The sequence below is a fragment of the Melospiza melodia genome, chromosome 1 (genome assembly GCF_035770615.1).
Source record: "Melospiza melodia melodia isolate bMelMel2 chromosome 1, bMelMel2.pri, whole genome shotgun sequence".
In the NCBI taxonomy this organism is placed as follows: domain Eukaryota; kingdom Metazoa; phylum Chordata; class Aves; order Passeriformes; family Passerellidae; genus Melospiza; species Melospiza melodia.
Genome location: NC_086194.1, coordinates 118,946,304 through 119,234,661, shown reverse-complemented (window position 1 = coordinate 119,234,661; position 288,358 = coordinate 118,946,304). Strand labels below are relative to the sequence as shown.

Below are 288,358 nucleotides of genomic sequence, written 5' to 3'. Positions count from 1 at the left end.
CACTAACATTACTGAATGGTCTGTTACTGTTAATTAAGCCCACAGCATAATTCTTTGCATTGATTACGTACCATGCAGGTGCCTCAAGTTCAGCTATTCAAAGATGTGGATGTCTAAGTCACATGTTACTGCTACTGCTCCTACAGTAGGCAGATGTTGGCAAATACCTCAAATAAAACAGGCCAGGACTTTCCAACTAAATAAAATAGGCATGAGAGATTTTGCTGGAAAAGTGCCATACACTTGATGAAATTCATCAGACTAAATACTCTTTTTTATTTCCCCTGAAACACAGCAGGAAGCCTTTCTGCATTAGGGCATTGGTTGGTACACAACAAGCCTATTGAAGAGACAAAAGTCACGAGTGTAGGCAACGTGATTACGTGGACTCCCTCACTGAAGGACAGACCTCTGCTGGAAGGTTTGGTACCCATTGCTTCCATTTCACCCAGAAGCCAATTGATGTTGATAGATTGTGTACATTTTCCACAAACACTGGAAGTGGGTTTCATCTCAGGTAGCTTTAGACACTTACAACATGTATGGGATATATCAGAGCTGCTCTGTTAGATTCCCTTTATTGTCAGCAGGGAGAAGTAGGTACCAAGGAAAATGATTCATCTGACCTGCCTTAGAAATCTGCTGAAGGACGAGATGACTCATACTTGAGCAAATTGTATTACCTTCCATTGATAGAAAAAGAAGTTCAGACAAGTAGCCAGACTGCAAGTAAATCTGACACAAAAAAACAACACTGATTCATAAATCTGGAACCAACAGAAGTTTCTTAATAAAAGGGAGAAACAGCCTCATTCCTACAGAAGAGCCACAATTTCAGTGTGCCTGCTTCAGACATTATTAAAACAAACCCACATAAGAAGTATTACAGTGCTATGATCAAAACTACAAGTCATAAAAGTTTGAAAATCAAACTTTTTCACATATTGAAGATTTTTTACCTTCAAAAAAGCCATGGGAGATGAGAATGATAGTTTATTTTTCGGAATCTTTATATATCTGAACCATACTACATTAGCTTTATATATCTGAACCTTTATTTGGCCACCAACCAGTTCCTTCTGAGTATCATCAAATATAACTTGCAGCAAGTAGCAAAAAAATACAAGCTTCTTTGGAACTCCCCTTGTTTCTCTCTGGGAGGGTAAAGTTCCTCTCAATGTGAAATTTGTAGAGTACCACTCTAACCAACAAAGAGTTCACAGTCAGCTCACCACAAGTCTTTCTTTTCCTATTTTTCATCATTATAGATAACAATTTCCTAGAGCCTTCTTTGGGGAATTATGTAATTTGGTGAAAATATGCCTCAATCTACCTCCTTTTGTCTTTTTTTTTTTTTTCTTCTTCTTTTTCCAAATGAAAAAAAAAAAAAACCTCAGTTTTTTTTTTCTCTGATGACTGCAGAAAGCCATCAGAGATTACTTGACTGGGAGAAACTGATCAGCCAGAATCAAAACAGAGACAGAAGTCCCAGAGCTGCCCTGGTGGCCTGTAAGGCTGCCAGGAATTCTCCCAACTCCAGAGCTCAGCATCATGCCTTGCCTAAGCCCTCTGTCCTCCCCCTGTAGTGCTCAGCTCTGCTGCCATTCCAGCTGCCCAGAGTGACTCTCTGAGTCATTGCAGTTTCAGCACCACATAATCCTGAACGGGATGTGAACAGAACAAGTTGAGGCTGCAGGGGGAAATGCACACATGCCAAAAGAAAAGGGAAGCCAAAGTGGTAGGGAAGTGGTAAGTGTGGTCACTGAGCAAAATCATGACACACCCAGAAAGCTGAGCAAAGGAAAAATTGTCCTGTGTCCCTCCAGAGTAGCAATGCAGAGCCTTGAGTGTGACAGAGGGAGCACAACATTCACGTGGAGAGGTCATCACCTTCCCCACCATGGAGAAGATTAAGCGGAGAGGACAAACTTTCATTGAAAGGGAGGTGAAAGCTTCTAGCAGGTGATGATGATGATGGACATTCAGCAAACTTCAGTCTTATTCAGAAAAACTACAGGAAGTTTTCAATAATTTATGCTGGATCTTCTTAATAAAGAGAAGTGAAGATTATTTTTGAACATTGTAATCACAGAAAAAGGATGAAGAGTCCCCTTCTTTCCCAAGAATCAAGTAAAGGAAAACAACCTGCTGTGCTGCTTTCTCACAATTTAGCACATGGGTACCAAAATAACAAAGCATCTCCGACGGTAATTTTGACCAGAGTGGCTGACCACCATACTGGGGCTGTGGTCACGCATCCCGACCTTCCTGCAGCAGAGCCAAGTGAAGACACTGCCAGCCCTGCCCTGTTCCCAGCTGTTTATCTGCACTATTTACTGGGGCCACTGACTTGTGGACCTGCTGGCACAACTATTCAGTCAGGTGCTCTCTGCTTCAATAAAAGGAAGTCAGATGAGCTGATATGTCATAAATATAAGGCCTTCTCTAGGCTGAGCTGTTGCATCTTACTGGGTCCTGAGGTGATCAATCACCAGCATTTCCATGGATCTTGAACCTCAGCTACCTCTGGCCAAGGATTGTTACTTAATGGAGAAGGGAGACCAACTCTTTGCCCCTCATGCTGCTGAATTCTAACATCTCCATGCTTTTCCCCTGACAACTCTCTCCCTACAAACTCTGCCTTTAAGTCACGCTAAAAATTTTCTCTGATTTTTGTGCTGCCTTGGCCATCAGCTTCTTTAGTGTTTCTGTTGTCTTCAGCCTGCCTCCTTCCCTGACATTTTGTCCCACAATGTCCAATCTCTGTCCAGCAGAGACCTACTCCTACCATGTTCAGATTCCTGCAGCTGCTGTGCATTTTGACTCATAGTTCCCAGTGCTTTGGTTGTCTGCTCAGTAAAGAAGCTTAAATCTTTTTGGCAGGGTAGCAAAGTGCATAGGTTCTTCAGGAACACAGTAAATGAGCTGGTCCTTGCTCTGCATTGAAACTAGGCCCAGAGAATTGCATTAAGATAGAAATTTCAGTAACTCTCCAGTCCAGGAGGTATGGTGGGCTGCCTTTCAGAAAGGGACATTTAGAAATGCGCATAGAGAATCCCTGTCTTTAAAAGAGCCTTACCCATTCTTTTCTATGGACTCATCCCCAAGGGATTGATGGGCGATCTGAAGGAAAACAGACTGCTTTTGCTGTCTGGTCTGAGCTGCCCTTTGCTTATGTCTGAAGTCAAGCCTTGTGGCTGACAGGCCAAGCCTTGTTGGCACCCTTCAGCCTGAGCCTGCTGTTGTGGAACCAGCCTTAACAGGGCACCCTCAGCTCCCAGCACTACACTGTGTACTTTTAATGTCAGTCTCTCTCTCATGATTTCACATTCAAATGAGATACACAGTAAAATTTGAAGTGGTAGAGAGATATATGTCCTCACAAAGGTTCATACTGTTAAATATTACAGCTGATTTCTCCCCAGAATATTCCTACACTGCTGTGTTGGTACATGTATCTTAGTTGGTATGGTTTAACTGAGAAAGCATGCTTGTAAATGCAGCAGAAATCATTATAAAGGTATCACAAGTAATTTGTGAAACTATTTTTTTTCATGATGTTTAATTAATGAGACTCAGTCTGCAAATACTTGTGTTCAGCAGATAAAACTATAGACTTCTTATTCCAGAAATGAGATTTGTGATATACACAAAGATCTGAAAAATGGACCAGCAGTGAGGAAAATGTGCATTTGTCACTCATACCACAAAAATGTTAGAAAAATATGGACGATGATTTTTGAAATGCGCTTAGTCTTTTAACAAAAATACTGCAAAGGCTTAGAAATAGATGAATGCTTTAAGGGCTCATTAAGTTCATTTTCCCAGAAGTTCTGAACTAAATTCTTCTACAATTCCAGTATTACAGTAAGCCATTTATTCTAAATACAACAGGAAAATAATATCTATCACTTGGATAGTTTTAAACTGTCCCCATAATACATTCCTGATAAATGAAGCATTGTGGGGCCAAGCTATAATGGGAGAAGAGCACCACCAATGAAAGCACTATTGTCCGTGTGCTACCTTTCATCTCAAACTGCAGATGTACAGATAGTCTTCTTTTCCTTGGGAAGAAAATTTTCTTTTTTCACTCTGTTCAATTCATTTGCTTTGAAAGCACAAATACATCCACACATATATTTGTCTGAGTTTTTCATCAAAGCACTTATCAAAGTGAAGAGACATTGACCTTGTGTTCCTTTAATATTTCACTCATATTGAGTCACCACCTAAGCAATGCTGAGTTTTGTCTTAGAAAATTCTCAGTTATAGCCATATTTGGCAAAGAATCACACTATCAAAATACAGATTTTAGAACCATTTTCCTATTACAAGAGAAAAGCTAATAACTGGTAAAGTGAATAAATGGCATATTAAAAATAAAACTTTTTAAATATTTGTGAGTCCAATTAGGGTTCATGGAAAGGGTAACTTTGTCATTGATTTGGGATCTGTTATAAATTTTAGCAGTTGTGTTTGAAGCTTGAGTGGTCAAAGTGCAAACAGAAAATATGCCCCATGAGCCCTGCTAAACAACTGAAGGTATTTCAGCCAGTAAAACAAAAAACAGTTCAGCATGAAGAACTCTCATATTTTATTTTTAATGAATATGGGATCAGACCAGAAATCATTACTTCATCAAAGTAACCTTTCAGTTCTTTAGATACACAAATTTGAAAAACTCCAAAAATGTTGAACTTAACAATATATCCAAGCCTATTCTTCCAAAACTATATTTCAAAGTTGCAATTATTCATTGAGAAACGCAGAAGAATTCCATAGAACTTTAGAAAATAAAAGACATTCTTGGGTTAGATTGAGAAACTCACAAATGTTGTCCAAGTTTTATATCAATATACTTTTCCATAAACATAATTATTAGTCCTGACATGGAAGACAGTTGTGCACATCTTGAAGTTAAAACATTCCTGGAATTCAGATTAGTTTTTGAACATGTGATTAGAGTGCTTTTTGAAACAGAAATAAAAGATATGTCACTCAAAGCAATGAAGTTTTCCCTCATCATACCATACACTTGCAAAAAATCTGTTGTAAAATGAAATATTATGAAATTTTTAATTACCCATCTTCAGAGTAAAATGAAGTAAAAGCAGATGGATAAAAAAAGGAATGGTCATAGTATATGTGTATGAACTAATAACATAGCATAGATTTCTAGTATAACTGAAGTGTCTCTGATAACATTTTAAAATGAAATAATAAGTGTAAATATTTGAGGCAACTAATCTCAATGGCATAAATGTCCAAAAATGTACAGTGCTGCAAATATAATTGCTGCACATATTCAGGCATACAGTTTTCTAATTATATATGCAAACATTTGCTTAAGAACTACTTCAGTCAATATGGAAGAGTCCAAACATTTAAAAATTACACATTATTTCCTGAAAGCTACAGTGAGATGTTTAAATACAAATATTGACAACACTCTCCATTAAAAATGTAATTTTGAATAATAATTATTTAAAAGTTATTTTAATTTTTTTCAGTTTTCTTAGACTTGGGATGAACTAGATTTTCTTCATGATCTGCAAATTTGATAGTTCTCTTGCCTCAAATACAAATTTTAAGTCTTCATCATGTTCCAGTTACTCAGGTTTTTGTCTACGTCCTCTTCAGACCAAATGGCAACGGATCTCTTCCTGAGTCAGGACCCACAGAACTGTTGCACACTAAAAATTCTTTTCTGCCTTTGGAACTCTGGGTGTCATCTTGCTTTGGTTTGTTTCTCTGAACCAGCTCCTGTCACAATCACAAAAGCGGGCAACCATGATCCTCATCCAAGCTGCAGTTTCCCTCCTCTCCTTCTCCAATATGGAAAAGAGGTTCCACATCTTCAAAACCGGTTGCTATGCTGGTACTAACAGTGTACTCCTTTGGGATGGCCAGCAGTTAGTTCAGGCCTCTACGCATGGCAGGCCATTCTCAATGTCCTTTTCAAAAACTTGATCCTGTCATTTAAATGCCAGAGCATTAAAATAATTAAATAAAGTTAATACATCCAGCAAACTGTCTAGTGAATAGTGACACAACTTTCTCCTTTACTAGAATGAAAATCGCTACAAAGGCATACAAGCACACCTAAGATTTAAGTACAGCTATGCAAATACTTAAAGGGTATGATCAAATTACTCTTTCAAGTTGCCTCAAGTTAAAAACTCGAAGGATTTTTCTGTGAGTTTGTATATGTTTTTTTTTCAATTATGCATGAAAATATTATTTTAAGGCTGGGTCACAGCCAGCATGGGCTCATTAGGGTAAAGTCCTGCTTGTCAAGCATTGTAGGGGGATAGAATAAAAGAAATTAAAGGTAGTGTAGAAAGTAATCTTACCCCTAAGGAGTTGCAGCTGAGCCAATTGCTAGACCATTAGGAACAGGCCTGACTTTAACAGGCCACAGCTGTAGCCAATGAGAAGAATGCTATAAAAGAGTGGGTTTGTTGGTTGAGAGGGAAACTGGAGTCACTTGGCTGCTGCAAGAAGAAGGAAGAGTTGGTGCTTAGAGGAGCTGCCTGTGGGAAACATCAAGGAGGTATGAAACTCTTGCAATAAGGAGACAAGAGTACGGAACCTTTGCAATATAATGATAACAGAGCCTGGTTTCCTTTTACAACAGGCTAACTCACCTAGTTGGTCTAGGAAAGCCCACAAATGTATTTTTCTTGGATTTCTGTGAAGATTTTGATGCTGTCTCTCACAGGTTTCTTTCGGACAAAATGTCCAGAAGGAACCTGTGAGAGACAGTACCAAAAGCTTTGCTGGATAACTGTGTTAAGTGATGTGTGTGCCACTGTCTCATGGGTCAGACAAGAAGGATTACAGTGAATGGGGTGACATCAGATCAGTGATTTGTCACTAGCTGGGCTCTGCAGGGCTCTCGCCCAGCCCAGCTCTCTTTAGCAGGTTCATTGCCCACCTGTATGTGAGGCTCAAAGCAATGCTAAGTCTGCTGACAGCCCTGGATTGGTGGGAGTTGTTGACTCTTTTGAGGGCAGAGAGGCCCTGCAGACAGAGTGAGACAATTAAGAGAGATGGGCAATCACCAACTGTACAAAGTTTTACAAGGGCAAGTGCCAGATACTGTGCCTGGGCCAAGTCAGCCCTGGTTGTGTGTATAAGGAATGTAAGGATGGAGATCAGCACTGCGGAAAGGAACCCGGGGGGTCTTGGTCAATGGCGAATGGAATGCAGCCAGGAGGGCCAAGCATGTCCTGAGGAGAGCCATCAGGCACAGCATCACCAGCTGGGCAAGGGAGAGTTGAGGTTTCTTGGTCTGTTCAGTTTGGAGAAGGTGAGACCGGGGGAAGACTTCATTGCAGTCTTTAACATCTGCATGAGGGGAAGAGGAGGGGCAGGCACTGATCTCTTCATTATTATGACCAATTACAGGACTCAAGGAAACAGCGTGAAGCTGAGTTAGAGGAAGTTTAAGTTAGATTTCAGCAAGAGGTTTTTTGCCTGTGGGATGTTTGATTTCTGGAACAGGCTCCCAGGGAAGTCATCACAGCACCATGTGTGCCTGAGTTCAACAGGTGTTTGGACAATGTTCTCAGGCTCCTGGTCTGACTCTTGGGGTGTCTTGTGGAGTGCCAAGTGCTGGAGTCTGGGATCCTGATGCATCTCTTCCAAACCAGCATATTCTATGGCTTTGTTTCTGTTTTAAAATCGCTTGAGTGTTTTAGGACCCTTCTCAAGGTTTGGATCTCTGTAACAGGCACCTCTTTACTCCTCTTTCCTAGTTCATTAATTACCTGTTGTAGCTATGCAATTGGAGACTATTGCAAATTCCTATTTAATAATCTACTTAGTCTTTTAGAGTATTTGCTTTCTGGTATAGTTATTCTTAAAACAGTCTTTCTGTATGCATAGCTTACATTGTTTTGTTTAGAAAGGAATATTTTTCTTGTCCTAGTTTACCAAGTGAAGCATATCTTCTTGTGGCAATGACTTGTAGTGCTCATTATTTAACCAATTACCGAATCTTTGTTGTCTTTTAAGTTATTGACCGTGACCTTATTTCTTCTAGGCCATTGACAAGGGTCAAAATAATGTGGGGTCAGAAATCTATTTTTGCTCAGCTTTTCTCATAATGCGTTCAGCCATGCCACATTCAGGATTTAAGCATATTATTCAGAAGTTATTTGTGGTGAAATTCTATGGGTATTATTTCACATTATATCTAAACCCATTTAAATTTAATCATTTTGTCTAACATTGAGTTTAAATGGGGTTTAAGATATAGGTGTAATACTGAAAGTACTTATTGAAACAAGTAGGCTTTTACACTTTCTATGTGTAGTCACAACTTAAATGAGTTTGTAAGAAAACCATTTCAACCTGTAAAAAGTGTCCCTCAGCAATATCACTGAGTACATATAAAACACCATAAAAATATTTTTATAATGGATATTTAGGTATTAGAGTGCTTGCTCCCACAAGGGTTCGGGGCATGAAGAGCGAGGTCCTTCTTGGTTGTCCTTCAGTGAGTCTAGACTCTAGTTTCCTGTGGTAAAGACAGGCATATTTTCAGGGAAGTCACTGCTTGTAGCTGTTACCCTCTTTGAATGAAGAATCAACGGAATGTTGGACTGCAACTTCAGTTAACATTTTTCTACCACTAGATTGCTCAGGCCTAATTTCCTTATTAGTTCCACACAGACTTCAAGAGTGAGATTGATTAATAAGTATGTGTCTATCTTTAGCCTGACTGCATTTTCTGATGTAGCGATTGTTGTTCAGAAGGTGCATTGTCTCAAGTGCCGAATAACTTACTGCTATATTCACAGAAGGTTCTGTAGATATATACCTTCATGAAAATAGCATTTGAAGACTATCATGTTTTCACCAAGGTTATATCACAAGCCACAGTCAAAGAAAGCTACGTTTCTGATCCCTTTCAGTGCACCCTCAGTTCCTCCTTACATTCTCTCCCTGAGAAGAAAGCCCTTCCTCTAAACTGGAGTGCATATTAGTCTTCTGCAATAGTTTCAGCCTGTATAGGTAGCAATAAATTGCATGTATAAGGCACAGGTGATAAGCTTTTTATCACATGGAAGAGCATGTCATAGATGTTCGGTCTGTTATGTCCAGTAGAAGCCTCTTCTTCGCCAAAGGCATGGGGAAAATAAAACAATATTGCCTATGTTCTCTAAAACCAGACTCCAAGCCCCAAAAATGTGCACTACGTAATGAGGCATTATTCCGTCTGTCCCTGAACCAGAGAATGTGTGGAGCTGAAGGAAGGAGCAGAAGCACCTGTTTTCTGCCCTCTGGAAGGAAGCGGAACAGAAAGAATAAAACTGATTCACTTCAAATTGAGGCTGACAGTATTAGGCATTTACAAGGACACCTCACCTCCCACTGCCTTAGTCAGAGCTTGTGGCATTTATTCAAAAACCACTAGGCATACATCTCAGCATATCAGTTCAAACTCCTTAGAGACATGTCAGCACCTTACCTGGACTACAGCATCAAACTGAAGGAGGTGATGTGTGTCTGGTACAAAAGCTTATGTGATAACAGTGCTTTTTACTAAAGAAGATGGTTGAATTAAACAAAGAAGCGATGGAATCATAGAATCATTGGTTTGGAATAGATCTCTAAGATCACTAAGTCTGAACCTTATCTAACACTGTGGAGTCCACTAATAACCTATGCCCCTAAGCAACATATTCACTAATCTTTTAATTTCCTCTAGGGCTGGTCACTCTGACAACTTCCCTGGACAATCTCTTCCAATGCTTCTCAACCACTTTAAGAGTAAGCATTCTTATTGTCCAATCTAAATGTCTCCTGGCCCAGCTTGAGACCTTTTCTTCTTGGCCTATCCTTGTAGTGTGAAGAAGAGTCTGATACAGCCTCCTTTCAGTAGTCATAGAGATAAATATGTTCTTCCCTGAGCCTCCATTTCTCAACATTAACCAACACCAGCTCCCTCAGCCATTCTAGCCTGTACTCTAGACTTTTGTTGTAGACCTTCCACCAGCCAAGGTGTCCTTTTGTGGACATGCGAAAACAAGAAATGCAAGAAGTAGAGGGATGCATCTCTGGGTTTTGCTCATATATACTTGATGTGTGTGTCTACATGGCCTTGTTGGTAACTTGTGGGTGGAGTTGAAAAGATTGGGCCAGCTTGAAAAATACAGAGAGACCGAGAACAAATTTGAATAACCACATTTTTTGTGCCCTAGCATTTATACGATTACAGTTTAGTTCTATCTCACTACACTTTTCAGACTGTAATCAAGTATGTACTCCAGTACTTTGAAGAGGAATGCATGTTTTTGGGTGAGTGTATCTGTCTGAGATGCTTTCAAGCAGTGCTGTTTAAAGAAGAGCCCCAAGACCTAGCCAGCAATTTCAGTATCTTTGGCTGTTTGTGTTCATTTTAAAAGAAATGCTAAGTATTCTCTTTAGGAAGAGAATGCAAAGTGGTCTTTGCACTGGCTGAGAGAATAGCTAAACAGACGGAAATGGGTATCAGAGGTCTCACAAGCTAGATTGACCTCAAGCACTAACAAACTGCACCAGAAACCCCAAAACAGAGGAATCATTCTCATAAATAATTTACTTTTAGCCAAATGAATTTCATTCCTAGCAAGGGATAGTATGGTATTGATGTCAGGTTCTGTATTAGTCTCATGTTCAACTGCTAAACACACTAAACTTTCTTTCCTGGGTGTTTTAGGCATATTAGTAGCATACGTATCTCCTGGTGTTGTCATCTATCACAGTCCCTCTCTCAAAGTTAAAAGTAAGCCTCTCTCTTTACAGAGAGTACTGTAAATTATGGATGAAAAAGGCTATATGGGGGCACAGAAGAGCAGTTAGCTCCTTAGAACAGATGGAAACCAGAGGTCATGGATATGAAATTAGTCTGAAAACTGAAAAAATGACAAATTCTAATACAGTTTTTATCAAGATAGGATAGAAAAATCATATTTTATACTATTTCCCCTATGCCATAAACTAACCCTTTTATAGTCATGTGAGGATAAAGCAAATAAATCATTCTGTAAATGTGAAAATTAAAATTAAGACAAACAATTGTGGTGGGTTGACCTTGACTGGCTTCTAGAGGTCCACCCAGTTGTTCTCTCATTCCTTCTCCTCCTCCTCAACAGAATAGGGGACAAAATTAGATGGCAAATTTTAATGTCAGGATAAATATAGAAACATCACTTACTTGCCAATTACCACCATGGCAAAACAGACTCAGCTTGGAGAAGATAAATTTAATTAGTTTTCAATTAAAATAAAGTAGAATTGTGAGAAACAGACAAACAACCCTGCCCCCAGCCACACACCAAAGCAGATCTCTCCCACTTAGCCTTCTTCCCAGGCTCAACATTTTTAACTCCTTTACTTTATTTACTCCCTGAACGATGATGAGTTCATAAGAGTTCCTTGCTTCTCCTCCTTCTTTCTCACACTGTTTTTTTGCTGTAGTGTGGGGTCCTACCCACAACGTGTAGTCCTTCACAAACTATCCAGAAAGTGTCTTCTCAACTGGGTGTTGTCCTTCAGGAAGAGACTTCTTTAATGTGAGTTTCCTGCTAGGCACAGCTCCTGCCAGAAAAACTGATCCTGCATGGGCCCTGCTCCCTGGGCCACAGCTTCCTTCAGGAGATTTCCATTTGCTCTGCTGTGGGGTTCTCCATAGGCTACAAGTGGAAATCTGCTCCAAATTGTTTCACCAAGGACTGCAAAGGGTCAGTCTGCTTCACCATGGGTTTTTTCAGGGGTTGCAGGGACCTAGAAAACCTCTTCCTTCCTCTTTGACTTTAGTGTCTGTCACAGAGACCATCCCCCTGCTCCCACCACCTTGATATGTAAACGCAACAGAGTAATTAAACAGTCTGCCATTTCCAAGGACAGGTTGTAGGGTAATAAAAGTAATAAAAATCAAAGACTTTATGCATAAAGTGAAGTGAATTACCAAATTACTTCTATGTATAAAATTCTGCATGCTGAGTATTTGTACCGATTCAAATGGTCATTCCTTATCTAACCAAAACTATTTGAAGACAATATGAGGGAGTATGGTGTACTATATTGCTGATCTACTGATAAAACAAATCTTAAATCCTTTGTCTAAAACTGAAACTTTGGTTGCATATCTTTATTAATAGTTTCTCCAGCTTTTAATGACTTGTGAAAATGTAGTTAGGAGAATTACAAAAGGGAAAAATTGTACCAGCTGAAAGAAAACGTGCCCATTTTGTGTGTTTGCAGAGTAGGGATGCACAAGAATTTCTGTGTATAGTTACTGTGTGTACTTTGCCACTCAGTTGTTCATATTCCAAGTTACAAAATGTAACTTGTGTTCTAGCATCCTGAAGTGAACACATAGTAAAAAATAAATAAATGAATAAATTAAAAAAAAAAAAAACCACAGAGAAGTTATTCTTTATGGTAAGAGCCTTTGGAGTAGTATTGAAAGAGGAAATCAATACAAACACTGTCACTCACATCACTTTATCCTTTTGATGAAAATTGCAGTAAGCCCTGGTAGAAATGCAGCATCTTGTTTAGCAGACAAAAATAAATACATGTACATAATTATAAATTGTGTTTATAGTAGACTGCCAGAAGTAGCACTAATGATAATAATTTCTGTTGAAACTATTGAGGCATATTGTGGTTTTACTTTTTACCATATGGTTTGCCTGGAGAGACTGTTTTAGATAAAGAATTTTCTTTTTTCCTGCAGAATATCCAGTTGTCCTGAAGAAAAATAACTGAGAAAATGCATTAGATCAGATATTTTTTACCCAAGTCAAAATAGATTAGCAGAATACTTTGGACAAATAAAAAAAAAAAAAAAAAAGCAGTTTTAAAAAATGAGGTAGGCTCTTGCAACAACATATTGCAAACTTTATTTTGTTTTGAAGCTCATCATCAAGCAGTTATATGAACTCCTGCTATTACCTCTTATAATGAAATAAATTTTTCTTGCCTAGACAAGATATAACTAATGGAAATCAACCATCCTCACATTGATTCATTTTTAAATAATAGTAGAATTATGTATTACGATGAAAGATGAAACCTCTCAAGAAAAATTTGGTCAAGGAAAAAGAGCTCTTGATCTGTAGCTGCATCTACATTCTTGCTGGACTTTTATTCAAATGAATCATCTGGCAAATTAAGTTTGTTCTTCCTAGTGGTGCACTTGTCTTCTGGGTTAGTAAAATCATATGAGAGTCCAGAGAAGGGAAAAGAAAAAGAAAATAAAAGAAACACGAGACAATAAGTGATACAAAACACTGCAAAGTCACCATTATGTGGATTGCCAGATGTCAGCCCTTCTGTGGTGATAAGTATGGAGGTATGAATTCTGGTGTTCTTACTGTGCTGACTGTTTAGAAAGCATATTAAATGGTATGTCTGTTTTTTTCATCTTGGTTTTTATTTTTGGGATTTCTTTCATTTGGTTGAAGTATTCTCAAACAAAATTTGTTTTTTTAGAGCACCAAACTACACGAAGTGCTCTTAGAAACTACTAAAACCAAAATCATTACTTTAACTACGTAACTCTACAGATGATGAAAGTTGTCTGCCAAAAACTGTCTCTGCTTTGCTGGATGTTGTCAGCTACACGTTTCTCATGAATGGGCTGAAGAAAGCTGTTGTTTTCTGGCCCTCAAAGTGCTGTCTCATCACAGGGATGGAGTCCTTCCTGGAAAGAAATCCTTGCCTGGGCTCTCATTCCCATGTCTTCCTTTAATATTATACTTATTTTCTGTGCTTAAATCTTATCAGACTTCTTAACTTCAGGTGCTATCAGTGTTTGAAGGCACAAAATAAAATACACACTTGTCATTTATCCTATTAATGTTCCAAAATAGTTGTGGAGCAGCAGCATTGATTGGTGTGAGGGTGGGGCTGGTAGTGCAGGTAAGACTCTGTGCCTTTGCAGACAGTAGGTATCTTTAGAGAACTTTCCAGAAAAGAGCTATACACAACAAGATGGCTTTCCAAGGTCTTCTGACTATGAGCCTGAGGCACCTTCAACATGCTTTCTGCATTGATTGAAAGAAGTAGCTGAATAACAGGCACAAGAAAGAGTAAATGGGTGGAGAAGAGCCAGGCTGTGAGGCATCAGTGTTTTCAGGATCCTTTACCTTCACATGTTTCAGGTCTGATCTGTATGGAGAGCAATATTTTAATGCAGTTGTGGTGACTTGCCACTGATATTTCTGAAACTAATAGATGAAAACAATCAAAAGTTTAAATAAATACTTTATCTATGTAATTTGAACATATATCTATCCTCTAAATAGACTGTTAGGGCTTTCTCGTGGATTGACCTATTCAGGGACTTAGGTATGAGGATGTAGGTGCAAGTAATTGCTGCTAATGAAGCATTCGTTGTTGGTAGCATTTATACCAGGACTGTTGCAAGGAACCTCAAAAGTGCAGACACAAGATGATACAAGTGTCCTAAGGGAATGAAGATAAATCACAAGTGATAAATTATATATCACTAAAAATGCAACCTTAATAGCTGGATAAGAGAGGTAGTAGGAAATACATAATTATGCTTCCAATTTCACCTTGTTAGGAAGTAATCACTTAAGAGTTCCTTGGTCCTGCTTTATCCCCTGGGTTGAAGGGATGTCTAAAAATGTGAGAAAATCTATTTCAGAGGTAGTCTTTCCCTGTCGTGTCATATCTCTAATGTGTTGAGTCTTATCCTGGGCTCTGATATAATATCACATCACAGATCATTACTTGCTGAATCAAGAAGCTGGTGGCTTGTAACATTGAATCCAGGCAAAAGAAGAGAAGCTCCAAGGAGCCAGAGAGCCAGAACAATTATTTCTGTCGAATTGTGAGATTTCTCTGCTGGGAATTTTTTTTTCTGGCTCAGGTAAGATGATGAGTCAGGTGTGGCAATTGTCCTAGATTATGTTAATGACTCCTAAGCAGTATCACTGTTAAAAGCAGAAGCAACTTGAGTTTTATGTGTGGCTTGCTTTTGAACCTGTCAGTCTGACCATGTGGTGTGCCTGTAGCAGTGAAATTGTAGACAATAGGTGCTGGACAGTCACATGGCAAAGTAAGGAAGACTCAAAATGCTATGTAGGGTAATGCAGTGCAGTTTTCTACAAGGCTTATTTATTAAGTAAAATGACAAGAGCCACTCTGAGTCACGGCTCCTAGAGAACCTGAACTCTTTGGACTACATATCAAGGCATTGCAAATACAGACATTATGATTAACATGCTAGTGTGCTGCAAGTCTATATCAAAAATTTCTTCATACTGAATGCAAGCCTGTGTAAGCATGGGTATATATCATAGCCCCAGAGACTGTGGAAAAATCTGAGGTAGAGCATGACAATCATTCAGCGAAATTTATCAATGATCGAGGACACGTATTAATAATGGACCATTAGTGATGACAGAGATATGACTTGTTCAGTCTGAATTAGCACATGATGACTGCAATAACCGTAATGACAAAAAGCTTTTACAATCAGGCAGCAGATGACTAAGGTGCATTTCACTTGCTACCAATATTAATAATGTTAATAACAATGATTTTAGATATCAGAAGGTTCAGAAGATTTTGAAGCGTTACCTCACAGGTCTATTACTAACCACTAACAGTCTGTAACTATGATTCATTTTCTTTCTCCTCTCCTCTCCCTGCCTCCCTTCCTCTCTGTTGGGCTAATAAAAGCAAAACTTGTTCTGGCAGAAATTACTTTCAAAATTAAAAATAATCTTATTCTGGTTTTCATCTTTGTAAACCAAAAAATTATATATGTAAAAGACAGAAAATTAAGTCCAGATAGCATTCTTTACATCATAAATAATATTGAAAAAATATATCTCTACAATTATTTAAAAGATTAAAATTTATCAAATTAAATTTTTATTTTGGTTTTAGATCTATTCATTAATTGTACCAAAGTAATATTAGCAATTACATTAACTCTAGGGTAGCAAATGATGCATTTGTAGTATTGATCACATTAAACACTGCAATAAGCAGGATTAGAAGGATAGAAATTAGTGTTCTTCTAAATGTCAGAATATTAGTTATTAGAATTTACAATTATATGACCACTATATTCAGCCAAGAACTTTGAATTGATCATGAATTAAGTTATTCCTTCTTATGTTTAAATTAGTTTCCAATGTAATTTAATTACGTCCTCTTCTTTCCCTCTCCTTTTTAAATCCAGAACATGCTTAAATTGGAATTATCTAAATTATGAGACTGCAATTTAAGGTAGCTAATTCCAATGCAAACTGAGCAAATAAATAAGACGAAAGTGATTTCTCCAGAATGCTCAGCTGATTTTTAAGTTCCAGCTGTAATATGAGCATTACACAGGAAAGAAGCAGTACTTTATCTTTCTGACAGCAGAGGTTAAACTGACCATTAAAAGAGCAGCCAGGGTGCATGCCAGGACAACTTTGTTTAGCATGTGTTTAAAACATTTAAGGAGATAAAAGCCACCACCTACTGTCTCATTGAAAGTATTCCAGCAAGGAAGGTGATTTATATTTTGAGGACTAATCTTCAGGAAATGAAAATTGTCTATTCTTCTTAAAACAATGAGGGACAACAACTCATATTGCACTTCTATAACTCGATAGTTGGGAAGCTTACCAATACTGGTTGATGTGGAAAATGTATAGAGTTCTGGGGATTGTCAGTCTCTTTGTTGTAGAAGAGATGGTAGGTGACTTAGGTCAAAATGACACAAGTCATGGACATTCATTTACTCTGCTTTGGTCAATGACTTTGGTCATAAGCTCCCAAAATTGGTCAGGCCGCTTTGGATCCTGAGGTCTCAAAAACTAGTTTAGGTGCCCATTTGTCCTGTATACTATCCAGCTGACTTGTGGTGTTGAACAGCCACAGCATTCCTCTAGATTTTGCCCATTCTTGGACTATTCCTTCTGTGAAGTGACTGCCATTATCGTAATTATTATTATTATTATTATTATTATTATTATTATTATTATTAATGGTAGCATTGATTTTGCTTTCGGAAGGAAACTGAACCATAACCCTTTCAGCCCCAGTGACCAATGCTACTGCTTCAGCCTGCACCAGACCTGAGACTATTTCAACTCATGCATATAATATTTTTCTTCTAATTTGTCAAAAGCACCAATGTAGTCAACTTGCTAAGTTTCCCATAACCCTTTTCCTGCTCTTAGAAGGAAAGGGGAAGTATTGCAGGGGATGTTTCTCCAGTTTGGTGTGGAATTGGCTGCAGGCAGAGATAAATGTTTCATATGCCTTTAGGGTGACCAGCCATCCTCTACGTAGCCCCTCTCTTAACAAGTCTCCATCCTGGTGTGACCATGTTTCACTTGTGACCATTCCAACAGATGACCCCATTTCTCTTCTTCTTGTTCTACTTCTTTTTTCTCTGCTAAGACAGCCAGCTGAGTGAAGGAGTCCGTTTGATTATTTAAGAGTTGGGCTGCATGGTCCCCTTTCTACTGGGCTGTTTCCCATCCAGCTGATACTGCTATGGATCTTAGAATTTTCAGGGTTTCTCCCACTTCACTTTTTGCCATACCAGTACCCTCTTTACCTCTCACAGGTTTTGTTCCCAAAAAGGGAGCCATTCAGTACAGCCCATAAAAACTGCATGGGAATCTGTATAAACACAGACTGGCCTCTTATCATTCAAATTCGTTATAGTCAGACTCCAGACTGCTGTTAACTCTCCTACCTGAGCACTGCCCACGCCTTCTGTTCTCCCACTGTCAGATCATCAATTGGTTATTTTACATACAGTTAATGGTAGTAGTTTCCTAAAGCATCTGCATGTGAAAGATGGGAAAACCACATCCCAAGATATAATTAACTCATCTCCAAAATTCACCCAGGATCTGCATCCTGGCAATTATGCCATTTTCTAGACAAAAAGTTTTTCTGAGCTCTATAATTTATCTCCCACACAAATAAGTACTATTTAATCTCTACAAACTAAGTGTCTAACTCTCACCTTCTCCCATCTTCTACCTTTTTTTGGTTTAGGCTATGAAGAAATCCATTTACTTGAAATTACTTTAGCCTGCAGGCAGTGCACACAGGAGATTTTCCAAGCTGTGTCAAAGGATGAATACCTTTCGAGACATTGAAATCCTGCCTTTTGAGTTAAAGGAAATCAAGAATTAGGAAGAAGAGAGCTGATCATGTTTCTTTCATCTGCCAAAAAAAAAAAAATTACATTTTAAAAGTGTATGGAACAAAGGATTGAAGTGTGGATGTTTGAAAAAGAGCAATCTTGATTCTCTTTGACCTAAGAAAGCTGCCTCAGGATATCTTGTAATGGAGTGATGGGAAAGACAGCCTCTCTCCAGTCCCTGTGGTGACTCAAGGCAAGAAAGTGAGGAAGAGCTGTGATGTTGGTAGGAAATTCATTTTGTAGTGTGACCCTGTTCTCTCTTCATTGACAACACTTTGAAATGCTTCATGGACATGTCCACATTCACAAGGTTATGATATTTTGCTTTTTTATGGTGTTTTTTTCTGCATTACAGAATCATAGAATCATTCAGGTGAGGAAACACCATGGACCTAGGGGTCTACAGATCTGTGGATCTGACTTCACTTTTGATTTAATGCACAACTTCTCTGAAAGTTGCTGCTCAGAATAGTTCTCCATCCTTTCAAAGGCTTGTAAGAATTAGCAGGTTTCCACCATTTCATTTACTTCTGAAGACAGCTGGGCCCAAGACTCTCTTTTTGCAGCCTTGCATTGAGATCTGACCAGAAGATAATAGTTGGTCACACAAAGTGGTTGGTCTTGCTGTTCCTGCAGATGCCCTAGAAAATTTCCCTAGCTCTCTCTGTGATGTTGTCTTTTTCTTCCCTTTATATAGAAGTACTATTCTCTACAATCATAATGATTGTGTCAGAAACATGGAGCTCCAGCCCAGTTTATCTAGGCTGCTTACTCAGGTCATGTCTCCTGGCTCTTTCCATGAGCTAAAAATCTGCTAGAAGCCTCTTATCTATTGCATCTCACAGGTGGGTGGCAGCTATGGGTCTCTGGATATGGTATATGGTTACCTTGACTTTTTATTCTTGATGGGTTGTAGGTTTGGGGGTTTTGGGCATGGTTTGCTTGTTTGTTTGTTTTGTATTTTTTCTCTTCTTTTACTTGCTCCTGTACTTCCTGACTTCACATTGCTATCATGGAGATGTGGTGAATAAGTCTGCAGCTGAATTATCAATGCTGTGCCGGGGAAGTGAACGTCAAGAGGGAGTGAATTTTTCTGCAATATATTCCATGCTTTGGGATCCATCAAAGAAGACTGACCTGATTGGAGGCCAAGAATAATTGAAAGTATGGTTAAAGTTGCGCAGTGACATAGAATCTGTCTCAGAATTTGGTATCCACAGTACAACTGTGAATAAAGATTTCAAACTGTAAAGACCATCTTTCTACCTCCTTGTCTCACTAGTAAATACATCTCTTGGTCAGAATGAGAAATTAAGAATTGTATTCCTGAACTCAGTTTACTACAACAAAGTGCAATAAACATACTTGCTAATTGGATGTCTTTGTCCACGTTTTCCTGTTCATCAGGTTGAGATCTGTGCCATACCAAATGCTTGTAACAGAGAAAAAAGTGAGAAAAACAAGAGAAAATATCTTATCTCCAAACTGGAAACAAGTAGGAAACTCTACCTGAAAGTTCTGCTTCATAGAAATCTATTAGTATTGATTACAAATTTTCTTTCAGGACACAACATAATTATGAATGCTAAAGTCCATGCTGATAAATGCCTAGTTAGTGGCTAAGATGATGGAAGGAGGAAAGGTCACTTTTAAAATTTTTTTTTTCCTTAAAATAATCATTTTTTGCAGTTCCCCTAATGCATGAAGTACTGAAATAAAACCGGGACATGCATTCATTGCTGTCTTGTAAAAAAATGTCTCAGTACTGAATTTGTTAAGAAAAGCTTTTAGGTGGAACGCTTGCAGCCCATCCATTTCTCAGAGAGTGCTTTTAAAGAGGGAAGAACTAAGAGTGGGGTTTTGCCTGTGGTTTCTAGGCCTTTAACTGATTTCCTTGTATTATGTTTTTTGTAATTTTCTGAATGCAGTTTCATGACTGCTTCTTACACCAGCAACACATTCAAAGCTTAATGAATGTAATTTGTGAGACACTGACTTGCTGAAAATGATGGACAACACCAAGCAAAAATTCCCCTCTGATGATGATTGCTGTTGCAGACTCAGGACAGAGAGGGACTATATTCTATGATATATATTTAGCACAAAAGAGAATAGTGAGACATTTTAACTGTGAGGCTGGTACTGCCTTTTCTTAGAAATTCACCTTCTTTCCTAGATTTGTCTTTTATCAGTGATGTCAGAAGTAGGGAAAGTACTTGTGTGCCCAGAAAAAGCATACCAAAAATTGTTAAATGTAGGACTGAACTCGAGTGAAAATGTAGAGGATACTGTGAGAAGAATGTCATGAAAATGTTCTGAAAATCTAATGTGGTTAAGTATCCAGGTAGATTAAAAGGGAGTCCATCATTTGAGATGAAGACCTAGAAGTCTGAAGTACAACATGAAGCCCTACATCCTGAGACACAGCAGTGAAAAATTGGAAATACCTGCTCTCTAAGTTCTTAGCTACATAATCCAACTTGAAGTCAGAATTAGCGGATGGTTTGAGTGTTTTATACTGAAGAACTTTTTTCCAGTCACTGAAAGAAAAAACTCTGCGTATTCAAGTTCCTGGACTCACTGAAGTGTCACAGATAGTTACCCTCCTATGTTAACACATATGTGGGTGCAGAGGCATGGAAACGACCACAGAAATACTTGCACTGTAAAGTAATTAAGAATAAATGTCCAACAAAGAAGTGAGAACTTATTCTGCAAGATTTCTGTGAAAGATCTTTTTCTGAAGATCTTTTTTTAAGATTGTATGATAGTTGAATACTTTCATTAAGTACTCTCAGTTTTCAGTTACAGGATACTAATTTGCATTTTTCCAGGTACCTCTTTTGGGTACTAATGGGTGTTGCTTAGTTAAGTGTAAGGACACTAATCAAAAAGCTGTTGGCTGGGTTATTATTGTGTCAGACTCCAAATAAGTGGGTGAACAATGGAAACAAAGCTGATTTTCCTATAAAATTAAAATTGTGGGAAAAAAATGCGTTAAAATACATGGGAAAGCTCACAATAATATTTTTAAATATTGACTTGTATAACTAAGCATCTTTTTTTCCTTAGACAGCTAACTTTTATCTTTTGACTTCCATATACATTTTTCTTGCCTTTGTGAGACAGATATTTTTTTCAAGAGCATAAACTGTTTGCTTTAACAAATCCTATAAACCCAGACAGATAAATATTTCTTCTTCAGTTCTTCAATTATACTTGATTTGATTGCACTAGCATAATTAATCCCTTAACACTGCAAAATACATGAAAGAATTGTGTAGAGGTCTGAACTACCTCTATTTTTAAAGGAAAATATAAATGTGTGTTTAGTGGTTTTATTCCTCAGAAGGAAATAGTATTACAGTTTAAAAACTCTGGCAATTTAACAAATTATTACTAAAATAAATAATTGTTCTTGACTTCAAGTATATCTTCTAGTAATATGTTTTGTGGTATAAATATACAAAAGAAAATTTAAAAAAATTAAAAATGCCACACGTAGTTCAATGCAATACTGAAAAATTAAAAGTAATCACCTTTGCTCATTGCATAAGTGGGGGGGGATACAGTATGGGTAAGTGAAGGTGGTATAGAATGTAATCTTATCCCCTAAAGAGTTGCAGCTGAACCAATTACTAAAGATTAGGAGCAGGCCTGATGTTAACAGGCCACACCTGTAGCCAATAAGAAGTGTTATAAAGGAGTGGATTGGTGGGAACTGGAGTCAGCTGGCTGCTGTGAGGACAAGGAAGAGTCAGTGCCTAGAGGAGCAGCCTACAGAAAACATCAAGGAGGTATGAAACTCTAGCAATATGGAACCCTTGCAATGTAATGACAATAGAACTCTTGCAATATAATGACAACACATAAGTGAGGCTTTTTGTCAAATAGAAAAATTATTTGAAACTGTTCATATCCTTTAAGTAAAACACCATGTCCATGGCTTGGGGTTGTGAATAGGAGCGGAAATGTGCTGTTATTGAATTCCAATGCACTTTAGATGTCCAAAAAGCAAAAGTTTTGTTATGCTAAGCCCCTTACAATCTAATAACAAAAGGCAGCTCAGAGTTAAATCTGAGCTAAACAGATATTAGTGTATAGACAGGCAAAATGTTAAATTCATTGCAACATCTGTAAGCAGCAGAGCTAGAGGTAAAATCTTTTTAAGACAGTCAGGGGATATAGTAGAAGTCCTAGTAAAATATGTGTATTGTATTTGAATATCTGTATATAGGCCTTGCCCTGATAAGCCCTGGTTGTTCTTGATGGGCTGCAGCTGCCATGTCCTTAATTGGGCTGCAGCTGTAGCTAATGAAGATAACTGTGATAAAAGGGGGTGGGCTTGGCCAGTCAGGGAGAGCCTGGAAGGAGCAGCAAAAAGTGGAAGAAGAAGTCTGTGCTGTGAAGAACTGCCCCCAAGAAATATCACCGAGAAGGTACAGGACTTTAGAAATATGATTGTGACAGTAGGGGATGCTAGAAATATGATAACAACAAGGGGAGACAAGGAGGGAATGCTGCCCTTTTTGTGAATGACCAAATGGAATCCTGGACCTCTGCCTAGGGATGGGTGAGGTAAGAACTGAGAGCTTATGCTCAGGATCAAAGAGAGGCCTGGAACAAGAGACATTAGAGCAGAAGTCTGCCATAGTACACCACTGTAGGAAAGATTGAGACCATCTAAGCAGTCCCCTCGTGGGACTTGGTTTGATGCATCAGCAGGTCCTGATGGAACTGGCAGATGATGTGACTAAGCCACTATCCATCATATTTGAGAACTTGTGGCAGTTAGGAAAAGGGGCAATATGATTCCTATTTTTAAAAAGGGAAGAAAGAAAGACCTGGGGATTACAGAATGATCAGTCTCACCTTAGTTCCGGGGAAGATCATGGAGCAGATCCTCCTGGAGTGTATGCCATGATGTGTTGAAAATGATTACATGAGCCAACATGGTTTCACAAACTGCAAATCATGACCGCCAAATTTGTTCTTCGGGTCAACAGAGGTTATTCTGTTCATCTTCTCCACTTTTGTAAGACCCCACCTGGAGTATTGGAGCCTCCAACATAAGGAGGGCAAAGACATGTTGGAGCAGGTCCAGAGAAGGACCGTCAAGATGATCAGAGGGCTGGAGCATGTCTGCTGTGAAGACAATCTTAGAGCATTGGGGTTTTTCAGTCTGGAAAAGAGAAGACTCTGGCAAGACCATTATAGCAGGCTTCAGCTAAAGTTGGACTAGAAGAAAGCCAGAGATGGACTTTTCACAAGGGCATGTAGGGATAGGGAGAAGAAAAACAGTTTTAAATTGGCAGAGAGTAGGTTTAAATAAGTACTAGAAAGAAATTCTTCACTCTGAGGGTGGAACAGATTGTTCAGAGAAATTGTGGATGCCTCATCCCTGGAAATGTTCAAGGCCAGGTTAGATGGGGACCTTGAAACAACCTGGTCTAGTGGAAGGTGTCCCTGCCCATGGTAAAGGGGTTGGAACTGGCTGATCTTTAAGGTCCCTTCCACTCCAAGTCATTGAATGATTGTAGGATTGATTCCATGATTCTATCATCATGGCCAGTACTTGTCTGTAATTAATACTGAAACAAAACCCTAAAAGCACCTTGGAAGAATTTTACTTTTGATTAGTTTCTGTATATTTATAGGGGTAACCACGGCTTAGGTGCAGTTAGATTACATCTAAATGCTTTTCAGTATCAAATAGAAACATATCTATTGTAAAGTTTGTGTTGTCCTGTTGAGCTTGATTCTGAAATTTTTAGGGCCTTGTGACATTAAGACTTCTAATATTATACTGGCCTAGAGACTTTCACAACTGGTGTGGGAAAGCACTTTGCAAAGTTCAAAAAATTGCTTTAAAAACAGAATAGAAATTTGCATACCAACATTGAAAAGAACATATAATACAAGAAATTGATTTTGTGTGATATATTAAGTGAATAATTGTTCAAGAAGAACCTCTCAAACTAATTTAAAGCATAAAATGTATAAAATAGAGTAGTCAGTACATTTCAAGGAAAAAACCCAAGTGGAGAACTTGCTAGAATCTTCCTATGTGCTTGCCTCATAGCTACTTCAAACTAGAAAGATTTCATTCCTCATGTGTGTGATTATGCCAATATCTGATTCTGTCACATGCTGCAGAAATTCTACAGTCCTGAAAGAGCTAACTACCTTGGACTAGTGTCCAACTAGTGTGCTGAAACTGTACTCCACAGTTTAAGTACTGGGGCTTAGGCATTTCAGAAAGGGATGAAAAACTTTCTCCCCTTTGGGAGTTTCATGCTAAGGATTTCAGGGCTAGTTTCTTTAGTGTTTGTACTCCTGTGAACTTCCTCCTTTCTTTAAAATGGAGTAATGGCAGTCAACTATTTAACATCTCCAGCATTGTCCCAAACCAGGGGAGAAGAATAATGTAACTTAATCTATTACAGTAGGCAGAATAAGATAGGAAGAAGAGAGTTAATATAAACCTATTTGATGTCTCCCTGTACTTCAGGTTATGAAAGGAAAACATAATTGAAAACTTTTACTTGTTTCTACAAAGTATGTTCTTTATTTTCTCTGTGGGTAGAGGGCAATAAGAAAGGAGAGCTGCTGACCTTCTGCACACATTAGCATACGGCAAGACTTTGTGTACATAATGGGGTGAAAAGGAACCTCCAGTATTATTCCAAATGTCACAGGCCTTATAGTCTGAATTAAGTACCTTAAGGCAGAATTGTTCATCACTGAAATACAAAATAAGCCCTTGGGAGTTTAAAGCATGTGATTCTGTTGCTAAAAATGTAAAACAGAAGGCATATTAAAGAGGCTAATACATAATAATGCATAAAGGACAACATAGTCAATTTAAACTAAATTTCTGAATTAAATAGCTTATTATAATGCAATTATTATTATTGTGACAGATAAAAGTGATTGCATCTAAATAATGTTATAGGCTTAATATTTTTTATTAATGACATATGCATGCTGAAAGACTAATTGTACGTTCGTCTCCACTCTGGCAATATCCAAAAATGTTATAAATTAATAACTCCCAAATTGTTGCACAGATTAAAAGCAATCATATATGCTAGTCTCTTGACTTATAGCTGGACTTCTCAGGATCAAGACGTTGTCAGTTACTATAATCCTCAGTTAGTCTTTCTGTTTAATTACAAACCCTCTTGTATGCATATGATTTAATAATTCATGCAAACTACCATGCTGTTTGTTGTGATAAAATTTTTATCTGTGCACACTGGGAACGCATGAGGACTTGTAGTAGTGCTCAGTTTATTCTTTCCCAATAGTTCATGACATTTACATTGGTCTCTTGTGATCATTAATATGCCAATCCAACAGTTATTTTCAAACATCCTTTTGCATGACTGGCACACTGTCTATGAAAATCCTTTTCCATAAATTGAAGCCAGCAATATCCCAATGCTTTGCTGGATGGTATTGAATTTTTGATGAAGTCCAATTTATTGGTCAGCTGCTCACAGATACTCTTTGTTTGTAACTTACTAGATGCCAGTCTGAGGATCCAACATCAATATTGTATAATTTGGGTAGCGATGCTCAATAAATGGTCTTTATCATACAAATACAGGAGGAATACATTAAGGGCTAAGCAAAAAGATGAAGACTAGTTGAATTATTTGGTCTGGTTTCTATTTTAATTGAAAAGAATTTCAATTTTAAAATCTTTCAAGAGAATCAGCCTCTCTTCCATCATAGAAAAAAAAAGTCCTTTTATATTGTTTTATGATGGATTCAATGTTTGGAAAGACTAATAATATACAAACATATTTGTTTCTTAATATCGTCAGTCAAGGAAAGCTAATAGGTACTTGGAATATGAATAGCTGGAGGCTAGCAAAAGTAATCAAATAAATCAAAATTGCATGCGCAGCTAGGTATGTTCTATCTGCAGGACTGGCACCTGCATAAGAAGAAAGCATACAAAGGAATACACATGTACAAAAAAAAATACGCTCGTGAACTATACCTACATGTTTAATAGTTGTATAATACAAGTAATTTGTTAAATAATAGAACATTAAATGGTAGGGGAGAGAAATTAAAGCCAGTAAAATAACCTTCAATTGAATAGAAGGCTAGATATATTTTTCTGAATCAGTAAAGATTGTTTTGTGTGGTTGGTTTGTTTTTTTTTTCATCTTGCTAATATCTTGAAACATCAGTGGAGAGAAGAAAAAATATGAATTTCTGAGAAAAAGTATTATAATGTGATACAGTTATAATAAAAAATTTGAAGATGCGAGCTGTAACTTGCTAATATTTCAATCACATGAGCAGTTGATTTTTGGTTCAAAATACACAACATTAAGGAAATCACTAAAATTACATTGAAGTCTGCTAGACCTTAGGCCACCTCACTGAAGAAAGTCTAGAGGGTCATTTACAGAAATTCACTTTAAATGAGAAGAGTGTCATTGGATGGTAGAAGAAATCTCTGCAAGTCAGCTGGGTTGGGGATCTTTGTAATGTTCTTAAGTTGTTGGGTTTTTTCTGTGTGCAGAGTATAATGTAGTGCTGTGATGGAAAATAAGTTGTTCACTCGCTAAAATGCAAATAAATGGATGCAGACTTGAGCTCAGAGAAACCACGGCATGAATGGGTCATTTATGCAAACCAAAGGAAGCCCCTTTCTACCAAAAGGGTTCCATCTGAGTTTGATTCAAGAATGTTATCCCTAACAGGTTTCTCCTGATTGTTTTTACTCGAGTCAAAAAGAGAAGATAATCATGTAAATACCAAATGGAGAGAAAATTTTCTATTTCCTGACATCTGGAAAATTTGTCTCTATCATTCAGACATATATTATGGAGCTCCTGGACTAAAGATTAATTTTTATTTTCCTGAAACATAAAACAGCAGATGAAGGTCCTTCTGCCCTTCTATCCTTCCTTCCTGCTGTACTTTCATATTAAAATTCTTTCTCTTTTATAATCTATGAGAAATAGTTTAATGTCAAAATGTATGGGAAAACTTAAGTTCTGATGACACTTAAACATGTCATCTTATTTAATCTGAGAGAAAATTAGGAAGTCTTCTCAGGCTTGTCAAGAGCACTAGATCAATCCACCAGCTACTTTCCCATGTCTAGGGTTTAGATTCTACCACAGAAGAGTTTTAGATGAGTTCTGTCTACACAGGCCTTGGAAGCAGAGAGAATATCACAGAAAACAAAAGCTAAAAAATTCATGAAAGTTTCTAGGTTGTAACATATTTTCCAAGTTACCAAATTATTTCAGGTATTAAAGTTATTTATTTGGTAAATCTATGGTTAGTTTTTGCCAACAGATGGTACTAGTGAATATAGGGCATAAACCTGAGAGGAGTGGAGGAAACTGGTCTTTGGAGAACCAGTAGAAATTAGCGAAATGATAATCTAATGGGAATCAGAAGATTAAGACTACAACTAAGAATTAGAAAAAAATATCATATTAACATCGAATCTATTCCTTCTACCCATAGCATATAAATTTCTGTACCTGTTACTGCTGGAAGATGTTTGGTTAATTGTAGTAGTTTTGGCTATATCTGTGTTGCCACAAGCAGTGTAGTCTGGTTTTGGTTTGGGTTTGGACATAATTGGGAGATGAAACATTCCTGATTGTCATCTGATACTCCATCATACCCTGAGACTCTTGGTGTTGAAAGAGACTATCAACATCCTGCTTACTAAGAAACAGTTAAAACCTCTGGGGTTTTTTTGTAGTTAATTGGCAAACCACTTCCGGAAAGGTAGGAATCCAACAAAAAAAGAGTACTCCTATGTTCTGATTTCCCTATCTATTGCAAAAGTTTTATTGTAGCTCTCTCCACCTTCAAAAGCACCTGTGTTTTGTGGAGAAAAGAAGAAACCTCACAACTTTATAAAAGCTGTAAAGCTCGGTATGTTTATTTACGGCGCTGGACACATGGGGAGAATGCTCTCCTTAAAAGGCATGCGTACCTCTGAGAACTTCAGATCTCCTTTTATCCCCCTCTCAAATACATATTGAAGAAAAGTGAAAAGTTTCCAGGATAGAAATCCATTTTAATTTAGGTGAAATGTACATTTTTGAGTTGAGTCTGTGGTTAGAAATTGTAGTTATTTAGCCAGACTGCAAGGCCTAAGCTCAGTGAAGTTAATTCAGCGAAGGACAGAGATAAAGGGGGGGAGACAGAAGATGAGAGAGACCGGGACTGCTGTAAGGGCAAGTCAACCTGACCTCTGAATTTTTTCTGATAAAAAGGAACTAGTGGTACAAGTCCCATGAAACCCATAAAAATGAATGTGTATGAATCTATGGTGAAACTGTATGCATATGTATTTGAGATAAAAAGAGACCTGAAGTTCTCAGAGGTACGCATGCCTTTTGAGGAGAGTTTTCTCTGCATGTGTCTGGCGCTGTAATAAAACATACCGAGCTTTACAACTTTTATAAAATTGTGAGGTTTCTTCTTTTCTCCACAAAATATTTTGGCGAGCCAAACTGGGTGTTCTCTCTGTCCCCGCAGGGGCAGGGGGGATAGATGGACCTCCAAGGCGCACCCTAGGATTTTTTTTCCTGGTGGGGCTCCGGTCGTCTCGACTTGCCTCCTGTGAGGACAGACAAGGACCTGCTGGCCTGCGGAGGAAGACACAGTATGTACTGAGGGGACCCTGGGTGGGGGGGAAAGGGAGCTAGGGAGTAAATCACTCAGAGACATCTGGGTACAGCTGATAGAGCAGCTACAGTACAATCTCAAATTCACTAGACCCAAGGCTTGAATTGCTGTGAGGGGGAGAATTCTTGGAATTTCTTTAATTCGCTTTATCAAAGTTAAGCATAAATCACCATACCATAGTTCTTCTGTGTAAAATGCTACTCTTGTTGCAAAAAAAATCTTAAAATCTCCACAAACACTACTATACAATCTGAGAATCCAATTACCACAATGCAGTGGAAGAAAATCACCACACAAAATCACTGGGAAAAGGCATATCTCTCAACACACTCTTCTCAACACAACACAGCATACCATAAATCAGCATTTACTCACATCAGTTTTTCCTGGACACAATCAAAATAACAGCACACAGTCTAGAGATCAAGTCCAAACATCCAGGGCAAAGGAACTCTCTGAGCTCATACTAACGGTTTAAATGCACCAAATCTATACAAATCACTACCTTTAAACACAGTAAATACCATCACTGATGTTCCTCCACTCGCTTTTCTGCGGGGCACTTCTCTCACTGCCCCCACAGGCTTCTGCAGCCTCAGGCCTCACTCGGCTGCTTCAAACACGGGTAGTACTTACCCCCCCGCCCCGCACTGTAGAGCACTGTAGGTCTACTGTCTTTTATACACCATACACTTATACACTTGCACGATTACAAACACAGTGCACTGACCACACAATGCATTAACCATACAGCGACACAGTGTCCGGACACCACACACACACAAACAAAACACACACGGGTTCAGCAGTTCTGCTCTATCAGAACAATGAATCCCCAATACACACATAGCCAGGTTGACCCGACCCATCCCTAGAGTCGCTAGCGGTCTGCCCTATCAGAATGATGAACCCCGTCTCTACTGTAGCTGCTCTATCAGCTGTACCCAGACGTCTCTGAGGGATTTACTCCCTAGCTCTCTTTCCCCACCTCGGGGGCCCCTCAGTACATACTGTATCTTTCCACCGCAGGCCAGCAGGTCCTTTTCTGTTCTCACAGGAGGCAAGTCCAGACGAGCGGAGCCCCACCAGGAAAAAAAATCCTAGGGTGCGCCTTGGAGGTCCGTCTCTCTGTCCCCTGCCCCTGCAGGGACAGAGAGAACACCTGGCTTGGCTCGCCAAAATGTTTTGCGGAGAAAAGAAGAAACCTCACAATTTTATAAAAGTTGTAAAGCTCGGTATGTTTTATTACAGCGCTGGACACATGCGGAGGAAACTCTCCTCAAAAGGCATGCGTACCTCTGAGAACTTCAGATCTCCTTTTATCCCCCTCTCAAATACATATGCATACAGTTTCACAATGGAGTCATACATATTCATTTTTATGGTTTCGTGTAACTTGTACCACTAGTTCCTTTTTATCAGAAAGAATTCAGAGGTCAGGCTGACTTGCCCTTACAGCAGTCCCTGTCTCTCTCTATCATCTTCTGTCTCCTCCCCTTTATCTCTGTCCTTCGCTGAATTAACTTCACTGAGCTTAGGCCTTGCAGTCTGGCTAAGTAACTACGATTTCTAACCACAGACTCAACTCAAAAATGTACATTTCACCTAAATTAAAATGGATTTCTATCCTGGAAACTTTTCACTTTGCTTCACCTGGAAAGCCTGCTTGCATTCAATAACAAAAATGCAACTTAGCCTGGCCTAAGGCAAACTCTACTGGATTGTCTCCACTGGTGGATGTAAAAGATGGAAGAAATTAACAGAGCAGTTGCAAACAACCATAAATCCAAACAGAACAAAGATGTAAAGCCTATAACCTAAATACGTTTCCTAATGCAGATGTGAGTAGTAAGGGGAATACAACTAACAAGAATCAGAAAACTAGAAAGAATAAGGATAATTTAATGGTTAAACCTGTGGTTGATGTCAGCTAGCACTCTGACTAGCAGACTCAGCGAGCAAGTCAATGATCCTAGATCTGAGCTAAATAAAATATGCTGGCATCTGTGTCCATTTTAAATTTTCTCAATTACTTTTCTCAATTACATTCTCTATTCCCTTTTCATGTGTCTCCAGTTTGTGTCTCCAAATCTCAGCATCTAGGTGAGTTTGGTGTCAGACTTATTGGATTTCACTGATTTAACTATTTGATTGTATTAGTTCTAATTTTTATTTTTATAGTGAGAATTCAATTTTTAATAAAAAAATATTTTATGTTGTCTGTTCTGTGAGACTGCTCTAAAGATGGATTTTCACATATTTTGTATCAGAACAGCTTTTTATATTCCTCTCTTGTGGTTTTACAGTAATCTAAGGACAAATATTTTAAACTTAATTCAATCATCTTCATTTTCAGTCAGGACTGACTATAATGTAGATGGTGAGTGACATGTCAGTGTGATTAATTTCTGGTGATTCTGGCTTCAGAATCTGAATTTTTGAGGCCCTAGTGAAATATGATTGCTGTGTTTCTTCCCCTCTCTTTCTGGCCAGGTGATTGGGTTACTGAAGCTCTTGGAAAGATTTTGCTAGAAATTATTTTGGTCTTATGAAGTGCAGCAATGTACTGACATGTAATTATTAAGTGTTATGGGGCTTTATGACCTGTTTGTGTTTAGTTTCTTAACTGTGGTTAACCTGGCCTACTTTTTGAGATGTACTTGTAGAGAAGGAAATATCCTTGTATTTCCTGGGAACTACACTTCACTATCTCTGTGAGAAATTCTTCAGTAGTTGCATGGCTACAGATACAATTTTTGGTCCTTCAGTTTCTTCTCTGTCCACACTCGTTGATGTGAAATTTGATTTCTCCTTAATGGGAGCACAATACCTTTGAGCCCCTTGGTTACAAAAAGTGCAGTGATATTTATATTTTCAGAAAGAAAGATGTAGCAGGTGTAACAAACATTTTGGAATCTAATTGTTTTCATAGATATATTTTAAAAATCTTTTTTTTTTTTTACTTTTCCTTTAAAAAATTATTGATGAAGCAAATAAATTTCAGAATCTTGCAGAAACAGATACACAACAAACTGGTAGATACATGGAGAATTTCACAGACAGTTATAAGAAACAGTAGGAGTGGATGTTATCATTCCTATTGGAGCTGCTAGGAGTATTCTCTTTGTTGATTTTCTTGCCCTCAGAGCAAGCTACCAAACCTTTCTTTCTCCATGGCAAGGAACAGCAGAGGTACCTAGTCTGACAGTAAATCATTTTGATCCTTGTGGTTGAGGCTGTGACCATGTTCAGGTCCACTGGGAATGTTTATGGAACATTTGCTTTTAGTATGTGTGTCCACTCAGTCTCATTTAGATGGATTGGGATCTAAAGGCACTACAAGACCTCCAGCTTGGCTTTCCTATCTTATTCTGTTACCTTTTGTCTTAAGTTGAATCATAACTATTGCCTCTCTCAAAAGTAAATTTGAAAAGAAAAGGAACAGTAGCAGTCTGTTTATTCTGTTACTGAATTTCTATATCAAAGATTTTAAGGTCTGTATGATGACATAAGATTTATCTCAAGTAGATAGCTTTTGACCTTGTAATCTGCTGTCTTGATCTGAAATTACACCTAACTCATCACTTTCCATGTCAAAAGATGTATCAGTATTCACCAGAGCAGCAGATTCCTCAGGGGAAAGGCATGTATCAGTTTACTTTAGGCATTGACAATTATTCTTTATCCTCTGCATTTAGCCTTTATCATTGGTTGTTAATAGCTTTCGTAAAGGCTCTATGTGAAAAATGAAATCCAGAAATAAAAAATGGAGAGGAAAAGTAGATCATATATAAAGGCTTGTGTTTCAAATTAAAAGTCAAAGAATAGCATTACAGAGCATGTATGTGGGAGTTCTATTTTTTTTTGTTCATCTTTGTTTGGGGTTTTTATTGTTTTCTCTTAAAAATAGGACTTGCTCCCCAGGTCTTTAATTCCCTTTGGTTTTAGTAATGCTGTCAATATTACCTTATTAATGTAGATGGTGAGACTTTAGAATTATTTTGATGTTCTGTCACAAAAAATTATTAGTATTAAAAGTTTTTCATCAGGATTATTTCAAGATAATAAATATATTAAAGAATGTAAGGAAATTTCTCTTGTCATTCTGTATTGAAGAGCAAAAGGATTAAGAACAAGACCCATAAGGAACTGTCTCCCTCCATTCTGTTTCCTTCAGCCAACAACACCACTGCTAATTTACCAGTGATTACAGCAATGGCACTGCAAAAATTAGACTGAATCCAGAAAGAGATATTTTTCTCAGATTTTATATCTCCAAACTACTAAAAATTGTTAAATTACTAGAATTGACATCATAATATTTTTCTCGCCCTTGAAGAGTGCATCTAGAGGCGGAAAGCTTGAGCTCATTAGTTTGATAAAAACAAATCCATATCAATTTCTCTGAAATTTTGTCTTATTGCCTCCAGACTCTGCTAAAAAATGAAAAGTATTTGACTTTCAGCTTAGGTTTTGAGTTGAGAAATCTTAATATTTTCAATATGTGTACTTAATATTCAGAACTATTTCTAGACAGCCTTGCTTGATCAAGATTGTGAAGCCTATGTTTTTTTACAACTCTGGGACTTAAAATAGGTCAAGATAATGCTTTAAGACAGTTTGGTAACAAGTGTAATTCTAAAATATCATGCTTTCTTGACCATCCGATTATTTTTCTTTCCAACAGCATACTCTTTCATTGGTCAAAATCAAGATGGTGTATCCTTCTGTTCTATACTCTAAGCACTGATTCCCATCTTGAAATTTTAACCATGGATTTTAAAAGCTCTAGGACAGTTTATTGAGAAACTTCACGATTTTACTTTTCTTAAGAGAAATATGGACTCTTATGGACTGTACCAGTGTTCCTGTTCATGCTCTACCTTCACAGGAAGTCCTAATTCAACAGGGATAGTGCTAGATACCTTATGAATTGTATGGATCTTACATTTTTTAACTCTTCCTATTAACAGGAAAATAGTATTTTTTCTCTAAACTGTCAACCACAAATCAGTTACACGTGATATCTGTAACTCAAACCCCTTTATTTTCCCTGAATATTAAAATTACTATTAAAGAAAAGTGAAATTCTCTTGTTATCTTATCTTCAAAACTACTTTAGTTCTTGTAAGTTATTAAGTGTAGTGACTTTATCTAAACAATTTGTCTAAGTCATAATCATCAGTTTAGTGAAAGAAAAGTTAGTCTTGTGGTTAATCTTCTGCACCTCTCATTACACCTATTCTGGGCTGAAGAGATAATACCACCAAATGGACATGACCTCAGCACTTGTTTCACACAAAAAAATTATTAAAATGGCAAAAAATGTTTAAATAAACAGAGGGAAGTTTACTTTGCATTAAAATTTACTTTAAATCACAATAATTTTTGAAACTAGAAGTTTTAAAGAATTCTTGGCCTTGTCCTAATACAGTTCCCTTGGAAGAATCTATTTGTAAGAAAACTCACTAAAGTGAAAAGAAGAAATTTCAGTTGTGGATCGATGTTTGTTTATAGTCACCTAATTTATTTATTATATTCTGCAAAATATTACTGTAAATCATTTCTTAAAGTGATCAGGGATCTCAAATTATTTAACCTTTTGTGAGGATTTTTTCCTGGTTCTGGTTTATCTCGGTTATGTCTACAAATTGTAAGAAAAAAAAAAGTTCAAAATCCTATAAAAATTATTTCTATTCTCCTAATTATCTTTCAAATATTCTGTAGGTTAAAGCAATAAGTAGGTCTAATATAAAGCTTAAATCATGTGACTGTCTTAATAAAATTCTAACTGAAAATTTTTCAACCAACTCTGATTGTAAATTCTATCTGACATCTAATTGCATGTTACATATAAACAAATAAGCCCATTCACAAGATTAAAAAATAATAAAAAAGATAACCTGAAAACAGCTTTGTGTTTAATCAGAGGTAGATCCATAAACAGTAGGAAGGAGTGAAGTATAAATTAATTTTCTGTACTGCTTGCTTTGAAAGTGTCTACAAACAATAATTGATAACTAGATTGGATTTTGAACTGTAATACTGACCCTGACATCAAGGCTTTTTGATGCTTACTATGTGCCTGCAGCTTGTTTTCTGTCATTTTCATTTAGATTGCATCTCTCTGAGGCAGGATTTCTCTCAATTTTTGTGCAACATGGATCAAATCGAGCTCCCAACTGCTTCTGCCTGCTCGAAGTATGGATCCTAGAAACAATTACCAGTTCAGCCATATCTGGCCTCCTAGATTATTCTCAACACTTTCCAACAGCTGAGCTCTATATGTAAGAAAATACAAGTGTATAATGTGACAGAAGCAGTCCTCTATATCCAGCTAATTTTATGCTATATTAAATGACTAAATGCAATTTAAATTATAAAAAATTTGGCGTATTTAAAAAAAACTTAAATCAGACATCTTTAGAAACAATTTAGATAAATATATCTCTGAAAGCTATGTTTTTTCTACTCATTTTCCTGTTATCATCACATAATAGGCATTCTCTGTCAGGAATCAAAGAAAGTAAGGAATATCAGCTAAACAATATTTCAAAATTCAGTTTCAATCAGCAATCATTTAATAACTAATATTTAGAACTAAAACCTCCTCCTCTAGGAGACTTTCTCAAATATCTATTTGATAAATATGCAGATATTGATATTTCAAGTTGGGCTATCTTGTCTATGTATGTCTGTATCTTAGCATGTCCAGATGCATCTTTATGTGAGGTAGCAATATGAGAGAAATCAACAATAAAAGAAACGTTATTGATACAAAGAACAACAGCAACAAAAAAAAAAAGAGTATCTGCTAGATACTCCACTCCTCTTTTTTTCTCTTTACCCAGGACAAGTCTCCATCCTTGGAGATATTCCAATGTCTTCTGCACATGGTTCAGGGTACCTGGTCTGGATGTCCTTGACTAAACAGGGAGGCCGGACAAGGTGATCTTCCAATCTCAATCATTCTGTAAGTTTTTGATTATCTGAATCTGACATGCCTTTTTTGCCTGATGCTGGGATAAATAGACAAGCTGCTGTGAGAAATTAAAAAAGGTGTTTTGCTAGCATTATCTTAGATAGTGTTTGGGGGATTAAGAGCCTAGCTTTAAAGAAAAATGAAAGGTTTTCTTCAGCAAGTAAGCCCAAATTTGTTATGAAAACTTACAACAATAATTCAATGCTTTCAGAAGTATTTGTAAGACATAGCTAAATCTTGCTAATCTGTATAAATGTATACTTTTTGCTATAATCAAGATTGTGGACGTGGTTATGATTAACAAAACATTCATGTTAATGGAAAAGCTTTTAGAGACAGTGTTTTATTGAATAAAGTTATTCCATTTTATAATACCTGAGGATTTAAACTGAAATGGATCATTAGTCTTTTTACCTGTTGGCCACTCCTCTCTTGATGCAGTCCTGGATGCAGTGGGCTTTCTGCACTGTGAGCCACACTGTTGGCTCATATCCAGCTTTTCATCCATGAGAACCCTCAAGTCTTTCTCTGCAGAGCTCCTCTGAATTCTCAGTGAGTTCCTCTCCCAGTCTGTACTCATGTCTGGTATTGCCCTGATGCCATGATGATGTTTTGACTTTTCTTTTATATGCCTTTTATATACCTTTTGTGTATCCTCAATGCTTTTAGCATGCATACTTGTAATTCCTTAAGTCCGATAATTTAGTGTAGTCCTGATATTCTGTTAGTCCAAAAGACCAAGCATCCTAGAGCTATCGTAGTTGGAGGTTGGAAAGCCCTATCTTGAAAAACCAAGATCCTGTTTAGAATACATCCTGTAAATTAAAATTAGGCCCATCCAGGAGGGAATTCTTTGGGATGGGGGAGTATCACATTATTCATTTAAGCCTCTCATAGGGTCATCTTTTTTAGTTATGCTAATTTGTAAGGTCCATAACTTTGTATACACAGTCTATTGTGTCTGTGCATTTCAGTGTATTCCACCTTGGAGAAGTGGTGCACCATAAAGATCCTTATTAAATACTGAGATAAAAACCCTTTATCCCTTAACCGTATCTGGCTCTTAATTTTTAGCACACAGAGAAAGGCATCAGCCTCACCCAGGTGAACTTGGACTTGTTGAACTTCATTAAATTCTCATAGGTCCCACTTCTCAAGCTTGTCCAGGTCACCCTGGATGGCATCCCATCCTGCTGTGTCAAATGCAAAGCTTGGCCTGGTGCCCTCTGCAAACTTGCTGAGGGAGCAATTGGTCCCACTCTGTGTCATTGATGAAGATATTGAAGAGCACCAGTCCCAAGACAGAGCCCTGAGGGACGTCACTCATTCCAGGCCTCCTCCTGGACATAGAGCCAGTGAACACAGCTCTCTGTATCCATCCATCCATCCATCCATCCATCCATCCATCCATCCATCCATCCATCCATCCATCCATCCATCCATCCATCCATCCATCCATCATCTCCTTATCCACTGAATAGTCTGCCCTTCAAATCCAAGTCTCTCCAGTTTGGAGATAAGGATGGTTTTTGGGACTGGGTTAACGGTAGTACAGAAGTCTAGGTAGATTCATCAGTCAATCATCTCTTGTTGTCCATGGCAATCACTCCTTCATGTGTGGCCACCAGATCAGCTGCACCTGATTTGCCCTTGGTAAAGACATGCTGGCTGTGAAGGATCATCTTCTTGTCTTGCATGTGCCTTAATGGGGTTTCCATGAAGATCTGCTCTGTGATTTTCCCAGGCATAGAGGTGAGGCTCACTGGTCTGGAGTTCCCTGGAGATTCCTTTATTTCCTTTTAAAAATCAGAGTAATGTTTTCCTTCTTCCAGTCACTGGCGACTTCCCCTGACTGACATGGCTTTTCAAATACAAAGGAGACTGTCAGAGCAAACATCAGCCAGCTCCCTCAGAACCCTGGGATGCATCTCATCAGGACCCATAGACTGGCAATTCCGTTTCATTAAGGGATCCTGCATCTGCCCTTCATTTACGTTTGGAGATACTCCACCTGTCCAACCCTCACCTGGATGTTCAAAATAGGGAATCTGGGCATTCCCCAACTAAATGTGATAAGATCAGATGTGTCACACATTTTTATCAACTTTTTTTCACAGTATAACTCAGTGGAGTAATTTAATTTTGACATTTACCTTACCTGGAAGTTGCAGCAACACTGAAACATTTATAATATATTAAAAAAAAACTTCAGAGTCATGTTTTGTCACCTGTGTATTTTGTTTAATTTATATTCTTTCTCAGGTGACAAGCAATAGTGGAACACTTAGGTTTGCCAGGATGAATATGTGTGCTCTGCTAAGCCCCATGAATTACCAACAGCATTTTCAATAATGAAACACATCTTTTTAAACACATTCATATATCTTAAAAGCCAGCTGAACATATGAGGGTTTTCAGAGGATTTTTTAAAAGCAAAACTGTAAAGTGTGTTGATTTATGCCTTGCCTTGATATTGAAATGCATTATAATTATCCTAGTCAAAGTTTTATGTGGCAACATACCCATTCCATAAAACATTCCTCCAAAGAGGCATTTTAGCCAGTACAGCCATTTCTCATAGTATAAAATGTACATGCATGTATGTATACATTATGTCTATATCATTATCAGATTAGTTCATTGGTATTGATGCCTATGAATATGTGTGTGTATGCATATCAAGTATATAAAGATATATATATGATATAGATAAGGTGTATATTCCTATCTACATAAGTACTGGTCCTAAGAAATCTGTAGCCTCATATGAAGGCCCCAAAATTTCTATACTAGAATGTTAGATCTCCATTTTGATAAGGACTCATCGTACTCAAATTCTACACTGAAGCCTAAATCTGCATAAGAAGCCCAGTGAATTCCCTTCAGTCCTGTGTTCTCTGTTCTGACACAGATTTATGGAATTCTCAGGCTCTGGCATCGTGATGCTCCATTGTACATTTTAATGATTCTCAGTTGCTGGAACACAACGGTAACAATTGAAGTCAGTAAGTGGGGTGCCTCCACCCTAAACTTCAAAGCACAGGAAAGTCCTTGCTTCTCTAGGGGGTTTAGAAGGTCCTTGCCCTCCAAACAGAATCAAGTGCTGATGTATTAACTCCATTTTCTTCACTGATACTGACTGAACTGTGAACACAGGTAGATTTTAAAGCGTCAATTTCTACAGTTACTGTGGTCAAAAACTGAATTATTTTCAGACCAGGTTGTAAAACTTTACTACACCACACCTCTCATATTAAATTCCAAAAATCACATCTTCCCCCTTTTAAATGATAAGTTTTCATGACAGCTTCTATTTGTAGATCACAAATGTTAAAATGAAATCTTCAGCAATCTGAGTGCACGATAGCCGTCACCCATTCCCCATTCTAGGTTAATTCCAGCCCTAGGAGTAGTATCTTCAAGTGCAAGGGCTTTCCTTTTTTTTTTTTTTTCTTCAATTCTTCATTGCCTCCTGACTTCAGGAGCTGCTGAGGATCTAGCTACACAGAGAAAATAACCAGAGTTTTATGGCATGCTTACCCCCATCTGGCCCTCTGCAAGTATTGATGCAACATATTTTTCTCTTACTGTGCTTCTGGCTGAATATATCTGCTCATAATATTTAACAGGGAATGTGAGGCAAATAGTAAGTACAGGTTAACTACATGTAACACAAGTATTTTTGTAATCTTTGAATCAGAGGTACACTGGAATCATTACTGTCATCGTAACTGCTGTTTAAACTCAAAAGGTGCCCCTAGAAAAGCAGATTGCTGGCACAGATGAACTTTGATGGTGTTTCCAACACGGAGTTGTTCATCAAAATGCTTAATTTTTATCTCTGTGCAAAGGAACAGGAAAGAGATCGAGCTTAATGGCCAGCAATTTAACAATTTAGTAGTTTGGAGGTATATGACCTAGGAAAAGTATCTGTGATTGGCTTTGATCACATTTTGCAGTGTCATAATAATCACTTAGTATTGCTATTAAACACTTGACAAGCTTTTCATTATAAGTCTGTGTTATTAGGACATTTCAGCTTAAATACATTATCCTTTAACAACTATAGCCTTAATCTAAAGGGAGGAAACTTACTTTGTAAAATGGTTCTTTTTATGTTTTTTCCCCCAAAGATGAAGTGTATAAAACTGCAGAAAAAAGGTGAAAACCACTACTTGATCTAGTTTTAATATATGATTTAGACTTTTTCACTTTTGTCATGGTTGCAAACAAAAAAGGACGTACATGACTAATAAGAGTTAAATCTTACCCTGTGCTAATGACCAAAAGAAGAGGGCATCATGGCAATGTACTACTTTATGAATGATACTTAATCAAACAGTATTTACATAAAGCTAAGCACATGCCTGATTTCCAGCAACATGTTGTTTTGATCTATGAAAGCAGTTGAAATGAAAATTTCTTAAAGAAATAGACAGTCTAATGGTAGTATTTGTATTTTAGAATCTCAGGCTTTAGAGTTAACAATAGTTTCTCTAAACTGAAGAAATTTATTTATTTACTAGCCCAGTTAATGAAAGATCTAATTTAGAATGAGTACATTTACTCTAATACATCTAATTTAGAACAGTAGAAAAACCAAACTTCACAGTGTTAGTCTGTGTCCTGGTTTCAGCTGGGATAGCATTGATTTTTCTTCTGGAGTTGGTACAGTCTTGTTTTCCAGATCTGGTATGGGAATATTGCTGATAATACAATGATGTTTTAGTGATTGCTAAGCTGTGTTTGAACTAAACAAGAAGGCTGGTAGGACACAAAACGTTGCGAGGAGACATAGCCAGGACCAGCCAACCTACACTGGCCAAAGGAATATTCCATAATGTATGGCACCACTCTCAGGATATAAAATAGGAGGGAAGCTGGCAGGGCAGCCACTTGTCAATGGGCTGGAAGTGGTGAGCAACTGTTTCCATTTGTATAATTTGTTTTTGGGGTTTGTTTTTTTTTTTTGGTTTTTTTTTTTTTGTTTTGTTTTGTTTTGTTGTTTTTTTTTTTTTTTTTGTTTTTTTGTTGTTGTTGTTGTTGTTGTTTTATGTTGTTGTTGTTGTTATTGCTGTTTTCTTCTTTCTCCGTCCCATTAAACTGTCTTTATTTCAACTGACAATTTTCTTACTTTTAAAATTCTGATTCTCTCTCTTATCCAGATAGGGGCAGGAGGAGTGACTGAGTGATCTAGTGGCTGGCTAATTTTAAACCCTGATCATTTCTGACATTCTAGAGGAATGTATTTCCTCAAGATTACATCTCAGATGTTTGTCCAAATTGTAAGGGAAAGTTATAAGTTTGGAAAGAAGAGATGTTCTTGAAATACTTACCTACTACTATTAGTTTCTCAATACTTATTTACAAATTTTCCAAGATAGTTCTTCTCATGAAATGTCTAATATACCATAAATTGAATAAAATATCCAGTAGTTTTTATTTTTTTTAAAACTTTTGAATAACAAGACAGGAAAAAATGGATCTAAGGCTGACAACAGCTCTAAGGTGAATCAACAATTCTAAGCAGAATCAAAAGGAAGAATTTCAGAGTTTTGATTATATGAAAAGCCATTGGGATTCGCTTAATAATAATAAAAAAAGCTTAAATACAAAAACAGGAAAATTCATGATCATTCCAGAATTTCAAAAAGAAATGGGAAAATAGACTCACTAAAAGATCGATCATTTTGCTTTCTTGTGTGGCAGTAGAGGAAGAGGAAGAAAATGATCCATTAGGTTTTGAATTATGAAAATTCCCATAAAATGGCCTGCCAGGAAATGAAAACACATCTCAATTCTGGATATAGCAAATATGATGTAACAACTATGAACCCATCCAATTACTACAAACTACACGAGGACAGAATGTGGGAAGGAAAAGACATCCGCTATACTGAAAACATTAAGTTAGACTTTGCATACAGGAGAAAGGAAATGAATCAAAATGACACATCAATATTGAAGATATTAATTATTACCAGATTTTCACACACAATTCCCACAGGCTGTCTGACAAGAGAAATAAATTCAAAATCAAAGCAGGTTATTATTTATGCATAGGTAATAGAAGAGGAAGTTTATCAAAGACAGCCCATTCTCCTGGCAAAGAAAAAAGCTCTCCTTTCCTGGCAAGAAGAAGAGTTCTTTTGTCTGGAGAATACTTCTTTTCCGAGAATGGGATATTCAAGGGATGTGGGTTTTCTGTAATGTCCTTCTGGGACCTCCCCTGATCTAGCTGTATTCCAGCTCTACATATTGTACAAAATCAGAACAAGAGTGAAATATTAAAGATTCACTAACATTAGATCTATTACTGCATACTGACTACATATTAAAAAAAAAAAAAAAGACTTCATTAACTCAGCTGGTACAGCCATATTCTAAGTCTTCAAGACAGGGCCAAACTGAAATGCAAAATCTTGAATCAAAAAAAAAAAAGGAATAATATCTTCATGGATAGAAACAATGAGGTGTAGATATGTCAGTTGAAACACTGCAATGAAAATGGAATCCTCATTGCATTCAGCAGAGCAATTGGTGGATGACCAGGTTGCCTAAAGTAGCTAGTTATTTATTATATATAAAAAATGAGCTGGAAAACATATCCTGGAAGACTGTGAGGCTCCTGATCCAGAATCAGTAACAGTCTTATTCCCATTCAGCAGACATATTCTTATGGTACTTAAAAATCAATACACTTCAAATGAGAGCAAGAAGGTAGAAGGAATTCAGCAGTTGAAAGACTTCACCAAAAGCAGCATAATTTGTGATCTGTACACTGACTGTTGAAGAAAAATTCATATCATTAATGTAGCAAAAGGGAACTTAATATTTATCCAGGCCATGTATTGGCATATAAGCTTGTAATGCACCTCTTAGAACTAAAGAGGAAATTGAAAGCAAAGTAACATATCTAAGTAGATTTGAGCAGCAAATCTTTTAAAATTATATGTGCAATAAAGTGCCCCTTGTGGAAGAAGTATTATCATCTTAACTCTCTTTTCATCAAAGCTCAATACATACCAGTTCCAGAACTGAGATGCTGTCCTAGGTAGGAAAAGAATTGTCAACCAAAGCACACTCTGTGAAGTTTTTAACAAGTAATATCAGATGCTGTGTGGATTCCAAACAGGCTGGAGGCTTAGTTTGGCACAAGAACTGTGTTTGCATTGCTTTAAATACAAAGACTATGGGATAGTCCCTTTTTCTTAAGCCAATTCACACTGGGCATTTCAAATATGCATTCATGTGTTCTATTCATCAGTGGTTACATTTACCACCCATAGCTCTTGCTGGTGGTGGTTAGATACATGACCAACACGTCTCTCTGCATATTCATCCAGGCACTTCAAGACTAGAAACACCATCTTTACCTGCAGTAAGGGCTTGCAATAGAAGAAAAAAAATTGATACTAACTCAACATTGAGGTAACTTCTGTTACATGGCACAGTAACCTGTACCTACTACCCCTACTCCTGATTTTTGGCATCAGAACTACATAATCTGTCTATGGTTTGTCTGACAGAATTTGGTGTCTTTGTTTATAGACCTTCCTCAGTCTTTGTTATGATGTCGCTTCAGCTGCCACTTATTAGAAACATCCAACCACATGGGTAGGAGAGTACTCCAAAGAAATTAGGCTTAAACTCAACAATATAGGTGCAATTATGGACTGCTACCTTTGCAATTTTCTTGAGAAAACTTCTGCAAATTAAAAACATCCCTTGCAAACATTTCTTATCCATTGCTTCTTCAGTCATGCTTCCTTCAGCCTTTGGGAGTTCAGTTCAGGATTGGCAAGACACTTTGGAAATAATTAGATGAAGCATCCATGCAGTCCCCTATCCTGGCTGTCAATGGGCGATTTGCAGTAACAATCTATGTCTTGGATCTTCTGGCACAACAAAGGCTGATCAGCTGAAAGAGGGCAGTAGGCAAGGACAGGTAAAATGTGGCCCATGAAGCTTTTATGGGCATGTCACCTGCAACTTCTGAAATTCATTTGCTGCTATCACTGATCAGCAATAGATGAAACCATTTTGCAACATGTTGCATGCTAGAGCCTTTAGGAATTCATCTTTAGATGAAAGGGGATGGGATGACAAGTTCTCTTTATCTAGGACTCAGTACAAGTGGGGCATCAGCAGGACTCTTCAGGGAGCAAGATTCTGCTTTAATCATACTTTACTGTGCATTCACTTTGGGACAGTCCTGGGCATCACAGCTTCTCTCTGGAAGAGATTCATCCAGCTGACAAAATGTGCAATCAAGGAATAAAATGTACATGCGTAAAATGTGCAGATTATCATAGACTGCTTCACTTAGTGTAATCTATGTAAGATATTTGCAGTGTATTCAAGGCAAATGAGTATATTTCATACTTTTTGAAATCCTGTATTTTCTATTGGCAAATGTTTCCAAATGTAGATTTCCAAGTAATTATACTGTAATAGGACTAAGTATAGCAATAAAGCATTTTCTTTGAGTCACACACAGATTTAAGATGAGGAAGTTTGAAGAATGCTATTCATTTAATAGCTCATAAGAGCCATCCTCACAAGGTTTTGAGTTTTTTGTAGCATGCTAAATACTCATATTTAAAAAAAAAACCCAAAGTGTTCTTGGTTCACAGTGTTCAGCATTTTCCATATTTTCCATGGTGAGGACCTAAAAATGCAGGTTGCGGCACTTTTTTTCTGACATATGCTGTTGTTCCTGAAAGAAATATTGCAAGGGTAGAAATCTCTCTCTGTTTAGTCCATATCCTGTTAAAAAATCCTTTATTTTCTCTTGCAATTAGTTTACAAAGCTACATCATCCACATAAGAGCAAATTATTTCAAGCAAATCACTCTTGGGAGATGGTGAACTGAAGTATAAAGGGTCAGCCCAAGCCAACTTATACTGCCAAAAGTGGGGATGTGAAGTAATTGGGGCAAGAAAAAAAAATAAATTGTTTTGCATTTGTTATACATTTTCTGCATAGATATGAAAGGCATGAACAGTTATACTTAGTATTCATGTCAATAAGTTAACTCAATCCTACAGAAAGTATATTGTCAATGCAATCATATGAAAAATATTATCTCTAAGAATTAAACTAATTGCTAATTTATTTTGTGATGATCTAAGTTAAAATGTGAGAGATTTTTGGCATGCATGGAAAAAAATATTTTTATACATACAAAAGCTATCATTGACTGCAAGAGAGTTTATAACATGTAATATTTCTTGTCACAATGGATGGCAGTTTTTACTGAAACACTTACTAATGAGACCATTGGTTTTGGATTCCTTGCTCAACAGTATAATTGCAGCTGACTAAAAGGATCTTAAAATTCTTTCAGCAAGTGTCAAAACAATTTTCATTCAGTCTGCCTTCAGCATTCACTCCCAATGGCATAGGACGAAAAACAGTGCAGGTAAGAACTCACTAAAAATGCACAAAGTTTTTCAAAATGTTAAGTTTATTATTTCCTAGTTAATAAACTGAAAGCATTCAAGCATGAGGTTCACCTAACAAAGATATTTTTTATGAAATAACAAATGCATCATAGGTAAAAATCATTCTCATACTACTTTTAAACATGCTTAGAGGCAAATGGCGCAAATAAAAAAAAGGTTTCAACCAGAACTTGGAATGAAATTCAGGTAAAAAAATCATAATTGCATGTTGAATTTAAAATAATACTGACCTTCATCACTAAAACATGTATTCTATATTGAGTCTGACTAGACTACAATCCGGTGCACAAATTAAAATTAGCATGTGCTTGCCTTTGCTACAACTCAGTACTGTAGAGCTACTTTTAAGCTTACCACATCCTTGATATTAGAATTACTGAGCCAGTGGATGACTCAGATTATAAATGGGAATGTTTATATAATGCACTAGGGATTGGTTTAATGCAGTTTGGCCCCTTTTCACCTATCAAAGTAAATAACAAATTTGCTGTCTAAGTCCCTAAATGACTTCAACTTTTCTGCAACTCCAGTCAGTGTTTTAACCTTATCTGAAAGTTTGCTTTAAGACTGTCATAAATGAACCACCAGGGATAAATGCTGTAGGAGTGAGCTTGAAGCAAAATCCTTTCCTGATCAAAATTTCTCACAGATAATTTGTGTCAGACTGATTTCCAAAGATTGCTTCTGAGACTGAATGCATTTATGTAGTTATTTCTTAAGATTCATGTAAAAAAATTGTGCAGCTCCACTTGTGCTGTTTCTCTATCAAATTAATTGAAGCCTCTGCTACCAATGTACTTTCTTGTCTGCTGGTATCCCAAAGGCAGACTTGTCAATCACACCATCCCTCTGCTGCTGCTCTGCAGTTGACCTGATTCTGCACTGAAAAGGAGCAAGCGCTTCTATGCAATCAAACTGGAATGTATGGATACCGAGGAGACCTTGAGAGACTCACTTTGCACCAGGCAATGGAAGTAAGGGAGGCAAGATAGAGTAAGAAAAGATGTACCGGGGGAAATTGCTGATTTGGAAGTGATATTTCTTATTTTTTTTTTAAATCTTTGCAGAAAGAAACATGCAAATATTCAACTAAGGTAATATCTATGCATATAGGGTGTGCATACCACGCATCCCTACCTCCAGGTGTAATTGTAAGAATGTTAGCTGACTTTTGAATAAACTGAAAATATAGATTTGTTTGAAAAACTCTACATGGGACATTTGACAAACCTGATAGTACCCTGATGCACAAGGGCAGAGTTCAATGACGCTTCAATTTGAACTTAATTTTAAATAATTCAAAACTTGAATATGAAAGACATCAGTCCCAGTGGTCATAGGGATAATTTTAAACAGAGAAATTTAAAATAATTTAAAATTATGCCTTTTGTTTTAAATTGCACTTCTACATTGTCACCCTGATGAATTAAAACTTCAAATTTTAACACTAAAATCACAAATGTTCTTCCCATTGTAGGAAGGTGATTAAATGATGATCCTATCACTCAGGCATTTAAAAAGTATTCTTGGTAATATAATATTAAGAATAACCATAAGTAAGGACCCATAGAGAATGGCTATCGAGCGTCCAGTCTGAGAAAATAATCTGATTGTTTTCTCAGAAGATTCTAATTTCTAAGGAGTACCATATTGGGTCAACAAGATTACATGTCAGTTTTCCAATGCTTTACAAGGCCTCAGACTTGGTCTGGATTTGGGCTTGGCAGTCTTGCTTATTTGGATGTTTGTGATAGATCTAAGATAGATTCTTTCACAGACATGAACGATGTTCACACACAGCTCAGCTTTAGGTGTTTACAGCTGGTTTTAATTATCCAAGCCTTACTGTATAATTACAGTAAGAGAAGAAATTCCTTTTTTGGATGGTAAGTGTCCTTAAACACTGTTTTGAAATTAAGGGAAATGTAGCCTAGGGTGAAGTATTTCTCTTAGGAGAAAATACACAAAGTGTATCAAGTTTCAGTATTCTCTTTAAAAACAAAAATCTGTTATCTTTCTTTCCCCCAAAAATGTAATAGATGACAGAAATAGGAATGCTGAAATAAGTCAACAGTTGCCACGAATAATTTATGTACAATAAAAAAGCCAAATTTAGATTTTACAGAGGACTATATGGCCAAATTTCTAGGGCCACCTTTCTGGAATCAAATTAAAGGTTGATTGTGTATAGCATCTTGACTTTTACAGAAGTTTTATGTGATTTATCACTTAAAGACCCATTGAAAAACAGTTGGAGACAGAAATCTGATTAGATGTTGTTCAGAGCCTCAATAAATATTTAGGAAGATAACTCTTACTGAAATTAAGGGACATTAAATGCCTTACAACCACTGAGAATGTAAGCTCTGTATGGCTGTATACACTGAAAAAAACAAAAAAAAGATATTACAGGACTGGTTATGTGTCCTTTTAAAAGGCTGGAATCTGGAATCAAATTAATTTAATCTGATTATCAATTCATGTTTACTCTTTTTGTAAGAAAAAGAAAGACTTTAAATATTTATCTGAAAAAGACAAAAACTCTAGAAAATTGTCCCCAGGCAATTTAGTTAAATTTGAAATACGTTTCACCTTTTGAAAGAAGGCAATTAAGTGGAGATGGTTATTATTTTTTGTTTGTCCTCAGTTTGCTCTCAAAAAGACAGTAGTTCAGAAAGATTTCAGAATGCAAAGTTTTTAAAAAAATTATATTATTAAAATAATAGTAATGGCTTAAAACACAAAATTCTGTTTGGAAAAGATACACCTTGGATGGATTAAAGCCTTTTTGAAGATACCAAAAATTATCTTCAAAGAAAAATTAGTAACAGTTTTCTAGAATAAAAAAGTAAATGATTTAGTGTATTCTGTAGGGGGATCTCCACATTAACTGTTCTGAATTTTTTTGCTGCTTGTACAAATATAATAAATATTCAACTTGCTGTCTAGCAGTTCTGAATGCAGAATGCATTTTACTTAAATTTATATCCTCATAAGAGGACTGTTTCCCAGATAAGATATACATGCAATATCCAGTGATCACATGCAAACAGATCAGTAAGATCAGGTATTCCATCTTATGGGGACAAACAAGGACAAGCATGACACTTGTTCAGACTATTTTTACTGTGGATGGTGAGAGGTTGCACTAAAGGTACACCTCAGTCTCTGTGTGAAGCTAACCTGTGAGAGACTTCTCCAGTTGCCAGTTGCCCTTTGTGCATCTTCTAGAATTTGCTGCTTAAAAACGTCTGAGTCAATTTATTTCAGTATCTCCTGTTCAAAAGCTGTGTTTGGCTCTCTCTCGTGTGACATTCAGATAACCTATCATCAGTCTGGTGCCTCAGACACCTTGACCACAAGGTCCGTGTCTTGTAGGTTGGGATACCCTGGGGGAAAGAGTTGTTTCTGTTGATCTTCCACAGGAAGCAGCTACTCTGTAGGAAAGGCAGTCACAATCATTTACTGGTCTTAAATACTTTTCTTTTTGTCACTCATCTGTAGGAATCTGAACAGGGTTCTGCATTTACACATGATTTTCTGATGTGTGAAAATGGCAAAAATGGTACTTTCACCTTGAACAGCCCTCAACATAAACCAGGCTGCAGTTTTCAGAGCAATGGAAAAAGTATTTCACATCTGGGCATATGTGTGTATTTCTGTTGCAGTAAGAGCAGCATACTAAAGAAAGACATTTTGCTTAGCAATTGTCTAGACATTCTGCTATGTCTAGAGGACAGAAAGAAAAATCTTTAAATCTTTAAATCTTTCAAGAGAAGACCAGAATGGCTTGTGACTCAGGAGGTAGATTTTTTTAATAGGGAAATAATAATGAAGTGTCAGTAAAATTTCATTAAAAGATTGAACAGAAAAAATACTTGAGAAGATTTGTTCAACTTTTAAAAATACGAAACACTGCTTTTATGAATGCTATGAAGAGACCCAAACAGAAGAGATATATTTGCTTACTTTCATCCATGAAGGTAAATTGGAAATATCTAATCCAGACATAATCTTTAATGGATGCTGTCACTGTTAGTATTTATGGCAAAATATGTATGGTGTACATATTCCAAAATGGTTTGATTTCTCAAAAGGTTTAGAAATTAACTCTGAAAATAATTCTCTGAAGGCATTAGGTATAGACCATTGATATTCTCTGATAATAGCAATCTTATGTTTTAAGTAATTATAATAAAATAAATCTTTACCTTTCATTTTTATTTGGTGGATTTTCTCTGACTCAAACAAAACCAGCTTCTGCTTTCATTTATTACCACCTTCTTCAATATCTGTCTTATTTTTTCCCCTCAATTTTACTACACTCTGGAACTATTTGACACAATATAAGTTATAATAAATGATGATTACTAACCTTAATTCCCAGCAAGCAATTTTCTTGTCTCCTTTTTAAAATTGTTCATTTAATCTTCTCTTTTGAAGAGGTGATTGTCTTCAAGCCAATCAGAACAAGATGTGCATTCTTCAAAAATGAAGAAAGGAGAGATAGATACTTCTCCTCAGGGATGAGATTAAGATCAATATTTGCATCTGAAAATCATAATTTTCTCTCAGTTGAAAGAAAAATAACAAATCGATTAAGTACCTACACCATGAAAAAAAATTATATTCATAATCTCTGTATTGTCTCCTCTGCTACAAAGAAACACATTGAGATCTACATTCAGATCAGATAAACACACCTTGGTAGCAGTTTAACAATAAAGTGGTGTATCCCTTGGGTATTAGTCCTTGGTTTAAGTGGTTTCTTTTTGACAAGATACTACATACTCCTTTTCAAAATGACCTCGTGTCTAGCACAAAAAAAAAAAAAAAAAAAAAAAAAAAAAAAAAAAAAAGAGAGGGGGAAAAAGGAAAAAGTGTATTTTCTCCATGAAGTTCACCAGTCCTCCTCAGTTGTATTCAAATCACAAGAGTGGTGAAATAAATATTCAATAATTTGGTGGGGAAGAAATGATAGCTAAGTCCTCTTGACCTTTTGTGCAGCCCATTAACACAGTCCACTAACACCTGCTTTGTAATTAATGTGCTAATCAGGGCAGCAGGGTTCACCAGTTGCCACATTTCTGTACAGATTTCCAGCTTTGTTGCCACATTGCTATCAAAATTAGTCTGCAGCACTCTTCATGTAGCCTCCTCCTGCAGGAAGAAAATTGGTTTCAGATGTGAATGCTTCATAATGAAGCAATCCCTTAATATATAGTGAACTTATTATGCATTGTGCTGAAACTAATCTTCTTTCTTCTAGGAGTGTATGTGTGCTTAAAACTTAGAGGCAGAACAAATGATATGCAGATTTGTCCCAAAATGAGGTGTTTGGGAATAGTTTACAAAAAACAGAAAACTGTCAGAGTCACAGAGTTGAAAAAGCTGTTCAATCAATATGCTGTTTGCTTAGGTTCTGTCCACACACGCACACAAACAAATCATTTAATGTCATATATTTCACATCCACTTGCAATATTAATACTGTTAGAATTACTGAAATGACACCTGTAAAGCAGAAAAGCATTTGAAAACTGTCATGTGGATAAGGTTCCCATGGAAACCAATTTCCTTGATATCCATGTGTTCAATATACCTGCCTATAATTTTGTTTGGATACTTGTGGGGGAAAAAACCAACCAAATGAAAACTAGAACAAAAACGTGGAAATAACTTACACATTTTTAAAGTATATAAAAATATTTATTTAACACACTGTATATCTCATGCTGTAGAACAGCACTAACCTGATCAGCATTCATCACTTGTAGCTGCAGCTTTTTTGCTACCTATGATGAATACAGTGTGTTGACTTAGAAAATCTAAGGATTTTACCTAAGTAAACACAGTGCCTTGAGTTCTTTGCTCAGTAGAACAGCAAGACTAAGTGCAATTACAATGGAGACCACAACATCACTAAATTCCCTTCTGAGAGTCCCTAAAACTGGTTACCTTATACAGCGCTTCTCTGTGACAAAAGTATGTTTTAGTTCCAGGAGACACTGCTTCTATCCAAAACTATTTATGATAAAATTTAATGCTTCAGACAGAAGTGGTGAGAAGTCAAAGTGTATGAGATGCCAAGATTAAACTCTCATAAGGATGTCCGTGATAAGAGCTAATAAAAATAAAGAAAGCTTATGGATAAATATAAAGTTTATTCCTTAAAACACAAGCAAAAAACCCCACCAAAAACACCTTATAAGAAATCCCAAATGATTTGTTGATACATTTTTTCCTTTTTTTTTCCTTTTTTTATTTTTTTTTTTTTAGCTGAAGAAATTTGTTATCTTAAGGCTGCATTATTTTTAGCTTTGGTCTTCTAACATCCTGAAGTCACCTAAGGCTACATTAATCACCTATATCCTCAGTTACATAAGTTTCTTCTGCCATCTCATATCCTTAAACACACTAAAACTTCAACACCTGGCATCTTTGTTTACCTTGTAAATATTCCAATAAAATAGATAGTCCAGTTATTGAAGTAATGCTTCTAAAACATGGTTATGTTATCCACATGAACTATGAAATAAGTGTTGAGTATTTTTTCTGTCTTTTTGCTGATGATGAGGACCAGATATCCAAAAGACATCTACATTTAGTTTAAGACACTGGAAAATAAGGATTCTTTTTTCTGACATTTTTAATTAAAAAAACAACATTGTAAAAAGAGAGTATATACTTTTCAGTAAAACAGCACTGGTAATACAAGGGGAGAAGTAAGAATACAGACTTTTTGTTTTGTTCGAAACAAGTTTGTGAAGATGTTCCATCATAAGTTTTTGTATTGCTTCATTGGGCCCCAGTTAAACTGTTTGCTATTTTACAAAGCTGATAACCTAGATTTTCTGAGCTATATGGCAAAGCATTGAGTCCATGTCAAATAGAAATAAGAAATGTGCTCAAAGCTTGAGATAATTCTTGATGTTGTAATTTCTACAGCTGCAGTGACCACTGTAATAAGATTTTCCAGAAAGTACAACAGTATATTTTGCCTCTTTAAATATATCCTACTAACTAAAAAAAATGTTAATCTGAGTACACTCTGTTATTTCCTACCTATCAAAAATAAACCATAAGCAGAAAAGAATTTAAAACTGTATTAGCTATTTCCTGGAAAGAATTAAACACTGTATTATACTGCTGATAACTGGTCATTAATGTCCCTGATTCTCAATTAATGTCCTTAATTCTGGCTATGCCATACTTTGATATGCTTTGGTACCGAATGAAGACATGATGTTTTCTCCGTAGGCTACACCAATTTCTACTTTTTGTGTGCACATCTACTGTTAAATCGAGTTTGAAATATAATTTTATTTTGTAGTTTGTTGTCTTGGTTAAAGATAAAAGAACTCTAAAATTGTTCTATTGCAGTTCCGATACATTGAGACAAGACTGTTCTGAGATTCTTTGTTTGAGGACCAAAGGCAGTAACTGTGTAATCAATATGTTAAAGTCATGAAAAATGTTTCTGGGTAGTCAAGAGACATGCACAAAACCTTCATGCAGTGAATTGTGGAAAGGACAAGAGAAGTAAAAAAAAAATCAGATTGTAGTCTTTGAGGGCTTAAAGTGAGAGTAACAGAGTAAATGGGGCTACAGTGAGTTTTGTCTCTAGCTAGATACCTTTTACTGTTCAGAGAAGATGAGGTAATAAATTGATAAGGCAAGTGTACTGATCAAATATGTATTTAAACTTGAATGACTGGACATTATCAACAAAGTTAAGTTTTGTTTTCTTTTCCCTTCAAAACTAATTTTTTTTCTAAGGTTTAATATTTCATATTTTAATAAGTTTTACTAGAGTTCTTAGTCTCTTAAAATATGTGGGACTATTTACTCATAATATTCTTCTCAATTTGTATTAGGGTCTAAGTAGAGAATGAGTAAATATATGGAGTATTACAAAAGTGTTTTAAATGTAAATGAATTTTCAGAGAAAAATAGTACAAATACCTTGCTAGCTCTTGGTATTTGCTAGATGAGAGTGATGATCCTAAATCTCAATGACTCTTGAATGAAAACTATCTATCTTAAAACACAAAATAATAGTGAAATATTTATTGTATGCATATTACATGACTTGTTACATATTTTTAGCATTACTCTGTAGCACAGATTTTTTTTAAATTGATCTTTCTTCCTTGAGTGTATTGCAACTGCAAGTCAAAGTGTAGATGTCTCTGCATGTAAATGCCCAGATCCTTACAAACACTTTCTGAAGTTAAAAACATTTGTTAAGCAACAGGCTATGAACTCCAGTTTTGTTTGTAATTGATCAAGCCCTGCAGAAGTCTTTAGATTCCTATTATAGGAGCCATTTACACTGTACCATCTTCAAAAGAAACTGAAAATATCAGACCCAAATGCATGACTGCAGAAAGCTTATCTAAACATTTTTCCCCCTAAAGATACAGGGTCTGGAGAAACTTGATCTGGTGATTGGCATCCCTGACCATGGTGTGGGAATTGGAATTATATTTAAGGTCTCTTCCAAATCAGACCAATCTATGATTAGTTGATTCTACAAGTATTGTAGTTTTGGGCTTGATATACTTTCCCATTCTTTTTTTTTTTTTTGTGTCTCTAAAATATAGTCTTTCACCTTACTGCAGTATAAGAGTCACAAAGCTAAATGTCCTCATTCCTTTGCACGTTGTGGAATATGAAGTAATATAAATTTAGTGGAATATTTCTATGAAATCAAAGGGAATATTTTGTAAATAGAAGAATCCATGTGTTTTAGAAGTTTTGTGTTCTTCACAGGGCTGCTCTCAACCACTTCTCTGCCCAGTCTGTCGGTGTGGAGAAGGCCTTGAACAACCTGGCCTAGTGGGAGGTGTTCTGGCCCATGGCAGAGGTAGATGGAGCTAAAAGGAACTTTTAACATTCCTTCCAGTCCCTTAACATTCTATGATTCTATGATTTGAGAAGACAGGCTGATATCTTTGGGAGGATCCATATGAGTTCTCTGACTGATAAATATTATTGGATCTGGCTAACCAGCTAGTACAAGGGAGGTACTTAGGAGCACCTGTAAGAGGCTTAAAAAAATCTTAATTTTCTTAAACGCTATTATGATCCCCAAAGGTCTTTGCTCACTATGGCAAATTTTATAAAAAATTTGCAACCACTGAAGCACACCCTCCCTCCTGGGTTTTGGGAAGTTGGACTTTAAGACACCTGATAGGAAGTTGAGATAAGATAAAGGTGACACTATTATCCAATTATCTCAGATCTAAGGAGAGGTAGACAGGGCTTAGGGAGAAGAATGTAACCACAAGGAAAACCAACAGCAGCTGTGCTGAAAATCAGCTCTGATTGGGTTTGGTGTAGGAGACACCATAGCCCACACTCATTTGATAAGGTCAGGGAGGCTCTTGAGCATTCCCAGATGCACCTGAACTGCATTAATCTGTGGAACTGTGTGTTTTGTGCAACCCTCACCACTGAGAAGACCAGAAGAAGACTGATATGACACCATGGGATCTATAGGGCTGATGATTATTGTTCTGCTTAATCTTTTGCTCACTTTCTTTTCTCTCCCTCACCACCATGCCCCCTCGCTCTCCCCACTTTTCTATGTCTTCTTTTTTTTTTCTCTTTCTCATTTTTACTGCTAAATGAAGGTCATACTGTTGACTTCAGACTTCAGCATATGGTCTTGTTTGCACCTTAAGTTGGGCAAAGGTACCTCTCTAATAATTTTAATAATCAGATTGTAACAGTGTGGTGTAAATAAGCTGGCAAAATGCCAGTCCTTTTTATACCTTTGGTCCTAGGGACAGATACTCCAGTCCTGTCCTTGCCCTACTTACGGTATAATACATTTGTCCTCTATGTGCAAGCACATGGGCAATATTAGAAATATAATTTTATATGAGAGGGTTCATTTTTTTTGTTGTTCCTTTATAAGCAAAAAAAAAAAACAAAACAAAAAAAAAACACCTGTAAATGGACTAAATTCATCCAAACAACAGAGAAGGCTGGTACACAGTGGTGATGTACCTCATACTTCTGAACACATCTCACTAATAAAAGAAAAGAGGACAAAAAATATCTATTTATCCTGGTAAAGCCTATTCTTTGGAGATACAAATTTTATTCCTATTTGAAAAAAAATCCTTTGTGACATGAGACTTTTAATTTATGATACTTCATCTCCAAATTGGGATCAAAACACATTTCTATGCTCCAGAAGAGTGTTGTATATACATGTATTTTGAGATTTATATGATAAATAAAAGGTTTTATTTGGTTGGCTTTTTTATTCTTCCTTGAATGAAATAATGCAATTGTACTTTCAGTTCTTCCAAAATTACTGCAAGAGTGGCCTATTTTTAACAAGCTAAACAGAAATACAATGATGTGTCAGAGCGTGCTATTGCTTTAAGAACAAGATATTAACCTCATTTTTCTTATGTTTCTTTCCCAGAATAGAGAACTTTAGGCAAACATAGTGCTTTGCTGGGTAACAATGAAACCCTGAATAACTCCTGTATCTGAATTTTCATTTACAATGGCTTCAGCCACCAGCTACCCATTCAGGCTTGTAAGTTAAATTTTCCCAAGGTTTTTGTATCTTTTCTATATCCTTTTTAAGTTCTATCTTGCCATCCAGAAGCCTTAAGTTAACCATGTATACCATGGTTTGATTTAAAAAGTCAAATGTAATAGAAAATGGGGAAAAAACCCCATAAAATAGAAGTAATCACATAAACTCTGTGTCTCAGCCTCATAAGCTCTGCAGCTCTACAGATTCATCATCCAAACTTAATTTGAAGTGACTGGACTGATGCTACATTGGCTGCCACTTAGGCTCCGACTAGTGCTACTGCTGTGCATCATTAGAACACCTCCTGTTGGACAGGAAAATGTCATTGCTGCTGGCTAGCACTGCAAAAGGATGCCATGCTGCAAGAATCTGTTCAGCACCTGGAATAAGATTTGAGCTGTCTCAGTCCCATTTAAATAGAATATAATTTAAAATAATTAAAATATATAGGAGGGGTCTAAGAGACAGGGCTGGGGGAGAAAGAAGTGACTATTAAAATAAAAAAAAATCTGACATCTTGAAGAAGAAGCTGGAGTAATAGCTGTCATCATATTGAGATAAAAGGTGACCTCTCCCAGAAAAAAGGTGTCCCTGGAGTGTCCTGGCTGACACCACAGTGGATACATCAGTTTAAATACATCTTCATTTAAACACATAAGGTTGCATCTAAAATGCCAAAACTCAGTAGGAATACGTAAACACACACAGAGACAAATATTTATATTTACGCATGCATGCACGTATACACACAGATGTACGTGTGAGGGGAGATTGAATGCATATAAAGAAAATAGCATTATGGTGGCAAAGGAAAGATGAGGAAAGCTGTAGAAATCTAAGACAGTTTTTTGAAGGAAGAAACTTAAATTCACTCCCCATTGTTTATAGGGTACATGACCTCAATTTGTAAGAAACTCTTGCATAATTTAAACTCCTAATTTCACATATCCTCAGAGAATTTGCCCGTACAGCTAAATTGATGTGTTATTGCTAATAGGGGCTAATTTCCAATGTGGAAATATCAAGCACACATTGAACAAAGTACTTCAAAGTCAGTTAGATTTACAAATATGCAATTTTTTTCATGGTAAAACAATCCACATAGACAATTAACTCTCAGTAGCTAGACATTCTAAACCTACTTTATTGAACCCTTTTTTTTTAATCTAGGCAAGTCCACAGTTGCCTTACACTTAAACTCTTAACAGAGCAGTACACCATACATAGGCAACAGACAAATATACCCTCTTAGACACTTTTCTTCCACTATCCTTTGGCAAGAACTTCCAACAGTCAATGGATCAAGTATATTTCTCAGATTCTGGACCTTATGAAAATATATAACTATGAAAATGGAACCTGATGGAACATGGTAAAACCCAGGAAATTATGTGGGAAAAATCACACATGTATATATAGGTGTGTACACAGTGGTAATACAAAAATAAATCCAAAGAAATTATTTGTATTAGAGATATTTTTCTTTGTAATTACAAATTAGAAGAGTTTTTTCTTAGACTGGTTTTTTTCTTTTTCCCCCTTTAAATTTTTCTTTAACATAAATAAATATAAGAGAATTCCTAGAAGTAAATGCAATTCTGTTTTGTTGAAGAATTACTTAAATATTATGAATATTCTTTAGCAATATAATTTAATGAACTATTTTTTATTTATTATGAGATTAAACACAGACACTGATAAATGTAATGCTGAGCACCAAAGGGAAGATTTTATGAAGGACTTGGCATTCAAATTCAGTGTGTTGTATACAATGCATTTCCTGGCTCTGTCTGTAACTTAGGCACTTGAGATTTAAAGAAAACCTTGTGGCCCAAAATAGTGTTACAGAAGATATGAATAGAGTCCATCATTAGTGGAAGAAAAGTGCACTTATCTGAAGAAAACAACGTGCTGGGTTGAAGGCATGTGACATAAAGGTTTAAAATGTCTGCACATCTTTGGAAGTGTGACATTTTCTACTGGCAGGAGCAGAGGCAGGCAGAACAGACTGAAGAAAGGAAAATGCCTAATGAGGTTTGAAGGGAAGGTTGTTATAGAGCTGGTTGAAAACACACCATAATCAATTTGTATTTCTCTTTTTTGCCTCATCTGCTGTACCAGGTTTTCTGTCAGGGTCTGCACTTCATTCATAATTATACATGCACTGTGCAGGGATAAAACAAGGAAAGGTTAGGGAAAGTAGTGTGGATGGTAATATTGACAGAAACTGCGTAGTTTGCATGAAGGCAGTGATTTACACCAGCTGAAAAACTGGCTAGTATATACATTTTTTTTAAAAACAATAAGAATTTGCAGCTCTCCTGTCTATTACTGGCACATTCTCTGTGCATATGCAAAAGAATAATTGCCAATACTGTATGTAGGTATGTAGTACTCTAGGTAAAATACAAAACTCCCATTACTGCACGGTGACATGACATTTTAAGCTTTAATTATTCAATGAAGTAAGCAAGAAATTTTGGCTTTTAGAAAAATAAAAAAAAATAAGATTCTTAAAAATACAGCCTTTCATTCCAGAGTTTTAAATAAATAAAGAACAATTTTGTATACTGTGTAATACTGACAGTTAAATTCTAAGTATTTTTAGAAAGTGCTAATAAGCATTTTGTCTAGTACAGATAACAAACAGCTTTCAAAGCAATGCCAAAATTCCTTCCATAGACAATTTGCAGAAAATTTTGCTATCCTATAGCCTACAAGAATCTACCAGAACAGAGGGACTGTAAACTCAGAAAATCAGTCTGGCTTTTGTATGTTTTTCTATTTCATTGATGTCATGGTTACATCTTGCCTAATGTATAGCTGATGCTGGAAAACAAGTTGACAGCTATATGAAACAGCAAGTACCATCACTAGGAAGAATTGTGTTTAAATATGTGTTGCTAACCACAGAAACTCATGGAGTTGAAACTTAGAAAGGACTAACACAAATCAGACTGGCTTATAGCCAGCATTGAGACAAGGCTGGCACCTTCATGACTAATAAAGGATATTTTATATTTTTTTTTAAATGTAAAGAAAAAACCCAATCTGTCAAAACATCTAATAATTAAATTTACGTTTTCTGTATTACCATAGAAATAGTAGTAGGTGGACACTCAAGAGCTCTGGGTTGTTCTCAATTCTATCATATTATCAGCTGTATCCAGTAGAGTAGGTTGAAGAATAGTTTGAAGTATGCTGCAATATAAGTAGATACCATCTTGTAAGTAACTTAATATATTGTTCTCCTAAAGAGCTCCTCATGTGACAGTGATGAAACTATATAATTAGAATCATAGAATGGCTTGGGTTGGAAGGGACCTTAAAGGTCACCTAGTTCAACCTGCCTGACATGGGCAGGACATCTATCAATGGACTGCATGGCCCAGAGCTCCATCCAGCCCGGCCCTAGCCCAGGGTGGTGCATCCACAAGTTCACTGGGCAACCTGTTCTATGACTTACCACCCTCACAGTAAATAACCTTTTTCCTGACATCTAATCTAAACCTACTCTCTTTGTGTTTGAAGCCCTTTCCCCTTGTCCTGTCTCTACATGTGCCCTTGTAAATAGACCCTCTTCATATTTCTTGTAGGCTTCCTTCAGGAACTGGAAGGGCACAATTAGGTCATCCCAATGCCTTTTCCTGCCTGAACAAATTGAAATCTCTTAGCCTTTCCTCACAGGTGAGGTGCTCCATCCCTCCAGTCAATGGACTACCTTTGCTACAAATTACTGATATTTTGATAATTTACTACACACTGCTGTTGTGCAATCTGCTACACAGTGAATGCTTTAAGAGGATGCATTATGTTTATGTTATATGGGCCAAGCCCTTTGACTGTCCCCCAACTGAATTTTATGACTTCAACAAAAATCATGCCTAGTTTTGAAAGCTTTCTTTATACTCCAGTGTTTGTTCGTCTATGAAGCGAATAAAATGATGTAATTTTAAGTGGATTATGATAACTGAAACTGGTGCAGGCTATCATAAAAAAAATCCAACCAAACAAAAAACCAAAAACCAAAATACAACACAGAAACAAAAAAAAAAAAAAAACAATCAATCAATCAATCAAACAAACAATCAAAAACTCCCACCAAACAAACAAACAAACAAAAAAACCCTCCAAACTCCCCCCCAAAAACCCAAACACTCAAAAGAAATATTTTAAGACATATAATATAAATTAAAAATACTGAACTGCACAGACTAGCTTCAAGAAACACTTTGTCAGTTTGAAGTGTGATAATGGACAATTTTTTCTAGTTCATATATGAATTAAAAATTTCTCCTTGTTTCTGTTCAGCTACCTTTTGGAAATTTCAAAACGGTTCAGCAAAAGTTCATTGATAGCACCAGCTGCTGCTGTCTCTAATATAAGATAGGTGAGTCACCAACTGACATAATAGGAAGGTTACACTACATGATGCATTATGAGATGATGTGAATAGTGTTATTATGTCCACTGTAGGGTAATACATTCCCATCATTAAATGAAGAAATGAAACATTCAATGCATGATAAAAATGTTACCACAAGGTTCTCTCTTCATATAGATGTCTACATTGCATGAAATTCTGCAAGGTGCTGAGGCACTAATGATAGATACCCCATAGCTTTCCATATTCACATTCAGTAACAGAAGCTACAAAGTCCAGTGCAGCTGCTTCCCAGTGGGACAATGTGCTCCTGAAGCACAGGTTTTCTCAATGTGCTGGATGCCTTTGTGTAGTAACGGGAATTTTTCAAGTTTCTTTGCATGGGCTGAAATAATCTTGATCACTGATTGCTGATATTGAAAAGGGTATTTCTGGGGTGGTTTTTGGTTTTATTTTTTTCTATTTTGAAATTGTGTTAGTTGGTCATTTAGCAGGTGAAATTTTCTTATGAAAAACTGCACTTTGATAGAAAAGCTTCAGAGAAGGCTTATTCTTTGAAAAAGGCAATTTTTAACACAAAATTGTGAACCTCTGGAATGAAACCATTTTATTTCCATGAGAGAATGCTTTTTCACTATTCTTTGTTCAGAACAGAGATTGCACTGCTATATTACTACCGTCTTGTCTATGTTTAACCTCTTACTTCTTCCTTGCCATTTGTGGATGCTTACTATGTTTTTAGATTCTTGATGCCTTGATATTTTCAATTTTAGTTCTCAAAAAAACCTACTTTGCAAATATATAGCTGAAGATTAGTCTCCAAGATACAGCACCTCATTACCTCATGTTGTTTCTATAAAATCACAAAATCACAGAATGATTTGGGTTGGAAGGGATGTTAAAGATCACCTAGTTCCAACCCTCCTGCCATGAGCAGGGGTATCTCTCACTAGACCAGGTTGCTCCCTGGTCCCATCCAACCTTGCCAGGATTGCTCAGCTTCTCTGGGGAGCCTGTTCCATTGCCTCACCACCCCCCACAGTAAAGAATTTGTTCTGCATATCTAATGTTAATTTCCCTTCTTTCAGTTTGAAAACATTACCCCTTGTCCTGATGAAGAAATGCCTTTATCATTGACTAACTATGGCAGCGTTTAGGTTTATTATGAGAAAAAGCTAACTTTTAGGGTCTTATTGCTGGACTGAGCAGGTTGAACCTGAAAGTTCAGTCTTCATCACTGGTGTCTAAACCCACACTGAATTCCAATATCGTGTTACAATTTTTTCTCTTATAAGCTAGATGCCCAAGTCTGGCCTTTACTTCAGACTATGGATCATGGTTCACCACTAGTACAGGCATACTTAACTTAATGTGATCTTCCTAACAAATACTACTATTTCTTTTAATCCTTTCCTCCCGACCTTCTTTCTCTACCTGACAGGAAAAGTATGGAAGAAAATGAAAAATGTCCTGTTTGCTCTTTAGTGTATTTTAACCACTTAATCACTGGGAAAGTCTGAAGATATGATAGTTTCATGGACTGCACATTTAAAATGTACATTTCTCCTATGAAAAGACTTAAAACCCAAACCAAGCAAAAACTTCCAAACTCTGACACGTGATTTTATCAGTGGTTGTGTCTTAGGGAAAATAAACCAGTTTCCACAAGTGATATATGAATGCACGTTAGAGAAACATAGGTCTATCCTAGATTTTTCCTACCTGCCAAGTCTGTCTTTGATTTTATTTTAATTAACACCAGATACATTTCTCTTGCTCACTCACACTAAGAAGCAAAATTCATGACGACTCTTCCAAAAAAATTTGAACGAAGATGAATAGATAGTCTGAAATAGAGAAATTTTTCAGAGCTAACTACACTGATTTACTGGCACTTCTCTGAATATAATTTCAGTAGCACTACTTCCTAAATAGTGGAATATTTTCAATTTTGCAGTATCGTAGTTGCACTGCCAAGAAATGTGGTACTTAAAGCATAAAACATTTACCTCATCTTCAGTTTCTTGTTATCAGCTAAAGAAACAAAAATCTGGTAAAAAATTAGATTCATAAACTTGTCTCTCCATGAGACAGGGAAGTGGACTGTACTCATGAGAGCTAGAAAATATCTGTGTCAAAGAAGTAGGCCAAGGAAGCATCCTGGCATCAGTATTTTTGCAGTACCTTTCCACATATTTTATTTGATGTATTGGGTGGCAATGCCTTGGTGATGAGAGGGGTTCAGAGGAGGGCCTGTGCTGTGCTGGACACAGCTGGTTCCAACAAGGCACAGCTCAGTCCCTCATCCAAACTTACTTTAGAAAGGGCAAAACACTGCACAGTAGCTGTGGGAGAGGGGTGCGTGAGAAAAGGGTGAGAAATAGCCCTACAGACAGCAAGGTGAGAGAAGCACACGGAGGAGGTGCTCCAGGTGCCGGAGCAGGGCAGAGGCTCCCCTGCAGTTCAGGGAGATTACACTGGAGCAGATACCCACACTGAAAGCCATGGAGCATGGAGGCATTTTCTGAAAGAAGCTGCAGTCTGTGAAAACTCCATGTCTATCCCGTGGGAAGGATCTATGATGGAGGAGGGTAAAAGTGTGAGGAAGAAGAAGCAGCATGGAAGAATTGTTAGGAACTGACCACAACTCCGATTACTCATCACCCTGCTCTACTTGGCAGTGAGGTAGAGGAGTCAAGAATGAAGGAATTCAGTCTGGCCTGAGAGTAAGGATGGGTGGTGTTTTAGTTTTTCTTTCTCACTATTTGAAGGTATTTTAATTAGCAAAAAATGAAATAAATTTTCCCTAAGTAGATTCTGTTTTGTCCATGATAATGCTAATTGGTAAATGATCCCACTGTATTTATTTTGACTCATGAGGGTTTTCGTCTTAGTTTTTCTCCCTGTTCTACTGAGGAGAGCACCTGGCAGCCAGCCAAGGTCAACCCACCACATCTGTACATTAATGGCCAGCCTTCAAATTCTTTGTTTTCTTGAAGGGAGTTATACAGCAACTTATCTGTAGAGGAAAAAGGAAGAGCAAGACAAGAGGATAGAAAAGTATAAAGGCAATTTAAATTGGATATTGAGGTCATTCGAAGCCCAGAATAATGTAGATTTTCCATTTTTAAATATTATTTAGACTGAAGTAGAATCTGTGAACTTGATAGGGGCAGATTTTCATCATTGCAAATCATATCCCCTCTGCTTCCATAATGGTTATGCCAATTTGTGACAGATGAAGATGAATTGTACCTTGAACTGATCTTGCAGCCCAATAGTGTTTAGAAAACTTATCTTCTAGCATAGAAAAACAAAACTGTGTAATGTTTATTGATTCTGTGTGTGCGTACATGATTTTTTTCCCTCAAAGTGATTTAAATTTCAGAAATAGTCAAGCATATTTGGAACACTAATTATAAGGTTAGAATTACAAAGAATTCAGCAAAGGCTAAGAAATTAACAAGAGAGAAGATGAGGAACAGTGTAAGATAAATAGTGCAGTGTATGAATATTTAGAGCTTAGGTCTCCAAGATATAACTAGAATCTAACTTGCATGTGCTATATAGTTTTTGTCACAGCTGTCTCCTTGCCTAATGCTCTTCTCTCATAGTTTTTTCCATTCTTCTTTGCTTTGTTATTTTTTATTCCAAATGTTCTGCTTTTTCCTCTACTCTTTTTAAAGCCCTATCTCCCTTTACTTTCTGGTTTATTAGTTTCCAGTAATTCAGCCTTTCAGAACCCAGCATTTATGACTTTCCTAATCAGTTACAACAAACCTGTTTCATATTATGCAAAATGAACATGTCCATTATTATTGAACATACTCCTCTTTTGAGATGCAGTAAAATCTTGGGCCATGTATGCATTGCTACATATTGCTACATACAGAAGCTTTCTTATTTTTGAAAAAAAAAAAACACAGTAAAATCTGTGTGGTATTACCTGGAGCTCTGAATCAGCATATCTTTTATAATTCATATTTTTTCAGCTTAGTATCTGAAATCAAAATTGTTCCCGAATTTGTCCAAAATGTGTCTGTCATTTTAATTAACTTGTGACCAAAAAAATTAATTTTAAAAAAACCTAGCAAATAGGTTTGACAAGGACAGTCATTCTATCAGAATACTGTAAAGGACATATATGACTAAAAGAAACCCAACAAAATGGTAAAGACCTTGTTGTCTTGGAAATGTTGCAAGGAAGTATTAACGAAGAAAGTACTGCTCTATCACACTAATAAGTTCCAAAATCTATATTAAAAATTAAATATTTTAATTAATTATTAATATCAGCTCCTCAGCTGCTAAGCACAACTTGGATGAACTTCAGAGAGCATTAACATTACTGCAAAAACCAAAAGGAGGACATGAAAGCTTGTGTTTCCTGTTACCTTACCAGCCAAGACATTATTGCAGCATCAAAGTACAAATTAGTTTTTCATATCTGGATTAAGGGGAAAATTGAAACCTTTTCACTGCTGAAAAACTTTTTCTGTTCATTCAACAGAAAGGTTTCTCTGAGCTCAATTTTCTCACTGCAGGAAAGGAACTCAGGTCCTGCCGATAGTATAGAAGTTATAAGAATCTGAATATGATACTGTGTTGTCATCTGTTTACTTAAAAATACAGTTTATAACAAAGTTCAAAGGACTCCATTTCAGCATATGAAAATCCAGGGATCCTTTGATTTTCCATCTCCATTATTTTGATTCTGTGGATCATCATACTATGCCATACTTTCTTTTCAAATTCCAACATCCATGATGAAATTTTTCAAATTTTTTATACTGTCATTCTTAATCTTTCACCATCTCATTACTTTGATACTTTTCAGATCATTGCTAAAAGGCTATGTTTAAAAATCAACATCTAACTTCAGTTAAATATGTCTATGGTATTTTTCCATCTCCTGTTTTGTTGCAAAGAGAAACAAAATCCTTTATCAATTTATGTTTTGCAAAACTTTATTTTCTTCTATAGAAAAAGTGTTCTATATGAGAGGTTGATCCAGGGCTTTATTAAAAGATCTTTTTTTTTTCCTGAGGTTCTAAACTGGACACAGTATTTCTAAATACATCTCATCAGGATCATGAGACTCGTAGAAAGTGGATTTGGAAAAGATTCCAGGAGTTTACATGTAGCATGTCATTTTTCTACAGTATCCTTTTAGCTCTGTTAGTACTTTCATTATTTGTATGAGCATGCTTAGTTTTTCACAGTTTCTTTGATTTATAGAATCAAAAGGGGTTGGAAGAATCATCTGATTCAACTTTTCTTGACAAAAGCAAGGTCTTGAAAAACTGTCCCAGTACCCTGCTCAGATTAATCTTAAATTTATCCAAGGGTGGGAAATCCACAATTTCCCTGGGGAGATTATTCCAATGGCTGATTTCTCTCCTTGTGAAATATGTTCCTCTTGTGTCCAATTGGAATCTTCACAGGAGGACCTTGTACCCAATATCCCTTGTCTTTTCCATGGGACTCCTTGAAAAAGAGGATCTCTATCCCCTTTGTAGCCATCATTTAAATACTGGAACATGATGATAAGATACCTTCTAAGCCTTCTTTTCTCAAGACTCATCAAATGTAGCTCTCTGAGCCTTTCCTTTTAATGGCAGGCAGCCTAATCCGAGAGACATCTTTGTGGCTCTTTGATCGTCTTTTCGTTCCTTTTCTAAACCCTCTCCAACCTGACTACATCTTCACTAGTAATGCAATTAAGTCAGGGTTTTTTCTGTTATTTGTTTTAAGTTTATAGAAGTTAACCTAATTATTATCCAAGGTCCTAGATCTGGCACCTTAGACTATTTGATATTTTTCCATAATTTTTAAAATGGTTCATTAATCAATGCCTAAGTCTTTCTATATCATTTTATCAGGTTCCTTGTACTGATATTTTCCTGTAAACATATTTCACCATCCTATATAAATGAAAATATGAAATGACACTGCCCCCTATTTTTTTGTGGATTTCCAGTTCTTAAGGATCTTTATGACAGGACAATGAAAAATTACACAAAAAATTTAAGTTTACTTTCCATGATTCTGCATGGAGTTTTTAAATTTTCCGGTAGTGAAATTTCCAGAGACACTTTAGAATTAGATCAAAGTTCCTGACATCAAAGATATATTAATAAAACTTTAAGAATCCTCTTTCAGACTTTATATCAGTTCACTAGTAAAAGTTTTGCCCTGTCGGACACTTTGATCAGTTAGCCTAAACAACATTAATATTAGAAAAAGTCCTTATAACTGCCTCGTATACTATACATTAAATCATGAGATCTGGGAGTGTTGCACAGAACATCATTAATCACATGGTAATTAAATCATTATTAAATCACATATGCATAAAATATACATTAATACAGAAAATATTGGTAGTATAATATCTACATCAAGAGTAATGAAAATGATGCTTTAAAAAAACCCTGATTTTAAAAAAACCCAATAATTTATGTGCAATCAATTTTTTCTCTATTTTTTTGGTGTGATTCTTCTCCTAGATACTCAAATCTATGGGGTTTTCAACCATAAATATTCTGGTCTCAGCTTCAACACCTAATATCAATAAATTGCGATGTAATCTGTATGGTGCTGGCTGATTGTGCATTATTCTGCCTCCCGAAGAGAAAATCTTGATCAATGCAAGAATATTTTTGGCACAGAAAGCCCCTGACCCTGAGACAGACTCCTCTGCCTGAGATAAGGAAAAGATAGGAATAGTTCTTTGTACATCTTGACACAAATGTTAGCTTTGTGGATAGCTTTTCAGAGCCGTGGTGTGTTATAAGGAGACGAAAGTAAGCTGAGAATCAGAGTGAATACCTCTGTCTCCGATTTCACCCTTCTCACCCATACTGTTGTGGGAGGCTTTGATATGAGTCTCAGCAGCAGGGAGGATGCCAAGAAAACTCAGCACTTTGTGATGCCATCTTGTACTCCTCTAACACTACTTCTCAGTCCAGAGGAGAAGCTATTGCACTCTGTGGCCCTTGTTTGATGTGTGGAGTCAGAGCAGCGTGCAGGGATAATACTCACTCCAACACGGGACACTGTGAAATAGACACAACTTCAATGCGTTCTTCCACTGCTGAGCAAATACTTTGGCAGTGACATGACTTAAGTTAACCTTCTTTCTCAGGATGGCGATGGCCCTTGTAAAATTCTGTGTGCTTCAGGGAGGCATGTTTGTGAGTAGTAGAGAAAACAACACACTTCACAGGCTTTTCTCTGTGTTTCCTTATTTCTGAGGCTATCACTCTTTATCACTTGACACGATCTAGTTCTCATTATTTGTGCTTTGAACACTGTTCACTGCAAACAAAGTTTATTTTCTAGTTTTATTTCTGAGCTATATGGTGAAGAGAAACAAATAAAATAAACCTGGACTGAAAATGAAACACTACAGTTAATTTATTTATGTTGTTAGTTAGTGTCCCTTGTCTATGATGCCATGTTTCCATTGTTTTTACTGTTATCAGATCTGGAAGGGAAGCTGACAGGAAAATTGTTTACTTTTACAGATCACAGGTTGAGCTCCAGAAAGTCAGCTGGCATGAAAAATGCCTGAGTTTAGACAGAGACCACAAAGTTTCTGTAGCACTGTTCCTGAACATCTGATCTATAAAAGGGTTATTAGAACTCAAAAGTAAAGTGATCTGCTGAACACTTTAAAGCAGAAATATTTGGGTTATGAATTCAATTAGGAAATACAATAGAAAATTGCTATAATACCATGAAATATGAATAAAAACCTGCTCATTCTTATCTCAATCTATTGAAAGTAAAGGCAAACTTTAAATCAGACATGTCCTCATTTTTTAATAGAATTCCCCTTATCTAGATTAAGCTTCTTCTTAAAATTAAAGAGACTTATTGAGACACAAAATATCTGTTTCCAGATTAGGGATATTAAGGAACTAATTTTTCAATAAGTTTTCAATTGTACAAGAGGAAAGAAATTTGTAGACTGTCTGCTCAGCAAACCATCTTACCTTAGGGCATGACACTAAACCAAAAAAACCAAAAAATTTTTCTATTGACTCCAAAAAGCTCTTTCCTAGACCTTATAGCTGTCCTTATGTAGTTCTTACAAATGGAAGTCAACCACCTGAGGAATTTTAGACCTTTTCTTAGAAACAGGCCAAGTCTCAACTGGCTGAGAGTACCCAATTTTGGATTTGGGGGAAAAAAATGTTGTTGATTGATACTTTAGTAGAGCCTGTCAGGAGAGAAAAAAAATTAAACCAAAAAAAACAAACAAACAAACCCTAAAACCTTCTAGGTTTGAGCTTTGTTTAGGGAAGATAGTTAGTGGGTTTCTAAAAGAAAATAAAAATTCATTCAAAGATGATATCTCTTGATTAGATAGATGTGCCCACACCATTCATGAGCCCTTTTAGCTGCTGCACAGGATTCTGGCTACTTATTATGAAGGAGATCCTTGTCTGACATAGAGATACATGTTTTAGCTCTCTTGAAGACAGTAAACAATAACCTTGGTATGAAGATGTTTAGCGATTTTTGTCAGTATAAAAATTCTGAGCATTTTGTCCTGAGGTGGCCTCCAATAATTTCAGCTCATCTTGTTTATCTGCTAACAGTAGAGATTCAAGTACAATTTTGAAACAAATATAAAGGTGTTTAGTTTGTGGGGAGGTATTTCCTATTTCCCATTTCTTCCTCCAATGCTATCACTTTGTCTCCATAAGACATTACAGAAGGCTAAAAACCACAATCTTAGAAAGTTGTACTAGGATTAATTCATAGCCAAACAGAAAAAAAGAGTGATCTTAACGGAAGAAAAAAAGAACCAAAAAAACAAGGCAGAAAGAAAGCAGAACTTGGCTGATGCAACTGATATAAACTGGACTTTTCTAATTTACATAACTGAAATGGAATTTTTGTTTTTGGTGGTGGTGGTGTTATTGTTGTTGTTCGGTTTTAGTTTTTTAACAGGGTTTGACTTCTTAGTGCAGCCTTTTTTGATGTATTCATGTGATTCCTCAAAGTCCTCTGGGGGTAAATACTGAAATGAATTCACTTATCTGAGAAAAAAAAAAATATATACCACTGATATCATTGCCTAGAGAAATATTAGGAAAAACAAATAAATCACAATAGCAGAATCATTCCAGAGGGGAAATAAACTCCAGAGACAGAGTGTTCCCCTGCACATACAGTATATTAGAGATGCAAGTTACCTCAAGGCTTTCAATTGATTTGATTTTTCTGTGGTTGGGTTGACGCACTATTTCAAGGTTCTTGATTCTTTGTTATATTGTTGTTTTCTTCTTTATTATGTTTTTATTTTGAAATATTATGCTCAGAAGCAGTATTTTGAATATTGTATGAAGACACTGGGATACATAAGAGCACTGACATTTTCATGTGACCTCATTATTCCTTCAGGTTACCCGACTTTTGGACACCTCTTTCCTTCTGCAACCCACCTTCCTTCCCCCACTCCTGCTCTGTCTCACACATGCATTTAACATTTTGGGAGAAATAAAACTCAAAAGACCTGCTACTGTGGTAAAATAAGTGAAGACATTCAGTGTTCTTGTGAATAGTACATGATTTTAAATCATTAAGAGTGAAGTCTGTGTTCATCTTCTCATGGGTATCATGCTGAGTAACTTGGGGAAGAAGAACAGCATGCTGAAAAAGCATATGGTTTCTCTTCGGCAGGTTTCCCTAGACTTAAGACATGATCTCAGCTATGTTGCCTATAATTGTATTTTTCCACTCATTGAGGTCCATTTTTGCACAAAGATGGATATTGAATGAGATGTTTAAGAGACCTTGCTTCCACTACCTGAGAAAACTTTCAGGAGTCAGGCCAAAACTGGCTTCTCATCTTGCTTGTTTTTAATTTTGGCAAGCTGTCAATAGCTATCCCCATATCATCTGTTATGACTTTTTAGAAAAACAAGAAAAATTACTCACATGGTTTAGTTACATTCATTTCATTGCCATGTAGGACACATAATTATTTTTGAACACAATTTGCTTAAACTACTTCTAATAACTTTTAAAATAACTTGAGACTGCTTGATTTATAAGTTCAAGATGGACCATTTTACTGTAAATTTTACTGTATGACATTTCATAATGCACTTTTAAATGTCTGAAAACTATCAAAACATCTTAAGGATTTTACTCGTTAGTATTTTTTGTGTGTATCTGATATTATCTCTGTTTTATTAATATTTAGCAGTTGTATTCTATGTCAAAGACCTGAGGCATTTGGCACTTTGTTCAGTTGCAATATGTTATGCAGTTGTTACACTGGTTCCAGCTATATAGTTCAGGCAGAAGGGGATTTTTCTGCCCATAGGAGTTTACAAAAACACATGAAAGGTCAGTGTAATTCTCTCTTAGAACCATGACAATGAGAGCAGCAGAGGAGCACATCATGAAGTGAAAGTGGTGTGCAAAAGGGATCAAAGGCAGACATGGTAATGCTCTGTGGCTGAGCAGTACAGCCTCCTCAGGCAAGGTGGGAGCTAAAACAGCATTTCAATTGCATCTAACCTTCCTAGGGGGGCATTTCCAGGGGGTCACTTCAAAGGCAATGTCCTGTGTGGAAGGCTCAGCAGAGTTCTGTCTCAGCCACTGGAGGTGCAGTCGGCTGCAGTGTTGGCAGCCCTCACTGCCTTTGAAGATGGGGTCCTCTCTGCTGAATAAAGGATAAGATCTACCAGCTCTTTGTGTTGCTGCTGTCTAATGCAGCTACAACCACCATCTTTTTTGTGTTTAAAAAAAAAAAATTTCTGCTAGTCAGTCATCCCTTAGTGGAGTACGCCTGGTGGCTGTAAGTAAAAAAACTCACTAAAGACAGTCTAATAACAAAAAAGAAAATGTAGTAATACCACTAATAATATAAAACTATAAGTAAGAAAAGGAAAAAAGAAAGACCCAATAAAGACAAGTGATGGCAATGAAAACCATTGCTTGCCACCATCACCAAGTGACATATCCAGCCAGTCCCCGAGCAGGGTGCCCTGCTGCCAACCTCCTCCCTGGTGTGGCTGCTGAGCACGGTGCCATACGGTGTGGAATGTCCATTTGGCCACTTGGGGTCAGCTGTCCTGGCTGTGTCCCCTCACAGCTCCTTGTGCACCCTCGGCCCACCCACTGGTGGGATGGGGTGAGTCATAAAAAGGCCCTGGCACTGTGTAAGCTCTGCTCAGCCATACCTACAGTATCCGTGTGTTAGCAATGCCATTTTCAGCACAAATCCAAAACACAGCCCTTTCCTGTGAATAAAGTAAACTCTATCCAAGCCAAAAACAGTGCAAGATGAAAACAGGACCTGTGCAAGCCAGCACATGTGTTTGTTGGTCATATCAAAAGGAGTTACCACATTCAAAGTAGCTGTCTCAATCACAATTTGAGGTGAATACCCCATCCTCCCTTAGGGCATAACATATTCAAGAATTAAAGAAACCCCTACATAGAGTAATATAGGTTAAACTAGAAATATTTTGCTGTGGTGTAGATGTAAGAAAAGAACATTGATAAACTTCTTCTAGATATCTCTCATCATCTTTCTGCATAAAACACTTGAGAGATGCAGAAATAGCTTTATTGGAGCAACCTAAGATAGATACAATGTAACAGGTAGATGCATTTATATTGCCTTTATTCACTTTGATTCTGCTTATTTGTCCTGCATCGATATATGTCAGTGAACTCAGATTCGAGTTTTAACAATGAAAAATCAGTAAAAAATAAAATTCACAATTGATTAGGTCTTGGCATATTTGTCACACATTTTATTACATACATGTGTACACTATAATCTGTTACTGTTTATAGAAGTGTTTAGGACATTCTTTTGGGGAAACGGGCACTATTTGTAAGTGTAAGCCTTTCACAGCACTCTCCTTTATTCACACACAGTCAAATATGATTTGGTGAGACTAAAACTGTTCAGAAAAAAAAATCAGTTTTATTCCCTGTAAAAAAAAAATATAGAGGAGAAACCTTTTCCAAGACCTGTACTGAAAGTAAATACACTATATTATTGATGAAGTAGATAAAAATAATAATGGTCTAATATTATTGATTGTATATTCCACGTCCTATTTTCTCACTTTTTTTGCCTTTTTTTCTGAATGCTTGTCAATAAGAGATCAGGATTACTGCTTTTCAGTTTTAGTTTCTAACTTTCCCAACTCTTTCCTATTGCAGGTTTGTATCTTTTCTATAATTATTCTTGTCTTGAGAATAATTTTTAAATATATCACCCTTTCTCTTTCTTATTTATTTTCTTTTATTCTTTTATCTATTCTATCCTCTGCTACTTCAATTTAGTTTTTTAACTTTATGCAATTTATACCTGCCTTCCGCTTTTTTTTCCCCCCACAACTTTCCTCTTATGCTTCTTTTTGTTCATCAATTAAAAACATGCAATTTAATTTGACACCAAAGATCTGGAAGCATGGAAAAGGTCCTGTGTCTTATACTGTCCATGGCAGGTTTCATTTTACAGGAATATGAGACAGGGCATCATCTCGTAGGCCACTTTTGAATGGTTTCCATTAACAAGATTTCTTCCTACTGTCTGATTCTTTAGCTCACTAAGAGCAAAAATCTCTATTCCCTTTATTTTGCCCTCTTTTATTCTCAATATGATATCTGGATCTCATAGCAAGGAGCAGAAAAAAACACATACTAGTTTCTTTATGCCACTGAAAACTGATTTTCCTCAGAGTTCTTGAATCTTTGAGTTTTCTCCTCTGTCCTTTTTTAGCCTGAGATTTTTTTCCTATATTTGATGTTCAACTCATCCTGTGTTCCTTGTTCAACTCCTTGACTAGCATTGTGACACCTCTCTTTACCACCCTATCTATCCTCCTCCTCTGTGGGAATGCATGGCAGGATTAGGAGGATCAGTTAGGACCCCATGTCCCTATCTCATTCACTTCTAAAAGGAAAAGCTATTTCTCATCTTGATGAAGCTGAGCTAGATAGAAAACAGGAAGGACTGTCAGCACCCATCTGAAACCAATTTTTCCTTCTTACCCTCTCTTCACCCCACTTTCATTTCAAAAAATGGTAAATAACTGAAGCCCTGTCACTGAGAAATGTTTCAATGCTCACCTTGAGCATCAATTCCAAGGCCACACACAAATAAGATAGAAATGCAAATTTGTACACATTTTGAAAACATAAAGTCCTATGCAAGTGCTAAGTATGATTATGATGACTATTAGTGATCCTAAGCACTGTGTGATTTTTAAGGGCAGAACTGAGACTAGTTTGACATATCAAAGGGAAGTTAGCCTAGATTTGAGGCTCTGCTTTAACTAAGTCAATTTCACACCTGCTCCCTTTGTCAGTCCATATGTTTGTCATCAATGAAAAATCCTCTCCACATGAGCATTTGCAGTGGGAATGATTATGACACATTTCATTATCTTCAGTAAATTGGATGGTTCAGTCCTTGAACTGCTCAATACCCCACACAGGTCTTGTCCGCATTGCAGACTTCACTCAGTTACAGTGTAATTGAGTTGAACTCATCACATAGTGCCTGTGCTTCTATCTCTGCTCTACAGAGGAATCTTTTCAGCTGCGGTTCAGAGCACTAAGGGATTATTTTTTTCCCAAATCTAAGAAAAAAGCTAGCCATTTTGATACCACTTAGTCAGTGGAATTGTACTATTTGAGTAAATAATCAATAAGAGCTCTTATTTATTTGCAATTTCTTAAGTATTGGTTGGAATTTCTAAAGCTACACTTTGAGGTTTTTTATGTTCAGAATGTTCTCATCTCTGAATGAGTCCATTTCCATTGTGCCTTGAAATGGTTATTGCCTCATTTATTCCTATCCAAAAATGATAATTACACCTGACAACATTTTTACTGTATTATGAAGCATTTTTCAGCTTAAAGCACATTAACCACTTCTGTGTAATGGAGCTAAAGGGTGTTGAATCAAACTAAACAGCATTTCCTTCATTTCATTATTCCTTTAGTCTAGCAAATGCTAGAATTCAGTATTTCAGAGTGGTTTAGGAAATTAGCATTCTACCTGGGGTTACATTTCCTACAGACTTAGCAAAAATAATAGAACATACATCCTGGCATAGTGAACATTTAATACATATCCTTATAAATCATTGGAAATTATGTATAGAATATTATATGAAATACCATTTTAACAAAAGCTGTTTTGTGGTGCTAATTTTCCTCACAGGAAGTTTTCTTTCATAAGTGGAGAAAATCACCTAGGTGCAAGATTTAAAGCCAAGGTTTACATCTGTGTATTTCAGGACCCCATATAAATACATTTCTCTTTGATCTTTCAGAGGTGAGTTGGCAGTCCCTGGAGTGTGACCACAATACATAAGGTATGTGTCACCTTGTGACTCTTGCTGGATTGATTCCTTCAAGTGAGGTAGTTTGAGGAATTCCTACCTTACAGTTCTCAGTGGGGTTTGGAGATGAGAGAGATTTCAAGCTGCCAGGTGCCAAAGGCAGGAGCAGACCTTTAAGTTTCAAGTGAAATTTTACACTGGAATAAATACACTCACTAATTTTGTAGGTGCCTGCAGGTGGTTAAGTCTTCAGATAATTGCACAGCTATCATGTTTTTATAGAAAAATAGAGTAGAGACAAAGAATAGTCATTCATTTTTCAGCAGAATCTGCCAGCTAGCAATTATGAAATGACTCAAAAATAAATTGGGAGGGTTGACTTGTTTATACTTTTTTTTTTTTTTTTTGGTCCTTAAAGTATGTAAGAGTTTCCTAAAAAGAGGGGTCACAAGGAAACAGGGGTTCTCCACCAGATCTGGATCTATAAGGCAAGTGAAGCAGCAGTGCTTCTATCACCCATATCACAGAAAAAATGGTTGTTTAGATCAATTGAATGAAACCATCACAAGGACTGTTGATGGGGCTAGCTTCATATGTGAATGCAGATAGCTAAAATTCCCCTAATTTTAGGGGAATTAAAATTCCCCTAACTAGTCCTTCCTCTGCAAGCAAGTTTTATCAGAAAACCATATCTTTAGATACAGACTAAAAGACCAGAGAGCTAATGCGTGATTTTGAATTGACTACATGGCTTGTATTGTGATGAAATAATTTTTTTCACAATATTATGTCTCAAATAACATTTCCACTGAACAAAGTTCCCAATATCTTGCTGACTTTGTTTTAGAGAATGTTGGGTAAAAATGTATCAGCATTTTAGTAGGTATAGTATTTTTTTTATAGCTTTGAATTTGCTTCTTGAAAAAGATTAAAAATTTTCCAACTCTAGGAAAAACATAAAATATAATTAAAATGGCCAAAATATCCCAATGAAGATACAGCTAGGGAAGGCTAAAAGAGAATTATCTCATCAGAGTTGAAATTATGGTATGAAATGGGGGGAGGGGGAATTTAAGTTCTATGTGTAAAGTGCTCCTGTGTGAAAGCCATCAATCCACCTCAGTACCCATTATATATATGCAGCAGAAGTAGTATACAGGGGGCAAAGAAAGAAAGATTAACTTTTTTTCCCTGTTTTTCTTTTTTCTCCTATTTATTTTTTAATTTTTATTTTTTATGTTTGTCCAGTGTTGCTATGGAATTAAAATACACTAATGCACTTATGAATTCTTCAGGTGCAGATATTTAGTTCCTAACAGCTGAAATTTATTCACATGCTGTGAGAATGCATTGTTATTTGAAAGCTAAAATATTTGAAGAAAGGTAAAGATTTTAATTCCAGAAATCTATCACAGATTTATTTCCTAAAATTATATCTGATTGCATTTAAAACATACTAGTTGACATTTTAAAGTCATCGTTTAATATTTTTTTAATTCATTTGTTAATCTTTGTTGTAAAATTAATCATGGTGAAATAAAATGGCAATAATGGGGTTGCCATAAGTGCATACAGAGGTTTTGGAGTGTAAAATCAGCACTGAGGGCTGGATGATCTCTCTTTCAGTTCTTTTACTATTAATGATAGATGTAACAGTTCAGTAATCAGAGAGAAGAAGCAGCTTTATATAAATTTTCTGAGATTATGCTATTTTTTGAACACTTAAAACTGGTAATTTGGGATACTAGGAAAAGAGTAAACTTTTTCAGAAGCAGAACAAGTAAGAAAGCATTTTTGAGAAGACAATATTTTTCATTTGGCTTAATTAAAAAACCAGAGTATAGAATAAAAATGGAGAAAAACCAAATCTTTTATCCCCAAATACCTATTACTATCAATTACCATAATTATAAAAAACCTAAGTGGCATTCAGACTCACTCTACCCCATCAATGAAAAAAAGTTACTTTTGCATTTAACCTTTTGAAAGAAACTTCATTTAAAAAGTATTTATACTGTACCTGGAACTGCAAATTGAGAATATCTATGTGCAAGAATTCATGGAGTCTTTTTTTTCATTCAATGCTTGTCTTTCTATCTATCTATCTATCTATCTATCTATCTATCTATCTATCTATCTATCTATCTATCTATCATCTATCTATCTATCATCTATCTATCTATCTATCTATCTATCTATCTATCTATCTATCTATCTATCTATCTATCTATCTATCTATCTATCTATCTTTTAACAGGGATTGCTCATAGATAATTATTAGGCAGGTCTAAAATGCAAGTGATACACTACGTAGCTTGCTTTATGCTGCCATTTAAAACCAAAGAAAATAAACAAAAAACTCCCAACAAAGCAAAAGGAAAGAAGAGGGACAATAAAAGAAAAGAGATATTTACTGAATCTTTTTTATTGTGAGACTTTTTTGATTGATGATTTTAAAATATATTCACCAGAACATATTATGCTCTCTGATTATTAATGAGAAAACATGGCCCAGGCAAATGTTTGTCATTGACATGATATCAGTTTATAGCACAGTATCATGGTACAGCTTTTCCTAGTGTCTCTTTGGGTACTGAAAGAGTGTTTTGTGTTCCATTTCTGCCGTTTTTCCTCATGATTTTTCTTTTATTAACTCACAGTTCTCATAGAAATAGTCATCTTTGATAAATTTATCCTTCTCCAGAAGCAGTGTGATCTGCATTGATGCATCAAAATTAAAAATCCAGAGGCATCAATGCTGCTGCTATGTTAGTAGTATGTGATGGAAAGAAAAGTTATTTAAGAATTTCTATCATTTAATTTCTAGTTCATTAATTTCTTCCAGTGCTCATTTATATTTTTTTTTTCAGTGGGTATTTGGTATTTTTCTAATCTGTTGCTTCATATGGCAGCAGTGAACAAGACAATCATGTCCCTCAGCATGTCATTTCTCATGCAGCAACATCCTAAGAGACCACCTCTTAAACACGCTAAATAGATCTCCAGGCAACTTGAGAGAAATTCACTTCACTAGAGAAGAAGCAATGAATTAAAATTTGCTTGGACTTTTGAGATTTCAAAAGCCCTTACAGAGCTTGTCTTCCTGTACTTTTGTCCACAATAAAGTCCAGTGATATAATTTATTTTAAAAAATGGGAGGTTCTTTTAAAATTAATTTCTATCTTTCAGGTTCTAAATAATATATCAAGTATGTTTTTTAAATCTGTTCAACCTGTCATTTTATCCACAGAAACCCTTAGATGTTGACAAGAATTTTCTTCTTCAAACAGGTATTCTTAGATTATTTTTTTTAATGCAAATGTCTTGTTCAGAGGTTCTCTGAAGACTTCCCTTGTGATTTAACTGTTTTCTTTAGAAGCTCCGACCTTTTCTTAGAATTTGTTTTCCTATATATTGTGGTGTTCTGCTGGTGGTGTTCCATTATTTAATGTCCCCAGACCAAAGAACTACAAAGGCCACACACTGCTTGTTTAGATCAAAATATCAATTTCATCTTCGGAGAATTGTTCAACATATCCATCCCAATTCAAGTTCTAGCTGATTGCATGCAGGGACTAAGGTTATAATGGATTTACTCCACAAACCTATGACTTCCTACTCTGCTTCTCATTATACTAATAATGGTTTATTACAGTATTTTTAGCAACTATTTTGATTACTTTCTGGCTTTGGAGAAAATTAGTGTGTGTAAAACTTTATTATCATTTAAAAAATTCCATTAATGTGCATTTTCATTTAATTTATGCTTTTAATTTCTTTTCCTGACCTATTCAAATTTTCCAGAAGCAGCTTTACAAGTATTTTGTGCCATAATAATACAGATGCTAATTTGTCAGGATTTCTGATGAAAAGGGGTGGAGAATGACTGAACACAGGATATTTTAAGTGTGTTTCTTTATGTCATGATAATGTGTTTGGTAGGGATAACCAAGTAGCTCCTAAAAAGCAGTCCAAACATGCTTATTGTGCTTTTAGTAATGAAAAATTGTAATTGAAATTTATTTCTTTAAAAGCAGATTTTTGAACCATATTTTGAAAAGCAATTTTTTGAACCGTTCAATGCCATTTTTCCAGGCTTTCTACAAAACTGGTCATTATCTATTAAATTATATTATGCGACTACCTTGACATTTTCTTTTTGTCTGCTATTAATGACAGCAGGAACCCTGTTAAAAAAGAATTCAAAAGAAAGCTTAAAGTAGAAAAAACTCCTGATTCTCCCAGTCTTGAATAGCCTTCAACATCACATTGGTGTTTTATTGATAAAAGGGAGTTGGTTGAGTCACAATTTGTTCACAGTAAACTCCAATATCTTAGCAAACTAGTGTGCAACAGTATTTAAACATACTCTTAGTGTCAGAACAGCTTGTTAAAATATAGATTAATATTTCATTTAATTGTCAATGTACTTTATTATTTGCGAGTCAGTGACTTGTAGAGGCTGCTGCTCAGATTTTGTGTAATTCTTTGCTACATGCTAGAAGATACCAAGCAACAACTCTGAAGCTAGAGATCTTAGAGTAAAGGAAGAACAGAAAGGAAAAAAAAATTATTTTCTTTTTTTTTTTTTTATTTTCATGTAGTACAGGAAGTTAGGAAGAATAAACTAATGTGTTTTTTATCTATGAAAACACCTTTCATAAAATCAAATCTCATTGCAAGTTTCTTGAGGATCAGTTGTAGCATTCTAGTTATAGTGTCTCCGTAAAGATTTAATTCTGAAAGACAGTAGAAAGGAATACATAAAAGACATTTAAATATATATTATATATGTACATATGTATTCTAAAACGAATTCATATAGTTGTAAGTTCATCCAGGGCCACTCCATCATCTTTGAACTGTTGTAGAAGTATTTCCCTTTACCTCAGAGTAAGAAATGTTTGAGCAAACTGGACTAACTTCAACAGAGAGCACACGGAACACTCAGAGATGAGCCCTAGGAGAAGAGGCTGAAGGACAGGAACTGGCTCATCCTAAAGAACATAAAACCTGGGGGACCTAACTGCACCTCCCCAGTGTATGAGGTTTTTTGGGAAGAAAAAGACAGGCTCTTTACAACCATTCTTGTCAGAGTAAAGAGAGAATGCATACAAATCGCAGTAAGAAAGTTGTTTCCCCACAAAGACAGACAGGTAGCGAAGTTGGCTACCAAGAGAGGCTGTGCTCTCTGTCCTTTGGGGTTTTTAAATCCTGACTGAGCTCAGCTCTGAGCAGCCTGATCCGACCTCATAGATGTCCATGCTCTGAGCGAGCAGCTGGACTGGCAGTCTCTTGAACATGAAGTAGACTCTGCTCGTATGCCTGTGATAAAACAGGCATGGGATCATTGCAGATTAGTCTGTCAGCTTATACTGCTTGTTCCACAGATAAAGGTCAGGATATGGCACTCCTGAAATATCTTACCATATTGTAAGATTCTGGCCTTTTAAGAAAGCATTTGATCATCAAGCAGTTGTGGTAGGTGGACTTTGGCTGGATGCCAGGTGTCCACCAAGCAGTTCTATCACAGCCCTCTTCAGCAGAACAGGGATAAAATAACATGGAAAGAATTCCTTGTGGATGAAGGTGATTTAATAAAGCAAAATAAAAATTCATGCATGTGGGAGCAAAGGAAGAACGACGACTTCTTTCTCTCTTTTCCATCAGCACATGGTGTCCAACCACTTCCCAGAAAGCAAGGTTTCAGCACACCCAGTGGTTGCTCTGGAAGACAAATATCACAGCTAATGCATGCCTTCCCTTCCTCCTCTCATCCTTAGATCTTATATCTGAGCAGACACTCTATGATGTGGAATAACACTTTGATCATTTGGCATCAGCTGTCCTGGCTATGCCACCTCACAAAATCTTGCCCAACCCCCAGGCTACTGGTGAGTGTGGGGAACATCGAGAGACAGAGCTGATGCTGTGCCAGCACTGCTCAGCAGTAGCCAAAAAACTGGTGTGTTATCAACAACTTCTAGCTACCAATGCAAGGCACGGCGCTGTGAGGGCTGCTGTGAGGAAAAAAGCTCCATCTCACCAGACTCAATTCAACAGCATTCTGCTGAAACCATTAGAAAAGTGTATTTCAGTCCTCTTTCTGGGCACTAGGCACGGGGGATAACTTTAATTTAGTTTTCACACTCTGAGATTCATGCAGATCTTATCAGAACCTTAAAAAAATAATGCAGGAGAGCTTAATCTACAAGCTAATTTATTGTTTATGGAATTCTGTTAGCAGTTGTTAGTCTGCCTTCACTGAGCCTAATAGGGCATAATCAATGCATTTAAAATTAAACAGGGAAAAAAGGTTTTGGGGGAGGGATGGAAGAGAAGAGAAAGAAAATAAATTAGGCTTGTCTTGTCACAGTCTTCAGTGATTTCACTCAGTGAAAAGCAGAGTTGCAGTTTTTCAGTCAAACAGAAAACGATTCTGAAAGAAGAAGCACAAAATTAAGCATTGTCTATTTAATTCATATGCATAATAAATTGTGGCATTTCCAATTGTCTCCTGCCATTACACAAGAATCCTATTCAAATGGATTACCAAAGGCAACACTGAGGTCAAGGAAACAAATCCTGCAGACTCCTCTTGAACAGCTCATTGATTTCCACACTGCAGCTAAATTTCTCATTTATATTTTTAATTCATTGTGGTTAAAAAAAAAAAAAAAAAAAGACCTGTAGAGAAAGGGAAAGAGATAGTTTAGTAAATCAATGCAGGAGCTTTTATTCCTTGCAGTTTTGCAGTTCTCTCTGGATTGCAGATTTATTCCTTTTGGACTAGGTTTTTTCAAATACCTTGCATTCTTATAGCAATAAATCTGACTCTTGAAATAAAAATCATGCAACATTTCATAGTTTTAAAACTATTCGATCCTTCAGAAACTACATTTTTGTTTTTTCTTTGGTTTATATGAACTAAGTTAAAGATGTATTATTTCCTTTCTAAATAATTCTTGGCTTTGTGTGTTTTTTATTTTTCTCATTTAAAAAAAGAAAAAATAAAGAATATTTAAAGCTACAGTGTATTTGTAACAAAGTACTCATTGTAATAAGGAATTAAAAAGAAAAAAAAAACTTATTTGTATTTCCTAGGAAATAGTCTGTGATATTTTTTGTATCACTTGCCAGCTGATAACTGAAGTGACACTGATAGAAGATGAGACAGCTACAGAAGCTGAGCTTGGTAGCACCACAGACCTCCTGGCCCTGGTACAATGGAAGCTGTGAGAGAGATAAACTCAAGGCAAGAAGAATAATTGAAGACACCACATCTGTTGACTCTGATGAGAGAGGATGTGGACAAGGGCATCGCTGGTGCAAAAGGTTGTAACAGGGGTTAAAAAGATTGTGTGTCTAATGGAACAGACACAGGGGGGTCTGAGTAGGAAATTTTGTGCAGAAATTAAAGAACTATAAATATTGGTGTTTAGTGTAATAAACTGGCTTTGCCTTGCTTGCCCTGCATGGTCCATTTCTATCAATCACTGTAGATGGTGCCCTGTGTGAGGAAAGACAATTCCCTAAGCTGGTGCCCTGCAGCGAACCCCACAGAACTGAAGGGCTGTTGAAAGGAAGCTGGAGCCCAGCCAGCATCAATCCCTCTGGATTTTGAAGGTGAGCTGTGGGGAACATGGGCAGTAAGATATCGTCAGATGAAAAACATGTTTTTGAACCTATGTCTAAATTTTAGAGAGCCATGGCAAATCAGTTGCTTCTCACTCTCTTAAACTGATTTTATCCTGGGAGAAATCACATGTCAAGGGTTAAATGCCAGCACTGCTTTTACAGTGGAGTTATGGGATGAAGTAGGGGTGCAACTCTGGGATCAGGCAATTGAAGGTGATAAAATAGCAACTGCTTTGTTACCTGTGTGGCAAGCTATCTTAGTAACTCTAAACCCAGAAAGGTGCCCAGGAAAGGATCATCTCCCATTGCTTTCAATCACTGCAAACCTGTGTTGATTAAACTAAGATGTCTTCTACCTCTTTTTACAGAGATTCTGCACCTGCCCAGGACATAGTATTCTTTTCGAGAAAAATTTATCATCTGGTGTCTTCTTGAAACTTCTCACTGCATTAATCTATTTCTGCTTATACACTGCATCTGGATTCCCTCTTTCCTGTTAAATATTGCTATTGTTTTATTTTTATTTAGTATTGGGGTTTTTTTATTCAGACTAGAAGAGAAGTGAAATGACAATGCTCATCCTGAAGTGAGACAAGAAAACTTAAACAGATTAGAACTACAGCTATATATATATATCTATCAATCAGTATTTATGTCTTTCTGTATCTCTAATCTATCTTCATTCTCTAATACATACCATGCCTGTAAGGCAACACATGTTCCACAAGAAAGAGGAAATGTGAAAATGGCTGTGCAGATCTCTCGGTTTGTTTTCTCAGTAATTCTATTCTGCTTCTCACTACTAATTTCAGCAAGAGTTTTTTCACCACAATTTCATATCCACCCTCCACAGTAAATGTCTTTCAGGAGATAAAACCACAAGTATTTAGTCACAGTGGACTCAGTGCTGGATATAGGGTGCATGGTATAGACAGATCTTCTGTTTACATTATGTCATCTGGTTTCTGTATCAATGAATGTGATCTTTCAAGTTATTCATTTTATTCCTTTTCAGATGAAGCACCTCTAATCAAACAGTTTATTTTGACATCTATCAAAAGAAAACCACTGGAGCTACTGTCATACAATCTACTCTTAGTACATTATGGATGACAATAATACTTTGTATCCACAGTATCGCACCCAGCCATTCCTGGTATCTTGGCATCTCTTTGGTTTTCTACCTGATCCTTCAAAGGACTGTTATGAATAATGGTCTCATCCAGAGTTGCAGCCTTGAGTGGAGAGTGGCTTTGCTGATTTCTAGAAACGACATGCTGGATTTGTTTTATTGCAAATGAGACAAAGGCTCTACTGTCACATACATTATCCAGAAAGGGATAATACAGAAAATATACAACCACAAAACTTGACAAAAGCAAAGTTTGAGATTTTTAGGATCCTAGTTGACCATGTGCACTAAAACCTTGCAGAATATTCATATGTTCAAATTTGCTCTCTTTTCCAGTGACATTCTTTATCACATTTCACTTTTGGCAAAATGGAGGAAAAAATTCTATAACGATAATATCTATTCTCAAATTTTTTCACAAGATATCTCACTTTATCCTAATCTGTACCATCTTTAGTCATATGACACCATCCTGACTGTCTAAAAATATTTATCTGTCTATTTTACTGCAAAATTATAGACTTTCTGAAATTAAAATGTGTCTCAGTAGATCTGGACCCATGATTATTACTTTAGCTCAGCTCATAAATAATTACCAAATATAACCAAAATCATAATGCAATGGTAATATATGTTGATATTAAACATTTGCAAGTATTGACAAAAAACTGTTAGATAGATGGTGTTCTAATAGCAGGTTGCTAAATGGTCGCTCTGATGAATAACTAACTTTTCATTTTTAAGCTGCAGGGTAATTTCTTTCCTTCTTAAGATTATTACTAAAAAGTCAAAATATTCTAAAATTAAATCCTTCACTTTGAAATGTTATATTTTGCTTACAATTTTTCTGAGAAAACTTCTACATCAGTCCAGCTAGACAGTATTGATTACCAAAGACTTGGTTCAATTTTGTTAGAATGTTGCTTGTAGCTTTTCAAGAATATTATATTCTCCAGCAGCTTGGGTTGGGAGAAGGTAGGAAATTGCATTAACACAAAGGGCAAACACTTTTAGGGAGTGATCTTTAGGACCTGTTAGACAGTTCACACTTTTTTAGAGCTTAATTCTGCAATAGAAAAAAAGGTGAGTTGATGACCTCTGATTAGAGAAAGCAGAGCTTGCCTCTCTAAGTGTGTATTTGCCCAAAGGCAGCAATACTCTGTCCCTGTTTCCTGCCTGCCTTTCCTCAATCCTGACCAAATATTCATATTGCTCACAACAACAGAGTCTTCTGGGCAGGTTTTACAGATGTCACCGAACCAGAAGGTCAAATTGTCCTGGTATTTTGACCTGCTACATCTTGCACTGTCTGTTGATGGTTTTCATCATTGCTCTGAGTGTACAGTCTTGTTGGGTTTGATGAGCCAGAAATTCAGACTGTCACATTGCCTTAGAAGGGCACAATCCCTTGTGTCTCCTGATGATTTTCACTGCTCATACTCGGAGTCTCTATGTGCTGAAATACTTTGTTAGATTGTGAAGGTTATCCTGTCAGAAAGAGCTTCCAATTTCAGAATTTCTGTGCTTCATTGCAAGGCTTTTCTCTTGTGCCTAGACAAATTTGCAATCACAGAGCTTTGGAAAATTCTTTTTTTAGTGTCTCCTAAAAGCATCTGTGATCACAAGAGAAAGGGTGTAGCAAGAAATTAATACCATTATTCTAGTCTCATCCCTTGTTAATGACTTGTGAGAACAGATTCATTTTGTGCTTGTTTCAACCCTCATTAGAGTTTGCCACTTGGGAAAGAGAACAGGGAAACAAGTACACTTTAGCCTTTAAGTTACATGGAAAAGGTTGCAGCCAAGTAGTTTCATAGTGTATGTCAAATAGTTGAAGATAAATGTATGTCAGTGTTCTTAGAAATCATGTACTTAGTGTTTGAATCACTATGAATTATGGTTGGAGACCATGACCTTTTCTACCAAGAAAACATAACTCAATACATCCGAGACATGCAAAATTCAAATGAGAAATCAAAAGACAAAAATAAAATATTAAACAAAGAATGGGTGGGTGAGAGATATATACACTCACAAATATACATGTAGGTGCAAAAATATTTGTTTATAATTTCTATCTAACATTTATAACCTTTTGTTACAAGTATGACAGTTAGAAAAACATTGCTTCCTCCATTTTTTAATTAGAGATACTGAGAGCCAGTGACAGATAACAATATCGCATAAAAAAGGAAATTCTAATTATACTCCAGTATGGCCTTTATAACTGTTCAGTTGATTTGCAAGTTATAAAATATGAAAAAAAAATCATATATAAAAAAAAAAATTTCAACTTGGTTGTAAAGGTTGGGTTTCCACATTGACAAAGCTCTTAAGTCTGTTCAGTATAGTTACGTGTAACTGGTACCACTGTGAGTTGTAAAACAAGTATGTGACAGATACTTCAAATAGCAAAAGGGTGTTTAACTAAAATTCTTAGTGTTTAACTAGAGCCTCCTACATTACATATTCAGATTTTCTATTTCCAGTGAAAGAGAACGATTGTGTAAATTTAGGAGGAGTGTTTTATGCCAGAACAAAGTGTCATGTTAGCAGTGGCAATGGACTTTTTGTGGAGTTTCAAGAAAAACAGGAATGGGGGTAATACTAGAGGCTGGAAAGGTGAAACACTAAAGAGACCTCTGGGGTCAGAGGCAGAGCACCAGAGAGGTTTAGGGTCCATGCCATGAGGACAAAGATACATGTCAGGATGGCTAAAGAAAAGTAAGAAAAATAATAGAATGGAACAGTAAAGAAAAACTGAGCATTGACCGATTTTAGGAGCCAGCTCAGAGTAGTTTCTGATTTAAATAATAAGCAAGACATAAACAAACTTTTTAACGATTGTAAGGAACATTAGAAATTGAGACATATTGTTTAACTTGTTCTTCCCCTTTCCCAAGTGTATGCATTGATGGGGACAGGACTTAGCTGTGAGCCTGAAAAGCCTTGAATGCACAGAGTATATACGCTCTCCTTTGACATACAGCTGGGATTCCATAAGAGGTCTGACTAAGCACCACACTGATATAAAGGATGCTTTGAACTTTCTCAACTCAGTAATTCTGCAGCAAAGTTAAAAAAAAAATTGATGTGTTTGCTCAGGGCCAGTATTTTGGATTGTTTTCCAGCTCAGAGATATTTCATTAAGTACTGTTAACTAGGATCAGGGAAGGAAAACAATTTTAAAAATACACTTCTGCTCCAGAAGGCATTGTTAAAGCAGTTTTCAAATGCAATACAGTAATACAGAAACATAGAAGGGTTGAGGTTTACAAATACTTCTGGAGTTTATCTGATCCATCCTTCCTGCCCAAACAGCAGCATTTCTAGTTGATTACTTTACACTATGATAAGATGACCTTTTAATGTCTCCTAGTTGGTACACTTCACACATTACTTGAGCAATACTGCCAGTGTTCAGTCACCCTCATAGGAAAAAATAAAAACTTATTCAGGGGAAACCTACTGTGTTTTACTTTGTGTCTGTTGACTCTGATCCTTTCACTGAAATCAGTTTGGCTTAATTTTTTCAAAACTATCTACTCTATAGGCTTAGATAAAAAAGAGAACTATGGAAGAGGGAGGATAAAAGTAGCTATCAAAATATGAGACTCTTTTCTTTAAGAGTATATGGTGAGAACAGAATAAGTATTCATTATACTGTAAGTTCTTGCAGAGTGGAAAAACACTATGAACAAATGCCTCTTCTAAAGAAAAAGAGTATTTATATTACAAGAAATGTTTCTGTGCAAAAGATGGAAATTTAATCAAGTATGAACTGAAAGTGTGGATTATCTGCATTTCCTTAAGGAATCTTTTTATGACTTCAGATTTACCTTTACTGATTTTTTTTTTATTTAGACACATATAAGAAGTAGAGGATTTTTTGGTTTTGTTTTTTTTTTTTTTAATTCTATGTTTGAATATATAATCAATAAAAACTGTTGTTATTATGAGCATGGTATCATAAAATGAAATCCATATTCTAAAACAAATTTTCTAAACTTATACAAGAAGAAGTTTAGCCTTCCAAAGGCAATGCATTGTGAAAAGCTATCTTGGAAAACTATCACTGTATTTTAACTCAGGCCCTCTAGACTGCAATTCGCAGTGAAGTCAATCAGTCAGTCAGAATTGTTTTCATGAGAACTAAATGAACACTGAACATGGGCCTAAATTTTAAGTCCAACATACTTCTGAAAAAGTTACATCTCTGCTTGCATCCGGCTGTTGTCAGCAAGAAACACTGATCAAATGAAAATGAAAACCACTGACCAAATGAAAACCACTGACCAAACCAATCTGTCTTTCATTTCTTGCACTAAAATTTGCATAAGTAAGTGATAGAATTCCCCGAAACCAGCTGTGCTACCAGCATCAAGATTGTTTCCTACTGTAGCACAAATGACAAAATCATACAGCCTCTCAGAGAATCACACTAAAATATACTGCTTTGGATAAGATGCCAAGGTGAAACCCTGAAATGAACAAGAAAAATACAAACAAAAAATAACCCCAAACAAACAAACAAAAAAACCCCAAAATACTCCCAAGAAACAACAGCAACAAAAAGCCAAAAAGAAAAAAAAATAAAAAAAAAAAAAATTAAAAAAAAAAAAAAAAAAAAAAAAAAGAAGGAAAAGAAAGGGCAGGGAGAGCAAGAGCCTCTTTGCCTTCTCTGACTGTCTTTACTCACCTCCAGTGCAGATGGAAGGTCACTTGCCTGTTAAAAGTGAACTAGTTATATCACAAATACTCTCCTTTGCTGCTTATGATACACTTTAGTTTCACAACACCAGGTTGTGCCTAAGTGGTGTGGCTGAGCTCTGTACTGCTTTTCTGACAGTTTCAAAGTGACTGCATCTCTTTCCTGGGATTTAACATTATCAATTTTCTACACAATTTCTGAGAGGTGTAATTTCCTGTCTGAATATGTCTAGAGATTGTGTCTTAATTGAAGAACTTCCCAGATGGATGAAACAAAAATTCATATCTTAGTAATCATATAAATTTCAACTGCACAACTGTATAGCAGCAAACAGATATTTGTGCGTTATCTGCAGAGGTTTTGTCTCTATAAAAAAAATATGTTGCTGTTTGCTGGTTGGTTGCTTAGTAAGATTGTTCTCTTCTAGACAGGTCCACCATCTCTTTGACATCCACAGAGATGTGGCTATTATACATAGCAGTAGTTATCCTCAGTGAGACCATGCAGATGCAAAGAGATTCGGCAGTGCATGGATTTTACAGAGCCTGGCTTGTGTTTAGTGGTAGATTTAGGTTGTCCTATTTTCCATGTAACATCAGAATTTCAAAAAACAGATTCATGTTGTTGGAATGTGTGCCAGAAATTGTTACTACAGAAGCAGGGATACATAGTAGAAGTGGGCAGGTCTAATCCTGCTTATTTCTGGAATTTTGAAAGCTTACTACTATCATGAATAGTATAGTATGAATAACTCATTTTAGTGCAAATTTATCATTTGTCTTATGCTTAGAAAATGACATATAGCCAATGACATCAACCGAGTAATGTGAAAAGGTGTATTAAAATTACAAAAAAAAAAAAAAAAGGGAATGGGTGTGGTAATCATGTATAATATGTCTTATTTATATTCTAAATTTAATTCTGCTTCCCTACACTCCAGCCTTGCCTTTCCAGTGCACACTGAAGAAACTGGCATGTGTTGTATACAGCAGATGGACATGCTGTGGCATACAGAGATTCTCAGCACAGTTCTGGCACACATATATTTTCTGCTGAATTTACTAGCTAGTAAGAATTCCAGCAGCAGTTGTTTCACAGAAAATGCTGTTTGCTGGCACTATATTAAAAATAATTAGGCCAGAATTAATCAATGAAACCTAATTAATAAGTCAACTTTAAATCAGGCGGGATGAATATTTTTGATACGTATCTTCACACTTTTGTTCCTGTAGTTTTAACTGGAAGATATGTTATTAAAACAAAGAAGAATTTCATCCTGAATCCTCTACTAAGACACTTATGCAACAACTTATTCTCTCTGAAAACTGCTGCTACAACCCTGCTAGGTTTTGCCCATTTGGGGAGGGCAGTCTCAAGAGAACAGTACCAGCAAACTCCACAGGTTGAGGCAAAGGTTTTCTCATTGCTGCATCCTGGGCATCCTGTGGAGTTTTTGACTTGTGGTACTGGTTTTTTGTTTTTATTTGCTTGTTATGGTTCAGTGGGTTTTTTTGTTTCATTGTTGCTTTTCTGTTTATTTAGTTGGGGTTTTGTTTTTTGTTTGTTTGGTTGGTTTTTTGGTTTTTGTGGGTTTTTTTTTTTCTTGTTTTTATTGCTTTTTGCTTTTGGGGTTTTTTTCTTTGTTTTTTTCTTTGCTTCAGTGTAAGCTAGCTAGCCCTAAGTACGTCAGAGGAGCAGACCTTACTACATCCTTTCTTGGATGTAGTAGAATCCCAGTTTTAAATCTTATAGTATACTTTTTCTTGGCATTGTTAATACTATCAGAAAGATAACCACAAACATGCTAACCATACATAGGTAGATACTCAAACATGATAACCAAAGATAGGTAGATACTCAAACAGATGTTTGATTTATCCTATCATTTCTGGACAACTCACTGGCAGTGTGACACAGAATAAAAATGTTCTTTTCTTAAAAATAGCTAAATACTTTTATTGCTCCTAATCTTGTTCCAATGGTGGAAACAATGAAACGGGGAGAGAACAGGAAGGAATAATCACAGAATCACATAATCCTTTAGGTTGGTCAAGACTTCCAAGATCATCAAGCCCAACTTTAAATGATCACCACCTTGTCTAGTAGACTATAACATTACACAACAGGTCCACCATTTGTTTATTCGACGTGTCCAGGGATGGTGACTCCACCACCTCCTTGGCCACTCCATTCCAATCCTTAGCAATCCTTTCCATGAAGGTATCACTCCTGATGTTCAGCCTGAACATCCCTGGCACAGATTAAGGTTTTGTCCCCTTCTCTTGTCGCTGGTTGCCACGGAAAAGAGGCTGACACACACCTTGATAGAAACTCCTTTCAGGCAGTTGTAGAAAGCTATTGCAGGATCTCTTCCCATCATATCTTTTGCCCCTTAAAGATGTAACAGTGGTCTAGTTTTCTCTCAATAGATTCATTTGGCTGTGGACAGATAAGGATGATAGATGAAGTAAAATTTAATGATTAAATGAAATATACCCTTGTGTATTTAAACCTGGAATTCATTCACATTTTAGTTCTTCACTTGCAACATGTCAAGTTTTGACCCTCAGTTTGAGACTGCTATATCAGTAATTGTCCTGATGACTGACCGTCATGCAGGGTCTTCCTGACAGTAACTGATAATAAGAGATCATGGTCATGGCTCTTCTTTCAAACCTTGGCAATTTTGCAATTTATTAAAAAATGTACTAAATGAGACTGCTCTCATCCTTGATGAATAAGATCTTCTCATTAAATGCATATATATTTGAGTTTTAACTTCATACCAAATACAAATAGCTCAATAGTGAACCAAGAAAACGAAAATGCAATTGCCCTGAATTTCGGAGTAAAGATAAGCATGCAAGCATTTCAGCATTTAAATTATTGATATTAGTACCTGACATTTCTCTAGTTGCTCAGGAGTCTTTTATTGACTTCTCTAGTTAACACTATTAACATTTATTACCTGGAGAACTACTTATTACCTTAAATGGAAAATAATATTTAGTGACGACTGATATTCTCTTTTGCTCTACCATGACAAGATTATACTACTAATTCTTTTTGGAAATTGACCTGCTGACCTCACCCTTTTTTATGCACAGCATTTCCTATTACATATGTAATGATCTGCTGGAGTCTTCTTCATTATCACATAAAATAACAAATGGAAAATCCCACTGCATAGGTTTGCCTTTGTGGAGTCTACTTGTATTTTAATTCTGCATGTACAGGTATCTCAGGATTTGACCTAATGTTTTTGCTACGTTGCGGATGCTTTGCATCACATACTTACATGATGGAATACATATGTTCAACATGTTTACTTTTTCTTTACATAATTGAATAGGTAAGAACCAGGTTATTGACTTACATTAGAACTCCAGTTTTTAAATCTAATTTCTGAAGTGTGCAAAGTGCCTGATGTATTTTAGCTCCCTACTTTACAAATGAACACAAATTTGTGTTATAGATGACTCTTCCCTTAATTGATTTGCCAATATTGTGCCTTCTTGTTCACTCGTACCTTGTGTGAAATTATAAACTCACATAATATTAGCTAAATTTCACGAACATTAATGTCTCTTCATTTGCCACTGGGTACTGGGCTGCCTGTATCTCAAATTACACAAAAGAAATTGCATTGATTTGCGCTTCCAAGATGAATTACTTCTCACTTAAATTTCTCACCGAAATTTCCACAATCATTGAAAATGCATTAGCACAAAGACTAAGAGGTGAAAATGGCAAATTCAGTAGGACTTAGTAAAGCAATAACTTGATCTGCAGGTCTAAAGTTGACCTAAATGAATGACTGTAAATTTTTGAGAGGCAAGAGGAAGATACTCCATGGATGTCAGGAAACTAGGGAAAAAGAAATTAATTATGACTTGCTAAAATCAAACTACCACTTTAGTTAATAGCACATCTTGTCTTGGTAAGATAATTTTGCTTTATACTGTCATCATATACCAAAGCTTTGTCCTTTTTTTTTTTTTGTTCTCTCTTCTGAATGAGTAAAGAACAGCACCACAGAGTGAGGTAACTCACTTACACTGTTTGTTCATTGCAAAACTTTTTTGGAGGCTGGGTTGCACAGCAACATTTAAGACATTATTGCAGTGGCACTAATAATCACACTTGCTATAGCCTATAGTGTTAACGGAATAATCTGATGTACAACTAAACGAGTAAAGCAGTTCCCTTCCCTAAGCATATATATAGAGTTTAAAGTAGGCTTTGTGAAGATGATTTATATGTTATGACAAGGTACACCATCTTTTCCTCAGAATTCTGTAAGTGTAACTAAGCACAGGAACATTAAAAACAAAGAAAAATACAGCTAGATGGCCCCAAGTGTAATAACAGCTACATCTCTCAAGAAATAAATTATCCACAAGGCATAGCAGACTATGGGAAATAAATAGGAGAAAATACATATCAGTAAATCAACAGAGGTTCAAATGGCATTATGCTGCATGTCTAGCTGAAAGAAAATTCAGACTAGTAGCTGACACACTATCCTTTACTCACCCTCATTTCCAGCTGGTGCCAAAGTCATCCTTAGCTGTTTTTTTATGTTTTTTAACAGGAAAACTGTTTATCTTGTAACAGGAGAATGACTTAATGGAAAGGTAAATACCATTAAGTATAGGATGGTGAAGTATCTTTATTCCTGCCTCTGCAAGAGACATCCCATGTGACCTTGGAGAAATGCCTTAACTTTTCCATATCGCAGTGTGACCATGAAAATTCTAATCCGTGATCTATGGATGACTACAATAAATACATAATGTCAAGACTGACAGTTATGTCCACTTTCAGTAAGGATACATTTACAGGTTTTCAAAGCTTTTCCTTTTCCCCCTTGCTTCTTAATTTGCAAATTTCTAATCAGAAGTTTGTAATTTGTTCATCTATGCTTTAAAAAAATCTAAAAATATATTTTGCTCAACCTTGGGAATATCTATTAAACTACAATTATAATTTGTATGGTTCTGGCAGTATCATCTCATGGTGAGCTGTGGGCAATTCTTTATTTATATAGACTTATTCTGGTTCTATACTATTTAAAACCACTTCTGTGTCAATAGCTTTGAAAATAATATCTCAAATTTTATCTTTCTTGGTGTGTTAGAATTGTCTGTCTCCAACCAGGTACTCTTTTAACTGTGAGAATATTGTGGCTCTTTCCTATTTGAGAATATAATGTTTGTTGCAACTTCTCCACTAAATGCACGGACAACTGGATCTATATCTCATTTCATGTAATTAGAAGTAGTACCACTGATTTTAATACAACTAGAAATATTGAATTCCTGGAGGCCTAAAAAAATCCAGTGATGTAATTCAAATTAGCTACACAAAAGAGTCCATATTAGAAAAAAAAATACATTTTCAATTGGAAATAGAGTAAAAATGGCAAAAATCTTGTACATAGAGACCATTTCAGAGGAAAAAAAAAAAACAGAACAAAACAAAACAAGAAAGTAGTCCTTGTTCTCAATAATCAGGCTTTTTAGTCATCTCTGCAGAAATTATTTTAAAATATCAAAGAATTATCCCAATAAACTATGGAATTTTTTCTCTAGCTTGCTAATGCCTACTGCTTAATAAAGAATTTTTTGGCACTTCACTGCATCTCTTGATATGTGTATCACATCTGTGGGATATAAAAAAAGAATGCAATGGTAGCATCTAGTCAGAAAGCAGCGGAAGGCTACCAAATGTTCTGAACTTTGACTTGCAGTTTTTGGCTCTTAACATGTTTATTCTATGATCTTTCTGAGAAACTGAATTTTGACACTCCAACTTTGGCAAAATTGTATCGTCGGAATTTTCCTCTCACTAAGTGGCCTCAGCATGTCAGTGTATCCTGAAGGGAGTACGCTGGCTCCCTGTCAAACATCAAATTGAATTTCAAATTGCTTTGATGGCTTATAAGGCAGTGCAGTTTGAGAAGTACGTATTTATCAGAATTGCTTTCTCTGCATGAGCCCAGTCTCTCTTTGAGACCATAAAAAGCAAGTAAATTGGCAATTCTGGAATGTGCAGGAGGGTGAAAACCCAGAAACACATATTTAGCTGTTTTACCACTCAAATATGTAATTGATTCTGTGACAGGGGCCTATAATGTGACTTGATCCTGTCATATTTATGTAGCATTTCAGACATCTCTAAATGATGAACAGCATTTCTTTGTCACTACATTCATTAATGATCTAGGCCAAATCACAGGAACTGGCCTTGCAACACACTTTTAAGGGATGGGACCTGGTATCCAGGACATACCATAGCTGAAAGGGAAAGACAGGTTGCTCCCTGAGGTGTTGGAATATCTGTGCTTAAAGTTGACCTATGATTGCACAAAGGACTTTACATAATGTCCATAGGAAAGCTATGGGCAATGCACAAGACATACAGAGTTCTTTACATATGCTCAAAGGTTTCTATTTGCAGATGCTGAGCCCAGAGCAACAGACAACCCTGTTTTAAATTAATCTCCTTTAGTACCTTTCAACTCAAAGGGTTAATGTCTAAGCCAATAAATTTAAGTTTTAAGTACATCTGAATTAGAGACTGAGCAAATAGAAAGCCTTTCCTGCTTCAAAAAATGCTCAATGAAAGTATTTATTGTTTAATTTTAGCATTGTGAAACCCTGTTTGCCTTGACTCTTGGGCTAGAATATGTTGGTCACATAACACTAATTGAAATTCTGAGCTTCTGAAAGAATTTACAAAATCTAATGGCACTTTCTGAGAGTAAATATACCTTTTAATGGGAAAATAGCGTTAGAAGAGGGCCTGCAAGCTTTCTATCAAATCATCCATTTGTGCATGATTTTAAATATGAGGATGACCCCAAATACTTTCAAAGGTAGTAATCAAATTTTGTTGCCCATGTTGTCTTTCATTCATCTCTATCTCTTAGTAGTCATTGATATTTAACATAATAGAATAGTTTAGGAAATAAGATGAAACACTAACTATCCCCACTTTCTTACAGATATTTATGAAATTTAAAGATCAAACTTCAACGTGAAGACATTAGAAGCGTGAGTTAGAGAGATGTGAAAAGACCACCAGAAGAAAAATTATATTGTTTGGATATGTGTTTGATTTTTTTCGCTATCTTAGAACCCATCTCTTGTCTTCTTTCATTTGGAGTTGTTCTTCAGGCAACCCCCAGAATGTATAAAATGTGATTTATATATTCTGTCAATATTATAACTTGTCTCTGTGTGTGTTTGTATGTTGAATAACAAAGATTTCTTTCAAAATTCAATGATTTTTAAAATCATTTCTCAATAACTAACCTAACAGTTAATTTATTTTTTTGAAAATATCTCTCACCTATATTAAACTAACAGGACAATATTTTCTAAAGCCCCTTAGAAATGTCTTTTTTTTCAGTCTTTGAACTGAAATTTTCAAATTTTCAGTCTTTGAACTGAAAATATGCCGTATTATTTTACAATGTGCAAAGACAAAAAGCAAAGAATGAAAGCAAAGAATGTGGCCAGTAAGAATGACGCATTTTGTAGAACTGTGAATGCAAAATAGTAAGAAATGTGTGAAATAATTTTCCATTCCAAAAAAAAACCCCAAAAAACCCAAACCAACAAGGAATTATAAAATTAAACATAATATAATATAATTTTATTACCATGCTGCATTCTATCATGTATTCTCATTCTGACTCTTCCAAACTATGTAAAAAGATGTTTTTTGTGAAAATAAATGTAATGTATTTTATAACAGCTAACACAGGAAGCTGTTTGTCTCAGGTGAAGGAGCTTAATAATTATAACAACAAATATTTTTCAATCTTTCAAATAAAGGTCTTTCTGGCAATGTAAAATTATTTTTAAATGGTATTATTTATTTTTAATAACAAATACAAATGCTGTGCTGACATTTTCAGCTTGAGTATCAGTCTCCATTAAAGTTAAGTGTCTTGGATTTTATAATGAGACAGGATGATTGCATTTTCAATGAAAATAGATTGCATGCTTTCTTAACAAGTGTCTATGAGTTAAGTTAAAAAAGATGGAAATATTGTCTTTCTGTTAAAGAATAAAAATAAATTTATATATCAGAAAAGCATTTCAAATAGATAAATTAGAAATATACATTCTCAATAAATTTATTAAGAAAAAAATATTTCAAAAGGTAATTTTTTTCATTTGTTAATTGAATTTACTTATATACAAAATATTTCAAAGTTGTGATTCACATTCTTTGAGTATGACAGATATTTTGGAAGATGTTGTATCTGTAGCGTGCTGCCAGATTTACTTGATAACTACAGAATTCCCTATTTCTGTACATATATTTCACCCTGAATATGGCAGATATGGCCCATTAGCTGGCAATAGAAGCTCTTTATTGGGTCAAGACAATTTCAGCGAGTACCATCTGACACATATGGGAGGTTATCACATAGGCAGGTTAAATGTCAGTCAGACAACTTGTTATGCAATGATGTGCACATTGATTGGTAGGCACACAGGTCAACTTATGTGACAAAAAAAGGGTAAAAATCCTTAGGTTCATTTAAGTGCCACAAAGCAATTAGCAATTATTATGAACAAACTGAGACCAGTACTTCAAGCTCATTGGGTGTTTTTGATAAATCATTTAGCTATAGTCTTGGAAAGAGCTTTTGTATCCTTTCAAAGAAGGTTTTAATGGTATTCATTAACAAAAGTTTTTGAAATTATTATTGTTTTTTCTTCTTTTAAGAAATACTTCATTAAATTTTCTGTTAATTAGGAACAACAGTTGCAAAAAGCAAATAAATCAGAATGACTAGATACTTGATCTTTTGTAAAACCTTGGAAAACAACAACAAAGTGTTGTGGAGGTGTTGTTGCTGTACCTATGCAATTAGTTTCACTTAAAATAATTATGCTGTAGTGTTTCTATTCCATAAAAGCATAAAGAGCTCTAAGCTGAGGTTAGTCTCTTCTTCTCATAGAGGATGTGCAAATAGACAGAGTACATAATTCATACTCTATGGACATGAAGCCAGTTTCCTAAACAGAAAAAATAAATGCAGGAATTAACAAAATTACTTTCTTAAGTTCATAGAAAATACATCTTTAAGTGAGAGCTGTAGCATTTTTCCAAACTCCATCAATCAGTCTCATGCCACAGGGAGGGGAGACTTGGGCAGCAATAACCAACCTTCCTGGATTCTGGAGAAACCAAAAGGATCCTGTTGCCTGCTGGATGATATGATCTGGATTTGAGAATATTGTTAAGATCTATGTTGTGTGCTAGAAAAACAGTAAATCAATGGTTCGGCCAGGAGTAGAAGACAGATTTATAGACTATTGTCTTTATCTTCTAATAAAGACAATGTGACTATAATGTGACATCCATGCAAGTGGTGAAAGATAATATTTTCATTAGCATATATTATACAGCCTGTAGACTCAGAAGTTTGTTTCTGTAACCTACTGAGGTATCTGATAATATAATTTCCCCCTGTAATTAGCTCTGATTTCTGTGAAAATTAAAGGTACTCAATATTCTGCAAGAGTGGAACAAGAAAGTTAAATCTATAGGTTACATGTAACATAGAACAACATTGTCCCAGTAGAACCATCTAGCAACAAAAAGACAGTCTTATAAAAGCTCCTTAGAATTTAGTAGGTATTTCTAAAAATTAATGAAGGTTTATCCAGTTTAAATATTTATAATTTATTCTGGTAAAAGTACATTTTGGAGAAGAGAGTTTAGTATGATCACTTAAAATATGCATTTATACCACCAAAATAAAGCTCTGAAAGTTGAACCCCTCACATTTAATCTAATAATGTATTTTAAATCCATTATAAACTCCCAGATTAAATTGAATTACTTAACCATAAAACACTTGGAAAAACAATTAAAAGGATTATTTCATAAATTAGAGGAGGTATATCACTTCAACATCCATTCTTCCAATAGCACTGAATTTCAAGTGAAAAAATATATTGAATTCCTGTAATTTTGTTTCTGATTTATTATTTATTTTCCTTTCTTCATCTACAGTGAAGACCTTCAACAACAGGACTTACAGATATCATAACAACTGGATTTAATTTTCTTCTTAAAATGTATTTCCCATGCTGTTCACTCATAGATATCAAATACCGTTGAACCTTTCCAGACAAGGTAATTTTCTTCAAATGCCATGTGAAGAAATAAGATACTCTATTTTGTCATATCTGTTGGCTTATCTGATTTCAGTAGTCCTGTAACCCATATATTTGTCTAGAGGTTAGTGAATGTTTTAAAGGTAGGTCTCAGTCAGTGTAACGCTTACTTCTACATAGGACCTGAAGAAAACAGGCTGCAAAAACTCTGCTTTCCAAAACATGTTTAATTAACTATAGAGATATATATCTGCACTTTTGGTGTTTGTATTGGCTTGTATTTTGGTATTTGGGGGGTTTTTACACAAAATCTCTCTAACACATACCACAGAAAATTAATAATGTGCTGTGGAAATGACACAAATGGATTCCCTGGAAATGCACTACTTCACAGGTAAACACAGGAAATTACCAGCAATCAACCTTAGCCAAAGAGTTGCTCTTCATGGCAAAGATTAACCCTTGGACCCTTGGCTTTATTTCAGTCATGGCACTGAGGATCTGTGTAAAGCGGCAAAGACAGTCCCCATCTGCAAAAATCTTGTCCCCAGACTGTGGTGAAGAGGAAACACAGCAGTGAAATCTGGGGGGTTCTGAGTGATGAGAGCTTTCCTGCAGCACAGGCAAGGCTGGAAGGACCAGCAGTGCCCCAGGAGAATGGCATCACCCCAGCCCTGCTGAGCATGTGAGAGAGCACTCAGAGGGCTGGTCTGAAACAGCTGCTTTACTGAGCAAGCCACTAAAAAAGAAGAGTATGGAAGAATGCAGCTAAGTCCTTTTTCACCTGTTGTGACTGCTCTTGAGCATTAAAAGTTCTTTTTTTTTTTTCCCTTACTGATTTTTTTCCTTGCCTATTGAATTAATCTTTTAAAAACCACAATTGAAAATTCTTTTGAAAGAAACATGAAAAGCCAAGACATATAGATATTTGTAATACATTTTGCATAATAAAACACATTTTGCTTATTTATTATTTGCTATTTATGTTTTTTGGTTTTTTTTTTTTTCTTTTTTGACCAGATGAATCCAGCCCTAGACAAAACACAATTCAATTTTTCCCATTTTCTTTCAGCTCTCTGACAAGCATCAAAACACTTCTGTCCATCATTTCTTGACAACACGAAACAGCAGTTGTAAGTTTCAAGTTATAGTAATAACATAAAATATGCCAACATAAAGATTGTCAGAAAAATATTGTGAATCTAGCACTGCAATTACAAGCAAGTATGTTTTCATAAGCAGGCTTCCTAGCCTCAAAAGAGTTAAAATACTGGTATGGTTTCATAAACTAAACATAGGAAATTGTTTTCAAGTCAGTGATTGGGAATAAAACTTTTAAAAAACCCAGGTTATTAACAAATATGCCACCTTCTCATTATTATCATCTCTCTGAGACACAATTTTTTCCAGCCTGAGACACACAGTGATAAAAGATATAGCAAGAAAAAAAATCTCTAACTTTCCACTTGACACTCTGGTACTTTTTTCAGGTTTTTTTAAATCAGGATGGAGGCATTCAAAAGCTCAAGAACAAGTCCTCAGAGTGAGAGATGGGGCCTAGAAAGGGCTACAAGGAGTCAGGATGGGTCAGTCATGATAGAAAATTAAAGACATTGCAAAGACTCTTAATCTTATTGCACACTATGCTCCATTAACAGTTCCAACTCCTGAAGCAATCCAGAACTAGGGAGGGGGATGTGTAGCCGAATGCTCCAGAATCCCTCTTTCTGAAGGGCTGCACTTTGCTCTGTTAATCTGAACTAGAGCAGACTTACTGAACCGTCCCACCATGTGTAAATTAAATTTAGACTTCTGAGGGAGTGTTCATTTCATAATTACACATTCTGTAGCAAAAGGCATGGGAAATAGCAATGTAATTTTAATAATCATACATATTTCCATTTGAGATTGAAGAAAAACACTATACTGACAGAAAATGTTTCAAAAATAGTGCTATATATTTCTCTAGAGAAAGATAATTGTCTATGCTTCTTTATTGTTTTATAATGGCTATTTTGTTAAATATTTCAATGAATATTTATTTTACAAAGTAGAGGAAAATTAATTGCATGATAATTTAAACAAATATGTCTCTAGGCACTGTTTCTGTGCTCCTCTTTTTTTGAAAAAAATATTTAAAGTCCCAAGAAATACTCATTTGCTGTCCATATTTAAAATATAAGAATAACTAAAAATGCTCCATTAACATAAAAACAAAAAAACATTGAATTTCAGCATGGAATAGCATGGATGAGGATGAGAAAATGTCACATATGCTTTTAATTTATCTTCAGTAAATTGCATGTGTGTTATTAAAAAGTCTTAAAATAAATTGATTAGTAGTGCATTAAATTATTTGAAAGTATTCAATAACAAATATTCAAAAATATTCTCCTCCTGTAAAAACGAAAAAATCACAATACTTGTTTCCAATGCCAACAATTATACTCAAAATAACTCAAGAAAGAAACCCAGAAATACAATACAGCTGTGGTTTCTCTATTTGGTCAAAATGTTGTCCTTACACCCCTAAAAATCATTAAGGATTCTTATATAAAAAGAAAAAAACATAGAAAATTTTTGTGATAAAGGATTTAATAATGAGAAAATAAATATGTGAACACGAATCATCCCTAACCATATAAGATCATTATTTTTTCTGACCTTAGCTGGACATCATCTGCTCATTAATTCAGATTAACAAATGGGAGTTCATGGTGTTATGTTTGAGGGTGACATATCTAGGACATTTTTGAAAACCATAGTATTACCAACAATGTAGGCATATGTTAAGTGCTAGGAAGGTTGAACTTCCCCATTTCAGGGTTAGCATAGGTCTGCCCAGACAAATAAAGAAAAAAAAATTCTGTCTGGATATGTGCACTCATTTTTCTTGTCTTTGTTGCATCAAAAATATGCAAATATGAATGAAAAAATACAAAAGATGCAATTCTAGTTTCATGTAAGCTGGTAACAAAATTTTTGATTCTATTTGAGCTGCTTTCTGTGACAAATATAATAAATATAATTTAAGGTATAGCATATTTTATTACAAAAATTACACTGCAACTGCATCAAGTACATTAAAATACAGCCAAAACACACTTCCTGCTTCCTTGTCTTCGCTTAAGTTTCAGATGAATTCTGAAACCTTAAAATGCAGTTGTAATTTTCTTCACCATAGTAGCAGATGTCTTTCACATGTCTTGCAGCCTATCCAATCCGTAGTCCAAAGTAAACAGCCTTTGTTTCTGATGCAATTTCTGGGAAAGATAAATTGCCTTGAAACTAAAGAAAATAAAGCCAGTTTCTTTACTCAAAGAGTAATCTGCCACGGACAAATATTTGTAAACAGAAGTAAACCCTAGACAAAGTTAAAAACAAAAGTAGCTCAGGTTATCAAGTTGATACCTAAGCAATCCTGGCACCCTCTGTCCATAGGCCAGGCAGGATGCTTCCACAAAGGATGAGAGAGCTAACTGATGTAATTTCATGGTAACTTTCAATAAGATTTGAATTATCCTAATGAATGGGAGAGGTTCCTATGAATCGAGGCTCAAGGATATTAATTTGAGTTTTGAGATATCTTAAAAATGCCCTGTGAAGTTGGATCATCCAGTGTGCTTAATTTATACACTCAACAGCATATGAGATCTTGTTTATGCTCTTAGTGTCAGTGTTGCTTTTATAGTTTAGATAGGTTGGAATGGGATATTTAGTTTAAACTTGTTGCTGAGGATTATCAGATTCTGAAGGGTCAGTGTGGATTTCATAAAGCATGCAAATTTATACCAGCTAAGACAATAGCCCATTGGCACTAAAACCCCTGCTTTCCTTGTGTTTCCATATCCTGCTGAGTGAAGAAGGTTAACTTGTCATTGCCTGGACCATTAACTTTTTGGAGAGAGATTTTTGAATGCTCTCATACATAAATTTACATGGCAAGATGAACTTCTCAACTCCATAAAGTAGACACTTTAGAATCTCCCAAGGACAGCATTTGGAAATCAGCATTTTGATAAGCAAGTGGTTTTTTTTCAGAATGTAATTTTGAAATGGCACTGAAATACTATTACTGAGATATAGGGATGATGGATGTGTGAGGTAAACAGAGAAGAAAATGTTCTTTTTGTTTGCTTCATGAAAAGGATCACACTCCCCAAAGACAAATTTGTTTAATATCTGTGGAGCAACAAACAGGCTACAAATAGCTGCTACCTTTTTTTTTTTTTTTTAAAGTCGGGTTTGAAAGAAAAGTGTAATGGAAAAAAGAATGAGATCCTACCATGACAATTTTGTTTGTACTCAAATAATGTCATAGAAGCTCAATGCCGCTGTATACTGTATACTGTATATTGTCATAATTTTCCCACATTTCACCCGTTCTATCCTACTGCCCTGTAAACTTCAACAGCACTATGCATCTGCAGCTACCTGCACCAGCTTTTTGACAGCAATTAAAATTGGCATGTAGAGGCATTCTGAGATGAAATCTTATAATTGACAGGCTGAGACATTAGCCAAAGGGGTATTCATCTGGGTAATCCCTGGGCTGAAACACTGCTGGTTTGTCAGCCTCTGAAATTATTGGCAATCTCATAGACTGTATCTAGCAGCTGAGAGGAAGCTGTGCCAACTGGTGGCAGGCTTCAATAGGTTTAGAAACGCCATCAGTGTAATTGTCATCTTTAACACTGAAAAGTGCTTATCTGCCATTGTGGTAAGTGTGATAGAAACTGTGTAAATAGAAAAGAGCCAGCAGAGTCTTGGAAAAGGCATTCTGCATTTACTGTCCCCCGCTGCTTTGAGCTGCCTGCAAACAGAAGCTTTAAAACAACAGACAAATATCACATCCCATCAAGTACAAAGCATTATGAGAATGACCTCGGTGAATTTCTCTGATGCATTGTGCTGCATGGCAACAGGGGGATGAGGACAAGAGCTGGCAGTTCTCTGGATCAGACAGATGCAAGATGGGACTGTGTCTCTGTTCCTGACACTGAGAGAGCCAAAAAGCGTAAGGGGTAGATAAACACTTGCTGGAGTGTTTTGAGCTATTGTTTGTTTGCTTTATTCAGGGGAGGACAAAAACCCGACCATATTCTCAAATCTTTAAGTATTTCAGTACAAGGGCCTTTGAACTAGCACAGAAATATTAAAGCTATATCAGTCATGCTACATAGTGTGAAGCTGATAAAATTTTTCAGGTATATTTTGCTGGTTTTATTTTAAAAACAAACCAGTCACTTCTTTCATTGTACAGGATAGTTGTATGTTGATGAATGGAAAACAATTCTATCATCTAAAAGCCTGTAAGTGTTAAGGCATGATGTTAGAAAAAGTATGGATAGTTTTGAACTAATTTCATTGTTAAGTGCCATAGCACTAACAAGAATAAAGGCAAGACAGAAGCAGGTGAAAGTTTTTCTAAAGCAAATAGTCTGGAAGAAGTTGTCCTTGTGTATTAACTATTTATTTAAAAACAACCAAATTGAAACAAGACTAATTCTGACTTTTTGAAAAAGTGATTTATTTCCTGCTTTTTCTGAATGATGTAACATATGCACACACATGTGCACATGTAGAGGAGCACTGTCATCTGTCAAACAGAAATAAGCATAATGCTTGTCAACTTCTCTTTCCCCAGTACTTTACCTGTTGATAGACCAGCACAGCTGGGTTGCATGAAATGTCATTTTAGGGAAAATATTTTTAGTTTTTGCTTGATTTATAGTGTGGGGATTTTTTCAAGCTAAAAGAGAATATTTCGTTTGTTGTGTAAAATATATTGATCAGCATAAATATACTAAGTAAAATCAAATTAAGGTTTTTCTTCTTTTTTTTTTTTTTTTTAATACACTAAAAATAAAATCTATGGGAAATTTTATAAGCATTCTCCTTAGTGGAATCCTTCACCAAGAATTACAGGCCCATTAAGAACCCACTGTGTCACTGTTGGCCTGTTTGTACACAGTCCTCATTCAAGTGTTACATGTCCGTCACAAAATTAATTTTGAAAAGCATTTGAGTCTTCTGCATGGCATTTCCTGAGGTGCCTGTGTCTCTGTTTCCAGGCAAGCTTGAATGTTTTTATCTCGGGCTCAAGAAGGGGTTTGTTCTTACAAGTGGGCCTGCTCATGCCTGCTGAGTCTGGCTCTATCCCAATTGCAGCAGGAGCTAATGCTTCCTTTCACAGAGAGCTGTTCAAAGAGCCATGGATTATTGGGAGAGGCCTCCAGCCCAGCTGGAGAGAGAGTTATGCTGAATTTGCTACTTGGCACTTCAAATAGCCTCTAGAAAAGTGTGATAAAAATCAAGGCGAAGGGACCGAACCAGGTAGAAAAAGAGTCCTCAGAATGAAATCAGGTAATTCCATTAAGTGACGCTAGGGATTCCTTAGAATGGAATTAGAAAGAGGCAAAGGGGATAATGCATCTTTGAGAGGAGACTCCTCTGTCTGAGGAGCTACAGAGCTGTGTTTGTGTGCTTCTGCTCTTGAAGCCAGCGTGGTTCAGTTGGTGGCACAGCTTGACAATCTGGCTCTGAGACTGGGCTGGCAAACACCATCTTCACATGAGGTCAGCAAAATCCAACCAGAATTTGTATCTAGACAAGGATCCCATGTTAAACCTGCACACCTTCAAACCTCCATATCTCTAAGGAGTTAAATATGCTGAAAACCTCCTCAGATCCAAAGGTGAGAGTTCCTCTCCTGATGTGCAAAATAAGAGAGTAAACTGGAACAGTAGGTCTGCTATTATTTAAGAAAAAATAAAAAAGAAAAGCACATTTTCATATTCACATCTTGTATGGGAGGATGTCTTTACAAAAATACCTAATAAATCTCTTATAAATGCGTGTTGTTAAAATAAAACACATTTTTTAAAAAGTATTTCTTTCCAATGTCTTTTCTGTTCTGCCGAGAGAAGGATGAATAATGAGCATTTGAAGAACAAACAGATCAGCACAGGGCATACACTGAACTGTTAGTAAGATTGCAGATAGCAGCAGAGCCTTTTTAGATCTCTTTGATTAGTAAAGTGAAGCTTTTCCTTTGTACACATAATGTTCCACCATGTATTTACACAATAAATGGAGATGAATCAACATCTTATCTCTAAAGGAGATTAAAGCATCTCATTCATAAAATAACAACTCAGAAGCATCTGCTTACACATCCTTATTTAGACAATATGATGCACAGTTTGGTAGCTTGTGGAAATAGAGCACATGCGAAGTAGCACCAGTGGCATTCCCGTATTTTACAGACTTGCATAAAAGTACAATGTGCTACTGCACAATTCTGAAATTATTCTAATGCAACTGCAAGTAAATATGTTTTTTTCAGTGTTTATCTAAGATTAGAGTTATTTTTACACTCCATGCAAATAAGGATAATGAGGTTCACTAGTTTAGTAGCATCTTTTTCTAATTTCAGAAATAATTGCCACCAGCCAATTAGTGTAGATTAGCTATTTGGTGAATATGCAAACAGAGCTTTTCCCTTGTATTCACTTTCAGGAAGGACCTGAATTATTTAGTTTTATTTGTAATGAACAAAAAAAAAAAAAAAAAAAAAAAAAAGTGGAGTTTCAGTTTTCCACAGGAAAAGGCTTTTATAAAATAAACCCACAAATTGCACTGCACTATTCTTGGCCAGTCTTGGATGCTTTCGGTTTACTGATATTGGTCAAGTTAAGCACCACTGTTTTTCCCTTAAATATATTCAGTGTAAAACCAGGGAGCAAGTGTAACATTTGAAATATTTATTTAATGCTTACAGTACAAGCATAATCCCTTATAGGATCAGAGGAAGGCTGTGCTGTAGGGAGTCTAACCTGCATGCAGAAATGTGCTGTAGGTAGTCTAACCTGCATGTTTTTGTGGCAAGTAAAGATTCATTAACAAAAAAAAAAAAAATACACACTCTATTATTTTAAAGATATTCTGACCTTACTATCCTGATTTTTTTTCTTCAAAGGCAGTAGTTCTTAACTTAGATATTTCTCAGCAGTGTAGACAAGCTCTGATTTCCTAATGGAAATTCTGTGGAATTATTTGGAAAATATTTTCTTCTAACGATCTGAAAAGCTCAAAAAAGTGCCATAGAAAGAATAAAATTTTTGAGTGCATTTTATTGTAATTGCCTACCATGGGTTTTCCACTCTTTATTAACTTTTAATAGGCATTTTTTTAATCCCTAGTAGGATCTACTTAAGAAAAAAAGTATCATTTATTTAGCACAATGAAGCATGTGTCCTTGTGTGTTCTGAATAATGAAATAATAGAATCATAATAGAATAGTTTTGGTTGGAAGGGACCTTAAAGTTTCCCTGGGCAATCTCTTCCAGTGTCCCAGCACTCTCACAGTTGTGGATTTCTTCCTAATATCTGATCTAAACCAATCCTCTTTCAGTTTGAATCTATTACCTCTTGTCCTTTCCCTGCACAACATTGTAAAACATGCCTTTTTTTCTTTTAGGGCCATTTAGGTACTGGAAGACTGCTGTAAAGTCTCTCCAGAGCTTTTTCTTCTCCAGACTGAACAACCCCAACTCTCTCAGCCTGTCTTCATAGGAAAAGTACTCCAGCCCTGCGACCATCTTCGTTGCTCTTCTCAGGACCCACTTCAACAGGTGGAGTTCTGCATCATTCTCGTGTTGCAGGTCCCAGAGCTGGATGCAGTACTCTGGTGGGGTTTTACCAGAGCAGAGTAGAGGGGCAAAGTCACCTCCCTCTTCCTGCTGGCCACGCTGCTTTCGATGTAGCCATGTTGCTGTTAAAGCTTTCTGGTATGCAAGCACATGTTGTTGGCTGATATTGGGCTTCTCATCAACCAAGAAAAGCTCCTCTCCTCAGGGCTCTTCTTGATCCATTCTTTCTAGAGCCTGTATTTAGCTGTAGAAATTATTCTTTCTACAGCCTGCTTCAAACCAGGCACAGGACCTTAAACTTGGCTTTGCTGAGCCTCATGAGGTTTGCACATGCCCGTCTCTCAAGCTTGTCAGGGTCCCTTCTTTGCATGGTATGCTTCCCTGCACAGCTCAGTGCTGTCAGCAAACGTACTGAGGGTGCACTCAACTGCACTGTCCATGCCACTGACACAGATGTTAAACAGCACCAGTACCAATACTGATCCCTGGGGAATCATTCATCTCTGGTCTCTGCTTGGACATCGAGCTGTTTGCTGCAAATATTGAGTGTGATCATCTAGACAGTTCCTTATCCACTGAATACTGCATCCATCCAAACCATGTCTCTCCAAATTCGATATAAAGATGAAATGCAGGATTGTCTCAATTCTCTGCACAAGTCCAGGTAGATGCCATTGGCACTCTCTCCTCATCCACCAACACCATAATCCCATTGCAGAGGACGTCCGAAATTGACTGGCATGATTTTGCCTTGGTGAAGCCATGTTGGCTGTCATTCTGATTTTTCATAGCTTCCAAGATGATCTGCCCCATCAGATCAAAGTGCCAAAGTGAGACTGGCCAAGGTATGTGGTTTCCCAAGTCCTCCTTATTTCCCTTTCTGGAGATGAGGGTTACGTTTCTCCTTTTCCTGTCAGAAGGAACTTTACTGTATTGTCATGACTTCTCAAATATGGTGGATAGTTACTTAGCCACTTTATCCACCAGTGCCTTCTGGATCCATGGATACATCTCATCAACTATCAAGGATCTGTGCACCTTCAGTTTTTTTTAAATTATCTCAGACCTGGTCTTCATCTACAGTGGCCAGTGGTTACTGGTTTTCCTAGTCCCTGCCTTGCTGTCTGTAACCTGGGCAGTGCAGCAAATCAGTCATTGACTACCTCAGCCTTCATCACACACCAGGATGGTCAGACCTCCCCTTTCCTTTCAGAGACAGTCCACATTATCCCTAGTCTTTATTTCATCACCAGTATACCTACAGCAGATTTTCTTGTTGTCTGTTATATCCTTGTCCAAATTTTATTCTCCCCAGGTTTTAGCTTTCCTAATCTGATCCTTGACTGTTCAGAAAACTTCCCTGTATTCCTCCAGGGTTACCTGTACTTCCTACCCTCTGTAGGCTTCCTGTTTGTGTGCTTGAATTTGTCCAGGACCTTTTTGTTCATCCATGCTGGTATTTCAGATTTTTTTTTTTTTGCCTGACTTCCTCTATTTTGGGATGCATTGTTCTTGAGCTTGGATAAACTTGAATATTAACTGGCTTTCTGAGGCCTTTCTTCCCTTAATAAGCTAGCTTGCTTCACAAACAAATGAAACGTATATCATAAATGGATGAAATACCATGGATTACAAAGGTCAGTCATCTCCTCTGAATTCCTAATGCCCAAAACCTGTTTGCTCTCCATTTTCTCATATGCTGCAGCACAGGTGATATAAGGACAGTCTTACAAAAATAGATAGAACTGTGTCCAAGGAATGTAGAGGAGGACTGTTCAGCTGGTTCTGTAAATTTTTTTAACCTTATATGCTTTTCACCGGTGACTATTAAGGATTTATTTTGTAAGATATGCTTTAAAGAAGTAAGTGGCTGAATTCAATATGCATTGAAGACCCAGACTTTTCTCAGGCATAGTCTCAGAGCAATGCTAAATAATTTTTTCCCTTGCAAAGAAAGACAATCGTAACTAAGAAAATTCAGTAATAATTACCTAATCAAAATATATGCAAAAACAACTTAACCAAGAAAAAAAAAAGTAAGCCTCTTCTGGAATTCTGTTTACTTTTTAAATCCTGCTGTGTTTCTTCCTGGAAAGAAAGAGATGGGCAAAATAACCTAAAAGAATCAGATGTCTCAACATAGCTTAGTATTTATCGGAGCAAAAAAAAAAAAAAAAAAAAAAAGTGAAAAGGAAATTAGAAGATCAATTTTATGTGAGCAATAAACAGAATTTTTTTTTGAAATGTCAGTTCAGACAAAGAAGAATAATAAATAACAAGAGCAGCTACATTAACAAGAATAGTGATAAGCCAAGATGATTATAGTATTTTCCAGATTGTTTTGAGGCACTTTCTTCCCTTTATATGTTAGAATAAAACCTATAATCTTTTGCCAGCAAATGAGAAAACAACAATTTTTAGCTATTTGACACAAAACTGGTTGATATAAAAACCAAAAGTGCTGTGAATGGAGATGAGAAGTTTCATGACTTCATTTTATAATGTTGAGGTCATTCAGTGAACACATGTATGTAGCATATATAATTGGGAGAAAAAAAATTCAGTGCAGGCAGAAAATACAGTCAAAATCTTCTTGTTATTACTTTTATTATTTTCCAAATAAATTCGCTGTTGAATGTTGATCTATGCTGGATCTGGCTGCTTTTAATTTTTTTTACAATACATAATCAGACATTCCTGATACCAATACAGCTTGTTAATGAGTATATTATTCTGAACTTTGTGGTAGTTAGGGGCTATGGCAGTCATTTCAGATAAACTAGAAACAAATAATTAAAAGTAATTGACTTTGTTAAAATGAAAACTTAGGATGAAGTAAAGTAAATGATTATGAGTTCTGTTGAATAATAAGAGATGGCTGAATCTCTTGTTATAGGCTTCATCTGCAATGTAAAGTTTTGAAGTCATTAAATCAGATTTTATCCATATCTCATGACTTCCTATCAGCTGAGGGGAAGATTATTTATCATGCTTACATTTCTGTTAATGTAAGCATTAAATTAATTATTTAATTAATCTATCATGCTTACATTGCTGGAATTTCATTCTCACACAAATAAAAAAAAATTTGGACAAATTCTTTCTTATCTGGTGTTTCAGGAAGACAATATTGTAAACTATAATTAATTTTGCAATTTCCTTATTATATTCTTATTGCCTCTCTTCATGTTGCTTTGCTGTGTGTGTCTGTTTTGTTTTCCTGAGACCTTTACATGTTGCCTATCTTAATCACATAGGTTAGAATGTGTCTTTCCTAAAATCAGTTGGCCCAAATTTCCTAATGATGTAGCTAAAAGTGAATTTCTGGATTGAATAAATACATTGTCTTGTATTTCAGTCATTCAGGATGGAAAAGACTTCTATAAAAAAGTTAGAAGATAGACTGGTTTAATTCCTATGGTATTTATTTCTTATGGTCCTTTAAAAAAAAACCAAAAACCCAAGTCAAAATACTTAGCCTAGAGCTTTTTTGATTTTGAAAGTGTTCCATTTGGAAAAAAAAAAAAGTAATTTATTTGTTTGATTGACAAACTGATGATGAACACTACTGGTCCTGTGAAATTCACAGAGAATTTTTTGAAACTGGTGACAACACTGGTTTCGGGAAGGCTGGTGGGGAAGGCAGGTGAGGGGGGTGAAATGCTGAGGTGGTTCCTTCGCTTCACATACTCAGTCCCAGTGTCTCAGATGTCTGCTGGAGAGTTCAGAGGGTTCTCAAGCCCCTTTGTACCATAGGAGAAAGATACCTGCAGCTGCTGTATGATAAGATATTTTATAACTTTAGAGAAAGTCTGGTTAATTTATAAATGTTCATAGGATGGATACTTAATTGCAGCTAGGATTGGACACCTCTCATATGTTAGTGTTTCCTTTCGTTAGAGCTATGATGCTCTGATGTGTTTACCATGTGACAAATGAAGTGATTGACATATTGCAAGACTGAATATTTAGGGGAGGGTTGAGTTCGTTTCAGGTTCAGCTGGAATGTAATTGAATTCAAATTACCACATATATTCTAAGAATTTTAGCTGTTGATATCTTTTAGTTACAAGAAATTGCCTCAGAACATCTGAACTGAATGGAAGATATACAGTCAAGAACCTTTGATTCATTAAAAAATTACATGTTATTGTCTTAAAATTTTTCTATCTCAATGTACATTTCAATCAAGGCAATCAAGGCACCTAAGGGCTTACTTTGCATATATCATAAAGTATAGCATAAAACTGCAGGAACTTCAGCACAAGCACTTTAAATAATTTTTCAAAGTTCACCACACAAACCAGGAAGATCCAGAACCAAAACCTAAATCTGCTTACAAACTTCTTTCTTTTTGGAAGGTAAAGATTTTTTTTCTGATATTCTTTCTCAGTGAAGTAACATACTCCTCATTAATTTTAAATCAAAGATAAAATCTTTATGTCTGTTCATACTGTGGTACAAAAGAAAGCATTAATAAAATACCATCTAGAAGCAGTACTTCAGCTACAGGGCCTTCCTTGAGCTTTAACCAAATATTGAACAACATTAGATTAGTTTTCCTTCTAATCTTTTACTTCTCCTCCCATCACTGAACCCCCCACCCCGACCTATTCAAAATTCCAAATTCCAAGAGTCTGAGGATTTGGTCTCTTCAGTCGAACAAAGAGGTACAATGCCTTTAATAATACAAAATTTCTAGTCTTCTATCAAAACCAATTTTAATCTAGATTTAAGTGCTCCTACCAAAAAGGAAACATTCATGCTCTAGAAGAAAAATGTAAGTATAAGATGAAATTTGAAATAAATTTTATTAGACAGCATGTTGATGCATAATCTGATTAACAGATCAATCCTTATCAGAGAGACACGATCATTTTCCTTGGCTCACACTGAATTATTTTTAAATTATGAATTGAAACTTGAAATAAGAAAAAAATAATTATTAAATTTACCTAATTTATTTTTCTATCAAGTTGGAAAGCCTAAGTTCACGTATGTGGCAGTCATGTTGAATTTTAAATTTTCCAGGATTTTTGCAACACAGCCTACTTTCATGGAAAAAGAGTCATATTCTTGTCCTGTTCTCCAGATTTATATATAAAAAAGCAAGGAAGCAAGCCTGTTCTCCAAATTCACTAGCTCTTTCCTTTTCGCTGCTTTGCACCATTTCATTTACCCTAAAAGTGAAATCTAGACCTAAACAAAAGGAAAAAGACCCCTCCTAACAGGAAATGTCACCAAAAGGTTCATAAGGTATAACCAACAGTTTGACTCTTCCCTGAAGTCCTTGCATGTAGATAACCAATGTTTCTGGGTTTTTTTTTTTTTAAACATTATTACCTTGTGAAGTCTTTGAAGCAAATATGATCATTTGGATCACAATTTTTTCACTCCTAAGTGCAAAAGAGACTCATCCATGACTGGCTCTCTAGGAGGTATGATAAGGCATTTAAAAGTACACTTACAAAATTAAATTAAAAATTAAAATTAAAATGTTTCTCTGCACATGCATCATAAAACTAGTTCTGCAGAGAACACACTTTCCTACACATGAAGTGTGAGCAGAATTTTGAAAATAATGTCAAATGCAGATTAAAATCCACAGCATTAAAATGCAACACATTTTTTTCTTGGAAAGAAAAAAAAATGTTGTGTGCTCAAGTTTATCATGTTAGGTACCAATTAATTAATTCTGAAAATAAGAAGTTAAAGTTTTCTTATCTATTTTTGACAGTTTATTCCTCAAATAGTTAATGTATTAGCTATTAAAGGGTAATTTTAGTGATGCCAATCAAGATATCTTTAGAGTAATAGCTACTATTGCTTACAAGTGTCAGATGTTTTATTGTAAACCAGGAGAGAAAAAAAAAACAGCAAACAACAAGCCAACAAGAAACACCCACCAACCACTCACTTCCAGAAAATAAAAATCCTCTCTGCCCTCATTATTTGTGATTGTGGATAGACAAAAGAATGGAGCTCTTCAAAACAGACAATTTTAATAGAAGCCACTATTTTATATGAAAAGTGAACACTGACAAGCCTTCCATCAAATTAATTATCTGAAATTCGTAAATAAATTTCTGGAAGCTTCCCAAGTTCTCTGTAGTTTAGTGATGTCCTTTGGTTCTCATGTTTACAATTCAATGCTGAAAATTTATTGCCAACCTGAATTTGGAAGCCAGCCTATGAAATCAATGCCTTTATAAAAGACATTTCAATGAATGACAAGTTCAAGCTAATAATTTTTTGTCTCTGAAATCCCAGATAATTTTCTATGATTCTGTAAACTTGGAATAGTACATTTGACATCTTTAGAAGCTACAGAAAATTGTTTTGTAAATGTACCATTTTTAATGTGTTTTGCATTATTTTAATCTATTCTTGAGTCAAATTGTACAATAAATTAAGTGATGAAAGATTGAGAAAGAATTTCCACTTGCCTAGATATATTAGGAAAAAAAAAAACACCTGGATTTTACAGATTTTAAATTCAGGAGCCAGCTGAAAAAAAACAAAAAATTGTTTCATACAAAGCAGTAAAATATTACTTAGTCTGTTTTACAGCTAGAAAAATCAATCAGGATTGTCTCAAAGTCACTAATATTCCAGAGGTTTGAACATTGGTTTCATTGAGATTCTGCTGCAAGACTGGCACTCAAATGCAGTAGAACATAGGTCATAAACAAAAGGTAAAATCCTAGAATAACTAAATCTGGAAACCATTTCCAGGCACATAATGCACAAGAAGATGGTTAAAAGCGATCAGCAAGGATTTGCAAAGGAGAAGCCCCATGTTTGACTACATGTGAGAGTCTTCTGCAATTGAATGACTCAGTGGGTAGATGAGGGGAGAGCAGCGGACATTGGACACCTCATCCTGTGGAAGGCTTTTGGCTCTGTCTCATGTAAGATCTTATAAGACAAGTTGCTGAAGTACGGGCTGGATAAGCATGGAGGTGGACTGAAAACTGTTGAGCAGCTGAGCCCAAAACATTGGGATCAATGGCATAAAGTCTGGTTAGAGGCCAATACCAGGCAGTGTATCTCAAGGATCCATACTGAGTCCAGTCCTCTTCAAGATCTTATTAATGATGTAGGGGAAATTCTGAAAAAATTCACATTCTGTTCCACAAAACAGATAATTGGCTTGTGGAGAGGTAAGAGGGCGAACCTAGGACCCCCTGCCAACACTAGACATGGCAATGCAGGTCAACAATACCTTGTGTGACTCTCATAAGAAACCATCAACATAATAAATAACTTTCTCAAAAAAAAGTCATTCAAATAAATAGTCGAGTGAAAAGTTATGACTGAGGTGTAAAACCAAATGCTACAAAATCTTGAAGCCAGAGAAGCTATTACTGAATGAAAAAAACAAGTTTCACTACTTTGACAGTTGATTCCTACCGATGGATGTTAATATATAACAGAACAAAAATATGTTTTAAAAGCAATTTCAATTGAAACAATAAGACAACAACTGAGGAGGAAGTTAATACTAAAAAGAATGCTTGAGAGATTAGAATGTACAGAAGAGAAACACAGCAAAACAGCCATTATTAGAGACTAAGAAAGCCTTGTTTTAGTCTGGGCTCATGCTGGAGTCCCAACATACCCGAGAAACTCAAATCAATGTCATGACATTGCCTCAAATGTTCATCAGGCATACATATATATTATATATATTATATATATATTTATACACACATGTATGGAGCTGATAAAATGGCTGTAAAATATCTTACTCCAGAATCCTCTACCAGGAAGTGTAATGAAAAAAATAAAACCAAAGAAATGAAAAAAAGAAAAAAAAAATCAATGAAACCGAATAAGCAAGTATCATCAGCTGTGATAGCTGGTGTCACATATTGAACAACCAGAATTTGTCATTCTTACTTGGTGCCAACTCTCTTCCCTGGCATCCTCACCAAGAACCTGATGGTCAATAGAACCTTCATGCAAATTTTATAAAGCAAGTTAAGGGGAGAGGTACCAACTTCTATCTGAATTGCCTTTTGTGGCAATTCAGAATATATGGGAACTTTTTCATGCCCCTTGCACAGACAAAACTCGTCATGCCTTAGCATAGTTCCTTCTGGAGCCATCTACCTTCTGGCTTTCAGTTTAACTTTTTGTGCACTAGATTTGGGTATCTTAGATCAATATTCAAGCCTAACTTACCATTAGCTGACCATGCTGCTTAGAGTGAGGCATTTTGTGTAAGTTCTGAACTCATTACCAACGAGGAGGATGAGATGGGTGCCCCTTACTTTTCCTAAGCCCTGGCTTCTTTAAGGGAATGCTGGTTGTTTCATCTACAGCTCCCTTTCCTGGTCTCTGACTCTCCTACAGAAACCACGGCAGTCCCTGAACAGCAAGAGACCTATCATGGTGGAGAAACACAGGAAGCTCAGTCCGTAAATCCTTCTACAATTTCCTGTTACTATTATTTTATAAGAATTCTTTCTTTATTCTTTTTCTTAGAGATCTTTCCATATAATGCTCTTTCTTGGTCTGATTCCTCAATATGTGCAGCATTTCAAAGCTTTTCATTTAAAGCAATAACATTTCTCCATTTGTATGGCATTTTCGTTCTTAAAGCAATAATAATGTCAAAACAAAACAAACATCTTCTCAACTGCAGTAAATTATCTGGCTTTCCATTCTCTGTGCAGAGCAAAAATAGCTTCACTTTATTTCATAAAGTGAATGTTTTCAGGCTGTAGCATGGCTGACATGAGTACTGCTCAAAGGCAGAATTTAACCTTTCATATCTGGTTTAAAGTGCTCAACTATTCTCCCATAATTTCCAGCAATTTTTGGCCCTGAGTTTCTATGTCTTACATGATCAATTAATTAGAAAACAGAGCATCACTTGAAGAAACAAGTGATTTATAATGGAAGATCCACTTCTGTAATTTGCAATGTTACTGGAATCTGTTAAAATAGTTAACCCACAAAATACTGGTGCATGTTCTGCTGAGAAGCTGCTCTTTTAAATTTGACCCCAACAGTAAAATAATCCTCACAATTAGTCAGGATGAGGCTAATATTAGAGCAGCTCTTTGCAGAGAAGTGCAGGCAGGCAGGTGTAGATATGTCAAGGCAGGCACATGTAAACCTGTTGTGATTTCAGAGCTGCATAGTGGAGCTGCTTTTAGAACAAGTTAGCACAATTTCTTTCTGATAAGGGTTATTTATGTGCTTGAATGATAGTGTGGTTTCTATAGCTACAGCTGGCTGGCATCTGGACAGCTCAGGGGATGGCGGGAATATTCACAGTACTCTCTTTTTTCACACATACAGACACATGAACCAGAGTGACAGGAGCAGAACAACTCCAGTGCAGATCCTCTTTGTGACACATTTCTTTTGCCACCTTTCCAGCCGCACCTCATAAAGCAGAGCATGCTCCATGACTCCATATGCTGCATTGGGTACCACTTTCCACAGCTTTGGGTGAACCCATCAAGCATTCTTAGTCCCTTGCACAGAAACTCTTATTGTCTGTATGCAGCAAAGTAAATAATTTTGAGCTGTTGAAGGATGGGGATCAAGATCCAGATCTACTGTGATTATTACTGTGATTAGATTCACTGTGATGATTGTTTTAGAAATCAGAATTTAAAAAGTTAATGAGGCAGAAAGATGTTGTACATGAAGTGGCTTAGATAAGAAAATCAAACAAACAAATAAAGGATGCTAGTTTGTATACCTACAATCAAATTAAATTTATGGTTGTTTCTGAGACAAAATATCACTGCATGGAGTATCAGCTGCATGGAATTATATACGTCTTAAGAGCTCTACCATACATCCATGCTTATCACAAGAAGAATATCAAATACTTTAGTATTTCTTTACAGAAGAGCAATAAAAATATTAATCATTTTTCTCCTCTCTTCTCGCAGCTGAACCACTTAGGTAAGCCACAAATAAGCCTGATTTGTTTACCAGTGGATTTTGCAAAACAGTTATGTGTTTTTTGATAATTATTTGGAAAGTAAAATAACTGAAATATTAACATTCAAAAGCCTTGTGTGAATCTATTCTGAAGTGAATCCTTTAGGAGAGAATTAGAATTATTTGCAGAATTGGTTTACTAGAAGTTGAAAAAGAGGATGTAGAATAAAAGCATTTTATGTGGAAATAGTGTATTTCTAACCAAAGTGTTCAACTGATAAGTGACATAAACTTATTAAAACCTAGAATTAAAAATCCCATTCTACTGCCACTGAAAAGTTAATCACAGTGTGAAGCTAATCCTGGATATCAGGATTTTCCCACCAATAAGCTCCATGGTATATAAAGTAGGCCCTACAGTAGCACATCTATGCTTTACGTGCTAAAACTTGAGCCCATATGAACCATCTTAAGTTTAAAATAAATAAATAAAAAGAAAGAAAGAAAATGAAAAAGAACCACAATAATCAGCATTTAAGTTAATATAGGAACATGAAAGGATGTATATAATAATCTACTTAGTGGAAGCTGCTTGTGCAGTAATTCTCAATAAGTACTGGATCTTTGGGTCTTCTGTGAAGCAGAATTGCTTAAATAGAGGAAAAACTGTTTTCCACAACCATCAGAAAAATAAACTAAAAAAGCCAGCAGACCTAGCTATATTTCATTAGGATTGTTTCAGTAGCTTTGCAAGATAAGTTCAGTTGATGGAAGCTTTTAACACCACAAATACTCTACTGCAACAACAAAGATATGTTAGAGTAGTACTTCAAACCTCAGGAGCTTAGTCCTATTGCTTTACTTGAAATTTTTGCAGTAAGGCAGAGAAACCTAATGGACAATTATTAAGTTACTTAGTGAAGTGTTTAGGCTAGCCGAGAAATTCAGAATAGCACTTCTATAAAAAGGTTGGGCAAACATTTTCAGAATTCCTTCAACAGTATAACATTGTACAAAACTTCTCATTGTTAAGGCATATGAGCATAGCCTGAACGAGCCAGTGTGCTTCTGCAGACACACAGAATTTCCAGCAGGACAACTGTTTACTGATCTTCTTCCCATCCATTAGTCTAAGCAAATTTGCATGAAACATAACCCCAGTAAATGTCTCCACACTTTAAAAATAAAAATCAACAGTATACACATCCCCAAAACGACACTATTTTAAGGACTTTTTAAATATGGTTTCTCAGTGTATGGACAATTAATTGTTCCAGCCAAAAATCCTCTCTCAGTAAAAATAAAAATACCTTCCAAGAAAATCAGTAGACACTTGTTTATTTTCTACTTGTTTTGTATAAGATTGGGTTAGGACCTCAGAATATCAGTTTCAGGTGGTAGGAATTTAGAAAATGTGTTGTAAATTGGATAACTAGTTTTTTTTTAATTAGCTGTTTTGATGAGGAAGCATGCATAGTCAAAAAAGGCATCAGAGAGCAGAAGAAGGAAGTTTTTGAAAGTTAGAATGTCAGATTGAGCTGGACTGCTGCCTGAAATGTACTCAAAGATTAGCCTAAAAGTCCAAAGTGTAAATAGCATTGAAGAAAGTAGTTTTCCTGTAAGAAAATTATGTTTTCCTCTCTTTACACTGTTGCCACATATGTACTTGAAAACTCAAAGGGTGGTTCAAGGTATAGTGACATGTTGAAACAATCACAGAGAAAAGAAAATTGATGTTTCTCTCTCAGGTTCATCTTTAAAGCTTGCCTTTTAATGGCTTTTCAAGGTCTGATTTTTTTGTGATTTCTTTGTTTTTATGCTTTGTTATAGAATATGAGTTATGACTTAATTTTCTGAATTTGATTTTGAGATGCATGGCATTTGTTTTCTTTCTTGTCCTGACACATTCTTCTCTCGGGTACAGGTTGCAGACCTTCCCTTCAACTGCTATGAAAGATAGCAGTAAATGGGTAGGAATACAAGAAGTTCTTTGGGTATGCCTAGGTTCAATCTAACATTTTTTGGGGCATGCCAGCTTCTGGAAAATGGCAGGGAATATTAAATTCCCAGGAAGTCAGAAGCAATCAAACATATGAAAATTACCTAACTGTGATCAAAGAAATAAGCAAGAATTGCTGGGATTAAGATGATGTTACTTATCTAAAAAACCAATATGCTTTCTCTAGTATATGCATAATACTGTTTTCACCTCTTAAAACAAAACAAAACAAAACAAAACAAAAAAACAAACAAAAAGAAACCCAAAAACAAAACAATAAAAAAAACACCAAACCCCAACAGATTTTGGGGTGGTTGAAGTTCCCTTCAAGAAGCAATGGAACTTGTCTGGTTCTTTCTTGTTTATTTGTTTTCCTGTTTTATTTTTTGTTTTGTTTTGTTGTTTTTTTTTTATTTTTTCAAAGTTTTTTTTTTTATTTTGTGCAAATTGACATAAAGATTTTATTAGCTCTTCCTTAAACATTACCTGTAGACAAGGAGCACCCATTCTTGAACTGTTAAACCACCAGACTTCAGAGGTCACCTTTCATACATGAAAAGGTAATAATAATAAAAATCAAGAGATCAGATAGTTTTGTTTAGTGATCCTGATTACATCTTTGAAATTTTTCCCATTTTGAACTCCCAAGTAAGGATTATAAAAATGCTTCTCACCACACTATCATGAATTTAAAATCTACAGTGAAATATCCATAGCATATCACTCTAAGGCGCCAACATAACGGAAAGCTTTTCTAATGTCCTAGGTCTCTGCAATAGGAGGAATGCTTTTAGGTGTCAATAAACATATTTTGCATCTTACAAAGATAAAAAAGGGCTAAAATTCTTATTTTATTACAGTCTTATACAGTTGTAAAACTCCCAGTAGGTTCCATTTCTGATTGTCTTTCCAACTCCATTCCACAATGACACTTTTACATGCCTGCTGAGGTTTTGGTCCCCTCCTGCTCTTTTCTTTTTTTCTTTCTTCCTTCTTTTTTTCCCTTTTAGTTTTTTTTCTCCATTTAAAGGTGAGCATTAAAGAAACATCAAGAAAATGCTCAGAGCAAAAAGTGTGCACTTGTCAGAATCCTACAAGCCAGTAAATCAATAAGGAGGAGAGACAGGGAAAGCAAAAATTGTTCTGCATGATCTTTGGAGAAAACCAATATACAAATGCAATGTGTATTTTGCAAAGAATGTCAGGAACAGTTAATTTATGTCCTGGATAATGCAAAGGAAAAATTAGAAATATGGTACAAACTGAATTTAATTTTCAGTGGCAAGAAATTGTTTGTTTCCATTAACACTTCTATTTAGTATCAACCCAATATATTAACTACACTAATAGCCTGAAAACATCTGCTTTATCCCTGAGGAATGAAGACTCCAGAGAGATCTGCTGCAACAGCTGTTTGGTGCATTTGGCTGTCCCTACAATGACTTGCATTACAAAGTTCTTTTCTTGGACAGTAGAAAAAGCAAACAGGAAAACATAAGCCAAGTATATTTTTTGAAATTTTGCTGTTCCAATATCAGCAATCAGTTTGTGGATCTTTTTTTAGAGGACTGCTTCTCTAATCATTATGTTCTCTTTTTCTCTGCCACTCTCCAATAATAATGGAAAATAAATATTTCAACCCTGTTGCAGTAAATCTTGAAAACTAATTGTGGTTGGTTGCTCGCTTGCTTGCTTGGTTGGTTGCTTGGGTTTTTTATTGAACCCAAACTATCTATCACATAGAAGCAATGAGAAAGCAGGAGACCAACAAATTTTCTGCTGGTTGCATTAATAAAAACTTGGTGAACAATTAGGAATTTCATATTACAAATCTGCTCTGAAGAAATAGCAAGGATGAAACTACATTTCTGACAAACACACACAAATTATAATATTCTAATATTGTTTACTTTTTCTTTGGTAATGCACACCAACACAAAGGTAAGGGAGATCTTCACTCCTTTACGGGAAATTCCACTTCCAGAAATACCTGAAATTTTAGGAGATTAATTCTTAGTTTCTGAATGTGTTTTCCCTTTGAAAACATTCCAGTGATTTTAGATGTATAGGTAGTAACTATGCAGATTTTACTGTTTGTGAGTGGCTTGGTACTAAGATAACATAGGCCAGCTCTTCTCTGGATTTATCTTGGCCTGAGAGAATAAGTTATGTCTTGTTTAAACATAAAGAATTACATAACCATCAGGTAACTATTATCTGATTTGTTTCAGATCTGTTTAGCTTTATGTAATCATATGATGTAACTCTATATATCTCTATTTGTATTTTTGCATTTTTTTGAAAGAGTTATTTGCTGTAGAATGAACCTACGATCCTAAAATAAAATCCAGAGTATAATAAAGTCATAAAATGAGAAGAGGCCTTGAAAATATTGTTCTGGGATTCTGCCATTGGAATAGGATGCTACAAGGTGCAAACAGCTTACTAGTGCTTAGCTTCTGATCACTGAATGGATGCAATATTGCATCCTGGTTAAAATGAGCTTTAGAATAAAGAAGTATTCAATCTATGTAGAACAAAGCATATAAAATATAATCAGACTTGTAGACCAGTGAATAAAGATTAATGAGTAAAAACTTCTAACAGATATATAAAATGTCCTCAAGCAAATATTTTGGTCACAGGCCAAACATTTTTTCCCAGTGACCCACAAAATGAGAACTGACGAACTTAGGTGGATATAGAGTTTTTATATGAAATGTTGTAGTTTAAAACTAGCTGGGAGTTAAATTCCAAATAAACTGTGTCCCCTTCGCTGTGTCCCCTTCTGGTGAGAGAGGGGCAAAGGCAGAGACTAAGGCTTGAGATAAAAATTTACTGAAAACAAACAATGGGATGAGAAATGAACAGTAACAAAAATATTAATAACAAAAGCATACAAAAGAGAGGGTGATTTACACACAGACAAGGTACTCACCACCTTGACTCGGTTCCACATGGCCACTGAGACAAAGAAAATTGAAGGATGATATTTCAGGATCTACAAGTTGTTTCCAGTTCAGGAGCTAAACAACTACAGGAATCATTTGACCTCTTTTGGCCTTGATTTCATGCATATTTCTATGTATTTCCTGAAATTTGTGATATCAAAAATAGCTATTTCCACAAGGAGCTAACTTGGAAACCTGTAACTGTTAGCAGGAAAATATGAAGAAATAATAATCATTCAAGAGTGACAGGAGCTATCACCAAAAAAAAAAAAAACCATGGAGTTTTTAAAAACAAATCTAAATGTACTTGAAGGTAAAAGGACTTAGATAAGTCCTTATACCACTCTCAGTTTGGGGAAAGTAGACGAAGCTTTGGAAGTCATTATCAGTGAGTTAGTGTCCACAGTGAGGTGAAGGAAAGGTATTAGGAGGAATTCTTTGCTATGGAAGGTCTACTGTGTCTAAGCCTTTCCCATAAGGAAAGATGCCTCTCTTATTTTGAAGTCCTGGAGAGTCCAGCCTGCCTGGAATTTCTGTGATGTCTGAGGTAGTGGCAGCACAGGATGGGAAGGAAGTTGAATAATTTACTCCAGATTTTTGGGTGTCTGAGGTTGAGTGAGATGTACCACAGGGGATGCGAGCGCTTATAGAAGCTGTCTAGGATGTTTTTACATTCAATGGTGGAAAAGCAGAGTAAGACTTTTGTGATAACAAGATAAAGAACCTGGGAGATGTATTACTTTAGACACTAATCTTTGAGAATTCTTATAAAATAATTGTAAAGTACTTGTACTAATACTTTGAAGTGATAAGTGATCTGAGTAAATTGTCATTTGCAACCAATGAAATGAGATTCATCAGATAAAAATGAAAGGTGGGCATATTGAATTAGGCTGTTGAAAGTCTACAAGGAGATGTTTAAAGATAACCTATCACCTTTTTTATATATCTTGGACACCTTATCTTAGTTTGCCAAAGTGTTTGCACATTTTCAATAAATAATAAATTAGAAACTAGATTTTTTTGTCCTATGAAAACATTTTATAGTAATATTTGGTCTATTTTTGTCATACTGTTTAAAGGAATGGTTGAATTTCAGAAACAATACTAGTGTGGCTGGTCAGAGTCTGACAAACAGTATGAGCTGTCAAGTAATTAAACAATGGGGTAGTCTATTATTGTTTTAGTTTCATAGTCAACATTTTCTATTACCCATTGTATTGTACAGGTGTTGTTCATATCTGATTTTTTTTTCTTTTTCTGGAATCAATGTTGTTTTCGTTTCATAGTTATTTTAGCAGCTTGACTATCCTTGTCCTGTTTAATTGCCTACTGGATTAGTGCCCAGTATAACAGCAGATTTTTAATTTTTAAGTAGTACTTCTAGAGTGGATGATTTTTATTTTTGTCAATAAATTTTACCAATTTTCTATTTTTCTTTCTTCAGGGTCATCCAACATCCAATTTTTCTTTTATCTCTCAGGTGTCCCCACTATTAATAATGCAGGATATTTTTTGATATTTTTAAGTCCAATTTACTGAATCAGTTCATAAAAAAATTCCTTTTCCAGCTTCCCAAGCTACTAAAATTTGTCAAAGATGTCCTTTTTAAAGTCTTTTCAGAGGAATTTCTAATGACAGAGACTGATTTACTTACAACAGTGTCAGAAGCAATGCTTCGTATATAGTTTTATATATATATATATATGTATATATTGCTATGGGTAAGTCTGCATTCTTTTAAGCTTTAATGTAATAGCTTTTGTAGTATCCATTTGGTCAGATGTAAGGAGTCTGTAAGGAGTCTGTACAATTGTCTCTGTACAAATCAAATCTATTTGAATCACCATATGTGGAGCATTACTTAAATTATAAACTTTAATATTATGAAAGTGTTATCTAAATAATAATTAAAATGTATGGGGAATTAAGATCCTTTGATATCCTGTTTCAGTTTCTGCTACTTGAGAGTTTTTTGAAGCACTGGTGTTTTCTAATTATATTTATTAGGTTTTGCTCTTGGTGCTATATATCTAACTGCCTTTTCTGGCAAACTTCTTGTTGAGTCCTATACATATTTCTGACAAATGTTATTATCTGTTTGCTGCAGGTAAGGTGTTTCATACTGATGCAAGCAATTTCTCTGTATGCATGTTTTATCCTTCTCTAGATATTAGAGTTAAATGTTACTGTTCCTTGAACTCCATGTATGATACAGAAGGCTGATATTAGATCATGCATGTAGAATTTGTCTTTTCCCAAATAAATACAAAAGCAAGCAAATTATTATTTTATAATGCATCATTTTTTATGAACATTAATTCTCTCAGTTTTTCTTTATAAGACACAGATTTATCAGTTTTCTAGTAGAAAAATGTTGTGGGCTTTACTAATAGATACTAGGTTTTTCATATAAAGTCTATTCTACTTTTTTGTAATCTGGATCAAGGGGAAATACCTTCTTTTCCAGAGTGAAAAGTCACATAAACCCCTCAACTTCTACTCCTTAGACAGCATATATTAGATCTGACTTTCAAGCTTAAATTGTGCACTGTTATTTCAAACAAGTGTTACCCTCATCTGACAGGGTCACCCCTTATAATTAAGAATGATTGTTAAAATAACCAGATTTCCAATGCAGATTTTGAAAGCAAAGCTAGGCATGTAATGACAATACCTGTGAGAAAAAATGCGGTAGGAAAATTATGTGAATTGAAGACTAAGACTACCCACAGTAATGTGCACAATTTCTTCCCAGTGTTATGATACTAAAAAACCTGCATTGGGATGTATGATGTCAAAACCAAATTGAAACTTTTTATTTTGGCCTAATTGATAAAAAAAATATTGTTTTCTACTCACAGCAATGAGTCTGAAGCTGCAATATGCTATTAAGTGATTTGTATATATTTTTTTTAGTTTTAGACATCTGAATGCTAATTGTTATTAGTATTATATATGCATAGTGTTTATTTCCTTGTTTTTTTATACAATAAAACAAAACCCACAATGCTCTGTGGGTTTGGTCTGAATCTTTATGAGTCAGACTGAAACAGAAAGCCAATCTTTTGTCTGGTATTTCACCAGTTCTTAACCTCTCTTTTTACCAGGTTACAGAAAAAGACACCTGTAGGAATCTCTTCAAAGTGTTCATACAGAAAAGCAGTCTGTGTGATCATGCTTCCTTTCACCATAAGGAATCCTCAAGCAAGTAAGTCTCCCTTATATTCCCTTGGGCAGGTCATGAACAGCTGAATATTTATTTATCATCTGTCACCCTACCTGCACTCTTCAGTTCAGCCAATAACATAGTGAATTCTAGCTAGTAATCAAATTTTGAAAGGTAAAGATAGTGGAAGATTCCATTGGGAAAACCAGGTTACAATTTAATAGATTTCATCATCAGAAACTCCAACTTATAACTTATCCTTTATTAATGTCATGTTTCTCATGATTGTGATCAGAATGTTTACTTCTTTCAAATAACAAGACCATTCGAAAAAATCTTTTACTACTCATTTTTCAGCAAACTTAAAGAAAGTGTGAAGTTAAAGTGTGAAGTAAGTTCAGTGGTTCTTTTCTCACACGTGAAAATTGACAAGGCTGGGTTAGACTGAATACCAGGAACCTAATAAGATGTGGTCCAGTAACATCTAGGAATAAATTCTTGTTTCAGAGCAAAACACGTCCTTCGGCTGTTATGTAAACATGATCTAAGGCTTTTTCAGCTAAAAATAATTTAAGATCCATTATAGGCCATTATTCTTTTTCACATAGAAATTACTGACAATGGCCTACATGGGGTTAAAAAAACTATGTTAGTGGTATGCACTACTTAACAAAAATTATTTGTTGTTAAAATAGCTCACAGTAAAGACAGGAAATTACAAACATGATGGTTTAGTGTTGAAGGCTATTTTCCCACATAAATGGACAAAATCTCTGGATTGAGAAAGGATCAGACACTGTTATCCTTTTTGTACTAAATACAACCTGAAAGCACAGAGAATTCTCTTAAAGCTACTGGGACCATCTGTGGACTAAGGATTTGTTTGGGGTATAACCCACATAAATCTATAGACCTAATCCTAAACATGTAATTTTCACTGTTGTCAACAACTAGTGGTGTATACTCTTTCTCTCTCCATGAAACAAATTATTAATATGTAAAATATTTTCTCAAATAAAAACAATTTTGCCACGTCTGTTTGAAAGCCATTGGTGTAAAAGGTTGAAGTCATTAATACAATGTTTCAACTTGTATTAATGACTAAGTAACAAGCTAACAAAGCTTGTTTGTAGCTGCTCATTCACACTGGCATCCTAGCATGAGACTGGGAAGAATGTTTTTTCTTTCTTATGAAAACAGGTGCTGCTTCACCTGCCTCTGGTCAGATGGCCACCCTGTCCCTTACCCCCCAACCCACTCAATTTTTCAGCTAGGAATATAATGACTAATATTTCTGTTATTACCAGACCTCACACTATAAATCTCTCCTGATTTTAAAACACCTCCATGTTTTATTTTTAAAAACAGGAATTTAAATTGCACTAGCACTTTTCCACTTAGCCTACATACCTTGGTTTTCTTCAGTGAAGAGCAACTGTAGTAAACATTGCAGAATTTGTTTGTTGGGGCTGGTTTATTTGTTTGCTTCTTCCTTGCATAAGCTTTCCTGAATCTGTAATTCAGTTTCACTTATCTAAAATTTTACTTATAAAAAGAAGGGAAAAAAAAGGAAAATAGAAAGAAATATGTTGCATAATTTGGTTTATCATGATGCCAGCTTTTAGATGATTGAATCAGTTGATTGCAGGATATTATTTCTGTAAGGTGAGTTCTCAGTGAAAGAGAGGTGAGTAAAATGTGGGTTGCTTTTTTCAGACAGACGATTTTGAAAACATTGATGACCTCAGTTCCAAAATTGCTGCTTGGTAGTTGCTTCAGTAAAGAATTGTTCTGGGATAGCTATATATTTGCTATGGAATGGTTGGAAAAAAATAGAGTGTGAAATGAATTTTGAAATCTTACTTGAGTCTTGCAGAATGATTCAGGATCATTTTCAAAGTGGATTAGCATTTAAAGCATTTTATTATCTTATTATCTAATGTCATACATAAAGTTTTATAACCATCAGTTTAGTATTTTAAAGATTCTTAATATTGTTATAATAAAACTGACTACTGCAGCTAATTTTATATTCCATAATAAAAAAATAAATCTGTGCTGGTAAATCAGTCATCCTTTAAACTCTTAATAAAAGGAAAAAATGCCTGTATTTGGACAGCATTTTGTTTTAAGTGCAGTAATATATAATGTGGTCGATTGCAGTATTTAAGTTAAATATTGATTCTCTTTCCTATCTTATTTGCTAAATTAAGTATTGGTTTACACATTTTCCAATAGCTTAAAACTAAAGTGGCAGCAAATACTTGCTGATGTCATAATGTGCTTTAATTTTTCTCATAAGAAAAGAGAAAAAATTTGTTTTAGTTTTATCATCCTAAGAACAATAAATAGATGATCTTGTAAGCACTTTTGACAATGGTATTAGAATATCTAGGGTTTACTTTTTCACAGAATTATATTTATATAATGAAGCATTATACAAACATGCGTGTTTAACTTTGGTTAATGTATGTGTTCAACCTCAACAATATACGTCTGTCAGCTTTGGAAACTGTTTAAAGCTTATGGATGACAGAATGTTTACAACATCCATTTATGGCTTCTGCTCCTCCTTTTATGCTAGCAAGATCCAGATTTTCAGTATCCAGAGGAGGATCTAGATATCCAAAGAGGCAAGGTTTGCATGTAAGCCCTTGGATTACGACAAGGTTTTCCAACTATAAACACCATCTCCTCATGTGGTAACACCCCCGGTGTGTTTTATCCTTTCCAGAGGTTTCCACATCCAAAACTTTCCATATTAAATCCCTTGGGCTCTTAGTTCTCCTGTTTAATGTGAGATGACCTCCTTTTTAAAAATCCACAGTTGCATTTGGTTGCTGAGACTTAGGAAAACAAAAGAACAGCTTAAAAAGTGCCTAATCCCCCACAGTTCTGTGGGAAGAATACATGCCTGCAAGCTGCTTAAAGTGAGGTCCCCAGTCTGCAAGGTAGTCGTAGCTCTGATCCATGTCTGAGGTGTTTGAACCCAGTGAGCTGAGGGATCCTGCCAAGGAGCCAGTCCCCTCAAACGCGTAGGTCTGAAGCGAGTCATAGGGAGGAACGCTAGGATCCATATTTGCTTCTTCCAGCTTTTCTGAAATGAATTGCCTGAAGATTGCGCTGTCTGGGCCAACCTGCAGAGACTGCCTGTAGAGGCTCTGGATTTCAGAGGCCACCTTCTTCCGAGGTTTGTGCGTTCGCATGACAGTGCGTGTCCTCAGTGCTGAAATATCAAAGGCTTCTGTGTCCTGCTCGCCCCCTCCTTCATCGTCATAACTGACAATGTTCTCTCTGAAGTCTTCCATCTTCTCTGAAAAGGGAGGCTTCTTCTGCTGCTGCTGCTGCCTTATGGCGACAATTGCCAACAGGAACACTGACAAAATAAAAAGAAAAGAGAAAGGACAAGAGAAAAAATTAAGGAGAACTAGATACTATGAATGTGCTTGGAAAGATTTAAAAAATCACTTCTTATCTTAGTATCAAGGCTGTTGAATAGTGAAGCTATCTTAACAAATTTATAGAGCTGTAATTTTTATGCATTTTATGGTTTTGAGATGAGCAATGGGTGTGTTGGAAAATGGCTACAAAGGGACTTATAAAAAAAGCGAATTAAATGGAGCAATTCTTTTGGTAGATGCAAATTTGAAACTGATAAAAACACAGGTTATGCTATTTGAAAGTGCCTTTTTTATCACATAATATATCCATTTCACATTCAGAATTTAAATTCTTAATCTCTATGTGTCTCTCTGATAAAAGCCCCATCATGATCAAATGAAAAATGAGACAATGAGCAAGATATACTCCTCACCTGGTTGAATCATTAAGTTCCACAGACTGTGCTGAATGGTGTTCAACTATTTCTGTTGTGCTGATTTTAAAATTTGAAGAGTCCCTAAATTCTGTGTCATTTTTCTGTCAAGCCTATGAATCCAATGATCTTATTTCCTTAATATGTGAAAAGTTTCTTACATCTTCTGTTAAAGCATTATTATTTAATCCCACATAATTTCATTTTAACTGAAGCAATCCCTTTGAATTGGTCTATGATTTTCAAAGAGATTAATTCTTTCAGTTTTAACTATATCTTACTGCAGTTCTATGTAACAGGTATTTTGTGGACTGTAGTGTTTTTACTCAGAACATAAAAGGATACTACTATCAAGAATTATATCATTTTACTTAAGAACATGAGGAACCTGAAGCAGTTCTGTTTTCTACCTAGAATAGTTTACAATAAACTATTCTATTTGCATGGGAGATACCAACACAAGACTTGAAAGCGCAGAAAACAAGAATTTTTACTATGTATTCACAAAACAGGTGGATTTCCAAATGCTTTGCCTGGTGAATTCTTCTGATGGTATACTTTCTACTTGAATATTAAATTTTCAGATATAAATGGCAAACATTATATAGAGAACATTTTATTATTTAATTGTAAATAATTTCAAAAATATATTCAAATAATTAAGGAATTTAAAATATGTGTATTTGTAAATAGTGTAGTAGATTAAGTTCTTTCTTCTTTTGGACTAATATATTTTTCTATATCCCTGTTTTGACCTTGGTGATACGAATAGTTCCAGTAGATGCCATGGGTTTATTCCACCTGGAGAGAGAACCTTTTTGTAAGAACCCAAGATAATGCAGTGGTGCAATTTGCCTGATCCTTAGATCCTGAAGTCAATAACACAAAGTGAACCTATTCAGATACCCTGCAACCGGCAATCAAAACTTGAAATGCACATTGACCTGTAAGCTTAAACTGACCAAAAGACATAAGGCAGATATCTAAGCTCAGATTTAAATAAGACAACTCTGGAAGTGCAGGCAAGCCTAGAAAAAACAAATTAATTGTATATTCCCATGCCTTCAATTGGAAACCAGGGCCTGGATGAAAAGGAATATGATGAATCCCTGGGCTTTTCCATGAAGTCAAGAAATGGCTAGTGTCTAGAACGGCCAACCTTGAGTTGCTGGTTTGGTTCTGAGTGCTGTTTGCCAGCTGTGCACAACCCTTTACAGAGGTACTAGAAAAACTCCTGTGCATTTGAACCCTTCTCCATCCCAGTTTTCATATTGAGAAATTCCCAGATGTATTGGAAGTTAAGCTGGTGCCTCCTGAGAGGAAAAAGGAGATGCTCAGCATTTGGAGAAAATGCTGTATAGAGACGAAACCTTAATTGGGAAAGAAGCTCCCTGTGTCTGGAACTTTCTGGCTGATGTCAGATTCCCTGTTTCTTTTATTATTCATAATTGATCTCAGTTCTACATTTGCCATTCCTAAGGAAGAATAAGTAGGATGCTACTTCTTTTAATATATTCATACACTAGCAAATTTTCTTGGATAATGCTGTCTTCAGCTTTACCTGTGATCAATAAAGACTTTGGGCTCTGAAATCTTTGTTATTGCACTGTCAGGAGAGTAAGGAGGACGATGACTCAACTACACCTAACTTTTAGAAAATTATGTTAGAATTCAAACTTTACTGAAAACTGGGGAAAGGAAGGGAGAAATTATAGTTAAGAAAAGAGGAAAGAAATTAAACATTTGGTTTTTTTCAGTTTTTACCAATGGCCCAGTACTTCCAGTTTTTGAGTCAAGGGTCCATCTTTGTTACTTAACCAACCCCTCTGTAAAAGGAAGCAAAGTCATTTTTCTTACTTGTACTTACCTAGGAATATTATTATGCAAGCCAAAGCAGCAACTAAACCCTCTGTGCTGAGACCCAAGGAATACATGAAAGCTCCGTATCGGCAGTAGAAGGTGTAAACTTCCGTGTCACAGTCGCAGACAGTGACAGTGAGAGTATTTGTGCTCGTCAGCGGTGGGGTTCCATTATCCTGAATTAAGATTGGCAAGTAGAAAAAAAACTGCTCTTGCCTGCTGAAGCCACTTTTTCCTGTGAAAATTCCAGCTGTGTTATCTAGAGAATAAATTATAATGATGATATGCATTTATGTATCTTGTAACCACAACAGTAATATTTAGTGGTATCTGACCTATTTAAAAGCAATCATACTCTGCAAAGCTACACATTAGCAAAAGTTAAAAACATAAAAGCAGGCACTGACATTTGGTGCATATTTTGTCAATTGTGAATAAATTGTATTTAGTTGTGATATATGTACTCCAGGGTCAATCATAAAATTTGACCGAGGAGCTCTAGTTTTAATGTTCAGAGCTAAAGAAGTTAACATCTTTTTCAGTAGCTGGCACCTGCTCAGACTAATTAATTGATTCTTAAAATGGTTCCATGTATCCAGCTGCTTCCAAGCCAGAAGTTCACAGATAAAATACAGACAGTTTGTCAATCAAAAAGGTTAAAAAGTGTTTCTAGCAGCACATAGTGAAAACAGGTGGCAAGGGAAAGAAGGAAAAGCAAGAAAAAAGTCCACTAAAAGGGTCTTTTATTTATTTCCCTGGCACAAAAACTGGAGTTAGCTGGACTTCTACTGCCTAAAATAGCAAAACTATTTAGATGCTTCCACTTTGCTTTGTATTTAAGTATGAGTGTTTAGAAATCTGTTTTGTAAAAAACACAGTAAACAGCTTAAATTGAGGTCCTGCTGCATATCAATTAGAGTAAGTTACTTAGATTGCTGCAAAACAAAATAGTCCTGTCTACATACATGTATAATGAAAAGAAGAAAAAAGAATCTAGAAATATTTCCATGTCAGAATTTTTTCTCATGGCAGAATGAAAGACTGCACGTGTGTATATGTAGTAGGGAAAAACTTGTATTATAGATGTATTTGCACAATACATCTATACAAACAGTCTCCTGAATTAAACTCCCACACATGTAAATTGTTCTAGGTTTCTATCATAGTTCAGAAAGTAACTCTGAGATAAAATACTAAAGATCTACAGCCTTTTTTTTCTCTTCCTTAGGGCTATCACAATTCAACCCTCCATTTCTGTTGGATGTGGCAGAAAGAGGCAGGATGATATCTTATTGCATCATATTTCAAAAAGTTTTGTTTTCCCCATTAGTAGCCATCGAAAGGAACTGAATGGGTTGCTTTGTCTGAGGGTCAGCTTGGGTTTTGGGCAGAAAGAGAAAAGGTGGGAAAGGCTCATGGCTTGTGCACAATTTGACCTTAATATAATGACCTATCTCTTCCTGGAAGGGAGTGAGAGATGAAGATGGGAACTGAAATTCTTATTGATACATTGACTAACTTTGAAGATAATTGCGAGGTAGTTTGCCATTTAATGTATTTGGAGCTCCCCAAAACTCGTTTCCATTGATTTGTTCCCTTGGCCAGAGCATTCAAATAATTACCATGGTCAGTAAGAACAATGTGTACTTTAGCTTAGTCCAACAAAGCTTTATTTTGTAGTCTCAGCAGACTCACATTCCATTCCTAGTTATCTGTGTTTATAATGTTGGCCTTGCTGAATTAATGAAATAACAATCTTCTTATATCAATCTTCTCTTTCTAATGGTCTTATTTCTCAGGCAAATAATTTTAACAAGAAAGTTGGAAATGACCACCATATTCAGCATTAAGAAAATAATTTTTAAGAAATACCAGTGTATGTTTCATCTCAGCTGTTTTGTCTTTCCCTGAAATAAAACTGCCTTTTGCTGTTTACATTAGTCACTTGAAAAGGAAAATACACCCTTTGTTGCTATTAGATTATTGTTTTGAGGTGGACTTCAGAACATATTTAATTTTTATGACAAAAATTTGTATGAAAATGGAAAATTTTAAGAAATTAAGAACCTGTTGGAAGAATGCATCTTCCATAGGAGGGTCTTAAAAAGCTGCATGACTGACACTACCTTGATGGTCTTTGACAGTAAAATGTGAGCTGTTTGAGTCCTCCTGAGCCAGTGAGAAATAAAAATGGTGACCTTCTGCGGAGTCATCTTGATCCACTGCGCTGATGGTTTGAATTAGCTGGAAAAATAAGAGAACAAAGTTGTTTAAGAGTAAAAGATTTTCCTTGTCCTTTAAAGCAATAGAAAGGATATAACAGGTATGTTAAAATTAAACTATTGATGTTGAGGATATGATCCACGAATCTGTATTTAGTGCATAATATGCAAATATTCACCAAACACCCAAATAGGCTTATTGAGACTTATATTCTGCAAGTACTCTGCATTAGGTTTTCATCCATTTGAGACAGGTAGGCATTAAAATGTTGAGAAAATGTAAAATGCTTTCCAGATCTAATGACCAGCAGCAAATGAAGTCTCCATAAATCATAAAAAAATATATATATAGAATGTTTTGCTCTTTTTTTTTTTTTTAATCCAAGTGAAGAGTATATCATTCTGCATTTGAAGAAATCTTTCTATGCAAAACCCATTCCTTTTGAGTCCACGAACACATGGACATCATTCAACTGGTATATTGTGGCTCCAGTAAGTTACATGCGTCGACAAGTTCACATGCTGAATTGTTGATTCTGGATATTATAACAGATTGATTATGGAATTTTTTGGCTGCTTTTTCTCAAGAAAACAAAATAGCCTTCATTTAGAAATCTGTCAAACCAGACAGTCATTGCAAGATAAAATAAAAAATAACAGCATTCAAAAGAATGTTTTTCATCTCTGTAAATAAACAACCACATAGTAAAAATAATTAGCAGTATTTCTTTTTAAAAAGTCTATATTTGTTATATTTATCAGTAAATATTTAATTATCTGCATATATTAGTGAACATCCTTGCTGATCAGGAGGAAAGCAAACTGCTGGAAGTTGGCCAATTTTCAGAAAAGAGAGGGTCAAATTTGAACTTTGGCTCGATTTTATCAGTTATCTCATGCTCTGTATGTATTTGAACACAAGAACTTGAACCCTCAACTTTTCTCAAAGCACAAATCACCTGAATGATACAATCAGGGCTTTGAGTCAGTGGAAGTGGCTACTGCTGGTCTCCCTCTGTGCCTTTGACAACTCTTCTCTGGATAGATCCTTTTTTAAAGATCTAGAACTTCATCACACATTCTTTTTCTTTTCAAGCAAGCCAAGTTTGGTGAAATCATCACAGCAAAGTGCAAAATGTGGCTTACACACCAAAAGATTTGTATTCTTAACACTGTTCCCTCTTCATACGTGAAATTTATTTCAATCTATATTTTCTCTCTATTGAAATATGAGCACCCTTGAGGTTTTTAGTTTGCGTTTGTTGTGTTTTTTTTTTTTTTTTTTTTTTTTTTTTTTTTTTTTTTTTTTTTTATTGCCAGGAATAGAGGAATCACTTTCTGTGATGTCATGGTGTATGAGGGAGAGGGATTCTCGAGGGACTTTTTTTCTTTGCTCAGAACTAACAAAATACCTGAGGTGATGCAAATACAGCTAGAAAAATGCAGGTCAAGAAATCAATGAGGATAAACTGACAGCTAACATTTCCTTGACTACCACAGGCGTCATTTTTATAAGAAAATGTATTTCCCAGAGTAAGCTCAACATGAACAGAAATAGGGTACAAAGTTTAATATCCAGTCTAAACTGCAAAGAAGGACACATTTTATAATATTTTGCCATCTACCTCAAAAAACTATGAGAGACCATACTAGCTTTTCTTGAAAATTTGTGGGTTACATGTCACAGATGAGGATAAATCTTGGTATGAATGTACGTACGGCTGTCCTTAAAATTCAGGGTCTATTAAGATATACTAACTATGCAGAATAAAATAATGATCTGCAAAGACATCTTGGCCACATTTACTTTGTTTTATTTTAAACCAAACTGTTTTGGTTTTAGTTCAGTTACTTGATAGAGAAAAATTACCCACCTACAAACTAAAAAAAAAGTGGTTTTCATTCAACCAGGTATTACCAATATCTTTTGAAAACATATTTTTTAGAGTATAAAATGTGTGAAGATCATAAAATTACATCAGTTGTGAATTAGATACTGTTTTGCTATTTCATTATTGACTTCCATATTGTACATATGTATTTGGATCTGCACATTTAATCTATATCTGATTCAATCAATAAAATTCTAAGGAGAATGTGGCTAACTGAAAAAAACCCAAACTACCTTCCCTTGCTTTGATCTGTGCTGTCCCATTCTGCATAAGATTCCTGTGGTTGTTCTAGCTATAAATATAGACACATATAGATACATATATAGATGTATGCCTTTAAGGATTCACCTTAGCAGCAGGGGAAGATTTGGAATGTGAGGACAGGGCAAATCCTTATTGTTTACTTCTTGCTGTAGCTCTTCTACTAAGAGTCAACAAAGCCCATGTTAGTCTATAAAATATGCAGAGAGCAATAAATGCCTCTGATTTTACTGACTGGGAAGGAAAAATCACTCAGAGTGAAATAAATTCCTTCTTTTTTTTCCGATTTCCTAGGTTTTTGTACATCTGACCTAGGAGATCCTAGCTTTGTACCAGGGGGACTGGTATCACATTCTCAAAAACTGCAATTACTGCTTGTGTGTTAAGGCTTACACACCTCCTATATTTTAGCGTATAAATAAAGAAATTATAGTGGATGAATTGCTGCTTTTGCAAGGTTATGTCAGTTGTTGTGTTGACATGGCTGAAATTTATTTGCTTTAAAAATTCTTATTTCAAGTCTCATGAATATAGAAGCTTTAAAGATCCAGAGGTTCATTTTAAAAATGGATATTTCTTTAAAACAGAGATTAACTCACATGATTCTTTTTGAAAAACTAATTTAAATTTCTAATGGCTTTTGAGGACTTAAAGAACGCAGTGAAATATCTCAGTGCCCTAGCAGAGAAGAAAGCTTTCACAAGATAAGCAACCAGAAGCACAGATGGGAAACAGGAACATGCTCATTTTACGCCTAAATGGAGGTGAAGGTTTAGAATCTGAACATTGGACAAAATTCCCCTGCGAGGACTTGTGGTAACTGTAAATGGCAACAACAGGGGAATACAAGGCATGGTAAATCAGCTGTGAGTGATCTATCTGAACAAAAATTCCCACCCTGGCAAACTGAAAGAGGAAGAAATTCCTTATACACATGCCAGCCCAGGTTGTCAGAATGTCATCTTGTAAATAAATTATTTATTTTATTTGATTGCATTTATTCATCTTGGAAATAAATACTTGTGGATTATGGAATATTTGACTGCCAGGTAAGCTTGATAAAACTTAATTGGAAATTTATTTCCTGAACTCCAAATGGTATTTATTGGAATTATGGAGAGGTCCAAAAGGAAAAGTCAAATCTACTTTGTTGCAGTCCTTTCTGCTTCTATTGGCTTTCAACCAAGATCCATTTAAGGCACAAATTATCTATCTGAACAACAGTACTCTTAATTTTGATGCTAAAGAACTCTGAATGTAGAATTTTGAGTCCTTTATGTGTTAGTCTTAGCAATTCCATTAGAGAAATGGAGGGAAGTAGAAACATTTACCACCTCTCTCTTTCCCCTTCAGTTTCTTTGTTTTGTTTTCACAAAACATCCTTCGATAGGAGTTCTGCTGTGGATTATAATATGTAGGAGACCTAATCACCCATTTTTTTAGAGAGTACAGAACTGATTTTGTTTAAATTGGCAGAAGTCTTATAAGCAGAAAGATATTTCTCAGTCTCATAAAATTTACTGATCATCAGAGTTTAGAGCAGGTAAAAGATTAAAGTGTTGATAACTGCTTCTGTTTTGAAAAGCAAATTGGCACAGTATTCAAATGATTTATCTGGGTCTACTGTAAACGTTTCTGGTCAACTATAAATAAAATTGTGTACTTATCTGCAAAGACTTAACAATTACAAAGCTCATGCTGTGACACTGAGGTGCCTTTTTTATGCTAATAAAATTCTCCCACCTGTGTCATTTTGCTAAGACATAATGTCGTGGAATCATGGTCCACATAAAACAGAAAAAGGAATTTTCCATGGGTCACTGTGCCCCCTGCTTCAAAACATCACATGTTACACTCAGTGCATCTGCAGGTATAGCTCAGTGTAAGAGCTTGTTTTATTATACATTGCTTTCACAGCTTCATCATGTTTTTACACTCTAAAGGATGCATTCATTGTTGAGGGGTTTTTTAACTTTTTATTTTCTTATCATTGCTGCTCAGATGCTTTTTGTAAATGTTGAAGAAAACATGCAATATGAAATAATAAACAGTCAACTCTCACTTTCATTTCTCTTCTAGTAAAAACAATTTTGCATCATGATTTGCTAGAAAGGATCTGTTTTAGCAAACTACTCATTTTTAGCATTAATCGTATGCTCATAGAATTTGTTTAAAGATTTCCTCTCTTTTCTTCTGTCAACATTTCATTATGTAGAGAAGTAATAGGAAATGAGTACTTTTCACTTACACTGTAACTGATTATTATTTTATTATGTGCCAAGTACTGAGTAAATAAATTTGGTTTTTTTTCTTATCTCTGACTCAAAGTTCCTGCATACTCAATCACATTTTTGAATCTAATAAAATTGCTATGCAAGCTTTAATATCAAAATCACTTCATATGTGATCCCCAAATTAAAGGAACTCAGAATTACTAGAATAAATACGCATTAAAGATGATAGATTAATTCAGAATATAGGTAGTTCAGTATAGTTTATCTTCAGCTGAAATCAGCTTTCTCTCTGAAAGGAAGAAAGATCAATATTCACAAAAGGGCTGAAATTACCATGCATAGGTACATTATGGATGGCCAGCTTGCTCACATATAAGTATTTTGATACAGTCTACATCAATCTTTCAAGCTGCCTCATCTAGATGAGTTAATTTATTAATAACTTGGAAATTACCCTTTTTTTTTTGAGATTTATTCTTGATGAGATGTCTCAAGTGTTACCTTTGGTCATCTTGGTGTTTTGACTATTTGTAAAGCATATTTCCTTGGAAGTTCAAAGTTTTGTACTAAATTTACACACCCCTAAATGGTAAATATAAACAATTAATAGAACATTGTAGTCATAATTTACTGTGTTTACATGCAGTTATAAAGTCAAAAAGTCTAATCAAAAGGTATTCAGAGGTTTGAATGCCTTAATAATACTGTTCTATTTTATCTGATGATAACTATAGCTGTAGTGGAACAGAAGACTATTTAACAGTGCAACTTTCATGTTCAATTCATTTGGAACACAGCTCATGGAATGGTGGTGGTGCAGTGAAAGTGTTTTTCAACACTTTAAAGCAAACTTGAGTTGTGGTGTAGCATACAGCTGACTTCAGTATTATAGGACAGTACTAAACAATAACATTAAATGGATAGTGAAAATTCCATTCAAAATGTCTAATAAACATGATGAATGCATTCAGTATGATGCCAAAAACACCTATCTATCTTCTTTATATCCATTTTTATTGTCAAATTTGGATTATAGTCCCACAGACTGAAATCTAATCCTTTTGTTTAAATGACTTTTGGAGGCTAAGCTAAACATAGCTGCAATTCGCACAAAAACACCATGCATGGGCTTGAAGGTCAGCACTTAGTCAATAAAAGCAGACCAAGATTTTTGATAGTCTTCCAGAAAATCCAAAACTTCAAAGCAAGCTCTCTCATCTAGACTGAAGTTATTATTAACAGTGTATGAGTCTGGATAATTAGAAAAACAATTACTTTTACTCATAGTGTGTTTTATATTCTATATCACAAATCAGTATAGTTTTAGGCTATGCAAAAATAACTTAATTGTAACCTCACTCTACATTACTTTTATAGCTAACCAGGCTGACACCAAGATAAAGACTAGATTGAATTAAACAATTAAACATTCATTTATTAGTGGTATCTTTTCCTCCGCAGTGCCTTTCCTTCATTTTCCCCTAAACACTGTAAACTCATGCAAATATATTTTGGAATGTCCCATGAAATGAGACACAGCTCAGATCAAGGAAAGAAGTGAATTGCAGAAGTGCAGAACATCTCTGAAAACATCTCTCAGCACATTGATTCCAGCTAAAAGGCTAGACAGGTGTGATAGTGTAGCTACACAATCTTTAATCTGAACTTAACATGTAAGCAGATTCCATAGCTACTTGAAATTGATTGCAGAAATATTGTTAAGATAAAAAGGTATGTAATATCCTGGATAAGTCATTTAATTGCTTAAGCTAATTCTTCTGAAATGTAAATTTTATTTTTCATTGGACAACCAGGCCATCTATAAAATCACATTTGAATCTTTTGGTTTCTTGTTGAGAAAAAAAAAATCTGTGAGTAAAAAATAAAAAAAAAAAAGAAAAAGTTAACACCAAAGAAGATACATCAACTAACAATTCTGTTTTAATCTTAAACACTGAATAAAATATCATAAACTTTGACTGTGATAATTATGCATTTCAGTAGCATTTTCCTGTTGTTCTTCCTAAGATAACTTGTTAATGAGAAAATTATTTATCATTACTGCTGCAGTCTCAACAGGCTAAACTAAAGATGCCTGTGATTCTCCAAAGCCTATAACAATGAAAATAAAAAATTAACATTATGCTTCTCTGTAGGGTGAGAAAAATATCACATTGAATCCTCATTCATATATTGCAATGTCAAAGAATTATTCAGTGTACTATACTTAAAGAATTTATTAGCGTTGCTAACACTGCTATTCTTTGCAGAACAGTTTTATCCAGTGATTCTCAAAATATTTAATATATATATGTAATCGATACTGAAAAGTAGCTATTTATAGGTTAGCATACAGATATTATTTATCAGTAGGTGACTATGGAATACTAAAAACCTTGAGAAATTAATCACGTGGGTTTTTATCTTGGAGGCAAGTCTAAAACATGGATAACAAATATCCATGTTATAAGCATCCATATTTAATTAATGGTGTCTTGAAGCCAAGGAGCATGAAATGCAGTTGATTTAATGCCTGCACTTTTATCTGTCAAAGAGATACCCCAAGACCAATAGAAATGGCTTACTCCAAATACCTCCTAAACAGAGGTAGCCTTTGCAGACAGGAAGATTTCCAAATGCAGAACAAACAAAGTAGTTTCTGATAGAGAAATATATAAATGGATGCAAAAGGCCATAAAGAGATCATTTGAGAAACAGGAAAAGCCTTATTTAACCGCAGAGTAATTGAGGTCAAAATAAACCAAAATGGCATAAAAAGAGAGATTGTTTGACTGAGAAACTAACACAACAAAACGTTTGAACAGAACCATCACATATATCCTAAAAGTCTTTTTTTTTAATGCTCAAATAATGCTTTAGAGTGGTGGAAAAACATATAGATGATTTTCCTCTTATAGACCTTTTTTTGTTTGGTTGGGTATTTTTCGATGTTGTTGTTTATGTCATATATTTTTCTTTTTAAAAGATCCAAACTGACCAACCAAAGAAAAAAAAAAGCCTACCCCCAAAAAATTTTTTTAATATCCTGGATTTTTTTTTTTTTTTTACAGGAGGAAAATGGAAAGACAGCAGTGTAACTGGGGATTGAGGTAGCTGACTGATGATACCCCATTCGTGTGGATATCAAGTAGGAAATGGAAAATAACCTCCTGGGAAGGATGTTAAATATAACAATAAATTAAGCTACCAGCTAGGGAAGGTGTTGTGAGGGCAATGTCTTAAACATTTTAAGACTTGTGCTAAACTAGTCAGGATTTGATTTCAGTTCACAGTAAAAGATTTCTATCTGAAGGACACAATGGCTCTGGTTTGAAATTGGTCTAGGCCTGGTTCTCATGTTGTTGCTGAAGTTACCAGCCACAGGTTTTTCAACTGTGCCCCTAACATGAAACAAATTTGTGTCCTATATTTTTTCAGAAGTTTCTGCCTGTACTTTATTACTTTTTTTAAAATACAAACAAGACATACAGATTTTCTTTTAAAGGGGGAAAAAATACACACCACTGTACAGAAATTTAAATTTTGTATTATGCATATATCAACAGAATTAACTTTGGAAATAGAAAAATGCAGTCTGTACTCACAGAACTGAAAGAATCAATGCTAAACATCTCAGAACAAATCTTCATTGTAGTGAGAAAAATGATGGGTAACTACTTCATGCTCACCTGTCCAGAAACTGCATTTTCACAAACAAATGTTTCATAATTTTTAGGGAATTCTGGTGCATTATCATTAACATCAAGAACTTGAACATACACATTTGCTTCCGAAATTTTTTCAGGATTTCCTAATGGTTGAAAAAAAGACAGAAATAAAAAAAAAAGTTATGAATAATCTTCTACATATTTTAAAGTAATATAAAGATTAGAAAATTTTGGATTTGTTTATGCTTTTCTTTACCCAATCAGAAGCTGATTTAAATGTAAAAAAATAAAACATGATCAGTAAAAAATAAATAATTTCTTGTTGATTTAGAAGAATTTACTGTACAAGCCATATCTAAGGTTATGTGGTGGGAAAGTGTCGACTCTTCTAAGGGTATCTGGTGCTTTTCCAGTTAAATACGAGTTAATAAGACAAAGAGGAAGCCATGAACAACATACTGGATCAAAAACCTGTGGGACAAGTGATAAAGAGAGGGGATGATGAGGACGTAACCTGGTCAGGTATACTAATTGATGTGGGCACCTGAAGTGGTGTGAGAAAGTTTTTTCCATCAGATCAGTGGTCTTGACAATTGAGAAACCAGTGGAGAAAAAGAGGAAAACAGACGCAAAACCAAGAGACAGACCTGACAAAATGAACACAGAGACTATGGCAAGGAACAAATCTAATGGTAATTAATCGGTTATCCAGAAAACACAGGACAACAATTCCGGCTAGATCAACTTGGACTTTGTAACTGGCAAGACTTTAAATGAGAGATACCCCAGATCTGAGAAAATGGGGACTCTATGGAGATTTATGGACCCATGAGATCCATGCAGAGAGGAACAGAGTTCAGCTAGAAAAGGGTATAGAAGGGGCTGGTTGTGTGCAAAACAGGGCCAGACAGTGCATTTGTCTGGCTTAGCCTTGCACCTTCTTACCAGTCTGTTCTATCAACTTACATCTTCTTAATAAACATTTTCTTAGCCATGTTTCTGCATAATCTCACTCTTTCTCTCTGCATATGTATGTGTGCTGCAAGGACTAAGTGGCAGCTACTGGTGTGACTGCGTATGTGTGAATGAAAATTGGTTCCAGATACTGGAGCAGGATGGGGGTCTGTGATGCCAGCTACTGACTCAGGAGCACAGGGGAAAATTGTCTGTGCCCTCCTCAGACTAGGTGTGTGTGGGGCTCATGTATGCTTTTACTGACAAACTTTAAACTGGACTGAACAATGGTTAAGGATCCTTGGGTCCAGGAAAAGTGCTTGGGAGGTTCACACTTAGGGAGGACTTGCAAATCTGGGGTGCATGAGGGATTAGTATGTGAGTTCCGTGGGTTTCAAGTAAGCATCAGGTGTGCACTGGCTGGCGAGTTGGAGACCTTTGAATTAGATAAGAGGACTTGGGATTCAGGAAGGGGTGTTGGGCAAACAGATGGTATGAAGGGATCCATGAGTGTGTGTGTGCTTGTGAATCTGGAGAGTGCTGTGCATGTGTGTATATGTCTGCATTAGTGATCTTCTGCCTTCCCAGAAGAAGAGGGGAGTGGGCTGCCTGTGCTTGTAGACAGGGGGAGTCCTGTATGTAGGTGCTGCTGAAGGCAAAGCCTTGTCTGTGTCAATCCGAGTGACTGACGGCTACTGGCTGAGCCTGCAAACAGGTCAGCAGCATTCCTCACCTGGGTCTGCTGGTTGACAGCAGCTCAACATGAGCCAACTTGTGCCCAGCTGGACAAAGCTTGGCTGAGGGAGCTGGGGTTGTTTAACCTGGAGAAGAGGAGGCTCAGGGGAGACCTTATCACTCTCTGCAATTGCCCAAAAGGAGGTTGCAAGGAGCTGGGGGGTTGATCTGTTTTCCAAGTAAAAAGTGATGAGTGGCCACAAGATGCACCAGTGGAAGTTTAGATTGCATATTAGGAAAATGTTCTTCTTGGAAAAGGTTGTCTAGCATTGCAATAGGATGCCCTGGGAAGTTGTTGAGCCACCATCCTTGAAGGTATCTATAGTGCCAGATACAGATCGTGCATCAGGCACATGGTTTAGTGGTGGGCTTAGCAGTGCTGGGCTCATGGTTGGATTCAATGACCTTATCTGTTCCTTCCAAATCAAACTACTCGTTAACTCTTTGATTCTATATTGGATACCTCTTGGAAGTCCTTTACCTATCAGCATATTGAATCCTAACTTACACAGCATAGCTTTAAGAAATATCTGCTTCTCTACAGTGAAAGTTATTATTATTCTTGTAGGCAAAAAGTTCCTCTGCCATAGCAATGCTCACGTTAACTTGGATGTGTTGTTGGGTAATGAAGATGGTTTTCCAGTGATTAAAGTAACCTTAAAATATTCCAGGAATACTGAACATTTTCAGCCTAAATGTCTGTCAAGACATTAGTCACCTATATCTAAACAAGGACTGCATCAATAATTATAGTTAAAATATGCCTCATGTTAAGTGCTAGTGTCACTGCATCTCACATGTCCAGAAATTCTTAAGGCATTGATTTAAATTAGTCAAATGGATCTTTAAGAAAAAAACTAAATGTACTTCTCTCTGCCTCTTTTCAAACTACATGAGTTTGGTTGGTTCTTACAATACTTTGTTAATGCATAATACACTAGGTGCTTTGAGCAAACATTTGTTTTCTTGGATGCTATGGAATCTATGCTGATAGCTTCGAGTCTTTTGCTCAAGGAAATAGCAGGAAAAGCAAGTACCACAGAGATAAAGGCAAAGATGCTCAGCAGTTTCACATTTCTGTTCCTCCTGTGAAGTCATTACAGCTGTGCTAATTTACCAAACGTTGTGATCTGTCAGACTCATTTCCAAAAATATTTCTTTGTGGGATGACATTTCTCCTGTTGAATCAAATGTCCATATAATACAATAGGCAATGAAATAGTGCTCAGCTTCTTCTAGATAAACATAAAAAGTAGCATATATTCCTTTTAGAAATAATATAAAGAGTGTAGGAGTTACCTTAATTCTTTTGCCAAAGTCGCAACTGGATGTATAGGGCGGAGATTTGACTACATTGTCTTTCAAAGGAGAGCTTTTTAATCTTTAACAGAAGGCAGGGAATGCCTTTGGGGGCTTCAGTTGTATAGAAAATGATACAGGAAGGACCCAGCTAGTTTTGCCTATTCTTACCTTGCTTGTTTGTAGCATTCATGGGTACTATATTGGCTTTAAAGCCTACCCTTTGCTTACACAAAACATTTAGATAGCACGTTGTTGGAATCACGTCTGTATTCTTTCAAGAAAGGTTGCAGGTTTTTTGGTTTTTGTTTGGTTTTTTTTTTTTTTTTTTTGGGGGGGTTGGGCAGGAGTGATTTTGTAATAGCCTTGTTTCTAATTCTTCAATATATTTGGGTTGTACCACCATGGCTGCCATGATGGGATTTTTTTTTCCTTAGTATAGGGTTAAATGACAAAGGAAGACCATTCCTCTCATTTCTGTATCTATGGAAGTTTTTAACAATATGAAAATTTTTAATTTTTCTGAAATCACAGCTGTTTTGTTTTAGGAGGGAGCAGCATATTGCAAAGTCACTCTTGAAATCAGTGTCTGGTGAATATTTAATTATAGTTATTACAGTTTTGGTGAAGCAGAGTTACTCCATTAGTTGCATTTTGAAAAGAAGGTAGGCAACATGCATTCAGCTAATGCACCCATATCGTACAATATCTAAATATCTCCCAACTAGCAGAAAATTTTTTGTTACAATCTCTACAAGAGAGATCAGGACTTGAAAAACAAGGACAAAGACAAGAGGATGTCAAGCACAACACGCTGGATCAATGTGAAAATTAAGATAACACCTCAATTGCTAGGGATCTGTATTATTAACTTGAAAATAAAAGCAATGACCATCTCTATATACAAAACACAATTCTGTATTTGCAGGGGATTAAAGAAAGCTTACATTGACATGAGCCAAGTAAACATAAACCTGTAATGATAACAATAATACTTGCACTACTACCAACAATAAATGCTATCTTCATAATTCATGTTTTTATAGCATGACTATCATTTATGCTAAGGTAAATTTCTTTACTTCCTAAAAGAAATGAACCTAAATAGTTTTTTAAGAAAGGACTACTCCAAAAAGTTAAAAGCTTATCAACAAAAATATATATGTGACCAAGGCAGGGTGACATTTAATTTTAAATTTATATTATCCATACTGAAATTATCACAGAACATCAGTCCTGTATCCAAGTCTGGAGACCCCCCTGAAAGGACACCTGCAAGGCTCAGCAGTAAAATGACGTTTGTCTGTTGTGAGTTAATTTTGTTGGGACTGACAGTATTAAGTAAAACTGATCACAAAATCATAGATAATTGAGGTTGGAAAAGACTTCTCAGTTAATTGTCAAAATGTCAACCTAACTCTGCCATGTTCACTACTAAACCATGACCCCAGGTTGAGGTATCCCATGAATTCTCCTCCCTTGGTCAATCCTCAAGCCCTCAGCCCTGGAAACATTAAGTACTTATCATAGAGTCATCCCACCCAAAGAGAAAAACAGTCTCCCCCAGGGTGTCACAACTTCCTTGGATTTCTCCTTTTCTCCTTCCCCTGTCACTGGCTTGGTACCCCTGGTGGTCACCCCCCCTACCCCTGGTGGCCAGGCCCCTCAGCCCACCCCTTAGCTCTGCCCCCACCCCTTCCCTTTATACGCTGCATGATCCCCATGGTTGATCCTCTTTTTCCGGGTTTGTCCTATCGTAGCAGTGTTACTCTGCTGGAATAAAACCTTGCAAAAGAGCCTTTCTTGCCTCTATTGCTGAGACCGCTGTGGTGAGTGTTGAGTGGAGGTTTGACTGAACGGCCTAAATGCTAACTCAGCTTGCCTTTTGGCAGGAGAGGCTTGCTGGGGACAAGAGATGGCAGCAGTGCCCAGCACTTTAACACCCACATTTTTACCAGGTATCACATCCACAGGTTTTTTGAACACTTCCAGGGAAGGTGATTCATTTACTTCCCTGGGAAACTTATTCCAATGCTAGACAACCCTATTGCAGAAAAAAAAATCACTAGTATTGTTGTAGTGTGTTCTTAAGTTTCTCGTTTTGCTCCCCTATTTTATGTATTGTTCCCCCCTGTTTTATGTAAAATGGTTCTGTCCTCCCCAGTTTTCCCGCCACAAGCCCTTTATCAGTTATGTTTCCATGGTCACCCCTGCTCCCCCAGTTTGTCAGTCCTCCCCTATTTGTCCTTATAAGTAAACTTTTCCTCCTCCCTGGGCCCAGTCAATCACCCCCCACTCCTCCTAGTCTTCGAGAACCTTCTTCTCTCTGGGGGTTGTGGTTGGCTGTGGTCCCGGAGCCCCTCCTTTATTTTGTATTTATTGGTTGCTTTTGTATGTCAGTTAGGTTATGTACCTCCCCATACCTTTCCCTATTGGCTGGCTGGCATCCCTCCCTTCTCCACCCCTTGCCTTTAAAACCTTGCTTCACCCTTTGCTCCTGGCGATTTGCTGGTCGGTGCCTGCTGTCTGTTGGTGTCTACCTGCCATCAATTAACTGACTTCCACCCCCAGCAAGTGGTCGCTCCTTTCCTCATCTCATCAGCGTGCAAATCCAGTCCGCGATCCAGCCCAGCCCGAGGCCAAGACGCCAAGGGGGGCTGGCCTTTGCTGCAGCAGAGGCGTCGGCCTTTCACCTCCTGCTAGCCGGACCTTTGGCCACATATGCCCTCGCGCGTAGTATCTAATTAAACTTCCCCTGGTACAGCTTGAGGCCCTTTCCTCTTCTCCTCTTACTTGTTACATGACAGAGGAGACTGACCCCTACTTCCCTGCAGCTTTCTTTCAAGTACTTGTAGACAAAGTTTCCTCCCAGCCTCCTTTTCTCCAATCCAAACAACCCCAACTCCCTGAGCTGCTTCCCCCAGGACTTGTGTTCCAAATCCTTCACTCTCTCTCTTTGCTCTCCTGGATATGCTCCAGGACCTTCTGGCCACTCTGCAGTGCCACGCAGGGTGACCCAAGTGCAGGACCTGGAACTTGTTGGATTTCATACAAGTGGCCTTGGTCCATCAATCCAGCCTGCCCACATGTCTCTGCAGAGCTTTTATACCCTTCGACAGAAGAACGTCCCACAGCCCAGCTTGGTGCCATAGGTAAGCTGACTGAGAGTGCACTCAGTCCAATCATCCAGATCATTGATAAAGCATATTGAACAGAACTGACCCCGGTACTGAGCTTAGGGAAAACCAGTACTGACTGACTGTCAATTGGATAGTAATGATTTAAAGATTTCTTCCTCTCCGGCAGGATTAGAACGCCATAGTTTGTGCTTCATCGTTGAACTCGGTGAAAGTTTCTTACAACCAAGTAAAAACTTACGAAAGGAAACTTGATTTTTCTTGAGCTTTAGGCATAAAGGGGAGAGTCAAAAGTTTGCAAGTTCTCCCTGTTCACATTTAAGTTCCAACAACTTAATATTAGGCCCTATTTCTGAATAATTTTAAAACATGCTCCCTCAATGGCATGAGAATAGGATGATCCACATCACAGGTCCAGAATAACAGAGTCAAGCCTCTCTCACTAATCTCCCATCCCTGCAATTGTTGCGATGGACTCAAAAGTCTTGTCTAGTGTATGAATGTCAGGGCATATCAACAGGCTCCTGGAGCCTGTTGTAACACAGTTTTAACACTTGACTAAGGTACAATGAGCATCTCATTTGGATGAACTCTAATGACATTTTGATTGTGCTTCGGTGGAGCCACAATTTCATCCACCAAATGTCTCATGCACACAGTACATATAACTGTATTTCAAGGAATAATATACTGCTAGTTCCTGATACAAATCCTTTCAGGTGTGCCCAGACCAAGATGATGTAACTTCAGATCTTTTGAACATATCATTATAGACAGTGACCTTATCATCATTAAAGAAATAAAGAATAAGAATTCAAACATAATGGGGTCTCTATTTCTCTAAAATAAATTTCATTACCACGAAAATCTCAATTTCTTTTGCTGCAGGAGGCAGTTAATAATTTGTAACATTTGGTTCCCTCCTGTTTTATTGTTCAACTAAACAAAAAAGTCTAGGCCAAAGTTGTCCTGCTGTGTTTCCATAGAGCCGTTCATGACATGCCAGAGATCAAATTTGCTAACACCTGTTATCTGCCCAACAACATGAGAATGAAATTCATGCTTAAAATATCACAGAGAGGCTGAAAGGGAAGATAGTACCATTAATTCCTAAATACAAGTTAAAGATGTTAAAGACTTCAATGAAAATTGATACTGACTATCTTATAGTAGACTTCCAGCAGTAATGTTCTACAGGGAAGTCCCCATTTTGGCAACATTGAAGTTGAATAATGTATGTTTAAAGTGGTCATAGCAATAAATGACATTTAACTGAGATTCAGGAGTAAAGAACAGGTGCTAAGAGTATTTGGCAAAATAGGTCTGATCTATTGATTTTACTCTAGTTTCATATTTTTTTCTCCTTCCTGAGGATGAATGGGAATAGTTTTTAAATAATATCCCAGTAATCTTGTTAAACTGCCTTATAAATGAGGAGCTATTAAATTTCTAGTGCTGTCCCAGATTCAGGGGAAACAGATCACCAAAAACACAAACAGAGGTAATTTGCATTTGACTTTCAAACAAAATTGACAGGTGAAATCTATATAAAGGGGGCTTCAAGGCTCTAATTGTCCCTGAATAGACGTCTAGATGATTTAGGCCTTAACATTCAGAATTAATTTGAGCCACAGGTTTCTGACTGGTGTTAAATTAGACCCTGGCTAATTTCACACAAGTCAAAAATCTGGTGTGAAATTAACCAGGGTCTAATTTAACATAAGATCTTGCACTGCAGGAGCAATTCTTATGCTTCAGTGTAACTTGAAAGCATTACACTCTCGATCCCACTACAATTTCTTTTTTCATAAGGTCATCTTTTATGAAAAAGCACAGAACCTTGGAGCTCAAATACATTCCACTTCTATTTAACTAATCATTTTAATAATGCTCCTTAGTGCAGCAAGCAACAGTAATATAATCACAAAGAAGAATATATTCTCCACTTAAAAGAAGGCACATACAGAGGATAATTACAGTTCACAGTGTAAGAACCCCAGCGTTCCTTACATTTCTTACTCACTTGTTTCTGTGGCTGTAACAGTTAGGTTGTGCCAAGAAGCTCTCTCTCGGTCCAGAGGTTCAGTGGCAATGATTGCTCCACTGTGTTCATTGATGCTGAACAGTCTCTTTAAATCACTGCTGTGGACAATGGAGTACCTGCACCAAAAAAAGGAAAGACATTCTGTAGTACTGTAAAGTTCCATCAGAGGCAACGATATAGAAAGCTATTGTCAGCTGAGGAAACAGAGCTGTGCATATATGCATATAAATGTGTGCTGCTTCAATCGGAAATCATGAAAAATGTACATGTATAAACATTTAAAATTCAGTTCTGCCACGATCAAAGCTCTTCTTTATATAAAACTAAATACATCTCAGATCTATATTAATATGAACTGAATCTGAAATGCATTATTCATTCTTACTTCTAAGTCAGTCTCCCAGCAGGTGAATGACTTCATTGAAAAGAAACAGCAAAATTGCCACTTGTGAAATGAATAACACCAACATCTAAGTGGAGGTATAATAGCAAATCTATTTTATCATTGCTGACATGCTCTGATGCCAAGGGAAGGGGCACTATAAAGACAGACAACTATTTGTAATGAGGTGACACTAAGGCAGAGTACAAAATCCTACTGCAGGAGATTGCAGGAAAGACTCAGTGCTCCTGAGTCTTTGTCAAAAAGGGTCTGGATGCTGTGGATATGTGGATGTGTACATGTGCACATACATAAACGCATGCCACTCAAGCTGTTAAAGTCTAACTGCTTGTCGCAGGATAAAGATGAACTGGAAGAGCAACCAAAGATATTGCAACTGAAATGACAACCAAAGATAATGCAAAATATATTTACTGCTGTTAAAATGGTCTACAAAGCAAAAGACCATATGATGCAGTTGCTAAATAAAGTCTATTTCACGGAAATAAAACCTGTTTGAATAATTGAAAGATTTTTTCCACTCCAATTTGGAATGCCCACATGCAACTTTTCCTTTTTATTGTACCTTTAATTCTGCTTGACAAAGCCTTTCTGTAAATGACTCTCTAGTTTGTTATTTATAGCTACATTTTGTCTCTTTTAAAAATCACTAAGAAGATAAATTGAAGAACCAGCACAATACTATAAGTGAAAGCTCTTATAATTTAAACAAAGATTTGGATACTTATAAACTTCTATTTGAGGTATTTATAATTTTTCTGACATAGTTATTTTGTTTGGGCATTTTTTGGTAATCTGACTCTTGATAAAAATTTTTCAGAAAAACTTTATTAGGTATTTTTTATTTTTTATTACTAACATAGTGAGGTTTTGTTGCACATCTTTTTTTAATTTGTTTGTTTGAAACCTGGAGTCCACAAACCAACAGAAGTTGTTTTCTAAATTATAAGTACTGCCGTCATTTATGATAGGAATGGTTTCAAAATTAGATTCATTTTCTTGGCACTTAGCTCAAAAATATATATTTTTATTAGAAATTATGTACTCTATTCAAAAATAGCTCATTGATGCAATACCTGTATCATTGTTTTAGAACTATGTGGACATATTCAGTTTGAAGCCAGTTCCTCCAGAACATTTCTGACTAAGAAGTTATAGATCTGTGTTAATGTTTAATTGTTCCACAGAAGATATTGAAGTCAGCTAACCAAACCACCAAATGAGCCCTTTTAGAGGAGGGGACAAAAAAAAGCAAACTATGTACTTTTTTTTCTTTTCAAATATAATCTATTATTAGTCCCATAAATAACAGTAAATTAATGGAAAATCGTAACAAATCACCACCTACAGCTCTGAAGCTGTAGCATAATATATATGTGTTTCTCCTATTAGAAATCTACACGCCATAAATTATTTTGTGTCTCAACCATTTGTCACTGTATCCTGCTTTTTCTGAATTTCATAGTACATAGTGATGTCAGGCAATTCAAGAAGCTATTTTAGTTATAAATCCCATGGTAAAGATAATTACCTGGTTTCTCCCTTAAGAGACAGCAAAATTATTTATCATGGATAGTATAAAAAGAAGAATCTGCTGTTGTTGGGTTGAGTGGCTAGGTGTCAGTTGGCTTATGGTGAGAAATTGTTTTGGGTATTTTTGCATAACTTTTTTTTTTTCCTTAGGTATTTGTTGTAGATTTGGGATTTTCCCATCTCTTATTTTGTTTGATACTATTATTGTTATCGTTATCGTTATCGTTATCGTTATCCTTATCCTTATCCTTATCCTTATCCTTATCCTTATCCTTATCAATAAAATAATAATTAACAACTGTCTTTATTTGAATTTATTTTATTTATGAGTTCTCACAACTTTACGCATTCTCTTTTTCATCCCAGTGGCTGTAGGAGTGAGCAAGTGCCTTTGTGGTCCTTACCTGCCAATGTGGGTTAAACCATGACAACAGCAATAACCTTGGCTATCACAATAAAAGCACGGCTAACTGTAATTGAGAGCTGTGGTAAGGAACAGAAATATGCTTTGGAAATACCAACTACATTTCCCTGACATCACTATGTACTATGCAATCTAGACAAAGCAGGATACAGTGACAAATTGTTCACATTTTAAGACAGGTACCTGACTGGACTCTCATCATCATCTGGATCTCTGGCAGTTACAGCCCCAACCAGTGCGCCCCTCATAGCTCCTTCAACAATCTCCATCACATAGTTGTCCAAGGTGAAAACTGGAGGTTCATCAGCATCTTCCACATTGATTTTGACAATGGTTGTGTCTTCAAATGGTCCTTCTTTCAAAAAACGCTCATCGATGTGTCGATTCACAGCTTTTACTTGAATACTGTATCTCCTTTTGCTCTCATAATCCACTCTCTGTTAAGAATGAGAGATTTGGAATATTTCTTTCTTCATATTTAAATTAAATATAGTTCAATAAATGGTGTGAGATTAAAGACAAACTAGTGCTGTACTTCTTTTAAGATTGTTTAAAAAAAGGATTACTACTAGAAGTTAATTCTAAGGTTTCCTTTTTATGCTAAAAACACTTTCAAATTCAAATGTGCTTGTTTCTTTCACATTTCACACTGGCTTTAATGCTGCAGTCAAGCAAAACTGTAAAAAAGAATTCCCATAGAATATCATCCCTAATGACACATAATTTCATTAAAATTTTAGATAGTCTTTATCTTCTGAATTAAATAAATAAATAAATAAATAAATAAAAAATCTACTAAATAAATGGCTTCCCAAACTAAAAAAATCCCACAAAATAAACAAACAAAAACTTTTACACTTAAAGCATTCAATTCTTCAGGGGCCTACATTTCACTAGGCTGTTGAACTCTATCTTCCTTTCAGATGATCCCTGAGATGACTGAGAAATCTTTCTGAGTGATTCCAAAATAAATTACACAGTATCAAATAACATTAATTTTTTTTAACTCATAAACTAGTCTTTTTTGATTGTATTTAGTAGCTTTTTGAAACTATGTCCCAACAAAAAATCCACTATCTAATATATTAATAAATTCTTGTGTCAGTTAACAGGAGACATTGGAAGTGAGGTGATATTGCTTGCAATTTATTAATAAATATTTTACAGGCAATGCACAGAAGAGGTAGAACATTTTCTCACAACGGGATACACTGTGTGGCACAGTTAGGGATAACATTAAGATATTCTGGCTGTCGCTATTATATTCAGCAGTAATAGGAATGAGTCAAAAATGTCAACAGAAAGAAAAGCATTTTTTCTTTTTTATCCCTTGTAATATTCCAATCAAATCACAAAGCCTAAATAAAAAGAATAAGAGAATCCAAAGCAGTAGAACTTTCTTGCACATCCAGCTTGCTTGAGGATTTTCTTTCAATTATTAGAGATTTTTTTAAAAGTTGCTGAGATCTTACCTTTTTTAGTAAGATAATTCCTTCTTGAGTCTCTTCGTTAGTAATGATGTTAAAAACATCTGGGCTATCTGCTTCAATGAAATAGTCCATGGCTGCGTTGTCCCCAATGTCTCTGTCTTCTGCAAAGACTTTGCCTACGGTGGTGCCCACGGGAGCCTCTTCAGAGACACTCATGTAGTAGAGTCCTAAAGAAACAAAAACTGGCAAAGTTTAGTGATCTGCCATGGTTAATAGTGCTGTGGCTTGAGGTTCTCAGAGAGCTGGGGAAAGTCCCAGCTTCCACCGGAGCAATTGATGTGATCTGGCATTGTATAGATTTTGGGTGCAGGGCAGGACAATCTTCTCCCTTGGGAGCCCTTTGCTCTCAGGCCTACTTCATCAGTGTATAGGGCTAAGGACTAAAATAAAACACCTCATGGTTTTAAACTGAAGGAGGGAAGGTTTAGATTAGATATTTGAAAAATGTTTTTTACTCTGAGGGTGATGAAAACCAACACAGGTTGCCTAGAGACGAGGTGAACGTTCCATTCCTGAAAAATTCTAGGTCACTTGAATGCAGCTCTGAGCATCCCTGCCCAAGGAGGGTTGGACTAGATGACATTTAAATATCCATTCCAACACAAATTATTCTATGGTTCTATGACTAAACAGGGTGAAAAAACAGCCAAGGACAGCACTTCCCAACAGTGCAGTTTTTTCCTGGTAGCCCAATGAGCAGCTCCCGCATTTACTACAAACTACCTGGACAGAGAGGTTCACATAATTTGCCAAAAACTCTCTAGCATGCATCAGAAAAAAAGAAGAGAGGAAAATAAGAAAGAAGAGGAGTGAAAATGATGCTAAATATCCTGTTTTCCAGATTTTAGGCTGAGGCTGTACAAATTATAGGGAGCAGTTTAATGATTTGTCTCAAGAGTCTATTAGTAAGTAAAATCAGCAGAGTTGAGAGTTTTGAAAGGATAGATTTTATTTTCCTCTTGGTTTTTGAGTTTTTGTGAGGACTTTGGGGTTTTTTTCCCCTACTTTATTTTTTTACAGCTGTATGCTAAATTTAAAGCGCAGCCCTGTTCTAAAAAGACCAACCTGCAAACCTAACAGCGATACAGTGGATCTAAATTTCCTCAAGACTTCCATTACTGTAATTAGTCTCTACTCACGCTGCTGAAATTCAGGTGGGTTGTCATTGATATCAGAGAGATTGATGGTAACAGTGGCTGTTGCAGAAAATGCTCCTGGTTGCCCAACCATATCTTTGGCTTGAATGATGACCAAATACTGATCTTTTGTTTCTCTATCCATTTCGGAAGCCATTCTAATGACCCCTAAAAATAGAAAAAATAATACAATGGCATATAAGTCTCATTTTTTTCTCAACATCTGACATGGGTTTATAGTATAATATGCACATAACATGTATCACTGCAGCCAGTTATGAATTTTCCTTCTAAACTGTGCATAGAGCAACTGTTCTTATACTGGGTATTAGTAGTCCTCATGGTAGAAAGTACACTGTGTGTCAAACCCATTCTGTATATTTAGAGTTCTGGGGAGCAGAATACTCCATGTATTTCCTCTACCATGTAGAGACATGTCTATTATTCAGAAATTAGGTTTTTGGAGGGATGTCACGTATCTGTCGTTTCTCAACATACAGATAGAAATATCACATGATGCGCCATAGAGGTGTTGATTCAGAAATGTTCCTAGATCAATTTATAAAGTGTGGTGTTCAGTATCTAACTCTTAACAAGATAAATTTTTAATAAAATTTGGATTTTCTAGAGAGGGAGAATTTCATCTTCCTATGAGAAAGAAAAGTTGATTTTTTTGAGCTCTAGGAACTATGCAGAGATGTAAGAGTGTAGAGTGGTGTCAGCTGATCTTTGTTAAAATCAAGAAAGACAATTTTGCTTGCATCCATTTTATGAGTTTATGAGGGTACAAATTTGCTTGTAGTACCTGTCTTCGGCTCCACTGAGAAATAAGGCTGTCCCTCAACAAGACTGTAAAGCAGACGAGCACCATTCCCATAAGAAGGATCATCAGCATCTGTAGCTGTTACCTGTGTAACCGAAGTACCTCAAGGAAAAATAAAATAGATTATGTTTGTTTTCTTCTTGTACAAATTGTCTCATAATTATAAAATATGAATTCTTTAAAAACCTTTTAACATACCAGTTATACTAATAAACAGTCCTAAAAATTTACAGGAGCAAATGGCGTCTATTAAATTTACTGTTAAAAAGGGAAAATATTTCCTCAGCAGCTGTCCTTGTTGCATTCAAAATTTCAATTAAAACAAAAATAAACCATATACGTTTTTTCAACACTACATTTATATTGCTTAAAATGCTACGTATATCATGCCTATTTTCTAGTATGTCAGTGGAGTAAAGCAAATTGTTTCTCCTCCTCTCCTTCAAAGTATTTTACAGAATTTTCCCATAGGAATAAGAAAACACAGTCACTTTATCACCAGTAGGCCCGCTGGTGATAAAAAAATTAATTGTTAACAAGCAAAGCAACCAAGAAGTATAACAAGGCTCTGAACAAATTTTTTATTCATGAGTCTTTAATGAGCTTGTCCCAGCTCAAAACTTGTGGCAGAAATCCCAGTGCAAAAACACAGTGGAATCAAACTGCAAAGCTTGGTTTCTTCTTTGATGGGAAGCTGTTCATATCCTAGATAGAAGATTGACAGCAATCTCATGGCACCTTGTCTAATGACTGTCCTTTAAAAAATATCCACAGTAACATCATTTTTTAAGGTAATCATTATTTTTATCTTTTTTTCCTCTCCTAGATTCTGCATTAGAAAACAAATACCACTTCTTGTGAGGAACAGCAGGAAATCAAGCTACTTCCTGAAAATTTCTGGCATACATTCACACGGTTGCACCTGCTTATCAATACAGCAGTATAGTTAGGCTGGAGGGGAAAAGAAGAAGAAAAGGTGGAGTGCAAGGAGTTAGACCAGAAACACCATTTTTTAATTAAAAAAAACAAATGTGTTATTTGTCCTAAATAAAACAAATATATTCATTGCTGAGTTTTCTAGCAGCTAAATAGTTTTATTTTTAAATAGAAAAGAAAAAACAGCTTTCTCATATAAGGAAAGGCTAAAATAAATAATTTGCTTCTTTAAATAAAAAATTCTTTTTCATTTTCTCTCAATTTATTGAGCAGCATTTGAATTGATTCCATAATGCATGTTTTCTTCTCTCAGGCAGAGAGTGAACTAAGCCCTTAGTAATTCACACCAAATTTTGGACCTATATGTCCCTCATAACTTACCTACAATATCAAATATCTGACATGTGGGTTTAGATGCATAAATATAGATGACTTAGATGTGTGTATAGATGTATAAATATATATACAGATCCTATTGCTTTGGAGAAATTTTAAAGTTAAAATTACAAATTCATATTTAATCAGGGCACACATATGCCTCAGAAAACACAGAATTCTTTAATAAGTCTAAAGAGCAAATGGAATCTTCAGCTACATAACTATTAACTTCATATCAGCTGTGATCTATGAAAATTGGTCTCACAGTTGCAGAAAATTCATCCTCTAAGAACATTTAGCATGACTAGAGCACAGTTGCTTTAAAAAAAAAAATTGCTAGTTAGGAAAGGATCAGTCACTATGGATGATCCAACAGGTTCTGTATATCATTAATACCATTTTCTACTAAGCAAACTCAAGTGTCCACAACTATTTTAGGAATGCACTTATTTATAGCAATATATTTAGTAAATCAGTAATAAAATACATGTGTAGAACTTCAAAGTCATCAGCACAGCTTTTGTACATTTAAGGGTAAATCTATTTTCTGCACAGTTTCTAAGCAGTATAAAGAAATATTGAATTGAAATCAGCATTTCCTTCTTCTCTGGGACCCAAGCACACTTTTCTTCTGGTCTGTTAACTCTTCTAGAGTATTTCAGAACACAGTAGTAAGGACTTTGTTCAGCTGGAGCCAGTGAGATGCAGCTGGTGGATGTAATCAATGGAAACGTGAATAGTCAAAAGGAATCTAGTAAAGAGTGAGCTGACCTGGAAGGAAGAAATAACAGATATCCTGCGCTCCAAGGAGGAAGATAATTTATTTCTAAATTTGGGTGACAGGAGACCATGTGAAGAGCAGGCTATCATTTCTCACATTTTTTTAGAACAAAGATTGTGTGATACATGAAGCTCTACATTAAGTATGGACTATGTAGCAAGAAGAAGAAAAATGTTACCCTGGCTTTAGAGTACATCCTCAGTTTTTAATTTTCAACTTTCATGAAACTTGTATTTCTTTATACATTTAAACATCAGAAAAAAACAATCTATCAAAACTAACTAAACTAAACAGAAACAGAACCCCAACAAGAACAAAAACCAAAACAGAACCCAGAAAAAAACCGCAAACCTCAACTCAAACAATTTGCAGAATGGTATCATATTTACCTAATATTTGTATTTGGGTGAAAGAAATTGAAATGTTAATATTCCATACTCAAAAACTCCCAAGAGCCATTATTTGTTACTACATGATTGTGAGAAGAATAATTGAACAGATACAAATAATTTATTTTAAAACAATCAGTTAGCATATTTCACATTGCACATACCCCCCAAAGTTAAGAAACCACAAAGCCCTAGTCCTGACATTAAAAACATCACATGGTATAGCTTAAAATTGAACTTTTTGATTAGCTTTATTTAAGACAAAGTGCTACTTTGTATCTCTGCAGCCTTGATTTTACCCTTCTTGGGCGAAATATGGTAGAGTGCCATTTATACCCTGCAGCCCATTAGGTATACTGTGGGGCCCTCATATGGCAAATAGCTCTTCATTTTTCTAAATAATGCTTGAGATCTATAAAGACATTAAATACTGATACATTATTGCATCTGACTCTCAACCACTCCATCAGATATACAGCATTTGTACAAGTTTAACAGTTATAAGGAAGACAGTGTAAAATCGTAGCAAATGCCTGAGGGTAAAGCAGAGTCCTGTGTTCTCAGAAGAGAGTCCATTTGCTGACACACTGTTCATTTACTGTGACACTTGCATATAAAAGCCTAATAAAATTTACTACTGAAGATAAAAGAAAGCTAATAAAGAATTAAAATGTATTCCAATTTGTTGGCACATTTGTATATATATTGGTACTTGTAACTAACTTCAGGCACAGTTATTTGTGTCTATTTTCTGGTTGTGCTGTGGTTGTCTCAGGCAAGTGACCAGCACTGAATTATTATCTACTCGCTTTCTTAGTTCCAGACAAAATGTGCAGCAACAGTGACCTGCTTTTCCAAGTCTTGACCATGCTTCCTAAGAATGTTTTCTGTGAGGAAATTATCAGGAGACCAAGCATCAGTGAACTGAACCGAAGCTAGAGAGCACTGAAACAGAGCAAAGAGAAAGCCTCTCTATTGCACTGCATCATTTAAATTAACTCTGTTCTTCACCTCTTATTATGCAAAATGTTTTATTTTACTGGGAGAAAACCACTAATGTAATCAACCACTATGCTACCGATACTGCAAACTTCAGTGGGTTGTCCTTCCTCTCTGCGACGAGTTTATAAATTTCCTTGTGAGGTTGGTTTAGAATGCACACTGAAACAGGCCCCACCTCAGTAGTGCCGTCCCTGCGTTTTGAGAAGCAGGGTCAGTGAGGCCCCAGAAGTACTCACGGTGTGTGGCTCAGCTGTTTCATGTTTTGGAGCTGACCACTGTCAAATATACACTCCACTTGCATTTTATACTCCGGACATGGGCATTAGTATTCCAGTAGTGTCTCCATGAAAGAAGTAGATGAAAGAATGATCTCTGGAATGGCTATGGTATTAGTGCTAGAGAGGTCAAGTGTAGAAGCAGTAATGCAGAAAATATTTCAAGATCCTGGATGACCTGGATTCATCTATCATACACTGGACAATCGTAAATCACTGAGTTTACTACTTCAGGAAGTCCTTGTCTGAGAGAGAAGGCAAATAGGGTTCTTTCTTTATTTTTTACCCATTCTGACATGGGTGAAAAATGGGACGTGGCTTTTATTCTGATTTTTAATTTATTTTTCATTTCATATGTTTCTATATTTCAATGGAATATTTTTTTTTTACTTTATAATATTACAGGACTATCACAAAGTAAATTACATTTTCTGCAGCTTAATTAATTTTATGGTGAAGTGATACCATGTTTCAGGAATGTATATGCAATAGATGACACAGGAGAGTGGACAAAGACAGCTGAGCCTTTCATTTTTAGTGGATCTCTTTATAGCAAACTCAAGGCAGTAAAGAGTGAAACTTCTCAATGCTCAACTGCTTTTTGATAGTTTCAGGTAAGAATCAGTAGTATATGGGAAAATATTACTACTGTTGTTTTTGGTCTTATGTACCATCCTACTTGACTTTCTTTTGGTTTTTTTTTGTTTTTTTTTTTTGTTTTTTTTTTTTTGTTTTTTTTTTTTTTACTTTTTTCTCATATAGCTGTCATAAAGGCAGAAAGATAAAATGTAAGAAATTCAGTTGTTCTTACATTTATGTGAGTGTTTACGAGTCTTTAAGAGTATAAATGAAGACATACTAGATAATCAGCCATTCAAAAATTATTTTTATAACAGATTAAGGAGCCTATAAAAAGTGTTTTACCACAGAGGGAAAAAAAAAAGAAAAAAAAGAAGAAGGGATTTATCAAAATCCTAAATTTTTGAAATCCTAGGTAATTCTTGACAATGAATTGTGCTCATTTTTGCTATAAGAACATAAAAAATAAAAATGCAAAGGTCTTTGACAAATCACCTATCTTGTCTCCAAACTTGAGCAAATGAACAAGATTCAAAAGCTGGAAGAACCCTCTGAACTAGCAACTGATTATTTTAGAAAAAGTTATTTGAGCAAGAGGTCAGGTGCAGAATTGAGTCTGTCTGCACAGAGGAAAGTGACAGTGATTTCCCTGGTGGAAAGTGGTATAAGCAGGTAGCAAGTATCACTAGCAAGCAAATTGATCAAACGCATGTCTTTTGCAGCTACTGCTGGTGGTGATGATGAGCTGCGGCGTCCTGGCAGAAATTAGGATACTAACCTCACTTTCAATTAAATAACAGGCATGAGTATCCTTTTCTTTATCCTGAGATCCTGACTGGTAGAAGAAGATAAACTTTATGGCTTGCTGTCAAATATTCACTGATTCTGCTCCAAAAGTTGAGCAGATAATGCTTAATTGCATCACTGATGCTATTACATTAATGACCTCATCGAGTCGTACTTAAAGCATACTTACATTGATTCATATTTAAGGTACCACAATATTTGAATTTTTTTTCAATATCAGTTGAAATAAAAATAAACAAAAGAAAATTAAAATATTAAATTTGATAGATTACTGGAATCTTTCCTGTAACATCAGAAGAACATAGTTTCCCTTTGATTTTGAAGATAGCTATTTGGAGATATTACCTATAACATTTCTGTTTACCTCAGCTCTATTAACACTTTGGGGGTTTTGAAGGCTTACATGTCCACATATTATGAATGCAGATGTGTATGTAAACATATGTATATACATATACCTATATTTGCCAAATGTTGACTTTACTTTGCATTTGTTGTATTAAGTTTCCAGATACATGACAGATCCTCATACAGGTCTGTCTGATCATGTGAAAGTGAGAAAGGAGAGGTAAAGGGATTTTTTCCTCTTGACAAGAAAATTACAATTCTTGTACTTAAGAAATCAGAAGGCAGAATGCATTCACTGCACATATCTAATCCAAACAAGGAGAAGCTGACTGAAAGGAAAGAGGCTTGGCAGTGTAAATAAGTAGGCCACATGCAGGCAGTGAAAGTGGCTATCACTTCTTCCCAACTGGCTGCAATACTCTACCTATTTCTACTGAGAACGTTATATTTTTAAACAAGTGCAAATTTCAAGGCTGAATCACTGATGAGAAAGACAAATGTCTATAGTCAATCCAAGCATGTATCTAGAATCTGTAAAAGGACTTGGATAGATGCAGGTACCTAAATATTTAAAATCAAGAATGTTAAGTACAGGTATTTACAATCTCAAGATAAGAATATACCTTTGCAAATTTCCAAACCTATAAAACAGTTTCCTTCCTTCTTACTGAGATGCAGTCTGTTAAATATGCTATTAAAATTTTACTTCAACATAGCTGTCTAGAAAAAATCAGGAAATAAAGAGTTTGATTCACAGTTTATCATACCATCAGGCGACATCTCTGGAACAGTGGCCACATAAGGTCCATCCAGGAACTGTGGTTCGTTGTCATTGATATCTCGAACCTTGATGATAAATTCTGAATCAGGTTCAACAGGAAGCTGAGTGCTCCGGTTAATTGCTTTTGCTGTTAGAATGTAGAAAGGTTTCTTTTCTCGATCCAACTTTTGTTTTACATAAATTTTGCCAGTATATTTGTCAATGTGAAAAAAGCTTCCAGCTCCCTCCCCGGCCAAAATGTATTCTAAGTTGCCATCCTCTTTGTCTAAATCTGATTTCACCTGAAAGCAAAAGGGCGAAAAATAAGTCACAGTTTAGGAAGAATGAAGTTTTGAAATATTCTTTTTATGTTTTGTTTTGATTCTACAGTGAACTCTTTTGCTAACGAGCCTTCTTGGACATTATTGTTTGAAAGGAGGTACTGTCACATTTTCAGCCAATCATTTTAATTTATTTTTTTTTAATTTATTTAAGAGTATTGATATAGCAGACTATTAAATGTGTAATATACCTGAAAAGAGATGCTTCAACTACTTTGAAGTGAAGGGAATGCATCTAACGACCTACTTTATTTCATTTTTTCAGGTCCCCCTACGATTCTGCTGAAAAGACTGCAAAGGTCATTAAACATTATCTAATTTTTATTATTTCAGATGATACATGTACTTTTAAAGTTGTTTATTTTTTTTTAACTCAACAATGCTAAGTGTGAATGTATGCAACAGTGATGTTCTTTTTCTGTTGAAATATTAGAGGGGAAAAGACATTCTGTGGTGAAAGTCTGTGTTGTTTATTCCAAAACAAATTCATAGACATTTTCCATTTCTATCCAAGATGATCTACATCCTCTGTTGTATTGCTAAGATGAACTTTATGGTGATGATTTCTCCAAGCTGAGCTTTGGAGAAAATTTTAGTCCAGCTGCATTTGTTCATGACAACCAAATAGTGCTGTTAATATTAGTGATATATAATGGTGCAATATTTTAAGAGCAATAACCTGATTTCCTGACATAGCAAGCATCCACAGTTGAATTTTATGGGAACAAAAATTTCCATTATATCATTAATTCTCTATTTTTTTTCTCCACTTATTTTGGTTTTAGAACAAAAAATATCAAACTCTCTAAGAACCTGGATACTAATTGAAAAATCCAAAGTAAAAAAAAAAATATTCAACTTGCTTCTCTTATGAAGAAACATAATTAAAATGCAAATAATATGCCTAACTGTTGACTTTAATATCTCACTGTTTTGTTTATGTTTATTAAACTTAAAGGTCACTGTAAGTTGTGAAGCCACAGAACAGGAAAGTAACAATTCCCTCTCAGATCTCCTCAAATATTTTATAATAACTTCTGAGGTTGCAAAAATAGTTTTAACTTTTCTTTGGAAGAATGACTATGCCTTTTAAGATTTTCATAATGCATAATTGTCTGCATGCATCAGATGGATAATTGATTCAGAATGTGAGCGGGACACTGCTCTGAGGTATGAGGAACAGTTTTGAGTTCTGTAAAAGTATTTAACACCTAAAATATTCAGAGTTAATTGTCCTTGCCAGTACAAAATACAGAATTTTCAAGTCTTAGGGAGTTTAGAACCATTTAAAATATGAACAACTTAAATATTTTCAACATAAGTAGTTGTGTGCTAGACATGGACCGTGTTACCCCCTTAAGTGGTCTGGTCAAACTCATTTTAACACCATCCAAATCTGGCATCTCACTGAGGGGCAACACAGATTCTTTGTTACCCATAAATCTTTGTTTCCTTTTAACATAAGCCAGGACATGGGAGAAGTGATATATATCTAGATCTTTAAACTAGCATGGGGCTCAGATGTGACCACAGAGTGTATCAAAGCCTCAGGGTCTGGGAGCATGCCTTTGGCTGGCTGCTAAGCCATAGCCTGTGTTTAGTAATTTCACTCAGAATCATTTATCCACAAAAGATTTCATGACCTTGAACATGTTAAATGAGAGGTCCCTTACAGATGACATTTACTGAGAAAGAATAGCAAAGGTTCTAGGTTTACTTGTTTTTTTTAGGCTGGGAACAAAATAAATGGTCTTACCATTGTAAATGAGAATTGCGAACAAATATTTTTGTATTCATCCTTGTGTATCTGCCATTGCAGTGCCGATGGACACATTTATTTTTTCTTAATCTTGATAATGGAAATGGAGTCATGAGTTTATGTTATATAAAATTTGAAAATTTATTTCTGACTGAGAAAAGATTTTGATATGGAATAGTGATTTAAAAACAGAGACTGTCTACCTTTGAATTTTCGTTGATGCAGTTTTCTTCAGAGCCTTAATTACTAAAAATTCATGTGTTGATCAGAGACTACCACTTCATTTGCTCAAAGCAGCGCATATTCTACTCAATAAAAAGACACAAGTAAATATGTCTTATTAGACAATGGTTTCACTGCAATATATTAACAATAATCTTCAATAAAATCCCCAGTTAACCTGTGAGAAATAAAAAGGTGAGATCATGAAAATACATGCCATTTATGTTGATTTTTTTTTCAGGAAGTACTTTTACAAAGTATTGAAAAAGTAATAATAATTGTTTAAAAAATAGACAGTATGTCTTCACATTTTCTTTCAGAAGTGAGACATCACACTTCCATAGTAACTACTTTGAAAGGGCTGTGAAAAAGTAATTAATGAATTTTGAGCACTTCACCCTTTGGGCCCAATTAAATTTTAGTGCTAGTTAATTAGCAGTTAAACTTATTTTAGCTCATTCATTTAAAAAGGGCCTTAAAGAAAAGAAAAGCAGATCTTAAGATTAAAATTGCTTCTAGCATACAAAAATAAATAATAATAATAAATAAAATAATAATAGTGATAAGCAGAGAGAGAAGGGGGCAGATAAACCCTCATTAAGACAATTATCTTCAAGCACATTTTTAAAGGAGGGTGAAAAATAATTGCTCGTTGTACTAAACCTACTTAATCTAATGAACCATGCAGATTCCCGTAGTTTCTCAGTGGTAAAAGGATTTAGTATTAATCAGCTTCATTAAAAATTAATGAGGGGTAAATCAGCTGCTACTTAGTGTAATAGAAAATCAAACTAAATTCTGTTTGTAAACTACACTACGCTCAGTATGGCTGCTTTGATGCAGTGCCAAAAATAGCACAAGCAAATTGCCAGACGTTGATAAATGAGTCTTAACTTTCACTCAGAAGGAAGAAAGGAACTTTTCAGCTTTATACCTTCATCTGCTGCACATGGAGCTAGTTTTATTAACAGCATGCATGTGAAGTTTCCTTGACAGCAGTCCTCAGTGAAGGAAAGTGCTTGGTGCTGCTGTGGCCTAAAGCTCTTGGACTTCTCTGACCTTGAGAAAGGTCACAGGAAAGGAGAAATGTGGTTCTGCCTTATTATAGCTTCCTGAACTCCTCTTTCTACTTTTCTTGCTATTTCCATGCCACTGGAGATATTTGGCTTTCCAAGTCAGGGTAGAAGCTGCTACTCAGCATGCTAAATCGAACCTTGTGCTGTCCTTGAATCATTACTTATCATACCTGTCCAATATACACAGGTTCCGGCGAAATCTGTTCCTCAGTTGCAAAAAGAGGTTCCCACAGCCAGCCACGTTTCACTCTTCGAGCTGGTGTGAAAGACTGAGCTGTGTTTTGAGCGCTGGAGTTCTGTGTGCTGGGAGAGCAAGGCCAAAGCTGAACCAGCATCACCATGAGGCGTAGCAGTACCGAGGAATTCATGCTGAACCGTTCTTTCAATCAGTCTTAATCTGTGAAAGAGGGGAAAGAAAAGTCTTTGACAAAGCATCGTTTTTGTCTTTCTACTTCTATATATTGATTCTGTGCTAATGTAAGAGTTGATTTGCAGTGTTAAAACCTCCTCCTCTCCCCAAAAGTAAAGAGCTGAAATGAAGTCTGTTTCTTATTAAAATTTTAATAAGAGATTTTAAAAAGACCTTTCAGAGTCTCTAACATGAAAGTCAAGTACTTAACTTTTCTTTATGAATATCCTACACAGGGACTTATTATGCAAAAAAAAAAAAAAAAAAGGAAAACAATCCTTCAATTAATTCATCTCTCAAATTAAGCTGGATAATTGTATTGTGTAGCCTAGGAATAATTTGATTGGAATAATTGTATGTTTCTGCTTAGATAGGGCTCATTTTGAGCTGTAGTCATAAAACTGCCTGAAGGGTGAATATCTAGCCTCAGTAGCCCTGATGTCTGACAGCTGGAACAGAGTGATGCAGATTTTTTTTTAACCTCTTCTTACCCACTTTCCCAGCTCAGCAAAATGCCTGCAAAAATGTTAAAGGTTATGGGGTACCATGATGAAGCAACAAAAATTTACAACTTTCTCCTTCCCAGCCAAACAGCAACATGGACAAGGCAGATGTGTTTAATGGATTCTTTGCCTGTGCCTTTGGCATGGATAATGCACCAAGGGGTTGCCACAGCCCTGAGCTGGAGGACCATGACTGCAACAATGCAACTCCCAGTCAATTCTGAAATTGTGCAGGAACTGCTGCTCAAGCTGGATCCCTAAAAATTTATAGGGCCTTATGGGGTTGATCTGAAAAGCTGCTGATGTCATTGCAAAACATCTCTCAATGCTTTTTGAATGATCTTGGGAATCCAGAGAGATCCCATCTGACTGGAAGCTGGTGAATGTTGTCCCATTTTTCAAGAACGGCACAAATGAGAACCCCAGAGACCACAGGATTGTCAGTTTCACTTTGGTGCCTCCTCAAGTTAAAGAGAAGGATATTGAGGAGGTATTGAAAAATACCTGGAGGACAACACAGTAGTTGGTCACAACCAGCATGGCTTTATGAGAGGAAAGTACTTCTTATCAAATCTGGTTTCCTTTTATAACCTGGTATCTCACCTAATTGATCTATGGAAGCCTGTTGTTGTAATCTTTCTGGATTTCAATACTTTCTCTCACAGGATCCTACTAGACACATTTTCAGCACACATCTGGATAAACACAGCTTGGGTTGGTGTTGGCTGAGTAACTTGCTCACAGGTTGGGTACAACGTTACAGTGAATGGGGTGATGTCAAACTGGAAACCTGTCACTGGTGGTATTCCACAGGCCTCCATGCTCAGCCCTGTATTCTTCAACACCTTTATGACTTTCATGAAGAACTGGAAGGAATATTAAGCAAGTATGCAAATGATAGAAAGCTGGGAGAAGCCTTTCAAGGCAGGGAGATCTTGCAGAGAAAACTCAAAAAATTAGGGGGCTAGACAATCACTAATTGTATGAGCTTCAAAAAGGGAAATTGATGGATTCTGCACCTGGGATCAGGCAACCCTGGATGTATGTACAGACTGAGATGCTGGAAATCAGTGCCACAGAAAGGGACCTGGGGGTCCTGGTCAATGGTAAGTTGAGCCGGAGTCAGCAGTGCCCTGGCAGCCAGGAGGACAAAACCCTGTCCTGGGGAGCATCAGGTACAGCAAGGGAGGGAAATGTTGGGCTCTGCTCTGCACTGGGGCAGCCTCACCTTGAATATTGTGTGCAGTTTTGGGTGCCACAATATAGGAAAGACATTAAGCTATTTGAGAGCATCTGAAAAAGAGCCATGAGGATGGTGAAAGGGCCTTGAGAGGAAGCTCTGCATGGAGAGAAGGAGGTCACTTGATCTGTTCAGCCTGGAGAAGAAGAGACTAAGTGGAGATCTCGTTGCAGTTAAAATTTCCTTGTGAGGGGAAGAGGAGGGGCAGGCACTGATCTTATCTCTGTGGTGACCAGTGACAGGATCCAAAGGAATGGTCTGAAATTCTGTCAGGGGAAGCTTAGGTTGGATATTAAGTAAAGGCTTAATATTTGGATATTAAGCTTAGCTTAGGTTGGATATTAAGTAAAGCCAGCTATTACTGGCTTTTCAGTGATTTTTGGCACAATGAAGGAAATTTTAAATGTAATTCCATGCTCAGTTAGGAATAGCCATCTTCAGTGAGGCAAAAAGAAAAATTTTGAAAATACCTACCCATTTGGCAATGGCATTAGCCATTCTTTTCAAGGCTTTAGCATTGAAGAATAACATTTCCTATGAAGGAGAAATTTGGTTTATGAGTTTCTGACACACTAGTCAGTTTGAAAAACATACTGAAGAAAAAATACTTGGATTAATTTATCTTAGACCTGAAAAATCTGTAAGTTTTTTAAGTATTAATATTTTAAATACTCATCCTTATCTGTAGCCGCATTTCTCTTCACAGAGAAAAGCAAGGCACAACTTCCCAAGGATATTTCTGGTATTCACATTCTCTGAACCTCAGAGAAAGAAAAAAACAATTCTCATCTCATTTACTGCTCCTCTGTTTTGGAACAAGTGGAATGCATTGTGGAAGATTGTTTACCTGAAGGGAATTGGTGACTGGATTCTGGTATGAGTGTTTTGATTCATTGACCAGTTGAATCCATGTGTGTGTTGGACTGTCAGCTGAAAGTCATGAGATTCTGTGCAGTTGAGTGGAGTTGTGTTGAGTTGGGTGTTTGGCAGATTCAGTTTAGATGTACTGTAATATAGAATAGAATAATACAGTATAACAAAGTAATTAATTAGCCTTCTGATATCCATGGAGTCAGATGCATCATTTCTCCCCTTCGATGGAGGTCGCCAAGCTTTTACTATACTTATCCAAAGAGAAATGCCATAATTGCTTAAATAGACAGACAGATAATACAGAAAACTACTTATTTACTTCCAGCATCTTTATATGATGTAGGACAACATTTTGTTAAAATGTAATCTGCAGAGATCAAATGAGAGGAGTTCTAATAGGAAAGTCAAATAGAACAACCAAGGTTAAAGTGTACATCCCAATTTTTTCACATTTTGTGTTTTTTGACTGTAAAGCTGTAACAGAGCAAGACAAGATTTGAATAGAAGGAATGTGACTTGGGTATCCTCTTTTTCCAGTTTCCTGTAAAAACTTCTTATTTTCCCATGGCTGCAAGAATAATATTTGTGACTTAAGTCCAACAAAGCTCAGCATGGCTCTGAAATGAGTCTTGAATGAGGTTAAGAAGGCCTGAAGACCTTGGAGAGTCTCTATGCTATGAGTGTACTTACTTCTAAGCAGTAATCTGCACACAAAGTAACCTTGAAAAGGAGCATTCATTTCATTTCAGCACATTGCGAAGGACAGACTACTCAAAGAACAAAAGCTGAACAGTCAAGGAGACCTTTCTGAGGAATCACAGAAAAATGCATTTCAATCACTGTTTATATCTGAAGAGAGGTGTTCAGTCTCGGCAATAACAAATTTTTCTGACTAGGCTTTTTTGTTGTTGTTTGGGATGCTTGTTCTAGCATTTTTCGCATTATACAACAAAATATCTCAGGATTGTATTTCATGCAGAGTGAATGTGAAAGAAACAGCCCTTATCAAACTTTTCTGAAGACACTGTATTGAAAAAAACTTAGTGAGGGTGCAGAAGGGCAATGCTGGTCTGCTGTTGGCCACCTCCTTGCAATGTACTCAGCAGTTCATATGAACAGCATCAAGCATGCAATGGATGTTTTGGAGCATTTTGGTGTCTCCTTTTTACTAATTTATGTTAATATCCTGTGTTACGTGGACTTAAGCATCATGTCTCTGACAAATTGGAACAAGTAAATATTTTTTAGATTCTGATATACTGCACACATTGTTAGTGTAAGGAGGCTAACCTGAAAATACAGATGGCAGGCAAATTCTTCTAAAAACAAAGCTATTTAATGGAATTGAGATCTATATGAATCTCTGTTTTTGTCTCCTCTGCTATAGCAAACATTCTGAATTTGTCTTTACTTTCAGGACCTTTCAAAGCCTATTTGCTTCTAATATCTTCCTACTCATTTGGCACTGAGACACTGCCTCCAGGTTCTGGCCAGCATGTGTTGCCATTTTTTATAGTCCAGTTATAGTCCTTGTGAAACAATCACATTCTTTCTCTTCCATTGGTTGTAGCTCAGTCTCAGAAGTCAGTCTCATAAAATAGCCAGAAAGTAGTTTCTTATTCCCTCATCATTTTCTAGTCTTTTCTTTAAAAATCCAAACTTCGGTATTACCTACTTAAAAGAAAAATAAATATAAAAGGGCTCACGCTGTTAAGATGATTCTGTGCTGAGACTGCTTCACTTTGTCTAGTATTGCCTCATTATTCCCTCCTACTTTCCTGTCTTTCCCTATCCATCAGTTGTCTCTTGTTTTACACTCATTTGCCATGGTCTTTGTAAATGAAATGACCTTGTACTCTGTGTTATAATTATAGTATGCAGCAGAGGAGAGGATTAGTAAAAGCACTGAGCTTTTGAGCACTGCATTAAATATGCCCTAATAGATAATTTTTTAGTAGAATAGTTTCTCATTGAAAAAACAAAATATATATATATTTTTTCAGAGATGAGCAAATGATCTGTCACTAAAAATTTCTCAAGAGGAAGAAAGGATTGGAAACTATTGTTCTGCTCCTGTCCTTTTGGAAGTTTGTCTCCAGTTTTTCTCACGTGCAGTGAGTTGCAATAATAAAGTCTGATAGTAAGACCAGAGCAATGAGAATATCCATTGCAATTGTAATAAATGGGCTGCAGCTTTTAAAGCTTATAGAGCAGCCTCTTCTTTACATACCCAAGAGAAACCACAAGTTCCCTGGAGACTAGAAACAGATTTACCTTCCTGGAACAAAGTTGATGAGTCCTTTCAAAAGTTTATTTTGGAATCTTCACCCAGTGACATCCTGTCTCCATTTGAAACTGAATGTTATTTTAGGTGTGCTGGTAGTATGACTTGGTTCTGAGTTTCCTTTGTTTCATTTTTTTTTTTTTTCAATTATGATTGTGTAATTACATTACAAAATAATACATGCTACTGCCTAGCATTGCAAGAAAAACAACAGAAAGAAACAGAGGTCTAAAAGAGACTACTTCTGGGATACAGTGAAGTTATATATTTGTTGGTGGAGAAAATAGACTAACGTTAGAGATAAACAACAGCTTTCTAAAGCAATTAAAAAAAAAAAATCCAAACAACAGGTTAGAGTGCAGGTGCTGAAAAATGTAACAAAAGTCCCATAATTTGATATAAGTAAAGCCTTTTAGTTAGGAGGTAGCAAAACACTGAAATAGGGTAACAAGGGATGTGGTAGATACTCCTATGTAGAGATCATTAGGACCATCTCCTATACATGTTTGGTGCTACAATTTTGAAACTGACTCCTGAGAATAGCAAATCTCTCTGTCCTTGAATGTACTCAGCAAAAAAAAAAAAAAATTCAGATTGAAATACATTCGTTTTTGGAATTTGGTGCTGTCTTTGCTTGATTTAATAATGTCAAGCAAACAACGAGAGGAATAATTCATGTAAGCCAATCTAATTCATTAATATGCAGCTTCTGAAACATTTCTTATCTCAAGAACAGCTTTAACATGATGTTGTTTCTCTTGCATGTTCTGTTTTATGCCTCGGTGTTATTATGATTGTAGCAAAATCTGTCTCCCTTGTATGTTGCTATCTTTAATTTTCACTTAATAGGATAAAGAAGAAAGGCTATGTGTAACTAACCCCTACAGATTACCATGTTATAAGAAGTTTAAAGTAGTAGAAACCTTCATATTTCTCCACTACAGACTTGTCCTTCTGTTCTATGTCTACTGGCTATTCATGCCAATTGCATTTAATGTGGTTGAATACTGAGGATCCTAGTGTATTATAGTGCTGCTGCTCTATCTTTTTGCCAGAAAACACTAGATATGAACTCATTTTCATTGACTAGTTTGGGTCTTGCAATATGGTAGACACCATGACTATATTACTTATGCAATTCTGAGAGAATTAATAGTAGCTAATAATATATATCTGAACTATTTTAATTAATGCATATATTTTGTGGGTTCACTAGTTTGTTTTTTTGTGTTTATAATCTCTACAGAACAATGATAAAATATTCTGGCATGTGCAAAGTACTGGGCTTAATCTTATTCTTGCTAGTCCTTACCATTGTTGAATTTCAGATGGAGTAGGATAATGACTTTTACAGGTTTGGTGTGTTAAAGTTCTGCCTTATCTTTTTCAAGTATTTCATCTGTGATTACATCTTTTGCAATCAGTAGGAAGATGTATTTTAAAGAAGGTTTTCCATTTTTCTTGTATTTTTACTATTTTATTTGGAGACATTAGAAGAAGGCATACTAAACTCCTAAGGAATAAATATGGCATATCTAACTCCAATTATGCTGGAAGTCACTATTTTGACAGTAATGTTTAACTAATTTTATAATAAGGCAGCAGTGAAAAGAAAGTATGAAAATTTACAAGAATTTTTTTTGCAATTTGAACTTAATTTTTACTAAATACAATCACAGTTACCATTTACCATGCATACATATTGTGTGATTGACTGAGTGATTAATTGATTTTTGTGACAGGGTAAAATTGACACCAGTCTTGCTGTAGCTTAAAGCACCTTTTCCACAATCCTCTCAGCTTATATTTATCTGCCTGAATGCATTTGTTTGTAGCTGTCTAGTTTAGCTATTATTGTAATTGAATCTGAACATTTTAATTACATCTATTTTGACTTTCTTGTCTTTCACATATTTTTCTTAAAATAAATTTGGACTGCTATATCTAACAAGTGTTCTGAATTTAATTTTATAGTGATTATCAGAACTAACATCTAAATGAAATAATAATTTTATAGTGCTTATCAGAACTTACATATAAATGCAATATTTTCTTCAGTCAATTAATTGGAGGTATATCAAAAATTGTCTTTCTAGTCTGCTGCAAAGCTAGCTTCTTGAAAAGCTGCTACCTAGCCTTGAGAGGTGTTTTCTTTATTGCATATCTTGATGTGGCATTTGACCAAAGCGTGTTGACTGGTAGTGCATGTTAATACAGCATGGCTGCATGTGTCTTCACCAGTCACCCAGAACTTCACTTACGTGGAGAGCAGCTACTTAGATGTTATGACTATTTTTAAATTTCACTTCATTGTAATTGGCACATTATTTTCTTCATTTTGAAAATACACCATTGAGCCATTAAGGAAAGCCTTCATACTATTATATAGAACTAGCAGTGTCATTATCTGTCAGATATACATGGACAAAATAGCTTAGAGAAAGGAATTTTTTAGTTAATTAGTGCCTTTAAGGCTGTGTATTTCAATCAGTAGAGAGCAGACTCACTAGAAATCATGTCATTCTTAGTGTTTTATATATATTAACACAGTATATTAACACATCCCCCATATTTTGCTACAGTATCTGTTGCACTGTACGAAAAGCCCAAATGACATTTTGGATGACAAAACTCTGAGTCTTCAAAGCATGACAAGCAGCAGCTAGATTTCTGTCCCTACTAGATATTCAAAACCACTTTTTCAGTGTCAGATTGTAATTTTTTTTTCTCAAAATCCTATGTCTTCCCTTAAAAACCTATGACAACTCTAGGCAAAAGTAGCAGATTTGTTTAAAATGACAGGAAAGCAGGCTAAGGTGAAGGATGAGATTTCCTGTAGTGAGTAGAAATAAAGAAAGGTAGAGCAGTTACGTGTCAAGCTCACAAGTCAAAGGAGATTATATAGAGGATGTGGTGATGCACTCTATGTTCTACAGCCTCATTCTGCAGTGTCATTGGTGGCTCTCATTTTCTTAGTGGAAATCTCTCTGTGTTAATCACCAGTAGACATGAGTAAACCCCAAGTGAGAAACAACTCTTTAATTCATTCAATTTGGCGACTTTGATAGTATTTTATTCCATCTGAACTTTGGCATATAAAACTGGCTTCACAGTACCTATTTCCTGAAGGCCACGAGCATACATGATGATGTAACCAGTCTCTTGCCTTTTTGAACTCTGAACCACCAGTATTTTTAGAACTGATTAATTGATTGCTGACCTGTAAGTTTGCTGAAGATACATATGGCTGGAACCAGCTCAATATTTCTGTGTGTGGCGCAGCATTCTTATGTTTGGCTTAGGGGCCTGCTGCCACTCACTGCTGTGATCGTGTGAAGATTCTCATGAATTTTTGAAACACATGATTATGAAAACATAAAATTATTATTTTATTCTCTGTTATCAACCATATAACATAGAGCTGGAAGCATAGCCTCAAACATTTCAAAAGGCAGGAGACCCAAGTCCTGTCATTGCAATTTTTTTGAGATCCTTTAGAAAGAACCTGAAAGAGATGACTCAATCCACCTAAAAATCTCTAGGTACAAGGGAAAGCACTCACACCATCCCCATCAACAAAATAGAGAGTATATGTGTAAGGATAAACTTCTCTTGTGCAGGACAGCTTTTGCTCTGCAATGGTGACCTTTGGAAGTGCTGATTAAGGCAAACCCTGCATAGGGACTGAGCCAGAGGCAAGCCAATGCTTCTGTAATCTTCCTCTGTGAGTGTTTGTCTTACTGTTTTTAAGATAATATTAAAATTAAATCTGCAACATCACAAAGTAATAAAGTGTTTCATTTGGAGTCTCCTGACATCCCCCAAAGGGACCAGCAGGTATCACCAAGAACATCATATTGATACACACACAGATTCAATTAAACCTATGGGGTTGCTCCCTGGTTGATGTGGCATTTTGTGTTCTTCTGGAAGCATGGCTTTTCCACATGTTATAAACTGAGATATGAAGTTATTTGGTGAATAGTTCCCTAGACAAGACATGGAGATATTCCTACTTCCCTTTCTTTGTGCAGAAGAAAAATGAAGCAGGAGGAATATCTGTGTCTCTTTTCTAAACACTGATAAAATAATGATTACATTTTGTCCTTTTTCAGGGTCTTTCTGCCGTACAGCTAAATGCTACTTCAGTCCAGATGCTTCCTAGCTAAAGAAAAATTGAAAAGATTACCTTAGAAATTATGAAAAATTATGTTCATTCTCTGCATTTATTCAATAGCTTCAGACATTTTAGTCTGATATAAAAATCAATTTGGTAAACAGATGCTGAGATGTTAAAAGATTCAGTTATGCCAGTACAAGTAGCTGTGGTACACCACACTGTCTACACTAAGAATAAGCAAGCATTTAGTTTTAATTGTAACTTTCCTTAACTAGAACTATTATTTTTTTCTAAGATAGTCTCCACTATAGAAAATTACTACTAATCCCATGTATTTTAGCATAAATATTTTGCTTTTTAAAAAGACTAACACATGTACACAGTAAAAACAGAAATTCTTGCCTTCTGGCATTTGCTTTTTATTGTAGGCAAGTAGCAAATCCAATTACAAGATGTTTGATTCACTGGGCAAATCCTCCTGGAACATTTTTGGCTCTGCAGGATACCACTCAGTACTGAAGAACCACTTGTCAGCATAATGATGTAAAGGACTGCATTCTGTGATTCACACTTGAATCTGTTTGCCAAATGATTTTCAGGATGGCACTTCACGAAATGCTCCAAAACTCTCTGTAGGATTTAGGTTCTTTTAATCTCTTTAATTCATAATTATTCTTTGCATATATTTAAGCTAATATTGCAGTGAACTCACCTTTTCCATGGTTTTGGAAGAGATTTAATTCCACCAAACATGAGATAAAAAGAAGCTTTGATATTTAAGAGGATGCTCTTTGCTAGAATTTGACTTATGTTAAACTTATGGTTTTGGTTTTAGAGTTAATTTTCCACATAATATGAGGCAAATCAGAAACACCCTGAAATTAAATAATCCAGTGTATGTCAATGGAAGACCAGAATGAAATCAGATTTTAATGCTTAGATTTGAGGAAACTTACCAGAATGTGTTTGTAAAGTGAATAAATATTGCAGAAAGCAGTCCCTTACAAGCAGTTAAGGAAACCATATCTTTACATTAGGAAAAAAATAGAAATAAGAAGAGGAAAAAAGGCCATTAAAAAAAATTATTAACACTACTTGTTTATTGATAAATAGAGCAAGGAACAATTACTTTTAATGGTATGTAGAGTTTTCTTTAAAAGCAAGAAAGTCTGCTGTGATATGTAATCCACCTATTCCATTTAAAGATATAATTTAAATTCATGAACAGAAAAACTCTGTCCACCACCGCTGTGGAAGTCAGTTGGAAAAATGCTGAAAGAATGCACCTGCCTCAGAGAGTCTGCAGTTGCATCAGATAGGAAAGGGTAGAATTTGTCTGATTTTTGAAAGAGACAACACAGTGAAGGTTATGCATATTTTTCAGAATAATGAGAAACAGAGATAGAAAGTATCTAACTGACAAAATTCCTAAAAATATAATATATTTCCTCGCCTTTTTATTCTCTTAATCTAGTACTCTGTTGATGAATCTTCCCTTATCTCCTGCAATGAAATAAAATCTGTTTCTGTTCTGCTTAGGTCTCAATGATCAGTGACTTTTCTCTTCCTTACCTCTGATTTCAATATTTCACTGTTCAACTTTACTACTATGAATGTATCTTTTCTTCACTCATTCCATGAGTTACATTGAAGGCTGATATATTTTTCTAACCTGTCATATATAAAAATTATTTTAATTCAATGAGGTTGTTATTTGATTCAATGAAACACTGTAAGCCTTTTCCAGCACTGAGTTAGTCAGAACAGTATAGGAGCAGAGCATTAGGTCATCCAGGCAACACAAAGGGTGCTTTACAATAAGTTTCATATAAAAATATTTCAAAAAGCTTTCCTTTTCTTTGCTGTCATGTTTCAAGGTGTGGAATAAAAGTTTTCAGATAGGATCCAACAAATATCATCAGATTTGCAAACTGGTTTTTTTTAATGAAATAATATTTTATTAGAGTTATAAATTAAAAAAAGTGAAAATGGAAGGAAGTTTCTATCTATTGATATTGAATTCTCTAAAAATTATTTACTTAAAAACTATTTTTAAAGGATATGTGGGAATTTAGATTTCTGACATCCCTATATTTTGACATAACATCAAGATATACTATAGGGTTAAGCAAAAATAAAATTTAAGGTGCATAATATCTGGGACTTCACTCTCCATAGTCAAGTTGACTTGTGATATCTCAGCATAATTTTTATCCATTACTTGCATGCTGACACATAGAATTTCCCTTATTACCTTGCTAGTACATGCAACTCTTCCTATAAAGATGGGGGAAATGCTGTTTATACTTCCATTATCATTCAACATAGTCCTTACAATGAATCAAAATAGGATATGTTTGGATATTATTATTAATTATTAATTTGCTTTGACTAAAAATCCACTCATAATGAAGTCATGAACATCACTGAGTATGTGTTGAAATTTGCTTTTTGAAAAGGAAATGTTCAGGTTTCACTCTGGTTTTGGGTGAGTTCCGTAAGGTACCTATGTAGGACAGAGGCTTTGAAAAATTCCTGTTATTATTTTTGTGCCTGAATACTCACATATGCTGCCTTTTCTACACACTTTTATCACAGGTCCTTACATTCTGGTGACTCTTCAAGATTTATGTTGTTTCAGAGGGGGAAAGTAAAAAAAAAACACATTGCGATAGCTGTGGAAAAATGGATTAAAAATTCAATATGGCTGAAGACTTCAGAGTAACTCCCAAAAATCAAATGATATTAATTCAGTTAAGTGTTATTGTTAGTTGTCAACATTACTTAGGTTCTGGACTAGTTCTCCTGATAGAAGAAAGCCAGACACCCCGATTGCTTTGAATCTGGAAAAAATATTGCTTTTTATTTCTCCGGTTTTTTTTTTGTTCTGTTTTTTTTAAACTTTTCATTGATTTCTTTCCTTTTACAACCACTTTTTACTGTACTAAAACATAATTCTTGCTCTTTCTAGCCTGCATTGAAGACTCCTTTCTCGCTGAGAAGCCAAGGCACTGAATGTTCCACCCCACTTTTTTCCCTCTCTTCGTTTAAAAATGTTTCCTGTTTGCACCTCAGATTAATGAATTACCTATTCACCCGTCACTTCTGTTCCCGCTGCTGTAGGTCATCTGCAATAACAATTATTGCATCCTTTTCCCTCTTTATAATCTTTGTGTGCCATTCTCCCCTTGTTACCTGTGTGACCCTCTGTTGCTTCTCTGCTCAATTTTATCTCTCAAACAGACCTCTCTGTGCAGATTTCTTTTGATATTTTCCTTTACAGAAGCCTATTATAAAAAATTTTTTTGTTGAGCCAAAGTCCCTGTGTATCATTCAGAGGATAATTTTGCCAATTTCAAGAGCTCTTATGTACTTTGTAGCCTTGGCTTTTGTATCTCCAACTGAGCAGGTATCATCAGGACTTTATGTATTATCAGAGTATTGGAATGCACAATCAGACTCAAAATTTTTACATTTCATCACCTACTTTTTTCTTTCCATTTAAGAAGCTTCTTAAGCCAAGAAGCAAGTGGAGGAGACAGGTAGAAACAGAAGGAAAGTAATTCCTATCTAGGATGACTTTAATAGGGTAGGAATCATGGTGAATGCTAAGTGATAAGAAGTGAACAGTAAGATGTTTGAAATGCAAGACTTCATTCTCACACAGTGATTAGGCAAGAGAGGAGCTATACATGAACTAAGGCCTGCATCAGAGGGGGAACCAAGCGTGCTGATCTGGGGGATTTTCAGTCCACAGGAGACATTGAGAGGACAACTTCCCACCTGGTCAGTACACAGCCCTGTTGAGCAGGGCTTTGGAAAAGAGCAGACAAGTCCTTTGCATGTTCCAGTTTCCACCACAGTTTTAAAAACCATACTAATCTGAAATCTCCAGATATGTCCAGTATAGCTCAACTGAAGTTATTCAGAAATGTTACTTATGGAATGGTTTTGTGTCCTTTCATCTGACATATTTATCAGTTGTTGAAATTCAATGAAAGAAACACATGTCAGGGAGAAATCAGCAGAGCATTCTGTTTAGTATGAAGTACTCTCAGTTGTTTCAAAAGAATATTGAAACCAACAAAGGCTGGTGCTGGTGCTGTGGCATCAGTGTGGAGGCACTGTGTGGTCAAAGTAGTGCCTCCAGAACAAAGGAGGTAAGAGAAAGGATTAGGAAATCTATAGAAATTACTGTTACCAGACCTTGGTAATGAAGTGGCCCAAGACATACTACCTGAACAAGTTGTGCAGTCAAGAAAGGAGCAGAGTTTGTGGAAGGCAGATGTAATCTGAGAAGATTTCAAAGAGAGAAGAACTGTATTGACATGCAGGAGGCAGGGGGCTTGGGAGTTGAATTAAGTTGCAAATAGCCAGGTAGTTCAAAAATGGTGCATGTTAAAGGAAGATAACAGGATAAGAATGACTAAAGGGGAAATACTAATTTCCTGAGAAAAAGATCTGGATAAAGAAATAAAGTAACAATGTAGATTTTTTTTTTAAATGTTAGCAATATAAACACTAAAAATCCCCAAAAAACTAAAATGAAAAAAAAAAGGGAAACCTACCAATGGCAAACTAAATGAAATTTAAAAATATATTAAGGGTAAAATTGACTTTATACAACTAATTTCATACCATTATCTGTATTGATTTTCTTAAGTAGAAGAGACTGTATAATAACTGATAATTCATCTTGGAAACTTGCCTATAAAAATTAGAGACTTATGGTTCTAAGTTGGCAAAATATGACCAGGACTATTTCTGCCATGACAGGTACCACTTTTTATTGGTAACTTTTATATGACTCTGCAAATTAAAACAGCAGCTCATGAAGAAGAGCAGAAAGAAAAAGCATGGATTATAATTCCTATCTCTCACTGCTTTTAGTACTAGATTTGTGAGACAAATGGGGGAATTTCCCCCTGGGAAGTAAAGTTTTAATAAAATCTCAAGACTGGAGATAGGACACCTCTTCATCGATGCACGTGTATATTTCAAAAGTGATGTGCAAGGCTTTGGGTACTTCTTTTAAAGTTAATCCCTTCAGAGTGGTGCATGGAAATTAGTACTGAAGAAATAGCACTTCAGGGTTTATTAATGAGTGGATACTTGTCAAACCACTTGAGAACCACTTCTTGGCCCTGGACATGGGCATCAACACTCCTGCTTTGTAGAGTTTTCCTTTCCTTCGTCAAGCTATGGAGCTTTATTTGATGCCTGTGGAACAAGCTGGATAACTTCAATGCATATAAATGCATGAATATGCATGAGCTTTCAGAGACATCATGATTCACTAAATCATAATTTGCCCCCAAAATAAGTTCTTACAAAAGAAATTATAGTTATAGGTTTTTATGGATAGCTGGCTATTTTAAAGCAACTTCATCCACATAATACCCGTTCTTTCAGGAGCCTGTCTGAGTTTCTGACTTTAATTCATTGCAAGCCAACTTCCCAACATGGGAAGTCCATGAAGTTGCCATAGTAACTCAATGGACAAAGACTTAATTCCCTAGTTTATATAAGACAGAACTCATATCCTGCAGATAGTAATGGGCTTAAATTATTTAGGTCTAAAAAGTCAATGGATTATATATATTTAATAAATAAGTGTCAGTTCCTTAGTTAGTGAAAAATGGGCTTTGATTGCCCCATGCTGTCTCAAAAGTATTTGTGTGTGAGACAGTAAGCCAATCAAAAAGCCAAGGGGAATAAAAAGAAAGAGGGACCTGCATATGGTGAAACTTAAGAGAGGCTAAGAGCTATGTTATTAACTCATTAAGAATTTATTTTGAAAAAAATCCCTCAAACTGAGCTGTTACGGTCCATAAAGGCCATGTGTATTTAACAGAAAAAGAGGATGGCACACTTGGAATTTTGCAATCTAGTGAAAACAATGGGACAGGCATAAATTGTTGTTTACGGTCCACAGATATAGTTTGCAGTAACAGTGCTGAGGTAACAAAATGTGGTACAGCAAAACTGAAGAAGTCTATTGAAAAATGTGTTATGAACCACATAATTTTGTCATGGACAGCAAGTTTTACAGAAGGGCACTACATAATTTTTTGATTAAGAGTGTGGCATAATCAACAATTGGGCTGGGTTGTGTCAAGATGAATGTGACAAAAATAAATTTGCTTATTTGCTTACTCCAGACAATTTCTCATTTCTCAACTTCTTGATCACAAACAGAAAATCTTTTACCTAGAATTGATTTGAGATCACCCACTAACAGAACAATAACAGTTTTCTTTTTTCGTCTGTTTAATTTTGCCCTCCTTCCCCACACCTTCTGCTTTATGTCATATTTAGCAACTGGGTAGAGTGAAATCATAAAGCAGGCCTGCTGCGATGCAACTTGCCTAAATAGCACTGGTAAATATAAGTATAATAAACATTCTTTAGAAACATTGTACTAGTAAATGTATAGGGACATTTTAATCATCAAATCTACCAATAACTTCAAGTGTCCTAAAAAATTCTATATAATTTAATTCCCTCGAGTAATTAATTCTGTAAGTCTTTTTCATGATGTTCCTGAGGACATGAGTTATTTATTTTAATCTCATAAGTGCGAAAAGAACAGCTCATAGAGGAGGAATTACCACTACAGTTTTATTGTATTTTATGTTGCTTTTTTTTATTCTTTTCTGATATTTTAATTTATGTTTAGATTTCAATAAGATATTGAGCCTGAAAATTTCCCATGCACATTTAATTTGAAGAGCAGGCTGGCATCTGTATTTCTTCTGGGATGGGAGGTGATCACGCAATCGAATTTTATCCTTGTATTTACATTTTTTATATTCCAGTTATCTCCTATCATTCCATGTTTTGGGTCCTTTCATAGTTTCCTGCTCATACCTACTTGTAAACTGTAGGTAAATGGCATGAAGTGCAACAGGGCATGAAAACCTATTCAGACAAATAAAAAAAGACTGTTACTTGCAATCAAAGAAAACAGGGAGCAGTTAGATATGCCACTATCATAAATTTCTTTGTTGCTCCCTATGATAACAGAAGGCTTGGATTTATTTTTGATTTTAGGTAAGTTTTGCTTTGTTCAGGAAGTTCTCATGACTTGTGAGATGCCAGATGCAGTTGCCTTAAGGATAAGTTTGCTTTCATCTCCCTTTTCTAACCTCCACTGCTATTCAGCACACTCTTGAATTTTTAGGGCTTTCTTACAGAAAACATCTTCTAATTCTGAACCTTGTATATATTTATATGTATACACATATGTCTATGAGTTTGGGTATCCTTTAGTCATGTGTTTTTGGTATTTTTTTCTCTCAAAAAATATTTTTTTCTGTTATGGAAGACATGAACTTTGCATTTTATGTGCTATAGCCTAGTAAGCCTTCCACTGTAAGCATTAATTTTAATGAAATTATCTGTCTTCTCGACACTCAGAATTAGAAGACCACTCAGGAACCAGTGTCTAATTCATTACTTTCACAAAGGCCATCAAATATGCCAGTGTAATAAATGGAGGGTATTTGCAAAATACAGATATGTGCTTACTTAATTTTGTTGAAACTTCATTTATTAGTGCTTCATAATTTCACTAGGTCTTTTTTTAAACAAAATAATTAGGTTAAACTATCTAGGCTGAAAATTCAAGTAGAGATAAACTGGGATTGCTCCTCGGTCTCATGGTTTTGCTACAGGGAAACATGTAAACAAAAGGGCAATAGCAATATTTTAGTCCTGAGTTTGTGCTGTTATTGCCAATTCCTGTCAGCCAGGAAAGCAAATTCTGTACATTTTCACTCTCATTTTCCTTCAAATTACTTTTGTGACCTCCTTGGCCCTAACTGAAATATGACTCCAAATATACATCGCTAATGCTGATTATATGATTGCACTATTTCACCTTCGCTGTGCAGTATCAAAGGAGCAGAAACAGGGACAGGGTATTGGCACAGTGCTATGGAATGTTAAACACAGCACAGAAATCCCCCTCTTTGGGAAGGGGCCAGGGCCATTATCCATGCTAGGAGAGCCAGCATAGCAATGTGAAAACAAAACAAAAATTCCCCGCTGGATATCAAGTGTCATTTTCCAAACAAATAAATACAAGGGTTTCAAGTTTTCTTAGTAGAACATTAAAATAAGCTCTACTCTGTAGAGTAATGAATAAATCTAATGTGTTGATTCTACCCATTGCTGAAACAGTGTCAGGAAGGATTAGGGAAAACTAAAGGAGACGAATGTATGAAGCACTCGCACACAACCTCCAAGAGAAAAGAGGCAACATGCCAGCAAGACCAGGGAATAGATAAAGGATTTTAGATCATCTGAACTTTTCTTTTGGGATGCCTTGCCATTTCCTTCACTTGATATCCAATGAGTTTTGCAGAATGCAAACAGCAATATTTAAAAGAAGACAATATGGAAGTACTAAAGCTTAAAATTGAAATATGCTTGAACAAAATGCTTTACCTTGAGAAAATGATTGAACTCTGAGCTATTTCAAAGTTGAAAGTTTCCAAGTTAATCAAATGATCTGATATTTTTCAATAGATTATTTTTCTCTGTGGAAGAGAATAAGCAGGGAAAAAAATCTCATAAAAATCCAGTTAGTTCATATAAGGAGATAAAGAGGGTGGGCATGTTTTTTTGTGGATCACACCACTTGATTTTTTTTCAAATATTGGTGTCAAACTGGATGCTGAACTATTTGCAGCTAGGATCAAGTAGAGACTCAGTAGGCTTTGTGAAAAGGTAACCTTAAAGTAAAATATGTTCTATTATCAGGATTCTTTCAGTACAGTCTATTTGGATTTATAATCTTTGTGGAAACAGCAACTGATTCAATATACAGGGCACATAATTCATCTGTAATGAAAGCACTTCACCTTGAAGAGCACTTCCACTGGCTCTCAGTAAAACATTGTTCTATATTAAGAATTCAGGGGGGGAATTGTGCTTAATGGTAAATGAATTGTAAGAGTTCCCTTTTTATCCCAACAGAGGACTATGCTGCTCTTCTGCAATCTTCTTAAAGAATAGTTTGCTGTTTATAGCTTATAGTTTAACAGCTGTTTTCAGAAGTCTGCCTTTTGCCTCTCTTATTACTTTTGCTGTCCCTGGTCAGCCCCTCTTGTACTTTGAGTGAAGAAATTGTATGCTGAGGGTTGAACGAAGGATAAGAAAAAAAACAAAACAAAACAAAACAAACTAAAAAGCTTTTATTTTTTGTTTGCCAGTTTATTTCCTACTTGTACAACAGAAGAGAAGGTTTGAAGGAAGAAAATGCCTAATAAGGTAGGAGAGTGACTGTCATGCTTACAGCATGTTTTACGGCTTCAACTCCTTCATAAAGATGGTTTCTTTTGAAGGCTAAGGTTAATCTCTTGTCACAAGACTTTTTCCTGTAGTGTTGAGTTTGTTGAGCATTTTAATGCAAGGTCTAAGAACTACTTCCATCATCACTACATATAAATTCAAATGCTCATTCCTCTCCAGAATGCCTGTACCATATCACCATAACTATGGGATTTATTTCTGCTGAGGAAGCAGAGGGATCAACTTAAAGAACTTAAAGAAAATTATTATTTCAAGGTAATATATTTTTTAAATATTTTAGCACATTTCCCTATGTGAAAAACAACTGTCACAAAGTAGAAAGTACTTGGAGTTTAAGTCCTTTATCCATGTGATAACCAAGATCCTTCCTGATTTTCTTTATAGAAAGAGGTCTTCGACTAGGTTGAATTCAATGGAATAAATTGAGCTCGATAAGTTGTGTTAACTGCAATCAGAAAATGGCAAACTAATATGAACTCATGCCAAAAAATTCCCCTGCTGTAATTGTAACCGGTTTTCTTTATCATAGATGTAGAAATGGGAGAGTTAGAATGCATTATAACTATTGGAAAACAAAACATGAACATATAAACATCTACACAGAAATATTCTAAATTTTATAAATAGTTTAGAAGTTCAAAGCAGTAAATAGCTTCCAACACTAGAAGTGATATTTTTTAGCACACCATTAGCATCTCTGGTGGACTGTTTCTGTACATACATATCGTAGCCCTTAAAACCCCAAAACCAATTCCAATTTATCTTTGTAAACAGGAGCTTGTATGTGATTTAATGGAAATGCTATCAATTTGCTTTTCTTTTATACATTTATATGTAGTTATTTTTTTAATGGTAAATAGTGGTAAACTATCATTATGTATCAATAATTAGCTGCCTAATGGGGTAGACGTGAATACCTAAAAAAATTACTGTTGAGGTATGCCCTCTTAAATTCTTTAAGATTTGTGTCTTCAGTGCCAGATACTTGAATTAATACTTTTAAATACAGTAAATTGTTTCGATGATATTTTATGACCATTTTTTATAAATATCTTGGTATTCAAAAATAAAACTTGTGGGTTTTTGATATGAAAGCCATATAGCTTAGCATCTCAGATTTTCAAAACTTGCTTTCTTCAAATTAATGTCCTCTCTTGAGAGAAAGATGTGAGAACAAACAAATTTAAATTTTATTTTGTTTTTTTAATTTGCCTGAGCTTTCATTAATTGTGAAGTAATTTCAAACTAACCTTTAAGTAATTCTTAAGCTCACGAAGCAGTGCCAGGCAAGACAGAGAAGGTCATGACTGCTGAGCCCCTTCCCCATGGTTTGTCAGCAGCGCTGCTGCGGGCTGAGTGCCTGAGCTCGGCGGTGGGACGGGCAGCAGGGCTGGGCTGGCTCAGCATCCCGGTTATCCCCGGTTATCCGCGGTTATCCGCGGTTATCCCCGGTTATCTCCTTCCCCCAGCTCTGCCACCCACGGTTCAGCCTCGCATCGAGCAATCGATGTGTCTGATGGGCGAATACCTCTCAGTGTCTTTTACACAGATGAACTTGCTGCCACTTGACAGAGTTCCAACCTTTTACACCTATTAAGGAAGGAAACAATAATGCTGCCCTCTTCTCTCCGGGGTTTTCTATATGCTGCCCCTGACTGTGTCCTAAATGAATCAAGAAATCAATTTGCAGCCTCTCAGCCTCAGTTAAATCAAACTTATTCACAGTTTCTGCTGAGTGAAAAACATCCCATGCCTCTCTTCAGTACCCACTGTCATTTTAACAAGATCTAGCAGAGCCTTGGCCAAAGCTACTGTCCAAAATGCTTCATTTTGCCTTTTCCCCCCTCTTTTTATCTTTCCTTGTTACCTTTTCATTATTTTATTACTTCACATTTATTAGTATTTTTTGTGGAAATTATTTCTTCTCCTAGAATCATTGTCTGCTAAATACAGCTGCCAAATGAGGTATAAAATTAATTTTATCACCAGAAGAATGGAACATAATATGGAATAAACTTCTTTTATTGAAAAATAGTTACTACAAGATGAAATATTACAGTGTTTATTGTGAAATTATAGATAGTATAGACCTGGTAATAACCCAAGAGTTTATCTAATTTTTTTCATGGGAGTGTTTACTCTTTATGGCATAGATAACAATTTTGCATTTAATAATACAGAGCCTGAGGCTCTCATGTTTTCTTGAGATGGCATTTATAATGTAAACACCTGAAAGTTAATGACTTAATGTAACATCCAGTGCAGCCTCCCTAAATAATCAATGGAAAGAGAAAAGTATTTGTGCTTTACAGCATTGTAAGAAAGGCAAGCAGCACACTGAGCCTAAACCACCACCTTTCTGTCCAGAGAGAATCTTGGCAATTAACCTAATGTAATAAGTTACTTAAAGGCATCTACAGGCAGCTTACATGTTCCTCTATTAGGAATGTTTTCCTTTCAGGTAGCGAAAGGTGATTCCAGTAAAGGAAATTGGACCAGAACAAAGATGTTTCATAGATAAACTAGTTTAAAATAGTGTTTAAAAGTCCTTACTAATATGCTTTTTATCTTCTTGGTACAAATTACTTTGAATTACAAGATAAACCCTTATTTTTTAACCTATTTTTTTCTAGATTGAACAAAAGGATTAATGTTATCCAAAGAAGTTGACATTTCTTCTTTTTTTTCAGTATATTTTTAAAAAAGCTAAAATAAAAAATTCAGAAAAAAATTTCACATATATTTTAATCCTTGCTTAACACAGCTGATTGCCAGAATGCTTTTTCTCCATACGATTACTAAGATTTATGATCAATATATCATAATGTCATAGTATTATGGTATCATATTAACATATAAGTCCTAACCACTATGTCATGTAGAAAGAAAAAAAAAATGAAATCTCTTTAGGATGGGAGAAAACATCAAAACAAAATAAAGTCTTATTACCTCACTTTATAGTGATTTTGTCACACAAACATGTAGATTATCTCATTTTTCATGCATTAGAGGTAAATATAAGTTCAGTCTTTCACTGACATTAGTTCATTCTCCAATAAATTCTGCTCTATCAGCCCATAGGATCACCTCATTTCCCTGGTGTGGCTACAGTGAACATTGTTCCAACATAGCCAGACATAAAAAAAATAAAGCCTACAGGCAACAATTATGAATTCCTAGAAATCTAAAGTTGCTGTCAGTGGCAGGCCAGTGAAATAGTTCCAAGAGAGTTTATCTTCTGATATTCTCCTGAAATAGTGTGCTTTTTACTCCCTTTGACATTTATGATTAGTAATACTCAGGAATATACTCTATCATTTTTATGATGCAACAGTTTTTGCTGCACTGTCTAGTTTTCATTTGAAACGAAATAGGCTGAATCAGTTTCTAGTACTTCAGACTTAAGCAGTATGTCTCCACTTGGAAATCAGCTATTATTCTGAAGAGGCTATCTATCAGAAAACAAAAAAAATAAAAGAGAAGAAAAAAGGAATAAACAGGCAATCTACGCTACAAAAACCCAATGGAGGAAAAAGCAAAAATACATTATTTATGACAACAGTTATTCACATATCTGAATTATTTACTTTTGCAGTTTGTGTAATATAGGTGGCAAATGTGAATATAAATTTTTATTTCAGAGTTTCTTTGAATGTTTCATGCATGAAACAATACTGTGCTTGTTTACACTAAATTTGGGAGTAAGTTCTTGCTTTAAATTTTCTTCTTTTCTGAGACAATAATTTCATTTTGGAGGGAAATAATCAATATTGTCTGCTGAAAATAGTTTATTTTTTAAGTTTTTACTTATTTGGAGGTGATTTGGTTAATTAATCTCAGGTTTGCACTTTAAGGACTCAATGTAATGGAAACTTATTTTTTTGGTTAGTACTGGGTTGATGAGAGCGCTGGGTTGCTAAGTTGCGTGTCAGGGTCCTTCAGGTGGTGGTGGTGGAACTAGCTCTGCCCCTCAGATGAGGATCCTTCACGATCCAGTCTTGGAGTGTCCCCTGAGGGTGGCTCAGGCTCCCACTGTAAGCAGTTTGTGGTGCTGCTCTGCAGGAGCCACCAGCAGAGGAGAAAAGCTCTGAAATCCCGGTCAGAGCCACATGGGCTGGGGCAGCGTGCTGAGTGCTGGAATGGGGAATCCCTGCCAGATATCCGCCCGTGGGACCAGCAGCTGACGGGGCTGGGGCTGCTCAGAGAGTTACACGGGGAAGGCGCCCCACAGTATGTGAGGAGAGAAACTCTGTGTGTGCATGTGGGGGGACTCAAAGGGGGAATCAGAGAGACCCATCCAGTGCTGTGCACCGTGTGGTGGATGGAGACTGCTCTGCTGACCTGCCCAGACTTCTTCCTGGAGAGCAGCATCACTGCCACTGCCCCAGGCTGCAGGCCAGAGAGGTAGTGTCACTCGTAATATTTCATATAGCTCTGATTAAAATTTCTGGGTAACTTGGCCCATTTATTCTGCACACTGTGAAACTGGCCTCATGCTGTGACAGTCTTTGAGTATAGGGTCTGTTTTCCTGTTATCTTGAAGTGGAAAAAAATTTTTCGTTTATATGACCGCTTAACAAAAGTGTTGAGATAAAGAATTGAGTAGAAGCAAATTACAAGTGAGGCACCAGAAAATGGGTCTAATTTTGTAACATTTGTACACCCCTGAAAGAGAGCATATGAAAAGCCAAGCAATCATCACAGTTTATCTCTATGTGACATTTCCAAATGCTATTTATACATTTTCTGGGTCAGTCTTTTATGAAAATAGCCATGTATGCCAGCTATCTAATGACCTGGCATTTGAAACCAATTCAATTTATATGTTAAATTTGATGTTAGGGGAAAACCAATACACTTAGCACATATTCGTTCTGTAAGACTAGTTGTCGTCCTAATTTGTCTGGAAACATACTTTTATTTTCCAGGAGTATCTCATGAGATATAAACTAGCATAAATCATTCTAGCTCTTCTACTACTGGGAATTATTGTTAAGGGTAAATTTTGGCCTAGTCAATAAACATCACAGTGACACATAAAAACAACACCAGCAATGCCCTTAATATTCTCCAACAGCTGTCTACATCTCATGGAGGAGTGAGAAATCAGCTGCTCAAAGTTGAACTGGGCAGTAACTGAATGCATCATTTTTTTCTAATTTTTTAGCAAAGATGGAAGGTGTATATCCTATTCACCATTCTGAAATGATTCTCTATAGGGAAAGGACTGTGTAACCACAGCCTTTATCATTTAACAGGCATTGTCTCTTTAAATCTCTTTTAATTTTTGTAATCTTCGTAGTTAGAGAAAACTCATTATTTTGACTAGACCATCCAAACACTAACAATGAAAAGCTTCACACCTTCTTTATGCTACATGACAGTGAGCACAGGGCATTTCAAATATTTTTTAACATAACAATATGGTCTATTATTGCTTAATATGCTAGTAAACCCAGTCTTTAACCAAAAATTTTTAAGCAAAACAAAATTTTAAAAACTTTAATTTTCTACTTTATTCAAGATCATCTAAAAGATCTGTGAAATACTGAAACATTCTGTAGACCTAGTTTGAAGACTTGGTTAAATTTTAATCACATTAAATAATAAAGAAAATATTCAGTCACACAATTAAGTTATTCTTTTGTTACTCTTATTTTATAATTTATGCTACCAGAGTGTCTTTTGGCTTCCAAGGTGTCAAAATTATGTGTAAAATGTGAAATGTTCAGTGACATCTTACGCTTCTTCTAATGTTTAGTTAACGATTTTAAAGCTGTAGCAAATGTCGTTCCCTAGTTATAAAAAATTACATACAGTACCAACGTAAAAAGGAGTTTTCCCTCCACAAATTGAACCTTGTATCAGAGTACATGTGTTAGAGTTCTCCCTCAAGATAATCTTGGCAATCTTCAGGTATCGTATTTTTAATTCCAGTACTGTACTTGCGGATACAAAGTCTTTTACTGAGGTTTTACTTTCCTTTCTCTTTTTAAAAATGGCTTTATTGTAATTAAATATCCCTTTTTCCTTAATTATGTTTTCTCAAAAGGAGTTTGCTTTAACAGTTAGGTCAGTGGCCTGAGACTGAAAGATTCTAATTTAAAACCAAGGTCTTTGCTATGTTTGTGTCTCAAGTAGAAAGCCTGGGAGAAATGTTCTTTTGCAAACATTGTTAGCAGTTGCATCTTGTTAGCAGCAGCAACTGCAATTTCTTTTGTGCTGCAGGCAAAGCACGTGCAGAGAAGAGACCTTGACATGTGTACCCAAAGCAGAATTGTGTCCCCTGCTCTGTCCCATGTGGTCCTGAGCCACATCAGCCTTGTCTGTAATGGGTATGTACCATGTCTGCTTAGCAGGGTCCGTCATGGATAACCAGGATAACCAGGATAGCTGACATGACCAAAAGACACTCTCTTGCCCTTTGATTCATCCATTTGCAGAAAAAAATGTGATTTTGGATAAAGAAAATTGGAAGGACAGATAGGAAAACCATTGTAACACATCTCACTCCCTTTAGCATCAAAGGTGTTGGAACACAGTTGAAATTGAAAAAAAGTTAAGGGACTTTGGTGGAACCTATCTCTATTGCCTGTGACTTACAAAGTAAAAGGAAAATAATGGTTTTTACCTAAAAAGGATCTAATATTTTAAATCAGTATTATCTATTGTAGTGTTAAATCTGCTGGCAAAATTATTTTATAAATTAAACTCATTTGAAAAATAGCCAAATATTTCTGATTAAGCTAAACAAGAAGATTTCAAGGATTATTTTAGAAAACATGATGCAAAGACTATGCAATGGAAATTTCATCTAAAAGTATATACATATAAAGTATCAAATCAAATAAACCAAAGAACAATGATGAAAAGCAACAAGTAGACTAAACCACAGGCATCATTAAAATATGCCTGTATAGCATATAATAAATTGTTTTCTTTTTTCAATATCAAATTGTTCTGATATAGTCTGAAAATTACTTCATATCAGTAATTGTAAAAGATTCTGACATACGAAAGAAGTATATAGGATACTATGAATTTTTCAGTTTTGAATATAAAGTGTGCCTTATAATTCCATAGATTACCTTACACTGGGTAAAAGAAGTTAAATTTTACTTCTAATTATGCGTGGCTTTCTGTAATAGATTTGTGCCTTCGTTCTTTAATTTTAAACTACTTTTCTTAGAGTATTTTGTGAGCAAAGCCCTCTCTCATCCTCTCTCCACTACCTAAAAATAAGTCCAAGAATAGATTTTTGTTGTCTAGCTCTTTCACTGATGCATTTTTTAGTCTGTAAAAATGCAAAAATCTGAACTCCAGTTCAGCCCTACATTCATTTCATGGAAGTGCTGGTTCAATACCTCCAACAGAAAAATGCTGAATATTGAAATATATCTTCATAAGTCCTAAAACTGAGTCCATAGACCAATTTTTGTACCATAGTGCTCATTCATCCAGGTATAAATAAAAGTAGTTTATCTGAGGTGCTTTTACAACCACAACTGATTCTAAGTAACAATCTATTAAAAATAATATTATAATCCATAAACTGTGTAATTCCCACCAGTTTCATAGCAAAATAATTTGCAGAAATGAAGAAGTTGACAGACAGTCAGTATTTTAATAACAAATCGACAAGTATTAAATATCTCTGGGCTATATTCTACTGGATGCTTTTTGGCTACAGTCTATTTGAAAAGTCTGAGCTTTAAAAATAAATTTTAACTATACCTTCCAATAGAAGTGTTGCAAAAGAGACATGCAATGTAAATATTTTGCTTTTGTATGGAATGCACTGTTCTTTGAAAAACTCATATAAAGAAATTGCCATTTCACACACAAGATCTGACAAAAGTAGAGGCACACATTTTCTGTGGTCTGAAAAACATTGCAGTTTCTGGCTCAGAGATTATAAAGAGAAATGGAAACAAAAATGTGAATGAAAACAAGAAAAAATATTTCTGCCTCTGCAGAGTAACAAGACAAGGAGTATTTCCTACTGTCCTTAAAACAGGAAAATTTTCACTCTTGATGTCACCCTCAGAAATTGCAGGCACACATTCATGACAATAACTTTCATAAATGCAGCTGAAAGAGCCATAAGCATTCTGTCAGAGCTGAGGGTCTTGCAAAGAATGGATTTGTAATTTGAACACAAAACAAGCATAGTGAATATTTCTCCTGGTAAATCCAATTTAGAAATTTGGAATTTCACAGATACAGAAGTTAGACAATGGACTCTGAAGAAGCAAAAGCAGACCTCTCTAGAGATTTTGGGGGACTTCTGGGTTTGTCTTTGCCTTTTGTGCCTTTTGCACTGGAGACACCCAGATAAATGTTTTAAGTTTGATTTTAGAATAATGTAATAAAATAAAAAAGCAGAGACATATCTTACCTGTGTAATTTCAGGGCTTTCTAGAGGAATAAAGGAATGGATACTGCAAAAGTTGCATGAAACATGGGATGCAGAGAAGTAAGCAGTCCTGTTTTACTTCACAAATCCTCAGAAAGCTCTCGGAGTTACAGCTTCCTGCCAGTATAAGTCAGTTCTGCTTTTACTTTTGAAAACTCACAGTATGACACTGCTTACTGCATGCTATTTTGGGTGCCCTGAGTAAAACTATGAACACAGGCACTTTTGTGCAAAACATCATAAAGCCTCTCTGATGTTCATTCAGAGTCCAGAATTAAAATGCAGAAGGGTCTAGCAAGCAAAATACAAGCTGATTTTCTTCTTCCTAGTGGAAAAATAAAGTACTCTCTGGCAAGTAACCAGGGTGGTGGGAAGGTAATTTATTTTGTGTGAGAGCCTTTTGCAAGTGAAAGGGATATGCCTTCTGTTTAGAGATTAGTCAGGGAAAAAAGTGCTCAATTTAGAGCAGTCACAAAAGTTAGTCAAAGAAAAGAGTTTCTATAGTCTGGGTTTTGCCCTCTGGCCATTTCTTTTCCACCAAATTATTTAGTTTCAAGAATCATACAATCCTCACACTGAGTAAAAAAAAATATGCCCAACATATTGGTTTATCTCCTTACGTGTTTTTAGGGACATTAAATGAATGTCTTTGCTTTTGTCATAACTCTCTGTGAAAATTGAATCTTATCTACTAGCTAGTGTTGGGGTTTCATAGTCAAATTAAAAAATATAATAAAAATAATTCAATTTTAAAAATCCCACAAAAATCACCTAAAAACATTGTGGAATAACTATGCAACAGGTAATAATTTTCCATAGACATCAGCTTTTATCTTAAGTCAATTTAGTAAATTTTGAGCATTAATTCAAATATTCATTGTGCCTTTAAAAAAATTAGGATATTTGGTGAGAAAATAAGAACTGTTTATTGCAGTAAAACCTCAGTAAATATTATGGAAGGCATGTTTATGGTGGGATGGATAATTTAGAGCCTAGTCCTACATCAGTTATAACTCCAGGCCAAGAAGATTTCTGAGCACTCCTAAATGGGAAAAAAAAAAAGAGAATATATTTTTTAAGACATAATGATTCCTGCTAATGATAAAATTAAAACTAAATAAAAGCTCCAAGCCACCAACCTCAAGAAAAATCTCTCTCCCTTTTTCTTCTTCCTCATACAGTCTCAGAAAATTTCTATGTGGACCTGGAAAACTTCTTTTCTGTACTTCTGTCACATACTTTTTTTTTTTTTTTTTTTGATAATAAATTATGGACAGCTATGCCGATCTTAGTCAGATGTTCAGAAATTTTATGAGCAGAACACAAGACATGGCAAATGAGAAAATGTGACTCTAGAATGGCAAATGCTCTCAAACAACATGGTGAGATCGTGGTCTGCAAAGAGAGCAGTTCTGGTTGATGCAGATGTGAGGTCTGGTGCCTTGGCTATTGCGGAATCCCTGTTTTATTTATTTACATCTAGATGTCAAGGTCAAATTGACTTCTATCAAATAAACACAAGCACCCCTAATATCACAGACTTTAAAACTTGAATTGAATGGGCTTGAAGTACTACAGGAAAACTGTCCACCCGTCATGCCCTTCCTGACAGTGCCAGAAAGACTTGTTCTCTATAGGAAAGTATGGTATAAATTATCTGAGTAGCTGGATTTTTGTAAGATTACTCAGAATCACTTGTGAGTCTTTTGAGGATGATTTCCTGAAAACTTCTTGAAGATTACCTCATACTAATGAGTTAAGTATAAGTAATTAAGTATAAGTAACTTAATTTCAGTATCAGGCTGGAAATGAATACAGTTTATCAACTTATAAACACTTTGAGCTTTAAGATGTAGATAGATCAGCTAATATTTTTTCTCAAATCAAAGCAAACATAATGTTATACAGGTTAAGGTTCTTTGACAACACTGTGTTTCTAGTACACGTTATTTAATAATTCATGAAATTATCAAAACCAAGCTGACAGAGATTTATTTCTGCTGGTCTTACATCAGGTATTTTTCGTCTGTGCTAGAAAAAACTTTTGTCTAAATCTTGACATTAGATTTGAGTAAGGGAATCAAAATGAACTAAGATCACATATTCATATCTTCAGCATATTTAATCAAGCTTCATTTTTTGTTTGCTTGTTTTAAGAAACAGGAATGTTTGGTGAGAGCTGGTGTTTAGTGAGAATGCTTACTTCTTACTGTTCATTCATGGTCTGACATCAGCTCTGTACAGATTGAGGTAGAGCAACCCAAAGAATGTGGAGATGGATGTTCTCCTAAGCTCTGTGGAAACTGAAAAAGTGTAATTGGAATTTAGAAGTATGTTGCCATCTACCACCTGGAAAAAAACTGCTTTTTATGAACTACATTTCTCACTGAGTTTCTACTGATAAAGAAGAGGTGATTGTTCATTCACCAAAGCAGAATTAACTAGACACAGATGAAAGAAAGGGCCAAACCTATTGCTGGCAGATGTCCTGTAAAAAGCCTCATTTACTGAAATGAGGATATCCTCATTTACTAATATGCTGGATCTTGTCACAGGATATAATCTAAGCAAGATGTACCATGTGAAGTAAACATAAATGAACACTAGAAAGCAAGGAAAAATAGAAGTTTCTTGGAAATGCTTGTTGAAGAGCTGATGAAGAGGCCTGGGCAGAACAATGGCCAGGTTTTTGACAAGGTGAAGACAGTATGTGGCTATAAGGAAAAAGCTAAAGCTAGTTGTACAGGCTGCACCTTAAAAAAGTAGTCAAATGAAGTCTAAATCACAAAATTATGAGAAAAAATTTCTAACTCAAAAGAAAACACATACTTATTCCCAGTACAATGTTCTCATGTGGTCAACAGTCTCTGCTTCTCTTTGTGTAGGCATCTTTTAATGATCAGCAGGCTTTTTGATATTAACATAGAGATGAAATAATTTGGACTACCATCTACAAAGGAAAACTTTTACCTTTGTTAGCTCTTTCCTGATCTCACAGAACATGTTATTTCCTCTAGAGAAGAACCTCAGCTAATTGGGAGAGATCAGCAGAATAGCTCTACTCATCACCTGAGCAAAACTTTTCAGGAGGTTTAGAGTTGTTGAGTGAATTTTTATTCCCTACTAAACAAAAAAAATGAATGAGTTTTTACAGAGAAAGCAAGAACAAAAGTACAGTTAACCTGTTTGGAGTATTTTCTTTCACTGTCTTTGTCGTAATTTGAAATAGGAATTTAATTCATCCAAAACATGGAGCTTAAATTAGGTGTTTGCTTAGAGGTAAGAGCAAAATAAATTTGGAATTAAAATATGTATATAATTTAAAGCTTGCTTGCTGATCAGCCAATTATAACATGATATTTATTAACTTCTTTTAAATATAAACCTGAAATATAGTGTTCAGTCATACTTTATGGATATATGTGTACATGCTATGGCAACTTGAAGAGACAGTCTTAAGAATTCAGTAGAGTTAATTACCTTTTTTTTTCTCTTTTTTAAAGAAAATATATTCCATTTTCCAGAAATTGAACAAAAATAAAGATGGAGAAGCCCGAGAGAATTGTTTGTCTTTTTAAAAAACAAAGAACACTGTAAATTTTTTAAAGGGGTCATTTTTCATTCAAGGAGATGCGCGCTTTGACATTTACCTAATTGGACTGAAGTAATAAGATTTCTCTCTCTTGGGTTCACTCAGTTCACTGATATCAGAATAAGTTGAATTTATTCAGTGAAGGAAAGGAAGTATGGCAGGGAGAGGGATAGAATTTCCATTATTTCAAGGGGGATGATTCTCCCATACAACCACTGTCCAGATCATGGCTCCTTGGAATTTACATTTCAAATTTTCATCAAGCTAAAAAGAATTAATCCAGGATAGGTAAATAGCCAGCACAACACTTGTGGAAAACGGAAGTGCTGGGAAAATAGGAGGAGTTTCATTTCTCACAATAGCAGTGAAGCCTTTCATAATATCTGTATCTCTGGAGACTCAACACTGAATTGGTGGGATTTGTATTATTTGTTTTGTTTTGTTTTGTTTTGTTTTGTTTTGTTTTGTTTTGTTTTCTTGTTGTTGGGATCTTCGCCATTTCTAGAAGGCATTTTTAATGGGGATTTCGATATGCAGCTTTTTCTAAAGCTAGTCTTACTTATAACCACTTCAGGGAGGTATAGCTTCAAGAGGAGCCAAGTGGAATCGAGAGAGCACAGAAGTGAGGCCTGGAGGGCTTCATAGGCTGAAATACAATAATTTTTTCTTTCACTCCTGAGAAGTCTCCTGTCACTATTCAAAGTAAATATATGACACTGAATGATTTTTTTCCCCATTTTTTCCCCTTCCTTTCATCTTCAATAATTTTGCAACTAGAATTCCATTCCCACTAAAATATCCTACAAGTCACAGGTTCTGGAAGAGAAGATAGAAGTTACACGAGTCACTGTAAATACAAAAATGCATGGATTGATCTATTATACTAATGAGTGTCTTTTTAATTGAATTATCTGGAATCCATTAAAAAATAATTTTCTGTATTTTCTAATATTGTTTTAATATTATTTAATGATAATCTTGTGCATTTTTTTATTTTCTCTGTAACGACTTTTTTTTCCCCAGAAGGAAAAATGTTTAATGAATTGCAACAAAATATAATTACTTATGACTGTACTTATTGGCTTGTTTGAAAAGCCTGTGCAAATGGTGCAGAACCAGTCATTAAAAGAATCTGAATATCTTACTGTAATCAATGTTTCCAATGATATTTCCTTTCTCTTTTACCTTCTTTTACCCTTCCCTTTTCCTTTCCCAGTGAATATTGTTATGATAGAGTACACTGTGTTTGGAAAATAATATTCAGATAGTGATTATCTTTTTCACCTCTGTTTCTATTCCCACCACAAGATAGAACCAAATAAGAATGAATTCAGAGCAGGTAAATCTTCTAGATGATCACCTGAAGGAATGGAGTTCTCTTATTGTCTTACAATTAAGCAGTGTTTAGATATAAATTGAAAGAAATAGGGGATGTCATCTCTTCTTTCTCTTTAGCCTGAGGTCTCATGCTGATGATCAGATCCTAAGAGCCTGAATTGGGCTGGTGCCCGTAAGTAACTCGTGCATATTCTCCCTTCTCCTGCAGAGAAGAGAGTGCCTATCATGAGATACAGATCATATGTATTGCAAGGCAGAATTCAGCTGTGAATAACAGAATATGTAGAAGAATAGCAAGACAAATGTTTTTTCCATTTGTTTACATACCCCTCATACACTTTTTCACATGCATGATCAGTTGCCTACAAATGTTAGAGCCTTTCTACTTCAATGTAAGTAGCAATATAAGTCTTAGTGCACCCATTTACATGTAGAAAAAAATAAGCATGAAAAAAGAAATATTATAAATATCAAATGTATGTTTATTAAGAAAAAATATAACTGTGTCTGATCAGCCTAGTATCCTGCTTCATTATAATGTCCCAGTTTGAAAAGAAGTTTAAAAATTAGAACAAGAACTGGAATAGGGACTACAAAGCTGGGACATTTATGGAACAGACACTTATGTACAAATTTCAGTGGCAGAAAATAACTGTGCTGGATTAGTTCAGAAAAACTAAATTAAATTTTCCAATTTCAGAAATGTCAATGTGTTTAGGTTTGTTTGCTTTATTTTGTTTAATTAATCTTCATGACATTTCAATTCTGAAAAATTAATGAAATCAAATAGAACAAAATAAAATGAAGGATTCTCACCTGAAGAATTCCATAATGTCAACACTTTGTCCCATATGCCACCAGCTAAGCTTAAATGATAGCTTAGAAGGCAATTGTGTAAATTTTAAATCCTTTAGATGAGCTGCTGAGTAAGGATCCAACGTTTATCACTTTTGCCATGAGGAAGATGCAAATAGGATGCCAAATTTTATTTTATTTTTGTTAATGGGTGCTAAAAAGGTTACATAGGACAAGGTACCCTCAATCTATGCTCAGTGTACCACCCTAAACCTCTGCCTTGTTTTGGCATAGAGGAAAGGAGTTGAGCAATTTTTTTTGAGTTATCTGATTCCTTAGAATGAAAAAACTGGGTTTTTTATTACACCCTGAGAAAATGTTTTTCAGACAGCAAAAATGAAAGAAGAACCTTGCTTTGTTTAACACCAGTGCCACCTCCCATTTTGTTTGGTTTTGGGTTTGTTGCTTTTTGTTTTTGCTTTTGTTTTTTTCCCCTAAGTATTCCCCTCCTTCTATCTCTTTTTCTAATTCAGAGGGAAAAATGTTTTCCTTTTTTTATACATTGAGATTCAGAGGTAGACGCTTAAAAGAAGATAATACAGTTTACAGTTGTATTCTGGACACAGCAATTATATTAACTTGTTTTCTTTCATTTTTACCTAGAGGAACCCGTGACTGGGTCTGTACCTGTGTGGTGGGCCAATGCCTCCACCCAAACAGAGCTGTTGGAGGGGGAGTGTCCACTGCAAACCTCAGACTGCAGCAATTCCCAATTATTTCTCTTGGGCTAGCAATGCGCAGCAAGGAGGGGTAATGGCTTTGAAGTAAAAGAGGGTGGATTTAGATGAAATATCAGGGTGAAATTCTTTGAAGGTGTTGAGACAATGGAAAAGGTTGCCCAGAAAAGCATGCCTGCCCCATCACCAGAAATATTTAAGACAAGGTTGGATGTGGGCCTGTTTTAGTGCAAGGTGTCCCTGCCCATGTTGGGGAGCTGGAACTGGATGACCTTAAAGTTCCCTTCCAACTCAGATCACTGTGAGATTCTTTTCTATGATTCTATGATCTTTAAATATGAAAGACATGAAAGATAGCACTGAATAACTGCTCTTTGCAAAATGTTTCTATTTGATCTACGAGCAGGACAGGCAAATGCAAATGTCCCTCGCTTCACTGGCCGCTGTGTGCAGTCTGCCAATTAGACCAGCTGATGCCCTGACATGAAGTCTACATGAGTAACAGCATGGAAATGCATTGACCTCGAAGAGTCAGAGTCAAGCAACAAGCAAGACCTTGTGTGACAAAATCTGGGGAGAAAAATGAGCCGGTTAAATGAGATATTTCATGGTAAACTAAAAATATTCACAAAGCCTCTTCCTTTTAAAAACGTTATCTCTTCATGTGCTTTACTCTTTGGTACCAAAGATATTTGTTAATAAGTAATTATTTCTATGAATTTGTGTTGTAAACATCTTTACCCACTGGAGAGGGAGGAATGGATATATATATGCACGTAGTTGATAGTGATCTATCAAAAGGAAAATAAAATATAGTACAAATATTAAACAGAGATTTTTAAGCTGTTCTATTTTTTGGAAGCGGGGGTTGTTTTCACAAAACAGCAGAGAATAAGTTGGAAAGTGGTGTAATGATGCTGAAACGATCTTGTGGGGGACAATTTCACAGGATTTAGGAAACTTCCTGCTACTGGAGGACACACAAGAACCAAAGAAAAAAAATATCTGGGGGGGGAGGTGCAGGGGAGGAAGGCACATCTCCTCTCCACAGTTATGCAGAAGTCCAGCCAGAATTAAATATGTGTAGATGATGTAAGTAGGCTGTGGAGAGAGGGTAGGAAGAGATCGACTGTTCTAAATTAAAACATCCAGTTCATCTTTCCAAGAATAAACCAGATGGAGAAGCTGTGACTGGATTGGTCTGGACAGTAGCCAGATGGAGGACCAGTTATTCTGGCAGCCAGGAGAAAGGAGAGAGCAACCTATGGGAAGCACAGCAAGGTCCCAGAGAGATGAAGATGTGAGTAGCCCAGGAGCAAGGTCAGCCCAGCCTTGGGTGCTGGCCAGCTCACCCGCTGCAAGATGGGGAACAGCTTGTGCAGTGGTCAAGCTGCTGCCTCGAGGAGCCAACCCACCTCCGTGTCTATGGCAAGGCTGTGGGGCGTCACGCAGGGAAGGATGTTGACAGCAAAAAAAGCTATTGTTGTCACTGGATGGCTCTGCTGTTTAGGGAAGGTTTAGAGAATCAGGAAACTAAATCTAGCAATGATGAAATGGGATGCTTGGCTTCTGTTATTTGACGAAAAACACTTAAGGCCTACTTTTTTTACTTTTCACCTTGATCAGATAATATGCTTTCTTAAGGGGAAATTCAAATTTCCCAGTATTTTCAAGATCAGCAGTAACATGTATTTTATGTCTAGTCTCAAATTTGCCCATTTTGACAAAAGTTTTCTCTGTATCATCTATTTATAGGTGAATATTTTATAAGCTGTAAAAGGTGAAGTCTTCCATTCTCCTCAACAAAATTCCACGTCTGTTTGCAAATGAAGATTTGAAATCTGAAAGTTTGCACCATAAAACTCTGAAAAATGCATGTGACAGAGGAAAACTGAGTTAGTAATCTAGAAGCTAAGATACATGACCACATATATATGTGTAGCTTCTTTCACAGGTACCAGTATGCTTAAAGTAGCTAAAAGTAGGGTTTATCAGCTTGGGTACACTTCTGATTTTCTGTGATTGTATGTAACCTCATAAAATAGATCTGCTCTTCATTGAAATGACACAGACTGAAGTAGAGATGAGTATAGCTCTTTAATTTATCTCTCATCTTAATTTCAGTTATTATATGTGCCAGACAACTAAACATGTCTTGTATGCAGGGCCCATACATACTGTGGAGCATTCTCATAATTATGGCAGCTACCTGGTCAGAGTATGTAAGATCACTGAAACTGGTATGAAAAGGAATATCAGGGCTAAATTTAGCAAAGAGTGTAGCCACAGCTATGTAGTTCTGCACTGCATTATATGGACTTGACAATTTTTTCCTTCAGCCATTGTATCTCCATTTTACTACCTCTTAGAACTGCAGTTTCCCAATAAAGCAAACTCCTAAATACAAACAGTGTTTCAGGACTTTGCCACCATCAGTCAGGACTGTACGAAGAAAGCAGTAGTTTCAAGATTTACAGCTTGTTAGTTTAAACTGTGTTACAGAAAACAAATTCAAATGGCATGTGCCATTGCAAGCTCTGTATTAAAAGTTTGCTCCAGGCCTGACCTGCAGAGAATAATTGCTGCGTAGTCCCTCATACAGCTCTAAAATAAGTAAAAAAAAGAAAAAAATCTACTGTGCCTATGTCTAACAAGACAATCAGTGTATCAGATTTTTCAGATTTCCATTGCCAATGACTCAGTGCCTTTCAGTCAGTGAGTGATGATATAAATGCCTTATAAATGGACTATATCTTTGCACCTCCTTTTTCAAGAAAGCAAGCTCAGCCTTCGAGCTGTGCAGAACAAGGTCATTGCTAGTTATGGACTACAGATTTTGTGTTGTTTAATAATTATCTGATTTTGTTTCTCTTTCTTTGGCTTTGTAAAATTGTGTAGCTCTGTATAGACATGCATTTTTCTGTATAGCTCCATACACTTTGATAGCTGCTTGATATTCATATTCAGCAGCTGTGTTTGGTGCAGAATGAACTCTCTATGACCCCGGAGAGAAATGCTGCATGGAAAAGGGGATGCACAGGATCAGAGAAAAAACCTTAAAATTATGGGCAGGGAATGGTTCCAGAGATGACATGCCAATGTTTATGAGGAGGATGTAACCTGGTGACCTGGGTAAATAAGTAAAACATGCATAGATAGTGCATTTGGATCCAACATGGTCCTGCAGACCAATGAGGAAAGATCAAGATATTACAAATGGGGAAAAAAAATAAAAGAAAAAGGCCTCAAGCAGTGAGGGGGAAGATGTTAACCATCCCAAGAGTCAGCTACTTCCACCGAAAGGCTACAGATGCTGGTGCTTCAATGCAAAAATTCCTTTAACCCTCACTGAAGCTACTGACCTTAGCACACAGCAGGCCACTAGAAATGATGATCACCAGAAAAATAAAGTGAAGATACCAGGAAATTTGAGCACAGTAATTCTAATTGTCCATATTTTGAACTATGACTTATTAATATGGTAATTGTGATATTAGTTATTATTTCATTTTACTCTTGAGACTATAATTTGAAAAAAAAAGTTCTTGATTTTTAAGAGAATATGTTTGTTGCCCTTTGTTTATAACACGATTTGAGACTAATTGATTCCAAAGGAATTTAAGCAGTCCATTCTACAAATCAGGTGTACCAAACAATCTGGTAGCACAAGTTTGCATTTACGGCAGTATTTTGGAATTTGAGATTCTCTGTTACTCAAAAGATAACATTTTCCCTATAGCATAAAAATTTTGAGGCAGTCAAGAAAAAAAGGTAAATGCTTATAAGTAGATATTTACATGTCTTTGCTCAGCATTCTGAACATAGAAAAAATTTATTTCGTCCACACAAAGAAAAACCCAATACATATAATAAATGAAAAAGTGTTGCCTTCTCAATTCAGCTAAGAGATTCAAGAGGAAGATTTAAGAGGGTGTTTATAACTTCAGTTTTGCAATCTCTTCCTAGGTCAGAGCATATATTCTGCATGTTTAATTATTGCTATGAATAAAGTAATTTTCGTTAATTTACTACCTTCAATTGTATAATTCTAAGCAATAAACTGAGTTCTCAAAAAAATTATATGCAAACAACATACCACATCAATTGGATGATGTGTAAATTAATAGCTTCTCCTGCATCATAAAACTTTCTGGAACCTACATTTCTAGGAACATTAGCATTCAAATGTTTCTTCTTCAACACAAGAAATACATTTTGTTTTCAGTTTAGTAATGATATTTCCAAAGGAAGTTATTTCATTACATATCACAGATTATTTTTTCTCCATTAATTTATCTGACTAACCAGATACAATAGGTTTATAAAATATTCTATGCCATTAGGAATTTTCCAAAAGATCATATTCAACAAAAGTAGAAACTAAGCATACAGAATAATAACCTAATATTCATCAAACAAGGCAATAAGTCCTTCTCATCTTCCTTTTTCAATGTGACCTAATATTTACAGATTATAGCATTGTAATTTTTATACATAAACTTTTACAATCATTCTTAAAATAAGAAATATAGAAAGGGAATGCAGAGGTTCAAAAATGTAATTTGTGGTTAATAAAATTAACAGAGGAATATTACAAGAAATGATTTTCATTCTTTAGAGGTCAATGATACAGCATTTCATTTTTAGTAGTATTTGACTTTCTGCCCTTTTTGCTTCAAATGCAAATACGTTGTCATAAACTAATTCACCCTTTCAAGTTACATCTTTACCATCTGATTTAATTTCATAAAACCTTCAAACTACTAGAAATGTAATTCTGTAAAAAAATAAGGGTACTGCTCAAGAAATAAATTTATTCTGAAGTGTTCCCCCAGAAGGTTAATAATATTATTAGTTTTTCCTAGTATGACCAGTAATGTCAAGGAGACTCTAAGAAACACTATTTTCACTGTGTTAGGTACCATAGCCAAAGACAATAGAGTTCCTTCATACAAAAATATATATACCCTTAATATTTTAATTAAAAATCAGAGGTTCTGATGCTCTTTTTAAAGATTGTCTGATATTCATAAATTAAAGACAATAATTCATCATCTGTATTTGATCTGTTTATTTTGAGAATAATCACAGAAATGTCAGAAAAGGGATATTATTTCAACACGCAAAAAAAACCAAAACAACTTGGATAAATTTGTATGTTCATAACACAGCACTTCCACCACAGAGAAATTATCATCTTTGAATTTACCAAAGATGAGTCTGTGAGTCTGAAAATCTAAAGATTTTCTAATAGCTTATGGAGGCATAAGAATTTGAATATTCTGTTTAGTGACTGTAGCAGGTCAGGAACAGGTAGAAAATGTTCTGAGACCTCAGCTTCTGTATATTGCGATTAAGGAAGCATAGCTAAAAGCACAAATGAAAACTGTATATTCACAGATATTTTTTAAAGTAAAAAATTTGTCTACCTTTGCTTTCTTTTTACTCAGTTCTTGATTAATTCAAATTACTTTCTTGTCTTAAGGGAAAACAAGTATTCCCGGTGTTTTGTGCAGGTAAAATGCATCTTGGCTGTCTTTAACTGTACTGGTCACTTCAACCAATTTTGTACCAGAATTTTGCACCAACCTATTGCATCAATATTTGCAAGGTACGTACTTCCTATTCACTAAATGCAATATCCACCCTTCTTTATCTATATTATAATAAAAGTTACAGGGATAAATACTTACAATAATTTTTAAAAATGTTTTTGCAGACCATGCATTCTTCTGAGAATATTTATGACCATGAATTTCAAGGGTACTTAAAATATATTTAGCAAAAATTTGGAATAAATGCAGTACCAAGACAGAGGTAATTGCAGGAACATTGGAATAGCCACATTGGATGAGACTGAGGTCTAGCTAGAGTAGGAACCAGTTTTCAACAGTTTGTAATGTTAACTGATCCAGAAAGTTATCAAAAGAAGGTAGCAAACCATTATAAGGTAACATGATTCTCTCTTCTTTTTCTGAGCTACTCTTATCAATAGCCTGATCAAATCCTTAGGCAGTTTCAGGTTTCTTCAACACCTTTAGCTTGAAGATGAAAAGGGTAAAAAACATTTCCAACAGAGCAGAGTAAATCTGGAAGAGAGGATAGGTTTTTGAGAAGGTGATAATACTTCAGAATGGCCCAAATAACTGTGGCCTTTCCACAAAGTAAATTGAAAATATGTGTCAATTCCTTCCACTAGGGTGGGAAAAGGGCTCTGCACAAAGCTCAAGGACTGGTTAAGATGCATTTCTTGAAGTTAGGAGAGGAAGTTAGCATCTAAGCAAATAACCCCAATAAAGTCCTTATACATAAACACTGATAAGTAAAAATTTGCCATCTCACCCATATGATTTGGGTTCAGATTTGTTCTATTTCTTGTTTTTGGAGAAGCTGAATTAGCACTCCAGGGGCTGGAATGATTATGATACTCCCATATGATTATCATAAAGGCGTTCAGTCCAAAACACAAAGTCTTCCAAAGTACAGCATAAATAAATAAATAAATAATTAGATCCACATGAAAAGTAGTTACTGGAAAGAAACAACACTGCTAGGTGTTACATATCTGTAGAGGTATCTCCATATTGTAGTGCATTTAAATTCTTGCCCAGGAAAAAAATGGGGAAATTGGTAAAATGGTTGTGATGATTTTTTGGGGTTTTTTTACCAGGCTTGAAATAAAGCAGCCAATGGAACAAGAAAACAAGGAGTGCTATTCACATCATCAAATATATCCAACATGAGAAAAGCAGCAATCTGTTATAAGCTAAAGCTCAACTATATAACAAAGGAAACAAAATCAGCTGCGTAGTAAAATACATAGAAATGAAATATGACTTGACATTAAATTGGAAGGCTGAAAGCTGGTAATTATTTTTAAATATGGCACCAAATTAAGAAACAGTTGGTATTTGCAAAGAACAGATGTTAAAGATCATTATTATAACCACTGGCAATATTGTATCTTATAATATGCAATATACCAGCACAAAATAGCATAGAAGGAAAGAAAATCTCTGTTGAAAATACAGTTTTATGAGCAAAAAACTGTCTTGGTTATTATTAATTGAAATCCTAAAAATATAGTACATGCTTTAAGTAATCTAAGAGTCACATTTTGCTTATAAAAAGATAAAGTAGAAAAAAAGTTCATAAATCTCTGTGAATAAATAAAGGAGCATAAAGACCTTTAAGAGTGACACCTCATGTAGTGGTAAGTGGAAAAGAGCTTCTCACATCTGCAGTGGAGCAGATGACAAACATCATTACTGTGAACATCCATATCAGCATCTAAGTTACACGCACATTTGAACAGTGAAAATTCACTACTCCCAAAGGAGTTGTTACTGCCTGCTTCCAACCACGGGAAAGAACAATGTTTCTTGTACCCTGGGGTAAATATATTAGTTTGCAGTCCATGGGACATTCAATTAAGACCTTAAAGGAAAATATGAAAATGTAAACCAGTATACTATCTAGTTCACTGCTTAAGCAGCTAGTATATGAAACAAGAAGAAATTACTTGACAGAAATCAAATATGCATGCAAAACCTCCAGAAGAGTTTCCAGGAAAAAAATAAAAAAAAACAACATCCTTTATAAACACAGAATGTGCCCTAGGCTCAGTAATACCAGGGTGGATCGTAGGGTGGAGAGGTTTGGTTTTGTTTTGTTTTGGTCTTTATTTCCTGGAGTAAAAGGACTGTTAAAAGGTGAAAGACTAGATGAGCTTTGAGAAAGGCATTTTGGTAATTGTCCACCTTGATACTTTCTTCTATTTTTTGCTGCTTTGTCTCCCTAACATGAGTATAAAAAGGAGAGATTCTCTTGAGAAAGTATGCGCCTTCTTTTTTTTAAGGATGGCAGCAATAACTTCAGTGCACACATTAGGAAAACAGATAAATGAAAAGCCAGGGATTTTCAGGCACTAAAAATATCTTCTACAGCTTGAACTTGACTTGGAAGTCCCAAGTTGTGCTTTAATGTTGCTGTTTATTATACTTATATTTTATTTGCTCCTTTCCTACCATCTAATAAGGAAACTGAAACTGCAAGGATAAAAAAGACAGAGAGGGAAAGACATACATAATGCAATTCATACAAAAGTGCTCTAAGTGGCTCATTTAGATATAGTTTTGATGTATGGGCTAAATTAAGACTTTAAATAGTGCAATACATCTTTTAATGCAAAAGAAATACTATAAATGGGACTCAATTAATGAGCGGAAAATGTAAAAGACATTCTGGAAAAGCTATAAATTGCTTACTAAAATAAACCAGCAAAATTAATAGATTATGACTCCTGCAGCTCACTGTCATGTCCTCTTAACCACAACATCCATCAGAAAAAAAACATGCTTAGACCCAGTTATTTTACTTATTGAAGCTGCATGATTGAACACTCTGATGAGGATAATTGAAAGTCTCCTAAACTGCCAGCACAGAGGTAAAGCATGACTGCAGATAAAAAAAAAAAACCAAAAAAACAAAAAAACAAAACAATCCTTCAGAGCCCCATGCAATGACACCTGGCTCCCTGCTTCTGAAGTAAAAGAGAGGCCTCTATCAGCAAGGCATGAATCCTCAGGTGAGGGGGTGGCTTCTGGTGTGTGCTCCAAGCAGGGCCTGCCCGGCCCCCAGGCCGCTGCTCCTGCAGGTGGATGGCAGAGCGATGGCGCAGTGGCAGCCCTGCGGGAAGGGAAAGGCGGAGAGAGGAGGGCAAGGAGCACATCCCTGCCGCATCCACTGGCACCGCTGTGTCAGTTTTCCTTCCAGGGAGGAGGGGAACCAGGCAGTGGGGCACAGCGCTGTGTGTCTCACCACAAAATGATTAAGACAACAGAAGTTTTTATTTCCTTTCCTGTAACTGTTGATGTTACCGCTATTGCCATCTTCTGAGATAAATTATTCATTTCAGGCTTCAGCAGTTTTATTTCATGCTCACAGGGGAAAAACTGATGAGGTGTTGTGATTATTTATATTACTGCTGGGGATGGTGACTTTAACTCTGACATTCAAAACCGATGTACAGTTCTGCTTTACAAAAAGTACATGTGATAGTTACCATGTTATCTTTGATTAGTGAACTACCATTTAGCTCCTCAAAGAACAGTGATTATTATCTTTTTGATTTATTAGACAAATATGAATAATGCAAAGTATTAAGATTATTTCTGTTCTTTGATCTACTTGTATGAAGACTTTTTCCTGTTACAGTATTTTTAATTACTTCTAAGACAATCTAGCCAAGCATGTTCTACCACTCCTAGCAATGCCCTAGACTCCAATGAAGTTTTGTGTATTTTTACTTAATTTATCTGGTGTCTCCCATAACTACAGTTCTAGGGATGTTTTTCTTTTCTTTTCATTTCCTTCTTGATACTTATCATACACATGGTACTCTCTGATTATTAAGTTATATTTCATTTACAATAAAACTCTTTCTGAGGTTCCTAGAATGCTCTCATTTATTGTTTAACTTTTCCGAGTCTTCAAATATTTATGATTTTCCCCATTCTTTTTCCATTTCTCTTTTGCACACAGTTGGAATTGGTCATCTTTCTGATATTTAAAAGATGGGAAGCAGAAATGAGTGACTATATAGGAAATTATTATGGGAAGCAGAAAAGAGCACTAAACCAGGCACAATGTACCCTGCTTTCAGAGTACTTTTGTGAATCAAAACATCCTTAGTCTGAAACTTGGCAAATGATACAAGAAGCTGCTTTGGAGAAGGAAGGTGGGTCATGACCTTCAGTAACTTCCAATGACAATATACCTTGATATCTGTCTTCAAAGCCTTTCAGATTTGACAAACTCATCTTTTCACTAAAATTTATCAAGCCAAAATATTCACATTATTTCTAGTCATCTTGTAAGCCATTCAACTTTCAGGGGGCATTGCTGATGTTTTAGAGTGATAGTGTCTTTGACAGGGAGTACCAGAGATGTTGGGGGAGGGAGGGATGGAGGGCAGGATTTTTGCAGTGATTCTGGAGAAAGTTTAGAAATTTAGAGAGACATGACAAGCATGACAAGTTATAAGCATGTGATGACATGCTTAGATATATTATCATCTGGAGACAGAACTGTCAAAAATTAAACACTCATGATAAGCCTATGAAAACATGGGCATATGGAGGTCTTCATGTATACATCCTGTTTCTGTGAGCTACAGATATCTTTCTTCAGAGGAAAGATGAGGTCACAAATGTATATTTGCTTTCTTATAACACATGCATAGACTTGAACCTTTTTATGTCTAGTTTATCTTAGCCAGTTTAGTTGCATCATTTTGCTTTGGTTACACTAATAATTTCACATATAAAGCAAACGTGGTTTACTGTTTGTTTTGGGAGCTTCATCAAAGTAACTGACATCACTATTAATTTTGGTCATTTACACAATCCCGGGGATAAACAATGCAATGATTTAGACATAAGTTGGCAGAGTGGCAAAATATGATTGAGAGCAAATATTGGAATCAGACTCCTGAATGGAGAGAAAATGCAAGCTTTTTTTAAGGAAATTTAAAGACCAAAAGAAAAGTAATATTTCAAACAAATTAATAGAGATGCTTCCAGATCATTACATCTGAACACTTTCGAACCACCCAAGCAATAATATTATGCTGTGGATTAGGCTATAGCTCCACAGAACTGAAGAAAATCTCACCATGCAGAATATTTTGAAAAGCCTACATAGTTATTGTGGTGTTTAATAAAGAAGAGTGTAATTGTGAAAAGGCAGTCTATTGCAATATATGACTTTTTTTAAATATTGAAATCTGCTAAGAACATGGGAAAAAAAGACAAGCCATACATGAAGGAGTAGGATAAAATATGCACTGTGATCTTCATAGGAAGACAACAAAATAATCAATGTCATTCTAAAGGAGACAGCATGAGTATAGGTGTCATGGGAATAAATCCAGCAGTGAGAACAGGCAAGTTATTTCTTGGTTATAAACTGGTAGGCATTGAGTTAGGGGTGATTTATACAGGAATTTACAATGTGATGTAGCAAAAAAAATTGATGGTGGTGGAGGTCTGGATGCAGGAGGAAAGATACGTGATAACATTTGGCTTTAAGCCAAACTATTGAAACATCTGTCAGCAATGTTTCAAGTTCAGATTCAGCCTTTTGAAAAAGGAAAAACCTAATGATGCCTTAAGGTCCAACCCAGTTGTTTTGGTTTTTTCTCTATGATACCAAGGGCCTGGGATATAAGGTTATCTTAAAATCATGTTTTTAAATGTCAAAAGGCTGCAGTAGAAATTTGTTCCTAAAAGTCAGTTTTCAACAATGTAATAATTGTCCTCAGACAAATTTTCTACAAGTTCTCAAAGAATTAGGGAGTGATTTACACTGCATGGATGAACATGTTTTTAAGCTTCAGTAATTCTTAAACCCATTGAATGAAATGTGGAAGGAAGGACCTTTCTTTCAAAATTTATTTCTCCATACTTCTCTGAAATAGTTTCAATTTTCTTATGTCATTTGCCTTAGACTGTGCCTTTTTTTTCCCTGTACTTGTGCCACTGTAACTCTCATCTGGTGCCAGATAACCTGGCACCAGGACTGGTATGAAGAAAGTGATTTTGATTTGCACTAGTGACAGCAGCAGCTGGACCTCATATGAAACTCTGTTTCCATTTTGACTTGATTATAAAATGGGTAAAAACATGACATTTTCAATTCTTGCTAGATAATGGAGAGAGTCTAGCGAGGGCTGACCCCAGGTTTTATGTTTACATCCAATCTTTTTTTCTGAAAATCAGTGAAATAGAACAATCAACAATTTTTCTTCCTTCAGAGAATTTAATTCAGTTCTGAATTAATATTAATTTAAAAACATTCCGGAGGCTTCAGACACTGGGCCATCAGATAAAAATTACAGGTTTAGAAATCTGTCAATGCATGTGCCATTCACTCCTACACAGAATAAAGTAATGATGTCAAGTCAACCAAACAAAAGAAAAAGGTGGGAAATTTGCTTCACATATTTACAAAAATACATCTATTTTTGCACCACTTTGAGAGTGAAGAAGTGATGTCAGAGCATGAGGCTGATTTTTAATATTCATTTTAAACAAAAAAATGTGCACTACTCCCAAATGCTTTTTTTGCTCGAAGATAAATAGCCTATTGGCACTTATGGAATATCCTAAAGTGCTTTACATCAACAAAAGTTACTATCATAGGTATTTGAGTGAATTTTTACTTCACATTGAATTATTATTTATGACATCCCCTGCAGATATATGACTCCTCTACAACATATTTTCATAAAGATTTAATAGGTTATTCCTAATGAGTTGGCTTCCTCCTTTCTTTGCAGCTTTTTCCCCTTAGTAAAACTTGTTACTAGAAAAAAGCCCTGTGTTTTTAAAACAGTATACCTCAGTGATAAGTTTTTTAGTGAAGAGTGTGTTTCTGAACTGTTAGCAAAGCAATACTTAGGAGATAATATCTCATAAAGGTTGGAGTACTCTCTATTTTTCATGTGGTGGTACAATAAGAAATGGCATGACAGGCTGGAAGGAAGAACCTTGAAGTGATAGCTACCTGAACAGAAATGAGAAATGCGGGGGAAGAAGTTGAGTGACCTTGCTCTGTCATATGTGTGTCATACTCCTGGAGCAACAATCAATTCTAGTAGGACACAGGCACTTGCCTCAGTGACCTCAAATTGCTAGTGCTGGTGGGAGTCAGTTACTGCTGCAAAGAACAAAAAGAAGAGGTGGACTGATGATAAATAGCAGAGAATGGAGGGAGAAAAAACAAAACAGTTGGATAAAAATCTCCAGACAGCATGAATCCTTGGAGAAGGATGGTTGGCCCAGTAAGTGTCATATTTCCTGGCTCTTTCTTTCTTTCTTTCTTTCTTTCTTTCTTTCTTTCTTTCTTTCTTTCTTTCTTTCTTTCTTTCTTTCTTTCTTTCTTTCTTTCTTTCTTTCTTTCTTTCTTTCTTTCTTTCTTTCTTTCTTTCTTTCTTTCTTTCTTTCTTTCTTTCTTTCTCTTTCTTTCTTTCTTTCTTTCTTTCTTTCTTTCTTTCTTTCTTTCTTTCTTTCTTTCTTTCTTTCTTTCTTTCTTTCTTTCTTTCTTTCTTTCTTTCTTTCTTTCTTTCTTTCTCTCTCTCTCTCTCTCTCTCTCTTCTTTCTTTCTCTCTCTTCTTTCTCTTCCTTCCTTCCTTCCTTCCTTCCTTCCTTCCTTCCTTCCTTCCTTCCTTCCTTCCTTCCTTCCTTCCTTCCTTCCTTCCATGAGGCTTTGGTTTTGGTGTTTTGTTTTTTTTTTTTTTGTTGACAATACACATATTTCACATTTATGTACAGCCTACTATACTTTATTAATTGTAAAAATAAGAATTATTCTGATGAAAGAACAATTGAATTCAGCACTTACATGTCTCTAACACAAAACTCAAACAATGGAGTAGCTTAGCAATGCACCGCAATGCTCTGCAAAGAAAAGGAATCTTGCTTTGCAAATTGAGTAAAGATCATATCAGATACAAGATGAAATAGCAAAACTCTTATTCTGGGTTTCAGTGGACTGTGAGTCTTTTTGAACTCCAGCATTGTCGGGCAGATAAGTGAATAATAAACTTGTCTCAATTTTCTACACTGTCTAATCTGTCCATTGTGGGCTTGATTCAAAGTAGAAACCTCATAATTAATATTCTTTTTACATTAATTCCATTTTAAAGCACGAACAGAAACCAAGGAACAATTCAGTATTTGAATATTTAATGGCTTCTTGTGTGTAAATTGAAAGCAACTTAAAAAGGAGTGATCTAGCCCAATGAAGCATACTTTGAAGATAAAATTTAATAAAAATATGTTATTGATAAAGATAGTGATAAAGAAATAATGAATAAAGATATGAAGATAGACATAAATGTATAAAGATAAATATAAAAATAGGCACACTTCATAGGAGAGAGTTTTCTTCTCCCATATGTATCCTACAAGAAATATCATGGGGAAGATCCTTAACCATATTTTAATGTCCAAGACATGTTCTAATGTTAATTTTCAAAATCCTTTATATTTTCAGCCTGCTTTAACATTAGTCTCTAATTCTTACTTGCTTTCTGCTCTCTTGAACACGATGTTCAAAAAGAATATTTTATTTCAGTGTAACTAATGGTTTCCCATTTGAATTCTTTATATTGAACAAAATATGTATCCACACAATTCTGCTTCGTGAAAATAATCATGAAGTAGTGCACATGCTTGTTGGGTTTCTGTAATTGAAAAAATATGAATTTGCATGAGTAAGGGCTACAGTCATCTTCCTACATGTTCTTATGGGTGATTTGTACTCTATATCTTTGACTGTCACTTGGTCTTGTCTTTTGTAGTTATTCCCTATTTTTCTGCTCTCATTAAATAGAGACAGCTTCATGCAGCACTGGGAGATTATGCCCTCTGCCAAGCAGCATGGCTCTGCCCTGGAGGATGCTGAATAGTACATCTGAGGCAGTTAGGAGGACAGATCAAAATCTTTGCTCTTGTTGGCTTGCCAAGGCTACTTATATTCTCACCAAGCAGAGTAGGGTTGTGAATATGTTCTTTTATTTTATTTTTTTAATTACTCTTTCTCTGCCTATGAAAGCTTCAACTATATCATACTCTGTATCTAGTTTTGTGGCAGAACTACCTTTAGGCTTATTTAAAAAACCATTATGGCAATAAAGGAAGTGACAAGACCTTGGAAATATATAGACACACACAACTGCACACCCGTGTGCACAAACATATGCAGACATAATTTGCACACAAAATCAGTATTTCTAAGATTTGTTACTTCCTCCTGTAAACAGGGAAATTGAACTTCACACATTTTTTCTTGAACAAGGTGAAGATCAATTAACACAATATATGAACTAAAGGCAAAGATGGATGAATCATGTTGCCTGCCTGTATCATGTAAGTATTGCTTGCAAGAGCCTCTGGAGCTCTTGCAAGCAATAGCCGCTGATTAAACTCTATTCCTCATTCCTATCCTTCCCCTTGGCTGTTGGACTATGACTTAAAATTGATAAAATGTACTGGACAGGTTATTGTTCTCTACTCTGCTTGGCTACGCAACTTATTTATTATTTGGTACGACTTATCTCAAGAGTACTGTGAAGATGATTTGCAGAAAGTCTGGGATTCACTCATATATCTGGGTCTGGTTCATGTAAGTGGACTGTTATCAGTGTGAGCAGGTGTCTGTATTCATTTGGAATTACTCTGATGACCTCTTTTTGCCAGGACAAATAGAGTGGTAAGTGAAATAAAATAAATGTTTATTGTATGAGAAGAGAAATAGTTTTAGGGTCTTGCTGAAGAAGTAAAAACCCAATAAGACAGAGTTTTCATCTCTCCTAAAAGATGGACTCCAGAAACTTAAGGAAAATCACAAAAGTTTCAGAAAAAAAGAAACAGAAAAAAGGTATAGGGATGGGGGGAGAGGATCAGCCCTGCTGAGGTGAAGGTTCATTTTCCCCCAAAAAAAGCAGCTCAGAAAACTGTGGCAGATGTCACCCTGAGAGGGAAAGTGGCAAGCGGCCATCTCAGCTCTGCTTGTAACTTCTTTCACAAGAGTCAAGCTGTTTTTTCCATTCCATTCAGCATGTTTGTGAGTGCTGGGTTTGTTCACAAGACAAAAAAGGGCAAGAGCTCTAGAATTCAATAGAAGGTCAGAATGGCAATCTTTTTTGCGGGGCTGGGCTTCCTTTTATACTGTGACATCTGGAGCCATTACCAGAACAAATTAGACCAATTCAAACCACCAGCAGGAAAAATTGGGTTTTCTGTTTTCCATACAGCAGAGCTACAAATCTGAGAGCAGGAACGGGGGCTCCCAACAACTCAGCATAGAAACAGATTTGCTGTACTTGTTTTACAGATTCATACGGCAACAAATGTAATCAGCGATTAAGTTAAAGATGTCCACCCTTCAGCACCCCCTCCACAAAAGGAAGAGAAGAAATAATTACACTGATGAGTTTGCACTTGATTTTCAGCCTGTTAAAGCATGAAGTACTAATAGTTCCTAGGAGGCATGCAGCAGAATACAGAGCACACCTCCTCTGCCTGTCTGGCATTTTAATATCAGTGACTAATGTAATTTTTTAATTCCATATTCCAGTAAATAATAATGAATATTTTACTTGTAGGTACAGACGTCGACTCCCTAGATTATTTAGAACATTAAGTCAGTTACTAATGTTAAATATTTTTAATATCTGGCTGACTTTAAAATTTAGTGCTCAAATTCTTTTCCATTTTACCCTATACTTAAATAGAAACTCTTTCTACTGCCTGTAAATAGGAGAGTTACACAGTTAATACATCTTCTAGGTACATTAGCTTCAGGCAAAACCAGGTCTTCCACATGTAATCTATACTTGTTAGTGGGACTCTGTTCAACAGTAAAACAATTTATTGTGTCAGATTGGACTGACTCTCACTTTCAGGAGACTTTCACAGCTTTTATTGCTAAAATCTTTCCCCTGTCAGAATTCGATTTTCATTCTGATGATATAAGCTTTTTTTTTTTTTTTACAAAACATATCTTGCTGTGATTCAAGCAGAAAAAAATACATCTTGATGAGGTTGAGCAGAATTGTATGTGCAATACCAAGGTCCTTGGCCTATTAATAGGAAATATCAGAAAATCAAAGATATAATGCTCCGTTAACATTTGTAAAAATGTTCCCTTCAGGCACCAATCTCACCTTCAGGCTGAGAGCCTGTTCTGACATGTCTCTGATGTCTTGATATTGGGCTGATGGCCAGCAGATAATGCCTTTTGCTTGCAGTGCTGAGGGGACTTGAGGGACTCATACTCACAGAATGGTTTGGTTTTCACAGGACCTTAAAGACAATCTAGTTCCAACCCCCTGCTAAGGGCAGAGACAGTTTCCAATAGATCAGGTTTCTCAGAGCATCATTCAGTCTGGCCTTGAACACTTCCAGGGATTGTGCAACTTCTCTGGCCAATTATTCCAATGTTTCACCACCACCACCACAGTAAAAAATTTCTTCCTAATATCTAATCCAAAGCTACCCTCTTCAATTTAGGAGCCATTCTCCCTTGTTCTATCACTACATGCTCTGGTAAAAAGCCCTTCTCTTTGTTCTTTTCCTTAAGATTTTTTTAGGTACTGGAAGGCCACAGTCAGATGGTTTCTTTTCTCCAGGCAGAACTGCCCCAACTCTTTCAGCCTGTCTTCATGGAAGAGGTATTCCAAGCCTCTGATCATCTTCACAGCCCTCCTCTTTGATGAACTGCTTCTCTCAAACTGCAGGTTATTTGACTGGCTACTATATGTACAGAGGTTTCCTGAATAGATATATATATAAAAAGCAAGCAACTGAAAGTACATATTTTAGAACACCACAGGTACCCTCTAAATAGTGAGAATCTATTTTCATACATTGTTATTAGGAGGAACTGCACTCAGTGCAGATTGAGGATTGAAAGATCTAAAATTTGAGTTTCAGTGACACTAAAATTAATCATGGAGTAAATCTTCTAACTCAACCAATAATAACAACTTTTTTCCCCTGCCTTTTATATCCTCACTTGCAATTTTTAATTTTGCCAGAATTGTGATCTCATGGAAATAACATGTGTTACTGTCTTAGGTCATAGGGGCATGGTGGAAAGTTTTCACCCTGCTGTCTATTACTTCTTATCTGCCAGTGTTCTCCCATTACATCATCTTCAAGAAGACATGTTGTTTTCTCAACAGAACCCTTGATACTGAAGGACATCAGTCATCCAACAGATCAAAATCATTTTGAAAAACTGTCAGGAAACTGGTAAATGCTTTCTTATGATCTAGTTTTATAAAATAATAAAAAAAAGCCCAAGAGATTTTTCACTACTGGTTATCCAGAAGACTTGAAACATCCCTTTAAGATGAAGACCTCTTTACTCAGAGATGGTGCACAGTTATCAACAATCAAAACAGGATGTCTGTCTTGTTCATGGAGTGTCTCGTGTTCAGCAGGACTCCTATGTGTGAGATTAGCACTGGATAAAACAAGTGTTTTTCTCTATAAGAGGTAGGCTACTCTTCTGAGGAGCAGGGAGTTGGATTCAATGTTCCTTTTAGGTTCTTTCTAACCAGAGATACCCTGTGATTCTAGGAAGATGTTATACTTTGCATAACTTGCAAGGTGAATCACTCTAACCAGCTTCTGTTTGCTCTAGAAAGATAAATTCAAGTATTTTCTGATGGAATTTTATTATAAATCTACTATTGTACATGTTAATCCATAAAATAAAGCAACAAGAGCTGATATTTGAGACCTAGCTAACAAGAAGTACAGTCCTTCTTTTCTCACAAAAATCATAGCAGAAAAGACAAACCAAGAGTTTCACCATTAGTTGTCATATAATCACTTGCCAGAATAAGTCAAGCTGACCATACGGTAGCATATACCAAAACTGAATTTACACAGATGTGATCAATTTATCCATTCATCCTATGCAAAATATGTTACTATGTCACCAGGTTGCTAAGATTAATTTACAAGCCAATATATGACTGTGTTTGGTCCTTGCCAGCACGTGGGATTACCATGATGAGCCACCCGAATTATCAAAAGGAGTCGATGAATATTAATTTTTCAAAATTTGGCAGGCAAATAATGAATTTTAAAAGGCCATTGTGCCACTGAAAAGGACTTGAGCTGAGTAAAACAGTCACCAAGCTGAGAAGTTTGCATTTTATTTAGGACAAGCTGTGGACTAACTTGTTTATAGAAACCAAAAGTTTTAGTCTCAGGTAACCCATAAAGGAAAACTCCATGTCCTATGCTTAGCTTAACCTACTTAAAAACATCTTAACAGAGTAGATATGCCATATTGCTTATTTAATGGTGTACACTTTATCTCTATGGAAGTACTCAGGAAAACACAGTTTAGGATCTCTGGCAGCACAAATGTATATAGGACTTTGAGAGAGCTGCATTTCACAGAGCATATTTTTACCTAGAGGCATTTACTTAATAAAACCATTTTTTTCAGAGTCAATATTCCTTGCCTTTATTGTTTCATAGGAATACACAGATTCCTGCAAATAATTAATATCAGGGAACCCTGAGGAAAGAAGCAAAACTATCTAGAGTCTCCTTGACACTAAATCACTTCATGACTTTTGACAGTGACAACTTCCTTAGAGAAATTATGTTTCAGGGTACTTGCTTTACGTATTTGTTTCACATTCAAAATGACATTCATTGTAGTTTTGCTGCAAAGGAACCTACACATCCTGAGCATGCTGACAGAATGTGAATCATATTCAAGGTTGATAACACAGTTTGCTGTTCAAAATACATGCCGACCAAAATAGAACTTTATTAAGTTCTTTCATCTAGCCTTCCTTCCAGCTAGTCACCTTTAAACAGATGACTTTTAAATGCTCTATAATTAATGTTAAGCTGGTCTAGTTAAAGCAGAGGAAGAGATCCTGACATGATCGATATCAAAACACTCTATTCTCCAAAGCTGAATCAAATGACCTGTGAAAAGTACTTTCTATTTTTATAGCCTTACACCTTCATATCTGAAGACAGTGGGCAGAAAGTATAACCTGGATCTAAAATGAAATGGCTTGTCCATCAACGTCCAAAACTAAGATTCCCAATCTGAGTAGGTATTACAACAGATAAAACAGAAATACAACTCAACAGATGAATCACTCTCAGATGATAATCCAAAAGTGTAGGGATTGAAATGAATGCATAAAATGTATTTTTAAAAAATTATTTGAAGTTAACTTCTATATTAATCTCTTACTCATGTTTACTAGAACACTGTACTGCAGAGCTTACTGAGGTATAGAATCATAAGATGTTTTCAGGTACATGATTATCTCATTGCTTATTACTAGAAATATTGCTAAAAGTGTTTGCCAAGTTGTTTTTCTCTTTTCCCCCCCTCCCCCATTATGTACTCTGTGTGCATTTATTCTCTCGAGGAAAACCCTCTTTACATGCAGAAACAATTTTTTATTCACCAGAGTGAATAACCAGGATAATTGTGTGCTCAAAGGTAAAGGCTTGTATAAAAACAGAGCTGAGATATTCTTGGGCAGGTCACCTTCCAAGGGTAGAAATAACTCCCCTTTCACCCTCAGTATACACAGAGTCAAGGTTTCCCTTCTCTAATACATGAGAAACACATCTGCCTGAACACAAGGTTTTTTACTGATTTTTTTTAGAAAATCACAATAATGGTCATTAAGCTGACTCTCGCAGAGAAAAGTACATCTGTAATTCTTTGTTCTGTATGTGCAGTGCCGCAGTCTTACACTGTCCTGATAACAGTAGCCTGGCACAGAACCAGCCTAGTTTCTCTCTGGGCTTACAGTCAAACATTTTGTACAGGCTAACAATAGAAAATGATTTCATAGGCACAGGGTCTGCCCTGAGCTCACCCAGAGGCTTAAAGTCATTCATGCAAGTTCCCTCTTCCACTCTGTCCTTTTCCTCTTGTGCCCTTCATTGACATCCAGAACACAAACCATCCTGACTAAATTTGATATTTGCATGAAGTTTTCTCTTGCCTGAAACTGACAGAATTTGGGTGCTTTTCAGTACCTTACTGAAACTTCAGTACAAATAATTGAAATTCTGAGGCTCAACACACATGGGTAGCTTCTTCAAAATAATTCTCTGTGTACAGGAGCATACTTCTTTTATATGAGGTTTAGCCTTTGGATTGCATCTTTAGATTGTAGTGTTGGTGTTGGGTGCCATGAAGAACCCTCCTAAACTTCAGTTCTCGCCTGACAACACCTGTGCATTGGTGCAATGGTGAGTCACACAGGTCCCACTTCTCAGGCATGACTGGGAGTTGTTACTGAAAGAGACTTTCTTTACTTCAAGAAAAGTAAGATGAAAAGAGGGATTTTCCAGCTCTTAAAGAACTAGCCAAGGACTCAGGCACACATTCTTCTAATGCGACTCTTGCTAGAAACTGCCTCGTTTATGTGTCTCAGAAGTGTTCTTCACTGATCCCTAAATCTAGGAGCTGTGAACTGCCTGGTTGGAATCATGGGGCTGGGGAAAGCTTCTCATGGTTATCTGTGGGATCCAGAGAGCCACTCATTATATGCAGCAGGTTGATACATCTAAAGAAAAATAAGAACCTTTTTCTATCATGATCCCTTGAAAATGCATTTCTCTGTTTTAATTTCATTTTTCAGAGCTGGAGAAGTAGTGCACCATTTATGTTTTATACTGTCAGGGGTGAAGTGAAAATCTCAAATGCCTAGATAGAGGGCAATGCAAACCTTTTTGAGATTGACCATCAGATCCAATGGGAACCTAATAAAGCTTTTCATCAAAGTGTTTGGCTGTTGGAGGGTTGTTTCCATCTCTTGGGCGGGTTTAGCGTGTTTTTGTTACAAATCTGTCCATCACAAGAATGCTGGATAACTCAGAAATATGACGGCTTCTCCTTTAAGGAACAGCTTCAGCCTCCCAAAATAGCTCTGGTTTGAGCACATAAGGGTATAACTTCCATAAAAAATATTTCATAGATAGTATTTTCTCCCCAGTTTCTTTAGGTCTATATAAAAAAGAGGTATTTAGCTAGGAACAGTGTCCTAGTGTTTGACAGCTAGATGCTTCCTGTCTGGTTTGATGACAAAGACTGAAACCATAATTAGATGTCTCAAATATGTTTCTAACACAGATTTGAGATTAGTCTTAATAAGTGGGTATGTTTTATCTCAGGTTTGTAGAAGAAAACTGCAGTGCTTATCTGGAGATTTTTTTTGTACTCTCCCTTTCTTTTTTCTTTATATTTCATTTAGAAAAACAATAAATGCAAACTCTAATAGCACATTAAACTTTCCTTGGTAAGTTTTCATTTTAGCATACTTTTTGGTTTTCTCTTTTCTAATTTTCAGTATTTATTTAGCTTTACCTCTATGAGAAGCTCTTAACTTCAAGGGCAGAAATGGGTGAATTGGTGTTTATAGCTTGTTTTGCATCCCACTAGTTCTCTTCTGGTTTTAATTATCCAGCATGTTTTTTGCATATTCATATGGCCTTTTACACAGCACTGGTACAGTAATTCAAACATATTTGTAATATTTGCCAAACCATTTTCCGTAACGGCTTCTATTTATAGTCACTGTTGATGCTAAGTCTTTGGAATTACTGTGAAACAAAATGTTCTTATATTTGGGGTTTTTTTCTGAGCATTACTTGAAATTATGTCTATTTTCCACTCAAACTGGAACATCTAAATGTGCTTTCAGATAGGATGTCCCAGTTTCTTTCACTCACATTGCAACTATCAAGAGGCATCAGTAATGGAGACAAATTAGAAGGCAAAAACCCTGCTAATTTGTTTTGTGGACTGAGAAATACTTTGTAAAGTTGTGGAATCACACTTCTGCATCTCAGAGGAGAGAAGATTCCAAGGAAATTGAAAAATGAGAGATATATGTAAGTGTGTTTTAAGACCATGTGATACATATGGTGAAAAAAAAGAGGAATGCATATGTTTTATTATATATACAATCAGAATATAAATTTTATTTATATTTATTGAATGTGTATAATCTCTAAGTTTTGTTCAAGTTAGACTAAGTTCTCAGGTCTGAATGGTACAAACTCAGCCCAAAGAAAAAAAATATGTCATAGATATAATGGAACACCCTTGCTTGAACACTGCAGAATTGCTGTGAGAGCTTTTTTCAGCCTTGAATCCTGTAAGTCATGAGTTTTCTGGTTCTGTTTATGGACATTCTCTGCCTCTGCCTGAGGTACATTGGATATGAGCTTCCCCTAGTACTCTGATAATCCTTTGGCACCAAAGTGCCCAGAATGACTGGGTCTTGGAAATAAAGTTTGCCTTCCCCAGACACCTCCAGCAGCTCTGACTGAAGATTAAATTCTTCCTTTACAATAAATGTTTTAAAGAATTTGTGACAGGTGTGAGTATTACACATATGGGCATTTTGCTCATACCTGAAAGCAAATTGCTGTCAGACTATGTGTCAGACTACATTAGAAGAACCAGACAAAACCAATAAACAACAAAACACTCTTCCCTGACTTAATGGTCTCATTGCTCTGAAGTGTTCTAGGATACTTCTGAGAGCATACTCTTACTTATCCTCTGCATTTTGTGGATTCTCTAAAATAAAATGTCTTCTGTACTTCACAGAATCATACAATCACGCCATGTTAAGGGCTTGAAATGAACCTTCAAGATCTTGTAGTCTTAATCTCTTGCTATGGGCTGGGACATCTCCCGCTAGACCAGATTGTTCAAGACTTTCTCCAGCCTGGCTTTTGATAGGGTTGGGACATCCAAAGCTTCCCTGAGTGACCTGTTCTAGTGCCTAAATACCCTTACAGTGAAAAATTTCTTCCCAATATCTAACCTAAATTTTCCTTTTGTTAATTTGCACACATTACTCCCTGTCCCATCACTACAGTTCCTGAGGGAAAGCTACCTCCATCTTTGCTGTGGTCTCCTTCAGACTCTGGAAAGTTGCTGTGAGGTCTCCACACAACCTTCTCTTCTCCAGGTTGAACAACTCCAACTTTCTCAGCCCAGTTCTCTTATCAACTTCGGGGCCCTTCTCCTGACTCTCTCCAGCAGTTCCATCTCCTTCTTAGGCTGGGGACACCAGAACTGGATACAGTACTCCAGGTGGGATCTCACAAGCGCAGAGTAGAGGAGAAGATTCACCTCCTTCAACCTGCTGGCCATGCTCCTTTGGATGCAACCCAGGATTCCATTGGCTTTTTGGGCTATGAGTACATTCTGCCAGCTCATGGTGAGTTTTTCATCAACCATCACACTCAAATCTTTTCCTACAGAACAGCTCTCAGTCACCTCTTTGGCCATTTTTTTCTCTTGTCACATTGGTCCTATAATTAAACCAGCTAATCATTCTACTTCTTCTCTGCCTTAAGAGGATAATTTCCCAAATGCAAGAAATCAATAATTTTATCTTTTTTCCAAAGCATTCTCTGTGAATTTGTAGATTTGATCCATTTTTTCTCATTTCCCCAGTAATCTGTTTCTGCCATACCATGTTTACAAGTTTTCTCTGCTCAAGTTCTAGTCTCACAAAAGTTACATTCCCTCTGAGACAGATAGTATAATAATTCCTTTAAGAGCACACTGACTCCCTAGGGCATCACCACAGCATGATAAGAGCACAGGCCTGATGATCTCTTTGTTCCTAATCCCAGAAAGATTTGTTTCAGCTTCTCTTTGCCAATACGAACTTCCACACTTTCTGAAACATTCAGTGATACAACAGGAAAAACATAAATGAATGAAACTTCACAGCCTTTATCTGATCTAATAAACTGTGCTGGCATACTGCTTTTACTTTCTTTGCAGGGGAAACTGAGGGTGATTTCAAGTTTTGATTGCTGGCTGCTTTGTTCTCTTAGATGTTTGGGTTGCATGGAATTCATTGCCTCAAAATATGGCATCAGGGGCATATTTCTAGCTCATTTCTAGCCATCCAAAGCACAAACTATGCAGCTTGATTTTTTTTGTTGTTGTTTTTAAAGGAGTTTCAATTTATTTGTGCTTATTATTCAATCCACTAGCCAGAGGAGGAAAGTTCGTGTTAGAAATCAGTCTTAGTTTTACAATAACTAAACACTGAAATCCTTTAATCAATATGCTGTTGAGCTCTGCCTCTGCAAGTGTTGAATATTAGACTAAGAACCTTTAAAAAAAAAAAATTTGTAGCTCTACCAGATGTTATCTATCCTCATATACTGAAATTGTATGTAAAAACGTAAAGCCTTAAGATAGATACAAGAACTATGGGATAAAATCTGCCACCTGAAAAGGTTAAATTAGATGACCAAAGTGTCTATCCCTGTGATTGGAAATTGATTAAAGAATAAGGATGTCTTGGCATCTCTTTCCTACCTGGTCAGTCTTACCTTTGAAGAGAAATGTAAAAGAGATTGCAGAAGCTGCACTCCACACCACAAAAATAATCCTTTATTTGGATTCACTCTGAGCTTCTATTGAGATTGACCTTAGAGGAGCTTTTCAGCAAGAGTGAATAACTGCAATGCTAGGATAACATTATTGAAAATATGGTATCTATAAAAAGGAGCATTTTAAATTCATCCAGCTTTCTTCTCCCTATTGATTTTTAACTGGTAACATTTTGAGTTGTGTACATTTATTTTAGTTCTCCCTGACTTCCATAAGTATAAAATTTTAAGTTCCTGAACAGGTATTTCTTCTCTCAGGAAAACTTCAGCATAACAACCTTGTGTGTGCGTGTGTGCATGTGTGTGTGTGTGTGTGTGTGTGCTCATTTGTGCCTAACAGTGGTTACATGCAACACTAATTATTTAAAATAAATTCCTTTCTAAAGAAGAAATTGTGTATAAAAGAAAAGCATTTTAAAAGGATCATCAAATTTTTCCTTAGTTTTTCTACCATTCTTCTTTTCATCTATGAGGTATTGCTTTTTCTCTGCATGGAGGATAAAGGACCTCTGAAAGATTTCAAGAAACCACTTAGATACAGGAGACCTTTAGGGATTCAGACACCCCTAAACTTGAGGAAAACTATTGTTAAAGTGAACATTGCCCTTCAGGACAGTAAAATTAAAACACTTGTTAAATAGAATAGAATCACAGAATCATAGATTTGTTCTGTTTGGAAGAGACTTGAAGGCCACTGTGTCCAACCATTAACCCAACACTGCCAAGCCCACCATTAAACCATGCCCCAGGTGTCACTTCCATACATATTTTAAATGCCTATGGGGTTTGGCCTTGGCACATCAATCCAGTCTCTTCAAATCCCTCTGCAGAGCCTTCCTACACTCCATCTCAGCTGCCTCAGGGAGGTCAACACTCCCATCCTGTTTAGTGTAATCTGCAATTTGTCTGAGGATGCACTCAATCCCTTCATCCAGATTATAGATACAAGATGTTAACACGCGAGCAGCTTCAACACTGAGTTAAGGGGAAATCCTCTCGTGATCAGCCACCACCTGAATGTCACTCCATTCACCACCACTCTCTGGGCCTGGGCAGACAGCCATATTTTTAATTAGTAAATTTTTTACCTATGCTGTTTAGAGCAGAACATGGTTGGTTGGAAATCCAGTCCTTGATAGTTGTCTATGATTCAGCTCCTGCTGCTTCCATTAAAAATCCAAACATCTCACCTCAAATAATGACAAAAGTATATTAGAACAATAGGGTATGCTCATGTACTTAAAGGAAAATACAATATATTCCAAAGCTGATTTGGTATTATTATAAATATTAAACAAGTAGAAGGGAAAAACAAGAGAGTAGCAGATGCAATCCAGTTACAACAATGTCAAAGGAGAATGTAAATCTGTTTCTTATATTACTAATTTAATTTGTATTCAGGATTTAGAATTTACTGATGAATATTTTTGTCACATCATCCATCATAGCCTGGCACTAGAGAGAAGGAAGATAGAAAAATTAAAAACTTGCTTGTTACTGTAAACTAAAGAGCATGAACAACATCCATCAAAGACAGACAGATAAAAGCGATTGTCAAAGCCAAGTGATCTATGCTGATTTTCTTTTAAACAGTTATTAAAACACTCTAAATGCAGATCCACTTTCCTTTGGTAAATATTTATTGTTATTTCTTTTGCCATGGACTGGAAACTGTGAACAGTGATAAATTAGTTGCAGAGTAATTTTACTCTTGTTTTTAAAAATATGTTTACATCTTCTACTGAAGGGCTGTTTTTTGTTTCTGATTAACAAGGATGCATTCTATGCCAGCTGTTAAGTAAGATGCTCTTTTCGTTGCTGAGAGAGTCACACAACAAGGCATGGGCCAATAGAGGAGGACAGATACTGCACAAGGAATCTGCTACAAAGTTAGCGGCTGCCAGTGGAAGTGTTTTCATTGATTCAGTAGGTTTTAGATTAAACTAGAGAGCAACTCCTTTGTACCCTCAAATCATAAATTTTTGAGCTTTAACTTACACAGAAATACATGCATTTTTTTCTTAAGAGGTGTTCTGAATGCCAGTTTATTTCCAAACTGGAGCTGATGCAATTGTACCCTCAGATTGGACAGTATCAAAATGTATATAATGGCTTGCCTTTTAGAAAAAAATTGCAAGGTATAACATTCCTGATAGCAGTGCTACTGGGTCTTGGACAGCAAGTGCAAGGATGGTGTGAGAGTGTAAAAATTGTGCTCTGACACATAATGCACAATTGTTTCCTTTGTTTTCTCCTAACAAAGGAGAACCAAATGTGTTCAAAACAAAATTCAAAGGGTCTTACTGAGGGACAGCTCAAGTAGCTGTACCCAGCAACTGCACCAACAAACTAAGGGAGCTCAAAAAGAGGAGCTCTTTTGACTACAGACAACAGAAGAGAGAAATGTGTTTGTTTAATACAATTAAAACAGAGATTAAAAACAATTAGGAGGATGAATAGAAGTCACAGAGACTGACATGAGCATAGCCCATGCTCATGGTAATGAAAAGCAGAGGGACAATGCGAAAAAAAAAATGAAGACACTTGACAGGAAATTATAGTCATTGTCATCTAGAGCAGTTTAATGCACCTAGCAAGGAGGAAAGAAAATCCATACAAATTAATAGATTTAAAATTTGTTTTAATCTAAGAGGAATAAGATCTATGTGTCAACGCAGGCAACATATCGAACTTGGTTTCTCAATGCAAATAAGTGCTCAGAAAAGCTAACAATTTTTTATTTCATTATGAGAGGGTAGAGAATAATATGAGAAATGTGTTGGTAAAAGCTGACACTCATTTTCAGAACAAGACTGATTTGTACTACATTATCCAAGTTCTGTGTCACCAAAGTTCCAATTAATCCTATGCTACCAGAGAGTACAGATAGACAGCTGGCTGCATCACATTTTGTTTGCAGTTCATCTCTCAGCAAAGACATGTTGGTTGCTGCCATATTATTCTCTGTAAGAGACTCCTGCCTCTGCAGCTGTTTGCCCTACAAAGTCAAAAATAATCTCTTCAGCTTCTTCATAGACTACAAAACATGGGCTCTGGGAGAAACTTTTGAGATCCTGTTTCTCCATTGGGCCCTCAGGGCTGCGCTAGGATGAATATTTATGTCTTAACCTCATTTAACTTTGGGCAACTGATTTAGAAGTCAGCAGGCTCTTAGATTCTTTGCTGAATGTTGAATCATTCTTCAAAAAAATTGTTAACACATTTGAAGGCAAAATTATATTTTCAGTCTTTTAAGGTAGTTATATAAAGTCTGGCCATAAGCTAGGTATTTATGTGGCAATACCACATCAAACTTACCTGTTATCCTTTCCAAACTATCATATGCTAGTGGTGCAGTTATATAGAAACCTGAGATGACTTAGGAGCTTTCTACATTCAAATGGGAAAGAACAATATTTTCTTTGGAGAGAACACTCCTCCAACTCTGCTGCTTCACCACTTCATACTGTACAACCCTTCCCAACCTTAAGCCACCAAAACACTGTCTCTGTGTTAAATCAGTTCAATAAAATAAATCTGGCTAAAAAAAAAAAAAACAACAACAAACCATAAAACATAAACTCCCCAGCAAAAACAAGAGAGTATTGTTATGACAAGTAGGTTTATCAACCTATTGCTTTCACAGACTCTTATGTACATTTGCCTTCAAAATCAGATGTGTCACAGTGGACACAAGAGAAGTGAGATTGCTGCACAGAGATGAATGCAAATATGAAGTGCAAATGAAGGAGGTGGAGAAGAGAGAGGAATGATTGGACCAGGAATAAGATGGAGGTAACTTAACCCCTGGAAGTAGCTATGCTAGTAGCTACATCCAAAGAAGAGATTAAATCTTATTTTATGCCATATGTATTTTCACATACTTTCAGCTTTAAATGCACGGTAATTTTGATTAAATTACCACATAAGTAACACATCATAATTACTATGTAAGTTCCCATTTCCCAATTTTCAAGGCACGTGTCTTCCTATAGAAGGAAGTCTGAATAGTGCTTATGCTTAGTCACTAATTCAAAAAAGAAGGTAAATATAAATAACTCCACTGCCTCCTGGAATGGATGGCATTTGCTGATGTTCTTGAAAACATTTTATTTGTGCTGCTGGGGTTAGAGGAACTACACTGCGGTAAAAGATTCCTAACTCACCAAGACTGACACAGAGATAAATCTGTATCAAACATATTAATATAGCAATAAAATAATAGAAATATTCTAATTTTACCTGCCTAAACATGCTTCCGTTCCCCATGTAAAATTTGCTTTGTTCATTTCCCTTGGGAATTTAAAATGTAAACAGTAAAAATTCCAAGTGCCTCTTTCCCTGCTGAAGCGTAAACTTAAGCTTTAACTTTCATTTGTGTCTCACTTCATATTCAAAGCAGGAGACTTCTCCCTAGAGCTAATAAGAACTTTAAATTTGAGCTAGCCTGCCAGTGTGTTATTCTGGGTTCGAAACCAAGAGCTGACATTGTGAACACTGAGCAATGAGTTTGCAAAAGAGTTCACCTAAGCATTGAAAAATCTGAGTTAGCATCATTGTGGAAACAAACCAAGAGTTTGGACAAAGAGCTGACCTTGAGATCACCCTAAACTCTATCAGGGCCTCAAAAAACAGTAAAGAGCTTCACCAAAATGCCTTAGAACAGAAATAAGTCTAACCCCGGAAGAGAGTTGTATTTCCAAATGCCTTTAATTCTCAGTCTCTTTGATGAAGTTCCCAAAGAATTCTAGTTCTGATGATAAATTTCCTGATGGACACTTGCTTCCCAAGGAAAAGAGCTGCTGCAGGTATTGCAGTGATTTTTACAGGTACTATGGAAGAGATACTGAACTTCAAAAATGTAACCATCACTTTATTTGAGTTAGGTAAGCATCAGTGAACTACAGATTAAAATATTTTCCCATACTGGAGCCAAGTGGAATTTTCAATCAAACAAAATTAAGCTTTCGTAAAAAAATGTAAAAGCATTTTAAAAGACTAGGAAAATGAGTTCCAATACTGCACACAATTAGTAAATTCTTGTGTCTTCTTTTTATAGAGAGATAAAAATCTGTGTAAGATGGAAAAGAAAAATCAACCAATTCAATGTTTATGGTTTGTTTTTTTTTTCTGATTTGATTATGTGGTTAAAAACGTAGATCTATGGGAATATAGCTAAGAAAACATGTCCTCCTTTAAAACATTATACAAATTTGGTAAAAACAAATATGTATAATATAGAGAACATTCTTCAAATTTCAAGAGTTGAATCAAAAGCCTTTCTATTTGAGAAAGAATTTCACAGCTGTTGGTGACAAATTTTGAATCTGAAGAATATTTTGTAGCATTAAGGATTTAGGAGTAAATAGAAAATTAGAGCAGGGCTTCCACAAAAAAAAAAAATAATAAAGCCATAGAACAAGGTTCAAGGTTCAATAATAGAGTATAAATGAGTTAAAGAGATTCCTAGCGTATAATTGTTTCTCAACAAGGAAGAAATCAATGGATATGATGAAAAGGTGAGAAGTTGAATTCTGGGAATAAGATAAACCTAGGGGGAAAATACACATGCTGAGTTGCTTGGGCGCTTTGTAGTTCAAAAGTGTTTCATGTTCACTAACCTCTGATAGAATTCTTTATCAGATTGATTTGATTGTACTTCAGGGTGCACTGTGGCAGACTTTTGCCAGAGCGGCCCATTGCTTCAGCAAGAGCTGTTAGCCAGAAAGTGCAATGCTGTCTAATTATTTCTCTTGAAATATGAAGCCCTATTGTATGTATTGTGAATTATTTTTAAATACGATTAAAGTCTTTGAGAGAGCCACGAGTGGCCAAGTTTTCTGAGGCAGTCCTAGGTTTTTGTATGCTATTTTAGGGAATGTGCTCTCTTTTTTACAGGAAGATGAATGTGACTTGGTTGACATTTTGTCAGTCAGGTTACCCAGGATTTTGCAATTGTTACACGTTTGTTCAAGTCGTACCATCACCCTGGTAAATACTGCTGCACAGTCCATTTTCATCACCTGAGTTGTTGTGACAGTTACTGTTTGAAGACAAATTTTCAGGTTTACCCAAAGATTTGGCAATCTAGACTAATAATAATAAAAAAAAAAATTGGTGACAACCCTTTTTTCTGCCCATCAAAAATAGGTGAGTGGTAGAAGTGTGTACATGATAGGTTCTTTCTCCTATTTTCTTCACTTTTTGAAAGACAATGGTTCATCTGACTTTTTTCAGTAGGCTCCAGTGCTTTAACCAGGTCCTCTTTACACTGACAGGAGCCAAGGGAAGCTCAAAACATGTATACCAAATGACAAAGTTAATAGTCTTTATATATAATGCTGAAAAGCATAGGCTTGCTTTTACTTTTTGAAAGATTATTTGTTTCCTAAGTGTACTTTTGTGCTGTTTTCATCTGGAACAGCATCAGACCCATCAGAATGTCACTTGCCTCTCATTATATAGCCTGTATTGTCTGATTTCAATTGATGTGTATTCTGTGAGGGTATTCACATACGCTTAAACTTAGAGACTTCTTGTTCTTTTCAATTACAGAACTAAGAGAGGCCAATCAGGAGAGAAATTTGGCAAAGGATAAAAAGGAACATTGTTTGCCTCTATCTCTACTCTTTCACTCAATTTTTGCTGCTTATCTATATCCCAGTCCATGCTCAGTCATTATGTGACATGAAAAAAAAATAATATCTGAGTCTGGGAAAGTCAAAGCTTGGTTTTTGTTTGTTGCTTTGCCTATTTGTTTGAACACAAGGACTCCAAGATTTATTAATCATCCCACCCTTCTGAATCTTTTCAGTCTGGTTATCATATGAACCTCCTTTCCTGAAAAGAAATATTTTATGTATTTTGTGTAGTCTCACTTGAAACAAGGAGGAAAATGCTCCTCTCAGACTGGATTTGTATTCACTCCGTACTGAGCACCGTGGCTGTGATCCAGCAAAGCATTTAAAGTTAGTTTATCTTTAAGCATAATCCCATTGAAGTTAGTGGCATGATCCATGTACTTAAATTTAAACACATAGCTGAGTGCTTTGCTGGATCACAGCCAGAGTACTCAGTACCTTACAGGATTGAACACTCTCTTTTCTTTGACTCTGGCCTAAGGCAAGATATACAGACATGTGTGAATATATGTTCCTTATAGTATAGAGGTTAAACACTGTGTTGTTCTCAGATTCTTTCATATTCCATTCAATGGAAGATATTCTCCAGTTTCTTAAAACTCTTGCCAGTTGTACTGAAAGAGGAAACATTACAATTCCAAAAGAGTCTAACCTAGACTGTCACTTTTCTTTATCTTTTTTTGATCATGCTGAATTTTGTAGCTCAGGAGATTCAGGTCAAGCTGGTGTTCTGAATGAAGGTAATTTGTTAACACACGTTTAAATCCCTGCAATGTTCTGCTGACAAAGGCTAACTTAATACGCAACGGATTCAACACCTCTCCGGTGGTGGTATGTGCTTTAAATGAAAGTGCTTTTTGCAGCCTGGACTAACTCGAGCCCTTTGGGGCTGATTGAATGTCAAGTGTTTCAGGCAGCTGAAGTTAAAACTTTCTATACAAGTTTGTTTAAGCCTGGTTTGGATAGTAAGACCTACAGTTCTTATTAAAATGGGGAGATATCTTGAACATTTGTACATAATAAAATATACAGACCACTAGAGAAACACTGTTTCCATCAGATTAAACTATGCATATAAATAAAATTATATTCTTACTGAAAATATTTTTTTATTGGCTGCATCTCAGCATATTTAAAGGTGATTTCAAATCTGATTAATGGGAATAAGTTATGGCTCAAACATGGATTCACTTGAAAGGTGTTTTTCTTCTCCTCCTTCTTAATGCTTTCTTTTTTTTCCCCATTCTTAAGCACCCTCGTACAATTCCAAGTCCATGCTCCTTATCTGAATATCAGCCAATCAGACTTTGTATCTGTACAGACTAATGATACATTCCAAGTATTATTTGCTTGATTATAAAGCCTGGTTTGATGGGATACAATCACTTTTCTGTTCTCAATGACCCACTGAATGATGACATTACTCAGAATTCCATTTAGATGATGCAAATGACCTAATCAACTTGTCTTCTGCCATGGCACTAACTGAACTCAAATGTCAAAGAAAACTTAGTAAACAAAATCTTCCTTTTATGTAACTGAAATTCTGCTATGGAAACCTTATGAATATCAGCTATAGAAATTGTTTTGTTTTTTTTCATTTGCATAACATAGATACACAGGTCCATACTTTTTAATACACTCAGGATTTGTTTTCTAAACAAAGAAAGAAAAAATACAGAGCAAAAAGTAAAATTACATTATATGAAAACTGCTACATGGTTATTTTGTTTCACTTTCCATAATAAATTATAAACTATGTCTTAATTCAAATTTTGCAACAAGTTCTCAATCGAGTTAATATTCCTCTTCTGCATTTTCAAGTACTGATCATAGTTGCTCTGTTTCCTCTGTTTCTTTCTTTACCATTATAAAAAGGCTGAGTCATGCAAGCTGCAAAATATTATAAGTATTGTACTGGTAGAATAACCAGAGTAGCTCAAGGTTACATGTATCAAATACCGTCATATGTGTCACACATATGTCACACATATGACACATCAAAATTAAATGGTATATCTTGGTAGCAGTCTAGTTTGCACAGCACTGAGAATTCTGGATAACAGACACTTGTTTTTGCTTTGCAGGCCCATGTAGCTGAGTTTGCTGTTTTAGCTGCTTTATCTAATGTTCAAGGCTTCTAGTGAAAAATAGATGCATAATATTTACATGACCTGCTTTCATGTCTTGGTTGCAACATATGCTTCCACAAAATTGTCACCTAAAAAGATGGAGATAGTCTGCTAGATTGCCCCAGACACACAGAAGAGCTTTTCCATAAACAAATATTTGAAAGACTAATCCAGTCCTTGCACATTAATTTGGCAACATCAGGGCAAAAATCTTAATCGATAATGTTAAAATGCTGCCAACTAGTTTTCCTACTATTTCACTTCTTTCTCAATATCATACTCAGTTAACTATAAAATGATATTTGATTGTTTTGAGGGAGTTCTTATGCTGAAGAAATGTTAATTACTGTCTTTCTGCAAGAGTGAGAATTGAAAGTTGCTATCAATGTTAACAGTGGTTCATTACAAGGGATCCCACCTTCCAGGTTGTCTGTTCTTTTGATTTTAGGCAGATTCACACATGCCAGAGGACATAATGATCTTTCCATAATAAGATTATGTTCCTTAGGTATTACATGTCTTCCTTTAAACTGAAGATCAAGACTGAAGTTTGATGGTCTGCAATCAAAATCACACTTTACATTCCTTGAGAAAAATCAAGAGTACTTGATCCATTACATTTAAAGCATGGATATGATACGTAATTTTCTTCTTTTTTTCTGGATACAAAGCATTCACACATCAGCATCTGTAAGAGATGTTATAGATTTGTGATGAAAACATTCACTGTTAGTGGCTCAGTGATGAAGTGCTCTCTTCATGTCAGTGAAAATAAGGTTATTTTTATGTAACCAGTGTCTGACAACAGAGAGATGCATATAGACATCATGTTATCTACTACACCAAATTATATTAGTCTAACATCGAGACAGAAAGTTCAAATTTGAATTTTTTGAACCACCTCAATGAATCATGCTGCTATTTCTAAGTTCACCACACTTGGGGATTTCTTCAAGATATAAGATCACAGCAATTAGAGGAATAAATAGTGAAAATAGGTAACCCTAATAAAATTTAAAGTAGAACTATATTGCCTTTTACTATTTTTACATCTCAGTTGTGATGTTTAAGCTCCATTTTTTCATACAGTTATAAACATCAAATAATCCATACTAAAGGGTGAATAGACTGATGCATTATTTTGGTCTAATATCTATCACCAAAAAAGGCATATGAAAAATACTTTTTACACTGTGGAACTAACCAATAATTTTAGAAGTTGTATACTAACTCAAGCACTATTTTATTTGTACTTTTGATCTGACATATCTTCTATTTACAGTTTTCAGTCCAGTTTATTAACTTTATTAAGCAGCCCAAATTCATAAAGAATATTTTATTGTTATGCATAAGTATGTTTATACATGCACACATATGAAAAAATATTTGTCTTTAGTATAAAAAGTCACCCAGAAATGTTCTGAAAAATTCAAAGCATGATAAAATCTATTTTATATAATTACCTTTAAATGTATTGCACAGTTTAAGGAATAACATCAGCTTCACAATTGTTTATTTCATCTTTGGTCTTCAAACATATTTTATTATTTCTTCCCCCTTTTTTTCTCTCAATTTTGTTTGAAATAGGAGTAATTAAATTTAAAATCCCAGTGAGTCTACCACAACATTCACGGGAATGAGATAATAAATGTCCTACAGCAGCCCAGGCAAGTCATCAACATTGTTTTACTGTAGCTTGATGTTTTTTGCCATAAAGATTATTGTGTTTCACACACAAAAAGCTCTGTTGACTATCAATCTTACATGCATGAAATTTTTGCTTCACCTTTTTCTTCTTCTGTAATACTCTTTGCCTTCAATTGAATATTGTCTGATTCCTTGGTACTATGATTTTTTAAAAGAAGCAGTAAAATGTTCAAAGCCTTGAGCTCAAAAAGAAAAAAATATGTTAGGTTTTTATATTCACAAGAAATTGTAGTTGGATTTTAAATAACTATATTTATCATGAGTGTTTGGACTCCATCTGTCACCACTTTCAGTTATTCATTTCATATTTGCAAATTATAAGGTGGGGACACTGAATGTATAAAGAACATGTTTTCCTTACTGAAACAATCAAATATAAGTATCCTTAAGGCTATTCTTTTCCCTGGATTTGCTAAGTAAGTGGTGTGTGACAAATTAAATCAAGATGAGACAAATTACCTACCCAATGTAACAAAGACCACACAAATCAAGAGCTCCTCTGAAATCCAGGATCTAAGAAAATTCTCAGTAAGAGTCTGCTTTATTAATTATCAAGGTCTGTCCTGGATATTCCAAACCTTGACATCTCATTTTTGTTTAGCTTAGGGATTTTGCTTTTTTGTTTTCTGACAAACTTCATGAATTTTGTGAAAAAACCCTCCAATGAAATACATTTTTCTTGTAGCCTAATAAGAGATGCTTAGATAACATTGTTAGCTCAAAAGTTAAAATCTGAAAGAATTGAACAAGTTTGGAGGAGTAGATGTACCTTTCCTTCCCCTACATCACAAGTCCAAACACTATTTCTGTGTGTGAGTAGGGCTGATAAAACTAAAGATTTTGAGCACATACCCCCATATATACACACATTTTTAGACTCAGTGTTTAGAAAATCAAACAAACCCTGTGTTCCCTAAACATTATTTCATAGAACACAATAAAAGCATTACATGGATTTCAGTAAAGCAGTATATATTTCAATAAAGGGGATAATTCAAGCAATTTGGCCTGCTGGTAACCTGGCATAAGATGCTTTGTTCTATTACAACAAAATCTTTCACATCTTCTGTTTTTTGTTTTTTTTTTTTTTTCGTTAGATCTCTCACATCGCTTCCATGGCTCTATGAATTTAAAATTAACTAGAAAGGTCTGAAGAAGTTACATACCAGGAAATGGAATATGCAAACTTTCTTTCCAAGAAGAACACCACTTCTAATACAGAAATATGATTTTACAGTAATCTTCAAATTATGACTGAGAGTTAACAGAGTTAAATACCTCAGACTATTTCAGATCAAGATTTGTTGCCATTGTCTAAAAGGTAAATCATCATTTGTTATCTTGTTTAAATGTGGAAAGATATAATCACACAAGGCCTATAGTTTATGTTTGTTTAGGCACATTTTCATTACCCTGTTGCAGCCCAGAAGCAGGGTACAGCTGGGGAAGAATGGAAGAAGGGTACTATTGCACTGGAAATCTTTTGGCAGACTTGAAGAAAAGGCCAGAATAGTTCTGTTTTGCTTTGTTTTTCTATTTGAGTGTTTCCATTTTTAAATAGAACTTTAATTAAGAGAGTTGTCATTAATGTTTTAATCAAAGTCCCCAAGAACTTCTCCTTGCTATACTCATCTGATATAGATGTACTCATGAACTTTTGTAAATGTAGACAATTATACCAAAGAAATACCAGACTTCATTTTACTGACTTCTACTGTCAGGAAGTGATCTTCAGTGTCCCAGATAGGTTACTGCACAGCAGAATAACAGCCACAGCCAAACTTAATGAAAGACATTAGAGTTTTAGAGCTTTCTTAGAGTTTTCTTAGAGTTTTCTTCTTCTCTCGTGTGATATGACTATCCTCAGATAAACTCAGACAAATATGCTGCACAAGCATAAGATCTGATTTGTAATAAGTAACTGAAATAACTGTAAAACTTTACCTATAAAGTTGGTAGAAATGCGTTTAGTATTTAAATTGTTCTGTATATTTGGTATACTTCAATATCTCCTTTATATTAATTCTAGGTTTGCATATGACCAAGTCCTGAAAAAATAGATTTATAATCAGAAAAAAAAGCAGAACATGAGAAAACCAGTGCACATGCATATCTTCATAATGAGCTTTATTTTTTAAGTACATTGAAGACAAAAGTAACAGATCTCCAATCTATTTTAATTCTTGGCATGAAGGCTTCTTTATTCACGGATCATTCATCTGACAGACTGAAAAGGGAATGACTTCTATTTCTTTTGGTGGCTTACACCAGTCTATTGCAAGGAAAATACATAAAAAATTCAGATTTGTGTGCAGTGGCATCAGTTTGAACTCTTCTGCTAAGGTCTGTAGTTGTCTTCCCAAGGAAGATTGGGATTATATCCCATTCACTGTGTGCACTGTTGCTGAATGAGTTGTTTATAAAAGCATTTGTAGAAGCAGTTGTATAATTTTTGTGTACTGTAATATACTGAAGTTTTAGGCAAATAAGCTTTATAGTGGGGCAGCTAAGCCATCTTGTTCTTTAACAATTGATAAAGGGGAATGTGGATATTTCTTTACACTCCTGAAGAGACACAAGGAATTAATTTTTGTGGTTAGTATGTGTCTCACAAACAAGTAAATTGAGTCATCCGATGCAAGCACAGGTAAGCAGGGAGTGTGAAGAAAAACATTTTTTCAAACTCAGTTTGCTTCCATGGGACAGATAACTCTGGGTTCAGGATACAGAAGACAACTGCTGGACTGTGAAGCATAAGTTTCATTAACTATTCTGTTAGATTTGTAATTTCATAGCACAGTCCATAGGAGAATATCCAAACAACCTTTCCCACCCCAGGCTGTCTGCATACAAAGATTTCATCCTCCACACCAGCCACAAATCTTTCACTCATTTTCCAATATCCTTTAGGTTATAATAAACAATTCGTGCAATGAAGACTTTGTACCCCCATTGTGGAAGAAAAAGAGTTAAATGTATCCCAGACTCAAAAAAACCTGCTCAAAAAGAAATTCTAGCTCTGTGGGATGCAAGGATAAAAATATGATTCCACTGTAAGGAAGAGAAAGACCAGACATGGATACTGATTACTCTTCCCAGCTTCCTTCATGCTCTTTTTCTGGGAAAAGAGGAGATTTTACTCCTTTCTTTTACATTTTAAAACACTACCCTTCTTTCAGCATGCCAGGTTAGGAGAGTTAATTAGACCCAGATGTCTATCTTGTCATGATCCAAACCCAAAATTCAAAGTCCCTTTGTTTAGTCATCCTTACTTCTAAAGGGAAAGAAGGAAATAGGTAAACACCTGAGTCATTTCTTGATCTTAGCATGCATAAGAGGAGCAAAAATTATTAAAAACTAGTGTGACATTTTGCATAGAGGCCTATAACTATTGATAGAACTGAACTGAAAAACCCATACTCCTATTTGTGGCTTCTCAGGAGCGAAAGAAAATTCATTAATCATTCAGTACCACAGTCTGCTGTAATATCACACCTTCCATTGAACAAATGGATCTATGAATAATCAGGTTAATTGATTTTGTTGCTTAAATCCAGACTACTTTGACCATGGAATAATTTTAGGCTCTAAAACTAATTCTGAGAGAATGAATAAGGATAAAAGAATATGTTATCTTCTGATGATTAATATTGTTCTTCCAGTGACCAGCCAAATTACTTTCTGATCAGTTTGTACCTATTTAATCTTGTTTGGAACTGAATATGGTGATAATGATCAAGGGAAGCATGACATGACTTGTAACATTTTCTGTATTCATATTATGAAGTAGAACTGAGAAATAAAGTATATAAAAAAAAAGGGAAATTTTTTCTTAATTTACTCACTTCTCTATTCCCAGCTGTAAACAATTTTATATATATATTTATATATATATATATAGAGAGAGAGAGAGAGAGAGAGATTTTTCCTGGCCCTTAAGATTTCTGAATTAAATGAAAATAAAAATGAAGCACAAAAGATAAGAGATTAATAACTTGTTAATCTCCAGCATTTTTATCTCATCAAATAATAATTATTTTTAAAATTGGCATAGTTTTTTCCTAAAATGAAATAAATTTCAAAATGGAAAGTCATTTCAATAAAATAACTACAAATTGGACAAGTAACTCCAACTTTGAAATCGTAAGGCATAATACTTTAATGAATTAAAAGTATTTTTTCTTTTCCTGTGTAAGAAAAAGTAATTTGTGAATACTTACATTTATTCACTTATTCATATTGCATGTAACAATTTTTTTCAAAAATTAAAATTTCATTAGAACATTCCCTCATATATGTCAGCGATTGCCTAAAGATACACAATTTTTAAAGAAAATATTTCTAGCATCAAGAGCAAATTAAAACAAGCAATTTTTAAAGGTTTTGAAATCTCTATGGTTGCTGGATCATACCACTTCAGGTGGATCTACAATTACCTACACTGGGGTAAGTTTAAAATGTCCTCATCACCCCTGAATCAGTGTCAGTGAGTCACACTTTAATACTCAGCACTGTTTGGTTCTGAACCTGAGAGCTGAGTGGATAAAAGTCTGTGGTTTCTTTTAAAAACTCTCCCATTATTGCTGGAAGTAGATCAGAGCCTGGTATAACATATTGCAAATTCTTTGATTTCTACTTTCAAACAACAATGTTTCTGAGAGAATTATGCCTATTCCATTAAATGTGTGCCACACCACAGTCACCATGGACTGTAATTTTTACATTTTCCCATGAATAGGATCTGACATAATGCAGAGCCAAAACTCAAAGTGTTCTTTATCTTCCAGATCTTACACAAGCTACTGAGCTGGTAGGTCAGGATTTGAAGGTGGTTTCAAAACCAGATATTGAAGAATAGATAGAGCCAAGATTCATAATTGAAAGATAATGACTGAGGCATTCATCTGTGGAGTTTATGCATGTTTTCAATTAGTTGCAAATGTTCTTTACACAGTTTAATATATGAGACAGGTTAGACTGGTATCATGGTTTAACCCCAGCTTGGAATGAAGCTCCACACAGCCACTCACTTATTCCCCTCCCCACCAGAGGGACCTGGAAGAGAACTGAAGGGGTGAAAGCTGGAAAATTCAAGGGTTGAGATGAAGACAGTTTAACAGGGAAAGCAAAAGCCAAGCACAGAAGCAAAACAAAACAAGGAATTAATTCACTGCTTCCCACGGGCAGGCTGGAGTTCAGCAATCCCTAGGTGAGCAGGGCACCATCACATGTAATGGTGACTGGGGAAGACAAATGCCACCACTCCAAACCTCACCTCTTTCCTCCCACACTTTATACACCGAACATGATGCCATATGGTCAGGAATATCCCTTTGATCAGCTGGGGTCACCTGTCCTGGCTGTGTCTGCTCCCAGCCTCCCATGCACCCCCGACATCCTCACCAGTGTGTCAGTACAAAAAGCAGCTCTGTGCAATCTCTGCTCAGCAATAACAAAAACGTCTCTGAATTACCAACCCACTTTTCACCACAGATCCAAAACACTAACCCATACCAGCTACTGTGAAGAAAATTAACTCAACTTCACCCAAAACCAGGAAATCTTGAAAAAACTGTACAACGTTTCAAGCAATAGAGATGTTCTTTAGGACAACTCAGACATTTTGAAACTGGGAATAAAAACATGGAAAAAATAAAAACATGGAAAGTGAAAGGAGGACAACTAGGAACCTACCAGCCATTTTGGGGGAGTAAGAGTAAGGTATATTGAATCACAGAGCCCTTTTTATGTTTGAACACTTCTTTCTCAGAAGAGCAGAACACATTTTCAAGACCTCCCTCCTTTAGATGCTCTTGATTACATCTTTACCTATGTAAACCCATCCTAGGAACAAAGAAATAAAGGTTTTGCTGTCACGACCAAGATTCTGTCTTGAAACAGAGCATGCAAACGAGTCCCGAGTTTAAGAGAGAAGGAAAACAGATGTGCAAAGGAAAAATAAACACTGTACCTGCTCTCTTCATTTAATAAGTTGCCTCTTTGTGTGAAAGAATTCCTCCTGGATACCCTTTTCTCTGCTTGGCTGTGTCTCAGCATTCACTCCTGTTGTACATCATTTATCAGTACCAGCTCTGGGAGATAACCAGCATCTGTGAGATGTGTAGTATGTTTTGGATGAAAGCTGTCCCTGTTGCCTTTAACAATGCCAATTGTTCTACATCCCCAGCATTCTGCACTTGTCTTCAGTGGTTAGAAACAGCATTCCCAGCTGCAGTGGGAAAGGGTTTTGAATAAATATTAAGCAGACAGCAAACATGCTATAAGTTTTTCATGAATGGTATTTTAAACTAAGAGTAACAGTAGGTTTTAAAATTTTTGAGTGTCTAAATTAGCGGCCTATTTTCTTAATTGTCAGAAAGGAAAAACCACTATTGTCCTATTTTTTTTGGTCTATAAAAGAGTCTGGGGTTTCTGATTCGAGACATTAGACTCAGACTTGAGATCCCAGACCCTGGAGGCTCTCACATGCCTGACAGCAATTTCATCCACACTACATTTTGGTAAAAACAATTTTTTCCTCCAAAAATACCTGCAGAATTTTGTGCCACAATATGATAGTTCCTCTGGTACAAACCACCCTATCTGCATCATTCAGTCCAGTCTTCAGAAGTGTTGGGCTTGAGGAAACCTTCTGCTGCATGGAGAGGTCTGACTCATCTCTCACCATGGTGTCCAAGCAAGCTGTCTGTGGCTGCTGTGATAGCAAGAAAAACAGCTGAGATCTGTAAGAAGGAGACTGCCTCAGGGTGTCTGTGTTCCCTGTTTAGAAGTCACATGGATCCAAATTTAAGAAGATGGGATAATTCCTCAATTTTCATTCTAACCTTGACATGGAGAGTTTCTTGAGCTATCCTCCAGATGGGAAATTACAAATCTACATTTTGGCACACAAAGTCACAGAATTATTGCATTCACCTTTACCTTTTCAGTAGTAGTTGTGGAAGACAGGACTGGACAAGACCCAGTGGTGGGATCCCATGACTCCTCAAATATACCTACTTACATGAATGATTCGGATAATAAGATCTCTTGGTTTGAAAAGACTGGTGTCTGCTAAGGAAGGCAGGATCCTCTCTTGAAATGGAAAATGTAAATCCCTCCCTCCAAATTATTATAATTTTGAAATTAAGGGGCTCTCAGACAAAGATATGGGAGTAGGAATTACAGTTCTTTATTAGGAAAAGTAAAAACAAAAATGCAGTAATACCAAACAACAGAGACAGAACACAACCTGACACCCTGTGGGTCAGAGTGTTGGTAGCTGTCCAGTTAAATGGCAGCTGCAGTCCTCCTGCAGTGACATGTGGGGCTCTGTTGGAGCAGCAATCCTGTAGAAGGGCATAGTTTTCTTCTGAAGGTTCAGTGGTGGTGTAGATGGGCTTGGTCTTCTTCTGGGAATCTAGAGGGAAAAGGCTACTCCTCTTGGAGTCCAATGGGAAAAGGCTGCATGTAGTATCCTAAATCTCAGATTATATCCAGGTAGGAATGCTTGGCTCCTCCTCCTGGGTGGAGTATCTCACAATGGGATGATGCAATTTTATCAGTCATGCAGTGACACTCAATGGCCTACCAACAGAAGATATTTTCTGGAGAGAGGACTGGTTTGTGGAAGAGATAAAGAAAACTGCTCCCCCTGGTTTTAACAGGTGGCCCAATTAACAGCAGATAACAGCCCCACCTCTAACAGAGGGCAATAGAATACACAACCCCAGCCAAATCTTTCATTTGCAACTTAAGACTTAGTAATGTAATGAAAATCAAGGTAGGATGGTATCACAAAAATTGTATTGGAGCATCTAATTTAAGGGTTTATACTCTGAGTTGTTTTTTATCAACTCACCATTTCTCATTAACACTCTGGAGCTTATTATTAGCTTCAAAGATGAGATGATGGGAACCTGACATACTGGCTGACTTCACTGTTGTTCAAAGACCCTTCCACTGCAGAAGAATCTGTCCAAAACCAGGGACAGCTTTACTCTTTCTGTTAATTTGAAAGTTTGAAAGTCAATGAGAAGACAATACCAATGCTTGCAAGTCAGAGGAAATTAGTCCTTTTTCCTTAAATTATGTTTCTAGTTTTACTATGCTGTTAAAATACTTGCTACAAATTTGTTGTTATTAGTTGATTTTGTTATTGCCTTGGACTTCAACAGCTATCCTGCAATCACAAAAATGGAGGTTGTCAAGGAGAACTGATTTTCTGCTAAACTACAGGCTATTTATCATTCTTGCCCTGTATCTCTGTGTATTTGCTGAGACATAGGTACATCAGTCATCTGTCATGTGCTGGTTTGCAGCTAGATCTGGATTGTCCCTTTTTATTTTCATTCCATGCACAAGGATGAAAGGACAAGGCAGCAGTGACTTTAGCTTTGCCCTGAGGTGTTGCCAGGGCACAATTCAGAAGTAATACCAAGTTCTGCAATCCAGTAAAATTTCCATGTCCTTCACTTCTGAGCTATGTGCTTTGTCTCAAGTCTTGGCAAGCTAGTTAAGGTTTAAGGTTCATTTAAAATTTGATTTATTTCAGGCACTCTCAAGAGTTTTATTAATACTAAGTGCAGTGGGAAGCTCTGTGATTATCATTTATATGATCAGATAAGATAAATAATAGGCAGATAGCGGTTTATGCAGGGATAGGAGGAAATACTTCTTAAATAAGGTGCTTACAATCACATCATCATCATAGACATTAAGAAGTTATTCACATTTGGAATATTTCAAACACATTGCACAGAAATGAATTTTGATGACCAGTAGTACAATTAAAATGTAGACTGAAACACTGTGAAAATGAAAACTGTGAAAATATCTATGAGCTTTCACCTGTCTATATTATTTCTACATTCTATTTATTAAGTTTTATTCATCTGCTTCCGTTAATCCTATGTGGCCCTAAAACTGCTTCATAAGGCACCGATTTTTTGCACAATCAAGTAACTTCTCTGACTTGATGTGGATTGAAAGTGAACAAGTGGCTGTTGTAAAACTGAAAGTGACAAAAAGAGGAGGAGTATCTATAACCAACTAAGCTTCACCATGATGTTTCCTAATGTATTTAACAGTAGTTTTAAGAATTTTTTTATAACTAGAATTTTCCAGTTGTTTATAATGTCAGATGCTGAAGCTTTTCGAGTGGCAATCCTAGTCTTCTTCACTGAAAAAAAAAATACAACCCAAAACAAAGAAACCTCGCAAGCCTATTTTATGCTCTGCTATGTCTCAAAGAAGCTGTCAGGTAATAGCATAGAAAGTTTCTGGCTATTGAACCTATAGTCTGTTGGGAGTCTGGGTATTGACATGAAAACTATTTTCAATATCATCCTGGAAGACAAATTATTATTTGCCTGATTTTGCTGGATGAACGGGTTAACTTTTTTTAGACATAAAATTTTACTCCAAAACATTTAGAAAAAAAAACAGCAAGCACAGCCTTAGCAAAACTAAGATATGATTTCCCTCACTTACTTCTTTAATAGACACATCAATCTCTCTTGTCATGGTTTTGTTGCTATACATATAGAGCAAACCTCTTTTTTATTCAGACTGATTTACTTTTATTCTAGATTGAGGAAAACCAACAAACAAGAAAACAACAAAAGAGGAATTGTAATATCTTGTTTCCCACCTGAATTGCTAACTGGGAGCTCTTTCAGCAGGGAGCATGCAATGCTTAAAGATACAGTAAACCCTGAATATTTGTTTTCTTGTGCTATTTATAAGCTTCTCACTCCTAATTTTTTTTTCAATCCCATCTAGTACATGAAGAATTATCACAGTCTTCCATTCTATATAACATATTGTATGTGAGTCCTGCACCTCCAGCCAGTTTAAATATCCTGATAAACTAAGGTGCAGCCAAGAGTTATCACAGATAATGTTGCCAAGAGTTATCACAGATAATGTTGCCCTGGACATAGATATGATGCCTTGAGAGTAATTATGGTTTTATTCTGAGCAGTTTGACTCTAGTCTTTTTACCTTTTCTCTAGATTTAATAGCTCACAAATCCTTTTTCTCCTTATTTGATCTCTCCTTCAGAGAACCTGCTGCTAAACAATGCTAATACAAAATAATGGCTTCTTGGAAACTCCTGCCTTGCGCTTCTCATGGCCTATTGCTTCTGACTTACTTTTTACACCTTTCTCATCAATGGACCTTTCTGATGGCTCTTAAAATTTATGGGAACCTATAGAAATCTTCCCAAGTCCTATCAAAATGCTGATATTTATTTTTAACCCCTAAAATAAATTTAGAATTTAATGGTAGTTATGTAGGAATGTATGTATTAAGTAGAAAATATGATAAAACAGTTAATCCTCCTCAATGTCTGCATCTGTCTAGCATTTCCATATGAAAATAAAATTTTAAAGGTGTTTCTTTCTCTTTAGAGTGATTAATGGGATATAATATTTTTTAGTGATTTAATGGCATCATGGCCACTGTCGACAAGTTTATGAATATGCTCAAAATTAAAAACAACTATTACTGCAGGGCATCTTATATAGTAAGTATTTTCACCTAGTTCTTAATATTTTTCCTTCTTCCTTATTTATCCCAAGTATACAAAGGCATTTTAAGCTTTAACTACACGGCAGCCAATACTGAAAAAAAAGAAGGAAAAAAATTCACGAGCAATTTGATTTTAGCCTGATGTAATAAATTTCTAATCTTTAAATTTTTGTGCATGTATTTACTATGCAAAGTTATTTTCCAGAGCAGTATTTTCAGACTAAACATGGGAATTTTTCTTCAGAAAAAAATAATAGAAATTTCAGTGTGAGGACTTCAAATTCTGATTTGCACACATTAAAAAGGCAAAAAATATTGATTTCTGAACACAGGAAATTTCACTGCATTTCACAATAATGATAATAGAATCAGCAGACAGGAAGGACTGTGACTTATTTCCCAGATGTCTCTGAAAATTCTCTGATCCAGCCTTTTCAGTTATGATTCTTCCATGCTTCATAACTGACACTTCAACACTCAGTTAAATTTTGATTTATACTGGGCAAAACACACAGACACACACACATGTATATATAAACCCACATGAATCTCTACTGGTTTTGTTATTTAGAAGGAAAATATACTGCTTTTCTCCACCAGCATCTCAGGATATGTCAAGGTAGATGCATTACTGCGGCATAAACAGGTGTAAGGATCTTAATAAAGATATTTTTCAAGATTGGTCTTCCAAAGCAATTAAATACTCTACTCCAGCTTTCAGAAAGGAGAATATAACTTCTCATTGCCCTAAAATCTACAGCTTGAGTAAGATACTTTACTGTCAAAAGAAAGTTTTAGATTAAGAAAAATATTGAGAAAATCTTCTTGCCTTCGTTCTATGAAATGGTGTGCCATTCTATTTAACAGTTAAACATACAGGCTTTCTGCAATTTTTTTTTTTTTAACTTTCCTTCAGCATATAAATCAGAGTTCAGTGCCTGAAGTTCTCATAAAACATCAGTTTTTCATAACATCTCCCACAGACTGTGCAGATTGGGTGCTTCAAACTCTGCTTAAATAATTGCAAAAGTCCCTGGATTGAGATTTGGACAACAGTAGCTTGCCCTACTGCTGTTGTCATGAGGATTTCCACCCATTAGCAAACATAGAGGAGGGATAGGAAGAGAACTAACAAAATGCCAACTTGCTTCCTGTGATATTTAATGTCATATTCAAAGGGCAGCAGATTTCTTGTCTGCACGCAAACTGTGGTAAAGCAGCTGCAAAAATCAGATATTGAGATTCACATTTCATAGTGATCCAGACACCTGTCAGTCACACTGCAATTCTGATATTTTGCTGTGATTTTGCTAGGTCTCCTCATGTTAACCCTTAAGACTAATAATAAATTTTAAAAATCCTTGAATAACAATAAGTTTTATAAAAATTCCATGAGATTACATATATTAATATGTTCTTCCCAAAATAGTAATATTTTAATAATTTAAAAATTTTCTGAAAGACCTAAAGATTTAATCACTGTAAAATATTAATTCCCACCTGAAGTTTTCATACAGTAATTTTTGTCACTGCTCTTTGTGTTAAGGGGTTTTTTTCTGATGTAAGTTTATTTTTTAGTAGATTATCCCATTCCTTATAAATTCAAATGAAGGAAACCAGTGATAAATCATTGGCAGCACTATGCAATATATTTTATGCTGCTTTGGAATTTCACTGCTTCTTCTGTTTAACCTTTCTGACTTTGTAACACAAATTTGACAGCAGACACATCCTTTCAGGAAGTGATACACCACTGCCATGATGCGAATTCCACAAAAATCTTTCCTGTTACAAGCTGGAAATAAGATAAAATGCCTATATACAGTAAACTTTTACAGAGTTCCCTAATGAAGCTGAAAGCAGCATGATTCTGAGGCTGTACACCCTTTGCATGAAAAATGCAAAACTCAGAATGTTCAGAGAGAGTAGCTACAATGTGTTGTGCTGTGCTCTGATTTTCTTACGGAACACATTTCATTTTATTTAATTTTGTTTTGTTCTATGCCTTTCCCCTTCCTTTTGTCATTTCTCTTGTTTAACGCCAGTGCATTTGCAACTTCACTAACCCTAGTTACCATTAGTCACCACTCAGAGCAGTAGAAGACAGACATGTATCAAGCAGGATAGCTTGGTCCCCAGTTGTTGCTGTTAGTAAATAATGCTGTCAGACTGCCTAGACATCCCAGTCATTTATATGGATTCCACAGAACTGCCTAAATGTACTTAAAAAAAGGTCATAAACCAAAATTGTAGTACAACAAATTTTCTTCACCTTTTTTTTTTTTTCTGATTTCATTATAAATTATTATGGAAAATAAGGCTGTGTGCTTCATTAAAGATATGTGCACTGTTTGAGAATAAGGTTTCTGACCTTAATGCTCAAACTCTTAGTGTACAGTTTATCTTGCAAAGATAGTATTCAATTTACTCTAATTTTATTTTCTTGCAGTTCACAAGTGTTTTCACTTTCTGTATCTACACCCCCACACCAGTTCCATGCGTCAGAAGTCACTAGAAGTGTAATAGTGTCACAGTTGGTTTTCTATCCTCTACTGTTAATATTTTCCTGTATTTCCAGAAACACTTCCACACTGCTCTATTTTTTTCCCCCACATATCACATATTCCATTGTTTCTTCCTTTCTTTCAGCTTCTTGAACTTTAGGTCTTTGCTTATTAAATGAAAAATGCCTCATTTTTCTTGCATTGCTCACACATTGGTTCAGAACTTAAGTGTCAACAACAAAGTAGAGAAGAAAACAAATTAGTTTTCAGTTCTGGATGACCTTATTTTCTGGTCATTCTGTTTCCTGACAGCAAATGAGGCTGACATCACTTACAATAAAAGAACTTATGATTCTGATTTTCTGTACAAGTAATCTTGGTTCCATAGGCAGATAGAATCTGATTCTGGAAACTAAAGGCTTGAAAGAAAGAATAGGTTTTAATTTTTAGAATTATTTTTCTAATTGTGATTTTTCAATTTGTTATACTTTCTAAAAAATTCTAAAACCTTCTCAAGTAGTAAAAAGGCTTTAAAATATTTTTGTTATAAATATCTATCTTGCTGACTCCCTTTTGTGAAAGATGAACAAGTAGATTTCTTCAATTGTATTAGTTCTCTGTTAGGAGAAAGAAGTGGAGTATACATGTGTTTTCTGGGCTGCAAAGCAGTTTTTGTGGCCTCCTGTGGATTTCCCTTCATGAAAAAATAGGTTGTGTTTTGGTTTTGATTTCTATTATTATTATTCCTGAGTCCATTCTTCTTTTCTAGTGTTGCTATTTTTCATCTTCTGTTCTGAAGCAATGGCAGATTGCTTTTCGGGGTTAGATAATATAATCAAATAGATCAGTGTCTTAAGGAATACTATAATCTCAAAAATCACTTCAGTTTGAAAACATTGTGCTTGCTCTTGCTATAATTTACAAGAAACATACTATATTTCTATAAAGAAAGGTGATGGGAGGATAATCTAATTTTTTTCAATGTGTTTACTGTATCCATTTCACAGCACTTTGCAGACAGTTTCAGTTTCTTGTGTAATGTCTGCTAGACAGAGTCCCCTGTTTCTTTGGTATAGGCAGGAATATTATTTTAGGTGGAAATCATCACTCTAAAATCACAAGAGGTGAAGGAGAGATTAACTACCATACACAATACTTGAAAATATATTTCTATACATTTTTTAGAAATAGCTACATTTCAGATTGATGGTGCCTTGCCAAGTAAGCTAATATTTTCAGAATATCCAGTGAGAATGTGTACTTCCCTGTTTTCTCTGTTAGCATATCTTGCATTTTTGCTTTAATTATTTAAATTATTAAAGATTTCTTCTTCCTCTGAACAACCTCAGCGTACATATATTTTCGTAATCAATCTTAAGATCAAATTCCTATAGAAATATAAAATTTAATATGCAATGTTCAAATTTTCACTTGCTTAATGTGCAGTACAAAATCAGGGGATACTTAAACATATAAAATTCTATTACTAAATCCTATCTTCTTCTCCTTCACAGTCAATCTAAATCCAAATAATTTTAATAAAAATTTCAAAATTATTGCATCGCAATCCTTCTTTCCTTTCCTCTTTTTTGATCAAAAATGTTTCCAGTTCTCTATTTTTCTAAGTACTTACCGTTGAAATGCAAATTATGTTTTTTCTTATATAGAGATGAACCCGTCTTTTCCATGAATTCCACCATAACAAATTCATCTTTAGCTTCACGTGGCCTTCTACTGGGTTTCCAACCTATGAGAGAATTGCAAACTTATCAAGAGTTCAGCATGGTGGACAGAGCCCTTATTCTGTGAGTTAGAAAGAACAGTGAAATGAAATGGAGAGAAAAACAATAGAAATGGGGAAGTGGCCCTACAAAGGCCTCACTGATAGATAGCAAACACTATATCACAAAATATAGGAAAGACATAAAGAGCTGATTTGACTGGAAAAGAGAAGGAATGTAGCACCTACTGTGAATTAGAAGCCAGTAGCTCTGCAGAAAGGCAGGGAACAGAGCTGAAAAGGATTTATCCCAAATTAGACCAAATCTAGTTCTTTTGGGCCATCTGAAAAAATCTGAACCAGGATGGCCTATGATTATGAATGATTTATTTTTAAAATTTATTTCTATGTTTATTTAAGAATTGAAGACATCATGGTCAAGACATCTGTACTTCAGCTGGGATGGTACTTTGGAATAAAAGAGTGCTGGAAAATATATGCTGAAAATTAAGTCAAACAAAACCATTTAATATTGCTTCTATCAGGATGTCTATAGTATTTGCTATAAACTCTCACTTTTGTTTATATGGAATTGAAAATAGCACTTTGGCGGTATTAAACATCTAAAGAAAATCTTTGGATATAGATATCCAAGCTAAAATTAAAAATGGGTTTAGTTCGTAGTTCTTGCACAGTTAGTGAAAAACTGAAACACTAGAGAAACTATGAGAACTATGAGAACTGTGAAACACTATTCACTTTAAATTAACTGCTCATAAAACAAAGGGTACACTTTAAGTCTCAAGCCTGATACAATCTGGCATGTCAGGTGTCATTGACACTCATGGAAATGCAGAGCACAAAAGCCTATATCTAGCTTTGCTTGTCTTATATATTTATAAGGAAAACCAATAAGTTCTGACTGGAAGGCCATGACAAAAAGATTGTTCAATGAGCAGTACAAGCACAAGGTGCTATTGACATTTTGTGAAATCATGATTTGCCACCTTCTATTTCTAATTATGTACAAAGATATTAAGCTTGGAGGGACACCGATGCCTTATGCATTTGATCTTCAATTAATAAAATATATTTTAAAGGAGTGATCTTTTGGTATTTCATCTGAAAAAAAAAAGAAGAATCAGTGAAAATGAAAACATTCTTGTTTCTCTTTCCTCTGCTGCATTGTCTCAGATGTGAGAAGTTTTCCTTAGATTTCACACATACTGATTTTCAGGCAGTTCTACAGTAAAACCCCAAACAAAACAAAACCAAATAAAAGAAAAAAACAAAGACACTCTATTCTCAAAAAAATGTATTAAATAAAACAATTTATAGATACATATAAAAATCATAAATTAATGGAAGATTTTTTTTTACATTGAATGGAAAGGGTAACTTATTGCAGTCTATGAATACAAGTCTTTTAGCTATGTAAGTAAAATTATATGGAAACACTAGACCTTCAATAGCTGTTTACATATAAGCTATCTCCTAATCTACTCTGTGTTAGAATTATGGGTTATACTCAAGTGGTATTTTGAGCATCTGAGAATTTTGAGATAAATTTAAGCTAGTTCAGACAGAAAGACTGACCCTGTTTAAAGTTATCTCCTCCTGTATTCTACATAAACACAAAAAAACTTGCATTTCTGGGCAGCATTCTAAAAGAAAGTCCTCCTGTTTTCCTTTGTTACAAACATTTTACACATGACTTTATTCAGACTAATCATTTTTTCATTCATGACAGTAATTTATAAAAGCAATGAAATACGTTTGTACACATCAATTTCCAAATTAAAAAATTTTCATAGAATGAACCTTGCGTTGTTTTATTGGTTTTATCTTTAATCTTGTTGATTAAAAATTACAGTTCACTGCTGTAATTACAACAGAATTAATTTCCTGGGGGCCATCCACTGTTTTTAATTCAGATATAAGACGGCACTGATTTTCCACTCAACCCCTGTGAAACTTGAAAAGTTCAGTGAGGGTAGGAGAATTTGCAGAGCCACGAAGATGAGAAGATTTTTGTATGCACTACAGCAGAATTAGGAACCCAGTTGAAGAGAGTTACCCATCTACAGATAAAACTCCAATATCTGATCAATGAATTCTGCATATTTTTAAGGATAAAAATTACCAACAATCACAGAGCAAGGTGAATCACATATGAACCCCACATGCTCTAAATTGGTAGTTTTCTGATGTTTGAGGTTTTCAGCTATTTAAAAGTACTAACATTACCTATGGTTTTCTCCTTTAAATACAGAAAACAGAAAAGTCAAATTTCATGCAACAGTATTTATTGAGAATGAAGTTCAGAATGTGTGAACTTATGATTGCAAATACAGCTCCAGGTCTTTCTTATTTTTCTGACACTTACAGTATACAGCTAATGGGAGTGGAGCTCTCAAAACACTTTTAATGATCAAAACTTTGGTTCATAGATTTTCCTTAAAAATCCATTCACTTACTGTTGATAGAAAACAGCCTTACATCTAATAAACATTTCTGCTTGTCTGGACAGCTCAACTATATAAACATTCAGAATGATCACAGCCAGCTGTCTCTCAGAAGTCAAAGCATTTCTCCTCTGAATCTTTAATTCAACCATTCAGAATCTTGGAATGCTTTTGTGTTGAAGAGAAGCCAGAATGCAACCAGAAACTTATATTTCAGTGCTTACTAAGATATAGTAAGAGGGTAAAGGTATTTCAAAATAAGATTATTTATTTCATAACACAGATAAAAAGGTACAGAAAGAATCAAATAAGGAAATAGAGAGCACTGGAAAAAAAGAGCATTGGAACTAAAATTTTATATCTCTCTCACTTAAAAAAAAATTCTCACTTTTTTCCTATTTTTTCCTTTCCAAATTGCAGCAACAAAATATAGATCTTATAAATGAACCCTAACGTTTTAAAATAATTGTCCAAGCAGTTAGATTTGCATTAGATTTGTTCATTATCTTGCCTAAAAGATAGCAGATCTGTGATTTACGTATACCTGAACTGTAGTGCTATTTTTTGAAGTTTGAAAGGAATGGTATCTCTTATTAAACTAATTTATAATGGTGAGGAAAGAAGTCAGCCAGGTGTTCAGGCACTTTGGCTTTCTTTTTCAGACATAAGGATTACAGAACAGAGTGTCCTGGTAAGTGCCCAGCACTTCCCCCAAAGCTGTGACAGGACACATGTAGGTCATCCTATTATGGAACAACAAACAAAGGACCCAGCACTGTCAGGGACATACTTTTTAAAAGAATAGGACCTCTCAGTGTAGTAGAGACACCAATTCCTCTGTGTTGTTTTATGAGGAAACAATTTTCATTCCTTCATCGCATGGGCCTATCTATACCTTGGTCTTATAGTTTATCCATTCTGGAACGAAATTAAAGTCTCATAAAATAGAGTAGCCATATACTAAATACATAATTACAATTCAGTGTGAAATATACTAGACTGTTATTAAGAAGTGATTGTTTTGTTTAATTGCTGATTCTAAAAGTAATATTAAACACATCCATTGGTATAACATTTATAGGCAAAATATTGTAAAGATATGTGCAAATAATATGCATTTAATAATTGTACAGCATCTTTACAGTTTTTTAATTTCATAAATCCTGATAAATATTTAATATTCTTTTTCTGAGTATATCATTGCCTCTATTAGCTCCACTAAGATAACTTGTTTCTCCAAATACTTGAGGTAACTGTACTCTTTGTATCCCTCCTTAAAAATACCCTGCTTATATTTTTATGATAGATTATCCTCATGCATAGTATAAAGAATTCTTGGATTAATGCTGAATGAATCTCACAATATAGAGACTGAGTTAATAGAGATTGAATAACTTCCTAAAATGTTAACGGTTACCTGCACTTTACAGAGAATACTCCAGCAGTGAACATAGTGACTAGAGACCTAACCTTCATAATATTATTTAGCCCTAGTTAGGAACCTGATTACAAATCTTTATTTCTTTGTTCATCCAGGAAATTCAAATATTGAGAGAAAATCAAAGTAAAAAGCTACATCAGAAACTTGCCTTCAATTTTCACAGAGATTGAGTCTGCATCCTAATCATGCTATACTGCTCTCCTCCCATTTCGTAAATGCTATAATTTAGAATTTAAAATAATATGTTCCCCTTTCATATCAAAACATGAAAATTTTAGGATGTCTAAACTAACAGTAAAACAGAAAGTCTGATAATAGTTGATTTTATTTTCACTACACTGTGAGTTGCTATTAAATTAAATTTGGTTATACAGGATTCTATCAGTAATCTTGATGAATTTTAGCTTGTGTCCCATATTCATGAACCATATTAAATGCAGATATGGCAGCTGCTCATTTGGCTGACATAATAGGAATTGAGTCATTGAATTCCACAACTAAGGGCAAAAGCTATTACATTACTAGCAAAATTGTCAACATGTTGTTACCAGGGGCTATGAGAAGTTATATCCTTTGCATAATGGCTCTGAAGGGTACTTACAGTGTAGTCTCACTAATAAAATCCCTACTTCCATTGTACAAACAAAGTTCAAAACATTGGAAAATAAATCTACAACAACTTTAATAGGAGCTTAGATGCCTAGTATGCACGTGGGAGCTTATGCACAGACATGTAAACTTACGGGTTTAAATTTGATGTTGAATTTCAAGCAGATTTTGTAACTCTGAATTCTCTAGGGCAGAAGAGAACTGTTGGCTTTACTGAGCATTCAGTGGCCCCTGTGAAGCTCTCTGAAACCATGAGATATTCCCTGCCCCAGCTGATAACATGAGAAGAGATCTCTGTTAGTCAAGCTGATGTGTTCTGTTATGTCTCTGAGGGGCTTTCAGAGCCAGCTCAATGAAATTCTGCTGTCAGTAGGTAATCTGCTGCAACAGAAACTAGATAGCACTTGTACAAGGAAGGTGAGGTCTTAATTTAAGGGAAAAGAAAAATAACCTTGTCTAGAAACTCAAACAAGGTTCTAAGAAGACAGGAATGTCTGATTTAATGAAACATGGGATATGGAAACAAAGTTTATGATACTGTGCTATATATCCTTGAGTTAGAAAAGATTGTCTCAAACCATTTCCTCTATTTTCAAAAAGTACCTCAACCTTTCCAAAGAGCCCCATCACTACAGATTTTTAGAAAGAGTGGTAGGAAATTTACTTTCTTTCTACAGAGCAGTAGACTACTAAGAGGTATTCAGGTGATAAAAAGTGCTTGTGGCAGACTGAGAATAAGCTGTATGTCTCAAGCAAACATAAAAATTGTTTCCTTCTCTTTGCTGTCTTTGTGCAATGGGATACCGCTATTTTCTTCAATTCAGGTGAATTCATCTTTTGGAAAGGGTCCTCTGGGGTTTTTTTTTTCACTGTTTTGACAAGTTATTTTACCATTTCAAGAAACTGATTTTAGATAAAAATAGGACCTATGCAGTAACATAGTCAACATAGGTTGCCTGCCCCCTCCCATACTGACACCTCAGTAATATTTGAACTCATTGATTAATGATGCCTAATTTCAGAGAGAAGTAGAGATCTTAATGTCTTAATGTCCTTTTGCTTGTTGTTGGCTAAGTATCTATGGGTGCCTTCCTGCTTATTTGCTGAAAGGCACCACCAGCTGTGAGCCCTTGAACATCCAAGCTAATACATCTATTTTCTTTCTCTGCAGTTAGGAATTTCCATAAATGCTTCTGGGATCTTTTCCTAACCTTTCCTTATTCTTTTTTTTTTTTTTTTTTTTTTTGCCTTCTCTTTGTTATATTACCACAGTGTCAAGTTTAAGAAGTAGAAAAAAAATCTATTAAGGATGTGGACTCAAGTATACAAGTAACTTGAATTAAAAATAGTTTCACTTTGAACTAGTATAAATTAGAAACCTTAATTTGAAATCCATAAATATGAAAAGAATAACTAAATTTTGAAAATAGGTGAGAAACTGTTAACATTTTATTACTAATGAATACTTCTAAATAGAGAGGAACTGCAGCTCAGTCCTCAGAGCTGAAGTAGAGCTGGCAGGAAACAAACAGTTTAGGCAGATTTTTGTCTGCAGTTCGAGAATGTTTGATATGAAAATTGCTGGAAAAGGCAGTAAAAATAGGATCCCTTTAGGCCATTTGTGAGTCCTCAAAAACAGCAATGGGATACATGTCTTATAGGCAATACCATTTATGAATGACTTCTATGGGAACTATTCATAAATAAAATGAGTAGAGTTCAAAATAAAAATGATGAAACTGATACTTTTTCTCACTGAACTTGCCAATTGGAAGGAAGAATCAGCTAGTGGGCCATCTCTAATACAGAGGTAACTGTTAATGAGAATAAATATATTGGGAGCTTTTTGGAGGTTTTAAGTGCCAATAGATAATCTGCAGTTCTCCTTAACTTAAGGGAAAAAAGGATTCAAGTCGATGGGGAAAAAGGTCTTGAAAACGTTGCACTCTGTTCGTTGATTTAAATTCTCAGATAACCATGCTAGAAAAGGAAAACTGGCACAATAGAAAATAAAAAATACAACCTCAAGAGGGCAAGCATTTATCCTTAACATTAATCAGAAAGCATGGATAAGAAATTTTCAACAATAAAATAAAATATAGAGCTATTGAAAAATCAAATGAAGCCTAAGAGTTTACAGTAGTAACCCTATTTCTTTTATAATAACATTTGAAAGCTACTCTGTGCCTAAATATGATAAATGATTCTTTGTAAGTTACAAAATTTCAGTGTCCACATGCAAAAGCCTAGAGGGACAGTAGTAGAGGAAGAGATAGAGCTTTTATGCTGTGTGCAAATCTCATGCAAAATATAAAGTAAGGATTTAAAACCTTCTAAGAAAAGGTTTTAGAAAGAAAAGTGTTTCTTTCTACTTTTTCGCACATTATGGAAAGGCAGAACTTTGAAGAATTAAACCAGCACAGAGCAAAAAAAATGAGCAATATAATCAACTGGTTTCAAAAACAATTTTGAGATTTTTTCTAGTCAATAAAAATAAAGATAATCTATGGGAAAAAAATATAGAAGCCTGAAGGAAAGTAACAAATATGGCTGTAGATTTGAAGATCATTATTGTCATTGAGAGAGGAAGTAATTGTCAAAAGATCTTCTACAATGTAATTTTCAAAATCTGTTTATTTCCAAAGGTATTGCTCCATCTTTGTTGACTTGTTTACAGAAACGTTCTCCCCTTGAAGAAAAGGAAGGGAAATTGCATTATTGTGTATATATATATGTATACTATATATATATGCGTATGTATGTATGCCTATACATGTGTGCACACACATATCTGTACAAATGTATTAAAAACGTTGTATTATATTGCAATAATTTAGAATTTACCCATAACAAATTTGACTATTGGCCATTATATCCCTATACTTCTATTGAATATGTCATGTTAATACATAAATACTTAAATATATATTTAAGTATTTATGTATTAACATAGATAATTAAAAGACTGACTTTTGCTCTACCCTCCAATACACAGTATGAGATTTTTATGGAACATCAGCATGGGGGGAATTTATATTTCAATGTAAATTCCATGCAACTAGTAAAAGGTCATCTTTCTTGTTACCAAAATAAAAATATACTCCCTATGTCACATTCAATAGGACATAATGTACACCAAAATGCCATTTTAAGTTTAATACCACCATTTCCCACTCCCTACCCCAAAATAAAAAAAAATGCAAAAGGGAAAACAAAAAAACAAAGGTAAAGAAATAAGACAGTCAAGAGAATAAAAGAAAAGAGGAAACAAGATAAAAGAAGAAGTAAAATGACATTAAAAAACGAAGAAGAAAGAAAAATCCTCAGTCCTGAGCCTCAACCAGGAAAAAATTATTTTCAAGTAGCTTAAATCGCAGCTGGCTCAAAAAATCTGGCAGAGTTTCCTGGGGAGAAGAGAGCTTTCTTAATTTTTTTTTTTGTATATTTATTTAACTGATAAAGCAGTTACTTCTGAAAATTTTTCCTTGCTTTCAAAAGTCAGCATCTCTACATTTGGTTTATTTAAGTATTTTCAAGTATTACTACTAATCCTCCCATGGCTATGGAAAATAATACTTTTTTTACTGATGGATTAACAAAGTATATCTACAATATTACTAGTTGGCCTTTAATTGTCCCATGGTGGGTAACACAGTAATGATTCTTTTCACTTATATTATTGAGTATGTTAACCAGTTGTAATGGCTTTGCTGCATTACAGAATATGTTCAAATGCAAGACATTATAGTTGTATATTCTTTGGACATTAACTGCTGTGCCACCTTTTGTATTGTGCTCAGCTCACATACAAGACAATGAGCAAAAATTTCACCCTGAAATGAGTAAAGCTTAGTGGATTTCTTAGTGGGTTTCTACCTTTCTGTTCCTGGTCACACATTAATATCTTGGACCACTGAAACAAACAGGATTCACAAAGATGACTCCAGAATCTAGAGGATCTGAAAATAACGACACATTTACAAAATCTGAATGAACAATGACTGCATGCACTTTGTGAAAACTTAACGACACGTGTTAACATTAAAAGCCGAGACATTGGCACTTATGAAATTAGATCTTCCCACTTTGCAGACACAGGAAAACTAAAATTGTGATGTCCTCAGACCAATTAAACCACGAGGTTATTCCAGCCAAAGTCATCTCTGCAAAGCCCCACCACTTTGTGCTAGAGTCAGAAATCCGACCATAGTACAGACCTGAGGGTGTATGAGCAGAGACTTGTGCCCTTTGAAATCTAATGCAGTCCTCCAGCTACAGATGTCTGCTCTCCCTCTTGGCAGGCTGCACCACCTGGAAGCTGGGAGGAAACAACCATGGCAGTCAAATAAAACTCCAGGGCATGGCACGAGTCAGGGTGAATGGTCCAGCTGCCATCAGGTGTCGGTGCTGCAATATTTCTGTGAGCCACAGTCAGTTCACGCAACACAACCAGACATGCTGAAACACTGACAGTAAGATTTTTAGAAGATTAAAATAATTACTGTTTTAATACTGTGGCTGTTACTGGTATTATTTCTTCCAAAGAAGGGAGCTACAGAAAAGTGCCATTAAGAGGTTCTTGCCAGAATCTTGAAATTTACTGCTGCACTATGCGTATGCATCCCTGATATTATGCCATTGTCTGCTGGATTGGGTTTGGATCTGGTACTGTTCATTGAAATTCCATTTTTGCTTTTAGTGGTACTGTGGCACCACTTGGAAACCACTTTCTTAGGTCACAAATCTCAGAAACCAGAAAGCTGACACTAAGATCGTGGAGTTTTTTTTTTTAAAAAAAGAATCAAACCAAGTGTTTAGCTTTTTCATCAAGTCAAAAACTGTTAGCAGCTTTTCTTCCTTTGCTGTATTCTCTTTTTATATATTTACAGCCCTATGTGGTCTGCTGAACAAGGGAACATGCTGCAACAAATCTCAACTGTAAAAATGTCTTTTCTCAGAGCTGGTTGGGACATTTTGGCTGCTGACACAATTTTATCTGTCTTTCCCTGCTCTCTTCCTCCTTCATTTAAATAATATGATAAATGAATATAAATAAAAATGTAAGTCTCCTGTTATACCTTATTATGTTGTTAGCAGTGACAAATATCTACTTTCTCAAAGGCTTCCTTTTAGCATCTTGCTGAGATTTTCTGAAATAAGGTGGTTTCCTTCACTCTCATAGAAACTTTGGAATTTTGTGTCCTGTTACAACTCTTTAACTGACTTTTTTTCTGACTATATTGTTGCTTAAATAGTGCATATATATATATACATATTTCTAGAAATGCTACATTAATAGCATTTACACATGTATCAGGTATTATACCTGATTTGCAAGTAGCTTATTGTAGTGCCTTGTATCAAATCAAGTTTTAGTGCCTTTTCTGCTGAGCAGGGACTGAATGAGGCTAAGACTGTTCAGATCCCTCGGCTTCGAGTAATTCCTATATAAGCCACCATACGGCATATGTTCTGCTATGTGCTCACTGCATGGGAAAAGCAACCAAGCATCCATCCTCAGTGAATAAAGAGTGGCACTAGTTACACAGCATGAAATTTTCAGGCCTGAAAAGCTCTGGCAAAGAAAAAATAGTGTTTATGGTGGAACAAAGTAGCCAAGCACATAAAAAAGAGAAAGGCTCATTTGTCACATGTCTCCATTATTGACATCTTGTGTCAGGTCAAAAACCAGGAGAACTTCTTGCATTGACAAATGAGTAATGACAGTGTACAGCAATCTTGATGCTGGGGGGGAGAAAAAAAACAATCAAAAAACCAAACCCATCAAAAAACTCCAAACCCAACAGCTAAAGGCATGCACAGGAATTTGAAACCTTTAAAATTTCTCTTGGAAGTTCTAGGCTTTTCTCTTACACGAGTTGAGCTACAGATTAAACTATAGCTAGACTACTTATCCTGCTCTGAGCCTTAAATGTCACTTGTAGGTAGAATTTGTTTGCAAATTAAACAGGAAAAAAACTGAAAAATTAAGACTCTCCTATCCCTCTCTGTCTTCTAACTATCAAACAGAAAACTAATTCTGCAGGTTAAGTGCAAACAGTAGGTAACTTTTAAATCAGCATGCTCTTATCTTCTCATCCCATGCTGACCTGTACATCATCAATTTTATGTCTGCATCTTTATTTGAAGACATTTAAAACTTTCTCCCTATTTTATATAGACAGTGTTGATGACAACAAGTTTGAATCATGTCAAGAAACCAAAAACATTAAATATATGAATCTCTACGCCAAACTCTAGACAAATTTTTCTCTTACCTTGAACATGTGGGAGTAAGCCTTGGAAAGTGCCCAGTTTTCACCTCCATGTTTTGATTTTGCCTATTATGTGATAAACAAATTTAAAGTGTAAAACTTTAAATTAGTGTTTTCCCATATATACATAGGAAATTGAAAACCAAACAATTTCAAAATTAAAATTACCTGTCTTGATCATAACTCTTTATATTTCCAGTTAATTTCTGCTGAATAATGTTGGTCCCCCTGCTTTTACAACACTTAACAAAAAGAAATCTTGTTAAATCTATAAAATAAACTAATAGAGAAACAGTTATATATTGCTTCAGTCCCAGACAAAAATTCTGGCTTTAAATTGTATCCTTCTTCTCCAGTGTCTGTGCTATAGGGAGATATTGGTATGATTTATATTTATTCTGAGCATGTGTATCCACTTGAAAGACTGCCTATGAGGGATGCTTAAGCTGTGTGGAAGGCACAGATTAAATCACATCAGTACTGCTGAGTTCAAAAGCAAGGATCTTCATGTGGTTTTTCTGCTGTCTAGTCTCATGCTGATTCAGAAATATTTTCATAATTTTACAATCTCTTCTGGTCTCATGTTACTCTCATGGATTTTTCAGGACAGGTTACTAATTAAGAAAAGTCAGTGTCAGAAAGTAGAATACTGACATATAAATGGTTTTATTAAAATTATTTTTGTAGAGAATTAAAGATAAGCTCAAGCAAATTACATAACATGCAAGGTATTATAATGAAGTACTTTAAGTTGTAGATGGATCTGTAACTCTTTCCTCTTCATTAAAAAAAAATTAATGAAGCTTAGAGTAGATTATTACTCAAAATTCTGAGAATATCAACTATGCTAAATTATTCAATTTACTTTTACCATGTAATTGTCATTCTTTTAATTATGGAATGAAAATAAATCTATGAAAAGTCAACCTTCAAACTTTTCATAGTTATCTTCATATTGACACTTCTTTATATTTCAATTTCTTCACATATATGTTGATTCTTATCTTATTTACAATGATGATAAAATTCAAGGCTTTTACCTGTACATTCAAATGAAAGTAAAATATTATTTTGCTCCTTCAAAGAAAAAATTCTTTTCCTTTCTTTTCCTTTTCTCTTCCTTTTTAAAATTTAGTTTTAATATTTCTGAATCTTGTGTGTTATTCAATCATGCTGGACGATCTAAGGGCTGTCATACTCCTTACAAACCTCTGATAAGATTAGTGAAGTGCTACAAAAAAAGTCTCAGCAATTTCAATATGTGCAATATTTCTCATCTTAAGAATTTTATTACAAAGGTCAGTACTGACTAAATAACTTGTGGAAATAAGGTGTTAATAGAAGTGCACATGACTGCAGCAGCTCGGCCAAATCTAAGACTATGGAAAATCTGAGGGATAGCAATGACAGTCTGAAGGACGGACAAGGGAGTTATTTTTAGTGTTACACTTGTAAGTCTGAAATCATTCTTTGTTCTCAAATCTCAGTGTCTAACCTATGTTAATATGTAAGATCTTTTATAATGAAAAATCTGAATATTAAGAGAAAATCAGATATGAAAAATAGAGGGATACTGCCATATGCAAACACTGCAAATTGCAAGATACACGGTCTCAGAGAGAAAAGATAAGTGTTTTCGGAATTTTGGATTTAGAAAAGGTGAACCTTTCTGTTTTCCAGTTAAAAACTTAGGAGATCACAACCACTTTTGATGATTTGTGGATGGTCCAAACCCTGAGTACTGAAGCAAAATACTTGCCTGTGTCTATACTTCATTCTTTGTGGTCACTATTTTTTGATATACTATGGCCAATACATGAAAGATAAATAGGCAATTAATAGTTTTAAATGTCACGAGAAAAAGAAAATATTACTAAAAGTCCCAAGTGAAGAATCAGAGATCTTTGGTGACTTCAAAGTAAAATAGAATGCAAAAGACACTATAATAAAGTTTATAGCTATATTGAAAAAAAACCAAACCTGATTGTGTGAAATAAAAATTTAAGTGTCAGGTATCTAATCTGTATTTCCACATATCTATGTATATGAAAATAATAAATGGACAGAAATTTTCTGGTTTTGGATGGGATATTAGATGTAAAAAGATGTCTTTCATACAAGATACCAGAAAAAGTTTAAAAACTAGATGGGAAATAGAGAGTATTTTGCATACAAAATACATTCTAAAAACAGAAAAGATGAATAAGCACTGTAAACAGCAGACACCATGGCCTGAACTACAATTGATTACTTCTGGCAGATTTACCCTTAGTCAGTTATTATATCAGCTTCCATCTATAAATACCTGCTCTTTTCTCTACAAAAATACCATTTAGCTCAAGGAATTCCCAAACACAAGCTATATGCCCGGCCCTATTTCAGCTGCTGTAAAACAGGGACTTCTCTGGGGTAATTGCTTCAGCTGCCTTGTGCCACACAACAAATTTAGGAGGAGAAGTAAAGTACAGTAGTGAACATAACTGCAGCAGCTTAGTGGTATTTCCAGAGTTGATGGGAAAGCTCACCAGCTTGGTGCCAGGACCTCTCCACACAAACAATGCTCATTTAGTAATTACAGATTTCTGATCCATTTTTATGAACTTTTATAACAGCGACTGCAAGCTGACTCCTGTGTTTGGATAACCCCTTGGCAAGGCATTTTGCAAAGACAGCCAATCCTCATAATGAAGAAATCTGAATAGCAGGTCACTTGTTCAATGACTAGGAGAGACCTCTTTTATGACTGGAAACAACCTTCTAGTAGCTGAAGAGTGCTGACAATGGGGCTAGAGGGCATGTAATGATAGGACAAGGGGTAATGGCTCCAAACTGGAGTAGAGAAGGTTTAGATTAGATATTGTGTTGACTGCAAGGGTGGTGAGTCACTGGGACAGGTGGCCCAGAGAGGCTGTAAAAGCCCCATCTATGGAAGAGCTCAAGGCCAGGCTGGATGGGGCTCTGAGTGACCTGGTCTGGTGGAAGGTGTCCTTGCCCCTGGCAGAGGAGTTGGAATGAGATGATCTTTAAGGTCCCTTCCAACCCAAACCATTCTGGGATTCATGGAATACTCTATATTGAAATGCATAAAACATGTCCTTACAATTAAGGAGTTTAAATATGGTTAAGAGAAAGTGGGGGGGGAAAAAAAGCTCACAGTAATTGAATAATAACCAGATACAGGCTTTCACGTCTGAGGAGTTACTCTGAAATATTAGCAGGAACCACTTAAATAAGGAAATTTTGAAAGTATATGATTTACAGGAAAATTATTTAAAAAAAAACTTTTCAAGAAGTAAAAATTCTTTAGAATATCTATGAATTTATTCTGCTGACATAGTAAAGATCTAGAAAAACTGTATGCAAATGCATATCTCAGAGGTACCTTGCATACTTGAGTAGAAAATGTATTGTACATAATATTTACAACAGAATGCCTTAAATCACAGCTGCTCAATCCAGTTCACAGATAGACTATTATATTACCCAGAATCCTGATGTAGCATCAAGACATAATTCTTGTGTGTTATTTGAGTGGGATATCATGCTGTTCACACTCTATTGCAATTGATGATGACAGTCATGAGACAGTGCTATATTTGATTTAGACTATTTATTGAACTTGAAGATTTAGCTTGAATCTCCTGTCCAGTTTTTATAATCTTTTTAAGTGTAGAGCTCCTGGATATTGAACCCCTTATAATTATGAAAACAGTGTGACTCTAATAAGCTTGAAGATTAACATGTTAGATGAGTAAAAGAAGGATGTCATGGACCCAAATTTTAAAGAGAAGGAATACGAAAATCAGTATGTTAGTTTACCTTTGGGCAGGGGTCAAAACAGAGTTTTTTCAGCCTTTTTTGTAATTAATGAATTTTTGTTCTAATTTTTTTAGAAACAAGTGAATGACTCATTGGGGATTTACATTGGTCTTTGAGTAATGTCATGACAAAAGTACTCTCTTTCAGAGGATCAGGTGGAGCTGACAGAACAGCTAATCTCTAAATGAAAGCCATATATTTCAATCATCTATTTTAGAAATTATCATAGTTTGAAAAAACACATGCAAGTTCTTTGAAAATATGAGTCATTGGGAACTTGATGGTTCATGTTAAAATATATTGAACACATATAGGACACTTATTGATATCTTGGTGTCAATCTCACACAAATATCTCTTTTATGTCCAACTAGTTATGCAGATGAGAAAGACTGGAATTACTCAAAATCTAATGAGTTAGTCATAAAAAGATTAGTTTTCAAAGTCTTTCAAAGGTTCCTTCTGAAAAGTCTTCAAGAATTTATAACATCAATCAACAAGAAAGATAGTTACAAATTAATAAATGTCCACATGCAAGATACAAAGACCAGAAAAAACTTCAGAGTATTTAATCAATGCTTATGCATAAAATGCATCACCAAAAGAATATCAAAATTCTGTACTGAAAACTGAGATTTATAATAAATGTCTGTGTGATCCAGAATAAGTTGTGAATGCTGATGTCTAAGTATTTTCTAATAATGAAAAAAATATTTGGAATAATGCAATATTTAACTTATTTTTTAAACCCTGCATACACAAGAATGTTATTAAAGCTATCTCATGATACTACTGATACCTAAAAATCAAGCCAATTGAAAGAAACACATGAAAAACCTTTAAAAATTTTGGCTATAGACACAGAGAGATAGCATAGACTTATTCAGTCATTGAGTCCCAGAAAACATGTTTTGGAGTTATTCTCCACAGATTTTTTTCTTTAAAATATTGTTGAGAGCTAAACAATAGTAACAATGAAGAATGTTAAGAATGTTTTTGAAGGAACTTGTAAAGTACCACAGTATCACTTACATATTGTGGCCATACCTAAAATCCATATTTATGCAGGCAGATCACCTACAAAAGACAATGTAGTAGAACAAACAGGGAACAGAGAAGGGCAAGACAGATTATTAAAAGTATAGTAAAGCTTTCACAAGAGGAGATTTTTTAAACTGGAACATAATGAGGCTTTCAGAGAGGCATGTAAAACTATGCTAATCAGGAAAAGGTGAATAAGGAATGATTACTTTCTGTTTCTCATAACAGAGGAGCTAGGGGGGGAAAAAGATAATTTTGTCAGTGGTTTAGAAACAAGCAAAAGGGTTTTTTATCTTTTTCTACATTAAAAAAATTAGAAAAATAATTAATAGGGAATACTTCCAGGAACATAAATATTATTGTCCAGAAGGAACACCAAAGTTCCTAAATGATCAGTCAAGAAAAGTCAGATAAGTGACCTCTCTAGAATTCCTCTCAGCTTTGTTTTAACCTTGAACAGTATTTTTCTGGACTGATAAAAATTACCTTGGGTATCATCATAAATCCTCTTCCAACACTTTTTCCTATCTCCATCTCACTGGTAACATTTTTTACTTAGGAATACTAATATTACACATGGTTACACATGCTTGTTTGAGAATTCTGCTTACTCAAAAAGTGCAAATCAGATAAGGAAGGGAAAACTAAGTGTCCACCATTCCAAAATGCACACCCTACATTTAATTTCTAGATCTGGAAAACAGCAAAGTCAGGTCTCACTGAAACCTGTTATGACGTTATGGGTTATGACGCAGATTCATATAGAGCGTGTAGTAGAGTTGGGAAGGGCCACTGAGACCATCTAGTTCATCTCCCTGCTAAATCAGGGATTATGTTTAAGTGCCTTATGCACACAATTAGAAATCTGGATCTACAAGGCTTGCAAAGAGAATCTAAATTTCCTATTCCCCAGGATTCAAAATACTTTTATGATAACTGTGTATGACGTAGAATACAACTTTGCACATTCATGAGGTGTTAAATTGTCACAAGCACATTTATTTCCAAAATATTATATAACTTTTTACTGGCTAAGGAATAAATTTCATTGCCTTTTATGTAGCAAATTAAATTTCAATCAGTAAACTGAGTCAAGAAGAGCTAGCATTCAGTGTGGTACCTTTTTCTATCTGTATAAGCTGCATCATACAAAGAATTTCTGTGAAACCTGAACTGAATAAAAGGTACAGGAATTGTTCTGTTATCGCAACAGAGAGCATATGAAATTGGAGATTTTTAAAACTACTCTCTCATTACAAAGGTAAGGTGGTCCTTTCATGATAAAAGCAGAATTCAATGAGCTTCATAATACAGCTTTGCAAAATTTGTGGCAAATTACAGGAAATTATCTAAATTTTGATAGGATGGCATTGCCATATACAGAAGAGAATAATATTAATGTTCTTTTCATGGTCCGTCTCTAGACATGATAAAAAGTGGGATAAAAGCAAGAATTAGCTGTGGACATATTGAAAAATCATCATTACTATCTCACATTTTTCATGCAGAGGAAGCTCTTTTCTGTGCTCTACCTCGCCCCCTTTATTCCCTCTAGCAGGCAGCCTCAAATCCACCAGTTGCACATTAATTCATTACCATTTTCACCTGTGGCAGTTTTTTGCTCAAATTTCAATAAGTCCTGACTAAACATAAAGAGATGACATTTGGCACCAAAAAAGCACAAAGGTTCGTTCAAAATGAGCATCCTCTCCTGATAAACATCGGAAGATCACAGTGACCTGAAGACTGATAAAGCTCAAAACACTTGGACTTAAAAAGGAAACTGAAAAATATAAAAATTTGCATCAAATATTTCTTTGATGTAGAATAATCTTTGTGGATTTTTTTTTTCATTGCTATTCTGCCACTTACCCTGGGCATTACATTACTTTTATAGTAAACGGAGAGTCAGATGTAGCGGGCATGTCACAGGATATTTTGCAGTATGTGTTGCAAAATTACTTTCTGTATAGAGAAAATAGTTACATTTGATGTAATAATCCTTCTTTTCTAGAACAGAACAGTTCCCTTGAGTATGAAGGAGATTCTCTGTTAGACAACGATTATGAAGCTGACTCAGGTTTTTCTGTTTTATCAACATAAATTAAGGTTTTATAGTTCATAAACTACTGGAAATAGTATTTTTATTTAATTTTAGATTTCCCCACAAATATGGGAATACCAATATTGGGAATTATATTTCCCTAAATTCTAACTTGTCTTAAAACATTTGTGCAAAGGTGTGGTAAAATAAAAATAACTCTCTTGAAAACCTGGACATGAAATAGAAAATGGATGTGTTTTTGGAAAGTAAATTCCCTGTACAGCACTGAGACCAACATTGGAAGGCTTTTGGCGTATTTAAAAATAATATTAAGGTGAAAGTTGCATGTTAAGGTGAAATCAGTATGTTAGAACAACACAGGTGATGAAGTGAAGAGAAAACAGACAAGCAAAATTGGGCCATTCTGCTCTTTCCCCCCTTTAGCGGAAGCACTGATGAACTGATGACTGCTCATAAATATCTGCAATACAGTTGGTCCCAGGACCGAGTATGACAGCTTTCAATAAAACATTCATTGTGATGCTTTGAGGTCTTCAGAGGTACATAAAAGAGTCCCAAACTGCACATTACATGCAGTTCTCCATTATACGCTGCACAAAATGTCCTTGACATTCAAGGGTTTGCCATACATATTTTAACATGCATCACTCCAGGGTGTATTTGAAAATACCCTCCACTTGCCTTTAATAATAATGACTTGTCAAGTAGAATCCAGATCTTGGTTAATCTAACATAATACGGGCTTGATGGTTTTTATTAACTGTCAAATGGAGCCCAATAGCCGTCAGAAACATTTTCCCCTTCTGTCACGCATTTGTTCCCAGTGTGTTTCATTTTTGACCACTGATGTAAAAGGTTAATAAAGTGCAGCATTAATGTCATTAATATTCAATATGCATGGCAAGTGAATAGTTTTGCAGATCTTTTATTTTAAAGATGTCGGGATATTAATGTGGCTATTCTGCAACCTTGCAGAAGTGTACCTTCCATGCTGCATACATTTGCAATTTGTCTGTAAAGACTCTGCTACATTAGACTCTGAACTTCTATAAAAATGCACGTGACTCCTTCATAAATCTGAAGGGTTTATCTTGCTTCCAGGTCTACCATTTTCTCTTCTTTTTTTATTCTTGCTCTCACAAATTATGAATAATCTAATATTCTTTCATAAATGCTTTATCCTATGTCAATCATAAAATGATCAGAGAAAGCAAAGAGAAGGTCAGATTTTCAAATATCTATCTACTGTCAGTATGAGGCTGGCTATCAATGCTTGTTTTTCTCCAGAGTGTTATGCTTCTCAAATAAAGAAACTAAGCCCAACCCCCTTAAGACTATAAACAAATTGCCTGAGCAGCAGCCAAACTAATTAAAAATTCTAAAAGTTATAAGACCAGAGATACAGCTAATGTAGCTATCATAGATTGGTTGTACAATGGAACAAAAATATTCTACCGAAAACTGCTCTGCCTTGATGTTAGGGACACTGTCAAATAAATTTGATTAAAAAAAAATCTAAGATTGAGATATGAAGTAGTATAGTATAGGCTAATCTAGAGATTACTAACCTGTTCTTCAAACATACTTATGACAAATTATTTCTTCATAATTGTTTTCTATAACTTTTAACTTTCTAGAGCCTCAAATTCATCCACTAACCAAGATAAAGGCAATGTTATTATGTTCAACACATTTACTTATGTGTCTGCTTATATACCTTCTTCAAGAAACACATATAGATTTTAGCTCTATAACTACAACTAAAATATTTTTGCTTACCTTTTAAAAAATAAACCACTTCATTTGAAATTGAAAATTAACACAAAATTCCCTATCAGTCCAATCAGTAATAAAATTAACTCCTTGTAAACCTGAAACATGTCAGACATGAGCCTTAGTGTAAGGCAATATTGCTACAAACCATCTTTCAGTTATCTCTTCTAATATTGACTCCCTATGGGGAAATAATTTTCCAGTTACTTGGTGTCTACCCTTGTTGTATTCATAGTTATACATACTGTTGCAATCATATTTCTAAAGTCCCATACTTTCTTGGTGATATTTCTCGTGGGCATTACCTCACATCACAGACTTCTGCTTGTTGCCATTTCCTAGTCAGGGCTCCTTCCAGGTTCTCCCTGAGCAGAAAGCCCCCTTTTATCCTAGTTGCCTTCACGAGCCACAGCTGCTCCCCAGTTAAGGACTTCACAGCTGTAGCCCATTTAGAACAACTAGGTTTGGGGCACAGCCACTTACACAATACAGATATTTACTAGGACTCCTACTACATACCCTACACTATTAGTCAGTGCTACTTCTTCTTATATACATAGAATACAAGTCTACCAATTTGTAACTTTCTACTTTCAAAAATGTGAAAATCAGATTTTGATCAGTAATTTTAAGGTTGACCTAGAAAGGTAACTTGAATTCTGCTTATGACTAGAAGCAAATATGAACATTAGTGTGTTCATGTGAGAATCAGAGAAAATGAGATGTACTGATTCCTTTCACTGTACTCTGCGTTTGAACAGAAAAAGGAAACCTAACACTTTTTTGTGGGTTTTTTAAGTCAAGTCTCCTCATCAATTCAGGATGAGGAGAAATTGAAGACAACTTACGCTATTATGGACTGTCTGAAGCCAGTTAAAATTTAGACTGTTTCTAAGCTATTTAGTAATTTTGTTGTTTCTTGACAAAGTTTCTTAGGAGACAGAACAAAAACATTAATATCCTCCCTCTTTCCTGGCAGGATGTTTAATCACCTAAAAGTCCAATGTGTTTGTGGCTAATTTACAATCCAGTATTAGTTGAAACTAGGTCAATAGATCAAACTTGCAGTTGAAGGCAAGTTCTATTAATGAGTGACACTTCCAGCCCAGGTGATCATGAGCAAGCTCTTACCTTAATGAAGTTCCAACTCATATTTGCTGCTATCTTCTGTGAAGATAAAATTAATTATCTAACACCTGAGGCTGCACAAAATGTTGTGCTGTTTTCTGGCCATACAAAACTTGGTATTTCCAGTAGACATTACTGCACTTCTATACAGTGTTCTATATTTTGATGCTATTAACATAAAAAAAAAAAAAACTGTTTTTCTTAAGTATCTCAAAAACAGTTCTTTAGAGAAAAGTATTACCAGCAATATATTTGCAGATATTAATTATTAATGAGTCGTAAAATTTACCTATTTCACATGGTCATTTCATCAGCTAATTATATATGAATACTTATTTGCTGGCTGAATAACTGCTTGCCAAAGAGCACTTTTGGCAAACATAGCACCTTAACACTACCAATTACTTTCTTTCATATATCATATGGAAAATAAAATCTTGAATTAATGTTTGGGAAAGATGCAATAATTACTTTGCTATGAGATGGGGCGGTTGTATTGTATCATATCCTATTGTGTTGTTAATTGATTTTCACCAGCATAAAGAAATCTAATCTAATGTGCTCCAAATGCAGAATCTTCCATACATTATGTCTCATATTATGACAGAAATTGACTTTTGATTATAATAGGCACAGAATGTGTTGCCAGCTTGTATTACTAGGACCTGTCTCAATACTAACATGCTCTCCTCAAAATGAAAAATAAGGCAGGAATTCTTTCTTTGGGTACTAACCATGTTAAAAGTGACAAGGAAAAGAAGAAGACTAATGAAAGGAATGAAAATTGGTACAGAACTTGTAAGAATGGATGAAAGATATTTGAAGTTTTACTAAATATGTTTTTTGTCCTATAAGTACACTTTTGTCTGTCCATCAGCATCATTAATTGATACTAAATTCCTAAATTTCAATAAAGTATGTGTGTATTTTAAAATAAGATATAAGGATTTTGTTGTAAGAATAACAAGGATGTTATATCTTTTGCTACATCATTAACATCAACTTTAATTTTTCTCCCATGGTGATGGGGCTGCAGTACTGTTGGGCCAAAGCTGGGTGAGATGTAATTCAGAGTGCGTGTGGTGGGAGACTGTGTGGGAACTTCCTTATGGTTCCACTCTGCACCACACTTGAAATGTCCAATGGCTGAAGAGACACAAAATGGGTAAATGCTCTGCAAAATTCATCATGTTCTAGTGACAGTCATCAGAACAGAATATTCTGTTCTTTGAATACAAAGCAACTCCTTGAAGTAAGTGGACTTATTCTGCTGAACTGCAAGGGATGTACTCATTATTTCGAGCAGCAAAACCTCTTATTCAGCACTAGGCATTTTCAGCTTCTGAGTTTATTATAAACTCTTTTTTAATCACTGAATTTATATTTTTTTATACATTTGTGATAAATCTGTATACCAGCCCTTCAGAAAAGAGTTGAAGTTTCAGGCATAGCCAAACAGAAAAAAAAATGGCATAGCCAAACAGAAAAACACCCTAACTATTCCCTTTCCCCACTGCCACTTATTTCATTGCAAATGGACAGAGTGTAGGGTTAGGTGAAACCCAGACAGACTTTTAAAAACATTAAAAAAAATTTGGAATGGCTTAAAACAAAACTGTATTTGTACACAATTTAATTAAAAATAAAAATATTTTTTAAATAGTAACATTTTTTGAGTGGCCATAAGACACTCCAAAATGAACTCTCAGGGGAGGTAATTCATGCCTTGTCTCATTGGTGGCAACATCCTTCAGCCTCATGGTTAACAGTGGTACACTAACTATGAATTAATGCTGTACGGTTTATGCCTTACCATCCCTTATTGCTTAATTAAAATGAGCCAGTGTATTAAACTGGAGAGATGAAGCTTCACCCCCTACATGCCTGAATGAGTCTTTGAGCAGCACAAAAGTCGCTTTCAACTTTCTTCATGTCAAGCCTCTCACAGCAACTATTCACTGTGAGAGATTTGTTGGCTCTTCTTGAATACAGTCACTGCTTTCGAGCTGTGGCAATCCATGTATTTGCAAGATAATGAGTTGTGGGAATGCCTGGATTCTGCACCCCTACCTTTGCTTTTAGCTGTCCTCCTGCCATAATAAAACAACTTTTTGGAAAAAAGTGCTAAATAACTATTTCTGAAACAGCAATATACTTTACTTTTCGTACTTTGAATGCAGCAACACTGTCAAAACCAGTGCTTACTGAGCCACAAGTTTCAAAAGAAACATATCCTCACAGATTTTCTTAGCTAATATTCATTTGAAGCAGGAAGGCGAAATCTAGATGTTGCAATAATGTTAATGCATTTGCAACAGAATTATTCCCAATCTCACAGAAGGTGAGTTAATACCAGAAAATGGTAGACTTGAAGCACTAAAGAGGTTCCAAGATAAATTAATGTAATCAATAAAGACATATCTTACTGCTAGTGACAGGGCCTTGTCATGTTTCAAAAATGTTAGAAGCTTATATGCCCTATAATTACATTATACCAAACCGATTCATTGATCATAAAGATTTTGTTCCACTTATATTTAAAAAAATTGCTTTTCCTAAGTTACTGGATTTTTTCCACACTATTTCTTTGTCAAGATACTACTGGTTTTTTTGTTCTCTATGCCATAATTTTCTTTAGTGGCCTTTCCATCAGCCTCCTAGAAACAGGAAAGAAAAGTTTGCTATAGTGCTGTTCTACAGTTGAGGAAACTGGTCAGAGTATTTGATAGTACCTGTATCCTTCCATTCTTCACAAAATGCTCAATTACTTTTCTTTTTTTGCAGCTAGTTTGCTGCAGGTAGCTAGCTAGAAACTGAACTGTAGACAGAAGGAGCAGGAAAAGATGTTGACTTCAGTGAGGTTATTACCCAAGTGGTAATAAAAATTACCACAGTTTTAATTTTAATATTTTAAACTTTCAGTTTTTTCAGTATAAATATAATTTTCATCATACTTTGTTGAAAGGGTTATCTACTTCAATGAGATTTCAGGATGGCATATTTATTTCCATTATTATTGCTTCAGTGGGAGACTTACCATTACTTTTATAAAATTATAATCTCTGCTTTTTCTTCTATTTTTATCCTCCTAAATGTCCATTTCTGTCACTAAATAATGCTTCGAGTACATTATAAAAACTTTCTGTAACAATTCATGCAGAGTAGAGATATGTTTTTTCATTTGCCTAATCAGTATCACACTTTTCAATTTTCCTAGATCATGTGTCTGAATACTTCTGGGGCCAATGTATTCAGCTAACAATTAAAAAAAATACAAAATAGTAGTTGCAGGCAAACGATTCTTTTCTGTCCAAAATATTCTCTGCAATGTGTAGACAGACATTTGATATTATAAATGGCTTTTCTTAATACACATTTTGGCCCTGGCTAATGTAGGAGTGCTCAAAATAGAACACTTGGTCATCTTTTTGGGTATGCGAAGGGTATAGTTTGGAAATAATTAGATTTGAATAAAGGTCTCTAGGAGATCATAGCTCCTGATGGTGCTTCATATAAAATTTACATGGTAAAATTGTAATTATAGTTTGGGCAGATACTAACTCACAGAGTGCAGGCTAATGCTGGCTAAGGCTTCCTGTTCTAAAGCTGTTTTCAGTTGTTCATAATTTTGCTAAACTTTAGACATTTGGAGTGAATTGTGCATGCTGCAGCACTTTGATTAGGAATTTTGACATAAAAGGATCCACAGGCTACAAAAATGCATATAGAAGGGAAAAATGAAAAAAAAATAGGAAGAAAGATGAAGACAAAAAAAGTTTGTGTGAAAAGAGAAGTTAAGAATGTTTCTTGTTGACAGACAGTAATATGTATATAATTTTGGATAAGGCTGTCAGTAAACAGTTTTTCAGATTTCTGCCACTTCCATTTATCAAGAAAAAAAATACGGCAGACCACACTTCCATCATGAATTCCAAATCCAATGGATTTATTGGCATGCATTCAGGAGAGACTTGTTAAAGAGAGACACTGCTGAACTCTGAAGCTGAGTTGCATTTCATCCAGAGAGGACACACTGTTTGTGTTTTCTGAAGAACTCTGAGCCTCCAAAGAAGTAATCACCCACAGTCAGAACCGACCTGAACTTGTACTGCTTCACATGATGGACCGATGAGCCCAGACCTGAAAAATGAGACGTTTGTGATTTATTCCGTTTCCTTTGAGCTTCAGGAAAGTGAGGAGCGAATGAAATCACAGATGATAGAGCCGTTGTGGGACAAATGAGAGTGTGGTAAATAAGAAGTGGGTATAAGGAGAGCGGTGTTATCTGAGAGAGGCAGAAAGGCTGAATCAGTAGGGAGGAAAGCAATTTGCTGATGGGGAATTCAGAGATGCATTAGTATTATAGAGGAGAAGAATTATTATCCCAGGGTTCAAGAGCATGACAGAAGAAATGGTTGAGGAGGAATTGGATTAAATGAAGAAAAAACAAGAAGAGTGGAGGCAGAAATATGTTTTGGGTTTTGTTTCTCATTTGGCATAGTCTCATCTACAGCTGTAACTGATTGAGAAGTCGTCAGATCCTACATTAATTTTCTGACAGAGAAGGCTCTCTAGCAAAATAAATTCCTCTCTGAGTACCATTTCCAAATAAAAAATAATCATCTGGTATGATTTCTTCATTTATTTTAAAATTTTTTTACTTTTTAAAGGAAATTGCATCCAGGAATCGTGTAAATAATTTTAAAGTTGACCTTGAATTGCATAGTACAGTCAGTAACATTTTCAGTTCTGCATTACTACTGGAAACTTTCTCCAAAAATGTATTATTAACATATTTTGAAAGACAGAGCAGTTCTCTCTTCAAAGGTCACAGTTTCTCAATTCAAAAGGAACTGGGGGGGAAGTAAAAGCAAAACAAAAGAATGGTGATAAAAAAAAGGAAGATGAAAAGGAGAGAACTTAAGCAGCAGAAGCTAATCTTTGGACAATAAGAAGAGAATTAAATTCACACTTAAATCTTGAGCTATTTTTGGAGTGGTTTAGGTGGCATTTGGTCTACTGACAATGTTAAAGGACAAGAAAAATTTCATTTCCACTTAGTGTAAGCAAGGAATTTCAAGAAAATGTCTGGGAAGGCATCTGAATTTCAACAATTATATTCATTCAGAGGTATCTTTATTTAAAAAAAAAGTCTCTTGCATATAAATAAGCAATATTCTACAGAGGGAAATTGTTTATATTTGAAATGGGATATATTAATTACAGAGTGTGGTGCGCTTTGTCTCATAGTTCATTTTTTTTCATGTGACTGAAACCGAGGCAACTTTTGAAATACTTCTGTTTCCTTTTCAGCAGTTCATCAAAATAAGGAATGGTTAGACTCCAGATACCTAACTAATTTTTAATCTTGTTTATAGCATAGGTTTGCAGAAATGTAGCAACTGTGGTGTTCCTCTGCAATCAAAGTTAAAAGCACTGCCTTTTGGCAACATTTAAGCATTCCTCCAGCAGAGGAAACAAGTGTGTTGCAGTCAACAGACCTAAAAAATATTTGAAGTTTGGCATCACCGTCGAGGCACTCAGCCAATCACTTTCTAACCTGCAGGTATAAACAGACAGATTGCAGCGGGGGTTTACAGAAGTACTGGAACCTCAATACAGTAGGTGACCGCAGACATAGTAGAGAACAGACATATTATGGAACAAAGGGAAAGCTGCTGCTCATTTATCTCTCTCAAGGAAGGACTATTATAGATCAGCGGTTCCTTTTGCTTTCCCATTTTCCTGTAATCATTGCATATCATTGGGAAAAAAAGGCATACTGCCTTTTTAGGTATTTCTATTTCATAGAGAGGACTTCTTGTAGCATTTGGAAGAACATTTCCTTCATACAATGTAAAAGATGAATGATAAACCGTGATTAGAATGAATATAATGTTCTCTAATGATTTTGAAGTCAAGCAGCAAATAAGAAAAGTGACTGGTAATTCATTATGATTTTCATGTCTATCAATAAAATACCTGAAGCAAGAGAATCTCATAACATTGTGTAGCCACCTTTGTTTCACTAACTGAATTTGCTTTGTTGATAATTATGTAAAAGACAATGAGTCTTTTAGCACACTGATTTTCCTAGTGGATTATAAAAAAATTAGGTGTGTGTTTTTAGATGAAAAGTATTCTTCTGGGACTCTTTCCTCCTTGAATATTGTTAGCTATGCTGTGAGTCACAAGCATGCAGAAGGAGAAATTAAATTATTGTGCTGAAAATATGCTAAATGTTTTCTTTTAGACATTTTTGTTTCATTCCTAAGATGAGTTTCTAGCAATGCGTTAGATTAGTCCATGAGAAGAAGGCTCATTCAGGGTACTCTATACCTGGTATTCTTATTATTGAGAATAAGATCTGTATTCTTATACAGAATGTTCATGTTCATACAGATGTCTTATTTTAGAGGCAAGACATATTTCATTAATCTGAAGCTTCATTATCCTTGTTTATACTACAATATTGTGCTGGCTTGAGCTTGTCTCTCTGTCTGTCAAAGATGTCCATTCAGCCATTATTTCTCTTTTTGTCTTCAACTAAGCTCATGAGCTAAGATGAAGAGAGGGAAATCACTTTCTGATTACTCTTAGGGGATTTTTGACTCTAAAGGAGATGCACTTTCTCAGAAGTCCCTCTCCATGGCTATGGGGCTCAGCTGTGCCCTGCCAGGTAAGGTTCAGGGAAGCCCCAGCCTGCCCTGACAAACCATGCACAGTCTGCAGTCCCCCTGCTGCCAGAGCAGGGCACTTGCAAACCCACATAGACATTTTCTGTACCGTTTTGAAAATAACAAATAAAACCCTGTGTGTTTACTCACTATACAAATAAATATTCAATGTATTAAACTAAAAGTAGTTAATAGTATGTGAGAAAGAATATCTTACAATAGCTTTATATGGAACAGTAAAGAAAGGTCAAACAAAGTCTTATACATTCAAAGTTTGCAAGGATTTTAAATATTTAAAACAGGTAGTTCAAGCATATAATATATCCTTCTCAGGAAATAGCTTGATATATTAATTTAAAACTGAGAAATAGGATACAGAATAGCAGAGCAGAATTTTCTTCAGAAAATCTTTTTTTGGTTGTTTCACATCTTAGTACAGTCAAAAATATGATACTTGCCATAAAAGGTTTGGTAAAACCAAATCTACTACATCGTGGTATGTGGAAAAAACCAAAGAAATTATGAACAAGGCATGAGAAACTATAGGAGGTCCTGTGAGATGAGCAAGTGCAATTAGTGTCAGTAACATCTAAATGAAAATTAATATCACCTTTCTTATTATGAACTAAACCTGTGAGACCTTACCTAATCTTCAAACTGAGATCTGCAAAACTAGGGCACACAGAGCTCAGAAAAAATACAAACAGTATTAAAACACAAGGAAAAAAAAAAACAAACAAACAAAAAAAAACCCACCAACACCCTGACAGGATGAGGAACAATGTCCAGAAACCACAAATTTCATCTCAATATGAGGAACAACTGCTTCATGTTCAGAGTGGAAGAGCAAACTGGGGCAGGCTGCCCAGGGAAGTCACGGAGTCTCCCTCTCTGGATATATTCAAAACTTACCTGGAGAAGTTCCCATGTCACCTGCTCTAGGTGACCCTGCCTTGCAAAGTGGGTTGGACTGGATCATCTTCAGAGGTTTCTTCCAACCTTAATGATCCTGGGATTCTGGAATTCTTAGAAAAAAAGGGCTGAAAGCTTAAATGAAGCTGGCATGGAGACTTGATTTTGTTTTGTCATAAATAGGTATTTTGCCATTGAGGTCTAATAGACTTTCAAAGAAATCCAGATGAATATTTTATATTTGAACAACAGCAGAATTACCTGATCACGTGGACAGCAGGGAAAAGTATGATACCTGGATGATTTTCCTATAGTAAATGCCCAGCATTATTATCTTCATATATTCTGTGATGGAACTAGAGATTTTTAGGATGGGGTAATTCAGCAGGTACCATAACATAACATCTTTGTGCCAAGACCACTATTTGGAGTGCACCTGCCCCTTCTAGCTACTAATCCTCATTATTCAACACATTCCTATTCTAACAACTTTCTTTTCTTAATCCTGTCTCCTTGTTCCCATGCTGTCTTTCTTGTTGTGTTGGAGTCCTCAAATGTAGCATGGAAACTTTAAATCTTCTTTATTACAGAAATAGTGCATAGCTTGTCCATGAAAATTCAATGACCATTTTACGTAGAGAAACAGCTAAAAGAGCATTCTGAAATTAGTTATATAGAGTTGCCTGCAAATGGAAAGAATATTTTATACTGTTAAATTGACTATAATTTAGGCTCCTAATGTGTTGCAAGTAGTGACTTAGACTCTGTCTTGTATCAGCCTAACTCTTATTTCATTGTAGGTTAATTTAAATTATTGGTATTACTTATTTAACAGTGCTAATATATGATCATACTCCCAGCAATTTTGAAATTTAAGCTTTAAAAAACCTACTATTTAAAAATTATTTTTTTATTCTTGGTTTTGGATGTTTAGCACATCAATAGTAAATTTAAAATTTAAAATGAAAAAAGATCTGCTTATGAGATCTATCCATATAGTTCATAGCAGTATAGAACTTTCACTGGTTTCATTTTTACTACTGAGCAGATGTAATTCTGTTTTCTGAGAGTTCTCAGTAATCATATCTAAAGCAGATAAAGCTAGATCCTAAGTTCAGAACTTGAGGCTTTACCCTTACGTCAATGCCACTATCTTAAGTCTTACTGGTTGAGAGCCAACCTGTATGTTTTAAACTTAACAAAATTTCTGGGAGGAAAATTTGTTAAGTTTAAAAATAAAATTTGTGGAACTTATGAAGCACCTTGATTAGGTGTCAGTCCTTTTTTTTCCCCTCCACATGAATAAAAGCAATCTTTTCCCATAGAACTGTAAATCCTGTGAAACCACTGCCATGAAAATGTGGGGTCACAGTCTATTTTACAGCACTGGTGGTAATAAATGGCAAGTGCTTACCCATAGGACAACAATTCACAGCAATTTCTTTTTACTGCAATTGGTATTTGTGACTGCAAGGTGAGAGACTCTGAATGTGAAGAGCATTTAAAGCCTTGAGTATCTTATTATCCCAGAATTTTAACTAGTAGCATTACAGACAGGTTTCTATATTTATAGCATGATATTATAAGGTAAAAAGTTGTGTCAAGTTTCATAAAGAAAGAAGGGGTTTTTGGAAATTTATTTGGCTTGTGTATTTTTTATATTTTTTAATTTTTCCTTGAAATTGCTTGGATTTGACCAGTACAGTTACTTATTTTTGGTAAAAGAAGAATAATCACCTGTCCAGATCCCTATGAACACAAATTGTTTTTAGACTCAATATGCCAAGGCTGAAGAATATAATTCCATACATACAGTTCAGCACAAAAATGATAGAATTATTCTGCTTTATGAGGCCTGTGTCTAAAATGAAGTAGATACTGTTCTTAAACACTTCTTCCCTAGGTAAAATATATTTACCAAAAAACCCCAAAACAAACAAACAAAAAACCCCCAACTTGCAAAAAAACCCCCAGGGTTAGAACTTGGCACCCATCAAAAGTACTAGGGTAAATTAATATAATGGAAGTATATTTAAAGCTAGTTATTGCTATCTAATAATTACATTAAATATTCAGGAGTACTATAGTAATAATGGAATAATCACTAGGTATTGAATTCTTATTTTAAAGTATGGAGAGTAAAGCCTTTTTAATTTTTTTTTAATGCAGAAATTCCATTATTTATTCCTTAAGTGACTATATCAAGCCAACACTGTTCTGTCTCTTCCTGGACTTTTTTGAAAGTGTGTTCCCTTTTAGCCCATTACTCTATGAAATACAACAGGAGTTATCAGCTGATCTATCAGGAAGACAAAACACTTGTGTATAAAGTTGTTTCAACTAACACAGCTGAAAGAGCTTATAATACTACAAATTTTGATGAGTTAGTGAACCTGTGCATTATTAATAAAGGAGCAGTTTGGTGGGGAAATATTGCTTTAAATGAAATATGAATGTATTGCTTGTGCATCAGAGCAGCACTTTGTTTTACTTGCACATTTACAGATAATGAAGCTGTAATAAAGTTGAGATCAAATTAAAAACATGAGATTAAAACATTCACTACTACTTTGCATTTTGCCGATCATTATTGCTGCTGCCTTGTACTCAGAATTCTCAAGGTCTTAAACACTGGCTATAGTAAATGTAATAGCATTAATTTTTTTCAGCCTATTGTAATATATTTTGTTTGTCCTAATTATCTTTTGAGATGCTGAAAAAAAGAAAAACCCTACAATATGAGAATAAAAACACACCACATATCTTTGGCCATGGGGAAAAAATTTAATTACATGGGCAACCATGAATTAAAATATTTCCATTTGACATAAATCATCAATGAATAAAATATATTCTTTACCAGAGATGGCTATGATTCTTCTACATATATGAACTTTATAATCAATCCAAAAAATAACTTTACTGGAATAAATAATTTAATTCTTCTCTGATGATGATTTATTTATGGCCCTGATTTTCAAGCATATATATGTCATGAAATGTCCGCTCTACTGGTAGTGCATTTGGGGAGTTTTTGTGTTAACTCTCCAGTTAATAAGTCCATAATTTTACAACTGACTGCACAAGTGAAATGAAAACCAATGTCTAAGTATAAAAGTTCTGCTATTATATAATTATTATTTTTTCAGCCATGATTTTTTGTGTTTAATCCCAAATTATTATTTAAATAAATTGTGCATTTATCAAAATTTTGTGGTGGGTTGATCTTGGCTGGTTGCTCACCAAGCCACTCTATCACTACCCATCTTTACTGGTAGAGGGGAGAAAATAAGATTGAGGAAAACCTCTAACGTTTACGTCAAGACAAAGGCATTTTACTAGAAGAAAGGAAGAATGCAAAAAAATTTTATTCTACACTTCTGATCAGCAAGCAATACCTGTCCATTTCCCAGGAAGTCAGGCTTCAGCACACATAGCACTTGTTCTCGAAGGAAAACACTACAAATAACAAACACCCTCCTCTTCCTCCTCTTTTCTTCCTTTTATACCTGAGCAGATGCCATAGGGCATGGAATATCCTCTCGGTGAGCTTAAATCAGCTGTCCTGGCTGTGTCTATTCCCAAGATCTTGCCCACTCCCAGCCTAGTGGTGTGTGGGGAAGGTTGGAGAGACAGAGCTGATGTTGTGCTGGCATTGCTCAGCAGCAGCCAAAAATCTGGCATGTTGTCAACATCTTTTTAGCTACCAATGGAAAACACAACACTATGAGGGCTGCTCTGGGGAAAAGCATCTCAGCTAGACCCAATACAAATGTGTACTTGTATGTAAAAACACTTTTATTATTTTTCATATGTGCGTTTGTATATATGATACCTGAAAATAAAAGAAAAATTAAAGTCTTTGTTCTTTTGGATTCCTAAAAGCAACAGTCAGAATTAAAGGGATTCTAATACGGATTTTCACATAAGGAATATTATGTCTTTTACATGAGCCTTCTGAAAAGTTCTTCAGAAGACTGACAAGAAAAGGTTTTTGTAGTGAAGCAAAATAGAAAAGTAGGTTTAGATGAATAAATATTAACAGCAATCAGTTTGAAATTAGGAAACTTGGAGAAGGATAGATAAGTTTGTGTTACTTTGGTGCATGAAACAGAAAAACTCAGCTAAACAACATATTAAGAGAGAAAATATCAATGTTTTCATCTATAACATTTCATCCTTAATCCCTTGAATTTGCCAAAAGTAGCAAATGAATTTTGCAACAGCTAGGAATGGGATGGTTGGTGTAAGATAAGAAGAACACTTTCTTCAGAGGGTGACTTCCAAAATGTTTCTCAGTTGAATAACCTGGAACAGTTTCAGCCAGGGTGCACAGGACGTGGCTGAAGAGAGCCAGAGGTTCTTTATAATTTAGAACACTGCCTAAATACCTTGTATTGCTGAGCTGAGTAGCAACACTGATAAAAGAATACTCTGATGAAAATCACCTTGAGAAATATTATTGAACTACCTATATAAAAGACTCAAGCAAGAAATTATTTTTTTACATATTTTTCTTTAAACATTTTTTTGAATCCAGGGATATTTAGAAATTTAATTTTAAACTTGCATTTATAATGAACTGTAGTATATAGTAATTGAATTCTGTGAACTGCATCCTTGAAAAATACTCCATTGTCAAGTTATTCCTAAGTAAGGATTATAACCATTTACTGAAAAGCTTTTTCCATGTTCTTTATTCAATACTGTAACCACAAAATGTGATTATAATTCTACAGTGTTGACTTATATAAAATCAGAATTTTAGAATGCATTTGTTTTTTCCTTTTTTTAATGTTCGCCGTTTATATTCTCAGTGAATCTCTTTCTTAACACAAGCATATTTTTCTCAATCATATGAGAGATTAGGACATAGAAAAAATGTATTAGTTGTACATTTTGAACATCAAAATTCTACTATAAGATACATATTGATTCATAGCTAATGAATTATCCAGTATTAATTGAAATGTGCTATCACACTTTTGTTTAAAGTGAAAGCATTAAGCCTGTAACACTTTTTTGCTAAGACTTATGAAGTATCCTGGAATCACCTTTCTTAGCTTTAAGAAGCTCCATATTTCCTTGAAAGTATGATGAAACTATGTGTGTAAAAAAATAAATGATCAATCTGCTTTTGATCATTATTTAGGAATTGTGGAAAAAAATAGATGACTATATAAAAGATTGTATGATACTGAAAATAAATGCCTTTGAATAACTGATGTAGTGTCATTCCTGTAATGGAAAAAAAGTACCAACAAATGTAATATTCTGTATATAAAATAGCATTCAGCTGTAAGATTTACTTCAAAATAAATGTCTTCAAACAGGATTTTTTGAAACAAATCATAACTCTTAAACGCCTCTTGCATATTTGCTGACAGAGCACACTGTGAACCATGCAAAATCAACATACACCCTTAACATTGGATATATTAGAGAAGAAGCAGGATTATTTACCATGGGCTAAGCACGGTGAGCATTCTAGTATAAATTTTTTTATGATAATTTACTTGCATCTGCCAGCTTGGAATTCATGTCAGGAGATATACAGAACCCTTTGTAATATTCTAGTAAAATCAAATTCCTCAGTTGCTGACTATGCTCTGGATCTGACTTTTATACAGACATCACCTGAGCACTGACTTAAAGAATACTTGACCCTCCCTATTGAAGCATTCAGACGCAAGGAAGGCTCCAGGCACCCTGGGCTGAGGTCAGATTGAGTTTGTTAGGAGGTGCTGGAGCTCCCTCTGGCTCACACTCTTGTAGGTCCCTCCACCACATCATCACTTAGCAGCATGAGGCACCCTTTCAGGTTCCTGTTTTCCAGGTATACTCCCATGATCCTGGACCTTGCACCCAGAGTTTCCAGAAACTTCCAGAGCAGAACCCAAAGCCTGTTGCACAAACTGTGGAATCGGGTGGCTCCTCTGTTAGCTGCACTCTAGGACTGTTCAATTATTCTCCATCAATGTTACCCATTTAAGTTGACAATTTTTCTCACAGTTCTTCAACATAGCAAAATTTTTCTTCTCCTGCTTTTCCCATGAAGGACTGGCAGTTCTCAGCTTTAGCAGCATTCATAAGGTAATCCAAAAGCTATCAAACGACACAAGAATTTAGAAATCAATAGCTCAGTAGACTTTTAATTTAAAAGAAGTTTAAATTAAGTGCTGGAACGGTAGGAAAATATCAACATTAATGTTGCTTTGTTTTTCTAAAAGCAGTAATAATCAATATATTAATGAATGCAAAGATTTACTAAAACTTCAACAAAAATCTAACCCATACCAATAACACGTTAAGGACCTTGGAAAAAGAATTGTGTGAAAGTGAATAAGTATGAGACCATAGTAACAACTCCTGTTCCACTCCACTGAATAATAAAAAAAAATCTTGACACTCTACAGAAATAAGGTCATACTAGATACCATTTGTTTATGCAAACAACCAGCTACTGATGCAGAACTTTGTAATGGCTAACAAAGCTGCTATGTGAGCAGCTTTCTTAGCCAGCCCAATGCAAATGGCTTTAAAAGTACAAAAAGGCCTGCATTGAAAGGAGCTGGTCACCCAGCACCTGTTACTCTACTGTCCCGTGTACAAGCACATCTCCTTGTGAGGAAACTGTACCTCAATATGCGGAACAAGGCTTTGTTGATTGAGTTTGCTCTGATTACTCACCATTGCAGAGTGTCTGTTAAAGATAATGAAAAGACAAACTAAAAATGTTCCCAGCACATTTAGTTTCATTCCCTTTACCCATTTCCTTCCTTCCTTCCTTCCTTCCTTCCTTCCTTCCTTCCTTCCTTCCTTCCTTCCTTCCTTCCTTCCTTCCTTCCTTCCTTCCTTCCTTCCTTCCTTCCTTCCTTCCTTCCTTCCTTCCTTCCTTCCTTCCTTCCTTCCTTCCTTCCTTCCTTCCTTCCTTCCTTCCTTCCTTCCTTCCTTCCTTCCTTCCTTCCTTCCTTCCTTCCTTCCTTCCTTCCTTCCTTCCTTCCTTCCTTCCTTCCTCCCTCCCTCCCTCCCTCCCTCCCTCCCTCCCTCCCTCCTTTCTTCTGTGTTCTCTGTTGCATAGCAATGCCGTAAAGAGAAATGACAGCAGCTATTGATTACAATTTATTCAGTATACATAAATACTGATAAACTCTGTAATGATCAGATCACTTATCATTTACATTTCTCAATATCTAGCAATATCCACTCTGGGTTTTGGTTTACTTTTTATGGGTTTCAATGCAGGCAGATAACATGCAAAAGCAGCTCTTCTGCAGACAGAAGCTGAGGATACTGGTGTCTGTGGTAAGGGCAGAAGTGAATAAAACAAGGGAACTGGAAGAAACTAGATGTTGATTCAAACTCCATGCTTTTGGAAGCTAAAACTTTAAGTACTCAATCATCTGGTGAAATGAAATCAACGCTACTTTTCTTCTTTCTTTTAATACACATGTTCTCCCGCAGTTGCCAGTGATTTCATATATCATTAGCTGAAAATACTTTCTGAATTGCTAACTTAAATTATTATCAAAGCTGCAATAATATAATATAACTTGTCAGAAATACAGTTGTTGATTAAACGTTGACTCAATCTCTTTTTCTTCTGCACAGAGAGGCCTTTGGTAGGTTCTTACAGGAAGAGGTAGATTCCTGTTGCTGAGGTCTATCCATGAGTTAGGGTAAAGTAACTAAACTTCAATGAGATTTAACTGTGCTAGTAGAGTGGGATCTTATCCATTCATCTCTTGTGGTGGCAGAACACTCAATTTGTGTTTACAGAATTGATGTACCCATTTGAGAGTGCACATAATAAACATCCTCATATGGCTGGCAATGAAAATCAGTGAGGATTATATCTTTCATGTAATTTTTCACTTAAATTTCAGATTCAGTCTTGTTGCATGACACCAGTGCTTAAAAGTAGATCTTTTCAGTCAAATCTATGTCTTGGTAGAAGTCTATCAGTATGAAACAATTGCAGGAACCCATACCTGAGGCAGGATTTTTTTTTTTTTTTGGTAGAAATGATGTAAGTTTCAGTGAAGTGATTTTAAAAAACTGTGGTGTTTTGCATGCATACAATTTTCTTCATATTCAGAAATCATTAAACACACACACTCCTGCATGCATATACACATTATTTACAGTGCTTACAAGTATTTTCAATTAAAACATAAGTTGATTTATCAAGTCAAATTATAAGTAGGACAATACGATTTTTAAAGGTTACAGAAAATAATCTCATTGCAGGAGTCATTGAGCTGCCATTGCATTAATGCCATTTAATAACACAGTCAGGGACAGACAACCAGTCTTACCCTCTTCTCTAATTATGTTTTTAGTATTTTTATTTCATAAATTAATTTTTTTTGGTACAAAGCTACTTATATTTTCCCAAATATACTTCAAGGATTATAATGTGTTGTTCTGATGCACTCTTTTAATACGGTTGACGAAATAATAGCAATTTTGTGTGAAGAAATATTCTAAATGTGTTCCTAGAGCCTAGATTAGAATTTACATTGAGTACTTAAGTGCAAATGCTCTATATCTCATTAGCACTCTGTGAGCTATTCAATTCTTTTACTATAAATATCTTTAGGGAAAAAATTAATGTCTATGAAACATTTGGCTCTGCAGCTGATCAGCTTTGCTTTTAATATGTACTGATGTCAACCAGTTGTAAGAAAGAAAAGGACAATAGAAAGACCAGTTGCCAAACAATGTGCACTCCCTGTAGTGAGGCAATTATTCCCTTGGAGGCTCTTATCATCTTTATAACATGAATTCTGCTCAAGCTTCAAATGTACTAAGCACTTTCTACTGCATTACTGGCACTGTAGTTCACACTAGAGATACAAATTACAGAGGAAGAGGGCTGAAGCAAATCTGTATCACTGACATGAAAATTAATAGACAAATACTTCTAATGTCAAATCCTTGGTTCTGAAAAAAATTTCAATTTTATAAATGCAAACATGCCCTACAGAAAGGTGGTGGGTGGAGGGATATATAAAAAAGAGCAATTTTTTTCACATTTAAATAATTAACATTTGCAAAAAAAAAAAAAACAAAAAAACCACCTATATCAAGAAATACAAAGTTGCAGTTGAATATCACAATATTAAAGGAGGAAACATAATATCCTAGAAGGAAATATTGCCATTCTGAAGTTGTGAAACATATTTCAGAAGGCAGAAGATCACTTTATTGTCATTGTTTTTTCTTGCTCGACTGTAATCAGTAAGGCAACTTAGCAATGGACTTACCTTTACCAAGGGCAGCTGGTAATACCTTTATGTTTAATAGTAAAAATCTAAGTTTTTCATATTGCTGATTTGAACATGATATTGACTTTGTCATAAAGACATATTCCCAGAAGATGACAATGAATAAGTGACATTAAACACAGCAAAATGTGATGAACTGCTGCTGAGCTTTCTTATCAGGAGAATAAAGCACAAGTGTTCTTGGTTTATGAAATTCATGTATTTTTAATAATTTCATTTTTTCTTTATGTTTTTAAGACTGAAAGGTACATGATTACATACAATTTGTTAAGTTGTATACTAATCTGTATTACTTACTTTTGGAAATTTGGACTTTATATGAGCTTTTTCTTCTTGCATATTTGAATTCAGTATAAATTATATTGTTTACTGGTTCAGAAGATGTGTAATTTGTGCATGACACCTGATCATAGCAATCGTACAGGTATGCTCAGAGAAACGCCTGTCCATGAATTTCAGTCAAATGCACTCATATGATTTTATTGTAACAACTTCAGTGACAGAAATGCAGCAGAAACAAGATTTCAATTATTGTATCATAAAGATTCATTTTTGTTAGTAAATATTTTCAGTCTTGGGAGGCACAGTTTTAAGCAATGCCTGGCTTACTATTAGGCTACATCCACTATTTTTTTCCATTTGCCTTTAGTGCACTCTAACTTAAGCATGGCCTCGCATTAGTGCTTGAAAGTAAAGATATGTCATGGCTGCTGAATTTTGTTGGATTTGGGTTTTAACTCAGGGTAATGAATGTTGCTAAAACCTTCTACAGTAATAAACATGTCTGAACAATGACTGAAAGGCAACTATTACAGGTTCCCAATATTTACTCCTGTATTTTTTGTGTTGTTAGTTTGTGTGACTACATTCTGGTACTGGGGGGGCTACATGGGACACTTCTGTGAGAAGCTGCCAAAAGCTTCCTCCCTTTCCAGCAGAGCCAATCCAGCCAGCTCCAAGATGGGTGTGCCACTGGCCAAGGCCAGGCCAATCAGAAATTGTACCACCACTGTGACAACATATTTAAGAGGGCAAGAAAGTAATTGTGCAGATGCAGTTGCTGCCAGAGAAGAGTGGGCTGACAATATGTGAGGAACAGCCCTGCAGCCACCAAGGTCACTGGAGAAGGAGGGGCAGGAGGTGCCTCAGGCACAGGAGATGACATAACGTGGCACATGGTGCAGCCCATGGTGAGGCAGCTGTGCCCCTGCAGTCCATGGAGGACCACTGGAATTCAGAGATCCACCTGCAGCCCAGGCAGGAGACCCACGCCAGAGCAGGAGGAGGCCTGGGAGAGGGCTGTGGACCCATGGGAAATCCATGCTAGAGCAGGGTTCTGGAAGGGACCTGCAAACCTATGAAGAGGGGATCCCAACTGGAGCAGGTTTCCTGATGGCACTTGTCAGCTTGTGGGGGACCTTGAAGGACTGTACCCAGTGACCCATGTTACAGCAGTTTGTGGAGAACTGCCTGTGGGATGGACTCACATTGGAGAAGTTTGTGGAAAACTGTCTCCTGTGGGAGGAACCCTGCACTGGAGCAAGGGAAGGACTCTCTGCCCTGAGCAGTGGAGGAAAAAAACAGTGATGCACAGACCATAACTCCCATTCCCCATCTGCCTGCACTGCTGGAGGAGGGAAATTAGAGCTGGCAAGGAGGGAAAGGGGAGGGCAAGCTGGTTTTAAGATTTATTTTACTTCTCATTTCCAGTTTCTGATTTTTTTTTATTAATAAATTACATGAGTATCTCTAAGCTGAGTCTGTTTTGTCTGTGACAGTATTTGGTGAGTGATCTCTCCCAGTCCTTATCTCAAGTAATGGACATTTTGTTGTATTTTCTCTCACCTGCCTGGCTGCAATGGAGAGTGGTAGAGTTGGTTTGGTGAATGCCTGGTGTCCTGCCAGCATCAACCTGCCACAAAAGCCCTGAAAATCAAAACATTAGCACTATGAACTGAAATGTGTGACTCCTGTAACTTGTGGCTACAGACCTTTTTTTGCTAGAACTGAGAGGAAAAGAACTGGAAAGTGCTAGAGAATCAGTGTAGAAGCATGAACAGGAATAGTTAAGGTTGAAATAAAAATTCTGTGCAACTCAAGCTATATAGCTTTAGGATCTTTGTTGCTACCTCTGACCTGGATCCAATACTTCTGTGGGGGAACCATGACTGCCTCTGATCAGACAGCACAGTTGTTTACAGTGACTTGATTACTCAAAGCAATAGTCAATTCAAAGAAGCAAGAATTCAAATATGCAGTTTAAGAAAACAAACTAAAATATCAAAACAACACCCAACCACATAACAAAACAAACAAGCCTGTTAATGTTTTCCACCAAATGCTATAGTCACGTATGGTCAAAGCCTGTTTTGTGCAATGCAGTTTGGAGGCCTTGGTCAAGTATCAGTTTACTTTAAATCAGTGCTTATACTCCCAAGACTTGAGATTTCTCATCAATATCTTCTGAAAAGTATGCTAAAGTACATGCT

General features: G+C 35.6%; 1 protein-coding gene across 7 annotated transcripts; it reads right to left on the bottom strand.

Moving 5' to 3' along the window:
- Positions 1 to 124,998: 124,998 nt before the first annotated feature.
- CDH19 (cadherin 19) lies at positions 124,999 to 239,749 on the bottom strand. 7 transcript variants are annotated; one of them, XM_063165558.1, is made up of 13 exons: positions 239,587 to 239,749; positions 239,310 to 239,459; positions 164,674 to 164,900; positions 161,113 to 161,407; positions 154,833 to 154,952; positions 154,031 to 154,195; positions 152,874 to 153,058; positions 151,585 to 151,838; positions 149,021 to 149,157; positions 140,894 to 141,015; positions 132,722 to 132,839; positions 130,603 to 130,854; positions 124,999 to 128,297 (listed from the first exon to the last, which is right to left on the bottom strand). In XM_063165558.1, exons 3-13 carry the CDS (start codon positions 164,869 to 164,871, stop codon positions 127,801 to 127,803), a joined length of 2,343 nt encoding a protein of 780 aa, XP_063021628.1. In that variant the 5' UTR covers positions 164,872 to 164,900; positions 239,310 to 239,459; positions 239,587 to 239,749; the 3' UTR covers positions 124,999 to 127,800. The 7 variants fall into 7 exon arrangements, with proteins under 7 accessions (XP_063021628.1, XP_063021618.1, XP_063021614.1 ...); XM_063165548.1 differs by lacking the exon at positions 239,310 to 239,459 and adding an exon at positions 224,224 to 224,325; XM_063165544.1 differs by lacking the exon at positions 239,310 to 239,459 and adding an exon at positions 167,503 to 167,661.
- Positions 239,750 to 288,358: the final 48,609 nt, after the last annotated feature.

Excerpts from the sequence above, each read along its gene's own strand:
- CDH19 (XM_063165558.1), bottom strand. The coding sequence starts at position 164,871 with ATGAATTCCTCGGTACTGCTACGCCTCATGGTGATGCTGGTTCAGCTT. Across the intron at positions 153,059-154,030 it reads CCCACCTGAATTTCAGCAGC|GACTCTACTACATGAGTGTC; the intron begins GTGAGTAGAGAC and ends TTGTTTCTTTAG. Across the intron at positions 141,016-149,020 it reads TGTTACAGCCACAGAAACAA|GAAATCCTGAAAAAATTTCG; the intron begins GTGAGTAAGAAA and ends TTCAACCATTAG.